Source organism: Pristiophorus japonicus, chromosome 2, assembly GCF_044704955.1.
Source record: "Pristiophorus japonicus isolate sPriJap1 chromosome 2, sPriJap1.hap1, whole genome shotgun sequence".
Lineage (NCBI taxonomy): Eukaryota > Metazoa > Chordata > Chondrichthyes > Pristiophoridae > Pristiophorus > Pristiophorus japonicus.
The window spans coordinates 313,485,971-313,726,939 of NC_091978.1; the positions used below are offsets into that span (position 1 = coordinate 313,485,971).

The following is a 240,969-nucleotide window of genomic DNA, read 5'->3' on the forward strand; positions in this document are numbered from 1 at the left end:
GAGTCTCATTATTAGGCCGCGATTTTTCAAACCATGGCAGGTCCGTGGCGGGTGCTGTCAGTGGTGGGTCCTGACCCCGTTGCTGTCTCCATCCCGGCCTCTGACAGGAATTTCCATTAATTGGGCTTGTTTGCTGGCCAATTAGAGGATGCGGGTCTGGTGACGTCATTTGATGATGCATCATCGGCCAGTTTCCTTAAAGGGACCATGTCCAACTTGGTATCTTTTTAGTTGCAATTCTGGCCATTTAGTTTGCGCCAATGTAAGTGAGTTAAGTTTCGTTTTTTTGTCAAAAGAGGGCATTCCCATATCTTGACATTTGTGCTATCATCATTGAGGTGCTGCAAACACTGACAAGCACTGCACAGAGGTGTAGGGCTGCACACAGGCAATCCCATGACTCCCTCCATATGCTGATGGAGGGAGTCACAGCAGGCAGGGAGGTCCTCCTCCCTCCCCATGGGCGGAAGAAACCTCCCCAGGAGATCAACACAGCCTGGTTACACATTGCAGAGGAGGGCACAAGCAGGGATGTGGTCAGGAAGACCTGGGTGCAGTGCCGCAAAAGTTTCAATGATCTCAGAGGGAGGGTTACAGCGATCGGTCGAGGGAAGGGGGCAGCAATCGGTAGAGGGAGGGGGCAGCAATCGGTAGAGGGAGGGGGTACCGATTGGTAGAGGGAGGGTGACAGTGATCGAAAGCAGCAGCAATCGAGAGAGGTAAAAGGAGAGGGAGGGGGAGAGGGGCGTCAGTGTTCTGAAGAGGGCCCAGTGCTGGTTAGCACGGCAGTGGAGCCAGGAGGAGCACTACTGCATCTCCCAACTCCACATTCAGGTATGCATTTTTTTTTAATGATTTTTTTGGTAGCAGCCTTAAGGGACTGCTGGTTCGCTGCATGTAGACCTCTTTTTCCTGAACAAAATTGGCCCGGCACTGGCTGTGTTCAGGTCAGCCCAGTTTTTCAAAGGGAACATCAAATCGACGTTATGCTCCCTATTTGCAGATGCAAAGGGCTGTTCCCTTGCCACTGACTCCATCCCTCTTCCGAGCAACTGTCTGTGGATGAACGACTGTTCAGAACCTTGTTGTCCTATTTGACCCCAAGATAGGATTCCGAACATATATCCACGCCATAGAAACATAGAAAATAGGTGCAGGAGTAGGCCATTCAGCCCTTCGAGCCTGCACCGCCATTCAATGAGTTCATGGCTGAACAAGCAACTTCAGTACCCCATTCCTGCTTTCTCGCCATATCCCTTGATCCCCCTAGTAGTAAGGACTACACCTAACTCCTTTTTGAATATATTTAATGAATTGGCCTCAACAACTTTCTGTGGTAGAGAATTCCACAGGTTCACCAATCTCTGTGTGAAGAAGTTTCTCCTCATCTCGGTCCGAAATGGCATGCCCCTTATCCTTAGACTGTGACCCCTGGTTCTGGACTTCTCCAACATTGGGAACATTCTTCCTGCATCTAACCTGTCTAAACCCGTCAGAATTTTAAACGTTTCTATGAGGTCCCCTCTCATTCTTCTGAACTCCAGTGAATACAAGCCCAGTTGATCCAGTCTTTCTTGATATGTCAGTCCCGCCATCCCGGGAATCAGTCTGGTGAACCTTCGCTGCACTCCCTCAATAGCAAGAATGTCCTTCCTCAAGTTGGAAACCAAAACTGTACACAATACTCCAGGTGTGGCCTCACCAAGGTCCTGTACAACTGTAGTAACACCTCCCTGCCCCTGTACTCAAATCCCCTCGCTATGAAGGCCAACATGCCATTTGCTTTCTTAACCGCCTGCTGTACCTGCATGCCAACCTTCAATGACTGATGTACCATGACACCCAGGTCTCGTTGCAGCTCCCCTTTTCCTAATCTGTCACCATTCAGATAATAGTCTGTCTCTCTGTTTTTACCACCAAAGTGGATAACCTCACATTTATCCACATTATACTTCATCTGCCATGCATTTGCTCACCTAACCTATCCAAGTCACTCTGCAGCCTCATAGCATCCTCCTCGCAGCTCACATTGCCACCCAACTTAGTGTCATCCACAAATTTGGAGATACTACATTTAATCCCCTCATCTAAATCATTAATGTACAATGTAAACAGCTGGGGCCCCAGCACAGAACCTTGCGGTACCCCACTAGTCACTGCCTGCCATTCTGAAAAGTACCCATTTACTCCTACTCTTTGCTTCCTGTCTGATAACCAGTTCTCAATCCACGTCAGCACACTACCCCCAATCCCATGTGCTTTAACTTTGCACGTTAATTTCTTGTGTGGGACCTTGTCAAAAGCCTTCTGAAAGTCCAAATACACCACATCAACTGGTTCTCCCTTGTCCACTCTACTGGAAACAGCCTCAAAAAATTGCAGAAGATTTGTCAAGCATGATTTCCCTTTCACAAATCCATGCTGACTTGAACCTATCATGTCACCTCTTTCCAAATGCGCTGCTATGACATCCTTAATAATTGATTCCATCATTTTACCCACTACCGATGTCAGGCTGACCAGTCTATAATTTCCTGTTTTCTCTCTCCCTCCTTTTTTAAAAAGTGGAGTTACATTGGCTACCCTCCACTCCATAGGAACTGATCCAGAGTCTATGGAATGTTGGAAAATGACTGTCAATGCATCTGCTATTTCCAAGGCCACCTCCATAAGTACTCTGGGATGCAGTCCATCAGGCCCTGGGGATTTATCGGCCTTCAATCCCATCAATTTCCCCAACACAATTTCCCGACTAATAAGGATTTCCCTCAGTTCCTCTTTCTTACAAGTCCCTCTGACCCCTTTTATATCCGGAAGGTTGTTTGTGTCCTCCTTAGTGAATACCGAATCAAAGTACTTGTTCAATTGGTCTGCCATTTCTTTGTTCCCAGTTATGACTTCCCCTGATTCTGACTGCAGGGGACCTACGTTTGTCTTTGCTAACCTTTTTTTTTTACATATCTATAGAAGCTTTTGCAGTCCATTTTAATGTTCCCTGCAAGCTTCCTCTCGTACTCTATTTTCCCTGCCCTAATCAAACCCTTTGTCCTCCTCTGCTGAGTTCTAAATTTCTCCCAGTCCCCGGGTTCGCTGCTATTTCTGGCCAATTTGTATGCCACTTCCTTGGCTTTAATACTATCCATTTCCCTTGATAGCCACGGATGAGCCACCTTCCCTTTTTTATTTTTACGCCAGACAGGGATGTACAATTGTTGTAGTTCATCCATGCGGTCTCTAAATGTCTGCCATTGCCCAAGTACTGTCAACCCCTTAAGTATCATTCGCTAATCTATCCCAGCCAATTCACGCCTCATACCTTCAAAGTAGTCCTTACTACTCGGGGGATCAAGGGGTATGGCGAGAAAGCAGGAATGGGATACTGAAGTTGTATGTTCAGCCATGAACTCATTGAATGGCAGTGCAGGCTCGAAGGGCCGAATGGCCTACTCCTGCAACTATTTTCTATGTTTCTATGTTTTACCTTCTTTAAGTTCTGGACCATGGTCTCTGAATTAACTGTTTCATTCTCCATCCTAATGTAGAATTCCACTATATTATGGTCACTCTTCCCCAAGGGGCCTCGCACAATGAGATTGCTAATTAATCCTCTCTCATTTCACAACACCCAGTCTAAGATGGCCTCCCCCCTAGTTGGTTCCTTGACATATTGGTCTAGAAAACCATCCCTTATGCACTCCAGGAAATCCTCCTCCACCGTATTGTTTCCAGTTTGATTAGCCCAATCTATACGCATATTAAAGTCACCCATGATAACTGCTGCACCTTTATTGCATGCAACCCTAATTTCCTGTTTGATGCCCTCCCCAACATCACTACTACTGTTTGGAGGTCTGTACACAACTCCCACTAGCGTTTTCTGCCCTTTGGTGTTCTGCAGCTCCACCCATACCGATTCCACATCATCCAAGCTAATGTCCTTCCTTATAATTGCATTAATTTCCTCTTTAACCAGCAACGCCACCACGCTTCCTTTTCCTTTCTATCTATCCTTCCTAAATGTTGAATATCCTTGGATGTTGAGTTCCCAACCTTGGTCACCCTGGAGCCATGTCTCCGTGCTGCCAACCACATCGTATCCATTAACTGCTATCTGCACAGTTAATTCGTCCACCTTATTCCGAATACTCCTCGCATTGAGGCACAGAGCCTTCAACTTGCCTTTTTAACACACTTTGACCCTTTAGAATTTTGCTGCAAAGTGGCCATTTTTGGTTTTTGCCTTGGGTTTTTCTGCCCTCCACTTTTACTCATCTCCTTTCTGTCTTTTGCGTCTGTGTCCATTTTGTTTCCCTCTGTGTCCCTGCATAGGTTCCCATCCCCCTGCCATATTAGTTTAACTCCTCCCCAACAGCACTAGCAAACACTCCCCCTAGGACATTGGTTCCAGTCCTGCCCAGGTGCAGACCGTCTGGTTTGTACTGGTCCTACCTTCCCCAGAACCGGTTCCAATGCCCCAGGAATTTTAATCCCTCCCTTCTGCACCACTGCTCAAGCCACGTATTTATCTGAGCTATTCTGCGATTCCTACTCTGACTAGCACGTGGCACTGGTAGCAATCCCGAGATTACTACTTTTGAGGTCCTACTTTTTAATTTAGCTCCTAGCTCCTTAAATTCGTCTCGTCGGGCCTCATCCCTTTTTTTACCTATATCGTTGGTACCAATGTACACCACGACAACTGGCTGTTCACCCTCCCTTTTCAGAATGTCCTGCACCCGCTCCGAGACATCCTTTAACCCTTGCACCAGGGAGGCAACATACCATCCTGGAGTCTCAGTTGCGGCTGCAGAAACGCCTATCTATTCCCCTTAAAATTGAATCCCCTATCACTCTCGCTCTCCCACTCTTTTTCCTGTCCTCCTGTGCAGCAGAGCCACCCATGGTGCCATGAACTTGGCTGCTGCTGCTCCCCCCTGATGAGTCATCCCCCTCAACAGTACTCAAAGCGGTGTATCTGTTTTGCAGGGGGATGACCGCAGGGGATCCCTGCACTACCTTCCTTCCACTGCTCTTCCTGTTGGTCTTCCATTCCCTATCTAGCTGTGGACTCTTTACCTGCGGTAAGATCAACTCACTAAACATGTTATTCACGTCATTCTCAGCATCGTGGATGCTCCAGAGTGAATCCACCTTCAGCTCCAATTCCGCAACGCGGTCCATCGGGAGCTGGAGGCGGATACACTTCCCGCACACATAGTCGTCAGGGACACCGGAGCCGTCCCTGATTTCCCACATAGTACTGGAGGAGCATAACATGTGTCCGAGCTCTCCTGCCATGACTTAACCCTTAGATTAACTTAAATTGGCAACAACAATGCTAAAGGTTACACTAATAAAGAAAAAAGAAAAGCTACTCACCAATCACCAGCTAATCGCTTACCCCCTTGGCTGTGACGTCACCTTTCTATTTCTTTCTACTTCTTTTTTGCCCTCTCCCTGTAGCTGCACCGGCTGGCCTCTTGTAGGCCTCTCGCCGACCCCGGACTCACGTCTCTCCGACGCACCTCCCGACGCCTCTCGCGACCTCTTGCCGACCCCAGACTCACGTCTCTCCGACGCACCTCCCGACGCCTCTCGCCGACCCCAGACTCACGTCTCTCCGACGCACCTCCCGACGCCTCTCGCGGCCTCTTGTAGGCCTCTCGCCGACCCCGGACTCACGTCTCTCCGACACACCTCCCGATGCCTCTCGCGGCCTCCATAACATCGCCCAACTCCGCCCCTATATCAGCTCATCTGCTGCTGAAACCCTCATCTATGCCTTTGAACTTGACTTCTCCAATGCACTCCTTGTCAGCCTCCCACATTCTACCTATAAACTTGAGGTAGTCTAAAACTCTGCAGCCCATGTCCTAACTCGCACCAAGTCCCATTCACCCATCACCCCTGTGTTCGCTGGCCTACATTAAGCAATGCCTCGATTTCAAAATTCTCATCCTTGTTTTCAAATCCCTCCATGGCCTTGCCCCTCCCTATCTCTTTAATCTCCTCCAGCCCTACAACCCTCCGAGGTACCTGTGCTCCTCCAATTTTGGCCTTTTGAGCATCCCAGATTTTAATCACTCCACCACTGGCGGCTGTGTCTTAAGGTGCCAAGGCCCTAAGCTCTGGAACTCCCTCGCTAAACCTCTCCACTTCTCTCCCTCTCCTTCCTCCTTTAAGATGCTCCTTGAAACCTACCACTTTCATCTGCCCTAACATCTACTATGTGGCTTGGTGTCAAATTTTGTTTGATAACACTCCTGTGAAGCACCTGGGATGTTTTACTACGTTAAAGGCATTATATGAATACAAGTTGTTATTGAATGCCTGTTTCAGGTACATGCCCTCGAATTTCTAGGCCAGTCTCTGTTGCTGAAACCAAAGGTACTAACCAGCATCGCCCATACTTGAATTAACAACAGCAGCATAAATACACCCACTCCAGAAGAATTTGATAGTGAGATTGAAGAGGGGCCATAGAGTGAGGCACAGAACACAGGTGATGAAAGGGAGCAGGAGTGGTAGCTGATGGCTGTTCAGCTCATCCAGAACAGAGGTCCAGTGTATTATCATAGAATCATAGGATAGTTACAGCATGGAAGAAGGCCATGCGGCCCATCGAGCCTGTGCCGGCTCTCTGCAAGAGAACCTCAGCTAGTCCCATTCCCCTGCCCTCTCCCCATAGCCCTGCAAATGTTTTTCTTTCAGGTACTTATCCAATTCCCTTTTAAAAGCAGATTGATTTTGCCTCCACCACTCTTTCAGGCAGTGCATTCCAGGTCTTAACCACTCGCTGCATAAAAAGGTTTTTCCTCATGGTTCTTTTGCCAATCAGCTTAAATCTGTACCCTCTGGTTCTCGACCCTTCTGCCAATGGGAACAGTTTCTCTCTACTCCGTCCAGACTCCTCATGATTTTGAACACCACTATCATATATCCACTCAATCTTCTCTGCTCTAAAGAGAACACCACCAGCTTATCCATGCTATCCACATAACTGAAGTCCCTCATCTCTGGAATCATTCTCGTAAATCTTTTCTGCATCCTCTCTAAGGCTTTCACATCCTTCTTAAAGTGTGGTACCCATAATTAGACACGGTACTCCAGTTGAGGCCGAACCAGTGTTTTATACATGTTCATAATAATATCCACACTTTTGTACTCTATTCATGAAGCCCAGGATCCCATAAGCATTTTTAATTGCTTTCTCAACCTGCCCTGCCACCTTCAACGATTTGTGCACATATACCCCAGGTCTCTCTGTTCATGAACCCACTTTAGGATTGTACCCTCTCCTCATTCTTTCCACCAAAATGTATCACTTCACACTTTTTTGCGATAAATTTCATCTGTCACGTGTCCGCCGATTCCACCAGCCTGTCTATGTCCTCTTGAAGTCTATCACGATCCTTTCCGCTGTACAAGTTTTGCGTCATCTGCAAGTTTTGAAATTGTGCCCTGTACACCCACATCCAAGTTATTAATATATATCAAGAAAAGCAGTGGTCCTAGTACCAACCCCTGGGGAACACCACTGTATGCCTTCCTCCAGTCGAAAAACAACCATTCACCACTACTCTCTGTTTCCTGTCACTTAGCCAATTTCTTATCCATGCTGCTACTGTCCCTTTTATTCCATGGGCTTCAACTTTGCTGGCAAGCCTATTATGTGGCACTTTGTCGAACCATTTAGACATCTATGTACACCACGTCAACTGCATTGCCCTCATCAACCCTTTCCGTTACCTCATCTAAAAACTTGATCAAGTTAGTTAAACACGATATGCCTTTAACATATCCATGCTGGCTTTCCTTAATTAATCCACACTTGTCCAAGTGACTGTTAATTTTGTCCCAACTAAATTATAATTACAAAAATAAATGACAAATTTTAGTGGATTTGTTTTGAAACAGATGTTGTTACATCAGCAGGTCCATTTTGTAGAGGCCCTTACCTCTTCAGACAGGACAATAGAAATACAGAATAGCACAGGAAAGTTCAACACCCAGATATGGACTACCATCTTCAACATGAGGCATGTAATGGAATAATGGTTGTCTGCAGTGCAGTCTGACACTGAAGACTTGGCAACACCAGTGGTGGGCACTTCAGTTATGCAGGCATTGGGCACAATAGCAACATACATGATGAATGCACCCACTGCTGTTATAGAGACTTTAGGAGTCAACCTAAAGATGCTTTAACTTACTTGGAGAGCACTTACAAGGAACAGCGAAGGAAGGATTCCGAGATGCCTTAGATAAGGAGCAAAGGAGGATGAAGAAATTGATAAAGAAAGGGAAAATATAATATGTGAGTAAACAAACGACACATAAAAACAGACTGTAAAAGCTTCTTAGGTATGTAAAAAGGAAAAGATTAGCGAAAGTAAATGTGGGCCTCTTACAGGCTGAGATTTGAAAAATTATAATGGGGAATAAGGAAATGGCAGAGAAATTAAACAATTATTTTGTATCTGTCTTCAAGGCAGAAGAGACATAAAACTTTCCGGAAATAGTGGAGAACCAAGGGTCTAGCGAGAATGAGGAGCTGAAATAAATTAGTATTAGTAAAACATTGGACAGGAGAAATTAATGGGACTGAAAACCAATAAATGCCCTGGACCTGATAGCCTACATCCTCAGGTTTCAAAAGAGATGGTTATAGAGATAGTGGATGCATTGGTTGTCATCTTCCAAAGTTCCATAGATTCTACAACGGTTCCCGCAGATTGGAAGGTAACAAATGTAAGCCCGCTATTTAAGAAAGGAGGGAGAGAGAAAATGGGGAACTACAGACCAGTTAGCCTAATGTCAATGGCGATGAGGATGCTAGAAACTATTATTAAGAACGTGGTAACAGGGTACTTAGAAAAGAATAATAGGATTGGGCAGAGTCAACACGTATTTATGAAAGGGAAATCATGTTTGAGAAATTTGGGGATTTGAGTATAAGAGTAAAAATGTCTTATTGCAATTATATAGGTCCCAGTGAGACTGCACCTGGAGTATCATGTAGAGTTTTGGTCTCCTTACCTAAGGAAGGATATACTTGCCATAGAGGAAGTGCAACAAAGGTTCGTTAGACTGATTCCTGGGATGGGGGGATTGTCCTATGAGGAGAGGTTGAGTAGACTAGGCCTATATTCTCTTGAGTTTAGAAGAACATGAGGTGATCTCATTGAAACATACCAAATCCTTACAGGGCTTGACAGGGTAGATGCAGGGAGGATTTTTCCTCTGGCTGGGGAATCTAGAAACAGGGGTTACAGTCTAAGAATAAGGGGTCGGCCATTTAGGACTGAGATGAGGAGAAATTTCTTCTCTCAGAGGGTGGTGAATCTTTGGAATTTTCTACCCCAGAGGGCTATGGAGGCTCATTTGTTGAGTATATTCGCATCAGAGATTGATAGATTTTTGTATATTAAGGAAATCAAAGAATATGGGGATAGTGCAGGAAAGTGGAGTTGAGGTCGAAGATTTGCCATGATCATACTGAAAGGCGGGACAGGCTCGATGGGCCGAATGGCCTACTCCCACTCCTATTTCTTATGTTCTTATGCTCACACAGGTCAGTGTACTTATTGAGATGCCTTCCAGCTGTGGCCTGTCTGGAGTATCATGACACAGTCAGTTGGCATTCATGACAGTGACACTTCTGTGGCATCAGTTAACTCCACGAAAAACACTCTCAGAAAACAGTGAGGCCACAGCAACTCCAGCAAAGAAAGCAGCTGCAACTCGTGCAGGTTCATCAATGTATCTCTTAGCTACAGATAGTCGGTCTTCTGTAGTTCATTAATTGGCTATGCAGCCACCCACCATTCAATTAGGAGAGCACGCAGTAGGACACATCCCGACACAGCATGGGAAAATTCAAAAAGCAAAAAAAAAACAATGCATCAGCAAGACACATCAAATACATCATCAATATTCGTATTGCTGTACAGTTTTTAAAAATGAATTAATTTTATTATATCTTGCAGTCTGCCATTCTTTTACAGTACAGAAAAGAAAATATCAGTTGTCCAAAGGCAAATTCACCAATATTGTGCTCCCAGTGGAGAGTTGCACTCAAAGCGCAAATCTAAAGTAGGCCTGCAATACTGTAGCACTGATTCTCTGACACATCTTCCCATCGAAAATGACTTCTCACTGAAAGTCAGGATCAGTAAATTTGCCCTGAAAAATAAACTCAACAGAAGGAATGTCTGCTGAAACTAAACAGGTAAAGCAAATAGCAGTTCCATATCTGTAAATGTGCCAAGAGAAATTAATTGTACTATGTCTCATTGGAAAAAATTGTCAATAAGACTCTCGTGCACTAGACTTTCTAATGGCTACTGTGCTGCTGATCACACATGGCTAGCATTCTGCTTCTCTTCCACGCTCACAGGTGCAGGGTGCCATCAACTGCACACACCTAACAGTCCGGGAATTCCCAGAACAACCATATTCATCAACTGTAAGGGCTTCCAGTCCATCAATGTACAGCTGGTGTGCAACCACAAAAAAATGTTTATGTAGGTCTGCAAGCAATGTTCACTGTAATTTTTTTTTGAGATGCGCTACTCCTTTAAAGCGGTGCCTAATCAAAATTCCATGCACTCAGGATTTCAGAGCATTGCGCGACCACTCAGCTTAAAAAGAATGTGTGCAAGATTCCTGGGCAGCTTCCGTGATGCTTTTGTCCTGTAGCAGTCCCTGATCTATTCGCAGGTTTAGGGGTGGCTGCTAGGGAACAAGGGATAAGAAGAACATAAGAAATAAGAGCAGGAGTTGGCCATTTGGCCTCTTGAGCCTGCTCCGCCATTTAATAAAATCATGGCTGATCTGATCATGGCATCAACTCCACATTCCTGCCCGCTCCCCATAACCCTTGACTCCTTTCGTTCAAAAATCTGTCTATCTCCGCCTTAAATATATTTAATGACCCAGCATCCATAGCTCTCTGGGGTAGAGAATTCCAAAGATTCAAGACCCCCTGAGAGAAGAAATTCTTCCTAATTTCTGTTTTAAATTGGCGACCCCTTATTCTGAAACTATGCCCCTTAGTTCTAGATTCCCCCACGAGGGGAAACATCCTCTCTTCATCTACCCTGTCCAGCCCCCCCAGAATCTTATATGTTTCAATAAGATCACCTCTCATTCTTCTAAACTCCAATGAGTTTGGAAACACAGAAACACAGAAAATAGATGCAGGAGCAGGCCATTTGGCCCTTCGAGCCTGCACCACCATTCAACTTCCTACAACTTCAGTACCCCACTCCTGCCTTCTCTCCATTCTCCCTGATCCCTTTAGCCGTAAGGGCCACATCTAACTCCCTTTTGAATATATCCAACGGACTGGACTCAACAACTTTCTGTGGCAGAGAATTCCACAGGTTCACAATTCTCTGGGTGAAAAAGTTTCTCCTCATCTCGGTCCTATATGGCTTACCCCTTATCCTTAGACTGTGACCCCTGGTTCTGGACTTCCCCAACATCGGGAATATTCTTCCTGCATTTAACCTGTCCAATCCTGTCAGAATTTTATATGCTTCAATGCGATCCCCTCTCATTCTTCTAAATTCCAGTGAATATAAGCCTGTCGATCCAGTCTTCCTTCATATGTCAGTCCTGCCATCCCGGGAATCAGTCCGGTGAACCTTCGCTGCACTCCCTCAATAGCAAGAATGTCCTTCCTCAGATTAGGAGACCAAAACTGTACACAATATTCAAGTTGTGGCCTCACCAAGGCCCTGTACAACTGCAGTCAGACCTCCCTGCTCATATATGCAAATCCCCCCGCTATGAAGACCAACATGCCTTCTTCACCGCCTGCTGTACCTGCATGCCAACTTTCAAAGACTGATGTACCATGACACCCAGGTCTCATTGCACCTCCCCTTTTCCTAATCTGTCACCATTCAGATAATAGTCTGCCTTCCTGTTTTTGCCACCAAAGTGGATAAACCCACACTTATCCACATTATACTGCATCTGCCATGCATTTGCCCACTCACCTAACCTGTCCAAGTAACCCTGCAGCCTCTTAGCATCCTCCACACAGCTCACACTGCCACCCAGCTTAGTGTCATCTGCAAACTTGGAGATATTACATTCAATTCCTTCGTCTAAATCATTAATATATACTGTAAATAACTGGGACCCCAACACTGAACCTTGCGCTACCCCACACTAGTCACTGCCTGCCATTCTGAAAAGGACCCGTTTATTCCCACTCTTTGATTCCTGTCTGCCAACCAGTTCTCTCCACGTCAATATATTACCCCCAATCCCATGTGCCTTAATTTTGCATACTAATCTTTTGTGTGAGACTTGTCAAAAGCCTTTTGAAAGTCCAAATACATCACATCCACTGGTTCTCCCGTATCCACTCTACTAGGTACATCCTCAAAAAATTCTAGAAGATTTGTCAAGCATGATTTCCCTTTCATAAATCCATGCTGACTTGGATCGATCCTGTCACTGCTTTCCAAATGCACTGCTATTACATCTTTAATAATTGATTCCAGCATTTTCCCCACTACCGATGTAAGGCTAACCGGTCTATAATTTCCCGTTTTCTCTCTCCCTCCTTTTTAAAAAAAAAGTGGGGTTACAATCCATAGGAACTGATCCAGAGTCCATGGAATGTTGGAAAATGACCACCAATGCATCGATTATTTCTAAGGCCACTTCCTTAAGTACTCTGGGATGCAGACTATCAGGCCCTGGGGATTTATCGGCCTTCAATCCCATCAATTTCCCTAACACAATTTCCTGACTAATAAAAATTTCCTGCAGTTCCTCCTTCCCGCTAGACCCTCGACCCCCTAGTATTTCCGGAAATTTTTTTGTGTCTTCCTTAGTGAAGACAGAACCATAGTATGTGTTCAATTGGTCTGCCATTTCTTTGTTCTCCATTATAAATTCACCTGATTCTGACCGCAAGGGACCTACATTTGTCTTCACTATTCTTTTTCTCTTCACATATCTATAGAAGCTTTTGCAGTCAGTTTTTATGTTCCCTGCAAGCTTACACTCATACTCTACTTTCCTCCTCTGAATTAAACTCTTTGTCCTCCTCTGCTAAATTCTAAATTTCTCCCAGTCCTCAGGTTTGCTGCTTTTTCTGGACAATTTATATGCCTCTTCCTTGGATTTAACACTATCCCTAATTTCCCTTGTTAGCCATGGTTGAGCCACCTTCCCCATTTTATTTTTACGCCAGACACGGATGTACAATTGTTGTCCAACATCAATGATGAGCACTAGATGAGCAGATATGTCCTTCAACTAAATATTAGCAAAACTGAAGACATTGGGCTAGATTTTCCATTATTTTTGCATGCATAACACATACTTAACATCCATTTTACTACTGAAATGAGGTGTAATGCCCAGACATCGCCCATTTAGCCACAAAATGGAAACTGGTGCCCGTTTTTCTGAAGCTGAGCGTTACTTCACCATGTACGAGATGTGTGCAGGAAAAAATATTACCGCCCTCCAACTTTTTGGGGGCAGAATCATCAGAATGAGTGAAACCAATGCCCATAATATCACCCAGTGTTACTTTCGGCACATAATTAACGCCGAGATTCAATAATACTGACCGCCCACTTTTTATTGTCGTAAAGATCACATTTGCCAAAACTAACGGCCAGTATATCAGCCAACGTTACTTTCACCACCTCGCACACATCTCGGCCACAATATCACTCGCCCAAAACACCGCTCTGAAACAGTGGAACTGTTCTGAATGAATCACAGCGGTGTGGGCGCCATTTTTCAAATCACAGATCGCTTCATTGAAAAGGCTGCTTCAACTTCGGGGGAGTTTGGATTGACTCTGGAGTTCTTCTCAGGTGAAGTGAACATCTCAATAGACATCTTTTCAGACTGTGGACGATTGGGTTTTACTGTAGGTGTCTTTTAGTGTGGAAATTATTGTTTCTGATCAATCGGTATTATACTTTCATTGGAATGGGGCCAGCCATTTCTCAGCCTGCATCGATTAATACGCAGATGCTGCAGAGTGCAAATGGCTCAATGTCTAATGCACACCATTATGTGCCCAATTTAAGACGTGCCAGAATGAGGAGGAGGTCCAGACCATACACACCCTGCACTTACAGGGAGAAGAGGTCTTACCGCGACGTGTCCAAGAACACTTGCCTTCGGAGACTGCGCTTCCGCAAAGTGGTGATCACTGAAATATGCCAGCTCATCAGGGCAGATATGCAGCCTACCTTCAGGACATCACTGTCCGTCGAGGTCAAGGTCACCGCGGCACTGTCATTCTACGCATCCGATTCCTTTCGGGCTTCCGCGGTCGACATTTCCCCTCTGTCTCACCATTGCCACACATCGATATATTAGACAGGTCACGGAGGCCTTGTACGCGTGTAGGATGTCCTTTATCAGCTTCCCCATGACCACGGAGGCTCAGACTGACAGAGCTGGAGCATTCTACCCCATTGCTAAGTTCCCTAAGGTGCAGGGAGCAATACAGTATACTCACATCGCCATCTCAGGACCCAGAGCCTTTTCGTAACAGAAAAGGATTTTATTCCCTGAAAGTCCAACTAGTTGTCAACCACAACAGATAATAATGGCAGTGAATGCCAAATGTCCGGCAGCTTCGATGAGGCTCACATCCTGTATGAGAGCGCTGTCTCTGACATGTTTAAGAGTCAGCCACTAGGACAATGCTGGATGCTTGGTGACAACCGATGTGGCCTAGCCACCTGGCTGATGACCCCGCTGCGTGACACCCACACCGAGGCCAAGAAGCGATACAGCCTGAGCCACAGAGACACACGCAGTGTGGCCCAGAAAACAATTACTGTGCTTAAGCAGCACTTCAGATGCCTGAAGCACTCAGGAGGGGAGCTACAATACAACCCTGAGCAAGTAGCTAAATTCGTGGTTGTGTGCTCCATGCTGCACAACCTGGCTATCAGGAGAGGAGAAGAACTGTCAGAAGGGACTGATGGTCCACCTCAGGAGAGAGAGGAAGAGGAGGATGAGGGACTGGACGTTGACCTAGGGCCAGACAATCAGGCTGACTATGCAACCATGCCCACACCCCGCCTCCAGACTGCAGGAAAGGGCCCGTGGTGGCTACATAGCTGCAAGACTCTTACAACATGAGCTCATAAATAGCGATTTTCCTGAAAGAACGTTGCTGTAATTGACAAAGCTGACACACTACTGTGTGTGTGCAGCTCAGACATCAATGGTGGGCATCACCTTGGTGCCAGTTAAAGTTAATTCTTTTTTAACCCTTTCATGTTAAGGAATCACCAGTGTGTGCAGCTATCTGAGACAATGCACAACAGGTTTGTGTTGAATAAAAACATTTAATACGACCATTGGTCTGAAATCACAAGTATCACGGGAAAAATCGCCCCACCCCCACCCCATTTTTTCGACCATTGACATCAATCAAATGGTCAACATGCCCAGCAACGCAGAACACAAATGCAAAGCAGGAGGGTGGCCCCTTCCCCCCATACATTACAACAAATTGCATACACCGAGCTGCAAACTCGGTGTATGCAAAGGCTGAGCTGCAAAACACAAATGAGGTTATTAGAGGAGAAGGGGGTGCTCGGATCACAAGCTGAGTCCAGTGCTACACACAGCATATACACGACAAAAGCACCACCACTATCAAAATCATCGCAGACATCACATTTCATAACCATCAACAAAATGTGCATTGCAATGATTTTCATTAGACCAGCATTATTTATAGGACAATTTTAGAAACCATCTATCATATATTATTGTTCGGATATGAGTGGGTGTGGCATCAATTGACTTTAGATCATGCAATGATGTATACTTTACTCACGTGGCATCATAGAAACATAGAAACATAGAAAATAGGTGCAGGAATAGGCCATTCGGCCCTTCGAGCCTGCACCGCCATTCAATGAGTTCATGGCTGAACATGCAACTTCAGTACACCATTCCTGCTTTCTCACCATACCCCTTGATTCCCCTAGTAGTAAGGACTTCATCTAACTCTTTTTTGAATTTATTTAGTGAATTGGCTTCAACAACTTTCTGTGGTAGAGTTCACCACTCTCTGGATGAAGAAGTTTCTCCTCATCTCGGTCCTAAATGGCTTACCCCTTATCCTTAGACGGTGACCCCTGGTTTTGGACTTCCCCAACATTAATAAGAACATAAGAATTTGGAACAGGAGTAGGCCATCTAGCCCCTTGAGCCTGCTCCGCCATTCAACAAGATCACGGCTGATCTGGCCGTGGACTCAGCTCCACTTACCTGCCCACTCCCCATAACCCTTAATTCCCTTATTGGTTAAAAATCTATCTATCTGTGATTTGAATACATTCAATGAGCTAGCCTCAACTGCTTCCTTGGGCAGAGAATTCCACAGATTCACAACCCTCTGGGAGAAGAAATTCCTTCTCAACTCGGTTTTAAATTGGATCCCCCGTATTTTGAAACTGTGCCCCCTAGTTCTAGTCTCCCCAACCAGTGGAAACAACCTCTCTGCCTCTATCCTGCCTATCCCCTTCATTATTTTAAATGTTTCTATAAGATCACCCCTCATCCTTCTGAACTCCAACGAGTAAAGACCCAGTCTACTCAATCTATCATCATAAGGTAACCCCCTCATCTCTGGAATCAGCCTAGTGAATCATCTCTGTACCCCTTCCAAAGCTAGTATATCCTTCCTTAAGTAAGGTGACCAAAACTGCACGCAGTACTCCAGGTGCGGCCTCACCAATACCCTGTACAGTTGCAGCAGGACCTCCCTGCTTTTGTACTCCATCCCTCTCGCAATGAAGGCCAACATTCCATTCGCCTTCCTGATTACCTGCTGCACCTGCAAACTAACTTTTTGGGATTCATGCACAATAGTTTCATGCACAAGGACCCCCAGGTACCTCTGCACTGCAGCATGTTGTAATTTCTCCACATTCAAATAGTATTCCCTTTTACTGTTTTTTTTCCCAAGCTGGATGACTTCACATTTTCCAACATTGTATTCCATCTGCCAAACCTTAGCCCATTCGCTTAACCTATCTAAATCTCTTTGCAGCCTCTCTGTGTCCTCTACACAACCCGCTTTCCCACTAATCTTTGTGTCATCTGCAAATTTTGTTACACTACACCATGTCCCCTCTTCAGGTCATCTATGTATATTGTAAACAGTTGTGGTCCCAGCACCGATCCCTGTGGCACACCACTAACCACCGATTTCCAACCCGAAAAGGACCCATTTATCCTGACTCTCTGCTTTCTGTTAGCCAGCCAATTCTCTATCCATGCTAATACATTTCCTCTGACTCCGCGTACCTTTATCTTCTGCAGTAACCTTTTGTGTGGCACCTTATCGAATGCCTTTTGGAAATCTAAATGCACCACATCCATCGGTACACCTCTATCCACCATGCTCGTTATATCCTCAAAGAATTCCAGTAAATTAGTTAAACATGATTTCCCCTTCATGAATCCATGTTGCGTCTGCTTGATTGCACTATTCCTATCTAGATGTCCCGCTATTTCTTCCTTAATGATAGCTTCAAGCATTTTCCCCACTACAGATGTTAAACTAACCAGCCTATAGTTACCTGCCTTTTGTCTGCCCCCTTTTTTAAACAGAGGCGTTACATTAGCTGCTTTCCAATCCGATGGCACCTCCCCAGAGTCCAGAGAATTTTGGTAAATTATAACGAATGCATCTGCTATAACTTCCGCCATCTCTTTTAATACCCTGGGATGCATTTCATCAGGACCAGGGGACTTGTCTACTTTGAGTCCCATTAACCTGTCCAGCACTACCCTAGTGATAGTGATTGTCTCAAGGTCTTCCCTTCCCACATTCCCGTGACCAGCAATTTTTGGCATGGTTTTTGTGTCTTCCACTGTGAAGACCGAAGCAAAATAATTGTTTAAGGTCTCAGGGTCTGCAACTGCTTGCATGGCCATCCGGGTGTGCTTCCCCAGAATGTGAGCACCTGCTCCTCGATGTCAGTGATGTCGCTGATGACTGGTGGCCCCCCACCCGTTCGCCTCTGCCCGGACCTAATCGTCAATATCTTCTTCTGTAAAAGGTAACAGGATGACATGGCATTAGATCATTCGTGATATCATTGCTAGGTACTGTCACAGAGACTGATACAACACATAACCGACAAATGTAATCATGATTATTATGATAATTATCATTCTTTACCTAAAGATGTACACCGTGAACACCGGTAAAAGTGAAAGACCTCTGATTATAGTCACTCATGACTCTTACAAATCAAATTATATAAATACATAAGTATATGTAAATCAATGTAATACTTACTCTTACGGATCCAACAAGGTCGTTCCATCGCTTGCGGCATTGGTTGCCCTCCCGCACCTCGTTGGTCGCCGACGAGACCACCTCTGCTATCTCGGCCCATATCTTCTGATAGGCTTTTGGGATGGGCTTCCCACGCCCTCCCTGTGTCAAATCAGCCCAGCGTAACTCGACCTCCTGCAGGAGGGAGGCATTTGCCTCTTCCGAGAACCTCCTCGCTCTTTTAGAGCCCTCCAATGTGCTCCTCTCCCAGCTCACTGCTCTCGCCAACATCAGTCTCCACTGCATGCTGTGTCGCCTCCTCCTCTCCCTCCATTATAGGCACCAAATTCAGGCAAATATCTGGCTGGTAACAGCTAATTTTTTTTCACAATTTGCTATAAAGCTCAAAACTCTCTCTCCTTCCTCCCAAAGCAGCCACACCATACCCATGCACACCTTCATTCTCAGCTCCCTCTCTCTCTCTCTCTCTCTTATGTGCATGTTATGATGACCCTTGACCTCCTAAATCGTGGGAATCGAGCGTTGCCATGCCGTTGCTAAGAACGGCGACACTATACAGCAGAAGGTCAGAGAGATTTAATGCTAACGCCCATTTCATATCACTCGCGGTAACACCCAATTTCAAAAATGGAGACTAGGAGCTTTGAGAATGGGCGACAAGCTGGCGATCTGAAAACCCATTTTTACCGCCCACGCCGGAAATAATGTCCATTTTTGGGTGATCTGCACAAAAGTGTAAAATCTAGCCCATTGTCTTTGGTCCCTGCCACAAACCCCGTTTCTCAGTCACAGACTCCATCCTTCTCTTGGCAACAGCATGAGACTGAACCAGACTGTTCGCAGACCTTGGTGCCATATTTTAGATGAGCTTCCGACCACAAATCCACGCTATCATTAAGACCTCCTATTTCCACCTTCATAACATCACCTGACTCCACCCATGCCTCAGCTCATCCGCTGCTGAAACCCTCATCCATGCCTTTGTTACCTCTAGACTTGATTATAGCAGTGCACTTCCTGCCAGCCTCCCACGTTCTACCCGACATAAACTTGAGTTAATCCAAAACTCTGCTGCCCGTGTCCTTACACGCACCTAGTCCCGCTCACCCATCAGCCCCGGTGATGCTGACTTACATTGGCCCCCGGTTAAGTAACAATTCGATTTTAAAATTCTTATCCTTGTTTTCAAATCCCTCCAAATCTCCTTCAGCCCTACAAAGCTGGGAAATATCTGCATTCCTCCAATTGTGGCCTCTTGAGCATCCCTGATTTTAATCACTGCACTATTGGTGACCGTGCCTTCAGCTGCCAAGGCTCTAAGCTCTAACTTCCCTCCCTAAACCTCTCCGCCTCTCTTTCTTCCTTTAAGATGCTCCTTAAAACCTAACTCTTTGATCAATCTGCCTTAATATCTCCTTATGTGGTTCAGTGCCAAATTTTGCTTGATAATGCTTCTGTGAAGTGCCTTGGGGTATTTTACTACATTAAAGGTACTATATAAATACAAATTGTTGTTGGGTGGTGTTGTGTCCTTACACTCTACTGTAAATCAACACGAGGCACGTACTGGGGACAAGGTCACTCTGTGACCTGTACCTTTATTCACAGGACCAAGAAGTGATGACCCTGCGTTGGACCTCCCTTTATATACCTGGATGACCAAGTGAGGAGGGTCTCTCACAAGTTCACCCCCTGTGGTCAAGCTGTGCATTTCTTAGGTGTATACAGTGTACAGTGTTGTTACATGAAGGTTACATACATGACAGGTGGCTTTTTTCTAATTGTTTCACCAGGTAGCTGGGTACTCCCCACCTCCCCATCTCCAACAGCAGGGACACCATAACCCAACTTATTTCCAGCACCTCCTCCTCCGCAGTTGTGATCTGTGGAGGCCCCCTCTGGTTCTCGCCCTCTCCCTTGTGTTCTGTACCCTTTTCCCCTGCAAGGAGAGCAAGAACAGACTTATGACTGAGTGTAATGGTATGTGTTTATCCGATAGATGGAGTGCATTTGGTGAGGGTGACTATCTGGAGAGGCGTGACATTGCATAAGGCTGAGGGTGAGTGGCAATGATGAATGGATAGATGAGGAAGTGCAGAGACAGAGATGGATCAGTGGACATTTAAGGTAAGTGGGTGTGAGGAAAGCTGTGATGGAGTCGGCTTGAGAAGGCAGAGTGAAGGGGTGGGATGATGCACACAGCAGGATGTAGGTGAATGTGCCACAATATTCAACTTTCCTGACCTGCTTAGGTCATTAAAACGCTTGCTACATTGAATCCAGGAATGTGGCACCACGCTCCTGCTGCTGACCTCTTCCGTAACCTCCAACCACCTTTGTCTCAGCAGCAGACTTCTTCCTCCCATTGCTAGGGAAGAGTATCTCTCTCCTACTCCTCACAGCCCCCAGCAGTACATACAGGAAGGTGTCGGTGAAACGGGGCACAGCCTTTGTCCGTGTGAACTCCATTCTCGCACTTACTTGTCTCTTCTTCCCAACTCCAGCTTGCTTGTTTGGAGCATCCATTTAAATACTGGAGTTCAGCTTGCGTCATACGGGTCCACATTGTCATGTATTTTACCATCTTGCAATGACATAGTCATGTAACTGTAACTCATATACACTGTACCGGTGTGAAAAAGATGCACCAGTACCTTTTTGGTAGACAGTTCGAGCTAGAGACGGACCACAAGCCGTTAACATCCCTGTTGTCCGACAGCAAGGCTGTCAACGCCAATGCGTCAGCTCGCATACAGCGCTGGGCCCTCATGCTGGCTGGGTATGACTACACCATACAGCACCGGCCAGGCACCGAAAATTGCGCTGACGCGCTCAGCAGGCTCCCACTGGCCACCCACCGAGGGGGCGTCGGAGCAGAGCACCGAGATGGTCATGGCTTTTGACACAGCGGGCTCCCCCATCATAGCCCGCCAGATCAAACTCTGGACTAACAGGGACCCCCTCCTATCCATGATAAAGAAATGTGTCCTGACCGGGGATTGGGCGCCTGCACACACATATATGGATGATTCTGATTTCAAACAAAATTAAATCAGGAATCAGTCATTCTTTCATTGTTTCAAAATCAATAATGTCTTCAAGTTTCTTCTCCACTGTAACATAGTGATCAATCAGTTTTCCATTCTCTTGATTTAAAAATAACTGAATCCACATATTTCATATATAATCTTCCTTGGTTGGCTGAAAATCTCAAACTTCTATCTAACTTTCCATATTTTCATCATCTAATGTACCCATGTGAACATTTTACACATATTTACAGTCCATAACCAATCACGATAAGATATGTTGCTACCTTTAGATCTTCTCGGTTCACCGCAGCACCATCGGCTAGCTCATAATTCACCCACCAATGCTGAAACTTCCAGATCTGTACTGGTTTCCAGTTAGGAGATGTAAATAGTCAGGCTATAGTTCTGACAGATATTTCAGTCAACTAACACTTGCAATTATACTGTGTTTTTCAATTAAATGAGTGCCTCAGAACACTTTACAAGGTGGAAAAGTGAAAGTCAAACAGGAAAAGGAAGAATTTTGGTGGGGTGAGTCCAACAACACAGTTGAACAGATTGATTTTCAATGTTTTAATGCAAGCAAAGTGATTGGAAAGCTATCAACAAATACTTGTCAAATAAAAAGCTAGGGGCGGATTTCTGGGGGTCTTCCATTTTTCTATTGCAGCTTCAACGGAAAAGGTACACAAAGCATTGAAAAATGCCACTTCCATGGCTCTTCTGCCAAAGTTACAGTGGATGTGGGAAAACCAAAGTTTCCGCTTGGTGCACTGATTTTTTTCAGTGCAATTCGCCTAAAATTAGTCAAACCAGCGCAAAAGATTGTTAAATTTTAAGCACAAATTACATCCAGCACAAATCAAGTTACCGCGATCTATTGCACTAGTTTAAAAAACATTGCGCTAGAAGGTAGCCCTGCCCACTAAGCTGGCTACACCCCCAGGACAAATTAATCAGCATTGGGAGTTGCCACTAATTGTGTTCATTTGCAGGCCTTCGAGGAGGCTCTAAAGATTAAGCTGGTTCTTTTGGGCGCAAGGACGCTAATAGGTGGGTATCCGATGAAATGTATCCCAGGCTGTTAAGAGAAGCAAAAGAAGAAATAGCCGAGGCTCTGACCATCATTTTCCAATACTCTCTGGATACAGGTGTGGTGCTGGAGGAGTGAAGGACTGCTAACGTGATACCGTTGTTTAAAAAGGAAGAAAGAGATAGACCAAGCAATGACAGGCCAGTCAGCCTAACCTCGGTGGTGGTAAAATTATTGGAAAAAATCCTGAGGGGCAGGATAAATCTTCATTTAGAAAGTCACGGATTAATCAAGGGCAGTCAGCATGGATTTGTTAAGGGAATGTCGTGTTTGACTAACTTGATTGAACTTTTTGAGGAGATAATAAGGAGGGTTGATGAAGATAGTGCATTTGATGTAGTGTATATGGAGTTCAGGGAGGCTTTTGAAAAGGTCCCACATGGCAGACTAGTCACGAAAGTAAAAGTCCATGGGATCCAGGGCAAAGTGGCAAGTTGGATCCAAAATTGGCTCAGAGGCAGGAAGCAAAGGGTAATGGTTGATGGGTGTTTTTGTGACTGGAAGGCTGTATCCAGTGGGGTTTCACAGGCTCAGTACTAGGTCCCTTGATTTTTGTGGTATCTAGCAATGATTTAGACTTGAATGTAAGGGGTACAATTAAGAAGTTTGCAGATGATACGAAAATAAGCTGTGTGGTTGATAATGAAGAAGAAAGCTGTAGACTGCAGGAAGATATCAGTGAACTAGTCAGGTGTGCAAAACAGTGGCAAATGGAATTCAATCCGGCGAAGTGTGAGGTAATGCATTTGGGGAGGTCAAACAAGGCAAGGGAATACATGTTAAATGGTAGGACACTATTGTAGAGGAACAAAGGGACCTTGGAGTGCATTTCCACAGATCCCTGAAGGTAGCAGGCCAGGTAGATAAGGTGGTTAAGAAGGCATACAGAATACTTGCCTTTATTAGCCAAGGCATACAAGAGCAGGGAGGTTATGCTTGAAATGTTTAAAACACTAGTTAGGCCACAGCTAAAGTACTGCATGCTGTTCTGGTCACCACATTACAGGAAAGATGTAATTGCACTAGAGAGGCTATTGTAATATAAAGCTCCATCGAGTGGACTACTGCTCCACCTAATGGACTACTGTGGCAATGCTGACATTGCTTTAAATACAATAAAAGCATCAGGTGACAGGTCACCTGACAAGTTCCCGAGTTGAAGTCATCTTGTAAGTGTGTGTTTGTGATGTCGCAGAGAAGATATCACATTGGCAATGAGGATAGGATATCTGGATACGCCAGCTGAAATTTTTGTTGTTGGATGATTCCAGCCAGTAAAAATAAAAAAGGGAAGGTGGCTCAACCGTGGCTATCTAGGGAAATCAGGGATAGTATTAAAGCCAAGGAAGTGGCATACAAATTGGCCAGAAATAGCAGCGAACCCAGGGACTGGGAGAAATTTAGAACTCAGCAGAGGAGGACAAAGGGTTTGATTAGGGCAGGGAAAATGGAGCACGAGAAGAAGTTTGCAGGGAACATTAAGGCGGATTGCAAAAGTTTCTATAGGTATGTAAAGAGAAAAAGGTTAGTAAAGACAAACGTAGGTCCCCTGCAGTCAGAATCAGGGGAAGTCATAACAGGGAACAAAGAAATGGCAGACCAATTGAACAAGAACTTTGGTTCGGTATTCACTAAGGAGGACACAAACAACCTTCCGGATATAAAAGGGGTCAGAGGGACTTGTAAGAAGGAGGAACTGAGGGAAATCCTTATTAGTCGGGAAATTGTGTTGGGGAAATTGATGGGATTAAAGGCCGATAAATCCCCAGGGCCTGATGGACTGCATCCCAGAGTACTTAAGGAGGTGGCCTTGGAAATAGCAGATGCATTGACAGTCATTTTCCAACATTCCATTGACTCTGGATCAGTTCCTATCGAGTGGAGGGTAGCCAATGTAACCCCACTTTTTTAAAAAGGAGAGAGAAAACAGGGAATTATAGACCGGTCAGCCTGACCTCAGTGGTGGGTAAAATGATGGAATCAATTATTAAGGATGTCGTAGCAGCGCATTTGGAAAATGGTGACATGATAGGTCCAAGTCAGCATGGATTTGTGAAAGGGAAATCATGCTTGACAAATCTTCTGGAATTTTTTGAGGATGTTTCCAGTAAAGTGGACAAAGGAGAACCAGTTGATGTGGTATATTTGGACTTTCAGAAGGCTTTCGACAAGGTCCCACACAAGAAATTAATGTGCAAAGTTAAAGCACATGGGATTGGGGGTAGTGTGCTGACGTGGATTGAGAACTGGTTGGCAGACAGGAAGCAAAGAGTAGGAGTAAATGGGGACTTTTCAGAATGGCAGGCAGTGACTAGTGGGGTACCGCAAGGTTCTGTGCTGGGGCCCCAGCTGTTTACATTGTACATTAATGATTTAGACGAGGGGATTAAATGTAGTATCTCCAAATTTGCGGATGACACTAAGTTGGGTGGCAGTGTGAGCTGCGAGGAGGATGCTATTAGGCTGCAGAGTGACTTGGATAGGTTAGGTGAGTGGGCAAATGCATGGCAGATGAAGTATAATGTGGATAAATGTGAGGTTATCCACTTTGGTGGTAAAAACAGAGAGACAGACTATTATCTGAATGGTGACAGATTAGGAAAAGGGAAGGTGCAACGAGACCTGGGTGTCATGGTACATCAGTCATTGAAGGTTGGCATGCAGGTACAGCAGGCGGTTAAGAAAGCAAATGGCATGTTGGCCTTCATAGCGAGGGGATTTGAGTACAGGGGCAGGGAGGTGTTGCTACAGTTGTACAGGGCCTTGGTGAGGCCACACTGGAGTATTGTGTACAGTTTTGGTCTCCTAACTTGAGGAAGGACATTCTTGCTATTGAGGGAGTGCAGCGAAGATTCACCAAACTGATTCCCGGGATGGTGGGACTGACCTATCAAGAAAGACTGGATCAACTGGGCTTGTATTCACTGGAGTTCAGAAGAATGAGAGGGGACCGCATAGAAACGTTTAAAATTCTGACGGGTTTAGACAGGTTAGATGCAGGAAGAATGTTCCCAATGTTGGGGAAGTCCAGAAGCAGGGGTCACAGTCTAAGGATAAGGGGTAAGCCATTTAGGACCGAGATGAGGAGAAACTTCTTCACCCAGAGAGTGGTGAACCTGTGGAATTCTCTACCACAGAAAGTAGTTGAGGCCAATTCACTAAATATATTCAAAAGGGAGTTAGATGAAGTCCTTACTACTCGGGGGATCAAGGGGTATGGCGAGAAAGCAGGAAGGGGGTACTGAAGTTTCATGTTCAGCCATGAACTCATTGAATGGCGGTGCAGGCTAGAAGGGCTGAATGGCCTACTCCTGCACCTATTTTCTATGTTTTTATGTTTCTAGAGAGGTTATTTGTGTTGCATAGCAGCTAAAAATCCAAGGAAAATTTCAAGCACACTTGACTGAACTGATGAGTCCAAATGGCCACATCTATGGGAATAATAAGGCGCTTGGGTGAATTGCAATGCCACCGAGAGACTTTCGGAGCGTATGTGGAGCAGCTAGAAATGTTTTTCACCGCGGATAGTACCATCGAAGTCCCCGGAAAACCGTAACCGGGTGGTGTTAGAAAAAAAACGGGCTATTTTCCTGACTGAACTAGATGTATGAAACCCTGAAAAATTTGCTTACGCCTATCAAGCCAAAAGAAACATCGCTTACGGAGATAGAATAGCACTAAAGTCCTGAACCCCTGGAAATTGCTGAAAGTTATCGTTTTGGAATACGAGGTCAGTTAATTGACCAAAGTATCAGTGTAGCATTAAAAAAGCTATCCATTCACTGTCATTTCGAAAACTTTCAGAACCGAGCATTACGTGACCACGTTGTTTATGGGATGGAAAATGAAGTGATCAGAACAAGTTGTTGACAACCCCTAACTTGACTTTTGATTTAGCTTGTCAGACAGCTATGTCAATGGATATGGCCGACCAATACTCCCGAGAATTTCGTACCATTTCCAGTTGTCAGACAACCGAGGTGAATTGCCTGCAGGTTAGAAGTAAAAGGCAGTTGGGCCCCAAGGCCTCAGCAACTGGCCAAAGTAACAGAGCATCGAAGTCATGCTATCGATGACTGGGACAACACATTGCTCAAAGTGGTCCATATGTGAAGGCAAAGTGTTTCTTCTACAAGAAAACTCGGCATCTTGCAAAGGCATGCCGACTGAAGAGTAAATCAACTTTCAAGGCTATAAGTCAAAATCCTCAGAGACTACATAGCATGGAAGAAAAGCAACAGAACGAGGAGATACACACATCAAGGGTACAAGGGTACCTAACAGTGATTCGCAAATTATCGTCATCCACGTAGAGCTTGCAGGAACCAGGATACCCATGGAAAATCGACACCGGTGCATCCATTAGCATAGTATCGGAATCGCTATAACTCGACAAGTTGAGTGATTTCCCCTGGAGAAGTCAAAGATAGTGCTGTGAGACTAAGGAGAGAAAATCCTGATAGTAGGGACGTATCAATGTACAGGTGAAATGCAAGGATCAATTTCAGAGCTTGACTCTCTTAGTAGTGGCAGGAGACAAGCCTGCCTTACCAGGTGGAAATTGGTTGGGATCACTGAAGCTGGATTGGAATGAGATTTTTCGTGTTGAAACGAGATTTGCATCGAAGGATAATGTCATTAAGAAGTATACGAAAGTGTTCTGCGAAACAGGTAGTCCAATACAAGGCTTCAAGGCGAGTGTCAGTGTACAGAAGGACGCGAGACCAGTTTACTGCAAGCTACGTCCCATACCATAGGAGAGAGTTGCACTCAAGGAGAGAGTTGAGCAAGAACTCAAAAAACTAGAGACTGAGAACATTATCTCTAAGATAGATCTATGTAATTGGGCTCCACCTATTGTTGTTATACCTAAGTCAGATGGTAAGGTAAGGTTTTATGGTGATTATAAAGTAACTGTAAACCAAGTTCTAGAGGGTAATCTCCCCAATACATTGCCGAATATAGAAGATTTGTTCACAACGCTGACAGGTGGTCAGATCTTCTGAAAGTTAGATCTCACAAGTGCCTACTTACAACTTGAACTAGATGAGGAGTCCAAGTCATCTTGACTATAAATACTCATCTCGGCATATATCAATTTAACAGGCTACCGTTTGGAGTGTCTTCCGCCCCTGCCATATTCCAAGATGTGATGCCCAGATTCTGCAAGGCATTGAAGGGGTAGTATATTATTTGGATGACATACTTATTTCAGCACCAAACGGGCAAATCCATAACATATCAAATGAAGTGGTCAAATGGCTAGAGAAGCACAGAGTACAAGTGACTGCTTATAAGTGTGAGTTATTTTAAACCTCAGTGGAGTACTTAGGGCACAGAGTAGACAAAGATGGTTTACGTCCAATCAAGGTAAAGCTGGATGCAATTAGAAATTCATCCACTCCAAGAACTTAGAGCATTTTTGGGTCTTTTGAACTATTATGGGAAGTTCCTAACAAATTTGGCTACGGTCTTATATCCACTGAATGAACTGTTGAAAAAAAAAGATCCATTGGAAGTGGTCAGAAGAATACGATGCAGCATTCAAGGAGTGTAAAATCCAATTGGTAGAGAGCACCATGTTAGTTCACTATGATGTATCTAAGGAAATCAAGCTAGCATGTGATGCCTCTCCGTATGAAGTTGAGGCCGTGATCTCTCATGTACTCCATAGTGGGGAGGAGAGACCAATTGCTTTTGCTTCACACACTCTCATTGCCAGTGAGCATAATTATGCACAAATCGAAAGGGAAGCTTTGGCATACATTTTTGGGGTCAAGAAGTTCCGCAAATACTTGTATGGTCATAAGTTTAGAAACATAGAAAATAGGTGCAGGAGTAGGCCATTCGGCCCTTCGAGCCTGCACCACCATTCAATGAGTTCATGGCTGAACATGCAACTTCAGTACCCCATTCCTGCTTTCTCACCATACCCCTTGATCCCCCTAGTAGTAAGGACTACATCTAACTCCTTTTTGAATATATTTAGTGAATTGGCTTCAACAACTTTCTGTGGTAGAGAATTCCACAGGTTCACCACTCTCTGGGTGAAGAAGCTTCTCCTCATCTCAGTCCTAAATGGCTTACCCCTTATCCTTAGACTGTGACCCCTGGTTCTGGACTTCCCCAACATTGGGAACATTCTTCCTGCATCTAACCTGTCTAAACCAGTCAGAATTTTAAACATTTCTATGAGATCCCCTCTCATTCTTCTCTTGATATATCAGTCCCACCATCCCGGGAATCAGTCTGGTGAACCTTCGCTGCACTCCCTCAATAGCAAGAATATCCTTCCTCAAGTTAGGAGACCAAAACTGTACACAATACTCCAGGTGTGACCTCACCCAAGCCCTGTACAACTGTAGTAACACCTCTCTGCCCCTGTACTCAAATCCCCTCGCTATGAAGGCCAACATGCCATTTGCTTTCTTAACTGCCTGCTGTACCTGCATGCCAACCTTCAATGACTGATGTACCATGACACCCAGGTCTCGTTGCACCTCCTCTTTTCCTAATCCATCACCATTCAGATAATAATCTGTCTCTCTGTTTTTACCACCAAAGTGGATAACCTCACATTTATCCACATTATACTTCATCTGCCATGCATTTGCCCACTCACCTAACCTATCCAAGTCACTCTGCAGCCTCATAGCATCCTCCTCGCAGCTCACACTGCCACCCAACTTAGTGTCATCCGCAAGTTTGGAGATACTACATTTAATCCCCTCGTCTAAATCATTAATGTACAATGTAAACAGCTGGGGCCCCAGCACAGAACCTTGCGGTACCCCACTAGTCACTGCCTGCCATTCTGAAAAGTACCCATTTGCTCCTCGTTACTATCATTACGAATCATAAGCCACTGACTGCAATCGTCCATCCAAAGTCCTCAGTTCCAACCTTAGCTGCAGCCCGAATGCAGAGATGGGCTTTGATTTTGTCAGCATATACGCATGACATTGAGTACAGATAATCAGCTGATCACAGTAATGCTGATGCTATGTCTAGGGTGCCATCCCCAACACAACTTACACCCAATAGGGAAGAGGTGTTCTATTTTTCACACTGTTGTATATGCACGCCTGTTTACAGTGTGATGTCTGTAACACTGTTATGCAACACTGTACACCAGAGGGTGCTGCTACTGGAGACCAAAGGGTTACCTGCACACTGTAGGTAACCCAGTATAAAAAGGAACTCACAGCTTGTTGTCCTCACTTAGGAGCTGCAAATAAAGGACTACAGGTCTACATAGTGTAAGTATCATACCCTGCCTCGTGGAGTCATTACTAAAGGTGCCTACATACACAACAACTGGCAATGGGAATACGAGGTCACGAACCACACGCTCAGCATGTCGAATCTCAGCATCTTTCAGCAATTTACCGATGGGGAAGATTGGGATGCTTTTGTAGAAAGATTGGTACACTTGAGGAGACTGGCTGCACCGTGTGACTTTGGTGACCACCTAAATGAAGCACTAAGGGACTCTAAACCAATGAGAGCAGTGCACCGCATTGACACTTCTAAGGGCAGAAACGCTGCCCCGAGTCCCGCAACCCTGAGTCCGCCACATGGGGCAAACCGGCTAGCCCCGTGCTGGCGCTGTGGAGGAAACCACAGGACCCACTAGTGCCGCAACAAAGACTATGCATGCAAAGAGAAAAGGCACCTTCAAAGAATGTGCAGAAAAAGCTGTACTCACCACGTCTTTGGTGAGTTGGAAGATCACCGGGGCTCCGACACAGAGGAAGGTGAAGTTGCTGAATCCCTGAAAGAGTATGGAACTCATACCTGCTCCACCAAAAGTTCTCCGTGGATGATGAAAGTAGATGTCGATGGGTTCCAGGTTCTATGGAGAGCGACACAGGGGCGAGTCAGTCTGCGATGAGTCAAGCGACCTTTGAAGAACTTTGGATGAATCCTGCCAATCGACCACAACGGCATCCTGTCCAAGCGAAGCTGCTCCCAGGCCTCCGGGCTCCGGCAATCGACTTCGAACATGGATCCATTGCAGCATCTGCAGGTTCCACTGACCCGCTTGACTGCCCACAGCACCCCAGCGAAATCTCCGAGACCGAGGATCCAATCTCCACTTTCCGTCCGGGGCAGCACTCCAAGAGGTGAACGCGTCGAAAGAAATGGATTCCCGACATCCAGGGTCGAACCTGTGGAAGGAAAGACCACCACAGCCTACCTGCAGGAAAGCCAGAAAATGGTTGCCACAGCACAAGGAGAAAAACCAAAAATCAAAATGACCGTGGCCATACCACGAGAAGCATTGGAGGAGCATCACGTGACACCAAACGGCTAATCGGATTTGAAGGCTCCCTTAAAGGAGACCGGTAACCAAAAAAATTTAAAGGGGAAGTTTCAAATATTTGAGTACATGGACTTTAAAGCTAAAGATGCAATTAAAGGTTGCAAGTATGAAAATGTATGCAATGTAACCATGAATTGTGATGCTGGTTCAATTAATGTGACTAATGAGATGAATGCAGGTGTCAGTAAGGTTAAGAATAAGTTTATTATGCTTAACAATAATGATAAAGAATGTGAAATGCCGAATGTAACCATGTCTGTTGAAACCAGGACACCCAAAAGTGATGCAAATGCTAGAATGTATAATGCAGGCTCAACCATGTGTGATCAGAGCCAAGGTGTCATGTATACCGGTAGGACACTGCCAAAGGACATTGGGTCCTACAGGGACCGTGCTGATGCCAATGGAATCCCCTTGTGGGAGACCCCCAGGTCCAGCAGGCTACCTGACCATGTAGCCTGGACCTTTGGAACAAATGTGATGCCCCTTGCAGGACACACACAGCCACACAGCCAGTGGGAGCACACCCACGACAAGGACAGTGGTCAATGGGCAGCCCAGCCACCACCAATGGCAGCCTGCACCAGACCAGCGCTACAACCCCTGGCCACCAGGGCCAACACCAGGAGCATGAGGCTAATACCCTCCAGCTTCCCTGGCAAACCTGGGATGACCTGACCCTCACCCCAATTGGTGGACAAGGAGCCCACCCAGTCTTGTGGCTCTGCCCACCACCCCACAACAATGGTGGACAAGGAGCCCACCCAGTCTTGTGGCCCACATCACAGTGTATACACACGACCCACTGCTGCCGTGGCTACCCCCCCATGAGGGATCCCACAACAGTGACACCCATATTGTCTGTGTCTGAGGGAGGGGAAACGTACGAGGCCAGCCTCAAGCACAGGGGTCACATCTGGCAACCACACAACTCTCACCACAACCTCCCATAGCCCACCACTGATCACCTCCCTTGGGCATGACAATAAGGATATGAAAAATGCTTAGGGGGGAGTGGTGTTGTGTATGCACACCTGTTTACTGTGTGATGTCTGTAACACTGTTATGCAACACTGAATGTACCCTTACACTGTACACACCTTACCTGTATACCAGAGGGTGCTGCTGCTGGAGACCTAAGGGCTACCTGCACACTGCAGGTAACCTAGTGCAAAAAGGAACTCACAGCTTGTTGTCCTCACTCAGGAGCTGCAAATAAAGGACTACAGGTCTACACAATTTAAGTATCATACCCTGCCTCATGGAGTCATTACTAAAGGTGCCTACATACACAACACATAAACTGAAGAACTGCCAGTCACAGCTGAAGAGATTGGTAGAGCAATCAAACGTGACCCAGTTATGTCAAAGATCTTTAATACATTGCAAATGGCTGGCCAAACCAGGTATCAGAGAATGATATTCATCCATACTTTGTTCGTAGAAATGAATTATCAGTGGATAAAGATTATATCATGTGGAGTGCAAGAGTGGTTATCCCAAATAAATTCAGCTCCAAACTATTAGGAGATCTCATGACCAGCACCTGGGAATGTGCTTGACCAAGAGTTTTGCACACAATTACTTATGGTGGCCAGGCCTAGATAAGGATATAGAGTACATCATTAGTCAGTGTACAACATGTCAATCGGTAAGCAACAAACCACCACCAGTACCATTACAGCCATGGAAATGGTCTCCCAAGGCGTGGCAAAGGTTACATATCGATTTTGCTGAGCTAGAAGGACAGCAATTGTTCATTGTTATTGATATCCATTCGAAGTGGGTCGAGGTGTTTCTGATGCGAAAAATAATAACTAAAGCATTAAACAATTTGCGAAGATTATTTTCTTCATATGGTCTTCCAGAAGAATTTGTATTTGATAATGGACCACAATTTTGTTCGGAAGAATTTGCACAGTTCACGAGCAGAAATTGTGTGAAACATGCTAAAGTTCCACCATACCATCATCTTCATAGGCAGTCCCTCGAAGCGAGGATGATTTGCTTCCATGCCAAAAAGGAATAAGTTCACAGGTGTTTCAATGAAGGACCTAATATTCCAGATCCCGAACTATATCTTGGAGGGTGGAAGATGCCTGTGCTTGGATTTTTTTAACGTGTGGTGGCCGTTGCACACCACACGGGCTTGACAGAGCTAGGTCTTGGTCCAGTGGCAAGGATTACCCAAGACGACTGAAGACCTGCTCTGCTGCACGGACCGAGTGCGCACACATATAGCAGTGTGGGCTGGCCCGTGCTGCCCCTGTGCCCTCGGCTCTTCTGGGCCCGAGACTCACGCCTCTCCTGGACCCCGGTCACTTCCTTCTGCAAACTCTTGCCGCTCCATTGCCCCTCCTGCTGTGCCTGCCCACACTGCAATCAGCGACCTGACTTTGCAGCCGTCGCCCTCCTGCAGTGGTATGCCGCCGCACGCTGCTCCCTCTGATGGCCCCAGCCTGCACATGGTCTTGCAGGCCGGGACTGTGCCGATTTCCACCATACCACCCTGCTTCAAATGGTGCAGCAGAGCGAACAGTGCAAATTGTAAAACGTGCCCTCATCAAGCAAATGTTGGATCCAAATCCAAAGAAACGGCAGACCCCCATCAGGTGAAGGAATTTCCCCTCAAATCCCCTTTAAACCCCCTACCAATTACTTTAAATCTACCCCCTGCTTCTTGACCCCTCTGCGAAGGGAAAAAGGTCTGTCCTATCTACTCTAGGCTCCTCATAATTTTATATACCTCAATAAGGTCTCCCCTCAGCCTCCTCTGTTCCAAATAAAACAAATCAAGTCTATCCAATCTTTTCTTATAGCTAAAATTCTCCAGCCCAGGCAACATCCTCGTAAATCTTTGTACCTGTGATATCTTCTCTACGACATCACAAACACACACTTACAAGATGGCTTCAACTCAGGAACCTGACACCTGATGCTTCTATTGTATTTACAGCAATGTCTGCATTACCACAGTAGTCCACCAGGTGCAGAAGTAGTCCACTCGATGGAGCTATATATTATAATTACTTCTTCATTAAAGAGGGAGAAGTGTAACAAAATAATCATTGTACATAACTTGCATGGTTATACATAACAAAAGATATGGACATATTTTGCCATATTTACAAATCAAACTTAACCAATTGTTTTCTGTTTTGAAGAGGATACCCAATCTCGAACAGAACTTTCCAAACATGGTGTCAAACTTAGACTCATTCTAGGCTGAGCCTGAGGAAAGTTTTCTTAAGGACACCAACACAGTCCAGCACATTTCCCGGTCTAATTAGAGACAGCGGGTCTGGTGATATCATTTGATAATGTGTCATCAACCGGTTTCCTTAAAAGGGACCATGACCAACTTTATTTTGACATTTGTGCTGTCAGTGTTCTACAGCATTGAAGTGCTGCAAACACTGACATTGACCATGCAGATGTGCAGAGCTGCACCCAGGTTCTCCCATGACTCCCTCCATATGCTTATGGAGGGAGTCACAGCACACAGGGAGGTCCGTTTCCCTACCCATGTGCGGAAGAGATCTCTCCAGGACACCAACACAGCCTGGTTGCACATTGCAAAGGAGATGAATAGCAGGGATGTGGTTAGGTAGACCTGGGTGCAGTGACGCAAACCTTTCAATGATCTCATTAGATAAAGAAATGTTAATACAAAGCCACACTCATCTTCATCCTGCTATGCCTCTCATCACATCCCCATAACACTGCCCTCCCTACCCTACCCCTGCACATCCTTACTCACACCAACTTACCTTGCACGTCCACCTATCCCTCTATGTCTACATTATCACATCCCCATCTCACTAGCTACCAGTCACACTCGCCTTCATCCTAGTGCAATCATACCAAATAACAACAAACAAGGGTGTTTTATGCACTGTTCATGTAAAATTTCTGCTAATGTGGTGTCAAACATTGAAACATTTATTTTCAAGACTTTGCGTTCTTGGACAGATTTGTGGGCACCTTTGGAAGTGGTTTATTGAGTTGCAGTGAATGGTGAGACATAACGGTACCCTCCCTCCACAATGGCGATGAGTATAAAATGAATGGCTTGGGTATTGCAGGGATGCTTTATGGTGTTGGTGTGGGGTGGTGCCAACCTGGCACATCATGTAGCAACCAGAGTGTACAGCATCAAGTGAAGTAAATGTGGCCATGATGGGGCCATCCCTGGCCTCCCAGGCAGCAATGTGCTTGGATGCTGATGCCCTCTGTTCTGTGCAGCATCAGATGATTGCGGAGCAGGTTGGTGCTGTTGTTGGTGCTATTGGTGTGCCTGGTGCTGCTGGTTTTGAGGGTGATCATGATTGGATTCTGAGGACCAAGGTGAGACAGTATAAACGGCACCCATGTTGATAGCACAAATGGCAGGTGAAGTAGAGCTGACAGAAACATTCTGTCAATGGTGAGAGAGTTCGTCCAATGAGGTGATACTGGATGGTGAGTGGAAAGGGAATAGCCTGCAGAATCTGTGCTGGAAATGGACTGAGAAACAGCTTGTGGCTGAGGAAAGTGATGTTCTGTCAGGTGGGAGCTTTTACCACTTGAAGCTGTCAAGTAATCAGCTGGAGCAATGGTCGCTGAACTTCTTACTCGGGTTGACAGCCATGACCCCCGAACAGCATGGTTCCCATGGCCATGAAATTAAAGTGAAAAGGTAAGTTAAAAAAGCCTGTTTATGAAGTATCCACTAGATAGTAATGAGATTAATTGGGTCGCCTGCCACTGCCTGTTGGATCTGCTCAGCACTGACGGACTCGACATTTGGTAAAGGTGGGTTGCCCACTCAGTTGCAACGCTGAATTTTTATGTTCAAACCCATTCACTTGAATCATATTTTTATTCTCGTCTGCACATGACCAGAACCTTATACGTTTTTATACACACATCACTCTGACATATATTTCTACTGAGTGTCAGTTTCCCCCTAGCTCAGTTAGTACTAATAAGGTGGCTGAAATCACCTCAAATCATGTTGCTCACTTGACCAAATGCTTCAATAACTGAATAGTTGGCCGTGAATATAGAAAATATCTCGCTTTTGTGCTTAGGCAAAAATAATCACCTGGGTGGAGTACATAAAGGAAAATTAGCCAAGAGGATTTGGGCTCCATTACAGCTCTGCAGTCTTTCTCAACTGGTATTCCTTTATTTTTACATGTGTAATTTACTCTGTAGTTTTTCCATCTTTGCCCTTTATTTTCTTCTGATAAATTTTTAGTACGTATACATTCAGATTGTTATTGTAGTTCTCAATAAACAAAATTATTACTGTACAAAGGTGCACATTTGTAAAAAGCATTGACCACAGGAAAAGCATTTGGCAACCTATTTTTGGTTTAGGCAGTGAAAAGGCAGAAGAGACCAAATAAAATATCTCCCACTTTATCATGCAGATGGAATTTCTTTAAAATCATAATGCATATGAATCTCCCTACACATGAATAATCAGAGCATTATTCTTTGTAAGCACTGTCTAATGTTTCCTAATCTAAACTCCATTAGATGGTTTCTACTCTCTCCCATCCAAAGGTCAAAGACACAGCTGTGTGGAACTTGCACTTGAACAACAAAATCCACTGATTAAAAACGTTACAAGTTTATTTGTGCACTCCAGAGCGGTCAATCCAATCAGGCGAGCATAGAGACTAATGGGGCAGCTTTTGCCTTATCCACTAAGAACACCTACTGGAAATCAGGCACATGAAACAATGCGCAAATTTAAAATATGATTTCCCAGAAAGTAAGATTCCCTATTGGGAGTGCAAAGTTCAAAAATTGTACAGTTCAATGAGAGAAGCACATTTCCAGCTGTTTAGTTCTTTGAATCCAGCATCAATCACTATATCTCTTTCTGTCTGTCTCTCTCTCTCTCTCTCTGTCCCTTTCTCTCTCCTTCTCGCAATAAAGCACATATTTATTACACTATGACCTAGAAATTCGGGTCGTTTGCGCTGGGGGCGCTAACGGGGCGCAAATTAGTTTGCAACCAGGTGCGGCATTGTTAATGACTCCTGGGTGGGAGTTTAGCAGCGGCAGCACAATGACATTGCATCCCGATCTCATCCCCGTGCACATTGCCTCATTAGCATCCCGGCCCCAAAATTGGCTTTTTCCCCTCACAGCAGCACCGGGTGATAACAGCGACAGTTTCAGGGGACACGTAACGGGCGGCCGGCCGCTACTGAGGCGAAAATTAAAGGCAAGGTGGCCGAGTGCAAAAAAAACTATCCTTTTTGTTCTTTTTCCTCACGATGTCGTGGCTGCGATCACGCTGCTTGAGTGCTGGGTCTCGAGCGGGGTAGGGGGAAAGCCCGGGACAGGGAGTCCTAATCTTTCCTTGTGGTGCCCTGAGGAGGCCTCCTGCTCATCCTGGCCCCACAATGAAAGTAAAACAAAGATTCACTTATCTTTTTGGGACTCTTCTGGCCCCGGCTCCTCTTCCCACTGGGTTAGTCTGTCAGGAAAGCCACAATGACTTCCACCTGCTGAACTCTGGTTAAATTGTACTCGTGCCCCGATTATGTCATCGCAGCCCGATCTGCATATTTAAAGAAGGACTCTGCTTGCTTCCAGTAGGTAACCCACTTGCCTGCTCAGAAGGGCAAAAGAAAGAAAAAGATAGAAAGACTTGCATTTATATAATGTCTTTCATGGCTTCAAGACGTCCTACATTACAAGATGTCCTGAAGCGCTTTACAGCCAATGAATTACTTTTGAAGTGCAATCACTGTTGTAATGTAGGTTAAGATCAGAACCCACAGGAAGACAGGGGTATCAGTGCAGAATAGTTCTCCAGACTATTTTAACTGCACACCTGCCCAGTTTCTGTCGGACGAGCTGGGTTAAAAAAGGACCCAAAGCAACTGATCGTAAAATCTCCAAAACCACAGTTACAGTATTTTGACACAAGAAAAATATCCCCACTACAAGCTGATACATTACAGGTAGGTGCAGTGATTTCCCCCAACATGGTAAACCTATGATTTATACCTCACCTACACTGATTAAAGCATAAAATAATTAGCACAAATAGAGATGTTAGGGTAGAATTATGCAACATAAATTGTTCAATGGCGGTATCAATCCAGTGATGGGAAGGAGGGGAGGGGTCAGGTGCAGTCAGAAAATGAAGTGGATGCTGACTCCACCAAGTTTCCATATTTTTTAAATGGGCAGCAAATTTCTCTGAAGGAGGAGAGTGAACATTTCTTCATCCACCCTCCTTACAGCCCAACTGCAATTTGGGGGCTACCCTAGACATTCTGTCATATACACTGACCTTAGGTCCATCAGAACCTACATCTGCTGAGAGTAGATGGCTTCCATTCTGGGATTAATGGTGACCTTAAAGGTGCCATAAGAGATAGCAAATTATTTTACAGAGATTGATTGCTATATTTAATGGAGAAAACAGCAAAAATAAATTGGCACCTTTGAACTCTTCACCACACTAGATTCTGGCTCCTTTTAGGTTAGGTGAGTGGGCAAACGCATGGCAGATGCAGTATAATGTGGATAAATGTGAGATTATCCACTTTGGTGGCAAAAACACGAAGGCAGAATATTATCTGAATGGCGGCAGATTAGGAAAAGGGGAGGTGCAACGAGACCTGGGTGTCATGGTACATCAGTCATTGAAAGTTGGCATGCAGGTACAGCATGCAGTGAAGAAGGCAAATGGTATGTTGGCCTTCATAGCTAGGGGATTTGAGTATAGGAGTAGGGAGGTCTTACTGTAGTTATACAGGGCCTTAGTGAGGCCTCACTTGGAATATTGTGTTCAGTTTTGGTCTCCTAATCTGAGGAAGGATGTTCTTGCTATTGAGGGAGTGCAGTGAAGGTTCACCAGACTGATTCCCGGGATGGCAGGTCTGACATATGAGGAGAGACTGGATCAACTGAGCCTGTATTCCCTGGAGTTTAGAAGGATGAGAGGGGATCTCATAGAAACATATAAAATTCTAATGAGACTGGACAGATTAGATGCAGGAAGAACGTTCCCGATGTTGGGGAAGTCCAGAACCAGGGGACACAGTCTAAGGATAAGTGGTAAGCCATTTAGGACTGAGATGAGGAGAAATTTCTTCATTCAGAGTTGTTAACCTGTGGAATTCCCTACCGCAGAGAGTTGTTGATGCCAGTTCATTGGATATATTCAAGGGGAAGTTAGATATGGCCCTTACGGCTAAAGGGATCAAGGGGTATGCAGAGAAAGTAGGAAAGGGGTACTGAGGTGAATGATCAACCATGATCTTATTGAATGGTGGTGCAGGCTCGAAGGGCCGAATGGCCTACTCCTGCACCTATTTTTTATGTTTCTCAAAAATGGCAGAATGCCACTGCCAAGACTCCACTGGCTCAGTGAGTTGGGTGTCCCTGTTGCGCAAATAGCCGCCACCATTATTTTAAAAACCCAATCTCCAACTTCCGGCCAAAATGGACATGAAATCAGCCAAAGCCGGCATCGGGGGGGGCCTGAATAATTTTTAGGTTCAAGCCAAAGTTAAATGACGCCATCGAGTTGTGTGCAGCCCGCTACAGCTCAGTGGTTGTGGGAGTATGAGAAATTGGCTGAGCCACCTGACCGATTAGGGAGGTGATCCCAGGGTGCCAGAGTTTGTTCCCTGGCCCCACAGAACAAAATTATAAATCAAAATCTTCCTCAGCCATTTTTTAAGTTGCCTCCAGAATGCTACCACTGAGCCAAGGCTAACACCTGAAGGGATCCCTTTACAATTCCCCACTCCCTCCCTATTCTTGCCATTAAATTGGAGAAAAAGTCAAGAAAACCACTAGCTTCTGCATTAATGATATGTGGATCAGTGCGTGTGGACTATTGAAACCTGAAACCATACCAATCCCACATCCTAATGATCTAATACTGTAGGGGTTCTCATGATCATCCAACATAACTTCATTTGCTCCATGTTTCTAGGATTTCTGCAGCTCTTCTGCTTATGTTACAACAGGCAATCGGGAGAACTCCTGTGGAAATTTATCCCATTGGGTAGGGGGCGGTGGGGTGGAGGGGAGGACTGGAAAGCAGTCGGGAAACCCAGGAGAATGGGGTTTCCCACAGGTCCTGCCAAATTTAATGGCTCGGCCTTTGGAATCGCTGTGTCCAGCCCACAGCCAGCCAGGTGGCGGGAGTTGTCAGAAGGCCAGGTAGGCAGTTGGGGGGAAAAGGGGGTGTGGGAGCAAAAGTCTATATTACCTGAATACCTCGATATTCACTCTGTGCGGTCATGCTGGGTTAAAAGTTCAAACAGTTTCCTGCTGAGCATGGATTGCAAAATGGGCTAAGAAGATTTGGGGGAAAGGATGGCTTCAGGGGAAAGATAATGGTAGGATATGTAAGAGTCATTCAGCCATATCTAAATGTGTCAACTTGATAACTCTGTTTAGGTTTTATTGCGTATAGTAAAGCAATTAGAAAAGTTGGGTACCTAGTTGTTTAGTTTATATTGTTATTCTGTTAGCATTTGTATGTACCTTTGATGTACCAGGATGTATTGGTACTATGCATAGAATGTAGTGGTCAAAGGCAAATTTAGTACAAGAAATGTAAATGAACACTAGAATCATGAATGGTGTGATGTCTCAAATACAGCTAGCATACACTAGTTTTGTGAAGTGTGTGTCTCAGTAGCTCGCTCCTACTGAAATGGTGTAGTATGAAAAATATCGGAGCTCTCATTCTTGTTTTGTGTAGTATGAAGTTTCATTAAAGACCTGGTCCTGCATTACTACAACTGACTCTGTGTGTGATCTGACGTTTAAAACAACGAAACAAAAAAGAACAAGAAAGCAATCCAAGAGGTTAGAAGGCTGGGAAGGTAATCGGGGTTTGGAGGGGAGAGGTCATAGGCTGGGGCTGAGGATTGAAGGCTGGAGGGGGGATCGGAAATCGGAGCTCTCATGTGGGGGGGGGGGTTGTGGTCGGAGGCCTTGGCAGGGGGGTCGTGGGGAGATCGGAAGGGTGGGGGATTGTCCAATTGCAGGGGGGTTGGCGAGGCAGGGACACTGGATCCAGAAGGTAAGTGGAAAGGCACTTACGTCCTGAATCCAGCAGTCCTCGCCTCCTGAAGCCTGGGAAACCTGCTCACTCACAGCTACATTTAAAATGGTGGATCACTATGAGGCACACAGCCTCATTAGAATATTTCAGGTGCCAACCCACCTCCTGTGAATGGATTGGCTGCCCACCCTCCCCATCCCGTCCCACCTTCATTAAAACCAAAAGTGGGTGGGTTGGAGTCGGGATTCAGATTTTTAGCACTTTCACCTCGCATCGCCAACCACAACCCACCTTTTTTGGGGGGGCTTGCCATTGACACATTATATCGTTAGTGACTTACAACCTTAAAGTTAGAATGACATTAACGACCAAATATTTTCATTAAATAGATTGTTTTTCTTATCATGTTTGCAGTTGCTTTTAATGTCTGGGAGCTGCATAGAGAACGCACTGGATGTTCTCTTGGATACTTTCCTTGCGGAAACATTTCAAAATGTTTGCCTCAACTTCTCCACTGCAACAGTGTGGATGACTGTGGGAATAAAGCTGATGAAGAAAACTGTGGTATGTATAAAATTAACTACATTTTCCTGTAAATACAAAGAGAAAATGTTGCTCCGCGATGATCGGCTTTAATTGCATATGAAATGATTGTTATATCCTTCAATATGTTCATCATCAGATATATTGTTCTTTCAAATTGACCCAGAAATTATTTCAGAGATAAAGGTGCAGCAATAGATCCATTTTAATGCCCACTCAGTTGTAACGCTGAATTTTTATGTTCAAACCCATTCACTTGAATCATATTTTTATTCTCGTTTGCACATGACTAGAACCTTATACATTTTTGTACACACATCACGCTGATATATATTTCTACTGAGTGTCAGTTTCCCCCTAGCTCAGTTAGTACTAATAAGGTGGCTGAAATCACCTCAAATCATGTTGCTCACTTGACCAAATGCTCCAATATCTGAATACTTGGCCGTGAATATAGAAAATATCTCGCTTTTGTGCTTAGGCAAAAATAATCACCTGGGTGGAGTACATAAAGGAAAATTAGCCAAGAGGATTTGGGCTCCGTTACAGCTCTGCAGTCTTTCTCAACTGGTATTCCTTTATTTTTACATGTGTAATTTACTCTGTAGTTTTCCCATCTTTGCCCTTTATTTTCTTCTGATAAACTTTTAGTACGTATACATTCAGATTGTTATTGCAGCTCTCAATAAACAAAATTATTACTGTACAAAGGTGCACATTTGTGAAAAGCATTGACTGCAGGAAAAGCGTTTGGCAACCTATTTTTGGTTTAGGCAGAGTGAAAAGGCAGAAGAGACCAAATAAAATATCTCCCACTTTATCATGCAGATGGAATTTCTTTAAAATCATAATGCATATGAATCTCCCTACACATGAATAATCAGAGCATTATTCTTTGTAAGCACTGTCTAATGTTTCCTAATCTAAACTCCATTAGATTGTTTCTACTCTCTCCCATCCAAAAGTCAAAGACACAGCTGTGTGGAACTTGCACCTGAACAACAAAATCCACTGATTAAAAACGTTACAAGTTTATTTGCGCACTCCAGAGCGGTCAATCCAATCAGGCGAGCATAGAGACTAATGGGGCATCTTTTGCCTTGTCCACTGAGAACACATACTGGAAATTCAGGCACATGAAACACATGCGCAAATTTAAAATATGATTTCCCAGAAAGTAAGATTCTCTACTGGGAGTGCAAAGTTCAAAAATTGTACAGTTCAATGAGAGAAGCACATTTCCAGCTGTTTAGTTCTTTGAATCCAGTATCAATCGCTATATCTTGTTCTGTCTGTCTGTCTGTCTCTCTCTCTCTCTCTCTCTGTCCCTTTCTCTCTCTTTGTCACAATAATGCACATATTTATTACACTATGACCTAGAAATTCGGGTCGTTTGCGCTGGGGGCGCTAACGGGGCGCAAATTAGTTTTCAACCAGGTGCGGCATTGTTAATGACTCCTGCCACATTGGGTGGGAGTTTAGCAGCGGCAGCGCAATGACATTGCACCCCGATCTCCTGTGCCCGGAGATCGTAACATCATCCCCGTGCACATTGCCCCATTAGCATCCCGGCCCCAAAATTGGCTTTTGCCCCCACAGCAGCACCGGGTGATAACAGCGACAGTTTCAGGGGACACATAATGGGCGGCCGGCCGCTACTGAGGCGAAAATTAAAGGCAAGGTCGCCGAGTGCAAAAAAAAACAATCCTTTTTGTTCCATTTCTCGCGATGTCGTGGCTGCGATCACGCTGCTTGAGTGCTGGGTTAATTGCGTGGCACCCTAGCTCCCTGGTGGTTCAGGTAGGTGCCTTTTTTCTTTTGCAGAGTCCGCAGTCTGGGCCCTTCCCTTTAATTGAGGGAAGAACCCTTTGGACACAGCATTGCTGCGTGGCAAAGTGCATAACGCAGCTGAGGCATCCGCCCCCTTGCCGTCCCAGGAAGGAAGTGGAGCGCTGGCGCTAAGTCTCGCACCTCCCGAGTGTTACCGCCCCAAACGGGATGATACCAAATTTCACCCCCTTGGTGTTTTGGTGCATGCAGTTCGAGGACCAAAGCTATTGCAACTATTAGGATAATACTAAACGAGAAATATTATACTGTCTTTGTACAAGGCTTTGATTCGGCCTTATTTACAATACTGTATCCAGTTTTAGTCCCCATATTGTGTGTGATGTAGAGGTCTTGGCAAAGGTTCAGAGGAGGGCCACTAGATTGATACCCAGTTTAAAGGAGCCCACAACAGTCGGCTTAAAGCTGAGACTTTTTACTTAAGAAAACAGACCCTAGACCAAAACCATTGAAAATTTCACATGTTTCCTAAGGCTAGGAAACTGATCCATTCTTGTGAAAGGAAAAGTACAATCTCGGTTTTCTTACTACCCATGCAGTTGGCATTCCAAGTGGTATAAAGGGAGGTCAGACTTTTGAGTGGAATTCTTGAGGACAGAATTCCCGGGGCATTGTGGAAAAGCAGATTTCTGTCTGGTGGGGTCAGGAATTTTGACGGAATCTAATTCCGCAGGAATTCACCATGTCTAATGGGCCACCTTAAATTTCTGTCCGGGTAGGGCATATCTTCCACCCGCCTCGCCCCGCCCCGCCATGTCAAGGAAGTGTGTGTGAGAGAGATCCCAACTTAGCCTGGTAATTCCGACCAGTGTGCATTAGGAGCTCACAACAGAATGTACACTAGTTGGGTTCTTCTAAGGCTCTAACAAACCTTTATAAGGCAAAGGTAATCAATCCTACAGGGAATCAATTACCTTTCTGAAGCAGAAGAAATGCGAGAAATTCTTAGCCGTAACGCCACTCCGTAGCACCATTAAATGATGCTAAAACAGCAGTTGTCGCTCTTTCACCAGCTGCTGGTGGGTCCCACGGTGGCAGCCATTTTTGTCCTGACCCTTGTGCTGCCAGGCAGCCCCATCCCAAACAAAATAGCAGCATTGTGACATAACTCATATCACAAGGGCAAACTCCGAACCTTGCACTGAATTCAGCACTGGATCCGAAGCACACCAGGTTAAGCTGGCTGACAGTTGCGATGTCTGCACCTCTTAAAGGGGCACTCACATTGTTCAGGTAAGTTTGAATTTAGGGTTTTGGACTGGATTTTTTGATTTTATTGAAGTGGTGGCTTGCTGAAATAGATGTGAAGCTTTTTAAGTGCGTAGGGAGTGCTGCTGGACACTTGGAAGGGCTCGGATGATAAATGAAGACCTTTGAGAAGACAGAACATGCTGCAAATACTCAGCAGATCACGCAACATCCGTACAAAGAAAACAGAATTTAGGTCGAGATGCTGCCTGACCAGCTGAGTATTCCCAGCATTTTGTGCTGTAATTTCATATTTACAGCATCCATTTGCAGAGGGACGAGGAAGACACACAAGAGGAGAGAGACACAGAAGAGGAGGAAGCCAAAGAGGAGTAAGCAGAAGAGGAAGAAGCAGACAGAAGGATCAAATCCAGACAGCCCCATTGTGGCCATGATATCTGGGATAGAATCATCTGCCTGCAGTACCAGTGACCACAACCCCAATTCCCCTTTCAACATTAATCCCACACCTTATCTTCCCTCTGTCACTGACCATCACAACATCCCCTTGGCCACGATGCTGAAATAAAAGCCACCACAAAGCAAACTTTCCAATCCACCTATATATATCCATCCAATGTGAAGTTAATAAATCAACTCATCAACCGTATGCATTCCCTTAGTGACTGTTTTGTGTGTGCCTTTGCCTATCCTACACAGTGCTACCCCAGTGGCTGCAGCATGGCTGGTGACAGGCTACTGACTTTGATTGGGGGACACTGCAAATGTACTTGCTGGTTGACCTTAAGGAGCTGGTGGCTGGGAATGTCAAATCAATTTTCTTCTTCTTCTTCACCATTCATCCCTCCTTCTTCTTGGCCAACCACTGTCTGGCAGGCTGCCTTTCTTGGGTGTGTGAAATGAGGAAGGCACAAGGGTGGTGTTGTGCTGACACGAGGGCGGGAAAGCAAGAAGGAGGATAATGTATGGGATTACCAGCATATTGTATCCTTTCAGCCCCTGCCAAGAATGGCCTGCACCGTCTCCTCCAAGGAGGTGAGGTGAGGCTAGGAATGGGAGATGTACCTCGTGATTGGTGCAGATTGTTGGTAGGTGAGTGATTGGGGTTAAGGGGCGTGCATTGAGCAGTGTGAGAGGCTAGTTGTGCAGTTGGTAGGAGGCGGCTTTTGAAGATGCATTCACTGACCTTGACTAGTGGTCTGAGGTGATGAAGCTTCTCTGGAGCCAGGTGGTGGAGGCGACACTGCTGGCAGTGACGGCCTCGATGATGTTCTCCCACATCGTTCTTTCTGGAGGGTCCCCTGGCCCCTGTGGGTAGGGGCCTGCCTTGCAGTGTAGACCACCTGCACAAAACTGGAGTGCTGCGTCCGAGACCCTGGGTGCCCCTTCCCTGGCTTGCTGAGCTATTTGTGTTAGTGCGGAGGCATTTTTCCCATTTTGTGAGGTTAGGAAGGGAATTCTGCTTTAAGAGCTGAATATTCACTTCTGGGACATCTTTTTAATGTTAAATATTTTTTTTAAGGTAGAAAGGGCGGAAAACTGCATTATTTTACGTATTTATTTTATATTACTTCAGTGTGGCATTGTGGCCTTTAATTCTCAGACCTCATCATTACCAGAGGCTGTGCAAAGCCCGAACACCACACCTGCACACTAACTTCGGGTCGGATGCCTCTAGCAACGTCACCAGAATGGCATTGCACGGCAGGTAGGCGCTGCATCAACAATCTCCATCCCCCAGATTAATTTTACTCAGTTAGCGTTGTGGTCATTAACTGTCACCGGCAACTTTACTGGCTAAAACACATTTCTCCCCCTATGATGCTATGTCAGGATCTACGTCTTAAACATCTTGGACCGAACTTTCACTAGAAGATGGGAACTTCTGGAATTTCTGTCTTTTTGTGTTTTGTGTTGGAGTGATGTCTGAAACCATTCAAGGGTTTTGACCAGTAGAGCCGCCAGATAAACATGTGTAGCACCTGTGCTCGGGCCCAACAGCTTTGAGTACACTGAGCGCATGTGTTTCCATCATCCCTACAACTCAGGTCTCAATTAAACCTTTCAGGCACTGTTGCTGGATGACAGCATCAAATAATGGAATTCAAGGATGTCTGCAATCAGATCCTCAACTTTGACCCAGTTGTAGTCTTGTGTCCACCTAGCACCAGTATCCTACCTAGCATTCCAGCAAGAGCTTCCCCTACCTTGAAAGATCTTTGAAATGCAACCTTCCTATCCTGCAGACATAGGAGTTTTAGGATCACACTTATCTGTTGCTTACACATTAACGAATTTACTAACAAGCTAACCCTATTCCTATTCCTAGCCTATCTTCCCAGGAGGAATGTAACTACATTAAGAGGTACTCACATGTCATTAGGGATTAGGCCATTTTAGTGAGCAGCAGCTTTTCCTGTCTCGTAGTACAGTAATTCCCAATTCTCCTGCAGCACAAGTATTGGCTCACTATGTACTTAATTTTGCAGCAGAAGTTTACTGGTGCTCTTGAATAGATTGCTGCCAGTACAAAGTGGGCCCACCCATATTATAAGCACACCTCTGCTTGCTTCTGCACACCTACATAACTTCCTTAGTGCGCAAAACCTCCAAAGAGTAGTTGAACAATAGGATTAGGTCATCAGAGGTGCAGAGTCTAGTGAGCACCCATATATGGCCCAGAGCGTATCACTGGGAGCATCCAGGTAAACACCATGGCTTATAAATTCAATATTGGTACAATCCTGCTAGTGCCACCATGGGCCGGTGTTAACGGCCACCGAAAATGGTGGTGCTGGCAGGACTGGTAAATTGGAGCTGGTGGCTGATTAACATTAGCCCAGCATGCAACGCCGTTCTGGTGGTGTTAGTCCTGGCAGGAAGCCCCAATATAGCGTGATCCCAGAACCATTAAACAACCTTCTCTTAAAGCAAGGCGGTCATTTCAGAAAGCAGTTCAGTCCCTTAAAAGGCAACTGCCTTCTGAAATAAAAAAAATAAAACTCAGGTAAAAATGGACAGTTTTTAGCCCTTACAGCTCAAATGTTTTCAGAAAAAAAATTAACATTACAAAGAATTCCCAAATAGCAGTCTTCGGCTCTTAAAGCTGAATTCCCTTCTGCACCTAAAAAAAAATGCTAAAAGAGCTTCAGCACTAACACAAATGGCTCAGCAAACAAGGGACGAGGCACACAGTGTCTCAGACACAGCACTCCATCTTTGTGCAGGTCAACTCTGCAAGACAGGCCCTCTACCCACAGGGGCCTTCAGAAAGAAGGATATGGGACCAGATCACCAAGTCCATCACTGCCAGTGCCAGTGTCACCCCCCCTTGACCAGTGGTCAGGTCAGTTAATGCATCTTCAAAAGCCGTCGCCTACCAACTGCATCACACACTGCTCAATGCATGACCAAACTCCATCATTCCCTGACCAACAATTTCTACCAAACATGAAGCACACCTCCCATTCCTAGCTTCACCTCACCCCCTTGGAGGAGACAGTGCTGGCCATTCTTAGCAGAGGCATGGCTAAGCCCTTGGCCAGCAGTGGAGCTGAATGGATACAAGATGCTGATATCCACATTCAAGATCCTCCTTCTCACTTGCACCTCTTACTATCCCGCTCTTCCCTCACCACAACTCCACCCTTGTGCCTTCCTCATTTCACACACCCACAAAATGCAACCTGCGCAGCCAGTGGTTGACCAAGAAGAGGGAGAGGAGAATGAATAAGAAGAAACCGTCACTTGGTTTCACTCTCCCAGCCACAAGCTCCATGAAGTCAACTGGCAAGGTCATTTGCAATGTCCCCCACTGAAAGTCAGCAGCCTTCCACCAGCCATGCTGCAGCCACTGAAGTAGCACTGCGTGACATCATTACGATAGGCAAAGGCACACACAAGACAATCACTAAGGGAATGCATAAAGGTGATGGGTTGATTTCTTGATGTCATGTTGGATTGGAATGTTTGCTTTCTGGTGGCTTTTATTTCAGCATCGTGGCCAAGAGGATGCTGCGATGATCAGCAACAAATGGAAGTTAAGGTGTGAGACAAATGTTGAAAGGGGAATTGGGGTTGTGGTCACTGGGACCGCAGGCTGATGATTCCATCTCTGTAGAAGCCTTCTTTTACCATCTGAGGCCTTGCAAGCGCCCAGCAGCACTTCCTGCACACTTTAAAAAAAACTTTTAACATGTATTGCACCAAGCTACTACAATATAAAATCCAATTCAATGTCAATCGCAGATAAGGCCATCTCTGACCACTTCCTTGTATTGCTCTCCATCCCATATCCCTCTTCCACCCCACCCCCCAACCCTATTTCCTTCTGTGTCCGCGTGGAAAAAACTCTCTCGCAACTTTCTTTCAACTGCAATTATGAACTCCCAACTGTCCAGCCTTTGGCCCTCCATTCACCACACTATTTCTGCAGCTACCGATCTGCTCAACCATACCCTCACACTATCTTTGATGCCCTAATCCCTATTCAAACAATTGCTCTCTCTCACCCTGGCCATTCCTCCTGGTACAGCCCTGATCTTCGCTCTCTTAAGTCCAAGTGACACAGACTTGAACGGATATGGCGGACAGCTGGTTTAGCCATTCACCATCTGATCTGGCTGGACCACATAAAGCATTATTAGGTCCTGCTCGCATCTGCAAAAATTGCTCACTACTCCAGAATCATTTTAGAATGCAAAGATAAACCCCGGCTTCTATTCTTCACTGTTAACAGACTTCATAAACCCCTCTCCTCCACCTTCACCTCCAACAACAAGTGTGAGGAACCCATGGACTTCTTTGTCTCTAAGATCGAGACCATTCGATCAGCTGCCTCTGCCAATTCCCTTCTTTCCCCAAGCCCACCAGGCCAAACTTCCTCTAAGGTTCACCCCTGCCCTAGTTCTGACCTCACATCTTTCTCCAGTTTCTCTCCGATCTCCCCACATGACCTCTCCATGCTCATCTTGTCCATGAGACCCACTTCCTGCTCCCTTGACCCTATTCCCACCAAACTGCTGACTACCCAACTTCTTTTTCTCGCACCCATGTTAGCTGACATTGTTAATGGTTTGCTCTCCTCAGGTACTGTCCCCATCTCCTTCAAATCTGCCATCACCGCTCTCCTAAAAAAAAAACACTTAGCCTCTCCATCCTTGCAAACTACCACCCCATTGCCAACCTCCTTTTTCCCTCCAAACTCTTTGAGTGTGTTGTCACCTCCCAAATCGGTGCCCAACTTTCCCGCAACTCCATGTTTGAATCCCTCTAATCAGGATTCTGGCCCTGCCATAGTACCAAAACGGCTCTCATCAAAGTCACAAATTATATCCCTCCTCGTCCTTCTTGACTTGTCTGCAGCCTTTGACACGATTGACCACTCTATCCATCTCCAGCACCTCTCCACCGTCATGCAGCTGGGTGGGACTGCATTCGCCTGGTTCCATTCTTATCTATCTAATCATAGCTAGAGAATCACCTGCAATGGCTTGTCTTCCTGCTTCCACATCGTTACATCTGGTGTCCCGCAAGGATCTTGTAAAGTCCTGTCCCCTCAGTACAGATTCACACGAGGCAAGTAGTGAAGTCAAGGTCACTCTGGACCTGCACCTTTATTTCACAGCTCTGGAATGCTGCACTTGCCTGAGACCTGTCCTTATATACCTGTCTCTTGCAAGTGCACCCCTGGTGGTAAGGTATGCTGGTGAAGGTATCCACAGGGGAAGTCGGTTCACTGTCCCTTTGTGTGTGACAGAGAGCATGGCGCTGCCGAGGACTGGTACGATTTCTTTGGTATAGGTCCTTAGTTTGGTGTCGACCCTTGTGAGTTTTGGTCTGTCTCTTTTATGCGGCCACAGTTGTTCAAATTGTTGAGCCCCCATGAGAGATTGACTCGCTCCCGTATCCAGCTCCATGTTGACAGATATCCCATTGAGTAGGACCCTCATCATTATAGGAGGCGTCCTGTTGTAGGAGCAGTGGCCATTGATCGTGTTGACCCGCTGTACACCGGTGTCCCGGGTACTGTCCCCACCATCTTCTGGTCCGCTTTCCAACCCATCCGATTCGTATACCAGCCGAGCTGCCGTTTTTTTGCACATGCGGGCCAAATGCCCTGTATATTCACAATTTCTGCAAACAGCCTGCTGAAATCGACATTCCCTTGATGAGTGCCCACCCCCACACCTCCAGCACAGACCTGTTCCATTGTTCAAAGAGTTCCCAAAGAATGAGCTGCGTCTGGCTGATCTCTCTTGAGCTTCTCTCAGTTTGTAGTTGATTGCTCGCATTGTGGGTTGATGAGGTGTGAACGGCCATTCCTGTGGCCCTTGATGGCTTCTGCCTGCTGTCGAGAGCTTGTTCTTCCGGTTTTGTCTGTGTGTGGAGGTAGCAGCTTGTTTAGTGCTGTGAACTTCTTGTTCCAATATTTCGTTAGTTGTCGTACCTGCATTGTAAATTAACCTCGTTTCTTCTTCCCCTACCAAAAATGTCTGTGCAACAAGTGCTGCTGCCTCTAAGGTCAGGTTCTTGGTCTCTATGAGCTTTCGGAATATGCCTGCGTGGCCTATTCCTTCAATGAAAAAGTCTCTCAGCATTTCTCTCCTCAGTTCATCGGAGAACTCAAATAAACTAGCCAACCTCCTAAGTTCCATCACGAAGTCGGGTATGCTCTGGCCCACACAGCGTCTGTAGTTGTAGAACCTGTGTCTGGCCATGTGTAGGCTGCTCCCTGACTTCAGGTGGTCTCTTACCAGTGTGCTCAATTCTTCAAACGACTTGCTTGCTGGTTTCTCGGGTGCCAACAGATCCTTCATTAAAGCGTATGTTTTCGAGCCACAGCTGGTCAAGAGATGGGCTCTTCTCTTGTCTGCCTTATTGTCGCCTAACCAGTCTTTGGTTACAAAGCTTTGCTGGAGCCTTTCTATAAAGGCCTCCCAATTGTCTCCCGCATTGTACTTTTCATCTGATCCGTTGTTCGCCATTCTGTGGATTCTGTAATCCCGTAACTCGTCGCCACTGTAAAGTCCTGTCCCCTCAGTACAGATTCACACAAGGCATGTAGTGAAGTCAAGATCACTCTGGACCTGCACCTTTATTTCACAGCTCTGGAATGCTGCACTTGCCTGAGACCTGTCCTTATATACCTGTCTCTTGCAAGTGCACCCCTGGTGGTAAGGTATGCTGGTGGTTACAGTCATGTATAGCTTGTTAGGATACAGTTATATATAATAATGTAAGATACATGACTGATCTATCCTTGGCCCCTTCCTATTTCTCATCTACATGCTGCCCCTTGGTGACATTATCCAAAAATCCAGCTTCAATCTCCACATGTACGCTGATGACCCAGCTCTACCTCACTACCACTTCTCTCAACCCCTCCACTGTCTCTAAATTGTCAGACTCCTTATCCGACATCCAGTTCTGGATGAGCAGAAATTTTCCCCAACTAAATATTGTGAAGATATTGTTTTCAATCCCCGCTACAAATCCGTTCCCTAGCCACTGACTCCATCCCTCCCCCTAACATCTGTCTGAGACTATTCACAACCTCGGTATCATAATTGACCCTGAAATTATTTTACCACCACATATCTGCGACATAACTAAGATTGCCTATTTCCAACTTCGTAACATCGCCCGTCTGCGCCCTTGCCTCATTCGCTGTTGAAACCCTCATCGATGCCTTTGTTACCTCTAGACTTGACATTCCAATGCACTCCTGGCTGGCCTCCCACATTCTACCCTACGTAATCTTGAGGTCATTCAAAACTCGACTGCCCGTGTCCTAACTCACACCAAATCCCGTTCACCCATCACCTCTGTGCTCGCTAACCTATATTGGCTCCTGGTTAAGCAATGTCACAATTTCAAAATTCTCATCCTTGCTTTCAAATCCCTCCATCGCCTCACTCCTCCCTATCTCTGTAATCTCCTCTAGCCCCAGCAGCCCCCGAGATATTTGCACTCCTCTAATTTTTCCCTCTTGAGCATCCCTGATTATAATCGCTCAACCATTGGTGGCCGTGCCTTCCATTTCCTAGGCCCTAAGCTCTGGAATTCTTCTCCTCTCTACCTCTCTCTCCTCCTTTAAGACCTACCTCTTTGACCAAGCTTTTGGTCATCTGCCCTAATTTCTCTTTATGTTGCTCGGTGTCAAATTTTTTGTCTTCTAATACATTTGTGAAGCGCTTTGGGACATTTCACTATATTAAAGGCACTATATAAATGCAAGTTGTTGTTGTTGTCCAAAAGGTTAAATACAAACTTACCTGAAAGATGTGTATCTCCCTTTAAGAAATGATGACAGTGTCTCTGTCAGTCTGCTACACGCTCGCTTTTCAGAGCATCTTCAGGGCCAGCGCTGCTATTGGTAACACTAAGGCTCTCACCAAAATGGCTGCCGTCATGTCCTGCACCAGAAAAGGGCATTAGAGAGGTGGCCGCCATGATTCCAATGCTAATGGATGGTGGTAAGTAGCCCAATTTCTGGGCCCACCTATCGGCAAGTGGCAATTCTGTGTGCAATGAGATCCCTCTATCACATATATGTGATATCAGCTGCATAGTGACTGTATTTACAAGCACAATGCCTACACTCCAGTGAATTACCAGTCAGTGGAGTGCAGCCATTTATAATCATGAAAGACACAAATAATGAAGAAGTAAGCAGGTTATTTAATTTACACTTTAAGACTTATTCAAGAATATCTTCACCCACCAGTTTTCAGGATGCAGCTAAGGTCTGATTGGTGTAACATATAGGCCCCAAGTTTCCACATGATTTGCTCCTGATTTTTAGGAGCAACTGGTGGAGAACGGAGTATCTTAGAAATCGGAATTCTCCACATTTAAGTTTTCTGCAGTTCTAGTCAGGTAGAACAGTTTCACTTTGGAACTGAATTTTTTTTTCAAAAGGGGGCGTGTCCGGCCACTGACGCCTGATTTGAAAGTTTCCACAGTGAAAACGTACTCCAAACTAACTTAGAATGAAGCAAGTGAAGATTTTTGTAGGCCTGAAAAAACCTTGTCTACACTTTAAAAAATCAGGCGCAGGTTACAAATTAGGCGTCGGGAACGAGGTGGGGGGGGAGAGGGAGGGGAAGGGAAGTCATTACATTCTACAATAAATCCTTAGTTATACTTATACAAATATTATACAAATAATTCCAACCTGAATAAAAATTTATAAGCAAAGAAAAGATTAAATAAACCATGTTCCTACCTGTGTGAAAGTGCTTCAGGCAGGGAGAAGGCTGCAGGAAGCCTCACAAGTTGAGGCAGCCGTTCCCGACGGCAGTGGGGGAGAAGGCAGTGAGGGCCCGACCGACGGCAGTAGCCGTTCCCGATGGCAGGGGGGGGGAAGGCAGTGAGGAGGCAGCCGTTCCCGACGGCAGGTAGGGGGGAAGGCAGTGAGGGCCCGACCGACGGCAGCAGCCATTCCCGACGGCGGAGGGGGGGGAGGCAGTGAGGGCCCGACCGAAGGCAGCGGGGGGGAGGCAGTGAGGAGACTGCAGGAAGCCTCAGAAGTTGAGGCAGCCATTCCCGACGGTAGCGGGGGGAGGCCCCCCTGCCGTCGGTCGGGCCCGTCGGGAAATGGCTGCCTCAACTTCTGAGGCTTCCTGCAGCCTTCTCACTGCTGCAAGAAGCCTCAGTGCTGATCATGAAAGGGCAATGTGGTTTTATTAAAAAATGTTAAAAATTGAACAGCTACAAAGAACTACAAAAATGGCCGAGTGCCAATGTTTCCTTCACACTGCGTGTGCGCGAACGCTCCAACGCGCATGCGCAGGGTTGCTGGCACGTAAAAAACTCATTTAAATGGTACCCGCCCCCTCCTACTTACAAAATCGGCGCGAGTGGGAGGTTCTGCCCCCTGGGCGCCGCGCCAAGCAGACATCGAGCTGCAAAGCGCTCGAGAATAGCGCGTTTTTTTTCAGGCGCCTGTTTTGCCGTGTGTGGAAACTTGGGGCCATAAGGCCTAAGTTTCGGCCTCAGTTGCTCCTGATTTTTTGGAGTATCTTAGAAATTCAAATTCTCGGCATTTAGTTTGCTACAGTTCTCGTCAGTTAGAACAGTTTCACTTTGGAACAGAATTTATTTTTCAAAAGGGGGCGTGTCCGGCCACTTACGCCTGTTTTCAAAGTTTCGGCAGTGAAAACTTACTCCAAACTAACTTAGAATGGAGTAAGTGAAGATTTTTGTACGGTGGAAAAAACCTTGTCTACACTTTAGAAAATCAGGCGTAGGTTACAAATCAGGCGCAGGGAATGGGGGGGAGGGTGGTTTAAAGGGAAGTTTACAAACATTAAACACTTCAGTTTTACAAATAAAGAGCCATCATCAATAATAAATGATAAAAACATCAATAAATCAACCAATAAATCAATCAAAAAAAATTAATAAGAAATAAAAAAAAATTTTAATCAATAAATAAAACATTTTCTCCTTACCAACTGCAGCACCGGGAGCCCTCCAACAAGCGTGCTGGGATGCCCCCCCCCCCCCCACCCAGTGTGTCTCTGTCAGTGTCTCTATCTCTCTGTCTGTCTGTGTGTGTCTCTCACTCTCTGTCTGTCAGTGTCTGTGTTTCTGACAGCGAGGGGAGGGGGAGGAGGGGGGGCAGGGGGAGGGAAGGGAGGGGAGCAGGGGGAGGGGAGAGAGGGAGGCAGAGGGGGAGGGAGGGAAGGGGGAGGGATGGGAGAGAAGGGGGGGGAGGAGAAGGGGGGAGGAGAAGGGGAAGGGGGGAGGAGAAGGGGAAGGGGCAGGAGGAGGAGAAGGGGAAGGGGGAGAGGAGAAGGGGAAGGGGCAGGAGGAAGAGAAGGGGAAGGGGGGAGGGGGAGAAGGGGAAGGGGGGGAGGTGGAGAAGGGGAAGGGGGGAGGAGGAGAAGGGGAAGGGGGGGAGGAGGAGAAGGAGGGAGAAGGAGAAGGGGAAGGGGGGAGGAAGGGAAGGGGGAAGAAGGGGGGGAGGGGGGAGGAGGAGAAGGGGAAGGGTGGAGGAAGGGAAGGGGGGAGAAGGGGGGGAGGGGAGAAGAGGAAGGGGGGGAGGAGGAGAAGGGGAAAGGGGGCGGAAAGGAAAGGAGAAGGGGGGTGGAAAGGAGAAGGGGGGGAAAGGAGAAGGGGGAGGGAGGCTGAACGGGCCGGGCCCGGCCGGGCCCAAGACTTCGGGCAGGGCCCGTCCCCAGCACCAGATTTACAGGTAGGTGGCGTTGGGTCGGGTCAGCTCCGGGGTCCGGGGTCGAGAGCGTGGGTCGGGTCGGGGGGAGCGCGGGTCGGGTCGGGGGAAGCGTGGGTCGGGGTCGGGAGCGCGGATCGGGTCTGGTCGGGGGCGGGGAGGAGGGAGGTTGGGTTGGTTCGGGTCGGTTCGGGTCGGTTCGGGGGAGGGGGGGACAGATGGAGGTCGGGTCGGTTCGTGTCGGGGCCGGGGGGGGAGGGAGGTCAGGTTGGGTCGGTTCCGGTCCAGGTGGGGGGGGGGGGGGTCGGGAGCGCGGGTCGAGTCGGGGGGGTGGTGGGAGGGAGGTCGGTTCAGGTCGGGGGTGGGGGGGAGGGAGGAAGAGGGAGATCAGGTCGGGTGCGGGGGGGGGGGCGCGGGTAGGGTCCAGTCCGGGGGGTCCGGACCGGTCCGGGGGCGGGGTGGGGGCGGCTGGCGGGAGTTGGGTAGGTGTCAGGGTCGGCTCCGGTTCTGGGGCGGGGTGGCGGGGGAAGCGGGAGTCGAGTCGGGTCGGGAGGAAGCAGGAGCTGGCCGTGGGAGGCAGCCTTATGCACGCAGCCCCAGTGAGGCCATTCGGCCAGGGCTAGGGGCTGCGTGCTTTGGGCCCCTCCCACACTGTTTTGGGCGCCAGGAGCTACTGCACATGCGCGCCCACTGTAGCGAGCATGTGCAGAGGTTCCGGCACTGTTTGCAGCGCAGGGACCTGGCTCCGCCCCCTACAGCTCGTGCTGCGCCACGCCCAACTCCAGAAGACCAGCAGGGAGCCGGAGAATACGCAAGTTTTTTTTAGGCGCACTTTGTGGCGCGAAAAACGGGCGTCCAAGTCGGGGCTGCGTCATTCTAGGCGCGGCCTGGAACCTGGGCCCAACGTGAGCATATTCCTCAGCACCGGTTCTGAATTAATTTTGCACTGTATATTAAGTAATCATTTCTCAATTGTAGATGACAACAATGGATGGAATGATCTTTTCGATTTATATTATGGAAGAATTTCACAATCTGAAACCGAATTAATAAACTGCAGTAAGTTTCAAATGTTACTTTACTTTGTGTGTTTTCTTAAATCTTTACAACACCCTCTTCCCATTTTAGTCAGTCGTCACTTTCTATTCAAGGGAAGTAAGGAATTTGATTTAATTTGTAACTAAACAAAGGAGAAATAATATTACTGGGAAAACATTACTGTAATCAACCGACCAATGAGCAAGTGAGTGGGTGAGTGGAATGTGATAGCGACTGTGTATTACCGCTATCGTGTCGCACGCCAATGTGCAGCCTAACTAACATTCAGACTGTGAAGTGAAAAATACAAGCCCATAGAATTATTTGAATAGGCTTATTAACAATATAGTGCAGCAAAGCCCATAATAAGTGCAGAAATACTTTAGAGGAGCACCAAGAGTTTATCTAAATTCAGTGTCCCTGAAAATCCACAGGCTATGATTCCAGACTATGCAGAATCACTATGGACCACCATAGGCCCTTCTCTGGAGCAACATTCAGCCATTACAGGCAGCTGCCCAAAATGACGGTCCGGGGGGGTGGGGGGGAGGGAGCAGGACTATGGGGAGAGAAGTTTGAGGGGGCAGAGGGGGAAGTTGGTGCCCAGGTCTGCCACTGAATCCCAACCCTAAATCATCCTCCCCATCCCTTAGCAGGGATCTCAACTCTTTGACCACTTTGTTGCATTTAAATGATGACAGCAGACAGTGCTTTGGAAACCAACTGGCTTCCCTGTCTTCCTGCCACAGGACCACCAACCTGCAGTATTGGTGGCAGTACTGAGTATGTAACAGCTTATAAAGCACCAAATCTAGCAAAGGAGGTAGGGTACCTAATCCTGGCCACCATTAATTGTGGCTTCTCTTTTCCAGAGCTGCTTGACTCTAGTATTGCCCTCTGTTGTGTGGACTCCCTCCCACAGGTGACCAAAAATCCCACTGGCATTCTACCCTACCTATATAATTGATCCTGACCAGGAAAATGAGTGCAGTCAGTCTAGTGAGCGGATGGAAAATCTAGCCCTTTATAAAGATTTTGTCTAATCTTATAGCTGTTGGACGCATATGAAAATCGGTGGGTCTAGATTATTGGATGGACAAGAAAATAGAATTTAAATCTTTTAATCGTATCATAACATTTTTGGCCTTCAATATTCTGATTCACTAGTTACACATCAGGCTTTCAACATCCAGGAGGCGATGCCAACATTCACTCATGTCTAGAAGTTTCTAGAAAATGAGAAAATTGGGGGAGAAAACAAACTTGAATTACTTTTTAAAATTCTGTTTGCAAAATATATGGAAATTATTTCTTTTTAGCAGCTCTCCCCGTAATTGCTTGTGTTTTTAATAAGTCCAATTAATCACAAATGATTAATATGCTAGAACATTTATTTTTTGCAGCGCTTGGGAATATTTCAGAGAACTGTACATGCAGAGGTCTGGAACTCGACTGTCAAGGTGCTGAACTACATTCCATCCCTTTGGTTTCTTCCAATGTATCCGCCATGTAAGTATAAGAACGTTCAGCTCATAGCAGGGAGAAGTAATGTTTCTTCAATTAATTGTTGTCTCCTCATCTTTATCGAATTCAGGAGACTGCCGTTCAATAAGCTAAGAAAACTTTACGCTGATGGTTTCAGCATGTACCAAGACCTTCATGTACTGTAAGTGTGAATCTTGCTTGAAACTAAAAACTATTGCATATCTTTTGGCTGTGCTTACTATAGGGAATCATTGGCCCAAAATCTGCGGTCGGAAGCTTCCCGCGGGCGGATTCCTCCGACCTGCAAAAAAACGACAAATTTAACTGGTGGTCCAGGAGGTTCGTAGATTGACGCTCTTGGGCCTCTCTGGGTACCACGTGGGAGAGACCCATATATCCCAGGGACGCACGTGGTTCGCAAGCGCCCCTGGGATCATGTGGGCTTTCCCTGCCAATAAAAGAAGGGAATCTCCATGGGGATTGTGTTTGTACAGAACTGTGGTGAGTGGGGATCTCTTAAAAAGTTCATGAACATATGAAATAAATAAATAACATTACATATTTAAAATTAATTAAAATGCCATTGAATTAAATATTTTAAACAAAAATTTAATTTTTTGAATAAAAAAAGTATATGTTCTAATGGGGCTAAAAATAAACTTACCTTATTGGACAGGGTTTTTAATGTCTTTTTTATTTTTCTATTGTTTAAAACTCTTACGCTGGTAAAAGAGCCTAACTCTCCGCCCATGGAGGCCCATTTCTTTCAGATTCGTACGATCACAAGTTCCAGGTTTCCGCGCATGCGCTTCGCATGCCTAAACCCGGAACTTGCGTGGCCCCTACGAACGCATGCACAATTCATACACATCTGTAGGGACCGTAAATCACACCCCATTATTTCCTTGCAAATGATGAATTTGTTCAGTGCTGATAGGGACAACAGAGATGTTGAGGTTTAAAGAAAAGCTGGTTTCATATTTAGAGTGTGTTGTTAACAAAAAAAAAAGTCTTGTTTATAAATGCTGCTCAAATTTATTCATTTAAATCTTTATCAAAGAGAATGAATGCTTGGACTAGATTTTACACGCATTAACTTTGAATGTGCCAAACCGCTAGGAGTCTACATTCCAGAGCCAAAAGGACAGTAAAACACTCGAGGGATGTATTGGGGAAATGGGCATGGAAATCAGCACTCCTATTTCCTAGTCATTTAATGTTATTGATCCAGATTTTGGAATTTCTACAGATTGGACGCACCGACCTCCATCCCTGATTCTCCAATCTACACTCTCGCCGTGTAAGACTGCATGTCAGAATCAAAGGCCCTGATAGCCCCGATATTGACAGGGGCGGGCTTTTCGAGCTGGGGGAAAGAGTTTCAGTCGAGAAACCCGGAAGTATGGGTATCCCCAAATGCTGTTGAGTTTTGACAGCACAGCATGGGTTTTTTTTCTCCCAGAGGATCCCCACCTGGAAGTCAGCCTGATTGACAGCCTTGGCTGCCAGTCAGGTGGGGAGAAGGTGACAAGAGCAATTAGAGAGCCTGCAGCTGCTTGTGGGAGCGTGGTGAGGAGGGGAGTGGTGGGGAGGGGGAGGTCCAACTCCCAACTCCTGGGGGCGGGGGGGGGGGGGATCTTTGGATTGGGAGCAGGGGATTCGATGGCAAGGAAGCAGGTAGCTTTTTGGAACAAGAGAAACCACTCCTGTTCTTCCTGGCCCGATTGCAGTGCTGTAAAAGCACTTACCTTTTCCCCAAAGTTGTCCTCCCCACCGTTGAGCTGTCGGGTTTCTCAAGGCGTGAGAAACCCAGCAGGCTGGGGTTAAACCTGCAAAAGAAGTTAAATGTGAGGCACACAGCCTCATTATAATAGTTAAATGGCCAACCCACCTCCTGGGAGCGGGTTGGTAGCCCGTCCCCTGTCCCACCTCTGTTAAACCCGGAAATGAGCAGGTTGGGGTTTTTACATCTCGCCCCACCCAAACCCCACCTGTTTTTGGGGGTTATAATTACCTCTGGTGTCTTCAAACATTTATCATCCTGTAGCACTGAAGGATTTCACAATGTTACAATCGTAACAGTTAAATTGGCCTCTCAGAATGAGAATTAGGAACCACTAAATCTGATGGTGAACTCCATGAGGCCGAAATTGATGGTCCTACTGCTGGCTACCACAAAGTTTTCTCGGCAGTTTCACTATTTTTTCAGCGCTCTCCCCTCCATGGGAGATTGGCGAGGTCCTCACGCCGGCGGTTTGGAAGGACCGCTAGGGAGCGTGCGCGATGCCGAAGAAGTCCTCCCGTCCGCTCCCAACCGAGATTCATCCCAGCGGTCCTCCGCCCCTGCAGGAGAAAAGACCGCCGTGTGGAAGCAGATCTTATCTGGATGGTAGGTATGAAGACCTGCAAGAAAAGGTAAGTGAGTTTTTTTTTACTTCTTTTGCAGAGATTTTGTGTTACAGGGTCCTCTGAAGATTTTGCGATTGTTTTGGTTATTATTTTTTGAACATTTTTTTTACTACATTCCCCCTCCCTGGGCCTGACTCCAGCTTCGGCGTAACATTCTCCAAGATTTAATTTGCCACGCAGAATCCCACCTACCGCCCTCTGCCGCCCAGAATCGGCATTTTTGCTGCTGGGCGCTTTTTTCCTCCTTTTTTGACCAAAGTTCCACCCAAAGTACCGTCAGGATCTTAGCGGTCTTTTCAACGGTAAATGGGCGGAATTTGTCTTTGATCAGTTTCGACTCCCAAAGTTTTTTTTTGTCGTCAGAAATCATTCAAATTCTCAAATTTTGGATCGTGATGTTACTAACTTTGGCTAATTTGGATTGGAGGAACATTGAATTGAATTTCAAACCCAAACAAACTTAACTTGGGTCAGTTCAGTACCCCTCTCAGCAAGTTTGTTCAGTGAAAAGCAGAACCACGCAGAGTAGCAAAATCCTCGGTTCAGTCTCCAATCTATGTGGGGTTAACGGACCTCAGCCAAAGCAGCAATTGGTACTGCAGCTGAACGCAGCCTGCCTATATTGAGAAGGAAAAAACTCAACCATGGTTCCCACTCCTTACACCTTGCTGGAAGAGAGTGTCTGGTGCAAACAGTATCAGGCTAGGCCATGCTGCCACTTAGGCTTAATATTAATCCTAAACAACTAAATTAGGCCTCGACAGCACAGTTGTATAAAAAAGTGAACGCTACCCATGTCTTATCATCCATTTCCTCGCCCCCTTTTCTTCATTCTTCTCTGTTTTTGATTTTAACATTTTGTCACATGTTGTATCTCTATTGTACGCCTATTTGGCTGCCTATTATACACCATGTTATTTGTTTCCATGGAAATGAAAAATCAGCAGAGGTGTATAACGGACAGCCAATCCTATATCGCCTTGTTTGCACTGTTGAAAAAAGTTCAAATGACCCCTATTATGTGAAAATCATTTCAAAAACAGGACTCACTTGCCGCTGTGTTACTTCGAGGGTTAAATTGTGAGCAAATAGCACAAGAAGTCAAAGTGTGCTTAGCAACAGACTAACTCAATACAAATGTGAAATGACCTTGTTCCACCTTCCAGAGTGGTTGTGGGGTTATCATGGGAACAGTTCTAAAGTAATAACAAGATTCTACTGCAACTCAAGTTGAACATTTGAAAACTGAAGGAAAATAAGAAACTATTTGCTCTGCAGCAATGTCGCGTGCTCCACTTCCTCTTGGGGGGGCGGGACTGGGGCGCTAACCGCGAGAATTTTGCATGGCTACGCAGAGCGCCGTGAAGCGCTGGCAAGAGCGCAGGGCCTCCCCTTCCGTTAATGTGGAGGGCACGCTGCCGACTCTGCATCAGGGAGCGTGCCCACTTCACCACCGGGGAGCGGGATGCTGTGGCAGCAGCCCGCCATCGATGCAGAATGCCGGGCTGCAACATCGTGGCACAGACCCCACGAATTCGTCAAGACAAGGCCACGACCAGTAAGTCAGCCATTTTTTTAAAGTGTGCGCCGAACCTCCCCTTTAATTTTCACCCTGCGAGCAGAGTGCAGCCTGGTTTGGAACGCGTGAAGCTGGCGCGGGCATTGTTTGTGGCGGTCTCATGGGGCACTTCTGAATTTTCATTCCGAGGCCAAAATGGGTCGCTGTGCACAGTGATAACATCGCCATCGCCGGCGCAGCGACCCGGGCACTACTGGCTGGAGCGGGGTGCTACCGGTTTACGCCCCTGCTAACTCCCGTGGAATTTTGCGGGAGGCGGTAGGGCCCCGTGCCCAGGCGAGAAGACGTTTGCGCCCCATTAGCGCCCCCTAATGGGAGGCGGAAACTATGCAAATTTCTCCCACCCCCACTATATGGACAGGATCGGGCTCCCCTCCATGATGTCCATCACAGTTGAGTAGTCTACTGACAATTGAGCCCTGAAATTATCCATAGGATATTATCAAACAAACACTTCACTCTCCACTATTTTAGCATTATTAAAATAAACTCGTTAACATCTATGATAAGATCCTGGAGAGTCATTTCAATTGCACGTTAAGTGTTTGTCTACTAATATCCTATGGCATAATTTCAGAACATCAACAAAGATTGATCATTTCACTGAGATATTGGTGCTCAGTAAATGTCCATGGAATCATTCCCAGCATCAGTCAGTACGTCTAAATGAGGGGACAATGAAATTGGAGGGGATAAAAACCAGCAATCAGGAGAACATTTTAAATTGAATTTGCCTCTGCACTGAGCAGCTCTTCATGTTTGGTGATTTCAACCTCCATCTCAACTCATCTTTCCTGCTCTCTTCTGATTTCACTAGGCCTCTCAAAACCTCTCCCTCCGTATAAACTATCCATATTCACAATCAGCCCTTTGGTCTTTCCATCTCATGTGGCCTCTCTATTTCTATGGTGTCGATCACAAACAGTGTCATCTCCAACCACTTCCTTGTATCTCTCAACACCCACATGCCCATTCCCTTCCAACCCCACTTTTTCTGTATATGCCCATGAAAAAGATTTCCCCAAAGTTACTTGCAGCTGCAGTTGTCTCTTTAAACCCATCTCCCCTACTCCACCACTCTCACCTCCGACAACAAATTCCTTATCACTAAGATTAAGAGTATCTGTTCAACTGGTTTTGCTGCTTACCCTGCACTCCCCCCACCCCCCTGCCACCTGCCACCCCTGCCCCACTTCCCCTTGCACGCCAAGCCAATTCTGCCCACAGACTACTTTTGTCATGCTCTGATCGTTTCTCATCTCATGCTTTCTTCAAGCTCAATTTGTCCATTAGATCCACCTCCTCCTCCCTTAAACCCATTCCCATTAAAATGCAGAGCACCCAACTTCCCTTCTCCTTCGGTACTATTTGTTTTCCACTCAAAACCACCGTGATCATGCCCTTCTCACTGTCCTTGGAGTACTGTGAGGACAGGAAGAAAAGCCATTGCTGGAGCCACTCACTGCTGGACATTTCCAACTTCCCCATCCTCTAAAATCCTAGAACTTGTTGTCACTTCCCAAATCTATATTCATTTTTCCTTCTACTCCATGTTTGAGAGGGCTTTAAACTAATTAGTGGGGGGAGGGTTCAGTTGAGTGGAAATTAAAAAAATCAAAGAATAAGAAGGCAATAGAGCAGGGTAGCACTGAGGGAAATGAAAACCAGAGCGTGACAGGAAGGGACAGAATGTATAAACATAAAAGTGTATCAGAAAGTGGGGTCAAAGTAGGAAAAAAATGGTAAAAAAACAAATTTAAAAGCTCTTTATCTGAATGCACGCAGCTTTTGTGACAAAGTAGATGAGTTGACGGCACAAATAGATACAAATGGATATGAGCTGATAGACATTACATGGTTGCAAGGTGACCAAGGCTGGGAACTAAATATTCAGGGGTATTTGACAATTCGGAAGGACAGGCAGAAAGGAAATGGAGGTGGGATAGCTCTGTTAATAAAGGATGAGATCAGTGCGATAATGAGAAACGATATTGGCTCAGCTGAAAATGTTGAATTAGTTTGGGTAGAGATAAGGAATAATAAGGGGAAAAAGTCACTGGTGGGTGTAGTCTATAGGCCCTTTAACAGTAGCTACACTGTTGGACGGAGTATAAATCAAGAAATAATGGAGGTTTGTAAAAAAGGAATGGCAGCAATCATGGGCGATTTTAACCTTCATATTGATTGGAAAAAGCAAATTGGCCAGGGTAGCCTTGAGAAAGAGTTCATGGAGTATATCCGGGATAATTTCCATCAATAGTACATTGCAGAACCAACCAGGGAGCAGGCTGTCTCATATCTGGGACTGTGTAATGAGCCAGGATTAATAAACAATCTCCTAGTAAAGGATCCTCCAGGACTGAGTGACCATAACATGGTTGAATTTCAAATTCAGTTGGAGGGTGAGAAAGTTGGATCTTAAACCAATGTCCTAAGCTTAAATAAAGGAGACTACAGAGGTATAAAAGCAGAGTTGGCTAAAGTGGACAGGGAAAATAGATTAAAGTGTTGCACAGTCGAGGAGCAGTGGCTGACGTTTAAGGAGGTATTTCATAACTCTCATCAAAAATATATTCCAATGAAAAGGAATGACTGCAAGAGAAGGGATAACCATCCATGGGTAACTAAGGAAATAAGGGATGGTATCAAATTGAAAACAGGGCATACAAAATGGCCAAGACGAGTGGGAGACCAGAGGATTGGGAAACTTTTAAAAACCAGCAAAGAACGACTAAAAAAATAATAAAGAGAGGGAAGATAGATTATGAAAGTAAACTAGCATGAAATATAAAAACAGATAGAAAGAGTTTCTACAGGTACATAAAAAGGAAAAGAGTGCCTAAAGTAAATGTTGGTCCCTTAGAGGAAGAGACAGGGAATTAATAATGGAGAACAGGGAAATGGCAGAGACTTTGAACAAATATTTTGTATCGGTCTTCACGGTAGAAGACACTATAAACATCCCAATAGTGGATAATCAAGGGGCTATAGGAAGGAAGGAACTTAATACAATCACTATCACTAAAGAAGTAGTACTCGGTAAAATAATGGGACTAAAGGCGGACAAGTTCCCTGAACCTGATGGCTTGCATCCTAGGGTCTTAAAAGAAGTGGCTGCAGAGATAGTGGATGCATTGGTTGTAATCTACCAAAATTCCCTGGATTCTGAGGAGGGCCCAGAGGATTGGAAAACTGCAAATGTAACGCACCTATTTAAAAAGGGAGGCAGACAGAAAGCAGGAAACTATAGACTGGTTAGTCTAACATCTGTTGTTAGGAAAATGCTGGAGTACATTATTAAGGAAACAATGCAGACATTTGGAAAAGCATAAGTCAATCAAGCAGAGTCAGCATGGTTTTATGAAAGGGAAATCATGTTTGACAAATTTGCTGGAGTTCTTTGAGCATATAACGAGCAGGGTGGATAAGGGGGAGCCAGTGGATGTGGTGTATTTGGATTTCCAGAAGGCATTCGATAAGGTGCCACATTAAAGGTTACTGCACAAGATAAGAGCTCATGAGGTTGGGGGGTAATATATTAGCATGGATAGAGGATTGACTAACTAACAGAAAACAGAGAATCGAGATAAATGGGTCATTTTCCGGTTGGCAAAAAGTAACTAGTGGGGTGCCACAGGGATCGGTGCTGGAGCCTCAACTATTTACAATCTATATTAATGACTTGGATGAAGGGACCAAATGTAATGTAGCCAAGTTTGTTGATGATACAAAGATGGGTGGGAAAGCAAATTGTGAAGAGGACACAAAAAATCTGCAAAGGGATATAGACAGGCTAAGTGAGTGGGCAAATATTTGGCAGATGGAATATAATGTGGGAAAATGTGAGGTTATCTACTCCAGCAGAAAAAATAGAGAAAAGCAAATTATAATTTAAATGGAGAAACGTTGCAAAGTTCTATATGCAGAGGGACCTGTGGGTCCTTGTGCATGAAACACAAAAAGTTAGTATGCAGGTACAGCAAGTAATTAGGAAGGCAAATGGAATGTTGGCCTTTATTGCAAGGGGGATAAAGTATAAATGTAGATAAGTCTTGCTACATCTGTACAGGGCGTTGGTAAGACCACACCTGGAGTACTGCGTACAGTTTTGGTCTCTGTATTTAAGGAAGGATATACTTGCATTGAAAGCTGTTCATGGAAGGTTCACTCGGTTGATTCCGGAGATGAGGGGGTTGACTTATGACGATAGGTTGAGTAGGTTGGGCCTCTATTCATTGGAGTTCAGAAGAATGAAAGGTGACCTTATCGAAACATGTAAGATAATGAGGGGGCTCGACGAGGTGGATGCAGAGAGGATATTTCCACTGCAGGGGAAACTAAAACTAGGGGGCATAGTCTCAGAATAACAGGCCGCCCATTTAAAACAGATGAGGAGGAATTTCTTCTCTCAGAGGGTTGTAAATCTGTGTAATTCTCTACCCCAGAGAGCTGTGGAAGCTGGGTTATTGAATATATTTAAGGTGGAGATAGACAGATTTTTGAGCGATAAGGGACTAAAGGGTTATGGGGAGCGGGCAGGGAAGTGGAGCTGAGTCCATGATCAGATCAGCCATGATCTTATTAAATGGCGGAGCAGGCTCGAGGGGCCAAATGGCCTATTCATGTTCCTATTTATGAATCTCTTCAATCAGCACTCCACCACTGCAATGCACTGAAACAGTCCTAATCAAAGTCAGAAATTTCATTCTCTGACGGTGACGGTGGTGCATTATCATCCTCCTCAACCTTTCTGCAGCCTTTGACATGGTTGACCATACCATATTCCTCCTGTGTTATCCAACTCAGTGGGACTGGCCTCACTTGTTTGAACTCATACCTATCCAATCGTAGTCAGAGCAGCTCCAGCTTTGCTTTTTCTTCTTGTCCTCACAGTACTCCAAGGATCTATCATTGGCCCCCTTCTCTCTTTTTATTCATTCCTGGAATGTAGGTGTCACTGGCAAGGGCAGCATTTATTGCCCATCCCTAATTGCCCTTCAGAAGGTGGTGGTGAACCACCTTCTTGAACCTCTGTAGTCCGTGTGGTAAAGGTACTTCCACAGTGCTGTTAGGTAGGGAGTTCGAGGATTTTAACCCAGAGACGATGAAGGAATGGCGAAATATTTCCAAGTCAGAATGCAGTGTGACTTGGAGTGGAATTTGGAGATAGTGGTGTTCCCATGTGCTTGCTGCCCTTGTCCTTCCAGGTGGTAGAGGTCGTAGGTTTTGGAGGTACTGTCGAAGAAGCCTTGGCGAGTTGCTTCAGAGCATCTTGTAGATGCTTCACACTGCAGTCAGGGTGCGCTGATGGTGGAGGGAGTGAATGTTTCAGGTGGTCGATGGGGTGCCAATCAAGCGGGTTACTTTGTTCCGGATGATATCAAACTTCTTGGGTGGTGTAGGAGCTGCACTCATTCAAGCAAGTGGAGCACATTCCATCACATTGCTGACTTGTGGATTGTAGGTGGTGGAAAGACTTTAGGAAGGTGAGTCGTTCACCACAGAATACCCGACCTCTGACCAACTTTGTAGCCACAGTATTTATGTGGCTGGTCCAGTTAAGTTCCTGGTCAGTGGTGACCCCCAGGATGTTGATAGTGGGGGATTCAGCAATGATAATGCCGTTGAATGTCAAAGGGAGGTAGTTCGACTCTTGTTGGAGATGTTCATTGCCTGGCACTTGTATGGCACGAGTATTATTTGCCACTTATCAGCTAAAGCCTGAATGTAGTCCAGGTCTTGCTGCATGCAGAAGCGGACTGCTTCATTATCTGAGGAATTGCGAATGGAACTGAATACTGTGCAATGATCAGCGAACATCCCCACTTCTCACCTTATAATGGAGGGAAGGTCATTGATGAAGCAGATGAAGATGGTTGGGCCAGGACATTGCACTGAGGAACTCCTGCAGAATTGTCCTGGGGCTGAGATGATTGACCTCCAACAACCACAACTATCTTCCTTTGCGCTAGGTATGACTCCAGCCAGTGAAGAGTTTCCCCCCGACCCCGTTGATTTCAATTTTACTACAGCTCCTTGATGCAACACTCAATCAAATGCTGCCTTGATGTCAAGAGCAATCACTTTCACCTCACCTCTGGAATTCAGCTGTTTGTCCATGTTTGGACCAAGGCTGCAATGAGGTCTGGAGCTAAGAGATCTTGGCGGAACCCAAACTGAGCATTGATTAACAGATTATTGGTGAGTAAATGCCGCTTGATAGCATTGTCAATGACACCTTCCTTCACTTTGCTGATGATTGAGAGTAAAGTCGATGGAGCGGTAATTGGCCGGATTGGATTTGCCTGCTTTTGGTGGACAGGACATTCCAGGGCAATATTCCACATTGTCAGATAGATGCTAGTGTTGTAGCTGTACTGGAACAGCTTGGCTAGAGCACAGCTAGTTCTGGAGCACAAGTGTTCAGCACTACAGCTGGGATGTTGTGCGGGCCCATTGCCTTTGTTGTATCCAGTTCGCTCAGCCCTCTCTTGATATCCCGTGGAATGAACCGAATTCGCTGAAAAATGGCTTCTGTGATGGTGGAGACCTCAGGAGCAAGCCAAGATGGATCATCCACTCGGCACTTCTGGCTAAAGATGGTTGCAATCGCTTCAGCTTTGTCTGCCACACTTGCGTGCTGAGCTCCTCCATTATTGGCAATGGGTAGGTTCATGGAGCTTCCTCCTCGCGTTAATTGTTTGTTTAATTGTCCACCACCATTCATGACTCTGTGGCAGGATTACAGAGATTTGATCAGATTTGTTAGTTGTGGAATCACTTAGATCTGTCTATAGCATGCTGCTTCCTTTGTTTAGGGAAATCATGCTTGACAAATTTTCTGGAATTTTTTGAGGATGTTTCCAGTAGAGTGGACAAGAGAGAACCAGTTGATGTAGTATATTTGGACTTTCAGAAGGCTTTCGACAAGGTCCCACACAAGAGATTAATGTGCAAAGTTAAAGCACATGGGATGGGGGTAGTGTGCTGACATGGATTGAGAACTGGTTGTCAGACAGGAAGCAAAGAGTAGGAGTAAATGGGGACTTTTCAGAATGGCAGGCAGTGACTAGTGGGGTACCGCAAGGTTCTGTGCTGGGGCCCCAGCTGTTTACACTGTATATTAATGATTTAGACGAGGGGATTAAATGTAGTATCTCAAAATTTGCGGATGACACTAAGTTGGGTGGCAGTGTGAGCTGCGAGGAGGATGCTATGAGGCTGCAGAGCGACTTGGATAGGTTAGGTGAGTGGGCAAATGCATGGCAGATGAAGTATAATGTGGATAAATGTGAGGTTATCCACTTTGGTGGTAAAAACAGAGAGACAGACTATTATCTGAATGGTGACAGATTAGGAAAAGGGGAGGTGCAACGAGACCTGGGTGTCATGGTACATCAGTCATTGAAGGTTGGCATGCAGGTACAGCAGGCGGTTAAGAAAGCAAATGGCATGTTGGCCTTCATAGCGAGGGGATTTGAGTACAGGGGCAGGGAGGTGTTGCTACAGTTGTACAGGGCCTTGGTGAGGCCACACCTGGAGTATTGTGTACAGTTTTGGTCTCCTAACCTGAGGAAGGACATTCTTGCTATTGAGGGAGTGCAGCGAAGGTTCACCAGACTGATTCCCGGGATGGCGGGACTGACCTATCAAGAAAGACTGGATCAACTGGGCTTGTATTCATTGGAGTTCAGAAGAATGAGAGGGGACCTCATAGAAATGTTTAAAATTCTGACGGGGTTAGACAGGTTAGATGCAGGAAGAATGTTCCCAATGTTGGGGAAGTCCAGAACCAGGGGACACAGTCTAAGGATAAGGGGTAAGCCATTTAGGACCGAGATAAGGAGGAATTTCTTCACCCAGAGAGTGGTGAACCTGTGGAATTCTCTACTACAGAAAGTTGTTGAGGCCAATTCACTAAATATATTCAAAAAGGAGTTAGATGAAGTCCTTACTACTAGGGGAATCAATGGGTATGGTGAGAAAGCAGGAATGGGGTACTGAAGTTGCATGTTCAGCCATGAACTCATTGAATGGCGGTGCAGGCTAGAAGGGCCGAATGGCCTACTCCTGCACCTAGTTTCTATGTTTCTATGTTTCTATGTAGTCCTGTGTTGTAGCTTCACCAGGTTGCCACTCTATTTGTAGGTATGCCTGTGCTGCTCCTGGCATGCTCTTCTACAGTCTTCATTGAAACATAGAAACATAGAAAATAAGTGCAGGAGTAGGCCATTCAGCCCTTCTAGCCTGCACCGCCATTCAATGAGTTCATGGCTGAACATGCAACTTCAGTACCCCAACTAAGATTGGTTGCTTGGTTTGATGGTAATGACAGTGAGGGATATGCCAGGCCATGAGGTTACATAAGGACATAAGAAATATGAGCAGCAGTAGGCCATTCGGCCCATTGAGCCCATGGCTGATCTTCTACCTCAACTCCACCTTCCCTCACTATCCCCATATCCCTTGAATCCCTTAGTATCCAAAAATCTTTCAATCACTGTCTTGAATATACTCAACGACTGAGCATCCTCAACTCCCTGGGGTAGAGAATTCCATCTCAGTCCAAAATTGCCGACCCCTTATTCTGAGACTGTGACCACTAGTTCTAGACTCCCCAGCCAGGAGAAACAGCCACCCAGCATCTACCTTGTCAAGCCCCTTAATAATGTTTTATATTTTAATGAGATCACCTCTCATTCTTCTAAACTCTAGAGAATATAGACCTAGTCTATTCAATCTCTCCTCATAGAATAATCCCACCATCCCAAAAATCAGTCCAATACTACCATTCTCTTGTTAGCCATAGTTAGACCACTTTTCCCAAAAGGTTTTATACCGTAAGGGAATGTATGTACGTTGCAATTTATGAATTCATTGTTTAAATGTTTGTCATTGCTTATTTACCATCACATCTTTTAATCTAGTATCCCAATCTACCTTAGCCAACTCACCCTTGTACCTATGTAGTTTGCTTTGTTCAGATTTAAGACCTTAGTTTCAGACTTAACTAAATCACTCTCAAACTCAATTTAAAATTCTATCATATTATGATCACTCTTCCCAAAATGCTCCATTACTACAAGGTTATTAATTAGCCCTGTCTCATTGCACAATACTAGATCTAAAATTGCCTGTTCCCTAGTTGGTTCCATGATATACTGATCTAGAAATATATCTTGAATGCATTCCATGATCTCGTCCTCCACACTATTATTGCAAATTTGGTTTGCCCAGTCTATATGAAGATGAAAGTCCCCCATGATTACTCTATTACCCTTGTTACAAGCACCTCTGATTTCCTGATTTATACTCTGCCTGACACTACAACTACTTTTACGGGGCCTATAAACTATTTCGACCAGTGTTTTCTGCCCCTTGTTTTTTCTTAGTTCCACCCAAACAGATTCTACACCTTGATTTTCCGAGCTAAGATCCTTTCTCTCTAATATCTTTATCCCATTCTTTATTATCAGGGCTACCCCTCCTTTTCCATTTTGTCTATCTCTTCTATAAGTCAAATATTCTGGACTATTTAGGGCTAGAAATTCCGTAGCACCCCGGTTGGGGCGCTAACATTTGAAAAGTTGTAAGTTTAGCACCAGGCCTAATCAATCACGACGTCCATGAAATTGAGTCTCTGCACTGAAAGAATGCCGTAGAGTGCTAAATTAGGTGCAAATGGCATAGGTGAGTGGCATTAGGCTCCAAGCGGTAACGAAAATGTGGTGTTGAATACTCGGGAGTAAGCATTGGCGAAGGCGCCTTCCATTAAAGAGGAGGGTTATTGGATTCTGCACCCAATGATTCGGGGAGTGCAGAATGGTGATGTGCTGTGGGATGAAATGCAAAGGCCTTTGATGGCCCGCAATAGTCCGGGGAATAAGCAGTAATTATCTGTCTGCAGATACATCATGCGCTCTCTAGCACGTATAAATGACCTTTGGAATGGAAGAAATGGGGCCCATAAGCAGTGCCCCGCCAGTCACTAACTGGCTTGTTCATGCCTCTGCTCCCTGGCGCTATCAGCACGAGGCGGTCAGGCGGGGGTGCTACTGAAGTTTGCAGATCGGCCGTGCTCGCTGACGTCATGATCTGCATGGCAAAAGATGCCGAGGCACTAACTGTTATCACCGGCACTATGGGGCTGGCCAATGTGACGTGCGGCACGGCGCTACTGCCTGAGTGTCCCATTAGCGCCCCCGCAGGCACTAACAGGAGGCACTAAACAGCCGAACTTCTCCCCCTTAGTTCCTAACCTTGGTCAACCTGCAACCATGTCTCCATAATAGTGATTAGATCAAACCCATTTATTTATACCTGCGCTATTAATTCATCTATTTTGTTGCGAATACTTCACACCTTCAGATATAGTGCCTTTAGCTTTAACTTTTTCTATTTTTCCCTGATGTCACCTTAGTCATTGATGCCCTATTACCTTGTTAATCTCTCTGTCCCTTCCTGACCCACTCTGCTTATTTTTACCCAAATCACTACTCTTCTCTATAGCCTTGACCTTTATAGAATCATAGAATCATAGAAAGGTTACTACACAGGAGGCCATTCGGCCCATCGGCCCAGGAGCTACCCAGCCTAATCCCACCTTCCAGCATTAGGTCAGTAGCCCTGTAGATTATGCTCATTAAGTACTTTTTAAATGTGATGAGGGTTTCTGCCTCTGCCACCCTTTCAGCCAGTGAGTTCCAGACTCCCACTACCCGCTGGGTGAAGGAATGTTTCCTCATCTCCCATCTAATCCTTCTACCAAATACTTTAAATCTATGTCACCTGGTTATTTACCCCTCTGCTAAGGGAAATAGGTCTTTCCTATCTACTCTATCTAGGCCCCTTATAATTTATACACCTCTCAGTCTCCTGTGTCCCAAGGAAAACAACCCCAGCCTATCCAATCTTTCCTCATAGCTAAAGTTTTCCAGTCCTGGCAACATCCTCGTAAATCTCCTCTGCACCCTTTCTAGTGCAATCACATCCTTCCTGTAATGTGGTGACTAGAACTGCACGCAGTACTCAGGCTGTGACCTAACTAGTGCTGTATACAGTTCTCGCATAACTTCCCTGCTCTTGTATTCTATGCCTCGGCTAATAAAGGAAAGCATTCCGTATGCCTTTTTAACCACCTTATAGACCTGTCCTGTTACCTTTAAGAATCTGTGGACATATACTTCAAGATCCCTCTGTTCCTCCACATCTCTCAGTATCCTCCCATTTATTGTGCATTTCCTTGCCTTGTTGCCTCTCCCTAAATGAAACATACGAAGCATACGAAAAATGCCGGACAGGTAAGGACCATCTGGTCCATCAAGCCTGTCCCACAATTGCGATACCTTGTGTATCACAACATATACATTACATCCCACCCCAACCATATGATCGCCTGGGAGAGGCAAAAAAACAGATTGAATTCCGTTTGTCACTTTTCTGCCCAACTGACCAGTTCATCAGTATCTTCCTGCAGTCTCGAGCTTTCCTCCTCACTGTCAACCACAAGGCCAACTTTTGTATCAGCTGCAAATTTCTTTATCATGCCCCCTACATTTAAGTCTAAAGCATTAATATACACAGGTGCAGCGTCGAGAAGCCGGAACCACTGGGACTGACGCCATTCCGGATTCCAGGCTTTTCCAGACTTTCGATTGTCTTTTTGACGTCAGGAATCCGGAAACACCCGAGCCCAGATTCGGGTATTTCCAGATTTTGGAACGTCAGAAAGGGGGGATGTCCCCGCTGAGGAGCTGTTCAAGGCAAGCCCCGTCGATGAGGTCGGTGGGTGGGGCCCCGCCGCCGAGGAGGTATTCGGACGGGTCCCATCACCAAGGAGCTGTTCATGCGGGCCCCGCCGTGGTGGAGCTGTTCGGGCGAGCCCCGCCATGGTGGAGCTGTTCGGGTGGGCCCCGCCATGGTGGAGCTGTTTGGATGGGCCCCGCCATGGTAGAGCTGTTCGGGTGGGCCCCACCATGGTGGAGCTGTTTGGGTGAGCCCCGCCATGGTGGAGCTGTTCGGGTGGGCCCCACCATGGTGGAGCTGTTCGGGTGGGCCCCACCATGGTGGAGCTGTTCGGGTGGGCCCCACCATGGTGGAGCTGTTCGGGTGGGCCCCACCATGGTGGAGCTGTTCGGGTGGGCCCCACCATGGTGGAGCTGTTCGGGTGGGCCCCACCATGGTGGAGCTGTTCGGGTGGGCCCCACCATGGTGGAGCTGTTCGGGTGGGCCCCACCATGGTGGAGCTGTTCGGGTGGGCCCCACCATGGTGGAGCTGTTCGGGTGGGCCCCACCATGGTGGAGCTGTTCGGGTGGGCCCCACCATGGTGGAGCTGTTCGGGTGGGCCCCACCATGGTGGAGCTGTTCGGGTGGGCCCCACCATGGTGGAGCTGTTCGGGTGGGCCCCACCATGGTGGAGCTGTTCGGGTGGGCCCCACCATGGTGGAGCTGTTCGGGCGGACCCCACCATGGTGGAGCTGTTCGGGCGGGCCCCGCCGTGGTGGAGCTGTTCGGGCGGACCCCACCATGGTGGAGCTGTTCGGGCGGGCCCCATCATGGTGGAGCTGTTCGGGTGGGCCCCACCATGGTGGAGCTGTTCGGGCGGACCCCACCATGGTGGAGCTGTTCGGGTGGGCCCCATCATGGTGGAGCTGTTCGGGTGGGCCCCACCATGGTGGAGCTGTTCGGGCGGCCCCACCATGGTGGAGCTGTTCGGGCGGACCCCGCCGCCAAGGAGCTGTTTGGGCGGGCCCCATCATGGTGGAGCTGTTCGGGTGGGCCCCACCATGGTGGAGCTGTTCGGGCGGACCCCACCATGGTGGAGCTGTTCGGGTGGGCCCCGCCGTGGTGGAGCTGTTCGGGCGGGCCCCGCTGCCAGGGAGCTGATCGGGCGGGCCCCACCGAAGAGGAGGTGTTCGGGCGGGCCCCACCGAAGAGGAGGTGTTCAGGCGGGCCCCATCGCAGAGGTGTTTGGGCAGGCCGGAGAGGAGGTCCCGAGGTAAGGGCAGTGACGGTGTGGCGAGGCGAGTGGCGGTGAGGTGAGGCCCGAGGTCAGGTAGCGGCGGGGCCCCGAGGGCAGGTCCGGATTCCAGAACATTTTATGGATTCCAGACGACCCTGCCACCGATCGGTCCGGAGTTCGGATTCCAGATTTTCAACGCTGCATCTGTACTACAAAAAGTAAGGGACCTAGTACTGAGCCCTGTGGAACCCCACTGGAAACAACCTTTCAGTCACAAAGACTCCCGTCAACCATTACCCTTTGCTTCCTGCCACTGAGCCAATTTTGGATCGAATTTGCCCCTCTCCCTTGGATCCCATGAGCTTTTACTTTTTTGATCAGCCTACTAACGTCAAAAGCCTTGCTAAAATCCATGCAAACTACATCAAATGCACTGTCCTCATCGACCCTCCTTGTTACCTCTTCAAAGAACTCAATCTAATTAGTTAGACATGATCTTGCCATAATAAATCCATGCTGACTGTCCTTGATTAATCTGTGGTCTTTCTATAAAAGATTTACACTGGCCCTCAGAATTGATTCCAAAAATTTGCCCACCACCGAGGTTAAACTAACTGGTCTGTAATTGTTCGGTTTATCCCTTCCTCCTTTTTAAAACAATGGTACAGCGTTAGCAGTTCTCCAATCCTCTGGCACAACTCCGGTAGCCAGGGAGGATTGAAAAATGATGGTCAAAGCCTCTGCAATTTCCTCCCTTGCTTCTTTTAGTAGTCTTGGATATATTTCATCCGGTCCTGGCGATTTATCTACTTTTAAGCATGCTAAACCCTTTAAAACTTCCTCTTACTATGTTTATCCCATCCAATATTTCACTATCTTCCTCCTGAACTTCAACGTTGACCACGTCCCCCTCTTTTGTGAAGACAGCCACAAAGTATTCATTTAGTACCAAACCCACATCCTCCGCTTCCACACATAGATCACCATTTTGGTCCCTAATAAGTCCAACTCTTTCCTTAGTTATCCTCTTGCACTTTATGTAATTGTAAAACACCTTCGGGTTTTCTTTGATTCTACTTGCCAGTATTTTTTCATGCTCTCTTTTTGCTTTCTTAATTTCCTTCTTAATTTCACCCCTGCCTTTCTATACTCTTCTAGGCTTTCTGTGGTATTGAGCTCACAATATCTGATATAGGCTACCCTTTTTTTGTCTTATCTTACCTTGTATCCAGGGGGCTCTAAATTTGTCAGTTCTACACTTTTTCTTTGTGGGAACATGTTTACCCTGAACTCCATGTACCTCCGTCTTGAGTGCCTCTCACTGCTCTGGCACTGCTTCCAGTCCATATTCTAAATCTTGTAAAATTGGCCTTCCCCCAATTTAGAACCTTACTCCTGTTTTTTCTTTGTCCTTATCCATAATTATGCTAAAACCAACTGAATTATGATTACTACCACAAAAATGCTCTCACATTGCTACTCCTTCCACCTGCCCAGCTTCATTCCCTAACACCAAATCCAGAACTGCGCCCCCCACCCCCCCCCCCCCCATTATTGGGCTTGCTATGTATTGGCTAAAAAAGTTCTCCAGAATGCAATTTAGGAATTCTTTACCCTCTGTACCTTTTACAGTGATAGTATCCCTTCTCAATTAGAGTCCTCTTCAACCCCATCTTCTCCCCATGGCCGAGGAGCTCCTCCCGGAGTCGCAGTGCGGATTTCGTCCCCTCCGGGGCACAACGGACATGATTTTTGCAGCGCGACAGCTGCAGGAAAAATGCAGGGAAAAGCGCCAGCCCTTATACATGGCCTTCTTCGACCTCACAAAGGCCTTTGACATTGTCAACCGCAAAGGTCTATGGAGCGCCCTCCTCCATTTCCAATGCCGCCAAAAGTACGTCAACATCCTCCACCTGCTCCACAACGACATGCAGGCCGTGATCTTTACCAATGGATCCATCACAGACCCAATCCATGTCCAGACCAGGGTCAAGCAGGGCTGTGTCACGGCCCCAACCCTCTTCTCAATCTTCCTCGCTGCCATGCTCCACCTCACAGTTGACAAGCTCCCCGCTGGAGTGGAACTAAACTACAGAACCAGTGGGAAGCTGTTCAACCTTCGCCGTCTCCAGGCCAGGTCCAAGACCACCCCAACCTCTGTCATCAAGCTACAGTACATGGACAACGCCTGCGTCTGTGCACACACAGAGGCTGAACTCCAGGACATAGTCGACGTATTTACCGAGGCGTATGAAAGCATGAGCCTTACACTAAACATCAGTAAGACAAAGGTCCTCCACCAACCTGTCCTTGCCGCACAGCACTGCCCCCCAGACATCAAGATCCACGGCGCGGCCCTGGACAACGTGGACCACTTCCCTTATCTCGGGAGCCTCATATCACAAGAGCAGGCATTGACGATGAGATCCAACACCGATTCCAGTGTGCCGGTGCAGCCTTCGGCCGCCTGAGGAAAAGAGTGTTTGAAGACCAGGCCTAAAAACTGTCACCAAGCTCATGGTCTACAGGGCTGTAGTAATACCCGCTCTCCTGTATGGCTCTGAGACGTGGATCATGTACAGTAGACACCTCTGGAGAAACATAGAAACATAGAAAATAGGTGCAGGAGTAGGCCATTCGGCCCTTCTAGCCTGCACCGCCATTCAATGAGTTCATGGCTGAACATTCAACTTCAGTACCCCATTCCTGCTTTCTCGCCATACCCCTTGATCCCCCTAGTAGTAAGGACCTCATCTAACTCCTTTTTGAATCTATTTAGTGAATTGGCCTCAACAACTTTCTGTGGTAGAGAATTCCACAGGTTCACCACTCTCTGGGTGAAGAAGTTCCTCCTCATCTCGGTCCTAAATGTCTTACCCCTTATCCTTAGACTGTGACCTCTGGTTCTGGACTTCCCCAACATTGGGAACATTCTTCCTGCAAGTAACCTGTCTAACCCCGTCAGAATTTTAAATGTTTCTATGAGGTCCCCTCTCATTCTTCTGAACTCCAGTGAATACAAGCCCAGTTGATCCAGTCTTTCTTGATAGGTCAGTCCCGCCATCCCGGGAATCAGTCTGGTGAACCTTCGCTGCACTCCCTCAATAGCAAGAATGTCCTTCCTCAGGTTAGGAGACCAAAACTGTACACAATACTCCAGGTGTGGCCTCACCAATGCCCTGTACAACTGTAGCAACACCTCCCTGCCCCTGTACTCAAATCCCCTTGCTATGAAGGCCAACATGCCATTTGCTTTCTTAACCGCCTGCTGCACCTGCATGCCAACCTTCAATGACTGATGTACCATGACACCCAGGTCTCTTTGCACCTTCCCTTTTCCTAATCTATCACCATTCAGATAATAGTCTGTCTCTCTGTTTTTACCACCAAAGTGGATAACCTCACATTTATCCACATTATACTTCATCTGCCATGCATTTGCCCACTCACCTAACCTATCCAAGTCGCTCTGCAGCCTCACAGCATCCTCCTCGCAGCTCACACTGCCACCCAACTTAGTGTCATCCGCAAATTTGGAGATACTACATTTAATCCCCTCATCTAAATCATTAAAGTACAGTGTAAACAGCTGGGGCCCCAGCACAGAACCTTGCGGTACCCCACTAGTCACTGCCTGCCATTCTGAAAAGTACCCATTTACTCCTACTCTTTGCTTCCTGTCTGACAACCAGTTCTCAATCCATGTCAGTACACTACCCCCAATCCCATGTGCTCTAACTTTGCACATCAATCTCTTGTGTGGGACCTTGTCGAACGCCTTCTGAAAGTCCAAATATACCACATCAACTGGTTCTCCCTTATCCACTCTACTGGAAACATCCTCAAAAAATTCCAGAAGATTTGTCAAGCATGATTTCCCTTTCACAAATCCATGCTGACTTGGACCTATCATGTCACCTCTTTCCAAATGCACTGCTATGACATCCTTAATAATTGATTCCATCATTTTACCCACTACCGATGTCAGGCTGACCGGTCTATAATTCCCTGTTTTCTCTCTCCATCCTTTTTTAAAAAGTGGGGTTACATTGGCTACCCTCCACTCCATAGGAACTGATCCAGAGTCAATGGAATGTTGGAAAATGACTGTCAACGCATCCACTATTTCCAAGGCCACCTCCTTAAGTACTCTGGGATGCAGTCCATCAGACCCTGGGGATTTATCGGCCTTCAATCCCATCAATTTCCCCAACACAATTTCCCGACTAATAAGGATTTCCCTCAGTTCCTCCTCCTTACTAGACCCCCCGACCCCTTTTATAACCGGAAGATTGTTCGTGTCCTCCTTCGTGAATACCGAACCAAAGTACTTGTTCAATTGGTCCGCCATTTCTTTGTTCCCCGTTATGACTTCCCCTGATTCTGACTGCAGGGGACCTACGTTTGTCTTTACTAACCTTTTTCTCTTTACATATCTATAGAAACTTTTGCAATCCGTCTTAATGTTCCCTGCAAGCTTCTTCTCATACTCCATTTTCCCTGCCCTAATCAAACCCTTTATCCTCCTCTGCTGAGTTCTAAATTTCTCCCAGTCCCCAGGTTCGCTGCTATTTCTGGCCAATTTGTATGCCACTTCCTTGGCTTTAATACTATCCCTGATTTCCCTTGATAGCCACGGTTGAGCCACCTTCCCTTTTTTATTTCTATGCCAGACAGGAATGTACAATTGTTGTAGTTCATCCATGCGGTCTCTAAATGTCTGCCATTGCCCATCCACAGTCAACCCCTTAAGTATCATTCGCCAATCCATCCCAGCCAATTCACGCCTCATACCTTCAAAGTTAGCCTTCTTTAAGTTCTGGACCATGGTCTCTGAATTAACTGTTTCATTCTCCATCCCAATGCAGAATTCCACCATATTATGGTCACTCTTCCCCAAGGGGCCTCGCACAACGAGATTGCTAATTAATCCTCTCTCATTACATAACACCCAGTCTAAGATGGCCTCCCCCCTAGTTGGTTCCTCGACATATTGGCCTAAAAAACCATCCCTTATGCACTCCAGAAAATCCTCCTCCACCGTATTGCTTCCAGTTTGGTTAGCCCAATCTATGTGCATATTAAAGTCACCCATTATAACTGCTGCACCTTTATTGCACGCACCCCTAATTTCCTGTTTGATGCCCTCCCCAACATCACTACTACTGTTTGGAGGTCTGTACACAACTCCCACTAACGTTTTTTGCCCTTTGGTGTTCTGCAGCTGTACCCATATAGATTCCACATCATCCTAGCTAATGTCCTTCCTAACTATTGCCTTAATCTCCTCCTTAACCAGCAATGCTACCCCACCTCCTTTTCCTTTTATTCTATCCTTCCTGAATGTTGAATACCCCTGGATGTTGAGTTCCCAGCCCTGCTCATCCTGGAGCCACGTCTCCGTAATCCCAATCACATCATATTTGTTAACATCTATTTGCACAGTTAATTCATCCACCTTATTGCGGATACTCCTTGCATTAAGACACAAAGCCTTTAGGCTTGTTTTTTTAACACCCTCTGTCCTTTTAGAATTTTGTTGTACAATGGCCCTTTTTGTTCTTTGCCTTGGGTTTCTCTGCCCTCCGCTTTTCCTCATCTCCTTTCTGTCTTTTGTTTTTGCCTCCTTTTTGTTTCCCTCTATCTCCCTGCATTGGTTCCCATCCCCCTGCCATATTAGTTTAACTCCTCCCCAACAGCACTAGCAAACACTCCCCCGAGGACATTGGTTCCGATTCTGCCCAGGTGCAGACCGTCCGGATTGTACTGGTCCCACCTCCCCCAGAACCGGTTCCAATGCCCCAGGAATTTGAATCCCTCCCTGCTGCACCATTGCTCAAGCCACGTATTCATCTGAGCTATCCTGCGATTCCTACTCTGACTAGCACGTGGCACTGGTAGCAATCCCGAGATTACTACTTTTGAGGTTCTACTTTTTAATTTAGCTCCTAGCTCCTTAAATTCATTTCGTAGGAACTCATCCCTTTTTTTACCTATGTCATTGGTACCAACGTGCACCACGACAACTGGCTGTTCTCCCTCCCTTTTTAGAATGTCCTGCACCCGCTCCGAGACATCCTTGACCCTTGCACCAGGGAGGCAACATACCATCCTGGAGTCTCGGTTGCGGCCGCAGTTACGCCTATCTATTCCCCTTACAATTGAATCCCCTATCACTATCGCTCGCCCACTCTTTTTCCTGCCCTCCTGTGCAACAGAGCCAGCCACGGTGCCATGAACTTGGCTGCTGCTGCCCACTCCTGATGAGTCATCCCCCTCAACAGCACTCAAAGCAGTGTATCTGTTTTGCAGTGGGATGACCACAGGGGACCCCTGCACTACCTTCCTTGCACTACTCTTCCTGCTGGTCTTCCATTCCCTCGCTGGCTGTGGACCCTTCTCCTGCAGTAAGACCAACTCGCTACACGTGATACTCACGTCATTCTCAGCATCGTGGATGCTCCAGAGTGAATCCACCTTCAGCTCCAACTTCGCAACGCGGACCGTCAGTAGCCGGAGGTGGACACACTTCCCGCACATGTAGTCGTCAGGGACACTGGTGTTGTCCCCGTGTTCCCACATGGTACAGGAGGAGCATATCACATGACCGAGCTGTCCTGCCATGACTTAACCCTTAGATACACTTAAATTGCCGACAACAATGTTAAAAGTTACTGACTAATAAAGAAAAAGAAAAACTACTCACCAATCAGCAGCCAATCACTTACCACGTTGGCTGTGACGTCACCTTTTGATTTCTTTCTACTTCTTTTTGACTTCTCTCAGCTGGAGCTGCACAAGTACACCTCTCTCGACTCCCACCTCTCTCGACGCTCCCCGGACTGCTGAGCCTTTTATAGGCCGCTGCCTCTCTCGACTCCCGCCTCTCTCGATGCTCCCCGGACTGCTGAGTCTTTTATAGGCCGCTGCCTCTCTCGACTCCCGCCTCTCTCGACGCTCCCCGGACTGCTGAGTCTTTTATAGGCCGCTGCCTCTCTCGACTCCCGCCTCTCTCGACGCTCCCCAGACTGCTGAGCCTTTTATAGGCCGCTGCCTCTCTCGACTCCCGCCTCTCTCGACGCTCCCCGGACTGCTGAGCCTTTTATAGGCCGCTGCCTCTCTCGACTCCCGCCTCTCTCGACGCTCCCCGGACTGCTGAGTCTTTTATAGGCCGCTGCCTCTCTCGACTCCCGCCTCTCTCGACGCTCCTCAGACTGCTGAGCCTTTTATAGGCCGCTGCCTCTCTCGACTCCCGCCTCTCTCGACGCTCCCCGGACTGCTGAGCCTTTTATAGGCCGCTGCCTCTCTCGACTCCCGCCTCTCTCGACGCTCCCCGGACTGCTGAGTCTTTTATAGGCCGCTGCCTCTCTCGACTCCCGCCTCTCTCGACGCTCCCCGGACTGCTGAGCCTTTTATAGGCCACTGCCTCTCTCGACTCCCGCCTCTCTCGACGCTCCCCGGACTGCTGAGCCTTTTATAGGCCGCTGCCTCTCTCGACTCACCAACGATGTCTCCGCAAGATCCTACTAATCCCCTGGGAGGACACACGCACCAACATTAGCATCCTCGTCCAGACCTACATCCCCAGCATTGAAGCACTGACCACACTTGATCAGCTCCGCTGGGCAGGCCACATAGTTCACATGCCAGACACGAGACTCCCAAAGCAAGTGCTCTATTCGGAATTCGTCCATGGCAAACGAGCCAAAGGTGGGCAGAGGAAACATTACAAGGATACCCTCAAAGCCTCCCTGATGAAGTGCGACATCCCCACTGACATCTGGGAGTCCCTGGCCAAAGACCGCCCTAAGTGGAGGAAGTGCATCCTGGAGGGCGCAGAGCTCCTCGAATCTCATCGCCGAGAGCATGCTGAAATCAAGCGCAGGCAGCGGAAGGAGCGTGCAACAAACCAGACTCCCCACCCACCCTTTCCTTCAACCATTGTCTGTCCCATCTGTGACAGAGACTGTGGTTCTCGTATTGGACTGTACAGCCACCTGAGAACTCATGCTAAGAGTGGAAGCAAGTCTTCCTCGATTCCGAGGGACTGCCTATGATGATGATGATGACCCCAGTTAATATTAGGATGATTGGAATCCCCCACTATTACTGCCCTCTTGTTTTTGCACTTGTCAGAAATTTGTCTACAAATTTGCTCTTCTATCTCCCTCATATTGTTCGGGAGCCTATAAACTACTCCCAGTAGTGTGATTGCCTCTTTTTTGTTCTTTATTTCAACCCATAAAGCCTCATTTGATGATCTTACTGCTTTTGAATTTACTCTTTCCTGAATCCAACCACCACCTTTCCACAACTTCATTAGTTTAAACCCCGATCTAGTGCCCTAATTACTCCCTCCTTCCCCAGTACTGGCCCCAGCCAGTGCCCCATGAATCCCACACCATTCTTATTACCTGAGATTATGACCTGTGGAGTTCTACATTTTAATTTTGACCCTGGCTCCTTAACTCTCTCAGCAGAACCTCATTCCTAGTTTTACCTATGTCGTTGGTTCCTACGTAAATCATGACAACGGATCCTCCATCTCTCACCCCAAGTTCTTCTGCAGAAGTTATAGGTTGTGGTGGAATACAATTTTGCTGCTGCTGCTGATGGCCCACAGCACCTCATGGATGCCCAGTTTTGAGATGCTGGATCTGTTCTGAATCTATCCCATTTAGCACAGTGGTAGTGCCACACAACACAATGGAGCTGGATTGAGTGATTCCTATCCCTCACAGCTGGTTGCTGGTCCTGCCTCCGCCACCCTTAAGTTCAAGGCTTTTGCCTCACTTCCTGTAAAGTTATGGCAGTGGGCGGCACCAGCCATGAGGACATTCGCTGTACCTGCAGCAGCCTGCCTTGCTTGCTTGATTTCAATGCAGAAATTCTCCAGCTGTCTTCCAGCCATCCTGGCACAGGTATGTTCCATAACTAATCTTCCCCATTAAAAGTATTTTGTTAGTTGTATAAGTGAACACATTGAAAATTTACAAGTTTCTTAAAAACATACACATCCTCAATATTTATCCATGTGCCGAAGTTGTTTGGTGTATTTGTTACTTTATGCCATGTACAGTTTCAGTTTATTGCTTAATTAAGATTAGAAACTTCAATGTTTAATGTCGGCTATTTCCTTGTTATGGAAATTGCTGGGGTCCAAGGCCACAGGATCTGGTGATCTGCTGTTCTGTGACTGACTTTTTAAAAATGTTTTGAAAAGGCAATGGTCAAATAAAGCAGATCAAGTCTCTTAATAACTGATATCTGTTCAGTACTACAATAATTCTAAATAAAGTAGCATCAAAGCTGGGCAGTAATTTATTTGGCTATTACTATCTTGGTATAATCCCGGCACTGACGAATGAACAGCACTTACCTGCACTATTTAGAATTTCCAATCCTGCTAGACTTGTATGAGAAATCTGCAGTGTTCTGAGTTTGAAGCCGGTACCAAGCAGGCCAAGTAAATACAATAACATTTGCAGCCTGCAACGGATGTCATGTGACTGAATGTAATGCGGCTGAATCTACGGGAATAAGTCCAACCAGAGGTGGCAATCCTGAAAGGGCTATATGAATGCAAGTTGGTGCTGTTGTTGCCTTAGATTAGCAAATAGGATTGAATGAAAAGTGGTTGGGTACATGGGATCCTGTGGCTGCATTTAATTGGAATCGGCTATCCATATGAGTTAATTCAGATGCAATTAATATTTTAACTTATTAACTTTAAATTCATTTGTTCAAATCTCTGAAAGCACTGTTGATAGTAATCAGAGAATTTTGGCAAATCGCAAAAGGATCCAGATATGTATCGGCACCAATTTGTTGCTGAGAGAAATGCATTGTTTTGAGGGCATTGGTGCAGAGGGTTCACCTACAACTTGCTGTATCATACATGCATCAGGTGGTTAATGCCTGCAATTCTCCAAGACTGAGTTCTTCGTCTCATTGACAGGGGTCAAATAGAAAAGCAAAGATGAGGCCGATCCTGCTTCCACAGGAACAGAGGGAGGGAAGCAGAACCTGATTCAAACTCATGCTCCTCCTAGCAGCTGGTTACAGGGCAGAATTCGTGGCGTTCATGGAGCAAGGTGCATGGCTGGCCTCTAAGCAGGACTTTAGGATCAAGTAAAGGAAGAGGGAAAAATACAAATGACTTTGCAGAATAAATATAGGCCCTGAAATCCCGGCTTCCCTGGGTCCGTACAGAGTGTGTACGGACCCAGGAAGGCATCGCAAAAGCCGGGTTTCGGCGCGCAATGCGCATGCACCAAAAACTAGCTTTTCCGATCTGTAAAGTTTTTGGCTTGATAGATCCTTCGCATCTCAGGGAGAAGGACATTCCCACGGCAGAGATTGGGCTATTTGCCCATCTCTTGTCCTGCGAATGTCCTTAAAACTCTTGTGCCTGGTAAAAGCAAGCGCATAACCTACTCTTAACAGCGTAAGAGTTTTAAAACATATCAAAAACATATAAAAACAAAATTTAAAAATACATATTTATGTTAAAAACCCTGCCCATTCAGGTAATTTTATTTTAAACCACAATTAACTTTTTTTTTAAATCGGCAAATATTTTGTTTTCAAAAACATTTCTATCAACTTTAATTTCTATAATGTATTTATGTGAGGAGTTTAAAATTTTTTTTAATGTAGTCTTTGGGTGTTTGGGGGTGTTTCTCATTCGTTGTAATAGGAATTTCGGACTTAGGAAACTCCTTTTACGATGAATGAGAAAATACTTTACCGTGATTGGGTGCCCAGGCCCACATGACTCCTACAGACATCCCGACGTGCACGTGCTCTGTTGTGCAAGAAGAGGAGGCCTCAGGATCGGGATCTCTGGTGAGCGTTCGACCAAAAAGTAAGTGCGCATCTTTTGTCCTATTTTTAGTCGAATTCCGAGGGAAGAAGAAATCGGGTTTTCAGGGCCATTTTGTTCAATGAATCCACAATTATCCAGAGCTAGAGCTAGCAGGATTTGGCATCTATTTCAAATCCCATGTCATCTAATTTTCATCGTTTTGGTTTGAGTACTCTTTGTAGATTTCACATTTGAAATTAATGACCGTGCATTTTTCTTTTAGAAACCTACAGTTCAACGAAATAACAACAATTTCTGAACGAGCATTTAAGGGACTGCATAATCTAACTAAACTGTGAGTATCATTGATGCAAAATTCCTTCATCTAGTGATTAAGAGATTGAATTTGCACAGATCTCCTGATCATCCATCGTTATTTTGGCAGAGGAGCCACAGAATCCCCAGAGAAACAGTCTGAACATCGTTTATACCATTTCTCCAATTAGGTTCAGGGCCAAAAGTCACCAGGAGGCGCAATACTGGTTTATTGATGGGATCATTTGCCTGTGCACTTTTTGGGTCCAGTTGCTTTACCAAGGCCACTGTTGATAAAAGGATACCTGTCTCTTTAAATTTTTTTCTCATGCATAACCCTCCTTATAAACTTTCTGTCCTGCTGCAATGAAGCCTGATTGAACTGATTTTTTCCAACAGAAAAATAAGTATTTGTCTTACCGTCACTGACTCTCTGTTGTTTGGAATAATGGCATCATTATTGATTATTAGATCTCCCTTGGACTATGAGCCACAAACCACATAATCTATGAGGCATCACTGTAGATAGCATCTTGCAGATAATCTTCAAATCACTATAATTATCTTCAAGCATTCTATTGTACTGCTAGGATCTTCATGCACAAGACATGTTGCAGTAGCAGATTCACACTCTGATACTCTTTCAGTACTCAGTGAAAAGGTTGAAATATATATTCTAAAGAATTTCTAAGTGCTGCATATTTTGTCTATCAACACAAGGCATCACATTTTCTGTGTGTAAATTTGGGGGGAGTTTAAAATAAATCATCATCATAGGCAGTCCCTTGTATCGAGGATGACTTGCCTCCATGCCAAAAAGGGGAAAAGGGATGAGTTCACTGGTGTTTCAATGAAGGACCGAATATTCCAGGTCCCGAACTATATGTTGAAGGGTGGAAGATGCCTGTGCATGGATTTTTTTAACGTATGGTGGCCGTTGCACGCCAGCCACCACATGGGCTTGACAGAACTAGGTCTTGGTCCAGTGGCAAGGATTAACCAAGACGACTAGAGACCAGCTCTGCTGCACGGACCTAGTGCGCTCACATATTGCAGTGTGGGCTGGCCGGTGCTGCCCCTGGGCCCTCGCCTCTTCTGGGCCATGAACTCACGCCTCACGAGGCATGAGTTAAAATAAATAGTAACTAAAAGACAGGTGCCACTTATCTGCTATCTTCAGAATAAATCCCAGCCACAGAAAATACCTTATTGATCCACGAGTCAAAGGATTTTGAGTGGCCACTATCGACGAAATTCAAGTGAGTGCAGGCCAGGAAATTGGGGGGGATAAGCACTTCTACGTTGTCCCTAATGAAAATGCGCCTATTATTATTTCAATTTTCATCCACGTTATTCCAATTAATCCTGAGAAGGAGTCAATTATAGTTGCATCCAGCTTGCTAAAGCAGGCCCACTGACATTTCTGATGTCTCCTTCTTCTTAGGTGGAGTCGAGGTGACTTGCTTCTACACTAAAAATGAGTTCCCAGGTGACTGAAGAGTCCAATGCGGGACCTACAGTTTCTGTCATAGGTGGGGCAGACAGTGGTTGAAGAAACGGGTGGGTGCGGTGTTTGGGTTGCCGCGTGCTCCTTCCGCTCTCTACGCTTGGCTTCAGCTTGCTCTCAGCGAAGAGACACGAGGTGTTCCCAGATGCTTTTCCTCCACTTTGAACGGTCTTGGGCCAGGGATTCCCAGGTGTTGGTAGGGATGTTGCACTTTTTTCAAGGAGACCTTGAGGGTGTCCTTGAAGTGTTTCCTCTGCCCACTTGGGGCACGCTTGCCGTGTCGAAGCTCTGAGTAGAGCGCTTATTTTGGGAGTCTCATGTCAGGCATGTGGACGATGTGGCCCACCCAACGGAGCTGATTGAGCATGGTCAATGCTTCGATGCTGGGGATGTTGGCCTGAGTGAGAACACTGATGTTTGTGCACCTGTCCTGGCAATGGATTTGCAGGATCTTGCGGAGGCAACGCTAGTGGTACTTCTCCAACGTTTTGAGGTGCCTGCTGTATATAGTCCATGTCTCTGAGCCAGATAGGAGTGCGGGTATCACTACTGCTCTGTAGCCGTTGAGCTTGGTGCCGGGTTTGAGGTCCTGGTCTTCAAACACTCTCTTCCTCAGACGACCGAAGGCTGCACTGGCACACTGAAGGTGGTGTTAGACCACGTCATCGATGTCTGCCCTTGTTGACAGTAGGCTCCTGCGATATGGAAAATGATTCATGTTGTACAAGGCCTCATCGTGGATTTTGATATCGATAGTGGGGAAAATGTTGGAATCAATTATTAAAGATGAAATAGCAGCGCATTTGGAAAGCAGTGACAGGATCGGTCCTAGTCAGCATGGATTTATGAAAGGGAAATCATGCTTGACAAATCTCCTAGAATTTTTAGAGGATGTAACTAGTAGAGTGGACAAGGGAGAACCAGTGGATGTGGTGTATTTGGACTTTCAAAAGGCTTTTGACAAGGTCCCACACAAGAGATTGGTGTGCAAAATTAAAGCACATGGTCTTGGGGGTAATGTACTGATGTGGATAGAGAACTGGTTGGCAGACAGGAAGCAGCAGAGAGTCAGAATAAACAGGTCATTTTCAGAATGGCAGGCTGTGACCAGTGAGGTGCCGCAGGGTTCAGTGCTGGGACCCCAGCTATTTACAATATACATCAATGATTTAGATGAAGGAATTGAATGTAATATCTCCAAGTTTGCAGATGACACTAAGCTGGGTGGCGGTGTGAGCTGTGAGGAAGATGCTAAGAGGCTGCAGGATGACTTGGACAGGTTAGGTGAGTGGGCAAATGCGGATAATGTGGATAAATGTGAGGTTATCCACTTTGGTGGCAAAAACAGGAAGACAGAATATTATCTGAATGGTGACAGATTAGGAAAAGGGGAGGTGCAACGAGACCTGGGTATCATGGTGCATCAGTCATTGAAGTTTGGCATGCAGGTACATCAGGCGGTGAAGAAGGCAAATGGCATGTTGGCCTTCATTGCTAGAGGATTTGAGTATAGGAGCAGGGAGGTCTAACTGCAGTTGTACAGAGCCTTGGTGAGGCCACACCTGGAATATTGTGTTCAGTTTTGGTCTCCTAATCTGAGGAAGGACGTTCTTCCTATTGAGGGAATACAGCGAAGGTTCACCAGATTGATTCCCGGGATGGCAGGACTGACATATAAGGAGAGACTGGATCAACTGGGCTTGTATCCATTGGAATTTACAAGAATGAGAGGGGATCTCATAGAAACATATACAATTCTGACAGGATTGGACAGGTTAGAGGCAGGAAGAATGTTCCTGTTGCTGGGAAGTTACAGAACTAGGGGTCACAGTCTAAGAATAAGGGGTAAGCCATTTAGGACCGAGATTGAGGAGAAACTTCTTCACTCAGAGAGTGGTTAACCTGTGTAATTCTCTACCGCAGAAAGTTGTTGAGGCCAGTTCGTTAGATATATTCAAAAGGGGGTTAGATATGGCCCTTACGGCCAAAGGGATCAAGGGATATGGAGAGAAAGCAGGAAAGGGTACTGAGGTTGAATGATCAGCCATGATCTTATTGAATGGCGGTGCAGGCTTGAAGGGCCGAATGGCCTGCTCCTGCACCTAATTTCTATGTTTCTATGTTTCTATAACAGTGCTGTGAGGCGGGGGCAGGTTGGTTGAGGACCTTTGTCTTACAGATGTTTAGTGTAAGGCCCATGCTTTCGTACATCTCGGTGAAGGTGTTGACGATGGCTTGGAGTTCGGCCTCCAAGTGTGCACAGATGCAAGCGTCGTCTGTGTACTGTAATTCAATGACAGAGGATGGGATGACTTTGATCTGGACTGGAGGCGGCAGAGGTTGAACAGATTTCGGTTTGTTCTGTAATTTAGCTCCACTCCAGCGGGGAGCTTGCTGAGGGTGAGATGGAGCATTGCAGCAAGGAAGATCGAGAAATGTGTTGGTGCGATGACACAGCCTTGCTATACAGGTCCAAATTGGGTCTGTGGTGGATCCGTTGGTCAGGATTATGGCTTGCGTGTCATCGTGAAGCAGGCGGGGGATGGTGACAAACATCTGAAATGAAGGAGGACATAATCCCTCACAATTGACAGTGTCGAAGGCCTTTGTGAGGTCAAAGAAGGCCATGTACAAGTGTTGGTGCTGTTCCCTGCATTTCTCTTGTAATTGCCGCGCGGTGAAGATTATGTTCGTTGTGCCCCTTAGTGGCCGGAATCCACATTGTGACTCTGGGAGGAGTTCTTCAGCCATAGGGAGAAGATGATTGAGGAGGATTCTTGCGATGACTTTCCCTGTGGCCGACAGTAAGGAAACACTTCTGTAGTTGCGCAGTCGGACTTGTCACTTTTCTTGAAGATGGTCACGATTACGGCATCTCTCAGATCTCCTGGAATGCTCTCCTCCTACCAGATAAGAGAAATTAGGTCATGTATTCACGCCAATAGTGCTTCTCCGCCATGTTTTAGTACTTTGGCAGGGATTCCATCTGCTCTTGATGCCTTGTTGTTCTTCAGCTGTCGGATGGCCTTTTCTACTTCATGTTGGGCTGGGGTTGTGCTGAGAAGGTGGCAGGTAGTACGCTGCGGGATGGAATCGAGGACACTCACTTCGAAGACAGAACCTCGGTTAAGGAGATCTTTGAAATGCTTCTTCCAGCGAGCACTGACAGCCTCTCTGTCCTTGATGAGTACCTCTCCGTTCTTGGCCAGCAGTGGGGTAGGGCCTTGGGTGCTTGGGTTGTAGGTGGTCCTGACTGCGCTAAAAAATCCTTGCCCGTTATGGTTGTCAGCTAACTGCTGGATCTCCTGCGCTTTCTCCACTCACCATTCTTTAGGTCGCGGGTTTTTTGTTGGACTTCGGCCTTCAGCCATCTGTAGAGCTGCTTTCTTGCTCTCGAGTTGTGTTGCTGTTTCACGTTCATAAATATCTTGCACTGGCGGCTTATTAACTCTTGGATCTCCTGGTCGTTCTCGTCGAACCATTCTTAGTGTTTCCTGGTCGAGTGACCGAGTGTCTCTTCGCAGGTGCTATTTATGGAGGCCTTGAGGACAGACCATGCATCTCTGGGTCACTGGGAGTCGACAGGTTGTCAGTGAGACACTGGCTGAATAGCGCTTTCTTAGCAGGATCTTTGAGTGCGCCAGCGTTGACTTTCCTGCAGCATTGTTTCTGTTGCCGTTGCTGCTTTGGGGCTACATTGATGTTGATGACAGTGCACATTAGGCAGTGGTCCGTCCAGCAGTCATCAGCTCCTGTCATGGTGCGCACGTCCTTGTGGTCCCTCGCTCGGACGATGACGTAGTCAAGCAAATGCCAGTGCTTGGAGCGAGGGTCTTGCCATGAAGTCTTGTACTTGTCTCTCTGATGGAACAAGGTGTTGGTTATGACAAGGTCATGTTCTAAGCATTTTGTCAGGAGCAGGGTAGCGTTGGAGTTGGATTTCCCTAGCCCCTCTCTGCCGATCATACATCCCCAGAGGTCTGTGTCCGTTGTGACTCGGGACAAGGATTGTTTGAGGCTGGAGTAGAATTCCTCTTTAGTCTCGTCTGTAGCTTCCAGTGTTGGGGCGTACGTGCTGAAGACCGTAGTGCACTGGTTCCGGTCTAGAGTGAGCCAAAGAGTCATGAGGATTTCGTTTATCCCGCAAGATGGCCCACTAACCCATTCTTTATGGCAAAGCCTACCCTATTGAGGCGGCATTCTTCTTCTGGTTTACCTTTCCAGAAGAAGGTGTAACCACCACCTTGTTCTTTGAGCTGGCCTACCCCTGCCCGTCAGGTCTCGCTTAGGGCGGCGATGTCTATGTCGAAACGCCTGTTGTCCACCAGCTACCACACGGGCTTGACAGAGCAAGGTCTTAGTCCAATGGTAAGGGGATCCAAGACGACTGGAGACCAGGCTCTGCTGCATGGACCTAGTTCATTCATACACATTCCTGCTGTCCTCCTTTCTCCTTCCGGCAGTCCACCCTCCCTGGGTTTCATAGGGCGCAGTGGTGGCCTTACGACCTCGCTGTTGGCCCGTGCTGCTCCTTCGCTGGGCCTCGGCATCGCCGGTCTCATCCTCCGCTCCTCGCTGACCTCCACTCCTCCCTCTCTTCGCCGACCTCCGCTCCTCTCTCTCCTCACCGACCACCGCTCTTCCCACTCCTCGCCGATCTCCGGGCCTCGCTGGCCTCTCCTGGGTCCCGACCCCACCACTGGGATCGACCTCCGACAAATCAGCTGCCTGGGATCCTGTGACATCTTATTTTGTCATTCACTGTGGTTCCGTCACCTTCTGAGGGTGACTCATGCTGCTCCCTGCGGTGGCTAGCTCCTGCTCCTGCTCCACTCCTGCTGATGTTCCCACCCGGGTCAGGTCTGCCGTCGGCCGTGCTGGGTCCTGAGGCACTCCTCCTTTATGCTCCTGTTCCTGCTCCGCTCCTGCTGTTGTTCCCACCCAGGTCGGTGACACATTTCTGATGTGACCATTAAAACAAGATGTTAAAGGGAAGCACACCAGATATGAATGAATAAATTTTGAGGCTCTTCTCACAAGTTGAACAAATCAACTTGGTCATTAATATTTAGCAGTATTCTGTAAAGTTCAGTAGTATTCAATAAATTTAGTAATTGACCATCACTAATGCAATGATCAATAGCCTGGAAATTACTGCAATCAGTATTATTGTACAAATGCATAATAGTGCACACTCATATCAAATGCCCTTTTCCATTATTTTAACAGCAATATTAAACCTTTTATATTAAGTAGGTTAATGCCTCAGTTAAAATGGAGAGAGGAATGTATTTGTACAGTACCACAATATCGACAACAGTCATTTCCAGTAAAATATCTGTTGTGCTCATGTGGAAAAATATCACCAGGAACTATCTGCAAAGTTTTCCTTTGTGTCAACTCCAACACTGGTGCTTCACATGGTACCAAGGAACTGTTCTGCTAAGTTAAGGTCAATTAATCGTTTGTCCATTTGCCATATTTAATGAATGAGCTGCAGAGTACTCTGCTTACTGGGCAGTGAATGTTATTTTCATATCGGTGAGTACTCTACTTTTTGTTTTCACTAATGCAAAATAGTACTTGCAAAAAAGAACAATAATTGATAAGTAATAAATATAGATTACCAGAAAGTTTTGTAAGAGATATTTGGTTGAACTTTATTGCACTGTGCTGCTGCTATTAGGCTATTGTCTTCCCAGCACCCAGGTGTAACTCCAGCATGTTGGCCCAAAAGCATACTGAAAATGATCTAAGTACATGAATATTAATTTGACTGGGCAAGCTGTCACATCAAACTGCTTTTGTTTTTGTGCCATGTCACATTCCACCAATGGGAATGAAATGTATCCCATTAACGATCAGTTACAAAGAAAATAATGACACTTTTTTTCTACTGCTAAAGCATATCCTGATATGATCCAGACATTTAATTGAAGTTAATATATATTTTAAATACGTCACCCACTCACAGCCAGAACCTATAAAAGATTAATTTAGTAAACTCTTTCTTTGGCAGTATTCCTGCATTTCTGAGGAAAATATGTCTGGATGAATAGAATAGACATTAAAGCCATAGAGAGTGTGCAGTATAGAATCATTAGAATGCTAAAAGGGATGAAAATTATTGTTCTGAAGAGAAACTTGAGATGATGGGATTATTTCCATTGGAGAATAGAAAGCTGACTGGAGATTTAACAGAGGTTTTTAAAATTATGAAGGGTTTTGGTAGAGTGAATAGGGAAAGATTATTTCCTCTAGTTTGAGGGTCGGTGACAAGGGGTCATCAATTTAAATTGTTAGCAAAGGAATTAAGGATGATAGTAGGACAAAATGTATTGACACAAATGTTTGTTGGAGCATGGAATGTTTTGCCACAAGGGTGCTTGAGGCAGAGACTATAGAATTTTTAAAGGGACAATTGGATAAATATTTGAAGCAGAGGAAGATATGGGGCTGTGTGAGTGTTTTTCGATTGCACGAGCACAGAGCTGGCAGAGCTCTATAGGACAAATGTACTGCACATTTCTATGGTTCTGATCAGAAGGATATCTGAAAAGTGGAAACTCATTTTAATGGGAAACTTCAATATAGACAAGGAAAACTAAAGTGAATTGCAGTCAGAATTGGTCGATGTAATGGACAACTGCTTCTTGACCAGTGTGTCAAAGAAGACACACGGGGCATTGTTCATCTTGACCTGATATTCGTTAATTATCCAGAAAATTTACAAGAAATGGAAGACATGGCACTCCTAGAGGACACTGGCCACAAAATGATAAAGTTTGATATGATTTACATCAGAAATACCTAACTCCAGGAGCCAAGTACATAAGGGGGCTGAAATTCATCAATTCACCGCCTGCTGTCCACTGCCGCCGACATTGCTCTTACAGATTCGCCAAGTACCACTTTCGAGGTGGCCTGGAGTAGGCGGGAGGGGAGAGCCGCCGCGAACCGCCCGTTGACATCAGCGGATATACGAGTGGCGTAACTGACCTCCCGCCTGCTGAGCTCCCATATTGATGGGGGCGGGAGTCGGTGCCAGAACGGGGGTGGACCGCTGCGAGGAGGCTGGTCTGTCCCCAATGGTAAGTATAGAACCTGAAAAAAAGGTTAGTGAACCTTTTTTTTAAATTTCCACAACGACTTACCTGGATGGGATCCCCTGAAGGTCTTCCGCTAATTTTTTTATTTTTTACTGATAATTTTTTTTTTCAGGTCTTGACCCTCCGTGGGCCATCCTCGACGGCACTTGGGCAACAAGCGCCTCTGCCGCCGAGAATGAGACCTCCCGCCCGCTGCTGCCTAGATTGGTGGAGTACGTCATCCATTTGCCGCCCGCCGACCTTCGAGGGACCTCGGCGATGAATATCCCGCCCTGATGGCTTGCATCCTAGGGTCTTAAGAGAAGTAGCGGCAGGGATAGTGGATGCATTGGTTGTAATTTACCAAAATTCCCTGGATTCTGGGGAGATACCAGCAGATTGGAAAACCGCAAATGTAACACCCCAATTTAAAAAGCAGACAAAAAGCAGGAAACTATAGACCAGTTAGCCTAACATCTGTGGTTGGGAAAATGTTGGAGTCCACTATTAAAGAAGCAGTAGCAGGACATTTGGAAAAGCATAATTCGGTCAGGCAGAGTCAGCATGGATTTATGAAGGGGAAGTCATGTTTGACAAATTTGCTGGAATTCTTTGAGGATGAAACAAACAGGGTGGATAAAGGGGAACCAATGGATGTGGTATACTTGGACTTCCAGCAGGCATTTGATAAGGTGCCACATAAAAGGTTACTGCACAAGATAAAAGTTCACAGGGTTGGGGGTAATATATTAGCATGGATAGAGGATTGGCTAACTAATAGAAAACAGAGAGTGGGGATAAATGGTTCATTCTCGGATTGACAACCAATAACTAGTGGGATGCCGCAGGGATCAGTGCTGGGACCCCAACTATTTACAATCTATATTAACAACTTGGATGAAGGGACCGAGTGTAACGTAGCAAAGTTTGCTGATGATACAAAGATGGGAGGAAAAGCAATGTGTGAGGAGGACATACAAAACCTGCAAAAGGATATAGACAGGCTAAGTGAGTGGGCAAAAATTTGGCAGAAAAAAATCGAAGAGCAAATTATTATTTAAATGGAGAAAAATTGCAAAGTGCTGCAGTACAGCGGGAATTGGGGGTCCTAGTGCATGAAACACAAAAGATTAGTATGCTGGTACAGCATGTGATCAGGAAGGCCAATGGAATCTTGGCCTTTATTGCAAAGGGGATGGAGTATAAAAGCAGAGAAGTCTTGCTACAGTTGTACAGGGTATTGGTGAGACCACACCTAGAATACTACGTACAGGTTTGGTTTCCATATTTAAGAAAGGATATACTTGCTTTGGAGGCAGTTCAGAGAAGGTTTACAAGGTTGATTCCGGAGATGAAGGGATTGACTTATGAGGAAAGGTTGAGTAGGTAGGTCCTCTACTTATTGGAATTCAGAAGAATGAGAGGTGATCTTATCGAAACGTATAAGATTATGTGGGGGCTTGACAAGGTGGATGCAGAGAGGATGCTTCCACTGATGGGGAAGACTAGAACTAGGGGGTATAAACTTAGAATAAAGGGCCGCCCATTTAAAACTGAGATGAGGAGGAATTTCTTCTCTAAGGGTTGTAAATCTGTGGAATTTGCTGCCACAGCTGTGGAAGCTGGGACATTGAATAAATTTAAGACAGAGATAGACAGTTTCTTAAATGATAAGGGAAAAAGGGGTTATGGGGAGCGGGTAGGGAAGTGGACCTGAGTCCATGATCGGATCAGCCATGATCGTAATAAATGGCGGAGCAGGCTCAATGGGCCATATGGCTTACACCTGCTCCTATTTCTTATGTTCTTATGTTCTTAAGTGCGCAGGAGCCATATAGAATTACATAGATTTACAGCACAAAAAACAAGGCTTTCGGCCCAACTGATCCATGCCAGTGTTTATGCTCCACATGAACCTCCTCCCATTGTACATCATTTCACCCTGTCACCGTGAACTTCTATTCCTTTCTCCCTCATGTGTTTATCTAGCTTTCACTTAAATGTATCTATGGTATTTGCCTCAACCACTCCATGTGGTCTCAAGTTCCATATTCTAACAACTCTCTGGGTAAAGAAGTTTCTACTGATTTCCATATTGGATTTATTTGTGACCATTTTATATTTATAATCCCTAGTTTTGGATTCCCTCACAAACGGAAACATTGTCCCCAGTTTTAATTTGAGATGTGCTGGGAGTAGCGGGAAACTCGGAAAAGTTCGGCGCATCTGTCAGTGGCTTTTTAGCTCAGACACATCTTTATAATTTTACGTCGAGATTTCCTGTCCAATCTGTCATGTATGTAACACCACTGTATTACTATATACACTCAACCTTGATGCACACCTTGACCACAAGGGGTGAACTTGTGGGAGACACTCCTTACCTGATCACACAGGTATAAAAAGGGAGGTCCCTCGCAGGGTCATTGTCTTTGGAGTCCTGTAAATAAAAAGAGAGCAGGTCACAGAGTGACCTTGTCCCCAGAATGTGCCTCGTGTGGTTTCATGGTGTAGAGTAAGGACTTTACACAATCAACAGTAGTGGGCGTGATGTGGGCCCGCATGACATGATCTCAACTCCAGTATTTAAAGGGACACTCCAAACATGCAAGTTGAAGCAATTGGAGTTGGCGGTCCGATACCTGGAACTGTCAGAATGGAGTCCAAATAGACAAAGGCTGTGCCCCGTTTTACTGACGCCTCCCTGGATGTGCTGCTGGGGGCTGTGAGGAGTAGTAGACAGGTACTCTTCCCTAGCAACGGGAGGAAGAAGCTTGCTGCTGAGACCAAGAAGGCGAGGTTGGAGGTTGTGGAGGAGGTCAGCAGCAGGAGTGTGGTGCCACACTCCTGGATTCAGTGTAGGAGTTGGGTTAATGACCTAAGAAGATCAGGAAAGGTGAGTACAGTGCCACATCCACCTACATCCTGTTGTGTGCATCATCCCACCCCTTCACTCTACCTTCTCAGGCCTACGTCATCACATTACTCCTCACACTCATTTACCTTGCAGGTGCAACCATCCGTCACTTTCTAAGCACTTCCTCACAACGCCATCTATCCATCCACCACTGCCACTCACCCTCATCCTTATCCAATATCACACCTCTCCAGATAGTCACCCTCACCAATGCACTCCATTCATTGGGTGAACACATGTCATTATACTCACTCGTAGGTCTGTTCTTGCCCTCCTTGCAGGAGAAGAGAGTAGAGAATACCAGTGAGCGGGAGAGAACCAGAGGGGGTCTCCGCAGATCACGCAGCTCACAACTGCAGCGGTATCGCTCGCTGTCGGAGATGGGGAGCTCCCAATTACCTGGTGACATAATTAAGTAAAAGCCACCCACATGTCATATGATACTCAGTCATGTTGACTTGGTTTCAAAAGCGAATGAAATATGATCATCTTCATAATGATAACTTGCAACATTCTTATATTACCAGGACTAATTCATGTATTTTATCTTCCACTGGGCAGCAGCTGTCGGTAAACGCGGTGGGCGACAAGCCCTCAGAGTAGTTCAGTTCTTCTGAGGATGCACCGCACAACATTCATTCAGACCATGCACCAGCTCAGATACTCACACTTCGGTGGGACCAGTAAGACAGATACTTGGTTTTCACCTGGTGACTCATACTTCACAAGAGCTGATGGTCATGGCAGGGAGTGCAGTGGTCGTCTGCAGCAGAGAGCACAGCCCACTACACGCTCTGCTCAGTTGGAAACAGATGCTGTACCTCGGGGTCAATGAAAAGGAGAATAATTGAGCAGCAGAGAATGTGCAATGCACTGACAGGCCTTCAAAGTAGACTCACTATGATTTCAGAGAGATTAGAGGAGACCACCTCAAAGGAGGTGATGTCATAGGCCATTGAGATTCTGGGCTAGATTTTACACTTTTGTGCAGATCGCCCAAAAATGGGCGTTATTTCCTGCATGGGCGGTAAAAATGGGTTTTCAGATCGCTGGCTTGTTGCCCATTCTCAAAGCCCCTAGTCTCCATTTTTGAAATTGGGCGTTACCACGAGCGATATGAAATGGGCGTTAGCGTTAAATCTCTCTGACCTTCTGCCATAAAGTGTCGCCGCCCTTAGCAACAGCTTGGCAACGCTCGTTTCCCGCGATTCAGGAAGTCAGGGGTCATTATTACATGCGCAGAAGAGGAGACGGAGAGAGAGGGAGCATATAGGGACTGAAAGGTGTGTGTGGCTGTGGTGTGTGCTTGTTTGGCTATTGTGGGAGGCACGAGGGAGAATCACCAGCAGCAAAAAGCCGACTAAACACCAAGAACATAGTTGGCACCGAGTTTTTGTCCAACAAATAAGATATAACATGGAAGGGATGGAGGAGGCCCTGGAGCTGGTAGCCAGGAACACTGGTGGCAAAGGGCTCCCAGTGGTCCCAGAGCGCAGCACTGCACCCCAAGGTGCCGCACCCCCATTGCCAATGACACATGAGACCCAGGAGCAACATCTTGCTTTTGGCACGGAGCACGTTTTCACCTCGGGACCGTCCTCTCCCGCATCCATCCAAGCAGCGGTTCGGCCGTCACCCCACCCCCAATGAAGCATCGCCTGAGGAGCTCCTCAGCCAGGGAGCTTGGAGTCAGGAGGGGAAGAGGTAGAGGTGGGGAGGAGAAGCGGGTGGGTGGGGGGGGGGGCGGTGGGCTAGGGAGGGGGGGAGGAAAGTGAGGTGCATGGCCGCAGGTGTTGTCTGGGGCATATTTTTAGATTGCTGCTGCTATTTTGGTGGGAGGGTCGGGGAAAGGGGCAAGTGGCAACAACTACCTTGTTGTTTTGCATTTGTGTTCTGTTTTGCTGGAAATGGGGACCATTGTAATGATGTAAATGTGATAAATTTGTTGTGGGCTAAGGCAGGGGTGGGGTGGGGTGGTTTTTACAGATATAATTTCAGACAATGGTCGGATTAAATGTTTTTTATTTAACATAACCTTGGATGTTAAATTGGCTCAGATAGCTGCACCGTTACACACTGATGATTCCTTAACATGAACGGATAAATTACATTTAACTTCAATCAACTTAAACTTTAACTGTCACCAAGGTGATGCCCACCATTGATGTATGACCTGCACACCCAGCAGTGTATCAGCTTTGTAAATATCACCAACGTTCTTTCAGAAAAAGCGCTCATTTATGAGCTCCTGATGTAAGAGTCTTGCAGCTATGCAGCCACCACGGGCCCTTTCCTGTGGTCTACAGGGGGGCGGGAGCATGGCTTCAGTGTCAGCCCGATTGTCTGGCCCGATGTCAGCATCCACCTCCTCGTCCTCCTCTTCCTCTCTCTCCTGAGGTGGACCGTCAGACCCTTCTGGCAATTCTTGTCCCCTCCTGATAGCCAAGTTGTGCAGCATGTAGCACACCACCATGAATTGAGCTATCTGCTCAGGGTGGTATTGGAGCTCACCTCCTGAGTGGTCCAGGCATCTAAAGCGCTGCTTAAGCACTCCAATGGTTTTCTCGATGATATCGTGAGTGGCTCTGTGGCTCTCGTTGTAACGCTTCTCAGTTTCGGTGGGTGTCACGCGGGGGGTCATAGCCAGGTGGCAAGGCCATATCCTTTGTCACCAAGCATCCAACATTGACCTTGTGTCTGATTGTTAAACAAGTCAGATACAGTGCTCTCACCCAGGATGAGAGCACCATGGATGCTGCCCGTAAATTTAGCATTCACTGCCATAACAATTTGCTGGTGGTCAACAACGAGTTGCACATTCAGGGAGTGGAATCCCTTGCGGTTCATGAAAACCTCTGCATCTTGAAAAGGTGCCCACATCGCGATGTGCATACAGTCTATTGCTCCCTGCACCTTGGGGAAGTTAGCAATTTGGTAGAATCCTAAAGCCCTCTCAGTCTGAGCCTCCCTGGTCATAGGGAAGCTGATAAAGTCCATCCTGCATGCGTACAGGGCTTCAGTGACCTGTCTAATGCAGCAATGTGTGGCATGCTGAGACAGACTGCAAATGTCGCCAGCTGTGACCTGAAAAGAACCTGATGCGTAGAACGACTGTGCCGTGGTAACTTTGACCTCGACGGACAGTGCAGTACTGATGGTGCTGGTAGGCTGCAGATCTCCCCTTATCAGCTGGCATACCTCAGTGATAACCTCTTTGTGGAAGCGCAGTCTCCGAAGGCAGATGTTATTGGACAAGTTGAGGTAAGACCGCTTCCTGTACTTGTGGGGGGTGTAACATCTGGTCCTCCTCATCAGTCTGGCACGTCTTACATTGGGCACACAATGCTGTGGAGCAAACCTTCTGCCATCTCGAGTCTGCAGCATGTGATTGGTCATCAAGACAGGGTGAGAAAGGACAGGCCCCATTCCAATAGCTCTCTGTTTTCCGCCGATTGATCAAAAAGAATGAATGTCCCGACAAAGACACATATTACATTCCAATTGTTCACAGTATGATAAAGATGTTTGATTAGATGTTCACATCACCTCCAAAGACCTCTAGAGTACATCCGAATTCCCCCAAGTTGAAGCAGAGCAGCCTTTTAAATGATGCGACAAATGATTTAGAACATGGCGTCCATAACGCTGTGAGTAGTTCCGGTTAGTTCCACTTTTTCCCAACAGTTTTTTGGGCGAGCGATATTCTGGGCAAAATGTGTGCGAGGTAGTGAAAGTGACCCCGGACGATCTCCTGGGCGTTAGTTTCGGCAAATGTGATCTTTATGACAAAATCAAGTGGGTGGTCGGTATTATTGAATCTCGGCATTAATTACGTGTGGAAAGTAACGCTGGCCGATATTATGGCCGTTGGTTTCGCCCATTCTAATGATTCCGCCCAAAAAAAGTGGGCAGGCGGTATTTTTTCCCAGTGTTACACACATGGGGAAAGTAACGTTCACCGATAAATGTCTGAAAAATGGGCGTTAGTTTCCATTTTGTGGCTAAATGGGCGATATCTGGGCGTTATACATCATTTCAGCGGTAAAATGGACGTTAAGTGGGCGTTATGCATGCAAAAAAAGTGGTAAATCTAGCCCCATGTCGTCTTCCATGGATAGAGTGGCCAGCATCATGGACCATCAAACGCTCCAATCAAATCAGTCTTTGCATGTTTTCAACACCACCAGCAGACTCTGGATGCCAACATGTCTGCCACCTTAAATATGTTGACAGATACCTTAGCCTTGGCCTTACAGCGCTGAACTGATCTGCACCATATTGTTCTCCGGCACAGTGGTAGCAGTGATGTGTGGCTGGGCCATGAGAAGGATGATGGTGAAAGGGTTCATGGTAGTGAGAACTCCATTCAAAGCACTTCCACTTCTCAACCACAGCCCACCTCTCAGTCAGTGGCCCACATTCTGCCTCATGTCCCGATGGCTGTGCCTGCCCCTGCATCGGTGCTGGTGGAGCGGTCTTTGGTGGGGCCTTCATGGGCTCCAAAACCCAGAGGGCATCGGCCAAGAGCATCTCAGCAGAGGTATGGTATGATGGGAATGTAGTTAGCAACATGGATCTGGGGTTTCATTCATTAGAATCGGAGTCTGTTGATGCATTTCCGGACAGCCCGTCCGGAAGCGGGATTGGCTGCCTGCCTCCTCCCGTCCTCCTCATCCTCTTTTGCTTCCTCTTGCTCTTGCTCATCTTCCTCCTCCTCATCTTCATCTTCCTCCTCCTCTTCCCCCTCTCCATCATCCTCCTCCTGTTGGTCCCAGTAACCTTTGTGGCAATGGCAGAGCTCTCATGATGGCCAAGTTGTGAAGCATGCAGTCGACCACCACAAAATGAGACACCTGCTCCGCCGAGTACTGAAGGGCTCCTCCTGAACGGGCAAGGCAGCGGAACCATTGCTTCAGTAGCCCGATGGTCTGCTCCATGATGATCCTGGTGAAAGCATGGCTCTCATTATATGTGCTGGGCACAAGTGTTGGGGTTACGGAGGGGAGTCATGAGACAGGTAGAGTGGATAGCCTTTGTCTCTGAGCAGCCAACCTCGAGTTTGATGTGGTGGCTGGAAGAGTGCTGGCACACCGGACTGCAGCGGTTCAAGAAGGCAGCTCACCACCACCTTCTCAAGGGCAATTAGGGGTGGGCAATAAATGCTGGCCTTGCCAGCGATGCCCACATCCCATGAACGAATAAAAAAAAAGGATGAAGCGATCATAACTGCTGCTAGGATAGCATGGTCGCACAACAACTGCACATTAAATGAGTGGTAGCATTTATGGTTACAGAAGATCTCAGGATTGTTGTGCAGTGCCACAAAGCCACATGTGTGCAGTTGATAGCGCCCTGTACCATGGGGAAGCCCGCTGTCCTGGCAAAGCCACTTGCGCACAATGTCACAGAGCATGGAGGAGTCCAGCTTCAACTTTTCTCAATGATTCGCACGAAGCATGGAATCCATATGTCCAACATGGACTGAGTGGTCAGCTCCAACAGTGGAACCCACCATGATGCAGCACCTTATGACAACTGATAGCTTGAATGGTAGCAATAGCTGCTGCCATGGAAGCTCAGGCAATTACTTTGGCAGCTCATACTGCCAGCATGGAAGCTTAGATGGCTGCCACCTTGGCTTTGCGAACCACTGTTGAAAGCGACTCCCAGAGCCTTACATCACTTCTGCACTCTGTTCTTTAGCAGACTCCTAGTGCTGAGGTGCTGCCCTAAGAGTGTGGCCTTCTCAGAAGATCAGCCTGCCTGCTCCCCCACTAGATATTCTGTCAGTGCCATTACAGGTGGCACTCATTCAGCTGGTCCAGACTACTGCTGCCCACACTGAGACCGGAATTTTGCCGGCGCTCAGAGGGCGGGTTCGGAGGTGGGTCTGCTGTCAAATTATAAAAGATTGACAGCGGTTCAGGATCCCACTGTCAACTCGCCTCCACATCAGTTTCCCAACTGCCGGGTCTGTCTACACTCTACAGACCCGACACAAAGGGGCAGGGGAGCCAATTGACATCATTAAGAGCTTGTTAAAAGGTTCTGAAACAGTATTTTTAAGCTTTTTGACAAGATTCACAGCGCTCGGGGATCACGTCAGGTAAGTAGGTCGGATTTTCAATGACTCTTCATTCTTCTGAATAGATGACAGCTGCAAAAGTGGAATAAAAGCTACCATTTCGCAGCTGTTCACTTTCCAATCTTAAAAGCTGGAGCCTTCAGGATTTGGAAGACACTTTTGAGCTTTATGCAGTTTGGAAATGTTTGGAGTAAATTCTCTATCCACTGTCACCTCCTCAGAACAACCTATCTCACCCTTGACAGATCGCATCTGTCATAACTTCAGCTGCCATCTATTCCATCAGCATCGGTGCTCTTGAAAAAAATCTCATCTTGGTCCTCAGAATCCCATCACAATCAGTCCCAACACCAGCATCACCAGGCACACCAGCATCACCAGACACACCAGGATCACCAGACACACCAGTATCACCAGGCACACCAGCATCACCAGACACACCAGTATCACCAGGCACACCTCCAGCACCAACAGCAACAACAACCTTACACAAAAACAAAATACTCTCCACAGATACTGCTGACCCGATGAGATTTCCAGCATTTTCTGTTTTTATAACAACAACAACCTTCTCCGCAATCACCTGATGCTGCACAGGACACAAGCCATCAGCACCTGACCACATTGCTGCCCGGGAGGCCAGGAATGGTCTCACCATGGCCACTTTTACTTCACTTGATGCTGTACACTCTGGCTGCCACATGATGTGCCAGGTTGGCACCACCCCACAGCAGCACCATAAAGCATCCCTACAATGCCCAAACCATTCCTTTCCCACTCATCACCATTGACAGGTGTACCGTTATGTCTCACCATTCACTGCGACTCACTAAGCTACTCCAAAGGTGCACAAAAATCTGTCCAAGAAGGGAAAGTGTTGAAAATAAATATTTCAATGTTTGACAACGCATTAAGAGAAACTTTACATGAATATTGGCTAAAAGAACCAACTCCCTACCCTTGTGTGTTAGTTGGTATGATTGGACAAGGATGAGGGCAAGTGTGAAGGGTGGCTAGTGAGATGGAGATGTGATAATGTGGATAGAGAGAGACGGATGGTTGGAGGTGCAAAGTAAGTTGGTGTGAGTAAGGATGTGCAGGAGTAGGGTGGTGTGAGTGGCACAGCAGGATGAGGTTAAGTGTGGCTTTGAAGTAACGTTTTGTGATCTACTGAGAACATTGAAATGTTTGTGCCACTGCAGCCAGCTCCTTCTGATGACATCCCTGCTTGTGCCCCCCTGTGCAATGTACAACCAGGCTGTGTTGATCTCCTGGGGAGGTCTCTTCCACCCACTGGAAGGGAAGAGAAACTTCCTATGTGCCGTGACTCCCTCCATAAGCATATGAAGGGAGTCATGGGTGAGCCTGAGTGCAGCTGTGCACCTCTGTGCAATGCTTGTCAGTGTTTGTAGCACTTCAATGTTGCAGAACACTGACAGCACAACTGTCAAAATCAATGTGGACATGGTCTCTTTAAGGAAGCCAGCAGATGACGTGTCATTAAATGATGTCATCAGACCCGCTTCCTTTGAATTGGCTGGGAACCTCACAGGAAGGGCTTAACAAGCTCCATCAACAGAAATTCTTTTTGCAGAGTAGGATGGAGCCAGGAGTGGGGTCTCAACCTGCCACCTATCCCGTCTGCCCCGGACTCGCCACGGTTTCGTGAAATCGTAGCCTGAGACACTGCAGTCTGCATCCGGGCCCTCTAGGACCAGAATTGCTCGAGCTCGTCCTCCAAGGCCATCTGAAGTGTCCTTAATAGAAGCTCAGCAGCCTTCCTCCTCCCAAGATGTAGCCACTTTTGTTGCTCCTCAATAAAGTTGAGGTAGAAGTGCCCACTGAAGGCCCTCTGTGGACATGGTCTCCTGCTCAGTTCCCTCCTCCACCTTCTCCTCCCTCTTCAGAAAGCTACTTCTGCTCTATGATGTCTTCCTTGCTGCTCTCCCTCACCCTCTATTCCCAAAGGCAGCCTTATCAGACGACCCATGTCTGCAACCAGCCTATTTATGAGGCAAAGAGCAACAATAGTGCAAAATCTCTCTGTGAAAGGTTTGTGATGGAATACAGTAAAAATTGCCTAAAGTCAAACAATAGCCAGAAATACTAAACCAACAACTAGCCAGTAAGTACTGTATGATGCCTTTAAATAGTGCTGGCGATTGAGCCCTCATGCCACTTAGCACCATGTTGTGTAGAACGAGGTCAGCACATGGCGACTGAAGTGCTGGGGCGATCCAAAATGTAAAACCCGTCCTGCAAGCAGCGCAGCACCCTAATTTAAATATATTACTTCCCGCTTAATGCTGCTGGTGTGTGCTCTTGATGACAGCGCTGCCTCCTCTACCAATATGGCGGGTGGTGCACTTCCAGCCGTAAATGTGGACATGCTTCCTGTCTGCCATATTGGGGGCTTAGTACAGCAACAAATTTCTGGGCCATGATCTTGTAGAGACATAACATTGTTAAGCGTATCAAAAAAGTTAACCGGGACCATTACTTTAAATTATATTGTAGGAGTAGAACTCGGAGACATGGGTTCAAATAAATGAAAAGTTATTTTAGTACTGATATCCGGAAAAAAATTCTTCAGCTACGTGGGCCTATTTTAACCTTTCTCACTCGGTGGAAACGGGTCGGGTAGGCTGTGCTCCTGGTGCATTCCTGGCAGCCGCAATTTTAACCATGTAGTTATTTTAATCGGCCGAATCACCCGCCAGATGCCTCATGAATCCATGTAATTCAGGATCCTAAGATGCAATTAGGACCCTGACACCATTTTATTGTAAAGTTACAGAATCCTGCCCAGCACCCAACCCACCAGTAAAACATAGCAGGATTGGTCTTTCAGAGTCACTGAAGCAGTATTTAAAGGGGTACTCACCTGCATGAAATAACTGATTCAGAGGACCATCCCAAATTGAACTGGAATTCAGTATAAATTTACCCAATTACTTCCTCACCTCAATTATATTAGATATAGAATTACCAGAAATATTTGTGTCAGACAGTGGGAGATTGCTGTTAGCGGGCGGTGCGGCACGGCGATGTCTTTCACAAGACTTTGTCTCATGAAAAATTCTGGTGGATAATCAAAACGGTGCATAATTGGGACATGCACAACGGAGATTCCACTGTATTTGGAAAGAAAATTTCATGTTGACTTGTGATATTGCTGGGCTGTTTTAGGAATATAGGGAGTAGTTAATTTTACCTGATCTGTGCTAATTGAACTCATTATAGATTGTGATAACCTCTCAGTGGCCAGGAAAATTACCATGGGGTGGATGGCAGACTTGGGTAAGTTTGGTCAGCATCTCCCACCGAACTGCCATAAGTGCAGGAGAGTAATGATAGCCGTGAAGTTGGTATGTGAATACGGACCATCAATGTAAATGCAATGTGATAGTTACACCACCTGCAGGCAAAGAGCAACAAAAATTAAAAATAAGATTAATAATCAATGTAAATAACAGCAGGCTGTATCTTTACTTTTCAGGTATTTAAACAACAATCAAATAGCGTTCCTGCCACCGGGCGTGTTTGAAGATCTCCACGAAGTTGAATGGCTGTAGGTGTTTTTACCTGTCTCTTTAATATAGATGAATACTTCGAAGAGATGATTTTCCTCCCCCTTTTCTCCCCCCACCTGCAGTGCGCTCTGCCAGACATGGCATGAACCCAACAAGGCCCCAGTAAAGCACTGGTAATGATTGCCAGCTGCAGCACTTTCTGGCTATTGTCCAAAAACAACAGCCAGAAACAACAGTCAGAAACAACAGCCAGAAACCAAATGTGGTGCTGAAAAAGAAGCACCTTCTGCTTGGCTCCAATAGTTTGTACCAAGACCTGTTGAATCTTCCATTATAAGCAAGACTGGGTACAGGGCATAAGGCCCAGTTCTACCTGGGGTACTTTCTAATGGGCATCCTCTCAACAATCCTGTAGGAAAATGAGGTGGGCTAGCCGGTTACACCCCCTCCCACTTCATTTCCATGGCTGTACCTGTTTGGAACAAAACTGCTCCACCTCCTCAATTCCCAGGAAACCCCTGAGCAGTGTAAAGGAGAAGATTTTGGTCCTTGACCTTTTTCCCTCTGCTTTGCTTCTGGAAACTGAATGTTCAAGATGGTATTTCTTTTGAAGATGTATATTTTACTGTACAACTTCACACTGCCCTTTTTGATGAGATTGCTCAGATTTGTTTTCAGCATGTTTTTGGAATTGCATGACCTAATTACACTGCAGTGTCAGCTAGCCTCTGATAACACAAACAAAAATGCACTTCACAGCCAGTTAATTGCATTTGAAGTGTAGTCATTGTTATTTTAAAGGCAATTGTCATCATCATCGGCAGTCCCGCGAACGAGGATGACTTGCTTCCACAAGAGTTCACAGATGTTTCAATGAAGAACCCGATGTTCCAGTCCTGAACTCCAATTGAGAGGGTGGAATATGCCTGTGCGTGGATTTTTTTAACTTGTGGTGATCGATGCACATCAGCCACCACAAGGGCTCGACAGAGCTAGGCCTTTAGTCAGTAGCAAGGGTTGAACCAGGATGACTAGAGACCTGCTCTGCTGCATGGACCTAGTGCACACACACATCGCAGTGTGGGCAGGCCCATGCTGCCCCTGGGCCCTCGGCTCTTCTGGGCCCCGTACCCTCATTTGCCGAACCTTCGCTCACGATGTTCCAAGGCCCGCCGTCCAGCTCTATTTATAGCCCCGATCTGCAGTGATGTTCTCACACAGGTCAGGGCGACCCACGATGTTCCAGGGCCCGGCGTCCAGCTCTATTTATAGCCCCGACAATTGTAGAAGTCAGTTTGCACACAGCAAAATCTCACAAACAGCAATGAGATAAAGGTGTTGATAGAGGGATAAATGTTGGCCTGATTACCAGGAGAGTTAAACATTAAAGAAGTTTACATAAATCAAAAAATGACAAACACACAAAATCGTGAACGAGCATATGTGTGTGCACTAGGTCCGTGCAGCAGAGCAGGTCTCCAGTCGTCCTGGTTAATCCTTGCCACTGGATAAAGGCCTAGCTCTGTCAAGCCTGTATGGTGGCTAATGTGCAATGGTCACCACATGTTAAAAAAATCCATGCACATGCATCTTCCACCCCCTCAATTGGAGTTCAGGACTGGAACATCGGGTCCTTCATTGAAACATTTGTGAACTCTTGTGGAAGCAAGTCATCCTCGTTCGAGGGACACAGATCACCATTGTAATACCTTTGAATTTCCACACCAGCTATATAGCTGGTTTACAAGAGATTGCTCAATTTGAAGCAGCTTTGAACTGAGCTGAGATGATATGATGATGGGGATTGGATTATGAAATGGGTTAGAAAATTATTATTTCACCTCTGTGACCTGGGATTGAATCCAGTCCAAAAGGTAGACCTCCATCTCTGATAGTTCTAGGGTTCTGAGTAAAATGAGCATTTGCTGTCTCAGCTCAGTTCAAAGCTGCTTCAAATTGAGCAATCTCTTGTAAACCAGCTATATAGCTGGTGTGGAAATTCAAAGGTATTACAATGGTGATCTGTGTTAAAGGCTGAATTATGTCTGCTGTACTAGCTCAGTCACAATTGACTGCCCTTGTCTGACATCTAAAAGATTTACCTAAGGTCACAATAACCGCAAAGTTGAACAGAAGGAAACTTAAATCAACATTAAATATGAGATTGGTAAATGCTTTTTCCAGTCACAGGAGCAGGAACATGATCAGGCTGCAAGAGCCCAGATTTAAGTGTATGCATCTGTACACATTGATTGTCATTTTGTTATCATCAGTCATACTGACTAAATTTTAGGTATATGGGCTCTAGAGCTAGAAATTCACCACCGTAGCTCCATTTTTTAGCGTTAAAAGTTTTTTTTTGGAGCTAAATAAATTTAAGGCCATTTTGCTAGCTTTGCCAGTGGTGTAACACCGTCCTTGAAAAAAAAAAGGCCGTTTTTTTTAAGAACTGTTTTTGTGACGTCACTCGGGGTCAAAACCAACGATAACGCCATTTTTGAGAGTTTCCCCAATAAGGACATTTTTAAGGACAGTGATCAATACCACTTTCTAAAAGCTTGCCTTACCTGGTCGAACCGGATCGAAATCGGCGATAACAGTGCCATATTGGAAAACGGAGGGAGTTTATAATGCGTTTTTAGTGACATTTAAGGACATTTAAAGAATGGGGGCTATTCTATCTTTGCCATATGTGATGAGTGCTTATGTTATCCTGGATTATCATAGAAGAAAGCTTATTCGACAGCATTATCATGAGACATTACATAAGTTTGGTTTAGTTGAAAAAATAATTTGCAGTTTATTAAACATTTGTACACTTGTACTTAACTTTAATAAAAAATATTATATTAAACTTTTAAATTAACATCACTTAAATAACAATAAAAGAACACAAGAACAGCAAAACAACAACAATGACAGCAAACACTTCAGCTGCAGTTATCTCTCCCCCCCCCCCCCACTTATTTAAAAAGTGCAGTGCCACGGCCCTTCTTGTCCTCGCCCTTCTTGGACTTGCCACTAGCCTTGGTCATTTCCTTAGCCTTGGGCCATTTCCCGGTGAGCCCAAGGTTTTTGTTAGTGTCTCGGGTATGGCGCTCCGCTTGTTGGGGGACACACCCAGGAGACGGCAATCCGGAAGGGCCGGGTTCAGCCTCTTTGGCCTGTAGATCAACCTGCACAACCAGTCTAGACATTGGAGTGGGAGTGGCATCACTTGATACCCTCAATTGCCACTGGGCAATGACAGCCTGGGTGTGTTCCCGCGTTGCAGCGACTATCTCCGACATAGCAGATAGTGCTGCTATTCCTCCCGACATGCCCTCCCTAATGTCAGCAGGTAGTGCTGCTATTTCTCCCTTGATCCCACCCATGACCTCAAGGAGTGATTTTGGAAGCTGTACGCTCTCCCCACTCATTCCCATGAGCTCTACCACCTCCCGTGGAGCCTACATTTCAGGAGAGCACTGTTCCGGTTTCCTCCTCTTCCTCCTCCATACAGGCAGGCCTGCTGCTGCCATGTGTGTGCTTTCCTGCAACCCACTGGGTCCCGCGACCTCGTAGGGTGGACAACCCAGAAATGTCCCCTCACGCTTAGTGCTGTTGAAAACACTTGGTCCATCCATGGCCTGCACCTCCTCCAATGGCAATAGCACCGTCTGATCATCTTCCTCCACCACCTCCCCCCCCCGCCCCCACCCAGCCATGACAAATATTGTCGGCCTCCTGCTCCTCCTCATTCTCCTCCTCGTTCTCCTCCTGATTGCCCTGTGGAACTTGTTCAGTATGGCTGAGGTCGTCGGGGGTCATCCAGTTCTGCTTGTGGCAAGGTGGCGGATTCTTCTCCTTCATTATTGAATGTCTGTGAAACATCTGCAAAATATAACAACAGATGAATGGTTAGCAGCAGGGGAGGGGACAGAGTGACATGAGTAGGCTCACATAGCGCAGGCTCATTTGAAGGACTAGGACGAATTATAGTACATCACATAAACCGAAGCGTAGCCAACTTGTGCCAACACAGACTGGATTTTGCAGGACTTACCCTCTCTCTGCAACCTGGACCCAGCATCTGCACAGGTGGTCGATCTTTGGGACCGACCAATAATACCTGCGATTCTACTTTCCAAGGCTGTTAGTGGCTGCAGTCTTGGCGGACCTCCACCAGTTTTTGTCTGCTCTCGGTGGTTGTTGGACATCTTCTTCTGCAAAGATGGCGATAGAAATTATTTAGAGGCCTTCTGCTGTTGTGGCACACACAGATAATTACATTTACAATTCAAGTAATTTTAGTGCATAATTAAAATGTGACTTACTCTAACTTTTTGGCAAAGGTCCTGCCATTCTTTCGGCACTGCTGGCCAGTCCTCTTGATGGACCTCACTGAGGAAACCTGTTCTGCAAAGCATTGCCAAGCTTGTGCTATTGCTGCTGGTTTAAGTTTATCAGGATCTTTCTTGCCAATCTGACGCCATCCTCTCTCCACAGGTCCTACCAGCGCCTCATTGGCACCTTGGTTAAACTTCCTGGTCCTTTTCCTTTCCAAATCACACTCCATTTTGCAGCTCCTGTGTGGAAGTGCTCAAAAATCTCCTGAAATTTATAACGGTCTTTAAAAATGGCTGATCCAGATGAGGATGTGTATTGCACATGCGCAGTCACACCCGTCACATGAAAACTGATCGATTTTTTTTTTATTGCATGCACTATTTTTAACGTGAAAAAATTTATCTCCATCCTTAAAAATAGTAGTATTTTAACGCTATGCCAAAATTTAAAAAACTTTTGGCGAAACTTAGGCCTTATTTTTTTGGCGTTATTTCGGCATTCAAAAACGGCTGTTATTCGCAAATAGCGCCAAAAAGCGGTGCTATTCTTAAATGTGGAATTTCTAGCCCCTAGTTTCTAGTGTATGATTCATTCCTGATAAATATGGCTCTGGTGTGTCAGGAATGTAAGCTGTGTATATAAAAAGTCATAAATCTTCTCCAGTTTTGTTGGAAAGCGATATAACTAGAGAGCCAAAAGAGAGAGTGTAGAGGAGCTGTGACATCTCAGCTAGTATGGTTAATGCTCAAAACTCTCACATTGAGTATATTAAATGCTGGTTCCTATGTACAGCCAATTACTCTGTCCCACTCATACTATTTCAGATTCTTGGTTCCATGTATATATTTTTTCCTGATGTCACCTTGGTTGTACAGAAGTAATCTTATCCAATTCATTTTCAGAATTCTTGAAAACAATAAAATCCAGAAGATTTCTCCCAAAACCTTCTTGGGACTCAAGTCAGTTGTTCTCCTGTAAGTTCCAACATTAACCTGTACAGCAGCAAGCAATTTAAATACAAGTCAAGCTTTTACTGATGTGAACTGATTGTTGATGACTCTATTTTTCTAGGGTGCTGCTGAACAATTCCTTCCATCAGCTGCCTGATAACCCCATCTGCCAAGAGATGCCCAAATTAAACTGGCTGTAAGTACTTCAGTATTAACTCAGAACTGCATTTAAGTTTCAGTCCATTTAGTGACTGTATAGCTATCAGTTAAAAGGGGCTAGAAAAAAATCAAAATAGTGTGCACTCCACATAAACAGTGACATGTCTCATTTAACCTTCCTCACTTCAGTCTTGGTAGCAAAAGCGTGAACATATACTTCACACCAACATTCTACACCACTCTTGAAATAACAATTAGAGGACATCTTCAGCCATTTTGTCTTATTACAAATCTTTTAGAGTGATGAAGAATTCACACATAAATGATACTGGACATAAAGGGCCAGAATTTGCAGGAGCAGGGCATGCACTGTTTTGCCCTGGAAGTGCGAGCTGATAATGGCACAGCGAGGTCAACAAGGCATCTGGGACCTGAGTGAACGATGGGACCAACAGTGTATCTCCTTAACCAATGAGATTTAACGATTGAGAAATAAACAGAGGAAATGACTGAGAATGAAAGTGAATGGGTGAATTCAATATCAAATCAGTTAAAGAGTTATGAAGAGAGGGGGGAAAAGATTGAATTAAGAGAAAGAAAAAAGAGACAGAAAGAAAAAGTATGAAAAGAAAGATTACATTTAAAATTTGACATTTAAAAAATTCTCCAGCAACAATTCACTCCGTGAAGGAATGAGATTCCACACTTAATTGTTCACTTTCTGGGCCAGAGAGGTTGATTGGCAGTCACGAACAATTATCACATTGTTAAAAGAGTACTTACATTATTAATTACTAGACATAATTATCCATGACCAGTTTAATGGGCAATTAAAGTGCAAATGCAGCAACTTCATGAAACTCACGGGAAGTTTCCGTGCAAGATGCTGTTTTTCCGAAGCTAATAGCAGAGTGGCATAAATCGTCCAGCAACTTGTGGTGATTCACAATTTATGGGTTTTCTCTTCCTCGCCACAAGTTGCTGGCTGATTTGCATATTAATAACAGCATGTGGCGTTCAGCCCATAAGTTATTTTTCAATAAACTATAAATATAAGGGCTGACTTCTTCAAGGTAAATAACATTGTTAGTAAAGAAACATCCATTAAATCAAGGTTGAGCAATACTTCAGATATTGGAATACATTCCTGTGTACAATTATTATATCAGAGTGACTGCTGCCAACAAATTAGAAGATGCGGCCGCCGACCGGAAGCTGCGCAAAAGTGTTCTGCACATAAATCTGGTTTATGTATTAATGCATAATACTGTAGTTTTGTTATCGCTGCTGTTTTTGCTTTGTTTCCCCAGTGCTCATTTGTCCCGAAGGACCACTCTGGTCCTGGTCTATGTCGCTGTTGTTTCCACAGTACTCGTGTGTCCCAAAGCAAACAATCACAGGAACTGTGCATGCACAACTGCTTCAACTTTGTTGGCAGTAGTCGGTGCCTTACTATATATCTTGATAAATCACAGTAGTAGAGGCAATTAAAATAATTCTCTCAACTCCTCAGCTATGTATTCAGATAACTTTTTAGGGGGGAAATCCTTGCAATTATGAACAGTTCAAGGGGAGCACTTAAAGGGGAATCAGTTTGCATGTGCACATTGATTAAGGGGTTCTGTTTTTGTCCGAACACATGGACCCCACCCCAATAGCATGAATCAGACTTCCTTGATGGAAAGACTTAAGCACATGTGCTGTCACTCTCAGCCATTCCTAAAGCTTACTATAAATCACCAGAGTGACTATTTGCACTAGGTTTTTTGTGTCTTTCTGCGCATGCGCGGATTGGACTCCGCCCCTTTTTTGAGCATGGACCCTCGATTCGGTCGCACATGCGCAATGCGACATACAAGGAAGTCAGAAGCCGGGCGCGAAAGAGAGAGAGACAGCCATGTGGAGCTGCTTCTAGCTTTTGGATTATTTGGAACATTTTCACGGACTTCTGTGGGAGAAAAAACATCGGAGGTAGTGGGAGAGAGAGAGAGACTGGGGGGTTGGGGGGGGAGGAGAGAGAGAGAGAGAGACAGGGGGAGGGAGAGAGAGAGAGAGAGAGACGGCGGAGGGGGAAGGGAGAGAAAGAGAGAGACGGGGGGAGGGAGAGAGGGAGGGAAAGAGAAGGGAAGGGAGGGAGGGAGAGAGAGAGAGATGGGGAGGGAGAGAGAGAGAGATGGGGGAGAGAGAGAGAGACTTGGGGGAGAGAGACAGAGACTGGGGGAGAGAGAGGGGAAACGGGAGAGGGAACTCAGGGAAGACGGATCACGTTCTTACAGCCCCCTTTACACCCACACCCAATTTCTCGGAAAGCTTGGTGTGTGTGTGACAAGGGACATCATTGGAGTGGATGAAATCTGGACGTCACGACACTGCCACTATTCACTTCATACCCAATAAACTTGTTAACAATCCTTGACCCACACACAATGCCCCATCTATGGCAGGCAGGGGGGTAAGGTCAAGAACTGGAGGGGGGATAGCGGTAAGGAACTTGGACTGGTGGACTGGAGGGGGCATGAACTTGGGAAGGGGGAGGCATGTTCTTGGGCTGGGGAGGCAGGAACTTGGGCTGGCTGGGTAAGGAACTTTGGCTAGGGGGGTAAGGAACTTGGGCTGGCTTGGTAAAGAACTATGGTTAGGGGGTAAGGAACTTGGGCTGGGGAAGTATGAACTAGGGCTGGGGGGCAGGGACTTGGCTGGGGGGTAAGGAACTATGGCTGGGGGAGTCAGGAACTTGTGCTGGGAGAGCTCTATCATGTCTGGGGTCTGAAGTCAGAATGACTCGAATTAGACTTTGCTAAGTCACTCAGAACTTGGGCTAGGCGGTTCCAATAATATATTCCAGAGAAACTTCTGGGTGTGACTTATCCTCCAAGGGGACCAATCAGAGCATTTTCTCGTGAAAATAGCTTCATCCATATATCACACAGAGCAATTGACCTATGGCAACCTCTTAATTCTCATAAAAATATCCAATTTCTCACTACTCTGAAACACATTCAATTAAAGTTGAATTATCTTTATGAAAAGGTGTTTCAGGCAAACTTTTTCCTTGTCTATTTGTAAACTAACAACATGATGTCATTAATCATATTGAAGTGTAAAATTTTGCCCTGGCATATATTTGTCGGAATTTTCATTTGTCTGTGCGTGCAGAATTGGAGGCGATCGGGAGTGAAAGTAGAAATAAATCGGAGCGGGTCGGGAACCCGTCATCATCCCGCCTCCTCGCGCCTTTAACTCGGCGCATTTTCCAGTGTGGCAGCGACCCGAACAGCAGAGGCAGCGCCTAATTTAGATCATCATCAGCTTATTGTCAGAACCGTCTTTTTAACCAGACCTTTTCAATTTCACTGCATGACCATGGGAATTACACAGCCCGGGTACCACGTCTGTCAAGCTGAAATGGAAGCTCAGTGGCCATTGATCGAGGTCATTAATGCAGAGCATGGAAAGCACAATAAATACTGACACCTGAAACCTGACACCTGCTTACTTTCCGAAGGAAAGTGCTGTTGCTAAGTGCATTTTCAGCACAGATTTAGGTCTCTGGAGTTTGCCAGTCTTTTCTGCAAATTTGGAAACCACCGTCACCTCTTTGCTACTACCTATTACACCTGTGGTGTCCCTGCACCTTGCTACTGAATCACACGAGGTATGTACTGCAGACATGGTCACTGCGTGACCTTTCTTTATTTCCAGGACCAAGAAGTGATGACCCTGCGTGGGACCTCCCTTTAAATACCTGAGTGCCCAGGTGAGGAGTGTCTCCCACAAGTTCACCTCCTGTGGTCAAGGTGTGCATTTCCAGGGCATATATACAGTGTACAGTGTGGTTGCATGAAGGTTACAGTTACATGAAGGTTACAGTTGTATGAAGGTTGCATACATGACAACACCATTGACAGATTGCTTCTCTAATCTCTACTTGACCTGCCATGTATTACATTAGCATGGGTGCCGTTTACACTGCCTCACTTTCATCCACAGAATGAGCCCTAACACCAGCAGCAGCAACAACAACACCACCAACCTTCTCCTCAATTACCTGATGCTCCATAGGACAGAGGGCATCAGTGCAGGGCTGCACCACACCGGAGGTGATATCCCCAACACAGGGTATACAGACAGAGCAAGCTTCCTCAACATGACTGAGCAGCAGTGCCAAAGGAGGCTCAGGCTATCGTGCCAGGTCATGGCAGACATTTGTACATTGCTCGAACAAGACATGCTGCCAAGAAGACCTGGTGGACACGCTTTACCAGTCAAAGTTACCAGTGCCCTCAACTTCTTTGCCTCAGGCTCTTTCCAAGGATCTGCAGCAGACATTTGTGGCATCTCCAAGTCAGCCGCCTACAGATGCATCACACAGGTCACTGATGCACTGTTTGACTAGTCAGCCAATTACCACTGATGACACCGGTGTTACTGAGCAGGCACTCAGCTTTGCCACTCTGGCTGGCTACTCACAGGTGCAGGGCATCATTGACTGCACACGTGGCCATCAGAGCATACCCACATAACCCAGGAGTGTTTGTGAACCGCAAGGGTTTCTACTCCCTCAATGTGCAGCTGGTCTGTAACCATAGGAAGATCATCATGCATGTGTGCAGCAGATTTCCTGGTAGCTGTCATGACATTTTCATCCTGTGCCAGTCCTTCCTACCTCAGCTCTTCACTTCTCCAAACAGACTTTCTGCTGGCTGCTTGGTGACAAGGGCTATCCACTGAAGTCGTAGCTCATGACACTCTTGAGGAGGCCAAGTACTGAGGCCCAGGAGAGATATAATAAAAGCCACATTTCCAACAATAGGTATGCTGAAAATGCACTTCAGATGTATTGACAGGTCTGGAGGAGCCCTTCAGTACGCATCAACCAGGGTTTCCAGAATCAACGTCATCTGCTGTGCACTGCAGAACATAGCACAGCAGCATGAATTAACGTTGCATGAGGAGCAAGGCACTGAGCGCACAGCCTCTTCAGAGGAGGAGGAGGAGCATCAGCTGGAAGACCAGAAGTATGAGCAGAAGGAACCTGCAGTCCAGATCTCACCAGCACCCAAGCATATTAAGATGTCAGGGACGACCTCAGTGTGGCCAGATTTAATTAACTTCATGCATTACACCCATATGGCTGCCATATGCTGCACCAGGTCCCCCCCCCCCCCCCCCCCATCACAACAACACCATAAAGCATCCCTACAATGACCAAGCCATTTGTTTCACACTGGCCCCCATGCTGGAGGTAACGTTATGTCTCATCATTCACTCCAATTCACAAAGCCACTTCCAAAGTAGTTGACAAAATTGGGCATGACCGGAAAGTGGTGAAAATAAATAGTTTTATATGTGACGTAAGGGTAATGGAACCTTAACAGAAATACTTCTTTAAACACCCATGTGCTTTCCCTTCTATGTCATCTTTTTCTTGCGCATGCTTCTATGAGGTGCTGCAGCAGATGTAGAGGCAGCCTGCTCACTTCCCTGCTGTGACTGCATAGATACCTTTGGCAGACATCCTCTGGGGTTTGGAGTTTCTTGTTGCTCTGCCAAAGTCTGCTCCTCCTGCGACTGTGCAGGTGCAGACTTGGCCATTGTAATCCCAGGAGGCATCTGGGGCTTTGACTGAGGGGGAGGCAATGGAGGAGAAGTGTGAGCACTTTGAGAGGAGCCCCCACTTCCATGTCCCCTCCCACCATCATCCATCTCATGGGCTATCCGCACTTCCCTGCTAGCAAGGAGCTGGAGAGCACCTTGCTGTGCAGCAATGGGGCCATGAGGACCCAAGTCTACACTAACAACCCTCCTAAAAGGTCTATGAGCGTCTGCCATCTATCCATCATAGATAGGATGTGCTCATGTGAGTGATGCATTAGCTACTCCATGTAGGTGGCTATCCTTTCCATGGAAGAGCCTACAGTCACCATTGCCTGCGGCCCGCTGGTGCTCGTATCGTAGAATCATAGAAGTTTATAAAACGGAAGGAGGCCATTTCAGCCCATCGTGTCCATGCCAGCCAACAAGAGGCCATCCAGCCTAATCCCACTTTCCAGCTCTAGGTCCCTAACCCTGCAGGTTACAGCATTTCAAGTGCCCATCCAAGTACTTTTTAAATGTGGTGAGTGTTTCTGCCTCTACCACCCTTTCAGGCAGTGAGTTCCAGACCCCCACAACCCTCGGCATAAAGAAATTTCCCCTCAAATCCTCTCTAAACCTTCTACCAATAACTTTAAATTTATGCCCCCTGGTTGTTGACGCCTCTGCCAAGGGAAATAGACCATTTCTATCCACTATATCTAGGCACCTCATAATTTTATACACCTCAATGAGGTCTCCCCTCAGCCTCCTCTGTTCCAAAGAAAACAAATCCAGCCCATCCAATCTGTCCTCATTGCTAAGATTCTCTGCTCCCGGAAATATCCTAGTAAATCGACTCTGTACCCTCTCCAGTGCAATCACATCCTTCCTGTAATGTGGTGACCAGAACTTCATGCAGTACTCCAGCTGTGGCCTAACCAGTGTTTTATACAGTTCAAGCATAACCCCCTGCTCTTGTATTCTATGCCTCGGCTAATAAAGGCAAGCATTCCGTATGCCTTCTTAACCATCTTATCTACCTGGCCTGCTACCTTCAGAGGTCTATGGACATGCACTCCAAGGTCCCTTTGTTTCTCTACATTTCTCAGTGTCCTGCCATTTAATGTGTATTCACTTTCCTTGTTAGCCCTCCCTAAATGCATTACCTCACACTTCTCCGGATTAAATTCTATTTGCCATTGTTCTGCCCACCTGACCAGTTGATTGATATTTTCCTGCAGTCCGCAACTTTCTTCTTCATTATCAACCACACAGCCGATTTTAGTATCATCTGCAAACTTCTTAATCATACCCCTATATTCAAGTCTAGATCATTGATGTATACCACAAAAAGCAAGGGACCTAGTACTGAGCCCTGTGGAACCCCACTGGAAACATCCTTCCAGTAACAAAAACACCCATCAACCATTACCCTTTGCTTCCTGCTTCTGAGCCAATTTTGGATCCAACTTGCCACTTTGCCCTGGATCCCATGGGCTTTTACTTTCGTGACTGTGGTGTATGTAGCACACAAATCGCTGACTCCACATGGTCTGGTGTAAATCTAACTGCTGTGACCTTCGTCCTTTATTGTTCAGCTCCAGAGTGCCTCTCAGGTGTGGTGGTCAGCCTTATATAGCACCTGTTGCAGGTACTACCAGGGTTTCCCACCACAGCACCCTCTGTGGTGTGGCATAGTGCTTACATTACATTTAAGGTACTGGGACGATACACACATCATTACATAACATCACCTTCCCCCCCCCCCTCACCAGGACGCAGGACAACGATACACACATCATTACATAACATCACACTTATCCAACGGAAGGCAGGTGGGCATAGACAGTGCGTTAGTATGGTACATATTATCTGGTACATTAACTGGTTATTGACTGGTAACGGATCCTTGATTTCCTTGTTAGCCGTTATCATTAATTGTACTTCATCCATTATTTTACACAAATACAGTGGCCATTCAGTATTAAAAAAGTAATTCTTATTATAAATTCACTATCTCACATTAACATAGCTCATTTTAGACTCGCTCTGCCTTACAGAAGTCCTTCTTGGAAAGGCCCTTTTAAGACTCCTGGGTGCATTTCCTTTTTAAGGCGCCACCTTTGATGCAGGAGGATTCCACGAGGCTTCTCCTTGGACGCCGCCATCTTTGATGCTCTGCTGCTCCGACACGATGCCGCCGCCATCTTCTTCTCCGACGCTCCGGATGCCCTCCGCCGCCGCAGCCTCCGCTCCCCTCCGCTGCCACCTGACTTGCCGCCTCTCCTGCGGCCATCGTGGCCACTCCAGCGGCCACACTTGCCGCGTCCCCCGCGGCCTCCGTAGCCGCCGACCTCCAGCTGCTGCCGCCGCCCGACGCTAACAGCTCCTCGGCGGGGCTCTTCCGAACCGCCGGCCCCTGGATCCCTCGCAGCCCGCCGGCTCACTCCCCCCCCCCCCACTAGGCCCCTCTGTGCAGGGCTGCTTGCCTGTGGGGGCTGAGGCTGCGGGATCTGTGTGTGAGGTCTGGGGCTGGGACTTGCCTGTGGGGTTTAAGGCTGCAGGATCTCTGTATGAGGTCCGGGCCTGGGACTTGCCTGTGGGGGGATTGAGGCTGCAGCTCCAGCTCGGTCGGCGCTGCTCTCTGGGGACCCGGGGCACGGCAGCACCCCAGGGAGCAGCAGCCTGTGGAGGAATGAAGTCTTCCCAGCTCCCACGGACCTTCCCCATCCACCTCTGGCCAAGGAGTGTCGGCCCATCGCCTGCAACGACCCACAGAGGTAAAGCGTGCGTCTCGTCCCCTTGGGATACCTGCACCATCGCTCTGCCGAGAACAGGTATTAGTTCCCTGGTGTAGGTACGCAGCTTCACCGTGACCGGGACCAGCTTGGGTCATGCAGCTGGGTTAATCCACAGTTTATCGAAAGTTCTCCGACTCATCAACGACGGACCCGAGCCCGTGTCCCCTTCCATACTCACTGGGACTCCGTTGATTTTTACTTCATTTATCACTGGGGGCGAATCGTCGGTGCACGTGTGCAGTCCAAACACCTCATCTTCTTATACCTGCTCCTCGCTGAACAGTGGATCATCCCCCATCTCCTCAGCCACACGGTGAGTCTGATTTCTTTTACACATATGCTGAAGGTGGCCTTTCAAGTGGCAGGTATTGCACGTATACTCCGCAAACCTGCACCGGTGAGCCCCATGGCTTCCTCCACAGCGCCAGCATGGTGCTGCTTGATTGGCCCCCCTCAGCGGACTCTGAGTTCCAGGATCCTGAGGTCCGTGCTCTCTGCCCCGGGCAGAGCCACGTTCTGCAGTTTTGTCCGTGGTGGGTGCTATCCTGTGGACAGTGCCTGCCGGGTTCGAGACTGTGTGGATTATTTGCTTGGTGCTGCAAGTCGAGGTCATATATGCCCGGCTGATGGTGATGGCCTTTGTCAGAGTGACTGTGGGTTCCGTGGCTAGCAGCTTGTGAAGGAGGCCCTCGTGGCCAATCTCCATAACAAAAACGTCCCGCAAAGCCTCGTCAAGGTGTGCCCCAAAATCACACGGCGCCACGAGTCTCCTGAGGTCCGCAGCATATTTGGTGATATCCTGGCCCTCGGGTCTGCAGTGATGGTAAAATTTGTATCTGGCCGTGAGGATGCTCTCCTTCGGTTTCAACTGGTCACGAATGAGTTCAGTCAGCTCCTCGTATGACTTGTCCCTGGCGCTCCCAGGTGCCAGCAAATCCCTGACGAGACAGTAAACCTCATCTCCACAACTGGAGAGCAATATCGCCTTACGCCGATCTCTCATTGCGTCCGTGTCCTCCGTCAGGTCGTTTGCTGTGAAGTAGTACTCGAGCCTTTCCGTAAAGGCCTCCCAATCATTGCCCACGGTAAAATCCTTTAGCGAGCCCAGAGTAGCCATGGTTGCGTGGAGTTCGTCCGCTTCCTCGTTGCCAATGTGGTGTATGTAGCACACAAATCACTGACTCCACACGGTCTGGTGTAAGTCTAACTGCTGTGACCTTCGTCCTTTATTGTCCAGCTCCAGAGTGCCTCTCAGGTGTGGTGGTCAGCCTTATATAGCACCTGTTGCAGGTACTACCAGGGTTTCCCACCACAGCACCCTCTGTGGTGTGGCATAGTGCTTACATTACATTTAAGGTACTGGGACGATACACACATCATTACATAACAATGACCAGTCTACCATGTGGGACCTTATCAATGGGCTGAATGGCCTCCTTAAGTGCCTCGTATTGAAGATGGACTCGTCCATTCTCTGCACATTTGTAGACATCGAGGTCGCAAAACCTGTCAGAGCCCCCTGCACTTCTTCCTGCACCTCCAGGATCACCCTCTTTCTCGATGACCTCCGAGACTCAATGTCTGCATGCAGCTGGGAATGTCCTGTGCCCTCTGGCCAGGAGTCTCCACTGCTGTCCCTGTCTCCAACATCTGCTCTTGCTCATTTATGAGACACCAGGTGACAACACAACTCTATCTTGCGTCGGACCCACCGAGATGTACGTACCTGCGCTGAAGCTGGGTGCACTTATGTATGGTGAAGGTGCACCTTCGGAGGCTGCAGGCTCCTCTGAGGAGTCATCTTCCTTTTCCGCTTGGACAGTGGGGGCAGAGGCGGGTGGGTGTGGGACTCTTGATAGCGAGTAAAGCGATGATTTAGAAATGTCATGTCAAGAATAGGCATTATGCACATGATGAACGTGCACTTGCTGCTGACATCAGTCCCCATATGAGTGACTGTTGTATGCCATGTGGTTGTATGATATGTAATTCTGTCACCAGGTTGCTGAGATGTCCCCCCCTCTCTATCTCTCACAATCAGCTCCTATGCAACTCCTGAGACATCCAGGGCGACCTCTGCTGGAGTCAACATGGCAAATGATGAAGGGTCACCTCCGGTTCTCTCCATCTCCTTTTTATTGTGGGCTCTCTTCTCCTGCAAGGAAGGAAAGAAGAGAAGTTTGAGTGAGAGTGATGGAATAAGTGGAAGAAATGGGTTACATCTGTAGAGGGTGACTATGACAGAGTGGGATGCAAATCCAAATGGTCTCCTTGTGAGATGTTAGTTGGTATGAGTTAATTAGGATGAGGGTGAGTGTGAGAGATGGTTATTCAGATGGGGATGTGATTATGTAGATAGAGAGGGATGGGTGAATGTGCAAGGTAGGTTGGTTTGAGTAAGGATGTGCAGGAGTAGGCTTGGGAAGGCAGAGTGATGGGGATGTGATGAGAGGCACAACAGAATGAAGTTAAGTGTGGCTTTTCACTCATCTTTCCTGATCTATTGAGATCATTGAAGCGCTTTCGGCACTGCACCCAGATCCTCCTCACCACATCCCTGCTGTTGACCTCCTCTACTATTTTGAGCCAGGCTATTTTGGGCTCCTGGGCAGTCTCTTATACACATCAGAAGGGAAGAGGCCCACCTTGCATGTTCTCACTACCTCCACAAGCATATTGGAGGGAGTCATGGGAGAAGTTGGGTGCAGCCCTCTGCCTCTGTGCAGTTGTGTGTGCAATGCTGAGCAAGACCCAAAAGCTAAGATGTACATTCTTCAAATTCCTAGATGAACCTTCAAATGCAATGTGGCCAAGGCTCCTTTAAATAGCTCGGCTGGAAATGAGTGATCGATTATGTCATCAGACCTGCACCATTTAATAGGGCAGGGAAACATGCAGACCTGCTTTAATAGGCCACATTAAGGGAAAATTGCTCTGAGGAGCGTGATAAAATGAACAACGGGGTCCCAACCTATCACGCCAGCCGCCTGCACCTGACCAACGCAGGTAAACAATATTCCAGCCAATGTCTTTGTGAAAAAAATTAACAAGGCTTTTCTCCCACACAAAACAAGAATCAGTTTGCCAAGCACCCATAGGTAAGCCTTATGAAGTGGTCTACCTTGACTTTCAAAAGGCTTTGGTAAAATTTCCATACTAAAGGTTATTACTCAACTCAAAGCTGTGGATATTCAGGGTAAACCCTGGGAACGAATAAGAAATGATTGAAGGTTATGAAACAATGACCCAGATTTTGCTGGATGGAGCATCTCGCAGCGTGTCCTGTTAGATATGTTCGTGCCTACTTAGGTCTTCAAATAAATTCCCACAAAGTTGCTAGAAGTGCGAGCTGATAGTGACAGCAACAGGGCATCTGGGACCTGAGTGAACAAACAGTGTATGGGCTACAACCTCCACTTTTTTTGACTGCTTAACGCCCACTGAACGCCCATTTTACCGCTGAAATGACGTATAAAGCTTAAAAAAAACATTTTGGCACAAAATGGAAACTGGCGGTCATTTTTCGGAAACTTATCGCCTAGCGTTACTTTGCCCATGTGGTTAACGCCGAGAAAAAATATTACCGCCCGCCCACTTTTTTGGGTGGAATCAGCAGGATGGGTGAATTCAACGCCCATAATATCGCCCAGCATTACTTTCCGCATGGAATTAATGCCGAGATTCAATATTAACGCCCGCCGACTGTTTTTTGTCGTAAAGAGTATATTTACCGAAACTAGCGGCCATGGAGATTACCCATCGTCAATTTCACCACCTCGCACACAGTTCGCCCACAATATCGCTCGCTCAAAAAAACGCCCACAAAAAGTGGAACTAACCGGAACGAATCTCAGCGTTATGGACGCCATGTTGTAGATCACATGTCACGTCCTTTAAAAGGCTGCTGTGCTTCAACCTCGGCAGAGTTCGGATGTACCCTGCAGGTCGTTGGAGTTGATGTGAACATCTCTACAAATATTTTGACCACACTGTTACCGATTAGAATTGAAGAGGTGTGTTCATTGGGACATTCCTTGTTTGGTGCAATCGATGGAAAACAGAGAGCTTACTGCAATGGGGCCAGTCCTTTCTCACCCTCTCTTGGTGATCAAATACATGCAGCAGACTTGACATCGCCGAAGGAACGCTGCAATCATTATGTGCCCAATGTACGAAGTGACAGACAGATGAGGAGGACCAGACGTTACACCCCCCCGCAAGTAAAAGGAGAAGCATTCTTACCTCGACTTGCCCGACACCACCTGCCTTCGGAGACTGCGCTTGCACAAAGAGGTTATCACTGAGGTATGCCAGCTGATAAGGGCAGACGTGCAGCCTGCCGCACCATCGAAGTCAAAGTCACCGCGGCACTGTCGTTCTATGCCTCGGGTTCTTTTCAGGCCACTGCTGGCGACATTTGCGGACGTTCTCAGCATGCCACACATCACTGCATTAGACAGGTCACTGAAGCCCTGTATGCATGCAGGAGGGACTTGATCAGCTTCCCTATGACCAGGGAGGCACAGAGTAAGAGGGCTCTAGGTTTCTCCAGAATTGTAAACTTCCCCAAGGTGCAAGGAACAATAAACTATACGCACATCGTGATGCGGGCACCTTTTCAGGATGCTGAGGTTTTCATGAACCGCAAGGGATTCCACTCCCTGAATGTCCAGCTTGTTGTCGACCACCAGCAAATTATACTGGCAGTGAATGCTCAATTTCCAGGCAGCATCCATGATGCGCACATCCTGTATGAGAGCACTGTATCTGACTTGTTTAATAATGAGCCACAAGGTCAATGCTGGATGCTTGGGAACAAAGGATATGGCCTCGCCACCTGACTGATGACCCCCCCTGCGTGACACCCACACCGAGGCCGAGAGGCGATACAAGGAGAGCCACAGAGCAACTTGCAATATCGTGGAGAAAACCATTGAAGTGCTGAAGCAGAATCGCGGGAATCGAGCATTGCTAAGGACGGCCACACTTTACGGCAGAAGGTCAGAAAAATGTTACGCTACGGCTCATTTGATATCGCTCGCGGTAACGCCCATTTTCAAAAATATAAACTCGGTGTTTTGAGAATGGGCGAAAAGCCAGCGATCCCTTTTTTTGACGCCCACGCCAGAAATAATGCCCATTTTTGGGCGATAAGTTCAAAAGTGGAGGTTCTAGCCCCTACTTCTTAACCAATACAATTAAATGATTGAGGATGAATCAAGTGAGTGAATTCAATGTCAATAAGGTACAGAACGAGAAATAAAGGCTGCGATTTTGCTGACCTTGGTGGGTCTTGACATTTGTGCTGTCACCTTTACAGCATTTGACATGCTCTTCACATTGTGCAGGGCTGCACCCAGGCTCTCGATGACTCCCTCCATATGCTTATGGAGGGAGTCACAGCACGCAGGGAGATCCCATGGGTGGAAGAGGCATCCTCAAGGGATCAACACAGCCTGGCTGCACATTGCAGAAGCGGGCACAAACAGAGATGTGGTCAGGAGGACCTGGGTGCAGTGCCACAAACGTTTCAATGATCTCAGTAGATCACGAAACGTGAGTACAAAGCCACAAACAACCTCATCCTGCTGTGCCTCTCATCACATCCCCATCACTCTGCCTTCCCTACCCAATCCCTGCACATCCGGCACCCCGAACCTGTGAGGGAACAACACTGGCAGCAGCGGAGATAAAAGGAGCAGTGAGCAGTGTAAAGTCCTTACTCTACAGTATGAAACCACACGAGGCACATTCTGGGGACAAGGTCACTCTGTGACCTTAACTCTTTATTCACAGGACTCCAAAGACGATGACTCTGCGTGTGACCTCCCTTTTTATACCTGTGTGATCAGGTAAGGGGTGTCTCCCTCAAGTTCACCCCTTGTGGTCAAGGTGTGCATCTAGGTTGAGTGTATACAGTGGTGTTACATTGTGGTTACATACATGACATCAAGTGGTGTAACATTGTGGTTACATACATGACGTCATCACCCCCCCCCAAAGTCTTATTGGGATCATAGGTTTAGTCTTTCAGGTGGTCTACGCTCCCTCGTGGAGCGCCGCAGTTGGGGCTCTGGTTGTTGGACACTGACGTGCGTGTCTGTCACCTGTGGTGATTCTGGCCTGTCCGGGCTGACCGCAGGGACTGTGCATTCTTCTGATTGCTCTTGTTGCTTGTTCACTGGCGGTGTTGTGACCTCCATCTCATGGTCTTCTTCAGGTTCCTCCGTGTCGATGCTGAACCTTTTTTTTACTTGGTCCAGATGCTTACGGCATATCTGACCATTGTTGAGTTTTACCACGATGACCCTATTCCCTTCTTTGTCAATTACAGTGCCCTTAAGCCATTTGGGCCCCATGGCGTGATTGAGGCCGAATACAGGATAATTTATTTCTATACATCTCCCTCTCGAATTACGGTCATGGTGCTCGTTTTGTGACTTGCGCTAGCCCTCAACTATGTCGGTCAGGACTGGGTGAATGAGGGACAACCGAGTTTTGAGTGTCCGTTTCATTAGTAGCTCTGCAGGCGGGACCCCTGTGAGCGAGTGCGGTCGGGATCTATAGGCCAGCAGGAGGCGCGATGGGCGGCATTGTAGGGAGGCTCCTTGAATCCTGAGCATACATTTCTTAATGATTTGGACCGCACGTTCCGCCTGGCCATTGGAGACCGGCTTCAACGGCGCAGTCCTGACGTGGTTGATGTCATTGCCCGACATAAACTCTCGGAATTCATAGCTTGTGAAACATGGGCCATTATCACTAACCAGGATGTCCGGCAAGCCACGGGTTGCAAAGATTGCACGTAGGCTTTCCATGGTGGTAGATGATGTGTATGAATTCAGAATGATGCACTTGATCCATTTCGAGTACGCATCTATCACAATAAGGAACATCTTACCCATGAACGGGCCCACATAGTCAACATGAATGCGTGACCATGGCCTGGTGGGCCAGGGCCACGGGCTGAGCGGAGCCTCCCTGGGGGCATTACACAGCTGGGCACATGTCGTTCATCTGCGAACACAGTGTTCCAGGTCTGAATCAATTCCAGGCCACCAAACGTGTGACCAGGCAATGGCCTTCATCAGCACAATGCCTGAATGCTTGCTGTGGAGTTCCCTGATGAATGACTCCCTGCCCTTCTGGGCCATAACTACCCGGCTGCCCCATAGTAGGCAGTCGGCTTGGATGGAGATCTCATCCACCCGTCTGTGGAATGGTTTGACCTCCTCAGGGCATGCTCCGTGAGCGGGCGCCTAATCCCCAGTCAGGACACATTTCTTAATCAGGGATAGGAGGGGATCTCTGTCCAGATATTGAACTGGCGGGCTGTGATGGGGGAGCCTGCGTTGTCAAAGGCATCGACAGTCATGACCATCTCGGCGCTTGCTCCGCTGCCCCCTCAGTGGTGGCCAGTGGAAGCCTGCTGAGCGCGTCAACGCAATTTTCAGTGCCGGGCCAGTGCCGGATGGAGTAGTCATAAGCAGCCAGCGTGAGAGCCCATTGCTGTATGCAAGCTGATGCGTTGGCATTGATAGCCTTGCTGTCTGACAACAGGGATGTTAATGGCTTGTGGTCCGTCTCTAATTCAAACTTCCAACCAAAGAGGTACTGATGCATTTTTTTTACACCATAGACACATGCAAGCGCTTCCTTCTCGACAATCCCATATCCCCGTTCTGCTTGGGAGAGCGACCTGGAGGCATAAGCCACAGGTTGTAGCTGACCCTCAGCATTGCCCTGCTGCAACACGTACCCAACCCCATAGGATGATGCATCACATGTCAGAACCAATTTTTTTTTACAGGGGTTGTACAGGGTCAACAACTTGTTTGAACAAAGTAGATTTCACACCCGATTCCTGACAGTCCCCTCAAAACCAATCGCAACCCTTACGTAGGAGCACGTGTAGCGGTTCCAACAATGTGCTCAAGTTCGGCAGAAAGTTCCCGAAATAGTTCAACAGTCCCAGGAATGAACGCAATTCCGATGTGTTGCAGGGCATGGGTGCTCGCCGAATCGCCTCTGTTTTGGATTCGGTGGGCCGATTCCCATCTGCAGTAACCCTCCTGCCCAGAAACTCAACCTCGGGAGCTAAGAACACACGTTTAGACTTCTTGAGTCGCAGGCCTACCCGTTCCAGTCGGCGTAGCACCTCCTCCAGGTTGTGGAGGTGTTCCTCGGTGTCTCGACCCGTGATGAGGATGTCGTCCTGGAATACGATCGTTCCAGGAATGGATTTAAGCAGGCTTTCCATGTTTCGTTGAAAAATCGCCGCCGCTGATCGAATGCCAAACGGGCACTGTTATAAACGAACAGTCCCTTGTGCGTGGTGATGGTGGTCAGTAGTTTAGATTCACCGGCCAGTTCCTGCTTCATACAGGCTGAAGTGAGATCCAACTTGGTGAACAGCTTGCCGCCTGCCAGTGTGGCGAAGAGATACTCCGCTCTCGGGAGCAGGTATTGGAATTGTAGGGACACCCGATTGATGGTGGCCTTGTAGTCACCACAGATCCTGACAGAGCCATCCTCTTTTAGGATAGGAACGATGGGGCTCGCTCAGTCGCTGAATTCAACAGGCGAGAGGATGCCCTCTCTCAACAGCCAGTCCAATTCACTCTCGATCTTTTCCCGCATCACATATGCCACTGCTCTGGCTTTGTGGTGCACTGGCCTGGCGTCCAGGGTGGTGTGTATCATTACTTTAGTGCCTTTGAAAGTCCCGACGCCAGGTTGGAATAGTGAATTGAATTGTTGTAGGACTTGTGAGCACGAACTTTGCTCCACAGATGACATTGCGTGAACATCCCCCCATTTCCAGTTGATCTCGGCTAGCCAGCTCCTCCCCAACAGTGCGGGACCATTGCCTGGAACAATCCAGAGCGGCAGCCGATTCACCAACACATTGTGTGTGACAGCCAACATTGCATCGCCTAGCACCGGAATGATTTCTTTAGTGTAAGTCCGTAATTGTGTCTCAATACATGCTAATTTGAGTCTACTGGCTTTAAGTGGCCATAGCTTCTCAAATTGCTGAACGCCCATGAGTGACTGGCTGGCCCCAGTGTCCAGCTCCATGCGTACTGGGATGCCATTTAATAAAACCCTGATCATCATTGGTGGCGTTTTGGTGTATGAACTGTGAATATTCGCCACATGGACTCACTGAACCTCGGCATCCATCGATTTGCCCCAAAAGTCATCCTGCCTCAAAGAACCCTCTTCTGGTCCATCCGCCTCATATTAGTCTGGTTGCAGACTTCCTGCACATTCGAGCTAAGTGGCCACTGAGATTGCAGTTCCTGCAGACAAACTATTGAAATCTGCAAGATCTAGCTGAGTGTTTTCCCCATACCTCCAGCATGAGTTAAAGTTTCCATTGTTGGGAACAAAGGGACTATGGCCAGGCATTCCACGCTGACTGTCCCTTTGACTGCTCTTAAGTACGCTATTAGTGGGTGTCAATGGCCCCATCCCAGGCCGCATTGTCCACTGTGATGGCGTGAATGTCCGTTCAGCCTGCCAATGTCTCTGTTGAAGTCCTACTCTGGGGTCTATTGCTGCCTGGGGAGTGTCGGACTGCCCCTGCCTGCCTGTGGGGCTCTGAGTCGCATTGATGATGTTGACTCCCTGATCCATCGCCGCGTTAGAGGCAGAATTGCGCACGCATATTATTTTCGTCTCTTCCTCCCCCGCCATGAAAGTTTGAGCTCTCAACGCCGCCGCTTCCAAGGTCAAATCCTTGGTCTCAATTAATTTGCGGAAAATTCCCGCATGACCGATGCCCTCGATAGAGAAGTCCCTGAGCATCTCCCCACTGCAGGCATCTGTGAACTTACAGAGGCTGGCCAAACGCCGGAGGTCTGCTACGAAGTCCGGTATGCTCCGTCCTTCACGACGTCGGTGGGTGTAGAATCTGTGTTGGGCCATATGTAAGCTACTCGCCGGTTTGAGGTGCTCCCCGATCAATTTGATAAGTTCTTCAAAGGGTTTGTCGGCCGGCTTTTCGGTTGCTAGTAAGTCCTTCATGAGCGCGTAAGTTTTTGGTCCGCAGCTGGTCAAAAGATGAGCCCTTCGCTTGTCAGCCGCTGCATCGCCCAGCCATTTTTTCAGAATGAAGCTTTGCTGAAGCTTCTCGACAAAATCGTCCCAATCTTCCAACACAGTACCGTTCCTCTGTGCTACCGGTGGCCATTCTCGTGGGTCGTGAATTCCCGTTGTTAAGAACATAAGAAATAGAGCAGGAGTAGGCCATACGGCCCCTCGAGTCTGCTCCGCCATTTATTACGATCATGGCTGATCCGATCATGGATTCAGGTCCACTTCCCTGCCCGCTCTCCATAGCCCCTTATTCCCTTATCGTTTAACAAACTGTCTATTTCTGTCTTAAATTTATTCAATGTCCCAGCTTCCACAGAACCACAACCCTCTGAGAGAAGAAATTTCTCCTCATCTCAGTTTTAAATGGGTGGCCCCTTATTCTAAGATTATGCCCTCTAGTTCTAGTCTCCCTAACAGTGGAAACATCCTCTCTGCATCCACCTTGTCAAACCCCCTCATAATCTTATACGTTTTGATAAGATCACCCCTCATTTTTCTGAACTCCAATGAGTAGAGGCCCAACCTACTCAACCTTTCCTCATAAGTCAACCCCTCATCTCTGGAATCAACCTTGTGAACCTTCTCTGACCTGCCTCAAAAGCAAGTACATCCTTTCATAAATATAGAAACGAAGGCTGCACACAGTATTCCAGGTGTGGCCTCACCAAAACCCTGTACAACTGTAGCAAGACTTCTCTGCATTTATACTCCATCCCCTTTGCAATAAAGACCAAGATACCATTGGCCTAATCACTTGCTGTACCTGCATACTAACCTTTTGTATTTCATGCACATGTACCCCCCAGGTCCTGCTGTACTGCAGCACTTTGCAATCTTTTTCCATTTAAATAATAACTTACTCTTTGATTTTTCCTGCCAGAGTTCATGACCTCACACTTTCCAACATTATACTCCATCTGCCAAATTTTTGCCCACTCATTTAGCCTGTCTATGTCCTTTTGCAGATTTTTTGTGTTCTCCTCAAACATTGCTTTTCCTCCCATCTTTGTATCATCGGCAAACTTGGTTACGTCACACTCAGTCCCTTCTTCCAAGTCGTTAATAGTTGGGGTCCCAGCTCTGATCCCTGTGGCACCCCACTAGTTATTGGTTGCCAACCAGAGAATGAACCATTTATCCCGACTCTCTGTTCTGTTCGTTAGCCAATCCTCTATCCATGCTAATATATTACCCGCAACCCCATGAACTTTTATCTTGTGCAGTAACCTTTTATGTGGCACCTTGGTGAGCTGGAATCTGAGCTGCAGATACTACGACACATCATGGAGGGGGAGAGTTACCTGGACACCACGATCCAGGAGCTAGTCACACCAATTAGATTCATTAATTCAAATTCAACCCGTGGTCAGGGACAGGAGGACGTGACTACGAGTAAGGAAGGTATGGGGACTCGATGGAGTGATGGAGGAGCCTCAGCCCTTGCTCTTGTCTAACAGGCTCTTACTACCTGTGTGGATGAGAGCAGGGACTGCAGGGAGGATGAGCAAACTGACCACAGCACCGTGGTACAGGGGGCAATTCAAGTGGGGGAGTTAAAAGAAATGTTGTAGTGATAGGGGACAGTATCATTAGGGGGATAAATACTGTTCCCTGCAGCGAGAGCGTGAGTCCCGACGGCTGTGTTGCCTACCCAGTGTTAGGGTTAAGGACATCTCCGCAGGGCTGGAGAGGAACTTGGAGTGGGAGGGGGAAGATCCAATTGTCGTGGTCCATGTGGGCACCAACGACATAGGGAGGACAAACAGAGAGATTCCACTGAGGGTTTATGAGCAGCTAGGGGAAAAATTAAAAAGCAGAACCACAAAGGTAATAATCTCTGGATTACTACCTGAGCCACAAGCAAATTTGCATTGGGTAAATAAGATCAGAGAGTTAAACACATGGCTCAAAGACTGGTGTGGGAGAAATGGCTTTTGGTTCATGGGACACTGGCACCAGTACTGGGGTAAGAGGGAGCTGGTCCGTGGGGACTTAGACCATGCTGGGACTAGGGTCAAATAACTAGGGCTGTAGAGAGGGCTTTAAACTAATTAGTAGCGGGAGGGTTCAGGTGATCAAAAATTTTAAAAGTCAAAGAATAAGTCATAGAGCAGGGTAGCACTAGGGAAAATGAAAACCAGAGTGTGACAGGAAGCGACAGAATATATAAACATAAAGGTGAATCGGAAAATAGGGTCAAAGCAGGAAAGAATGGTAATAAAACAAATTTAAAAGCTCTTTATCTGAATGCTCTTTATTTGATAGTCATTACAGAGACGTGGATGCAAGGTGACCAAGACTGGGAACTAAATATTCAGGGGTATTTGATAATTCGGAAGGACAGACAGAAAGGAAAAGGAGGTGGGGTAGCTCTGTTAATAAAGGAGGAGATCAGTGCGATAGTGAGAAATAATATTGGCTTAGAGGATCAAGATGTTGAATCAGTTTGGGTGGAGATATGGAATAATAAGGGGAAAAAGTCACTGGAGGGCATAGTCTATAGCCCCCCTAACACTGTTGGATGGAGTATAAATCAAGAAATAATGGAGGCTTGTAAAAGAGAAACGGCAATAATCATGGGCGATTTTAACCTTCATATTGATTGGACAAACCAAATTGACCACAGTAGCCATGAGGAAGAGTTCATAGAGTGTATCCGGAATAGTTTCATTGAACAGTACATTGCGGAACTAACCAGGGAGCAGGCTATCTTAGATCTGATATTGTGTAATGAGACAGGATTAATAAATGATCTCCTAGTAAAGGATCCTCCAGGAATGAGTGACAATGGTTGAATTTCAAATTCCGTTGGAGGGTGAGAAAGTTGGATCTCAAACCAGTGTCCTAAGCTTAAATAAAGGAGACTTCAAAGGTATGAAGGAAGAGTTGGCTAAAGTGGACAGGAAAAATAGATTAAAGTATGGGACGGTTGATGAGCAGTGGTAGACATTTAAGGAGATATTTCATAACTCACAACAAAAATATATTCCAGTGAGAAGGAAAGACTGTAAGAGAAGGGATAACCATCCGTGGCTAACCACGGAAATAAGGGATGGTATCAAATTGAGAGCAAGGGCATACAATGTGGCGAAGACTTGTGGGAGGCCAGAGGATTGGGAAACTTTTAAAAGCCAGCAAAGAATGTCTAAAAAAATAATAAAGAGAGGGAAGATAGATTATGAAAGTAAATTGGCACGAAATATAAAAACAGATAGTAAGAGTTTCTACAGGTATATAAAAAGGAAAAGAGAGGCTAAAGTAACTGTTCGTCCCCTAGAGGATGAGACTGGGGAATTAATAATGGGGAACAGGGAAATGGCAGAGATCTTGAACAAATATTTTGTATCGGTGTTTACGTTAGAAGACACTAAAAGCATCCCAATAGTGGATAATCAAGAGGCTTTAGGGAGGGAGGAACCTAATCCAATCACTATCACAAAAGAAATAGAACTCGGTAAAATAATGGGACTAAAGGCGGACAAGTCCCGTGGATCTGATAGCTTACATCCTCGAGTCTTAAAAGAAATGGCAGCAGAGATAGTGGATGCATTGGTTGTAATCTACCAAAATTCCCTGGATTCTGGGGGGGTCCCAGCGGATTGGAAAATCACAAATGCAACACTCCGATTTAAAAAAGGAGCCAGACAGAAAGCAGGAAACTATAGACCAGTTAGCCTAACATCTGTTGTTGGGAATATCCTGGAATCCATTATTAAGGAAGCAATAGCTGGACATTTGGAAAAACATAATTCAATCAAGCAGAGTCTGCTTGGTTTTATGAAAGCAAAATCATGTTTGACAATTTTGCTGGAGTTCTTTGAGAATGTAATGAGCAGGGTGGATAAGAGGGAACCAGTGGATCTGGTGTATTTGGATTACTAGAAAGCATTCGATAAGGTGCCACATAAAAGGCTACTGCACAAGATCAAAATTCATGGGATTGGGGATAATATATTAGCATGGATAGAGGATTGGCAAACTAACAGAAAACAGAGAGTCAGGATAAATGGGGCATTTTCCTGTTGGCAAACAATAACTAATGGGCTGCCGCAGGGATCGGTGCTGGGGCCTCAACTATTTACAATCTATATTAATGACTTGGATGAAGGGACCGAGTGTAATGTAGCCAAGTTTGCTGATGATACAAAGATGGGTGGGAAAGCAAATTGTGAGGAGGACACAAAAAAATCTGCAAAGGGATACAGAGAGGCTAAGTGAGTGGGCAAAAATTTGGCAGATGGAGTATAATGTGGGAAAATGCGAGGTTATCCATTTTGGCAGAATAAATAGAAAAGCAAATTATAATTTAAATGGAGAAAAATTGCAAAGTGCTGTAGTCCAGAGGGACCTGGGGTCCTTGTGCATGAAACACAAAAAGTTAGTATGCAGGTACAGCAAGTAATCAGGAATGCAAATGGAATATTGGCCTTTATTGCAAGGGGGATTGAGTATAAAAGCAGAGAAGTCCTACTAAAACTACAGGGCATTGGCGAGGCCACACCTAGAGTACTGCATACAGTTTTGGTCTCCGTATTTAAGGAAGGATATACTTGCAATGGAATCTGTTCAGAGAAGGTTCACTAGGTTGATTCCGGTGATGACGGGATTGATTTACGAAGATAAGTTGAGTAAGTTGGGCCTATAAACATTGGAGTTCAGAAGAATGAGAACTGAAGGATATCCTTATTCGGCGGGAAATTGTGTTTGGGAAATTGATGGGATTGAAGGCCGATAAATCCCTGGGGCCTGATAGTCTGCATCCCAGAGTACTTAAGGAAGTGGACCTAGAAATAGTGGATGTATTGGTGATCATTTTCCAACTGTCTATCAACACTGGGTCAGTTCCTATGGACTGGAGGGTAGCGAATGTAACACCACTTTTTAAAAAGGGAGGGAAAGAGAAAGCGGGTAATTATAGACCGGTTAGCCTGGCATCAGTAGTGGGGAAAATGTTGGAATCAATTATTAAGGATGAAAGAGCAGTGCATTTGGAAAACAGTGACAGGATCGGTCCAAGTCAGCATGGATTTATGAAGGGGAAATCATGCTTGACAAATCTTCTGGAATTTTTTGAGGATGTAACTAGTAGAATGGACAAGGGAGAACCAATGGATGTGGTGTATTTGGACTTTCAAAAGGTTTTTGACAAGATCCCACACAAGAGATTGTTGTGCAAAATAAAAAGAACATGGTATTGGGGTAATCTACTGATGTGGATAGAGAACTGGTTGACAGACAGAAAGCAGAGAGTCGGGATAAATGGGTCCTTTTCAGAATGGCAGGCAGTGACTAGTGGAGTGCCGCAGGGCTCAGTGCTGGGACCCCAGCTTTTTACAATATACATTAACGATTTAGATGAAGGAATTGAGTGTAATATCTCTAAGTTTGCGGATGACACTAAACTGGGTGGCGATGTGAGCTGTGAGGAGGCCGCTAAGAGGCTGCAGGGTGACTTGGACAGGTTAGGTGAGTGGGCAAATGCATGGCAGATACAGTATAATGTGGATAAATGTGAGGTTATCCACTTTGGGGGCAAAAACGCGAAGACAGAATATTATCTGAATGGCAGCAGATTAGGAAAAGGGGTGGTGCAACGAGACCTGGGTGTCATGGTTCATCAGTCATTGAAAATTGGCATACAGGTACAGCAGGCGGTGAAGAAGGCAAATGGTATGTTGGCCTTCACTGCCAGGGGATTTGAGTATAGGAGCAGGGAGATCTTACTGCAGTCGTACTGTGCCTTGTTGAGGCCTCACCTGGTATATTGTGTTCAGTTTTGATCTCCTAATCTGAGGAAGGACGTTCTTGCTATTGAGGGAGTGCATCGAAAGTTCACCAGACTGATTCCCGGGATGGCTGGACTGACATATGAGGAGAGACTGGATCAATTTGGCCTTTATACATTGGAGTTTAGAAGGATGAGAGGGTTCTCATAGAAACATATAAGATTCTGACGGGACTGGACAGGTTCGATGCAGGTAGAATGTTCCCGATGTTGGGGAAGTCCAGAACCAGGGGACACAGTATTAGGATAAGGGGTAGGCCATATAGGACTGAGATGAGGAGAAACTTCTTCACTCAGAGAGTTGTTAACCTGTGGAATTCCCTGCCACAGAGAGTTGTTGATGCCAGTTCATTGGATATATTGAAGAGAGAGTTAGATATGGCCCTTAGGGCTAAGGGGATCAAGGGGTATGGAGAGAAAGCAGGAAAGGGGTACTGAGGGAATGATCAGCCATGATCTTATTGAATGGTGGTGCAGGCTCGAAGGGCCGAAAGGCCTACTCCTGCACCTATTTTCTATGGCCCCAAGTTTTGCCATGATTTGCTCCTGATTTTTAGGAGCAACTGGTGTAGAACGGAGTATCTTAGAAATCGGAATTCTCGCCATTTAGTTTGCTCCAGTTCTAGTCAGTTAGAACAGTTTCACTTTGGAACAGAATTTTTTTTTCCAAAAGGGGGCGTCACCGGCCACTTACGCCTGTTTTCAAAGTTTCGTCAGTGAAAACTTACTCTAAACTAACCTAGAATGGAGTAAGTGAAGATTTTTGTACGCTCAAAAAAACCTTGTCTACACTTTAGAAAATCAGGCGTAGGTTACAAATTAGGCGTAGGGAACGAGGTGGGGGGGTGGAGGGGGGAAGGGAAGTCATTAAATTCTACAATCAATCCTTAGTTATACTTATACAAATATTATACAAATAAATCAAACCTGAATAAAAATGTATAAGCAAAGAAAATATTAAATAAACCATCTTCCAACCTGTGTGAAACAGCAGCAACATTCGAGCTGCTGTGCTTCAGGCAGGCCTTTCATGTTGGAGACAGGCAGGGGTGTGGAGTCAGTGTCTCGACGGCAGCGGTAGGCGGGAAGCAGCCTTCGAGCTGAGCTGCGGTGCTTGAGGCAGGCCTTCATTCCCCGCGAAGATGCAGCACTCGGACGGACTTGAGCGGAAGGACGCACATGAGGCCATTCGGCCATGGGATTGCAGCGGCGTCGTGGCTGGCCGGGAGCCGAAGAATGAACACAGGACACACGCAGCTGATTTAAGATTCTTTAGGCCGTTTGGCCACGCTTATGGGGCGGCATCAGTGGCTGGAAGGCAGCCGAAGAATCAGGAGCGGAAGGACGCACGTGAGGCCATTCAGCCATGAGATAGCAGTGGCGTCAATGGCTGGCCGGGAGCCAAAGAAAGAACACAGGACACACGCAGCTGATTAAGATTCTTTAGGCCGTTCGGCCACACTTATGGGGCGGCGTCTGTGGGTCCAAGAAACAAATCTTCACTTTTTCTGCAGTCCTTTTAAAAATGGCCGAGTGCCAATGTTTGTTTGAGACTGCGCATGCGCGCACGCTCCAACGCGCACGCGCAGGGTTGCCGGCACCACGAAGGCTAATTTAAATTGTACCCGCCTCCTGCGACTTAGAAAATCGGTGCGAGTGTTAGGCTCCGCCCCCTGCTGCGAAGAGCGCGCCGCGCCAAGCAGACATCGAAAGGAGCTCGAGAATATCGGACTTTTTTTAAGCGCAGTTTTCGGCGCGAAAAACAGGCGCCCAGCTCGGAGGTGTGCCGTTTTCGCCGCGGGACGAAACTTGGGGCCTATGATTCTATGTTTCTATGTCTCTATGTGATCTAATTGAAACATATAAGAGAATGAGGGGGCTCGGCAAGGTGGGTGCAGAGAGGATATTTCCACTCATAGGGGAAACTAAAACTAGGGGACATAGGCTCAGATTAAGGGGCCACCCATTTAAAACAGAGCTGAGGAGGAATTTCTTCTCTCAGAGGGTTGTAAATCTATGGAATTCGCTGCCCTAAAGAGCTGTAGAGGCTGGATCATTGAAAATATTTAAGGTGGTGATAGGCAGATTTTTGAGTGATAAGGGAATAAAGGGTTATGGGGAGCAGGCAGGAAAGTGGTGCTGAGTCCATGATCAGATCAGCCATGATCTTATTAAATGGCAGTGCAGGCTCGAGGGGCCAAATGGCCTATTCCTGCTCCTATTTCCTATGTTCTTCTGTTCTTACTCACACCAACTTACCTTGTAGCTCCACCCATCCCTCTCTATCTATATTATTGCATCCCCATCTCACTAGCCGCGCCTCACACTCACCTTCATCCTAATGCAATCATACCAACTAACAACATACAAGGGTCGGCACTTGGGTGTTCATGCAATCTTCAAGTACAGTTTCTGCTAATGTGTTATCAAACATTGAAACCTTTATTTTCAACACTGTGTATTCTTGGACAGATTTTTGTGCAACGTTGGAAATGACTTAGTGAGTTCCAATGAATGGTGAGACATAATAGTGATGAGTGTGAAAGGAATGGCTTGGTCATTGTAAGGATGCTTTGTGGTGTTGGTGTGGGTGGTGCCAACCTGGTGCATCATGTGGCAGCCAGGGTGTTCAGCATCAAGTGAAGTTATTCTTACCATGGTGAGGCCATCCCTGGCCTCCCAGGCAACAATGTAGTCAGGTGCTGAGGCACTCTGTCCTGCGCAGCTTCAGTTGATTGCAGAGAAGGTTGGTGTTGTTGTTGATGCTGGAGGTGTGCCTGGTGCTGCTGGTGTTGGGGCTGATCATGGTGGGATTCTGAGGACCAAGGTGAGAGAGTATAAAGGGCACCCATGCTGATGGAATAGATGGCAAGTCAAGTAGAGATGACACAAGCGATCTCTCAATGGAGAGAGGTGTAATGAGGTCAGACTGGATGGAGACTTGTGCAAAAGACTTGTAGCATGGTGAATCTGTTGTGAAAATGCAGTGAGGAAATGCTTGTGTCTGAGGGCAGATATCTCTGTAAGGTGGGAGTATGACATTCAGCGGCATTACCATCGCCGAATCTCCCACCATCAACATCGTGGGAGTTACCATTGACCAGAAACGTAACTGGACCAGCCACATAAATAGTGTGGTTATAAGAGCAGGTCAGAAACTGGGTATTCTGTGGCGAGTGACTCCTGACTTCTCAAAGCCTTTTCATCATCTGCAAGGCACAAGTTCGGAACGTGGGGAATACTCTCTATTGCCTGGATGAATGTAGCTCCACCTGCACTCATGAAGCTCAACACCTACAAGGACAAAGCAGCCCACTTGATTGGCACCCCATCCACCACCTTAACTATTCACTCCTTCCACCAGCGGCACAACGTGGCTGCAGTGTGTGCCATCTACAAGATGTACTGCAGCAACTCACCAAGGCTTCTTCGGCAGCACCTCCCAAACCCCCAACCTCTACCTATGACAAAGACAAGGGCAGCACGTGCATGGGAAGACCACCATCTTCAAGTTGCCCTCCGAGTCACATACCATCCTGACTTGGAAATATATCGCCGTTCTTTCATCGTCGCTGGGTCAAAATCCGGGAACTCCCTTCCCAACAGCACTGTGGGAATACCTTCAACACAGACTACAGCAGTTCAAGAAAGCGACTCACTACCACCTTCTCAAGGGCAAATAGGAATGGGCAATAAATGCTGGCCTTGCCAGTGACGGCCACATCCCATGAACGAATAAAAAAACTTTCTGGGCAACAGCAGTTGATTGCCAGTCATTATTAATTATCACATCGTTAAATCGATACTTACGGAGTTAATACTAGATTTAATATACTGCGGCGACTTTAATGGGCAATTAATCGTGGGGAGATTAAGGGCGAGATGCTGTTTTCCCAAAGCTAACGATGGAAGGCGCAAATCGGCCAGCAACCTGTGGCAATTCACAATTCATGTGGTATCTCATCCTCATCACAAGTTGCTGGCCGACCTGCACATTAATAACAATGTGCATCATTCAGCCACCGTTATTTTTAAACAAAATCTTTGCCAATCAATACTTATTGGAGAATTATGTCATTGGAGGGGGGGGGCGGAGAGATGTTCTTAATGAGGTGCCTCAGAGCTCAATAACGGGACCACTGCAGTTGCCAATTTACATAAACATTTTGTGATCTTCTGAATACTTAAAAAAACAAATTGTGCCTCTTTAAAAACACAGGCTTGAAACATCATCTACCAATGAGCCATTGTAACTACGTACAAATGGCTGGATAGTGCCATGACTTACAATGAATGGCAATAAAGTTCAATAAATGAAAGCTTTTTTTTTATAATAGATACTTGTTTCTGTTATTATGAATAAGCACGTAGCAAGTTTTTTTGTCTTTAAGCTGTGACCAATGGTATTTCAGGGGCCACAAATAAGGTTTAAATCCATGTTCCCATTAATTTTCATATATTTCAAGTTGCTCGTACTAACAGATCTTGGAGACAGAGTAAATTTCCTCACCAATTCTGCCACATTTACCCTGCTGGAACGATGTTGGCCCAACTTCCTTAGTTAAACAATTTCCCCTGAGTTTCCTTGCGATTCTCCAGCTCTCCCACGATTTGCCTGCCGGATCACCACAGGCCTGGCACATTCTGTGGTCCTGAGAGACAGCTATAGAAAACATTTGCAACTCCTGCGTGGCTTGATCCTCATCCTCCACTTCCCCGTCTTCAACATCATCATCACCTTCCTCCTCCTGTACCATCCATTGCTTTGGTGGATCTGCAAGAAAGGAAGGTATAAACTAAGAATGGGTGAGCTCTCATCATTGCAATTAAAGAGACAGAGAAGGAGGTGGAAGGTTGTGGCAGTGTGGTGCTTCACAGAGATGACAGGGCAACTGTGTAGGTGTGCACCTGCCAGATGCCATCAACCTTGCTATCTCCCATAACAAAAGCTGAGTGCCTCCCCACTAGCTCCATAGACTTCTCTTTGAAGTATGTGTTTAAAAGTGGCCTGTCTTTGGAAGGAATTGTGCACCAATTTTCTCTGCAAAAAGGTAGAATAACTGAGGGTAAAACTAGTTAGGTTTTGTGCTAAGTGGCATGGAGAGTTAAAATAAGAGATGTGGAAGTATGAGGCTGTTGAGTGGAGGAAGGGGTGTTAGGGCTGTGCATGAAAATAATTGCTGTGAGGGAACTTGGGGACCCATAGTGAAAAATGCCAAGTTGTAGCGCCCTCTACCCTGCAGCTTAATTACAGAGAACATTAAAGGGTTAAATGAACAAGTGCTACTTTAAGAGGGTGAAAATGTGATGGTGCTCAGCCAACAAGGAAGAAAGAGGAGAGAGGAGTGCAGTGTGCCACCATTCCTGCCTTGCAGTTGCCTCCCACAATTTTCCATCTGCCTGATCTGCATGATGCTATTTTCTTTTAAGTTACAAAATAATAATTACATCGAAGTAATAATCCAAGCATTTCTTTTATTAGCCAATTTAATCAGTGTCTTTAAGATTTGACTGTATTAATATTACTTATGCAGTGAAGCAACCAGGAATTGTAAGCATTATAACTTGTAGTTGCTACTATTACCGAATATCAGGATAATAAAATGGTGAATAATTGGGTTTTGTTACAGTTTTAAGTTAGTAACTTCATTTGGATTAAACTATCTGCATCAGCCAATTATTGTCAACTCCTAATTATCGTTTGCTAATTGGGACCATTGCTTTGTGTGTATTTGTTTGAATACTAGGTTAAAACGTCACCATTGCCGTTAGTTGCGGCTTTCCACCTGCCAGCTATGTTAAAATTTTAGGAGCTTTGACAAACTTGGATATCACAACTTTCTTTGGGCTCTATTTTCGCCACCATTGGGTGCCATTTCTTTGGTGACTGCTGATTTTTTTTGAGTAATCATGATTTTGCAATTTTGTTCAAAGTTTGTACACTGACAGCGACTGTCAGTACCAGTTTTTTGTACGCAACATTTTTGGGCGCAGGTCTGATTGGAAACTGATTTGCACACAGTTTCTGGCCCTTTTACCGATTTTGGCCGTCCACGATTTTTTTTCTGCACACTGGTCAATAGCACCACGAAAAACATGTGTTAAGTTAAGGAATCGGCGTGGCGCACAAGAGGACAGGAGCGAGGCAATAAGAATACAAAATATAATACTTTTGTTTTCACAGGGAACTCTTTTTGGAGCAATGAAAGAAGATTACCGGGCCAAAAGGACTGCTCCTCCTGCTGCAATCCCGGGCCAAATGGACTGCCCCGCCCGCCTGCTCCCCCTTCGCTGGACCCACTGCAATCCCGGGCTGAATGGCCCTCTCCCCCCCCCCACGAGTTGAAGTTCGGGAGTGGGAGGGCCATTCGGCCCGGGATTACAGCGGGTCCAGCCGGGGGAGCGATGGCAGCTGGTCCAGCGGGAGGAAAGGTCCTTTGTGGCCCTTTTGGCAGCGGTGGGGTAGCAGGCTTTTCAGGGGAGCGGACTTCAGCTTGCTTCAGCATCTCTGGTTACCCTGGCAACCTCAGCTTTTCGCGCATGACCAGAGTTTTAGTGCAGACTTGAAGCTCCACCCCCTCAGACTAACTTCGGAGAGCGCAGCGCCAAATTCAAATATTTGCCGAAAATCCCAACTTTTTTTTCTGCCGCAAACGTACACAAAAAAACATCCGGTAACATGTGCGGGCGCCAAAAATCCAGCAAGTGGAAAATAGGGGCCCTAAAGCTCGTGGTTTGATGATGGCACATGTTTAGCTCTCAGGCAAATTGGTTTGTAAGCCTTTGACTAAGTCACAAATGAATAATTCTATCCATATTTCCCAGACTAGACTGGGATTATGGATTAGGAAAAAAGAAAGACTTGCATTTATATAGCACCTTTCATGACCACCGGATGTCTCAAAAGCACTTTCCAGCCAATGAAGTACTTTTGGAGTGTAGTCACTATTATAATGTGAGAAACAATGTTGCAAACCATTGCTACTTTCGGTTCTTTTTATTTCTAAATACCTTGGAGAAAATGTGAGACATGCTTAAGGAGTGTGTAATAAAACTCTCTAAATTCAGTTAATTTGTAATAGATTTTACCTAATCTTCATTCTAGGGATTTTGAAGGCAACCAAATTGAAACTGTGAAGAATGGTACTTTTACGTACTGCACCCAGTTAACTGTGCTGTAAGTAAAAAGTTCATAGAAATCTACCGTTTTCATTCAAACAGCTTCCCACATACCTCATGCAAATTGTTTCATGGTTTCTCACTAAACTTTCATCTTGTTTCATTAAGCTTTAGTTTCTGAATTCAGTTCTTTAATATTCAATTGCTTCAAGATAACAAACAATTTATTCGCATGAACCATCCTAAAACAATCAAACTTTCAAAATCTCATTTCACTGGTAGAACTATCAGCCCTTCTCCAGTTGTTCCCTGTCCCAGCTGTACTAAGTTAGAATGAGCTGTGATCCGAGGAATAAAACCACTCTGTGGTATCTTCCGCTGCATTCCTTCATTACTCCATAAAATGACAAAGGCTAATGATATATTCATCTCTTTCATTGCTGCCACAGCCTTTATTTTCATCTTTTTACAGTACTCTTATTTTTAAAATGGACCCTACACTGTGTTTTGATATATTTTAATCTATAGCTTACTGCTAAATCTCTTTATTGGCATTTCCATTTTCCTTCTGAATTCTAATCCATCTTGTTGCATAACAGTAGTGTGATTTGTTTGGAAGAAAACTGAGAACTGTAAACTTTTATCTCCTGCCCTAAGCTCACAACTAATTGTGGCAATTGCCATTTTATTCACTTTCATCAAAGATTAGAATTTATTGTTGCAATTGATGGATTTATTTATATTGGCAAATATTTTGAAATGTAACATATAAAAAAAGTGAAAACCTAAAATAAAAATAGAAAATGCTGGACATACACAAAAAAGACAGATTAACCTATTGGGTTTAGCTCTTCAGCAAAACTGGGAGAGATAGCCCAAACATTAACCCTTTTTTAATCCTTGTGTTGCTGATTTCTACCATTTTCTGTTTTTGGTCATTGTGGATTCACAAGAAAAATTACAATCTGATAAGAATTAAGCCAGGTAACTGATGCAGTAAATTAGTAACATATCCATACATTCACCAGTCTAATATTTACATTCTTTTCAGGGTACTCCGCAGAAATAAAATCAGCTCTATACATGAAAGCGCTTTTGTGCCATTACAGAGGCTAGGAGAACTGTAAGTTTTTCATGGACTGAAAGGAAATGTGTATTAAATTGTAAATTTGATGAAACGGGAGCAATGGCTAGACTCATTGTAAGTTCTCTGGTTTGCCAGTCCTCTGCTAAACCAATAGGATGAATGTCTTATGATAATGGAACAGTCCATTTTAAGGTCAGGGGAAAACCATCTGTCTTGCTTTCCTCCAAACATTTCTCCAGTGCATTTAAGTCATCTTGAGAAAGTCTATGGCATTAACTGCATTTTTCTCCAGTCGAAGTTAGCTGCGTGGGGAAAAGCTATTTTGTTAAGGAGTTGAAAAAGTGGTGGGGAACCTGTGACTGAACATTTAGAGATATAATGTGTGCCACATATTGATCTCCTGAAATATGAGAAGTATTAAAAGGGAATTATAACATCCAGGGGGTTGGGCAGCGGAATGTACATGCCCGCCTCCTGGGAAATGCTGCAAGTGCCCTGGTCCATATTAATAGCCAAGCCTCATTAACATAGATGCGAAGAACTGCCTGCCCAAAACGGGCATCTAAAGGCAGCATTCCAGATTTTGGCCAGCGATTTTGGGAGAAGGGGATGCGGCAGGGTTTGGTAAACACGGAAATGGGGAGAGCCCAGGGTGGCAGTGGCCCAAACTTTCTTTGTGGAGCGGGAGGAACATTTGCACTTACCCACAAAGGCCTCCACTTCTTGCCCAAGTTTTACTGAGTGGAGCATCCACGGCTCATTAGGCCGTTAAAGTAGTTTTGGCGTTCTCTGTACATCCTGGAACCACACATGTATTTGTTTGGATTTTAACTCCCATTCTGCCCGATTGACGCCTGTTGGATGGAGTTAAAATTTCCCCTTGGGTGAGAAGTTCAGGTCCACGAATAATGCTAACGATGTCATATGACTTTATTCACTGATTGGGTCATGAGCATCACCAACCTTTATCTATATCATTATTTGAAATTATTTTAAAGGTGTAGAAGTTTCTAATCCACTTGCCCAACAGGCTCAAGGGATAATTCACTACCCTGAGAATGATTTTGCATTATCCCAACATTCAATGTTGATAAATCTGGTATCATCTTCACCATCTGTTGTTAATTAACCCTCAGGTCACGATTAACTGTTTTAGTGATGCCGAGAAGTAGACATCAATCGAGCTGCCAGAGCACCCGAAAGCCTAATATTGTACTCAGAAGTACATTGAAAATGCCATTGCCAGGTCAATTTTTAAAGTCCTCAGCCATGACTGGCTTAAGAAAATAGTGCCTGGACTATCATTTTCAGGACGGGCAATGGAAAAATGTTAAGAATTTAAATATTTATAGAATGAGAAAATATGTTTTAGAAAAAAATGAGGTAGTTTTCCAACTTCTTGGCCAGTGGGAACCCAGTCTCCAGCAGAGCCTGTCTATTTATTTAACTTCCCAGCCAGGGCACAAAGTTGGAAATTTATCCTTAAAATATATTACTTAAAAATAAACAAGCAAAATTTAAATGATAAAAATAGGAGAGGATGGAGACAAAGGGGCTCAATTTTGGCCAGTAGTTGCTCTGTTTTTTTTTTGGAGTAACCTGATTTTTCTGGCGTAACTTAAAAATCCCCAGTTTCCCCAATCAATTTGCACCAGTGTAACTCAGGTAGTTACGATTTTTTTTAGGTTAGGTTTTTTTTTCTCAAAAGGGGCCGTTACCCGCCACCTACTCCAGTTCTGCTCATTTAGGCAACTTTGGCCAGCTAATAGTTATTGTATGTGGCCACTTCAGAAAACCCTTGCGGAGAGTTAAAGAAATCCGCACAGGTAGGTACATCGGAGGCCATTCGGCCTGGAATAGGGGCGGGAAGCGGAGATGACCTGCAACTAAACCAACCCCAAGCCTTACCCTTAGCAATGTTTGCAAACAAAAAGTACTAACAATTCAATAAGAAATAAAAAATTGAAGTCCTACCTTTATCTTCAAACTCGGCCTGGGAAGGCAGCGGGCCGCTGCGGGAGGCCACTCGGCCAGGGCTAGGGGTAGGCAGAAGAACTGATAGAAATCACTGGCAGGTAGGAGCACTATCAGTTCTCCTGCCCGCCCCCAGCCCTGGCCGAGTGGCCTCCCGGTGCTATCAATCTCTTAGAAATCACCGGCAGGCAGGAGCACTAAGGGATCGATCGCACCGGGAGTCCACTCGGCCACCTGTATCTTAATACTTTGAAATTATTTTATCTACAATTAATTAATTGCAAGTTAAAAGCTGAGAATACAATCTTAGTCTTTTAAAAAAGTGGTGGCAGGTACAGGGCAAACATTTACAGAGAAAATCTAAAATTTTGTAGAATGTTCATCATAACAAAAGAAAATGAAGTATTGTAAGCAGATCTACACAACTTACATCATCCCACGTCCAGCACTTCTAACAGCTGTTACCCCAGTTTCTCTGTAGTATTCTTCCAAGGGTGGCTCCACCAAAAAATCAACAATTGGGACTGTTGTTGCGCGCTACTACGCATGTGCGGACATCACGAATCACCACTGCGCATGAGCAGATGTCCCAGCACATTTTCCAGCGCAGAACTACTGGCCACGCTGCACGACTACAGTGAAGAGGTCAGACAGCGGCCAAAATTCCAACATTTTTTTTCGCCGTATCTGGGAGCATAAATAAGCGGCGCAACTCCAGTAAGTGCGCCGAAAAACAGGCTCGGCCGAAATTGAGCCCTTGAGGGAAAATGCGGAAGGGAAGGAGCAAGCAGAAAAAAAAATCGATAAAAAAGTAATGAATTTTAAATGCTTACTTTAGAAGTTCAAGGTTAATATTAAAAAAGCTACTTCTGACATCTGACTAGCATTATTATTGGAATGATAACTCGTTTTATCATCATGGTGTGATTTAAAAAAAAATAAAATACTAGCTCGCCACAGAAGCCTAGAAATCTCAAAGACCACTAGCAATCCAAAGATTAAAACATTAACGTTACCATTCATAAAAATTGGCCATATAAATTTGAAATTCTATTTAAGTACCCAGTTGATAGAATACATCACTATAACTAATATTCTAAAGAATCCATCAAGTTATGCGATTTTTAAAAAATTGATGCAAGATGGCATAGAGGAATATCACATTTATCTACTGTGTCACAGGTGAGTTAATATTTTTATCGACACAATGATTTCCCAACATCTTGGGGAGTTGACACATAGAGGCAAAATACTTGTGCTCTAGAATAGACTGAAAAATCAAATCATGCCACTCCTGTCATCCTGTGTATCACAACGTGGGTCAGATAGAAACACATGAGCAGATCATCTGCCTGTTCACTTGCCAATGGGTATGAGGAAAACTAAAAGGGGGAAAAAACCTTCTAAATGATGGAAAACAGATTTTTTTGTTTAATCTTGGTTTTAAAACTTATTTATAGGAAGATAATAGGAATACAAACATAGAAACATAGAAAATAGATGCAGGAGTAGGCCATTCAGCCCTTCGAGTCTGCACCGCCATTCAATGAGTTCATGGCTGATCATTCCCTTTCCTGTTTTCTCTCTATACCCCTTGATCCCCTGAGTCGTAAGGGCCATATCTAACTCCCTCTTGAATATATCCAATGAACTGGCATCAACAACTCTCTGCGGCAGGGAATTCTACAGGTTATCAAACTCTCTGAGTGAAGAAGTTTCTCCTCATCTCAGTCCTAATTGGCCTACCCCTTATCCTAAGACTGTATCCCCTGGTTCTGGACTTCCCTAACATCGGGAACATTCTACCCGCATCTAACCTGTCCCGTCCCGTCAGAATCTTATATGTTTCTATGAGATCCCCTCTCATCCTTCTAAACTCCAATGTATAAAGGCCCAGTTGATCCAGTCTCTCCTCATATGTCAGTCCTACCATCCCGGGAATCAGTCTGGTGAACCTTCGCTGCACTCCCTCAATAGCAAGAATGTCCTTCCTCAGATTAGGAGACCAAAACTGAACACAATATTCCAGGTGAGGCCTCAACAAGGCCCTGTACAACTGCAGTAAGACCTCCCTGCTCCTATACTCAAATCCCCTAGCTATGAAGGCCAACATACCATTTGCCTTCTTCACCACCTGTTGTACCTGTGTGCCAACTTTCAATGACTGATGAACCATGACACCCAGGTCTCGTTGCAGCTCCCCTTTTCCTAATCTGCGGCCATTCAGATAATATTCTGTCTTCGCGTTTTTGCCCCCAAAGTGGATAACCTCACATTTATCCACATTATACTGCATCTGCCATGCATTTGCCCACTCACCTAACCTGTCCAAGTCACCGTGCAGCCTACGAGCATCCACCTCACAGCTCACACCGCCACCCAGTTTAGTGTCATCTGCAAACCTGGAGATATTACACTCAATTCCTTCAACCAAATCATTGATGTATATTGTAAATAGCTGGGGTCACAGCACTGAGCCCTGCGGCACTCCACTAGTCACTGCCTGCCATTCTGAAAAGGACCCATTTATCCTGACTCTCTGCTTCCTGTCTGCCAACCAGTTCTCTATCCACATCAGTATATTACCCCCAATACCATGTGCTTTGATTTTGCACACCAATCTCTTGTGTGGGACCTTGTCAAAAGCCTTTTGAAAGTCCAAATATACCACATCCACTGGTTCTCCCTTGTCTACTCTACTAGTTACATCCTCAAAAAATTCCAGAAGATTTGTCAAGCATGATTTCCCCTTCATAAATCCATGCTGACTTGGACCAATCCTGTCACTGCTTTCCAAATGCACTGCTATTTCATCCTTAATAATTGATTCCAACTTTTTCCCCACTACTGATGTCAGGCTAACCGGTCTATAATTACCAGCTTTCTCTCTCCCTCCATTTTTAAAAAGTGGTGTTACATTAGCTACCCTCCAGTCCATAGGAACTGATCCAGAGTCGATAGAGTGTTGAAAAATGATCACCAATGCATCCACTATTTCTAGGGCCACTTCCTTAAGTACTCTGGGATGCAGACTATCAGACCCCAGGGATTTATCGGCCTTCAATCCTATCAATTTCCCTAACACAATTTCCCGCCGAATAAGTGTAAAGTCTTAACCCTGCAGTACAGACTTACACGAGGCACATGCTGAAGTCAAGGTCACTCTGGACCTGCACCTTTATTTCACAGCGCTCGAGTGCCACACTTGCCTGAGTCCTGCCTTTATATACCTGTGTGGAACAGGTATGCAGTGTCTCCTGCAAGTGCACCCCTGGTGTTAAGTATGCTTGTGGTTACAGGTCATATCTAGTTACAGTCATGTATAGCATGGTAAGATACAGTTATATATAGTAGTGTGAGATACATGACATCACCCTCCCCCAAGGTCTTATTGTCTTTATAGATTCAGTCTCTCAGGTGGTCTACGCTCTCACGTGGAACGTCTTAGTTGTGGTTCAGTTGTTTGTCTTGGTGCCTGTTTTTCTTTCGGTGTGATTGTTGGTATCTCGCCTGGGCTGTCTGTTTCGTTCAATCTGATTGCTGGTATCTCGCCTGGACTGTCTGTTGAGACTGCCCTTTCCTCAGGTTGTTCCCTCTGTCTGTCCACCAGGTGTGGTGTGAGTTCCACATTGTAGTCTGCCTCTGGTTCTGCAATGTTGTTGGTGAATCTACTTTTGACTTGGTCTACATGCCTCCGGCAGGTTTGGCCATTGTCCATTTGTACAACCAGTAGCCTGTTTCCTTCCTTGCCTGTTACTGTCTCTGCAAGTCATTTGGGACCCCTGCTGTAGTTTAGCACAAACATTTTGTCCCCTATCTCATTCCACCTCCCCCTCGAATTTCGGTTATGGTACTCAGTTAGCTTCCGGTGCTTTACCTCAACAATTTCATGCATGTCTGGGAGGATTAATGAGAGCCTAGTCTTTAAGGTCCTTTTCATCAATAGTTGCGCGGGGGGAACCCCAGTCAATGAATGTGGACGAGATCTGTATGCCAGCAGTAGTCGTGACAGGTGGCTCTGCAGCGTGGGACCTTGGATTTTTAGCATGCCTTGTTTAACGATTTGCACTGCTCCCTCCGCCTGGCCATTGGAGGCCAGCTTGAACGGTGCCGTCTTAACATGATTTATGCCGTGGTCAACTATAAAATCTTGAAATTCTGCGCTGGTGAAGCACGGACCATTATCACTGACCAATATGTCAGGAATTCCGTGCGTTGCAAACATGGTTCGAAGGCTCTCCACAGTGGTGGAGGTGATGCTCGAGTTTAAAATGGTGCACTCGATCCACTTTGAAAACGCATCGACAACTACCAGGAACATTTTACCCATGAATGGGCCCGCATAGTCTACATGCACCCGCGATCACGGTTTGGTGGGCCAGGGCCAGGGGATTAGAGGGGCCTCCCTGGGGGCATTACTGAGTTGGGCACAAATGGTGTACCACCGGACGCAGAGCTCCAAGTCTGCGTCAATGCCAGGCCACCAGACGTGGGATCTGGCTATGGCCTTCATAAGGACGATCCTCGGGTGCTCGCGGTGGAGCTCCCGGACAAATGCCTCCCTGCCTCGCAGGGGCATAACTATTCAGCTGCCCCACATCAGGCAGTCTGCCTATAGTGATAGTTCATGCATGCGCCTATGGAAAGGTTTGATCTCCTCGGGGCAGGCATAGCAAGCCTCTGCCCAGTCACCAGTTAAAACATATCTTTTGACTAAGGATAACGTGGGGTCGCTGGTCGTCCAGGCTCTGATTTGGCGAGCCATCATGGGCGAACCTGTGGATTCAAAGGCATTGATTGCCATGACCATCTCACAGTCCTGTTCATCAGACCCTTCCGTGGTCGCCAGGGGTAGCCTGCCAGGCACCTGGTCTGTGCCTTATTGTGTAGTCGTAAGACGCCAGCATGAGTGCCCACCGCTGAATGCGCGCCGAGGCGTTGGCGTTTATTGCCTTGCACTTGGATAGCAGGGACATGAGGGGTTTGTGGTCGGTTTCTAATGTGAACTTGGCTCCGAAAAGGTATTGGTGTATCTTTTTGACACCGTACACGCACGCGAGCGCCTCCTTCTCAACCATACCGTACCCGCGCTCCGCCCGCGAAAGTGACCTGGAGGCATAAGCAATGGGTTGTAATTTACCCGATTCATTGACATGCTGTAAAACGCACCCGACCCTGTACGCTGACGCATCACATGTAAGAACTAGCTTTTTACCTGGGTCAAAAAAGGCTAAAACACTGCTGGAACATAGAAGGTTGCGTGCCTTATTGAAGGCACGTTCTTGGGCGTCCCCCCAAAACCAATCGCACCCCTTTCTGAGTAGCACGTGGAGAGGCTCCAGCAGCGTGTTCAAGTTCTGCATAAAGTTCCCAAAGTAATTGAGTAGCCCGAGAAAGGCGCGCAGTTCCGAGACATTCCGGGGCCTGGGTGCCAGACGAATTGCTTCGGTTTTGGATTCTGTTGAGCGGATTCCATCAGCGGCAATCCTTCTGTCCAAAAATTCAACCTCGGGTGCGAGAAACAGACACTTGGATTTCTTAACTCTTAGGCCTACCCGATCCAATCGACTTAGTACTTCCTCCAAATTGCGGAGATGGGAGTCGGTGTCCATGCCCGTGATGAGTATGTCATCTTGAAACACAACCGTCCCCGGGATGGACTTGAGCAGACTCTCCATGTTGCGCTGGAATATAGCAGCTGCTGACCTGATGCCGAATGGGCATCGATTGTACATAAAAAGGCCTCGATGTGTGTTGATGGTGGTGAGTAGCTTAGACTCTTCGGTCAGTTCTTGCGTCATATATGTAGATGTGAGATCTAGTTTCGAGAAAAGTTTACCTCCAGCCAATGTGGCAAATAGGTCCTCCGTTCTGGGCAGCGTGTATTGGTCCTGTAGGGAGACTCTGTTTATGGTAGACTTGTAATCCCCACAGATTCGTACGGATCCATCAGGCTTCATGACGGGGATGATGGGACTTGCCCAGTCGCGAAACTCCACGGGTGAGATAATGCCTTCCCGCAGAAGCCAGTCCAGTTCGTGTTCAATCTTTTCCCTCATCACATAAGGCACAGCTCTAGCCTTGTGACGGACCGGTGTGGCATCCTGTGTGATGTAGATTTTAACTTTGGCCCCTTTGAAGGTGCCCACACCTGGCTGAAAGAGATGTTCAAAACGACTTAGAACTGTTGAGCAGGAGGTCCGTTCCTCTCACGACATGGCGTGAACATCATCCCATTTCCAATTTAGTTTTGCCAGCCAGGTTCTCACCAACAGTGCTGGGAGGTCTCCGGGGACAATCCACAGGGGAAGTCGGTTCACCGTCCCTTTGTGTGTGACTGAGAGCATGGCGCTGTCAAGAACTGGGATGATTTCTTTGGTATAGGTCCTTAGTTTGCTGTCGATCCTTGAGAGTTTTGGTCTGTTGCTTTTGTGCGCCCACAGCTGTTTAAATTGTTGGACGCTCATGAGAGATTGACTAGCTCCCGTGTCCAGTTCCATGTTGACGGGTATCCCATTGAGTAGGACCCTCATCATTATTGGAGGCGTCTTGTTGTAAGAACAATGGACACTGATTGTGTTGACCCGCTGTACTTCGGTGTCCTGGGCACTGTCCCCACCGTCTTCTGGTCCGCTCTCCGACCCTTCCGATTCGTATACCAGCCGAGCTGCTGTTTTTCTGCACGTGAGCCAAATGCCCTGTATAGTTGTAGTTTCTGCAAACAGCATGCTGAAATCGACACTCCCTTGTTGAGTGTTTTCCCCCACATTTCCAGCACAGACCGCTTCCATTGTTTCCAAAGGATGAGCTGCATCTGGCTGATCTCTCTTGAGCTTCTCTCAGTCTGTAGTTGATTGCTCGCATTGTGGGTTGATGACGTGTGAACGGCCGTTCATGTGGCCCTTGATGGCTTCTGGCGCCACTGCCTGCTGTTGAAGGCCTGCTCTCCTGCCTTTGTCTGTGTGTGTGGGGGTAGTGGCTTGTTTCACGCTGTGAACCCCTTGTTCCAATGTTTCGTTAGTTGTCGTACCCGCAGTATAGATCAACCTCGTTTCTTCTTCTCCTGCCAAGAATGTCTGTGCAACCAGTGCTGCTGCCTCTAGGATCAAGTTCTTGGTCTCTGTAAGCTTTCGAAATATGCCTGCATGGCCTATTCCTTCAATAAAAAAGTCTCTCAGTACTTCTCTCCTTAGTTCATCGGAGAACTCACATAAACTAGCCAGCCTCTGAAGTTCCACCACAAAGTCGGGTATGCTCTGGCCCACACAGCATCTGTAGTTGTAGAACCTGTGTCTGGCCATGTGTAGACTGCTCGCTGGCTTCAGGTGGTCTCTCATCAGTGTGCTCAGCTCCTCAAACGACTTGCTTGCTGGTTTCTCGGGTGCCAGCAGATCCCTCATTAAGGCGTATGTATTCGAGCCACAGCTGGTCAAGAGATGGGCTCTTCTCTCTTCTGCCTTATCGTTGCCCAACCAGTCTTTGGTTACAAAGCTTTGCTGGAGCCTTTCTATAAAGTCCTCCCAATTGTCTCCAGCATTGTATTTCTCATCTGAGCCATTGGTCGCCATTCTGTGGATTCTGTGATCCCGTAACTCGTCGCCACTGTAAAGTCCTGACCCTGCAGTACAGACTTACATGAGGTACATGCTGAAGTCAAGATCACTCTGTACCTGCATCTTTATTTCACAGCTCTCGAGTGCCACACTTGCCTGAGACCTGCCTTTATATACCTGTGTGGAACAGGTATGCAGTGTCTCCTGCAAGTGCACCCCTGGTGGTAAAGTATGCTTATGGTTACAGGTCATATCCAGTTACAGTCATGTATAGCATGGTAAGATACAGTTATATACAGTAGTGTGAGATACATGACAATAAGGATATCCTTCAGTTCCTCCTTCTCACTAGACCCTCGGTCCCCTTGTACTTCTGGAAGGTTATTTGTGTCTTCCTTTGTGAAGACAGAACCAAAGTATTTGTTCAATTGGTCTGCCATTTCATTGTTCCCCATTATAAATTCACCTGAATCCGACTGCAAGGGACCTACGTTTGTCTTCACTAATCTTTTTCTCTTCACATATCTATAGAAGTTTTTGCTGTCAGTTTTTATGTTCCCAGCAAGCTTCTTCTCGTACTCTATTTTCCCCCTCATAATTAAACTCTGTATCCTCCTTTGCTGAATTCTAAATTTCTCCCAGTCCTCAGGTTTGTTGCTTTTTCTGGCCAATTTATTTGCCTCTGCCTTGGATTTAACACTATCCTTAATTTCCCTTGTTAGCCATGGTTGAGCCACCTTCCCCGTTTTATTTGTACTCCAGACAGGGATGTACAATTGCTGAAGTTCATCTTTAAATGTTTTATATTGCCTTTTCACCATCAACCCTTTAAGTATCATTCACCAGTCTATTCTAGCCAATTCATGCCTCAAATTATCAAAGTTACCTTTCCTTAAGTTCAGGACCCTAGTTTCTGAATTAACTGTGTCACTCTCCATCCTAATAAAGAATTCTACCATGTTATGGTCACACTTCCCCAAGGGGCCTCGCACAACAAGATTGTTAATTAGTCCTTTCTCATTACACATCACCCAGTCTAGGATGGCCAGCTCTTTCGTTGGTTCCTCGACATATTGGTCTAGAAAACCATCCCTAGTACACTCCAGGAAATCCTCCTCCGCATTGCTACCAGTTTGGTTAGCCCAATCACTATGTAGATTAAAGTCACCCATGATAACTGCTGTACCCTTATTGCATGCATCCCTAATTTCTTGTTTGATGCTGTCCCCAACCTTACTACTACTGTTTGGTGGTCTGTACACAACTCCCACTAGTGTTTTCTGCCCCTTGGTATTCCGTAGCTCCACCCATATCGATTCCACATTATCCAAGCTAATGCCCTTTCTTATTATTGCATTAATTTCCTCTTTAACCAGTAATGCCACCCTGCCTCCTTTTCCTTTCTGTCTATCCTTCTTAAATGTTGAATATCCCTGGATGTTGAGTTCCCAACCTTGGTCACCCTGGAGCTATGTCTCCGTGATGCCAATTACATCATACCCGTTAACTGCTATCTGTGCAGTTAATTCGTCCACCTTATTCCGAATACTCCTCGTATTGAGGCACAGAGCCTTCAGGCTTGTCTTTCTAACACACTTTGCCCCTTTAGAATTTTGGTGTAATGTGGCCCTTTTTGCTTTTTGCCTTAGGTTTCTCTTCCCTCCACTTTTACTTTTCTTCTTTCTATCTTTTGCTTCTGTCCCCATTCTACTTCCCTCTGTCTCCCTGCATAGGTTCCCATCCCCCTGCCATATTAGTTTAACTCCTCCCCAACAGCACTAGCAAACACTCCCCCTAAGACATTGGTTCCGGTCCTGCCCAGGTGCAGACCGTCCGGTTTGTGCTGGTCCCACCTCCCCCAGAACCGGTTCCAATGTCCCAGGAATTTGAATCCCTCCCTTGTGCGCAACTCCTCAAACCATGTATTTATCTGAGCTATCCTGCGATTCCTAGTCTGACTAGCACATGGCACTGGTAGCAATCCTGAGATTACTACTTTTGAGGTCCTACTTTTTAATTTAGCTCCTAGCTCCCTAAATACGTCTTGTAGGACCTCATCCCGTTTTTTTACCTATATCGTTGGTACCTATATGCACCACGCCAACTGGTTGTTCACCCTCCCTTTTCAGAATGCCCTGTACTCGCTCCGAGACATCCTTGACCCTTGCACCAGGGAGGCAACATCTATCTATTCCCCTTACAATTGAAACCCCTATCACTATAGCTCCCCCACTCTTTTTCCTGCCCTCCTGTGCAGCAGAGCCACCCATGGTGCCATGGACTTGGCTGCTGCTGCCCTCCCCTGATGGTGTAATGCCAATCTCACACTTGGATCTGTGGCAGGTGAAAGTTGCACTTCTGTTCACTGGAAAGTAGACTGAATTCACAGCTGATGTTCTACATAGATTCTCTGGGTTTCTTTCTGACATGTCTTGTTATATTTTGCTGCAACTGAATGACCCTTTTGTGTGTTTCTGCAGGGACTTGTCTTTCAACAGGATTCAAGAAATGCCGCACCATCTTTTTAAGCATCTTGGAGAACTCCTACAATTGTAATTCCATTATTACTTACTTTTATATACTTTCTATTTCACACTTTGCAGTCTAAAATTTAGAATGATATTCTTTCTTATTCATATTGCTGAAAAGGAAAAATGACTGCTTTGTACAAGTTGCTGTTTTCGGATATGAGTGTGTTAATATTAAAATGGACTGTTATGATGCAAGGACTACTAGCATATAGTCGGAGTCTGCCACCCCTACGTAGAGTAACACAGGGTTGACAGACCCAAATTATATGCCATATTCAGCGCACACTACGCTCATCAGCATCCAAATGCTAACTAAATTTTAATGTTACATAAGAGTTAGGACACTCAACTCTGCTAACATTAAACAGTTAAAAATTCTATCTTAAAAGTTCCCAGATGGTAATATTAAAACATTTCACTCGTACCAGTGAAACTTGAGGAGATCTGTCAGCGGGAAGGCCTGCATTGCTAGGCTACAGCTGGGGAGCAGAGAGGAGGGAGGGGATGGGCGGGACATCGTGGAGGGTCGTGATTAGATCAGGGGTGCTGCAGAGGACATTGTGGAAGTCCAGGATTAGATCGGGTAGGGTCAGCGAGGACATCAGGGATTATATTAGGGGGTCCAGAAAGAAGCAGGAGAGGATATCGGGATTCCATGAGAAGGGGGGATCCAAACACCGGGATCCGATCGTGGGGAGGGAAGCAGGTAAGCTTGAAGGGTGGGCGGGTAAGCAGCCCTGTTCCACCTGGCTCACTAGCAGTGCTGGAAGGGCACTTACCTGATGGGTCTCGCCTCCCTTTAGCTCCCGGCTTTCCCAAGTCCTGGGAAAACTATCCCGCGGGCGTTAAAATAAAACCCTGGTTAAATTTGAGGATCGTAGCCTCATTAAAATATTTTAATGACAATCTGCTTCAGGAGAGCACCCCCAACCCAGCTCTGTTAAAACCAGAAGTGCGGGTGTTAGAGGCAAGCTGGGTCAGGTCTCCCATTTTTTAATTTTAACTTCCCTTCCGCCCTTCTCCCACCCATCCTGGGTAGTTAAAATTACCCCCTTTGTTTCCTTTGCCTTGTCTCTTTTGTGTTACCTCCCCCTTCAGCCTTGGTTAGACTGCCAATAGGTTGATATATCTTTTGAGGCTCTCTAAAGCCTTTCATATTTTTTGTCCATTTATTGTGACACTCCTGTTCAATGTTCTTCATCCTTTTAAATTAGATATGCACACATTTTCCTCCATCACCAGTCCACTATTTTGTTCTTTAGTTTTATGAAGCCCTACTCCTGACATAGGGAAATTCAATCTAAAAACCCCTAATAGCCATGCACACCAAAAGGGGAATATCTATGTGTCAAATGTGTATAATGACAAAATTACTTTGCATCAGTACAAAGTCTGTACCGTAACTGCCCTGTAGTAATGGTGAAAATCTATCATAAGCAATAAATACTACACAATTTATGAAACATAAAACAGGTAATTGTATTAAATTGTGTTCCTAGCATGGAATATCGGGAATTTGGCACTCACTGTCTGCAATTTTGCATCCATTAAATACACGGATGGAAAATCGGAAGGTGGGTGAAATTACATGCATGAATTTCAGATTTACACTCCTGGTGGACAAAGCTGCACGTAGGAGTGTGACTTTGTAAAATGATTCCATAATGTATTATAGAAATGACTTAATTCCTTTCACATCAATAATTCAGATCAGTTAATTCCATTAATATGTTTTATCAATTTACTGATGATTGATCAGCCACCAATTCTTTGCAACTTTCAAATAAAGGATCCCAATAGTTCTAGACTTGTGTGACACAATGTTACCCTTGCAGTGGAAGTATCATGAAATCCAGTCTATTCATCACACTGATATGATTGTTGCACACATATGGCATTCACCAAATAGCAATAATCATATCCTCAGATTCACAAGTGGTTAAAAACCTGCATGAAAGTGCAACCTATACATTGGATTTTATGGTATCAGAGATTGCTGTCAGTGAAAAATATAAGTGAAGACATTCCAGTTGCATCTGCAATGAGCTCCAAAGAAAATGAATAAAATTTACATAGTGAGTTCCATCTGTCAGCTGTACCATCCATCCATCTATCTACAGAGTAGGCACAAAGTGTTTCCTTTTAGGGATGTGTGAAAATCTAGGAAACCCATGGTGCTCGAGCACAACTCTCAGCAGCTGGTCTGAACAGTATTGGCAGAGGCCAGGGAGCAGTCACCTCTTTGTCTTTTAGTCACTAAAAGTTAGATACAAGAGGATATCCTACAAGAGAAAATTGTAAAAGGTATTTTTACTTAATTAAATTAATGTTTATAGATAATATTTTAAATATGCCACTGACTTCAGAACAAAAGTGTTCTAGAATACAAACAGAGAAACAAGCCTATCTAGCATGCTCCATCCACAGCCACATACAAGTTGCCTTCATGGCTCCACTCTATTATTTAATTTCCTGAAGGAAAATTCCACACAATATTGCCCCAATTCTCAAAGGTAATTGAGTAAAAAACAAAACCTCTATCTATTGTGTTACAATTACATTATTTTTCTTAGACAGGTGAGAAATGTTCTTAGGCTCATCATAGAGCAACATCAAAGTAAAACTGAAAATGCTTGAAACCCTCAGCAGGTCAGGCAGCATCCATGGTGAGAGAATCAGAGTAAACATCATCGACCAATTTAAACTCTCACCACCCCCCCCCCCCCCCCGCCTCCCACACCCCCGCGCCCCCACTTCACTTCATGGTAACCAGGCGACGGAGGCCGTTAAAATGTGTCCCGATCTTAACCTGCTCTTTTGAGTAGGTGAGCAGGACACCCACAGGAAGAAAGCGGGATCCTAATTAAATATGATCAGGTCCAATTATGTCATCCTGCTGCCGAACTTCTATTTCCGCCACCAGCCAAATAGTGGATCTATCTGGGTTCAAGCGGGACTCAAGGAACACTTATTCTGTTAAGATTGTCCTGTCCTCCACGTCCCCGATTGTACCCGCCCTCCTTTTAAAGTCTGGGCCGTTAACTCGGTTTCTCTCCCCACAGATGCTGCCTGACCTATTGAGTGGTTCCAGCATTTCTGTTTTTATTTCAGATTTCCAGCATTCACAAATTTTGTTTCTTTATCAAAGTAAAGCTATCGTATTAATTTGTGCACACACAAATGTATCAATTTCAACCTATTTCTGGATCACCAAATGTTATATTGACATTGTAGCACATGTATGAATCTCAGCATAAGGATATTCCTTCAGACAATGGCTGGGTACGAATGAGTTTGACGGTTTATGGCATAAGTATTGATTAAGATGGTAAAATACCCCATGAATGCATTACTGTGAGTGGCTATTGAAACAGTTGAGAGGCAATCGATAAATACTTGTGGAAAAATATCGAAAGGTACAGTGAGAAAGCAGGGAAATGGTGTTAGAATAGATAGCTTTGATGTGGAGCTAATACTGGCACAGGTACAATAAATTGGCTTCACTTTGATGTTGCTCTATTTTAATTGTACAGCAAAATCATGTAAAAAGGACCTATTTCAAGTCACAGCTGAGTAAAATGACAGAAGCAATTCATTCAAGTTGGTAAATGTATGCATGTGCATGCCATTCATATAAGGGCCAGTTTTTTAAAAAAGTGAACGGACAGAAAATTGTGGGGAACGTGCCCAGAATTTCCAACAAGGTACAGCTGGCAGGTGAAGCTCTGTACCAGGAGTCTACATTCATAGAGAACTGTAGAGTCTATAGCCAATCAAAGGGGTCATATACACCACCAAAACATTCCTTTTGATGAGGGAAATGAAATCACAGCAGAAACTGTTGACACGGAAGCATTTCTATACAGTAACGTACAATGACACATGCTGTGCACATAAAAATGTAGTCCCGAAAAATATAACTAGTTTCCATTTGTTGTCATTGCAGGAACATTTCTTTCAATATCATTAAGAAAATTCATGTGGATCAGTTTGATTACCTATACAAACTAAAGTCACTGTAAGTTCTTCCAGGACCTTTACGATATGGATATTTTGATGTTCAATTTAGTATTCTAATTTTTACTTTTACTAAAAGTAATTGTTCTTATTTTTAGTGAATTTTGTGCTCATAAACAATCTCCATCCATTACACCAGCAGGAGCCTGGCAGAACTCCCAGGGAAATAGTGTAATCAGCAGTTTGCAGCCAGAGTAATGGCAGAAAACATATTTTCAGGGTCCCAATGCCCCATCAAGCACTCCTGAAGTACTCAGTTCCACAGTGGCCACACCTTTAATCTAAAGAGCATTCCCAGCTGCAACTGTGTGATATTTTCTATTTCTTGCACAGGCACCTTGAGGCCTCTCTTATTGAGATTTCCAACTTAGTGCCAGTTTGGGGTCAGTTTAATGCCAACTAGGAACTGAATTGACAGTGGCCATACCTATTTCACATTGGATCCTTACAGGAAACAGAGCGGACTTTCATCCTATCGTCATGGCTACATGTGTACTCCGGATCTAGATATAAAAGGATGGTGCCTGACCAACTAAACTACCCATTTCAAAAACATCTATGAATAAATGGTGCATCCATACCACTGGTTTGTAAGAATAATATAGTGTAACATTACCGTTGGTAAATCCAGTAGTAAATTGGATAGCAAACATGCTAGCATGACTCACTAAGAGTGCAAATAACCCATTGGCCCTATATTGACAGGACGGCTTTAGATAAATTTGGAGATAAAGTACCACCAAATTAACGTCAGGGGAGGTGAAATCGATGTCAAAGAGATCGCTGGATCTTTGTGGGCATCTTTCTTTGAGGTTAGCGGCGAGTGCGATCACTTCGCTGCTGACCGCAAAATCAGGCCAATTCAGACCTAAATTTACCAGGAAGCCATGCTTCAGAGAAAGAATTAAAATTTCTAGCAAACGAATTGGCCTGATTTTGCGATCAGCAGCGAAGTGATCGCACTCGCCGCTAACCTCAAAGAAAGATGCCCACAAAGATCCAGCGATCTCTTTGACATCGATTTCACCTCCCCTGATGTTAATTTGAATCGGACGCCAAGTCTAGGGGATCTCCAGTGTCCAGCAACAGTGATGTCATCAAGCCGGGTAAGTAACTAATCACATTGAGGAATTCTCACAGACAGCAAAGCAGGAAGTAAAAAACACTTCACTTTTTAATCATTTTACAAAGCGTGAAATAAAGATTCAGATATACACATGGGATTAAGGAAGAAGTTGAAATATCATAAACTTAAAAGAAAATTATTTTAAAAAAACATGGAATTTTTATCATAATGGAAAAATTTGACATTCCACAAATTTAAAACTAGTTTTTCAGGGCCAGAACAGTTTTGAAGCTCTAATTATGACTCAATACACCATTTAAACCCCAGTTACACTCATTCAATAAGACTTAACTTTTCCGGGGGGGGGGGGGTGGTTACGAGTAATATTCCCACGTAAAAGCTTAAGTTCTCGTCAGTTCCATGATTTCAATTGATTGCCGGCTGTGGGGAGCTCAACAGCATGCCCTATAGAGGAGCAGGGAATGACTGGCAGCAACTTCTGGATTTCCGTGTTTAACTGCGCATATACATACTCCAGATGTTGCTAACGGATTCACGGATGTAATGACGGCAAATGCTGACAGTTTCACCATCATTACAACAGCAAATGCTCGGCCATTATTTTAAAGCTTATTTTTCTGCTGCTGCAATTGGAGACTCATGCTTGGGGGATGGATCAATGGGTCCCAGCTGGCCTCTGGTATTTCATCCAAGTTGCTGTTCTTCATATTTAAATCCAGTGAGTATCAATGGGCTGTTGAATCATGGAGCTGATCAAGTGTGGTCAGTGCTTCAATGCTGGGGATGTTGGCCTGGACGAGGACGTTAATGTTTGTACATCTGTCCTCCCAGGGGACTTGTAGGATCTTGCGGAGACATCGTTGGTGGTATTTCTCCAGCGACTTGAGGTGACTATTGTACATGGTCCACATCTCTGAGCCATATAGGAGGACGGGTATTACTACAGCCCTGTAGACCATGAGCTTAGTGACAGTTTTGAGGGCCTGGTCTTTAAACACTCTTTTCCTCAGGCGGCCGAAGGCTGCACTGGAGGCGGTATTGGATCTCGTCGTCAATGCCTGCTCTTGTTGATAGGAGGCTCCCGAGATAAGGGAAGTGGTCCACATTGTCCAGGGCCGTGCCGTGGATTTTGATGTCTGGGGGGCAGTGCTGTGGGCGAGGACAGGCTGGTGGAAGACTTTTGTCTTACTGATGTTTAGTGTAAGGCCCATGCTTTCATACGCCTCGGTAAATACTTCGACTATGTCCTGGAGTTCAGCCAGTGTGTGTGCACAGACGCAGGTGTCGTCCGCGTACTGTAGCTCGACGACAGAGGTTGGAGTGGTTTTGGACCTGTCCTGGACACAGCGAAGGTTTGAACAGCTTCCCACTGGTTCTGTAGTTTAGTTCCACTCCAGCGGGGAGCTTGTCAACTGTGAAGTGGAGCATGGCAGCGAGGAAGATTGAGAAGAGGATTGGGGCGATGATGCAGCCCTGCTTGACCCCGGTCCGGACGTGGATTGGGTCTGTGATGGATCCGTTGGTAAGGATCACGGCCTGCATGTCATCGTGCAGCAGGCGGAGGATGGTGATGTACTTTTGGGGGCATCCGAAACGCAGGAGGACGCTCCATAGACCCTCATGGTTGACAGTGTCAAAGGCCTTTGTAAGGTTGAAGAAGGCCATGTATAAGGGCTGACGCTGTTCCCTGCATTTTTCCTGCAGCTGTATGTTCTTATACCATACCAGGTAGTACAGTCGGGGATTGGTAACGGTGTAGGATATTTACATTTTATGTATAGTCTGTTTGTTTAGCCAGTCCTAAGAAAAAACAGTTTGGCCACTCTCAACCCAGTTATTAGCAGGTGCAAGTTCACAGCACAAAATGGTTACAATGTCACAAAAGTTAACACTCAATTAGAAATTTCATTCAGTCAGTTTGTAAAAGTATAGTAGTGAGTTGCTCTTCTGAGGTTGGGGTAGAACTGAGAGAGTTTTGTCCTGCATGTAACCCATTGTGAATCTGGCCTGTGTTTGATCTTTATTTTGAGTGTGAAAACTGAACAAGCATTTCATATATAATATAAAATAAAAACAGAAAATGATGGAAATACTCAGCAGGTCAGGCAGCATCTATGGAGAGAGAAACAGAGTTAAGGTTTTAGATCAATGACCTTTTATCAGAACAGACCTTTTCACCCTGCGAGCATTTTCATATCCCAGTTTGATATACTTGGTAAGCACAGCAAACTCACTATTTATAAGAATTTAGAAATTACCGTTGATTGATTTAAATAATCAGGAATTAACAAGAACAAGCTAAACACTAGTGAGACACCATGGATGAATAAAGCCATGAGGGAAAAATTGTGGGTAAGGAAAGAGGCATACATTAAGTACATGGACAGCAGGGAGAGCATGATAAGGGAGAATATGAAGGGATTAGGAGAGAAGTTTAAAAAAAAACAATTAGGAAGGCAAAGAGGAACTATGAAATTAAATTCTCAAGGTACATAAAACAAAATAGTAAAATATTTTCCAGGCATATAAATCAAAAAAGAAAGGTCAAGATGGGAATAGGACCACGAAGGGATGGAAAGGATAATATCACAGGCAGCAATAGAGAGATGGCTGAGATATTAAATAATTACTTTGCTTCAGTATTTACCAGGGAGATAGAAAAGATGGACATGACATTGAGTTATGAGATTAGTAATGAGTTAACTGCATTTAAAATAAAATGAGGAGATATACTAAATAAATTAATGAAACTCAAAGAGGATAAAACCCCTGGTCCAGGCAGGTTACATCCGTGTTTTTTAAAATAATCTAGGGAAGAAATAGCAGAGGCATTACTACACATATTCAGTAATTCTTTAGAAAAAGGTGTAGTGCCTGAGGATTGGTGGATAACTAACGTAATACCTATATTTAAGAAGGGAGATAGAACATGTCCAGAGAACTATAGGCCAGTCAGCTTAACATCGGTGGTAGGAAATATAATGGAATCCCTACTAAAGGAGAGAATAGAAGAACATCTAGAAACCAAAAATATAAAATTAAATAGTCAGCATGGATTTCAAAAAGGAAAGTCTTGCTCGACTAACCTAATTTAATTTTTTGAAGAGGTATCAGAGAAAGTAGACAATGGTAACACAGTAGATGTAATTTATCTAGATTTTCAAAAGGCCTTTGATAAGGTACCACATAATAGTCTAATGAATAAGGTCAGGGAATGCGGAGTCAGGGGACAAGTAGCAGAATGGATAGCTAGCTGACTTCAAGACAGAAAGCAGAGAGTAGGGGTAAAGGGTAGCTATTCACAGTGGCAGAAGGTGGGAAGTGGTGTTCCACAAGGATCAGTGCTGGGACCACTTTTCCCAATTTATATTAACATTTTAAACTTTGGAGTCAAAAACACAATTTGCGGACGATGCCAAATTGAGAGGGATAGCCGATACTGAGGAGAACTGCAACAAATTACAAAAATAAATTAATAAACTTGTAGAATGGGCATATAATTGGCAAATGAAATTCAACACAGATAAATGTGAGGTATTATATTTTGGTAAGAAAAATAGGGAGGTCAGTTAATACTTGGAAAATAAGAATCTAAATTTGGTAGAAGAGCAAAGGGATCTCAGAGTACAAGTACACAAATCACTAAAAATATCGACACAGGTTAACAAGACCATTAAAAAGCAAACCACGAATCAGGGTTTATTTCTAGAGGGATAGAATTGAAAAGTAGGGAAGTTATGCTAAACTTGTAGACCACATTTGGAGTGCTATGAGCAATTCTGGTTGCCACATTATTAAAAGGATATAGAGGCACTGGAGAGGGTGCAAAGAAGAATTACAAGAATGATACCAGAAATGTGAGGGTACATCTATCAGGAAAGGATGAACAGACTGGGTCTCCTTTCTCTTGAAAAGAGAAGGCTAAGGGGTGACCTAATAGAGGTCATTAAAATTCTGAAAGGTTTTGATAGAGTAGATATAGAGAGAGTGTTTCCACTTGTGGGGAAGAGCATAACTTGAGGCCATCAATATAAGATAGTTATCAAGATATCAAATAGGGAATTCAGAAGAAACTTCTTTACCCAGAGAGTGGTGAGAATGTGGAACTCGCTACCACAGGAAGTGGTTGAAACAAATAGTAGTGATGCATTTAAGGAGCGGTTAGATAAGCATATGAGGGAGAAAGGAATGGAGGGTTATGCTGATAGGGTTCGATAAGGAAAGACGGGAGGAGGCTCAAGTAGAGCATAAGCACTAGCATGGACAGGTTGGGTCAAATGGTCTGTTTCTGTGCTGTATATCTTATGTAATAATTCCAGCAAATTATACCTATGTTTATTCAATAAATATGTCTTGTAAGGATATTGATATTTTCTATTGTTACAGCAGTATGGACGGAATGGATCTTCAGGTTCTACGAAAAAGGATATTCCAGCCTCTTACAAATCTATCCCATATGTAAGTGCTGCATATACATACTGTAGAGACCTTTACAGTGCTTCACCTGTTGCAGCTCGTGATTTTGATAAAGGGGTTCTAACAAATTGACTTCTCTTTCAGATACTTTAACAAGTTCCAATTCTGTGGCTATGCTCCACATGTCCGTAGCTGCAAACCCAACACTGATGGGATATCGTCCTTTGAGAACCTACTGGCTAATGTTGTCCTCCGAGTCTTCGTTTGGGTTGTTTCTGCTATTACGTGTTTTGGAAATATCTTTGTTATATGCATGAGATCTTACATCAGATCTGAGAACAAGCTTCACGCCTTGTCTATAATGTCTCTTTGCTGTAAGTATGCACTCATAGGAGCAGATTTTGTTTTCCTTTAGCTACAGTACATATTTTCAAATAACTTCAATCACTTTAGTTTTCTGGTGTCCTGATTCTGTCGAAGACATCGATTCAAGGTAAGACTCTTAACACAAGCAGACCATCAGACTGTTAGTTTATTTTTACTTGTATACAAGGGGAGAGTGCCCTAGTCAAAAGCTTAGGGTACCAATTCCGACAATCTACAGAAATGTGGAATATTTATACCCCTAAGTAAACAACACCTATCATATGTGATAGTTCCTCTTTTTTTGTAATAGTGCAGAGTCTAGCAGTTAATTTAATTACCTCATCAGTGTTATCCAATGGCTACTTGTCTTAGCTACCCTTTCCTTATTTTGGGCTAACCTCTCCTTGTCCCCTGTACACACTGTCTGTTTTTTTTGGTGTACACATTCTTATTGTGATTATAATTAGACAGAGAAGACAGATGACCTTAGCTGCCATGAGGTAATGCAACCCATGGTTTCAACTGCTGACAGCTTGTTTGGTATAGTTGCTGAAGTAAGCTCTAATTCTTAGGTTGACCAAATATAATGTCCCAGCAAGCCTTGCAATCTATGGTTGCTCTTTTTCTATCTTTCCACAGTACATACCGTCAAAAGGGCAGTCAGGCAACCACCACACTGGCCTTCATCAATGCTGTGCTGCCCCCCAGGAGGTGCATAGTAACATCCCAATAATGGCTGCCTGATTTTTTTCCCTCTGTCCTTGTTAGGAATAGACTGCATTCTGCTCTATTCCTCCATGACAGCACAGGTGAAGTCAGCAGTTCAAATCTACAAGGAAACATATTGGCTTGATGCATAGATAAATACATCTCATAAACTGTCTTATTTTGAGAGATCTGAGGGCAAATCGAGTGAATAATAGTTATTTGAATCCAATGATTAATATTTGTAAATCCAAATATTAAAATTGATAGACTCACTTTTGTTGAAGAATTCCTCATTTGAAGCTCACATGAATCACATCATAACATTCCTTCAAGGTGTTTTTTAGTCAGCTACAGAAAGAGTTAGAAAACTGAAAGTACATGAAAGACATTTTCATTTATGCTCAGCCAGATGTCTGGCTCATGCAAAAACCATCACCAGGTTTAAGTGTCTCCAAACCAAGCTACTAAGAAACCCAGGTAGAGTTTCAGTCTTCCCGTAGCGACATATCCCACGTTACATTAAACCCATCAAGCTCAGGTGTACTGCTTATGTAGTGATAAGGTTTAGGATCCTCAACCATGTACAGGAGCACTGCCAGAGTTTAACCCGTAGAAACTAAACATACAACCAGCACAGAGCACTGGTAAGATTCCTGCTGCTTGTCCAGCCAAGGTCACTCTAAATGTTGGAGCATTGGATTGCAGCGATATCTGTAGCTGGTCGCCGTTTTGGAGCGTGGACAGGAACATCGGCAGAGTCCAGGTACAGAGAAGTGGGAAGGTCGGGGTGGATGAGTGGCGAGTGTTTGTGGCGAGATGCGGTGACTGTTTATGGCGGAAGTGCAGTGAGAGATTGTGACGGAGGTGCGACAGATGAGGGTACGGGGCCCAGAAGAGCCGAGGGCCCAGGGGCAGCATGGATCAGCCCACACTGCGATATGTGTGCGCGCTAGGTTCGTGCAGCAGAGCAGGTTTCCAGTCGTCCTGGTTAACCTTTGCCACTGGATAAAGGCCTACCTCTGTCAAGCCCATGTGGTGGCTTGTGTGCAACGGTCACCGTACATTAAAAAAATTCACACACAGGCATCTTCCACCCTCTCAATTGGAGTTCAGGACTGGAACATCGGGTCCTTCATCGAGACACCTGTGAACTCGTGGAAGCAAGTCATCCTCGTTCAAGGGACCGCCTATGATGATGACTTTTGTAGCTGTCTGGGACAACTTCCAACCTCTCAAGGCACATCTATTCCTCCAGGCGACATTGGTAAAACAAGCTCATTGTTAAGTCAGAATACCATGAACCTGTCTAGCTCAGGTATCAGATTATCAGGTCTGTCGCAGAAGATTCACTTGGGTCTGAACCAAACAAACTTGTCATCTTAACCCCACATACCTCCATAAAAACAATTTAATATGTGCAGTTATATAGGACTAGACTTTCCCAAGAGCCCCTCAACACCCGATTGCCGCCCAGAAAAACCACTAACGTTTTGCAACTATTGCTGGCGAGATTTTCCATATTTAAGGTCAAAATAATCACCCGGCGAGAAAATGGATCTTGCACCAGTATTCTCGGTGGTTAAAGGCGAAACTAGGTGAAACAGGTGGTTCTTAAAATGTTTTTAAACATTTACTCCGAGGCTGCGGTTGTCTGCAGTATTACTGAACTATATAACACACAAATAGGATAAGATTTATATTTTTCTTGTAGTGCTCAACATAACAATATTGTAACTTTTATGAGTAATATGGTCAACCTGGTTATGGTATATTAATTCTAGAATGCTTACAGCACAGATGGTGGCCATTCGGCTCGTCGAGCCTGTGCCGGCTCTCTGCAAGTGCAATTCGGCTCATCCTATTCCCTCGCCCTTTCCCCGTAGCCCTGCAAATGTTTTTCCTTCAGGTACATGTTCAATTCCCTTTTGAAAGCATGCCTAGAGAGGCCTAGGTAGGGTGGAAAACTTTTTTTACATTTTCATTTTTTTTTTAAGTTAAAAAACACTCCCAAGATAGTTTTACAGTTAATCGCCGTTTTTCAATAAAAAAAAATAAAGAACCTTTAACTTACCTTCCTTTGAAGAGTACTCACCCACCGCCCTGTTTAAGCTGCTTTCACAGGGCGGTTCCCTCGGCAATTTGGAAGGGCTTCCGTTGAGGCCAAACTTACGCCCTGGCAATTTTCTCGGTGGCGCACGTTGGCGGTTTGCTCCCGGCGGGCTTTCGAGATGTGGGCGGTACCATTCAAAAAGTAAGGGGGAAACTTTTGCCGAGCTGTTTCTCTCACAAAAACAGCTGTACCGCTGAGAAAACCGCTGAAAATGAAGGTGAAAGTCTCCCCATAGGTCCTGAAATTCCACAGGGGTTCTATTAGTCTCCTGCCATAACACCGGCAGGAGATCATCTAAACCCACAGAGAAATTAAGCAAATGGTCACGTTCAGCCATTTACGTCATTTCCGGGGCCTCCCAGAGAGTTATGGTAGAGATCCAGTAGAACCCCTACAGAATTTCTGGGCCACCATCTCTAAAGTAAACCGTTAAACCCCCAAAGCTCTTAGAAGTATATTTCACTCTTGGAGCTAGCCATAGTTTTTTGGTGGGAAAATAACATCAGGAGTGCCAAGCAGACTGTATATAATTCATGTCTTAATGTTTTTGTGGGCTTGACTAATATATGTTTGCAAATGTTCATTCTAGGTGCAGACTGCCTGATGGGAATATATCTCTTTGTGATTGGATCATATGACCTTAAATATCATGGCGAGTACAACAGACATGCTCAGTTGTGGATGGACAGCATGCAGTGTCAAATAACTGGGTCTTTAGCAATGCTCTCAACAGAAGTGTCTGTATTACTTTTATCTTTCCTGACTTTGGAAAAGTACCTCTGCATTGTTTATCCATTCAGCAACCTGAAGCCAGGAAAGTGCAGGACAGTTTTCATTTTGATATTCATTTGGTTTGTGGGGTTTGCCATTGCATTCACTCCCCTGATGAATAACGACTTCTTTAAGAATTACTATGGCAGAAATGGAGTGTGTTTCCCTCTGCATTCAGAACAGATGGAGACTTATGGAGCACAGGCATATTCAGCTGTCATTTTTCTTGGTAAGTTTGATGATTATTTGTTGCATCTAACTTTATGATTTTCAATATCAAGTTTTAGTGAATTCTTTGAGGTGTAAAATTGAATCTATAGCTCCCCTAATAGCCTAGTGGGTAAAGGCATACAGAACATAAAGTTCCAGGTTGTTGTTGAGTTACCAAATCTCTGTAGGGGGAAGGAGATGGAGGACAATAGGGGTGAAATAACTGGCTTTGGTGCTACTTGGCTATGGAGGAAAAAATCAGGCAAGATTTCCAGTCCTGGTTACTGTCCAGTGACCCCTGTAATAAAGGACACTGTTTGAGAAGATGATTAAGCTGCCCGCCCTCTGCCCTCGTCAAGTAGCATGCTCATATTTACTGTTTAGATACACACCCATCAAATGGCCACTTCAGTGAGGCACCAAAGAGCTCCTAACATCTGAGTAACTATACCCCAGCATCAGTCAGTACTTTCAGGAGAGGAGCGAAGAAAAATAGAAAATAAAAAGTTTAAACAATATCTAGAAATTTTGTAAATTCCCCCAAATACAAGAGAGTTGAAATTGCGGTCGGAGGCTTCCCAAGGGCAATTGCCTCCGACCTGAAACATTTCTACAAATTTACCTGGTGGTCCGGGAGAAGCATGGAATTCCGTTGGGGAGGCCTTCTCTTCCCGCACTGTGAAGCGCGCTCCCATCCTCCTGGTTCCAACGCAGAAGGTGCAGTCACGTGTGACTGCTCAGCCAATCAGGTACCGTATTCCACAGCTTTCTCATTAATAGCAATGAGAACTCCGTATCTACGAATTCTCATTGCTATTAATGAGAAAAAAAACACACTAAACACTAATAATAAAAATAAAAAAACACCCCTCACATAATTAAAATTAATTGAAATTAAAGTTAATAAATATCTTAGAGAAAAAATAAATTTCCGAGTTTTTTAAAAGTTTTTAATTATGGTTAAAAATAAATGTAACGTAGTGGGCAGGTTTTTTTAAAATAATGTGTTTTTTAAATTTTATTTTATTTTATTTTTGTATGTTTTTAAACTCTTACACCTGCTTTTATCAGACAAGAATTTTGAGGACATTTGTTGGGCAAGATATGGGTAAATACCGCAATCTTGCCCTTGCAAATGTCCTCGCAGCTGATATGCATTGGATCTGTCAAGCTCCAGCTTAGATCGGAAAAGCCGGTTTTCAGTGCATGCGCATTGTGTGCTGAAAACCAGCTTTTGCGATGCCTTTCCGGGTCCGTAGACATTAAGACGGACCTGGGCAGGCTGGGATTTCCAGGCAAAGATTTTTTCTAATAAGAGCAAAGGGTGTTTTATTTCTACAAGTCTTATTTTTTTTTAATTTTAATTACTTGCCCCTCCCCATTTTTTGTTTCATTCCATCTTTAGCCCCTCTCTTCCTCATGACCCAAACACGCGGCTACGATAACATCAAGGCAGCTTGTTGTCCTGCCTTTACTGCTTCTCAACCAGCTGCAAGATGTACAAGACAGATTGGATTGATTCATCCTCCAGTTTCACCCCACTGAACTCCATTCTGCTCCACCAACAGCCCAGCTGAGATTGAGATCCCTCCATATGGGGAAATCACAGGGGGTTAAACCCTTATGCAACCCATGTGGTGCGTCATTATTTATGTTATATATTGCATAATTTAAGACTCCTGGAGCATTTCTACATAAATGTGAAACTACAACACAGTCACCATGCATTAGTATATTCGACCTCGGCCTTAAGCCGTCTATAAAGCTGCTTTGCGGCTCCCGAGTTGGGTTGTTGTTTTAGGTTCAGAAATGCCTTGCATTTGCGATTTATTAGCTCTTGGATCTCCTGGTCATTCTCATCAAACCAGTCCTGGTGTTTCCTGGTTGAGTGACCAAGCGTCTCTTCGCAGGCACTGGTTATGGTGGCCTGGAGGGCAGACCAAGCGCTGTGGGCACTCTGCGTCTTGGGGTCGTCAAGGGTCGCCAGGATAGCAGTGAGGCACTGGCTGTATAGGGCTCTCTTAGCTGGGTCCTTGAGTGCCCCAGCGTTGATTTTTCTGCAGCATTGCTTCTGCTGTCGTCACCACTTTGGGGTGATATTGTTGTTGATGATGGAAAGGCAAACCAGAGGAAGAACGCCGCTGCCACGGAGTCGGTAGTCGACTGCCTCAGAGACTCCCCCTGCGGGATTAGCGAATGTCTCATGACTCTCCGACTCACCCTATCCCAGAACCAGTGCGCCACAGTTATCAGTGCGTACGCTCCTACACTCGATGCAACAGATGAGGCCAAAGAGGGATTTTACTCCAGCCTCGAACAATCCCTGTTCCACGTCCCCACAGACGACAAACTGATCCTCCTCAGCGACTTTAATGCCAGAGTTGATAAGGGCACAGGCCTCTGGGGAGGCGTGATCGGCAAAGAGGGAGTAGGGAAAACCAACTCCAGTGGTATCTTGCTCCTGACAAAATGCCTAGAACACAACCTTGTCATCATCAACAGCTTGTTCCGCCAGAGGTAAAAGTACAAGGCATCGTGGCAACACCCTCGCTCCAAACATTGGCACCTGCTCAACTATGTCATTGTTCGAGCAAGGGATCGCAAGGAAATGCGCGTCACCCGCCCCGCCATGACAGGAGCCGATGACTGCTTGATCACCGCCTAATCCATTCCGTCATCAACACCAATATAGCCCCAAATCGACAACAGCAACAGAAGTCATCGTCAACATCTTCACCGAGGCATATGAAAGCATGGGCCTTACACTAAACATCCGTAAGACAAAGGTCCTCCACCAACCTGACCTCGCCACACAGCACACTGCCCCCCCTCCCCCCCCCCCAGTCACCAGGATCCACGGCACGGCCCTGGATAACATGGACCACTTTCCAAACCTCGGGAGCCTATTATCAGCAGACATCAACGACAAGGTTCAACACTGCTTCCAGTGCGCCAGCGCAGCCTTTGGCCACCTGAGGAAGAGAGTGTTTGAAGATCAGGCCCTCAAATCTGGCACCAAGCTTATGGTCTACAGGGCTGTAGTGATACCCACCCTCCTGACTCCACGTCTCTGAGTCTCTGTATGGCTCAGAGAAGTGGACCATATACAGTAGACACCTTAAATCACTGGAGAAATACCACCAGCGATGCCCCCGCAATATTCTGCAAATCCCCAGGGAGGACAGACGCACCAACGTCAGTGTTCTCGATCAGGCTAACATCCCAAGCATCGAAGCACCTACCACACTAAACCAGCTCCGTTGGGCGGGCCACATTGTTCGCATGCCCGACACAAGACTCCCAAAGCAAACGCTCTACTCAGAACTCCTACACAGTAAGTGAGCCCCAGGTGGGCAGAGGAAACATTTCAAGGACACCCTCAAAGTCTCCTTGATAAAGTGCAATATCCCCACCAACACCTGGGAGTTCCTAGCCAAAGACCGCCCTAGGTGGAGGAAGAGCATCCGGGAGAGCGCTGAGCACCTCGAGTCTCGTCGCCGAGAACATGCAGAAAACAAGCGCAGGCAGCAGAAGGAGAGTGCGGCAAACCAGACTCCCCACCCAACCTTTCCTCCAACAACTGCCTATCCCACCTGCGGCAGAGACTGTAATTCCCATATTGGACTGTTCAGTCACTTTTGGAGTGGAAGCAAATCTTCCTCGATTTCGAGGGACTGCCTATGATGATGATGAGTATATTGGAAATGGCAAGAATTTAGAAATGCTGTTCATATGTTTCCTCCATTCATTTTATACATTCAGCATCAGCAGAAAATCACCCTTGCAGATGACATGTGACAGACAACAAAAATGTGCACTGAAAGCCACAAAGGTCATTTGATAATCAGAAAGTTCAAGTAGGTTTCTAATAGTGGCAGAACACTATCCTAATATACCAGACCATTTAGTTACATAGAGGCTACTGAATAGGAAATTGTTAAATATAATGCTCATTCCACAACTGATGGAAATCACAGAAATTACAAAGTTGGAATTAGTGATACAAATCTCATTCAGCTTTTGGTATTACAGTTCAGGCTTTTCAAGTACTTTTCTTTTGTAAACAGCCCAACAGATTCCATCAGTGGGCTGTGACAAATAGAGTTTTAGCACATTTAAGCATAAGAAAGTCCACATATATTTTAATATAAATTTATGGAAGGTGACTGGTCACTTTAGCCCTGAAATTCCTGCGGTCCCAGAGGAGCACTCCCATCCACCCATGGCCAAAGACGCAGGCCCCCATCTCAAATTGCAAGTGAGGTAATTTTTGTGACTAAAGTGCGTGCCTTACACTTGAAAAGACACTTGAGCTGGTCGGAATGTCAGAGCATCGCCATGCCGTTCGAACAGTGATGGGAGGGCCTGGGAAAGGCTGAATGAAGCTTCAGTTTGGCTCTGGGTCAGAAGGTTGTGGGTTCAAATCCCACTCCAGGACTTGAGCACAGAATTTAGGCTGTCACTTCAGTGAGGAAGTGCTGCACCGTCAGCTGTGTTTCAGATGAGATGTCAAATCAAGTCCAGGTGGATGTAAAAGATCCCATGACACTATTTGAAGAAGAAAAGGAAAGTTCTTGGTGTATCCTGGCCACCACACATCACTCAACCAGAACAGAGTAACTGGTCATTTATCTAAGTGATGTTTTGGAACATTGCTGTGTACAAATTGGCTGCTGCGATTGCCTATATAATGGGGGGGGGGTGGGGGGGAATTGCGGTCGGAGGCTTCCTTCGTACGAACACCTCCAACCCCCACAAAATCTACTAAATCACCTGGTGGTCCCGGAGGAACATGGAGATCCCGGTCGGAGGCCTAGATACGTGCGTACAAGCTGGAATCACGTGGGCCTGGACCACCAATCACTATGCAGTATTCTCATTGATAAAAATAGGAGCTCTGTTTGTACAGACTCCTATTACTATCAATGAGTAAAACCCCTAAAACACCGAAACACAGCATAATAAATAAATAAAATACCTCACATACTTAAAATTAATTGAACTTAAATGTAATTAAATGTCTTCGGGAAAAAAATTGGAGGGAATTTTTTTTAATGTGTTTTAATAGTGTTAAAAATAACCTTACCTTAATGGACAGGGTATTTAATATAAAAATGAGTGTTTAAATTTAATTTTTATATGTATTAAAACTCTTACACTGGTAAAAATAAACTATGCGCCTGCTTTTATCAGGCGTAAAAGTTTGAAAGACATTCGCTGGGCATGAGTTCGGCAAATTGCCCAATCTCTCCCGCGCGAATGTTCCTCCCGTGGGGATGCGGAGGATCTGGCTAGAGAAACCTTGACAGATCGGAAAATCTGTTTTTTGGCGCATGCTTTTGTGAGGTATTGCCGGGTCCGTGCGCACTTCATACGGACCCGGCAAGACTGGAATTTTTGGCCTAATAAGAGTGACTACACTTCAAAAACAATTACTTGGCTATAAATTACATCTGAATGGCACTATATAAATGTAAGTTCTCAATTTCCCCCAATGGAGCAAGGAGGCTTTTTGGAGGAGGGAATCAATCCCCTCTGGATCAATTACCTTTCCATAGTAAAGGCCTGGGGTGTTTGTAAGGCCCTCAGAGAAACTCATGCCTGCTCTCAGCTGGCATGAATTTCCGAAGGCCTTATCGGGGTGGAATGGAAGGTATTTTCTTGGCTAGTCCTCCAGATAAGCCATTTTTCACTGCAAGTCTATTTTTGAATTGGACAACATCCACATTCTGAATTTGTGATTTGAAATAGCATTCCAGCGTCATTGTATCTATGGAATCATAGAGCTGGGCGCATGCAAGAAATTCAGATTCCCTTAATCTGTTCATGTAGTTTATTTGCAAAGCCAGTAGAAACCACCAACTGCAGACTGCTCCCATTCTTTTGAAATCGATCAAATTAATGAAAAGCATTTGAAAAGCATGGAAACCAGCTGGGTCTCACAAAACAGGACATTTCAGGAAATAATTACAATTCAATTGATACAATTGAGTCCACTTTGGAAGCACTTTCTGTTTTCTCATATCTCAGTTTTTAACTTCAAAGGTATGGAAGGCATACCAGTAGCCAGCAAGTAGCCCATGTGTTTTAACGCCACTGGAAATCAATGGAATGAAAATTGGGCACATTCTATAAAGGGTGGACAATGCACTCCACCAGGTTTCTGCCCAGGCAGTGAAGACAAAAATTTATTTGAGAATGCCTGAGCAAAAGCTTACTGCAGGGACAGTTAGATGCTTTAATATGGTCAGAGACTTTTTAAGGATGGAGTTATACTACCACTATTATTGTGGATCCACAGCAAAGATGTCAGGATAACTCTGGAGTCAGTTACCAATCTGACACCAGAATGTGCTAAAGATAGAGGGCTAGAAATTCGGCTCAGTAGCACCTGATTTTTCGGTGCTATGGGTGCCGTATTGTGACAAAAATGGCAGTGGCGCGTTCACACTTCTGGATGCCAGCTTAATGAGGGCAGTAGGGCAGGCATTAGGAGCATGGTCAGAAGTATGATGAGTAGGCAGATCATAACATCAATCAGCATGCAAGGCTGATTTGATGCCAACACTGCCATTTTCGTCCTCAACGCTGGAGCTACCTGCACATGCGTTCAGTAGTAGCAAGGACCCCCAGCATATTTAATGGGATCAGCAACTACTCTAAGGTTAGTTGCTGATTAATTTCTACTGGCTCCGTGTAGGTTTGTGGAAATTTTTGGACCTTTCTAAAGTTGTTCAAAGTTGCTAAGGTGACAGGGAATGGTGCTGCAAGTGAAGAAGGCCTTGGTTCTCACTTCAAGGATTCTGGTCAGACCACTTGCTCCCAGTTATGGGTGCTCTAATTGTCATCCCCCTTGGCCTGCAGCATGACAGGGAGATGTGACAGAGGCAGCAAAGAAGAGGACAAGCTGCTCACAAAGGGAAGAGAAGAAGGGCTATCAGCAGGAAGCTTTACCCACCTAGAGTCTTCGGAGAGCTATTCTCTTACCTCAGCCTGAACCTGGAGCAGTGTCTGAGGCATCTGCACTTTACAAAGGAGGAGCTCACAGAATTCTACCACCTCTTGCAACCCGACCTGCAGCCTCACACCAAAGTAAGGACAGTGCTGCCAGTGGCTGTGAAGGTGACCGTGGCCCTGAATTTCCTTGTGTTGGGATCCTTCCAGGCTGGAGCTGTAAAGTCCTGACCCTGCAGAACAGACTCACACGAGGGACATGCTGAAGTCAAGGTCACTCAGGACCTGCACCTTTATTACACAGCTCTCGAATGCCACACTTGCCTGAGACCTGTCCTTATATACCTATCTGGGACAGGTATCCAGTGTCTCCTGCAAGTGCACCCTTAGTGGTAAGGTAAGCTAGTGGTTACAGGTCATCTCTAGTTACAGTCATATATAGCATGGTAAGATACAGTTGTGTACAGTAGTGTGAGATACATGACATCACCCTCCCCCAAGGTCTTATTGTCTTTATAGATTCAGTCTCTCAGGTGGTCTAAGCTCTCGGGTGGAGCGTCTTAGTTGTGGTTCAGTTGTTTGCTTTGGTGCCTGTTTTTCGTTTGGTGTGATTGCTGGTATCTCGCCTGGGCTGTCTGTTTCATTCAGTATGATTGTTGGTGTCTTGCCTAGGCTGTCTGTTGGGATTGCCCTTTCCTCAGGTTGTTCCCTCTGTCTGTCTACCAGGTGTGGTGTGAGTTCCACATTGTAGTCTGTTTCTGGTTCAGCAGTGTTGTTGGTAAATCTACTTTTGACTTGGTCTACATGCCTCCGGCAGGTTTGGCCATTGTCCATTTGTACCACCAGTAGCCTGTTTCCTTCCTTGCCTGTTACTGTCCCTGCAAGGCATTTGGGACCCCTGCCATAGTTTAGCACAAACACTTTGTCCCCTATCTCATTCCACCTCCCCCTCGAATTTCGGTCATGGAACTCAGTTAGCTTCGGCGCTTTGCCTCAACGATTTCATGCATGTCTGGGAGGATTAATGAGAGCCTTGTCTTTTAGGTCCATTTCATCAATAGTTGCGCGGGGGGAGCTCCAGTCAATGAATGCAAATGAGATCTGTATGCCAGCAGCAGTCGCGACAGGCGGCCCTGCAGCGTAGGACCTTGGATTTTGAGCATGCCTTGTTTAATGATCTGCACTGCTCGCTCCGCCTGGCCGTTGGAGGCCAGCTTGAACGGTGCCGTCCTAACGTGATTTATGCCGTGGTCACTCATAAAATCTTGGAATTCTGCGCTGGTGAAGCACGGACCATCATCACTGACCAATATGTCAGGATTGCCGTGCATTGCGAACATGGTTCCAAGGCTGTCCACTGTGGTGGAGGTGGTGCTCGAGTTTAAAATGGTGCATTCGATCCACTTTGAAAATGCATCTACAACTACGAGGAACATTTTGCCCATGAATGGGCCCGCATACTCTACATGCACCCGCAACCACGGTTTGGTGGGCCAGGGCCAGGGGCTCAGGGGGGGCCTCCCTGGGGGCATTACTGAGTTGGGCACAAATGGTGCACCTTCGGACGCAGAGCTCCAAGTCCACGTCAATGCCAGGCCACCAGACGTGGGATCTGGCTATGGCCTTTATGAGAACGATCCCCGGGTGCTCGCGGTGGAGCTCCCGGATAAATGCCTCTCTGCCTCGCAGAGGCATAACGACTCAGCTGCCCCACATCAGGCAGTGTGCTTGTAGTGGCAGCTCATGCATGCGCCTATGGAAAGGTTTGATCTTCTCGGGGCAGGCATAGCAAGCCTCTGCCCAGTCACCAGTTAAGACACATCTTTTTACTAGGGATAACGTGGGGTCGCTAGTCGTCCAGGCTCTGATTTGGCGAGCCGTCATGGGTGAACCTGTGGACTCAAAGGCATTGATTGCCATGACTATCTCACAGTCCTGTTCGTCAGACCCTTCTGTGGTCGCCAGGGGTAGCCTGCTAAGCGCGTCGGCACAGTTGTCTGTGCCTGGTCTGTGCCTTATGGTGTAATCGTAAGAGGCCAGCATAAGTGCCCACCATTGAATGCGCGCCGAGGTGTTGGCGTTTATTGCCTTGCTCTCGGATAGTAGGGACCTGAGGGGCTTGTGGTGGTTTCTAACGTGCACTTGGCCCCAAAAAGATATTGGTGCATCTTTTTCACACCGTATACGCACGCGAGCGCCTCTTTCTCCACCATTCCGTACCCGCGCTCCACCCGCGCAAGTGACCTGGAGGCATAAGCAATGGGTTGTAAGTTACCCGCACTATTGACATGTAAAACGCACCAGACCCCGTACGCTGACGCATCACATGTAAGAACTAGCTTTTTACCTGGATCAAAGAAAGCCAAAACACTGTTGGAACACAGAAGGTTGCGTGCCTTATTGAAGGCGCATTCCTGGGCATCCCCCCAAAACCAATCGCACCCCTTTCTGAGTAGCACGTGGAGAGGCTCCAGCAGCGTGCTTAAGTTCTGCATAAAGTAATTGAGTAGCCCGAGAAAGGCGCGCAGTTCTGAGACATTCCGGGGCCTGGATGCCAGGCGAATTGCTTCGGTTTTGGACTCTGTTGGACGGATTCCATCAGCGGCAATCCTTCTGCCCAAAAATTCAACCTCGGGCGCGAGAAACAGGCACTTAGATTTCTTAACTCGTAGGCCTACCCGATCCAACCGCTTTAGTACTTCCTCCAAATTGCGGAGATGGAAGTCAGTGTCCCTGCCTGTGATAAGTATGTCATCGTGAAATACAACCGTCCCCGGGATGGACTTGAGCAGACTCTCCATGTTGTGCTGGAATATAGCAGCTGCCGACCTGATGCCGAATGAGCATCGATTGTACATGAAAAGGCCTCGATGTGTGTTGATGGTGGTGAGTAGCTTAGATTCGTCGGTCAATTCTTGCGTCATATATGCAGATGTGAGATCTAGTTTTGAGAAAAGTTTTCCTCCAGCCAATGTGGCAAATAAGTCCTCCGCTCTGAGCAGCGGGTATTGGTCCTGTAGGGAGACTCTGTTTATGGTAGATTTGTAGTCCCCACAGATTCGTGCGGATCCATCAGGCTTCATGACGGGGACGATGGGACTTGCCCAGTCGCTAAATTCCACAGGTGAGATAATGCCTTCCGCAGAAGCCTGTCCAGTTCATGTTCAATCTTTTCCCTCATCACATAGGGTACAGCTCTAGCCTTGCGATGGACCGTCTAGCATCCTGTGTGATATAGATATTGACTTTAGCCCCTTTGAAGGTGCCCACACCTGGCTGAAAGCGATGTTCAAATCGACTTAGAACTGTTGAGCAGGAGGCCCGTTCCTCTCACGACATGGCGTGAAAATCATCCCATTTCCAGTTTAGTTTTGCCAGCCAGCTTCTCCCCAGCAGTGCTGGGAGATCTCCAGGGACAATCCACAGGGGAAGTTGGTTCACTGTCCCTTTGTGTGTGACTGAGAGCATGGCGCTGCCAACGACTGGGATGATTTCTTTGGTATAGGTCCTTAGTTTGGTGTCGACCCTTGTGAGCTTTGGTCTGTCTCTTTTGTGCGGCCACAGCTGTTCAAATTGTTGAGCGCTCATGAGAGATTGACTCGCTCCCGTATCCAGCTCCATGTTGACGGGTATCCCGTTGATTAGGACCCTCATCATTATTGGAGGTGTCTTGTTGTAAGAGCAGTGGCCATTGATCGTGTTGACCCGCTGTACCTCGGTGTCCCAGGTACTGTCCCCACCGTCTTCTGGTCCGCTTTCCGACCCTTCCGATTCGTATACCAGCCGAGTTGCCGTTTTTCTGCACATGTGGGCCAGATGCCCTGTATAGTCACAGTTTCTGCAAACAGCATGCTGAAATCGACACCCCCTTGTTGAGTGCCTTCCCCCACATCTCCAGCACAGACCGCTTCCATTGTTTTCAAAGGATGAGCTGCATCTGGCTGATCTCTCTTGAGCTTCTCTCAGTTTGTAGTTGATTGCTCGCATTGTGGGTTGATGACGTGTGAACGGCCGTTCATGTGGCCCTTGATGGCTTCTGGTGCCACTGTCTGCTGTTGAGGGCCTGCTCTCCTGCCTTTGTCTGTGTGTGGGGGTAGTGGCTTGTTTCACGCTGTGAACCCCTTGTTCCGATGTTTCGTTAGTTGTCGTACCCACAGTGTAGATCAACCTCGTTTCTTCTTCTCCTGCCAAGAATGTCTGTGCAACCAGTACTGCTGCCTCTAGGGTCAAGTTCTTGGTCTCTATGAGCTTTTGGAATATGCCTGCGTGGCCTACTCCCTCAATAAAAAAGTCTCTCAGTACTTCTCTCCTTAGTTCATCGGAGAACTCACATAGGCTAGCCAACCTCCAAAGTTCCGCCACAAAGTCGGGTATGCTCTGGCCCACACAGTGTTTGCAGTTGTAGAACCTGTGTCTGGCCATGTGTAGGCTGCTCACTGGCTTCAGGTGGTCTCTTACCAGTGTGCTCAACTCTTCAAACGACTTGCTTGCTGGTTTCTCGGGTGCCAGCAGGTCCTTCATTGAGGCGTATGTTTTCGAGCCACAGCTGGTCAAGAGATGGGCTCTTCTCTTGTCTGCCTTATCGTCACCTAACCAGTCTTTGGTTACAAAGCTTTGCTGGAGCCTTTCTATAAAGTCCTCCCAATTATCTCCAGCATTGTATTTTTCATCTAAGCCGTTGGTCGCCATTCTGTGGATTCTGTAATCCCGTAACTTGTCGCCACTGTAAAGTCCTGTCCCTGCAGTACAGACTCACACGAGGGACATGCTGAAGTCAAGGTCACTCAGGACCTGCACCTTTATTACACAGCTTTCGAATGCCACACTTGCCTGAGATCTGTCCTTATATACCGGTCTGGGACAGGTATCCAGTGTCTCCTGCAAGTGCACCCCTGGTGGTAAAGTAAGCTAGTGGTTACAGGTCATCTTTAGTTACAGTCATGTATAGCATGGTAAGATACAGTTGTGTACAGTAGTGTGAGATACATGACAAGAGCAAGTGACATCTGTAACATCTCTCAGTTCGCCGTACACTGCTGCGTAAGAGAAGTGACAGACACTCTTTATGCCAGGAAAGGGGTGTTCATTAATACAAAAGCAAAATACTGCGGATGTTGGAAATCTGAAATAAAAACAGAAAATGCTAGAAATACTCAGCAGGTCAGATAGCATATGTGGAGAGAGAAACAGAGTTAACGTTTCAGGTCTATGGCCTTTCATCAGAACTGGAAATATTTAGAGATGTAACAGATGCAAGTGCAGAAGCAGGGAATGTGTGGAGATGAGTGAAGAACAAAAGGGAAGGTCGGTGATAGAATGGGAGGCAGGAGTGATTAGAACATAAGAACATTTGACCCCTCGACCTGCTCCGCTATTTAATAAGATCATGGCTGATCTGATCATGGACTTAGTTCCACTTCCTTGCCCGTTCTCTATAAATAAGACAAAAGGTATGATGGTGCAAGGCAAAAGGTGATGGTAATGGGACAAGTAAAGAAACAAAAATGAGTCTAGATGAGGTATCAATGGGTATAGCAAAATCATCAACAGTTGCCATCTGAAAAAAATAGGGGCAGCGGTTATAGTCTGCAATTGTTGAACTTGATGTTGAGTCCAGAAGGCTATAAAGTGCCTATAAGGTGCTGTTCCTCAGGCTTACATTGAGCTTTGTTGAAACAGTGCAAGAGGTCAGAGTGGAAGTGGAGCAGAGAATTAAAGTGACAGGTGACCGGAAGTTTGGGGTCACCCTTAGGAATTGAACGGAGGTGTTCCACAAAGCTGTCACCCAATCTGTGTTTGGACTCACCAGTGTAAAGGAGACCGCATCGTGAGCAGCGAATACAGTATACTAAATTGCAGAAAGTGCAACTAACTCACTGTTTCACCTGGAAGACATGTTTGGGGCCCTGGACAGTGGGAATGGAGGAGGTAAAAGGGCAAGTGTTGTACCACCTGCACTTGCACGGAAAGGTTCCGTGAGAAGGGGAGGGGGTGTTGGAGGTGATTGAGGAGTGAACCAGGGTGTCGCAGAAAAAGTGGTCTCTCTGGAATGCTGAAAGGGGAGGGGAGGGGAAGATGTGTTTGGTTGTGAGATCACTCTGGAGGTTGCGGAAATGGTGGAGGATGATCCATTGAATGTGGAGGCTGGTGGGGTGAAAGGAGAGGACAATATATATTAATGACTTGGATGTGGGTGTACAGGGCACGATTTCAAAATTTACAGATGACACAAAACTTAGAAGTATAGTGAATACTTAGGAGGATAGTGATAGACTTCAAGAAAACATAGACAGGCTGGTGAAATGGGTGATCACGTGACAGATGAAATTTAACGCAGAAAAGTGCAAAGTGATACATTTTGGTAGGAAGAACGAGGAGAGGCAATATAAACTAAAGGGTACAATCCTAAAGGGGGTGCATGAACAGAGAGACCTGAGGTATATGTGCACAAATTATTGAAGGTGGCAGGGCAGGTTGAGAAAGCGGTTGAAAAAGCATATGGGATCTTGGGCTTCATAAATAGAGGCATAGAGTACAAAAGCAAGGAAATTATGATGAACTCTTTATAAAACACTGGTTCGCCCTCAACTGGAGTATTGTGTCTAATTCTGGGCACTGCACTTTAGGAAGGATACGACGGCCTTAGAGAGGGTGCAGAAAAGATTTACAAGAATGATTCCAGGGCTGAGGGACTTCAGTTACATGGATAGACTGGAGAAGCTGGGGTTGTTCTCTTTAGAGCAGAGAAGGTTGAGAGGAGATTTGATAGAGGTGTTCAAAATTATGAGGGGTCTAGACAGAGTAGAGAGAGAGAAACTGCTCCAATTGGCGGAAGGGTCGAGAACCAGAGGATACAGATTTAAGGTGATTGGCAAAAGAATCAAAGGCAACGTAAGAAAAAACGTTTTTACACAATGAGTGGTTAGGATCTGGACTGCACTGCTTGAAAGTGGTGGAGGCAGACTCAATCATGGCTTTCAAAAGGTAATTGGATAAACACATGAAGGAAAAAGATTTGCAGAGCTACGGGGTAAGGGCAGGGGAGTGGGATTAGCTGAAATGCTCTTGCAGAGAGCCGGCGCAGGCTCGATGAGCTGAATGACCTCTGCCTGTGCTATAATCATTCTATGATACTATGACAAGGGGAACCCTATTGTTGCTCTGGGAGAGAAGGGAAAGGATGAGAGCAGAAGTGCGGAAAATGGAACGGACGCTGTCGAGGGCCATGTCAACCACAGTAGAGGGGAATCCTCGATTGAGGAAGCACTAGTATGGAAAGTGATATCGCCAGATGCGACGGAGACGGAGAAACTGCGGGAATGGAATACAGTCCGTACAGGAAGCGGCGTGGGAGGAAGTGTAGTCTAGGTAGCTGTGGGAGTCAGTGGGCTTATAATGGATGTTTGTCGATAGCTTATCCCCAGAGAAGTCGAGGAAGGGAAGGGAAGGGAAAAGTCAGAAATGGACCGTGTGAAGATGAGGGGAGTTCATTGTCTTCTCTCGGACAAGAAAGAAGCAGGCGGAGCGTACACCTGACCTTGCCAGGATAACGAGCTTCCCCATGGTGTAGGGCACCATCAACTGCACACATGTTGCTTTGCAATCACCGCATCTAAATGCTGAGATGTAAGAATTTTTATAATTACATTAAGAAAAAGAGAGTTATCAGGAGCAATGTTGGCCCCTTAAAAACTGAAAGTGGTAATATTGTCAATGATAATCAGGACATATTGAATAATTACATTGCATCAGTATTTACAGTAGAAGAGGATAGCATGACGGAATCCCAAGGAAATTAATATTAAATCGGGGACAGGGACTAAGTAAAATAACAGTAATGAAGAAAATAATGGCACTGAAGAGTGACACATCCCCAGGACCAGATGGTTTCCACCCCAGGGTTTTAAAGGGAGTAGGTGAGCACATTGCAGATGCCCTAACTATAATCTTCCAAAGTTCTCTAGATTCAGGAACCGTTCCTTTAGGTTGGAAAATTGTGCATGTCACTCCGCTATTTAAGAATGGCGAGAGAGGGAAACCAAGGAAGTATAGACCAGTTAGCCTAACATCTGTTGTTGGGAAACTGTTAGAGTCTATAATTAAGGAGAGTGTGACTGAACACCTCCAAAATTTTCAGTTGATCAGAGAGAGCCATGGATTGTGAAAGGTAAGTCATGCCTGGCAAGCCTGATTTAATTTTTTGAGGAAGTGACTAATGTAGTAGACAGGGGAATGTCTATGGATGTTATTTATATGGACTTCCAGAAGGCATTTGATAAAATCCCACTTAAGAGATTGTTATCTAAGGTAGAAGCCCATGGAATTGAAGGCAAATTATTGACCGGCAATTCGGAAATTCATTGAGCAGCAGGAGACAGAGAGTAGGGATAATCGGTAGATACTCAAATTGGCAGGATGTGACTAGTGGTGTCACATAGGATCTGTGTTGGGGCCTCAACTATTCATAATATTTATTAATGATTTAGATGGTGGCATAGAAAGTTATATATCCAAATGTGCCGATGAGACAAAGATAGATGGCATTGTAGGTAGTGTAGCATAAAATTACAAAGGGATAGCGACAGATTAAGTGAATGGGGAAAACTGTTGCAAAGAGATTTCAGTGTAAGTAAATGTGAGGTCATCCATTTTGGACCTGAAAAGGATAGAACAGAGTACATTCTAAATGGTGAAAAGCTAATAACAGTGGATGTCCAAAATGACTTGGGGGTGCAGGTACATATATCATTAAAATGCCATGAACAGGTATAGAAAATAATCAAAAAGGCTAATGGAATGCTGGCCTTTATTGTTAAGTCCTGACTCTAATGTACTGACTTACACGAGACACATGCTGAAGTCAAGGTCACTCAGGACCTGCACCTTTAATTCCAGCTCTCCAGTGCTGCACTTGCCTGCGACCTCCCTTTATATACCTCAATGGGACAGGTATGCAGTGTTTCCTGCAAGTGCACCCCTGGTGGTAAGGTATGCTTATTGTTACAGGTCATATCCAGTTACAGTCATGTATAGCATGGTAAGATACAGTTATATACAGTAATGTGAGGCTAATGGAATGCTGGCCTTTATATCTAGAAGACTAGAATACAAGGGGGTAGAAGTTATGCTGCAGCTATACAAAACCCTGGTTAGACCACACCTGGAGTACTATGAGCAGTTGTGGGCACCTCACCTTAGGAAGGATATATTGTGCTTGGAGGGAGTTTACCAGAATGATACCCGGATTCCAAGGGTTAAGTTACGAGGAGAGATTACACAAATTAGAGTTGTATTCCCTAGAATTTAGAAGGTTAAGGGGTGACCTGATCAAAGTTTTCAAGATATTAAGGGGAACAAATAGAGTAGATAGAAACTATTTCCGCTGGTTGGGGATTCTAGGACTGGGGGCATAGTCTAAAAATTGGAGGCAGACCTTTCAGGAGTGAAATTAGGAAACACTTCTACACACAGAGGATATAGAAGTTTGGCACTCTCTTCTGCAAATGGTAATTGATGCTAAATCAATTGTTAATTTTAAATCTGAAATTGATAGCTTTTTGTTAACCACAGGAATTTAAGGGATATGGAGCTCAGTCGCAGATCAGCTATAATCTCATTGAATGAGGGAACAGGCTCAAGGGGCTGAATGGCCTACTCATGTTCCTATATTCCTATGTACCGCAACCGCAAAGGCTACCACTTGCTAAATGTGCAGTTGGTGTGCGACCATGCTCAGCACATTGTGATGGTGAATGCCCGGTATCCAGGCAGCAGTTATGAAGTTTTTATTCTGCATTAGCCCTCTGTTTCCTCAGTCTTTGAGCCACCACGACAAACCAGAGGGTGGCTATTGGGCGATGAGGGCTATTGGGTGATGAGGGCTATCTGCTGACCACCTGGCTCACGATTACGCTCCACAACGGAACCACATGTGGGCAGCATGCATACAATGAGAGCCATGCTGCCACACAGAATCTGATAGAGTAGACCAAGCTTTCACTCTGGAGGTTGTGGTCTGCTGCATGCTCCAAACCTGGCCATCATGAGGGCACAGCACTTGCCACCAGGCATAACGCTAACCAGCTAAGGAGGCTGAGGAAGCGGAAGAGGAGAAGGCGGAAGGGAGGAGGCAACCCAGACAGCCCCTTTCTGCCTGGGCTGTCCATGAGGACTCATCCGACTCATGAGCGATTCATCCGACCAGTGAACACAACCCCAATTCCCCATTCAACAATAGTCCCACAACTTGCCGTCCCTCTGTTACTGATTATTACAGCGTCCTCTTGGGCACAACGCAGAAATAAAAGCCACCTCAAAAGAAACATTCCAATCCCACCTTATATATCAATCCATCTAGTATTACATAACAAAATCAACTAATCACGCTTGTAAATTCCCTTAGTGCCTGTCTTCCGTGTGCCTTTGCTTGTCCGAGTGCTCCTACAAAGTGCTACCCCAGTGGCTGCAGCCTGGCTGGTGGAAGGCTGCTGACTTTCAGTGGGGGAGACTGCAGATGGCCCTACAAGACAAACTGGAGCAACTCAGGGCCTAGAAGGCATGGGCGGCGGCAGTCTGGGCTGGATGGCTGACAGGCAACAGCAAGGGCACTGGTCGAGTGGCAGTGGTGGGAGGATGAATGTGGCCATCCTGAGAGAGGACAGCAGGCTTTTGCTCACTGCCACTCCCCCAGGGTGATGCCTCAGCAATCCTAGCCATCTGTTGGAGGACAGATTACTGGACTGCTGTGACACCCTGCAAGCCCCTTTCCACGCTGGTAAACACAGCCATGATGGCAGCAGTCCAAGCTTGCATAACAGAAGTCTAAGCTTCCATTGCAGCACACAGACACTGGGTGGCTTCTGCTTGTGCTACAATGGAATAGACGACATCAGCCATCAGACTCTGCATCATGGTTGGATCCACCAGTGCACTAATGGAGTTGCCCATCACTTCCATGCTGGAAAGGATGGGCTCCAAGCTCTATGCAAAGCCCTGTGCAAGGTTGGTGCCGGGCTCCTCGATGCTCCTTGACATTGCACACAGGCTTTTTGGCAGGTCTGCCAATGAACCAAGCATTTTGTTGTACACACTCATCAGCGTTCTTCTGTAGGCAACCCCTTAAAAGTCCTCATCTGAATCCACAAGCAGAACTTGTGTGTGATCTCGCCCTCTGGGGAGCTGGAACCTGAGCTATACTTCTCCCAGCCCTGGCTGCTGCCCATTCATGCTCGCTGACTCACCACATGCAGATCCCACCACTAAGCTACCCTCTAAAATCTGTGCAGTGCCAATTTCTGATCTGGTGGCTGCAAGTGTCAAATCAAGTGACAATGTTTCTTCTTCATCATCACTCTCTGCTCCCACTTCTTGCATCCAAGCCTGGCCAGGTTGGATTTCTTGGGTGGCTGAAATGAGAAAGGCACAAGGGTAGGTTTGTGGTAAGGGGGAGGAGGGGGGAAGCAAGAGGTACATGCTTACACCATGGGCAGCCTGTAAATCAGAAGACATTGTGGGATGAGGGGTAAGTGGGATGTGAGAAGGAGGATTATGTATGAGGATACTGGCATCTTGTATTCTTTCAGCCCTGCCATTGGTCATGGGCTCAGTGATGCCTGTCCCAAGAATTGCCAGCACCGTCTCCTCCATGAGGGTCAGTTTATGCAGGTGCACCTGTCCCCACCGGTTAGGTCCTGCTGGCGCTGGTTATGAGCCACCTTTTCCTGCAAGTGAGTGTGGTGCAATGTGTTTGGCTGAAATGTGTGTTATGGTTGAATAGCTGACAGTGTATGCAAGCTGTGAGGCTTTCAGCAGTGGTAAGTGTGTGAGGGTGAGGGGAAGCTATGAATTTGAGGTATGAGTCATGTTTGGTAGAGATTGTTAGTAAGTGAGTGATGGGGGTGTGATGCACTGAGGAGTGTGTGAAGCTAGTGGTGCAGATGGTGGGAAATGGCATTTGAAGATCAATTCACTGAGCTTGACCACTCGTGTGAGGTCATTAAACTTCTTCCTGCACTGCATCCAAGTCCTCTGGGCTAAACTGCTGGCATTCACCACAGTAGCTATTTGCTCCCAATGGACTATTCACATTTGCCTGGAGATTGTCTCCTGGCCCCCAATGGAAACAGTACATCTCCTTGAGTTGACCTCTTGCACCAAGGCCTCCAGTGCTGCATCAGAGAACCTTGGAGCATGCTCTCTCCCCTGTTGTACATAGTTTCTGTTGTTTCCTCTGCTCACTCTCTTACCCAGCCAGATCAATTAGCTGCTGCAGGCAGAATGCACCTACCCTTTAAGAGATGCAGACTGTCTTTAAAACGTGCAGGCTAGTTTTCATTGGTGTTAGCATCACACAAACTTGGTCACCTGCTGAACATTCAGCTACTCAGCAGCATGTTCAGTGCTGGGCTGAATGCCACAATCATGCTAATCAACTGGCAACATGAAACTCATGTGCTGCTTGCACTGCTTTGAACGGGTGTGGGGTGATCACGCATCGCAATCCCTGTGCCAGTTTTTGGGGGCTAATGAATTTCTAGGCCAGAAAGTTGGTTGACAGTCAGGGAAACAAAGAGTTAGATTTACTGAAAGGGAAATTGTGTTTCACAAATTTATTAAAGTTTTTTGAGGATGTAATTAGCAGGGTATTAAAGGGGAACCAATGGATGTAGTATATTTGGATTTCCAAGAGGCATTCAATAAGGTGCCACGTAAAAGGTTGCTATGCAAGATAAGGGCTCATGAGGTTGGGTGTAATATATTAGCATGGATAGAGGATTGGTTAATGGAAATAAAACATAGAGTAGGGATAACCGGGTCATTTTCAGGTTGGCAGGCTGTAACTAGTGAGGTGCCACAAGGATCAACATCCCAACTATTTACAATCTATATTAATGACCTAGATGACGGGACCGAGTGCAATGCATCCAAGTTTGTTAAAAATACAAAGTTAGGTGGTAAAGTAATCTGTGAGGAGGACACAAAGAACCTGCAAAGGGATATAGACAGGTTAAGTGAATGGGCAATAAGGTGCAGATGGAGTATAATGTGGGGAAATGTGAGGTTATTCACTTTGGCAGGAAGAATAGAAAAACAGAATATTTTTTAATGGTAAGAAACTGTTAAATGTTGGTGTTCAGAAAGATTTAGGTGTCTTCGTACAGGAAAGTTAACATGCAGATACAGCAAGCAATTAGGAAGGCAAATGGCATGTTGACCTTTATTGCAAGGATTTTAGAGTATGAGTAAGGAAGTCTTGCTACAATTGTACAGGGTTTTGGTAAGACCACACCTCGCGTACTGAGCACAGTTTTGGACTCCTTATCTGAGAAAGGACATCCAAGTCTTAGAGGCGGTGTAAAGAAGGTTCACTAGATTGATTCCTGGGCTGAGAGGGTTGTCCTATGAGGAGAGATTGAGTAGACTGGGCCTGTACTCTCTGGGTTTAGAAGATTGAGAGGTGATCTGATTGAAACATACACGATTCTGAGGGGAATTGACAGGGTAGATGCTGAGAGGTTGTTTACCCTGACTGGAGAGTCTAGAGCTAGGGGGCACAGTCTCAGGATAAGGGGTCAGCCATTTAAGACTGAGATGAAGAGGAATTTCTTCACTCAGGGTTGTGAATCTTTTGAATTCTATACCCTAAAGGGCTGTGGAAGCTGAGTTGTTGAGTATATTCAAGGCTGAGACAGAAAGATTTTTGGACTCTTGGGGAATCAAGGGATATGGGGATAGTGTAGGAAAGTGGAGTTGAGGTCAAAGACCAGCCATGATCTTATTGAATGGCGGAGCAGGCACGCAGGAATCCTTATTCTTATCTTATGTTCTTAATGGATGTTGCTTGGATTGGAGAATGTTTGCAACCCTCGGGGTTAGTGCTTTGTGCAGTTTGTTATTGTTATATATAGATCTTTGGACTTGAGAGTAGGGAGCACAATAGTGCAATATATTAATGACCCCAAATTAGAGGCATTGACACATAAGCGAGGAGGACTGTAAAAGACTTCAGGAAGACATAGACATATTAGTAGATTGGGCAGACAGGTGGTAGATGCAATTTAATGTGGAGAAGTGTGAGGTAATACATTTTGGAAGGTAAAACAAGCAACAGGAATATACACTCAATGATAAGATGTTTAAAGGTGCAGATCAATAGAAAAAGTTTGGGCTTCAAATACATTGGCCAGTATTTTGCGGTCCCTATGGGTGCGTGTGTGTACACGCACGTAAGGGCCACACAAGTTGATGCGCAAAAACCTGGAACTTGCAACCTTTCAAGAATCTTCTTGACAGATCATCCACATCCCCAGGAAATGTACAGTCACTGGTGGAGAGTTGAGCTTTTTAGCCAACCTTTGCCCAGTGATTGCCCTTGAAATTTTTACGCCTGGTAAAAGCAAGGCTTGCTGTTACCAGCATAAGGCCTGCTTTTACCTGCATAAGAGTTCAAATGAATATTAAACTTTTTTAAAGTCCATCATTTAAACATTAAAACACCAGTAAAATAAGGTAAGATTATTTTTAGCCCATTTAAAACATTTAAATTTAATTTTCAAAAAAATAGGGATCCCCTTCTTTCATTGGTTGGGCAGATCTGAGTGATCCCAGGGGTGCTTGCGAACCACCTGCAACCCTGGGATAAGTGTGGCTCTACGCATATCTACATGTAGAAGCCCAGGAGCGCAAGTCTCCATGGATTCAGCACCATCAGGTAGTCTCGTACATTTCTTGCCAATTGGAGGCATCCATCTGCAGGAAGCCTCCGACTGCAAATTTAGGCCCATAATGTCCTGAAATTGTAATTGCAGGCAGCTAAAGCTATAAAATAGGACAATAGTATTTTTGGGTTTTAGAAATAGAGGCAAAGAATACAAGCATAAAGAGGAAATTATAAATTTGTACAAGGCACTGGTTATGCCACAAGTACTGTGTGCAGTTTTGCATACCCCATTATAGAAAGGACATTAAAGTCTATGGCAAGTGTATGGCATTGATTCACCAGGATGTTGCCAAGGATAGGAAACTATTATTATGAAGAGAAACTTAAGGTACTGGAACTATTTCCACTGTAGCAGAGAAGGCTAAGAGGAGAAGAGGTTTAAGAATGATGAAGCATTTTAATTGGGTGAATAGAGAAACACTACTCTCTGGTCAGTAATGAGGTGGTCATTAATTTAAAATTGTTACTGAGGGAGAGAGGAGAGAGGTTAGTAAAAGATTCTTTGTCTAGAGGACTGGCGTAGCATGGAATGTTGCCACAGGGAGCAGTTGGGGTAGAGATCATTGCATAATTTAAGGAAAAAAGTGGATAAATATTTGAAGTAGAGAAAAATACCTAGCTATGGGGACTTGGCAAGGTTGTGGGATTAGTTTTGGATTACTCTAACAAAAAACCAGCATAAATACAATGGGACAAATGACCTCCTTCTGTGCTGTAAATCTATATGGTTTTATGGATCTAATTCAACGTGGTGAGAGATCCCCATGAGTAGGCAATCTTGTACTTCTTGGCCTTAGCGCTGTGTGAAGCATAACTGCAGAGCAGTGTGAAGCCAACTTTCAAAAGTGCTCAGTGGTCCAATGCACCTCTGAGGTCCTTTATAGTTGTACTTTAGAGGTTTTTATTAATGTTTAAAGAAAATAAGTGCTCTTGCTAAAGCTCTCAAAACATTATAAATTTACTGATAGTGGATCAGAGTTCAACCTAAAAATCTAAACGCATGCATCAGCTTTTTTCTGAGTGCAATTTACAGACTACAATATGTGCTTTGTATGCTGCAGCTGCTGACCACAGTGTTAATATGTGGCTTAGTAGGTCTTATTTTAAACATTTATTTAAAGAACAGCAATGTGACCGAGTCTTTTTGTACCATGGTCAAAGGATATAATTTGTAGAGATATATTTGTGTATTTTTGAGGAATATATGCTTAATACATAGTAAATAAATTTCCATTTTTCAGGTTATATTTTGACAAGAAACAATACCATCCAATTTAACTAGCATTTTTCATGGTGTTCAGTAATACTGATATTGTTTCACAGTTCATAGCATCATATGAACACATGAAGGGGTCGAAATTGGTGGACATACCGCCCACGGACTGCCGACATACCCCCCCAAAATCGCAAAATTGATTAAAAAAATACCTACATACCGCCCACCGGAAAATTCATCGGCGACACACCGTCTGCCCACACGGAGCACCCAACGGACCGCCCAAAATTCCAACATTGGTAGCATCCCGCCGACATACCACGGGAGCTGCACACCGTCTGATGGTATGTCGGCGCTATGTAAACTGCAATGTTCCTCCCCCCAGCGATCAATTCCTGCCCCCAGTGATCTATTTCTCCCCCCCTCCTTCCCCCCAGTGATCTAATCCTCCCCCAGAGATCTAATCCACCCAGAGGAACCTAATCTTCCCCCCAGTGATCTAATCCTCCCCCGAGAGATCTAATTCCCCCGAGAGATCTAATCTCCCCCAGAGATCTAGTTCTCCCGCCCCAGAGATCTAGTTCTCCCTCCACAGAGATCTAGTTCTCCCTCCCCAGAGAGATCTAATCCCCCCAGGGAGATCTAATCCCCCCCCCAGGGAGACTAATCACCCCCAGAGATCTAATCTCCCCCAGAGAGATCTAATCCCACCCCCAGAGATCTAGTTCTTCCGCCCCAGAGATCTAGCTCTCCCTCCACAGAGATCTAGTTCTCCCTCCCCAGAGAGATCTAATCCCCCCAGGGAGATCTAATCCCCCCCCCAGGGAGACTAATCACCCCCAGAGATCTAATCCCACCCCCAGAGAGATCTAATCCCACCCCCAGAGAGATCTAATCCCACCCCCAGAGATCTAATCCCACCCCCAGAGATCTAATCCCATCCCCAGAGACCTAGTTCTCCCTCCCCAGAGATCTAATCCCCCCCCCAGAGATCTATTCCGCACCCCTCCCCCCCCCACCACCAAAAAACACGAAAATAAATAACTGTGTAAGTATTATAAATAAATCAAAAACACTGCACAAAACAATTAAAAATCTAAACTTACCAGAGACACTTTACCTGCAATCCGACATCAGCAGTCTCAGGCCTCCGGACTGCTCTTCTGGGGTGGGGTTGGCGGAGGTCGATAAAAGAGTGCGCGTGCGTAGAACTCGGGACCCAAAGAGTCCCGAATCCCAGACAACTTACCCTGCACCGCCAGAGTAGACCATCCGTCGCACTCCGCTGACGCACCGCTCAGGATTGCCTGGACCAATGTTGCCAGCACTCTGCCCCAGCGGTACCGGGCGGTGAAGATTGACCGACCACCGCGAGACCACCGAGAATTGGGCAGTCCACCAAAGTCGGGCCCTTTGTGTTACTGCCTTATAACGTATCACTTTTACCATTTCAACAATATTACATATTTATATTTATAATCAAGATTTTAGTTTAATTGTGAGCACATCAACTTCTTTTCTACTGATTTGATCAGATTCTCCTGGAATAACTTGAACTTTGTGATAGTTCTACTGTTACTCATTTCCATGATCATTCGTCTGCTTAAACCTCCCAAACATTGAGTCCAAGTACTTTGTTGCTTTCTCTGCTTTTGCAATATCTATTTTCTATCACCACATTTGAAACAATGGCTTTCTGAACATTTGTAATGTTGAATATTAAAATAAAAAATAAAAATTTGGAGGTGGAAAAGGCAATTATGAAACAACTTAAATGTCAGTAATGGTTTATTATTAAATGTCGATATAGATTTATAAAATGTTTTGTTTTTGCAGGTCTAAACCTTGTCGCTTTCATAGTGATAGTCTTTTCTTATGGAAGTATGTTCTACAGTATTCATCAAACAGGTACAATGGCAACAGAAATCAGCAACCACATTAAAAAGGAAGTGACCATAGCCAAGCGCTTCTTCTTCATCATCTTCACAGATGCTCTTTGTTGGATTCCTATTTTCATATTAAAAATTCTGTCTGTACTTCAAGTAGAAATACCAGGTAAGTCATCTAATACTCTCCATTTAAAGACCCAGATTTTTTTTTCTTAGCTGTCTACTTGGCTTATAAACACCTCCTGAAGTATTGTGAATGTGGATTGGACCATGTATCAGCCAGTAGAGGGCGCCCACAACCAAGTGCACTGGTAAGAGACGGGAGGAAGATAATTATACTGGCAAAACACATTGCAGAATATGTCACTAATACACCGCATTGCCTTTTTTTCTGAAGTTAAAAAATTCCACAAATATAGAAAGTCCTTTTTTTCTGCTTTGTACTGTAGAGCTGAATTATTTCTCCAGCTTTCCCGAATTATATTTTTCTTCAACAAAACATTCCTTATTCCATTTCTTTCCTCATATTGGAATTGTTATTTTCCCAACATCATAATTTTAAATATTGACTTTTATTAATTAAAACGGAGTAGTAATGCTTTTAATTTCTCATCTAAGATGGAATTGTTAATTCTAAATACAAATCAAGTAAGACATTTAACAATATTTAATTGGCTTAAATGCGCACATACCTGTTTATTTATTTAAATGATTAAATTCCCTTAATTGTATAAAACTTCTCCAATTTGGGGGAAAGCTCTGTTCAGCATAGTGGCATTACACTAAAAAAAATAAGAAATTTAGGTTAAAGACAGTTATCATTTCACTCTTAAAATCAATCAGTTGTTATTCCTATATAAAAACTTAGATTTCAAAGGATCTGACCTGATGACATTGATTTCCTTCATGGGATTCAAGAATAGGCTGAGCCTGTACATCTCACTCTGTATTAGTAAGGATTTAGATACTACATTAAAAAAATGGCTTTAAAAAGTCCTCATTATTTGGTAGATCTTTTCATCAGTTATATTTAATGAATAGCCACTAAAGAGAAGAGATTGTGCTTTCTATTTGCATAAGATTTATATGATTAAGGTCCAATCCATTAAATAAGCAAGCAGACACATGCCACATTTATATCTATCAACATTCATTCAGGTCTGCAATAACTGAGCTAAGCATAATTCCCTAGGACTACCTTGAGTCAATCTAGTAACATGAAGTTATTATGCTCAGTTAAAACCAGTATAAGATTTGCATCAGCTTCTTTATACCGGTTTCTTGCAATCTCTCACTTCCCACATTTTCCCAAAGGGCAGGAAACTTAATTTTACTTTTCAACTGCTGCATGTTTTTATAGATAACCTTTATCTTTCCCTGGCCAAAATGATAGGTGAATATGTAGATCCTGAGCCACTAGCCATGACTGTCTGCAACCATTTCCTAGTTGAAGCTCAGGGTGATATATCTCATAGTTTTCACTCCATCCCTGAGTGAAATTATTTTTGCCGCCCTCCCCCTCGCCCCCCCCCCCCCAAAAAAAATAATTTTTAGCCTTGTGGGCAATTACTGGCATGAATATGGATTACTCTGGCATCACATTCATCCACTATGTCCTAAGCTACTATGAGACAAATGTTTTTATTCTGATATATGTCTGAAGTAAATAAATCAATGCTGTTTATATTGGATTTTTTGAAGTCCCTTAGCTTCAAATTCATTATAAACATTGATTTTTCAGATGCAACATATACGATAAACTGAATCCAAATCTGTGTGAAATGTGAATATGCTCTGATGTAACCAAATCAGTAACAGAACACAGTTCCCAATGCAGAACTGTATACGCCGGAACCTTCTTCCCCTACCATTCCCTCTGATCCCATCCCTTCTTCCAATCTCACTCCCTGCCGTGTCACTATCCCCTCTGACCTTCCTCTCCCTGACCCCAAATGATCAGTCTTCAGCAAAGGTCTGAGCTTCATCCCCTTACCTCAATGAATTTCGAGCTTGGCACGATGCTGAGCTCTTTTTCCGCTGCCTTTGCCTCCCTGCCCACTTCTTCGACCAGGAGTCTTCCCCCCGCACAGCTGACCCTTTCTCACGCTTTCAGAATTCTTGCTGTACCTGGACCCCTCCCTCTGGCCTCTTACCCTCTCTAGATCTTTTCATTGCAAACTGCCGACAGGACATCGGCTGTCTATATTTGTCTGCTCCCTCACTCCAACCTATCTCCCTCTGAAATTGCAGCACTCCATTAGCTCAGATCCAACCCCAACCTTGTCATTAAACCTGCTGACAAGGGTGGCGCTGTTCTTGTTTGGCGAACCGACCTCTACCTTGCAGAGGCTGATCGCCAACTCTCTGACACCTCCTCCTACCTCCCCTGGACCATGACCCCACTACTGAACATCAAGCCATCATTTCCTAGACCGTCACTGACTTCATCTCCTCTGGAGCTTTTCCCTCCACAGCCACTGAATTCATAGTTCCCCAACCCCACACAGCCCACTTCTACCTCCTTCCCAAGATCTACAAACAGGACTGCCCCGGTAGACCCATTGTTTCAGCCTGTTCTTGTCCCACAGAACTTATTTCTTCCTATCTCGACTCTATTTTTTCTCCCCTTGTCCATTCTCTTCCCACCTACATCCACGACTCCTCTGACGCCCTCCATCACTTTAACAGTTTCCAATTTCCTGGACCCAACTGTCTCCTTTTCACCATGGGCATCCAATCCCTCTACACTTCCATCCCCCATCAGGATGGCCTGAGGGTGCTCCGCTTCTTCCTCAAGCAGAGGCACAACCAGTCCCCATCCACCACCGCCTGGCTGAACTTGTTCTCACATTTGAACAACCTTTCCTTTAACTCCACTCACTTTCTCCAAATTAAAGGTGTTGCTATGGGAACCTGCATGGGTCCTAGCTATGCCTGCCTTTTCGTGGAATATGTGGAACATTCTTTGTTCCAGTCTTACTCTGGTCCCCTCCCTCACCTCTTTTTCCAGTACATGACGACTGCATCAGTGTCATTTCCTGCGCTTGCCCTGAACTTGAAAATTTCAATCACTTTGCATCCAATTTCCACCCTTCCCTCACCTTCACATGATCCATCTCCGACTCGTCCCTTCTTTTCCTCGACTTCTCTGTCTCCATTTCTTGGGATAGACGTTCGAGCAGTATCCATTATAAGCCCACTGATTCCCACAGCTACCTGGACTATACTTCCTCCCACCCTGCATCCTGTAAGGACTCCATTCCATTCTCCCAGTTTCTCCGTCTCCGTTGTATCTGCTGTGACGACGCCACCTTTTTGCACTAGTGCCTCTGACATGTCTTCCTTTTTCCTCAACTGAGGATTCCCCTCCGCCGTGGTTAACACGGCCCTCGACAGTGTCCGTTCTATTTCCCGCACCTCTACTCTCACCCCTTCCCCTCCCTCTCAGTACCTCAACAGGGTTCCCCTTCTCACCTTTCATCCAACCAACCTCCATGTTCAACGGATCATCCTCCGCCATTTTCGCCTCCTCCAGCGTGATCCCACCACCAATCACATCTTCCCCTCCCCTCCCTTCTCAGTATTCCGAAGGGACTGCTCACACCGCGACACCCTGGTCCATTCCGCAGTCACCCCCCGCACTCCCTCGCCTTCCCACAGCACCTTCCTGTGCTAGAGCAGGAGATGCAACACCTGCCTTTTTACTTCCTCCCTTCCCACCATCCAAGGCCCCAAATACTCCTTCCAGATGAAACAGCAATCTACTTGTACTCCTTTCAATTTAGTATACTGTATTCACGACGTGGTCTCCTCTGCATTGGAGAGACCAAGCATAGATTGGGTGACCGCTTTGCTGATCACCTCCATTCAGTCTGTAAGCGTAACCCCGAGTTTCCGGTCGCTTGTCACTTTAATTCTCCACTCCACTCCTACTCTGATATCTCCGTCATCGGACTCCTCCACTGTTCCAATGAAGGTCAACGCAAGTTCAAGGAACAGCACCTCATCTTTCATTTAGGCACTTTACAGCCTTCTGGACTCAACATCAAGTTCAACAATTTCTGAGCATAACCTCTGGTCATCTTTGGCTCCCTTTCCCTCCTCCCCACCATCTTATGATTTTTATCTTCTTCTCTTTTGTTTTCTTTTTGTCTATAATGGCAGCTGGTCAATACTACGCCATTCACATCCTATCCAGATTAACCTTTTTCTAACCTCTATCATAATGATTTCAATTTGGATCATCATCCCTTTTGTCTCTATAATCTCTCCTGCCTTCCACCCTATCACGGACTTTCCCTTTTGTTCTTTCTTCCCCTCCCCCTTTCAGTGCTTAAGAATGCGCTCTTTTCGAACATTCGGCAGTTCTGACGAAGGGTCATCGACCTGAAATGTTAACTCTGTTTTTCTCTCCACAGATGCTGCCTGACCTGCTGAGATTTCCAGCATTCTCTGTTTTTATTTCAGAACTGTACACTATTGCTCAAAAAAAAAACATTACTTTTAGCAGACTTTTTTTCTGTATTTGTTCACTTTTTTCTTCAAAGCTTTAACTCAACAGCATCATTCGTTTGGAATTCCTCATCAAACTATATACTGAGTAATCAAAAACAGGGAAACATTCAATAAGAGCGCACGAGAAAGAAGAGCAGCATATCATAGAATAGTACAACACAGAAGGAGGCCAAACAGCCAATCGAGTCTGCACCGGCTCTTTCAAAGAGCAATCCAGTTAGTCCCACTGTCCCGCTCTTTCCTCATATCCCTGCAATTTTTTCTCCTTCAAGTGTCTATCCAGTTCCCTTTTGAAGGCTACTATTGAATCTGTATCCACCACCCTATCAGGCAGTGCATTCCAAATCCTAACCACTCATTGCGTAAAAACGTTTTTCTTGATGTCGCCACTGGCTCTTTTGACAGCCATTGGAAACAGTTTCTCTACATTTATCTAAACCCTTTATGATTTTAAACACCTCTATCAAGTCTATCCAGTCTGTCTATGTAACTGTAATCTCGCATCCCTGGAACCATTCCAGTAAATCTCTTCCATACCCCCTCCAAAGCAGTCACATCCTTCCTAAAGTGTGGTGCCCAGAATTGGACACAATACTCCAGCTGGGGCCCAACTAGTGTTTTATAAAGGTTTAGCATAACTTCCTGGCTTTTGTAATCTATGGGCTGGATTTTGATCAAAAACCGCCACCACCGGATTACCACCCAAATGATTCAATGATCGGCAGAAAATTAATTAAAAAAATTTTTTTAAATCCGCCCGGCGGGAAAAATCAGTGTTTCACATGGATTCTCGGCAGAAAACGCGTTCCTGGTCAAATTTAGTCAGAAGCTATGAGTTGGGCCTGGAGAGGGGGGAAAACACAAAACATATTTTTCAAAAAAAAACATAAAATAAAAAAATCAGAAAACATTCACAGAACCCTTTTCCAGTGAATAGCTGCAAAAGAATTCTTTTTTTTTAAACTTTCACTTAGCTTTTTTTGCAGGGTTTCATACCTACCACCGATCGAAGGGCTGCTCCAGCTGGTTTCTCCTCGGCGTTTTTTTCCCCTCAACTACGGATCACCGCTACCACCAAACTCGGGCGGAAGCAGTTTTTTCAGTGTTGCACGCCGGCGGTCCGCTCCCCAGCGCTATTTCGAAACCGCCGGCGGAACACTTTGATGAAATTACCACCGGGTGTTTATTCAACGGAAAAGAGGAATACGGCCTAAAAACGTGGCGGAAAGGCTGATCAAAATCCAGCCCTATACCTCTACGTATAAAGCCCAGGATCCCGTATGCTTTATTAACTGCTTTGTTAACCTGTCCTGCTACCTGTGCACAGACATCCCCAGGTCTCTCTATTCTTGCATCCCCTTTAAAATTGTACCATAGAGGGGGAATAAGTTGCATTTACATTACTTACTAACTACAAGATATGTGATTCACTTCTTCCACATGCATACTGTCAGTGTAAATGAATTAGTTTCCAAGTATCTCCTGCAAATAAGTGGAACATGCAGATTATCAATTGGCAAAGCAGAACCCACTACAACATGGAAAATGCAAATTATTAACTTAGAAATTAACAAAACTAAGACTTATATTCAAATATTATTTAATCTTGTTGAAAATTTATACTTAGAACAGTAATACGGATAAAGGCCAATCCATTTTATGTATATATATTTTGAAAGTAGCTAATAATCTGATTTACATGTGATGAAAGTTCCAGTTAGTTGCATGAAATGAAGACAGCAGACATGAATTTATGCTATTCGGGCCACAAAGATTGAATTCAGTGGGCCTGGGATAATTGAATTGAATGTAATTTTCCAGGGTTTTTAAATGTATTCTCAATTTTTTTTTGTATTTTCTAACCAGGTACCATAAGTTCATGGGTGGTCATATTTATATTGCCTATTAATAGTGCATTGAACCCAATCCTCTACACTCTAACAACTCGACCTTTCAAGGAAATGATACTACAGTATTGGTACAACTATAAAAATAAAGGATTCGTAAACAAACAAAGCCAAAAAAACTATGCACCATCATTCATCATCTTGGAAGTGTGGCCATTGCAAGAGACTATACCAACAGTAGGAAAAAGTGAACTTTTACAAAATCCTTCAGCAGTTTCACTGACTCATGAATCACCATGAAGCTGAACTCTTACACAGAAATTGCTTTTAGAAAATTTTGTATCAAAAGATTTAGCACAAGGTGGGTATGTAATATCACAAAGTGATCAAGTTTGGCTGAAGACCTGGGGATCTGGCTGAAAACATTGCCAAGATTATAGTAAAAATAAAGTTTCATCTTATTTATTTATTTTGCCTTGTGGCAATTTTGAGACAAATTTTGACTGCATTTGGTGTAACTTCCATACTATATGTAAAAATGAGCACAGCTGTTTGATGTGTTGTCATACATCTTGTTTACCAAATTTTTACCTCAAAATGACTAACAAGTGACTTGACCCATGTTTTAATGAATTGTTTTGGTGGCTTTGCACGTTGCATTAATACATTTGTATAGATCTTTTACTATTTAAATAAATGCTCTATTTGTATGAAGTACAGGTGTATACTTAATATTTCTTAACTGCAGGTCATAGCTACGGTAATACCAGAGACCTCACTGTGATCTGTCACTATTCAGTTTGAATCATTACCCTACATATTCTTTTTGTGGATGTTGCTCAACCAGTATAATCCATATGTGTACATGTAAAACTCATATATTTTGGAAAGTCAATTATCATCCTCAATGTTGCAGCACTGCAGCATATGGACAATGTAGATCAATCTACATGATCACCTACCAGCCTCTGAATGACAGGCTGTGGCAGTTCTCTTCAGGTCACTATCGTTTACCACTACCCTAGTTTTTTGGTTTAAAAATAACTAGCATCTTAAAATCAGTGACATTCCCCACCTTCAAAGATTACATCTCTTAATCAAGCACATTACTGTACTCCTATGTAAAAACTGTTGTGAATGTTTAACAAGTGTAATTTAATATTTATTTTTCATTATTATGGATACTTCATTGTTGCACAGGTTCAACAGTCTGGGAGTAAAGCATGACCTAGAGATATTAACCTCATGAACCTGTATTTGCAATCAATTTAGAAAGGTTCCAGCCAATAACTGGGCCAAGTATCTAGTCGAAAGCAATGTTGTAGGACCTTCATCTGCCCAGCGTAGTAGCGCAGCCCTGGCACTAGTATTGCAATCACTTTTGGCTATAAACCAAATCCGTGACCTCTATCACCTAGAAGGCCAAGGGCAGTAGGCGCATAGAAACACCACCTCCAATTTCCCCTCCAAGTCACACTCCCTGGCTTAGAAATATATCGCTGTTCCTTCATCACCTGGTCAAAATCCTGGAACACCCTCCCTAACAGCACTGTGGGAGTACCTTCACCTCACGACTGCAACAATTCAAGGAAGCAGCTCATTACCACCCTCTCAAGTACAATTAGGGATGGGCAATAAATGCTGGCCTTGCCAGTGATGCCCACATCCTATGAATTTTAAAAAGGCTTCAGTCCAAGCGCTTTCATCCTGGCTCCCTGCAACTTGCCACATCCATGCCTATTATACCTCTTCTTGAGGCGCTCCTCACCAGCAGATAATGGTCTGTACAGATGAGAGATGGCTACTGCATTGAGCCTCTCTCACTATAATCCACTCTATGTGCAGATTCAGTTATGGTACAGCCTGGACATAATATGGTACCACTAGACATGTGGTGATGGTAAAATGGTGACGGATACGTGGTGATGGGTACAACCAGATGATGTTGCTACGAGTACTCGGCACAAACCTGCAGTTTGAGAGTGATGGTCATTCGACATTGATCCTGTTGTTGATCAGTGTTGTTCATGTCTTCCACAAATCAGAGTGGCCCTTTTCACGGACAGTGCTGCTCTCCCCAGCTGCAGATGGGGAGAAAATGGTCACTGAAACTCTCTTGCTCCATCCTATGTCTGCTAATCTTCTGCAGTCAGCTGGCCAGTCAACCATGTGGTCAAAAGACAAAACAACAATGAAGCTCACTAAAATGGACTATGAACCTTACCTCCTGGAATCTACTGACGCATGGGCAGAGAACTTGCCAGATACAACAATGACATAACTGCTCTCAGCGAGGCCCGGTTCCCTGATAACTCTTAATTTCAAGGTCAGTGCTGGCTACATCTTTTACTGCATCATCAAGCCAGTAGTTGCACACAGGCACTGTCCCTATCCTGAGTGAAGCCAGCACTAAATTGCTAATTGATAAGCAAAAGCTTTGGAATACTAGGACCATTGGAATCATCTCAACTGTCCCTCTGCAACATCTGCTGATGTGCTAAATGGCATTCCACAACTACCTCTACAAAATCAGCTTACCACCGCCATCACATCAAGCAACTTGACTATTTCCACTTTTGCTGTCTATGATGCATCATGTGGCAGGGTAGGGTACCCAACGCTGATATCCTCAAGCACTACAATATAACAAATCGAGGCCACAATCAAAAAGGTCCAGTTGTGTTGGTCTGGACAATTCATTCACATCCTTGATTATATAATTCCCAAAGCTGTGAAATGGGCAGGTGAGACACTACAAAGTACTTCACTCTGCTTCACAAAGTGAAATACTCAGCCACCTTGAAATATTAACCCCAACACGTGGGATGTCATAACGACTGAGCAGAAAGGCATGTCTGCCAGGCCAGTTTGAATGAATTTGCTGCACAATTGAGAGCTGACTGCTAAGCACCTGGCCCACAAAGCACCTCACCTGGCTTTAAATGTGATACATGCAACGTCATATATGCCTCCAGGATCAGAATATTCTGCCATCAGTGCACCCATAACGGAGATTCATCCATCGATTCGAAGTCTCTCATACCAAGGTAAATTTACACATTTGTGCTCCTTGTACATTGCTGGAAAACATGAGGAATTTAAGTAAATAATACCCTTGGATTTCAGGTCTATTCCATTTTAATGGTCCAAAAATCTTTGTAGGTATACACCTATATACATAGAAAATGGGTGCAGGTGTAGGCCATTCGGCCCTTCGAGCCTGCGCCATTCAATGAGTTTATGGCTGAACATGCAACTTCAGTACCCCATTCCTGCTTTCTCGCCATACCCCTTGATCCCCCGAGTAGCAAGGACTACATCTAACTCCTTTTTGAATATATTTAGTGAATTGGCCTCAACAATGTTCTGTGGTAGAGAATTCCACAGGTTCACCACTCTCTGGATGAAGAGGTTTCTCCTCATCTCGGTCCTAAATGGCTTACCCCTTATCCTTAGACTGTGACCCCTGGTTCTGGACTTCCCCAACATTGATAAGAACATAAGAACATAAGAATTAGGAACAGGAGTAGGCCATCTAGCCCCTCGAGCCTGCTCCGCCATTCAACAAGATCATGGCTGATCTGGCCGTGGACTCAGCTCCACTTACCCGCCCGCTCTCCATAACCCTTTATTCCCTTATTGGTTAAAAATCTATCTATCTGTGATTTGAATACATTCAACGAGCTAGCCTCAACTGCTTCCCTGGGCAGAGAATTCCACAGATTCACAACCCTCTGGGAGAAGAAATTCCTTCTCAACTCGGTTTTAAATTGGCTCCCCCGTATTTTGAAGCTGTGCCCCCTAGTTCTAGTCTCCCCGACCAGTGGAAACAACCTCTCTGCCTCTATCCCGTCTATCCCCTTCATTATTTTAAATGTTTCTATAAGATCACCCCTCATCCTTCTGAACTCCAACGAGTAAAGACCTAGTCTACTCAATCTATCATCATAAGGCAATCCCCTCATCTCTGGAATCAGCCGAGTGAATAGTCTCTGTACCCCTTCCAAAGCTAGTATATCCTTCCTTAAGTAAGGTGACCAAAACTGCATGCAGTACTCCAGGTGCGGCCTCACCAACACCCTGTACAGTTACAGCAGGACCTCCCTGCTTTTGTACTCCATCCCTCTCGCAATGAAGGCCAACATTCCATTCGCCTTCCTGATTACCTGCTGCACCTGCAAACTAACATTTTGGGATTCATGCACAAGGACCAATGGTGAAGCACTGGAGGCGTGTCCTGCACAGTTGGAGCTGTGAGCAGTGAGAGAAGGAGCTGCTGCTTTAGCTCCTGCCTTGGAAGGCCTGGAGTGAGCCCTGAGACCAGCCCAGGAATAGGGGGAAAGGGCTAGCTTGCTACCCATTCAACATCCGGAGGGAGAGGAGGAGCGCAGAAAAATTTACCAACTTTACCACAACTACAGAGATTTGGAGAGAGGGGGAAAAAAAAACAACAACCTGTGTGGAAGGAGGGAGATTCTATAACATTCTACAAGTGGGTGTTGGTGCATTTCCCCTAAAAGACTTTGTTGTATTGGTGGGAGGAGGAAAGAAGACCACTCGAGGGCCAGAACATCGCGGGGGGTGTGTGTGTGTGGAAGTGTGTGTGGGGGCCTTGCTTACAACTAGGCCCCACACACAATTGAAGCACCCCTCCCCCATTGCCTAGCCTGGGATAGCTGGAGCTACCTGGCTGAAGAATATTTAAGTACCCTAATTAAACATCGTTGGGAGTGTGTGCCTGGGTGGCTCCAGCTACCCGAGGTGAAGACATCTTCTGCCCTCACCCGAAGACCACCCCAAAGACTGTGCTTTTGTGTTTGCCATCTGGGGAGTGCACCCACCCATTGCTGTGAGAGGAGACCTGCCCTCGCAGCCTCCCTCTTTCCCACACCCCCTTTTCTCTATCTCTCTCTCTCTGTCTCTCCCCTCTCTCTCTGAGAGCCCTTCCTCCTAATTTAAAAAAAAACAATTAAGACACTGAGCAGAGGGAACAAGGCCCATCCCCAATCGTTAACTAGGGGAGAGGTGTGCCTCTTTCAGAGCTCCCTCTGCTCAAAACACAAACGAGGCCAATAAAGACCATTAAGGCCTGTGACTTTGGGGTGGGTGTAGCCCTTAAAGGGACCCCGTGATGGCAACCCCATCTACGCCGGTGGCAGGGCCAGCGAAGACATATGCGCAGGCGGCATCCACAACCACGGCACCTCCTGGGCCACCTGCTGCCCTGCCACCATTCAGACTTATAACTAAGAAACACGGGGTCAAGAGCTACACTCACCCCACAATGAGCATCGAGGAGTGCGTGCGGGCGATGGCTGGGGTAGTCGGCCCCTCGGCCATTGTCGCAGCCTCTAAGATGTCTGGGAAGGCTGTGTTCTTCCTGGGGTCGGAGCGGGCGGTGTCCCTGGCCCTCGAAAGGGGGCTCACGGTGGGCGGGACGTTCCTGCCGGTGGACCCTCTCGAGGCCACCGCGCAGAGGGTCATCATATCGAACGTCCCGCCCTTTGTTCCCGCTGAGCTCCTCCTCCCTCATCTATACCAACTGGGGGAGGTAAGGTCGGGGATTAACCCCATACCGCTCGGCCTCAGGGAGAACAGCCTGCGCCACGTGTTCTCCTTCCGCCGCCAGCTCTTTGTCCGGCTGGCGAGGGAGGAGACGACGGAAGGGCATTTTAATGTGGTGCACGAGGGGACTGCCTACCGCGTCTTCTGGACGTCGGACGGCGTGCGGTGCCATGCCTGTAGGGAGGTGGGGCACGTTCGTAAGAACTGCCCCGCCTCCAAGGCCGCCAAACCACCGAGGGCAGCCAAGGCTGGCGCCGCCGCCACCCCTCCCCCTAGTTGCGTCCGCGTGCCGGGAGCCGTAGGTGCGCGGGCATCGTCGGAGGCCTTTGTTTTCTCGGCCTCCGGCGGGGGGGAGGGAGAGCGTCCGACCGGAAAGAAGGCGCGGAACAAGACGAAACATCTAGAAGCGGGTCCCCTCAGTGCGCCAGAAAGTTTGACCACCGCGCTCAGCAAAACCCAGTCACCGACGAGCGCGGGGTGCCCTGAGCCCATGCCCGAGCCCTTGACCAATACCGCAGAGGGGCTCGGGCTCGGGCAAGATAAGGAAAAGGGGGGGGCGGAGCGGGAGGCCTCGGCAGACATGGAGGTCTCCCTGCCTCCGCGCACCCCCGGGAACAAAAGGAGGCACCGCCCCAATGAGGCAGAGGGGGAACAACATCCCTCCGCGGAGGAGTCGGTGCCCGCCGCGTGTCCCGCGTCCCCCACCAGCGCCCCCAAATTGCGCTGTAGGCGCGAGGAGTCTGTCCCCGGGGAGGGTGAGACAGTCGAGGCTGCCCAGCCGCTGCCTCCCGGGGATGGCGTGGAAGATCTGCCTGTCGTGGGGGGCGTGGGGCCAGCGGAGGAATGCGTAGCTGCCGGGTCGAGCGTCCCGGGGACTGAGGCGGGCGGGGCCGAAAAGGCCGAACCTGAGCCCGCCCAGCCAATACCCAACTTCCCCCGGGATTTGCTCGACTCGGCAGAAACTGACACTGCAAACAATTTTAACATACATCCACACGCTGGGCCGGGGGGTGGCGGCGGGGAGGGGGAAGAACAACAACCCTCGCCCCCTACTTTGGAGCTGAGGGACTTGGTGGACCTGGAGAACTTCCTAAACCAGGTCTCTCCGTGCTCCCCGGCTCCTGGGGCGGAGGAGGAACCCCTTCCGCTGTCGCTTCCCGACCCAGCACCAATTTTAAAAGAGCCCAGTGGGGACTCCTCTGCCGACGATCCTGGGGGTGGGAGTGGGGCAGAGCCAGGGTCGGATGGAGCGGCCGGGCCGTTTGCCGTACCTCGTGCGGTCGACGGGCCGGCTGCTAGCGGCGACCTCCTGGAGGGGGACAGGGACTCGGTGGGGGACGCGGGTGAAGATCTCGAGTCCATCGCCAGTGAGAGGCGGTGGATCTGCTCGCGTCCGCCGCTGAGACCCTCCTCATTCCCGCAGAGGAACTCCGGGACTTTTTGGTCCAGTGCCGGGGTCGCCGCGACCAAGCCCGTCTGGCCCTGGAAAGATGGTCTGAGCCGGTGTTGCTCGTCGCTTCCGTCCGCGCCGCCGCTAAAACCATGGCCGCGGGCGGGCCCTTATCAAGGACGCAGGGCCTTGAGCTGCGCCGGCTCAAAAAGTTCCTCGCTGGGCTGCTGAAGGAGTGGAGGTCAACAAACGACTCCACTCCCCCCCCACAATAGGTTAGGCAAAGGTTGCACTATGCTCTAGTCATGAAGATAACCATAGCCAGCCTCAACATCAACGGCAGCAGAGAAGCACGCCGTAGATTTAACAATTGTTCGCTCCTGCGGGAGGGGAAATATGCGGTGTGCTTCCTGCAAGAAACCCACACCGTTCCGGGAGACGAAGCCACGTGGCTCCTGGAATGGCAAGGAGAGGTCCGCATGAGCCACCTCACCGCCACTTCTAGTGGGGTGGCCATCTTGCTGGCCCCGCATTTTCAGCCGGAGATCTTGGGGGTCGAGGAGCCCGTGCCAGGCCGCTTGCTGCACGTAACGGTTCGCCTGGGGGACGTGCCACTCCATCTCGTGAACGTGTACGCCCCTCAGCCCGGCCCGCAGCAAACGCGCTTCTTTGAAGAGGTGTCCGCTCTTCTTGGCTCCGTCGACGTCGGCGACTGCATTGTCCTCGGGGGGGATTTTAACTGCACCCTCGAGGCGAGGGACCGCTCCGGTGCCCCGCAGTGCATGACGGCGATGGAGAAGTTGAGGGACCTGGTCGGGTCCTTCGACTTGATGGACGTCTGGCGAAATCTCCATCCCGACTCCAGCGCCTTTACTTGGGTGAGGCCTGGAGTAGGATGGTCCAGAGTCGACCGCATTTACGTGTCTCGGGTGTACGTTTCTGCGTCCCGGCGGCCTCCATGCGGCCGGTGCCGTGTTCGGACCACCACCTGGTGTGGGCGGAGCTCGCTTCGCTCCGCGCGAGGACGGGATCCGCGTACTGGCATTTTAACAACCGGCTGCTGGAGGACGTGCGTTTCCAGGACTCGTTCCGTCGATTCTGGTCCGACTGGAGAAGGAAGCAGGGGGGCTTCCCCTCCTTGAGGCTATGGTGGGACGTGGGCAAGGCTCACGTCCGCATCTTCTGTCAAGAGTACGCGAGGGGGTCGACCAAGAGGCGGGCAGCCAGGGTCGGGCGCCTAGAAAAAGAGGTGCTCGACCTAGAGTCCCGTCTCGGTCAAGTCGTCCAGGACCCGGCCCTGCGGATGGTGTATGAAGCGAAGAAGGCCGCGCTGAAGGACCTGCAGCTCGTCGGGTCCCGAGGCGCGTTCGTGAGGTCGTGGATCCGGTTCCTGCGGGATCTGGACCGCGGCTCCCCCTTCTTCTCGCTGGAAAAAAGGCAGAGTGTCCGTAAGCAGCTCTTGACGCTGCTGGCCGACGACGGCTCTCTCGTCTCGGATCCGGAGGGCGTCAACAACAGGGCCCGTGAATATTACGGGGCCCTGTTCTCTCCGGAGCCGTCCAGCGAGGAAGCGCGTAGAGTCTTGTGGGAGGACCTGCCGAAGGTCAGCCCTGAGGGCGCCGAAAATCTAGAAGCTCCGCTAAGCCTGGCGGAGCTGACCGGTGCCCTCGACCGGCTCTCGAGGGGAAAATCCCCGGGGCTGGACGGGCTGACCGTGGAGTTCCACAGGGCGTTCTGGGACGTCCTGGGGGGCGACTACTCGCGGGTCCTGGGGGAAAGTCTGGCGACCAGGGAGATGCCCCTCTCTTGGCGCAGGGCAGTCATCGTCCTGCTGCCTAAGAAGGGCGATCTCCGCCTCCTTAAGAACTGGCGCCCGGTCTCCCTCCTCAGCACGGACTACAAAATCTTCGCCAGGGCGATGTCTGCTCGCCTTGGTGCCGTGCTGGACCACATGATCCACCCCGACCAGTCCTACACGGTCCCGGGCCGGACAATCCACGATAACATCCATCTGGTCCGGGACCTCATCCATTATTCCCAGGAGGCTGGTCTGTCGGTCACCTTCCTATCCCTCGACCAAGAGAAGGCGTTCGACAGGGTGGATCACGACTATCTGCTCGGAACTCTGCGCGCTTTCGGGTTCGGGACTCATTTCGTCGCCCGGATCCGACTTTTGTACGCCGCCGCGGAGTGTCTGATTAAGGTTAACGGGTCCTTGACGGCGCCCCTTCGCTTTGGGAGAGGGGTGCGCCAGGGATGCCCCATGTCCGGCCAGTTATACGCCGTCTGCGTGGAGCCTTTCCTGCGCCTCCTGCGGACGAGGTTGACGGGACTGGCTCTGCAAGGGCCGGGCGTGGAGGTCGTCCTCTCGGCTTACGCCGATGACGTGCTCCTCGCGGTAGAGGATCCCGCTGACCTGCGGAGGATGCGTGAGTGCCAGGAGATTTACTCGGCCGCATCCTCCGCCAGAATCAACTGGGAAAAATGTTCCGGACTCCTGGTGGGTCAGTGGCGGGTGGACTCCCTGCCGGAGGAACTCAGGCCTTTTGCCTGGAGCACGACCCATCTCCTCTATCTGGGAGTCTACCTTAGCCCTGACGAGGGAGCCTGGCCGGCGAACTAGCAGGAGCTGGAGGCCAAGGTCGCCGCTCGCCTAGGGCGCTGGACAGGACTGCTCTAAGTGCTGTCCTACAGGGGTCGAGCGCTAGTCATAAATCAGCTGGTGGCCGCCATGTTGTGGTACCGGCTGGTCACTTTGACCCCTCCTCCTGCGTTTGTCACCAAGATACAGAAGAAGCTGGTGGACTTCTTCTGGAACAACAGGAAGCACTGGGTCTCTGCGGCGGTCTTGAGGCTCCCGCTTGGGGAGGGCGGTCAGTCGTTGGTGTGCGTCAGCACCCAGCTCGCAACTTTCCGTCTTCGGACCCTGCAGAGATACCTTTACGTTGAGCCCCCTCCTAGGTGGCGTGCTCTGGCGACGTATTTCTTCCGCCAGCAGCACGGCCTCAACTACGACACGCAGCTCCTGTTTGTGAGTGTGGGGGGTGTCAGGACCGCCCTCTGGGAGCTGCCTGTCTTTTACAAGGAACTCATCAGGGTCTGGAACAAAGTTTCCACCAAGCGCAGCTCTCCACCGGCTGGAGTGGCGGCCGTCCTGTAGGAGCCGCTGCTCGGGAATCCGTACCTCCACGACCGAGGTTTTATGTGGCGGTCGGACGAGAGGGCTGTGGCTGGTGAGGTGACCAGGGTCGGGGACCTGCTCGATGGCGGAGGAGCGGGCTGGATGGCGCCAGACACGCTGGCGCGGCGCCTAAATTCTGCCAACGTCCGCCACACGGCCGATGCCATCGAGTCGCTAAAAAGAGCTCTGGGCCCCGACTCCGTTCAGTGCATCGAGGAGGCTCAAGCACGTGGGGAGATCCCGACCGAACTGACCCCCGTCCGGACGGAATTCCTCATCGGCGCCAAACCCCGGAACCTCCCTCGGGGGCCGGCGCCTCACAACTTGAGCCGCCTCGAGGAAATACCCTCCGTGCCTTTCAGTTCTGCGCGGAGGGGTTTCCTGTACGGGCTGCTCCTGCACACTCTCAACTTTGCCATCCTCGCCTGCCGTCCGGACACGCCATGGCGTACCATCTTGCCGTCCGGAGGAGGCAAGGGTCCCCAATGGAGGGCACTCTACGCGGGAGTCCTCCCAGTATTTATCGGGGACTTGGCCTGGAGGGTGGTGCATGGAGCAGTGCCGTGCAACAAACTTTTAAGCCGGTTCACGGACTCCCAGGCCGCCTGCAATTTCTGCGGTCTGGAGGAGTCCGTGTTCCATGTTTTTATTGAGTGCACGAGGTTGCAGCCCCTGTTTCATTATCTAAAGGGGCTGCTCCTGAAATTCTGGCTGCACTTCAGTCCCACTCTCCTGATCTTTGGGCACCCTGTGCGGAGGGGAGCGGGTAGGTCCGAGGGCCTCCTCGTAGGACTGCTCCTGGGCACGGCCATGGGTGCCATCAGCCGGTCCAGGCAGCGGGCGGTCGAGGGGGTCGTTCAACCTGACTGCCTGCCTCTCTTCCGCTCTTACATCCGGTCCAGGGTGTCCTTTGAGATGGAGCACGCGGTGTCCACCGGTACACTCACGGCCTTCCGCGAGAGGTGGGCACCGGAGGGACTGGAGTGCATCATCACGCCCGGCAACCAAATTTTAATTTGATTTTACGTTTTAAAGTTTAATTTGTTTTAATTGCCGGTGCTTTTAGTGTCCCCCTCCCCTTTTATAGGGGGCACTGGAGGAAAAAAAAATTTTGATTTTAGTGCCCAAAAAAAAAACCAAAAAAAAAAGAAAAAAGAAATGGGCCTTGTAAATATCTGGTGTGTCATCCAGGTCGGGTGGCACCGATTAATGTTTATGTTTTACAGGTAAACTCCAAAAGAGTTTCATGCACAAGGACCAATGGTGGAGCAGTGGAGGCGTGGCCTAAACAGTTGGAGCTGTGAGCAGTGAGAGAAGGAGTTGCTGCTTTTGCTCCTGCCTTGGAAGGCCTGGAGTGAGCCCTGAGACCAGCCCAGGAAGAGGAGGAAAGGGCTAGCTTGCTACCCATTCAACATCCGGAGGGAGAGGTGGAGAGCTGAACAATTATCATTTATTACAACTACAGAGAGTTGGAGAGAGGGGGAAAGAACAACCTGAGGAAACACCATCCAGTGTGGAAGGAGGGAGAGTCATTTCCACATCTTCGACAGGTGGGTGTGTTTTGGTGCATTCCCCAATAGACTTTGTTGTATCGGTGGGGGGAGGAAAGAAGACCACTGAGGGCTGGAACATCGCGGGGGGTGTGTGTGTGTGGAAGTGTGTGTAGGGGTCTTGCCTACAGCTAGGCCCCACACACAATTGAAACACCCCTCCCCCATTGCCTAGCCTGGGATAGCTGGAGCTACCTGGCTGAAGAATATTTAATCACCTATTGAACATCGTTGGGAGTGTGTGCCTGGGTGGCTCTAGCTGCCCCAGGTGAAGACATCTTCTCCCCCCACCCGAAGACCACCCCAAAGACTGTGTTTCTTTTTTTTTCCATCATCTGGGGAGTGCACCCCAAGAAAAACACCCACCCATCGCTGTGAGGGGAGACCTGCCCTCGTAGCCTCCCTCTTTCCCGCACCCCCTCACTCTATCTCTCTCTCTCTGTCTCTCCCCTCTCTCTCTGAGAGCCCTTCCTCCTAATTTTAAAAAACAAAACAATTAAGACACTGAGCAGAGGGAACAAGACTCCTCCCCAATCGTTAACTAGGGGAGAGGTGTGCCTCTTTCAGAGCTCCCTCTGCTCAAAACACAAACGAGGCCAATAAAGACCATTAAGGCCTGTAACTTTGGGGTGGGTGTAGCCCTTAAAGGGACCCCATGATGGCGACTCCATCCATGCCGGTGGCAGGGCCAGCAAGGTCATATGCGCAGGCGGTGTCCACATCCACGGCACCTCCTGCGCCATCTGCTGCCCTGCCACCATTCAGACTTATAACTAAGAAACACGGGGTCAAGAGCTACACTCACCTCACAATGACCATTGAGGAGTGCGTGCGGGCGATGGCTGGGGTAGTCGTCCCCTCGGCCATTATCGCGGCCTCCAAGATGTCTGGGAAGGCCGTATTCTTCCTGGGGTCGGAGCGGGCGGTGTCCCTGGCCCTCGAAAAGGGACTCACGGTGGGCGGGACGTTCCTGCCGGTGGACTCTCTCGAGGCTACCGCGCAGAGGGTCATCGTTTCAAACATCCCGCCCTTTGTTCCCGCTGAGCTCCTCCTCCCTCACCTACACCAACTGGGGGAGGTAAGGTCGGGGATCAACCCCATACCGCTCGGCCTCAGGGAGAACGGCCTGCGCCACGTGTTCTCCTTCCGCCGCCAGCTCTTTGTCCTGCTGGCGCGGGAGGAGACGACGGAGGGAAATTTTAATGTGGTGCACGAGGGGACTGCCTACCCCGTCTTCTGGACGTCGGACGGCGTGCGGTGCCATGCCTGTAGGGAGGTGGGGCACGTTCGCAAGAACTGCCCCGCCTCCAAGGCCGCCAAACCACCGAGGGCGGCCAAGGCTGGCGCCGCCGCCACCCCTCCCCCTAGTAGCGTCCGCGTGCCGGGAGCTGTGGGTGCGCGGGCATCGCCGGGGGCCTTTGCTTTCACGGCCTCTGGCGAGGGGAGGGAGAGAGTCCGATCGGAAAGAAGGCGCGGGGGAAGGCGAAACATCTCGAGGCGGGTCCCCTCGGTGCGCCAGACATCTTGAACACTGCGCTCAGCTCAACCCAGTCACCGGCGAGCGCGGGGTGCCCTGAGCCCGTGCCCGAGCCCTTGACCAATACCGCAGAGGGGCTCGGGCGCGGGCAAGAAAAGAAAAAGGGGGGGGTGGAGCGGGAGGCCTCGGCAGACATGGAGGTCTCCCTGCCTCCGCACACCCCCAGGAACAAAAGGAGGCGCTGCTCCGATGAGGCGGAGGGGGAACAACATCCCTCCGCGGAGGAGTCGGTGCCCGCCGCGTGTCCCGCGTCCCCCACCAGCGCCCCCAAGCTGCGCTGTAGGCGAGAGGAGTCTGTCCCCGGGGAGGGTGAGACAGTCGAGGCTGCCCAGCCTCTGCCTCCCGGGGATGGAGTGGAGGATCTGCCTGTCGTGGGGGGCATGGGGATCGCAGAGGAATGCATTGCGGCCGGGCCGGGCGTCCCGGGGACTGAGGCGGGCGGGGCCGAAAAGGCCGAACCTGAGCCCGCCCAGCTATTAATCAACTTCCCCCGGGAGTCGCTCGACCCGGCAGAAACTGGAATTAATAATTATAACAACACTGTGCATGCTGGGCCGGGTGGTGGCAGCGGGGAGGGGGAGGAACACCCACCCTCGCCCCCTAGTTTGGAGCTGGAGCACTTGGAGGGCCTGGGGATTTCCTATGGCCGGGTCTCTCCTTGTTCCCCGGTTCCTGGGGCGGAGGGGGAACCCCTTCCGCTGTCGTTTCCCGACCCAGCACCATTTTTAAAAGAGCCCAGTGGGGACTCCTCTGCCGACGATCCTGGGGGTGGGATCGGGGCAGAGCCAGGGCCGGTTGGAGCGGCCGGGTCATTTGCCGTACCTTGTGCAGTCGATGGGCCGGCTGCTGGCGGCCACCTCCCGGAGGAGGACGGGGACTCGGTGGGGGACGCGGGTGAAGACCTAGAGACCACCGCCAGCGAGGCGGTGGATCTGCTCGCGGCCGCCACTGAGACCCTCCTCATTCCTGCAAAGGAACTCCGGGACTTTTTGGCCCAGAGCCGGGGTCGCTGCAACCGAGCCCAACTGGCCCTGGAAAAATGGTCCGAGCCAGAGCTGATCAAGGCGTCCGTCCGCGCCGCCGCTAAAACCTTGGCCGCGGGCGGGCCCTTGACAAAGGCGCAACACCTTGAGCAGCGCGAGCTCGAGGGACTCCTCGCTGGGCTGCGGAGGGAGTAGAGTTCAACAAAAGACTCCGCTCCCTCCCCCATAATAGGTTAAGGTAGAGGTTGCACTATGCTTTTGCCATGAAGATAACCATAGCCAGCCTCAACATCAACGGCGGCAGAGGGGCACGCCGTAGATTTGACAATTGTTCGCTCCTGCGGGAGGGGAAATATGCGGTGTGCTTCCTGCAAGAAATCCACACCGTTCCGGGAGACGAAGCCACGTGGCTCCTGGAATGGCAAGGAGAGGTCCGCATGAGCCATCTCACTGCCACTTCTAGTGGGGTGGCCATCTTGCTGGACCCACATTTTCAGCCGGAGATCTTGGGGGTCGAGGAGCCCGTGCCAGGCCGCTTGCTGCACGTAACGGTTCGCCTGGGGGACGTGCCGCTCCATCTCGTGAACGTGTACGCCCCTCAGCCCGGCCCGCAGCAACGTGCTTCTTCGAAGAGGTGTCCGCTCTTCTTGGCTCCGTCGACGTCGGCGACTGCATTGTCCTCGGGGGGGATTTTAACTGCACCCTCGAGGCAAGGGACCGCTCCGGTGCCCCACAGTGCATGACGGCGATGGAGAAGTTGAGGGACCTGGTCGGGTCCTTCGACTTGGTGGACGTCTGGCGAAATCTCCACCCCGACTCCAGCGCCTTTACTTGGGTGAGGCCTGGAGTAGGATGGTCCAGAGTCGACCGCCTTTACGTGTCTCGGGCGTATGTTTCCTGCGTCCTGGCGGCCTCCATGCGGCCGGTGCCGTGTTCGGACCACCACCTGGTGTGGGCGGAGCTCGCTTCGCTCCGCGCGAGGACGGGGTCCACGTACTGGCACTTTAACAACCGGCTGCTGGAGGATGAGCGGGTCCAGGACTTGTTCCGTCGATTCTGGGCCGACTGGAGAAGGAAGCGGGGGGGCTTCCCCTCCTTGAGGCTATGGTGGGACGTGGGCAAGGCTCACGTCCGCGTCTTCTGTCAAGAGTACGCGAGGGGGTCGACCAAGAGGCAGCCGGCCAGGGTCGGGCGCCTAGAAAAAGAGGTGCTCGACCTGGAATCCCGTCTCGGTCAAGTCGTCGAGGACCCGGCCCTGCGGACGGTGTACAAAGCGAAGAAGGCCGCGCTGAAGGACCTGCAGCTCGTCGGGTCCCGAGGCGCGTTCGTGAGGTTGCGGATCCGGTTCCTGCGGGATCTGGACCGCGGCTCCCCCTTCTTCTACTCACTGGAAAAAAGACAGAGTGTCCGTACGCAGCTCTTGACGCTGCTGGCCGACGACGGCTCTCTCGTCTCGGATCCGGAGGGCGTCAACTACAGGGCCCGTGAATATTACGGGGCTCTGTTCTCTCCGGATCCGTCCAGCGAGGAAGCGCGTAGAGTCTTGTGGGAGGACCTGCCGAAGGTCAGCCCGGAGGGCGGTGAAAATTTGGAAGCTCCGCTAAGCCTGGCGGAGCTGACCGGTGCCCTCGACCGGCACTCGAGGGGAAAAACCCCGGGGCTGGACGGGCTGACCGTGGAGTTCCACAGGGCGTTCTGGGACGTCCTGGGGGGCGACTACGCGCGAGTCCTGGGGGAAAGTCTGGTGACCGGGGAGATGCCCCTCTCTTGGCACAGGGCAGTCATCGTCCTGCTGCCTAAGAAGGGCGATCTCCGCCTCCTTAAGAACTGGCGCCCGGTCTCCCTCCTCAGTACGGACTACAAAATCTTCGCCAGGGTGATGTCTGCTCGCCTTGGTGCCGTGCTGGACCACATGATCCACCCCGACCAGTCCTACACGGTCCCAGGCCGGACAATCCACAAGAACATCCATCAGGACCGGGACCTCATCCATCATTCCCAGGAGTCTGGTCTGTCGGTCGCCTTCCTATCCCTCAACCAAGAGAAGGCGTTCGACAGGGTGGATCACGACTATCTGCTCGGAACTCTGCGCGCTTTCGGGTTCGGGACACATTTCGTCGCCCGGATCCGACTTTTGTACGCCGCCGCGGAGTGTCTGATTAAGGTTAACGGGTCCTTGACGGCGCCCCTTCGCTTTAGGAGAGGGGTGCGCCAGGGATGCCCCATGTCCGGCCAGTTATACGCCATCTGCGTGGAGCCTTTCCTGCGCCTCCTGCGGACGAGGTTGACGGGACTGGCTCTGCAAGGGCCGGGCGTGGAGGTTGTCCTCTCGGCTTACGCCGATGACGTGATCCTCGCGGTAGAGGATCCCGCTGACCTGTGGAGGATGCGTGAGTGCCAGGAGATTTACTCGGCCGCATCCTCCGCCAGGATCAACTGGGAGAAATGTTCCGGACTCCTGGTGGGTCAGTGGTGGGTGGACTCCCTGCCGGAGGAGCTCAGGCCTTTTGCCTGGAGCACGACCCATCTCCTCTATCTGGGAGTCTACCTTAGCCCTGACGAGGGAGCCTGGCCGGCGAACTGGCAGGAGCTGGAGGCTAAGGTCGCCGCTCGCCTAGGGCGCTGGACAGGACTGCTCCGAGTGCTGTCCTACAGGGGTCGAGCGCTAGTCATAAACCAGCTGGTGGCCGCAATGTTGTGGTACCGGCTGGTCACTTTGACCCCTCCCCCTGCGTTTGTCGCCAAGATACAGAAGAAGCTGGTGGACTTCTTCTGGAACAACAGGAAGCACTGGGTCTCTGCGGCGGTCTTGAGTCTCCCGCTTGAGGAGGGCGGTCAGTCGTTGGTGTGCGTCAGCGCCCAGCTCGCGACTTTTCGTCTTCAGACCCTGCAGAGATACCTTTACATCGAGCCCCCTCCTAGGTGGTGTGCTCTGGCAACGTATTTCTTCCGCCAGCAGCGCGACCTCAATTATGACACGCAGCTCCTGTTTGTGAACTTGGGGGGTGTCAGGACCACCCTCCGGGTGCTGCCTGTCTTTTACAAGGAACTCATCAGGGTCTGGAACAAAGTCTCCACCAAGCGCAGCTCTCCGCCGGCTGGAGTGACGGCTGTCCTGCAGGAGCCGCTGCTCGGGAATCCGTACCTCCACGACCGAGGTTTTATGTGGCAGTCGGAAGAGAGGGCTGTGGCTGGTGAGGTGACCAGGGTCAGGGACCTGCTCGATGGCGGAGGAGCGGGCTGGATGGCGCCAGGCACGCTGGCGCGGCGCCTAAATTTAGCCAACGTCTGCCACGCGGCCGAAGCCATCGAGTCGCTAAAAACAGCTTTGGGCCCTGACTCCGTTAGGTGCATCGAGGAGGCTCAAGCACGTGGGGAGATCCCGTCCGAACTGACCCCCGTCCGGACGGAATTCCTCATCGGCGCCAAACCCCGGAACCTCCCTCGGGGGCCGGCGCCTCACAACTTGAGCCGCCTCGGGGAAATCCCCTCCGTGCCTTTCAGTTCCGCGCGGAGGGGTTTCCTGTACGGGCTGCTCCTGCACACCCTCAACTTTGCCATCCTCGCCGGCCGCCATGGCGTACCATCTTGCGGTCCGGAGGAGGCGGGGGTCCCCGATGGAGGGCACTCTACGCGGGAGTCCTCCCACTATTCATCGGAGACTTGGCCTGGAGGGTGGTGCACGGAGCAGTGCCGTGCAACAAATTTTTAAGCCGGTTCACGGACTCCCAGGCCGCCTGCAATTTCTGCGGTCTGGAGGAGTCCGTGTTCCATGTTTTTATTGAGTGCACGAGGTTGCAGCCCCTGTTTCATTATTTTAAAGGGGCTGCTCCTGAAATTCTGGCTGCACTTCAGTCCCACTCTCCTGATCTTTGGGCACCCTGTGCGGAGGGGAGCGGGTAGGTCCGAGGGCCTCCTCGTAGGACTGCTCCTGGGCAAGGCCAAGGGTGCCATCAGCCGGTCCAGGCAGCGGGCGGTCGAGGGGGTCGTTCAACCTGACTGCCTGACTCTCTTCCGCTCTTACATCCGGTCCAGGGTGTCCTTGGAGATGGAGCACGCGGTGTCCACCGGTACGCTCACGGCCTTCCGCGAGAGGTGGACTGGAGTGCATCATCACGCCCGGCAACCAAATTTTAATTTGATTTTACGTTTTAAAGTTTCATTTGTTTTAATTGCCGGTGCTTTTAGTGTCCCCCTCCCCTTTTATAGGGGGCACTGGAAAAAGGAAAAAATTTGATTTTAGTGTCCAAAAAAAAAAAGAAAAACACAAAAAAAAACACAAAAAAGAAAAAAAGGGCCTTGTAAATGTCTGGTGCGTCATCCAGGTTGGGTGGCACGGATAAATGTTTTATGTTTTTCAGATGGACTCCAAAAAGAGTTTCATGCACAAGGACCCCCCAGGTCCCTCTGCACCGCAGCATGTTGTAATTTCTCCCCATTCAAATAATATTCCCTTTTACTGTTTTTTTTTCCCCCCCAAGGTGGATGACCTCACATTTTCTGACATTGTATTCCATCTGCCAAACCTTAGCCCATTCGCTTAACCTATCTAAATCTCTTTGCAGCCTCTCTGTGTCCTCTACACAACCCGCTTTCCCATTAATCTTTGTGTCATCTGCAAATTTTGTTACACTACACTCTGTCCCCTCTTCCAGGTCATCTATGTATATTGTAAACAGTTGTGGTCCTAACACCAATCCCTGTGGCACACCACTAACCACAGATTTCCAACCCGAAAAGGATCCATTTATCTCGACTCTATGGTTTCTGTTAGCATGGATAGAGAATTGCCTGGCTAATACATTTCCTCTGACTCCTCTTATCTTCTGCAGTAACCTTTTGTGCGGCACCTTATCGAATGCCTTTTGGAAATCTAAATACACCACATCCATCGGTACACCTCTATCCACCATGCTCGTTATATCCTCAAAGAATTTCACTAAATTAGTTACACATGATTTCCCCTTCATGAATCCATGTTGTGTCTGCTTGATTGCACTATTCCTATCTAGATGTCCCACTATTTCTTCCTTAATGATAGCTTCATGCATTTTCCCCACTACAGATGTTAAACTAATCGGCCTATAGTTACCTGCCTTTTGTCTGCCCCCTTTTTTAAACAGAGGCGTTACATTAGCTACTTTCCAATCCGATGGCACCTCCCCAGAGTCCAGAGAATTTTGGTAGATTATAACAAATGCATCTGCTGTAACTTCCGCCATCTCTTTTAATACCCTGGGATGCATTTCATCAATACACACCTGGCATTATGAAATGAAGTGTTAATTTTTTGTTTCCTGCTTGTGTCCACATTGAGCCAGAATTCTTGTTCATACTTGATCATAAAATTGTCCTTTTTGAAACATCATTCATTCTAAATAAAGAGAGTGTATCATTTCCGTTATATTTTCTTGGCAGCTGCAATTTCTTTCATTTTTTTTTTACAGCAAGGCAAATTCATACTCCAGGCACAATGTAGGGGTAAATGGCATTCACTGTTGTCATGTATCTTACATTATTATATATAACTGTATCCTAACATGCTATACATGACTATAATAAGATATGACCTGTAACCACCAGCATATCTTACCACCAGGGGTGCACTTGCAAGAGACAGGTATATAAGGGTAGGTCTCAGGCAAGTGCAGCATTCCAGAGCTGTGAAATAAAGGTGCATGTCCAGAGTGACTTTGACTTCACTACATGCCTCGTATGAATCTGTACTGAGGGGACAGGACTTTACAGCTGTGGTACAGAGGCATATGGCCCAGGTGTCTCCCAACTTTAATTGTCTACATGTTGAGTTAGTCAATTGCACCTGCTTTTGTGGTCCCAAAAGTTAAGAAAATATTAAAAAAAGGGCTTTCAAACTTGTGTGGGGGACCTACTGCAAATATCGATACTCATCAGATCTCTGCAATAACTTCTAAAGATTGCCTTATAGTAGATGTAAAGCAAGTTTATTAGCAGAAAACTTGTCTTATTAGTGTGTAGCAACAGAAATAAGGTGCTGGTAAGTCAACAAATACAGGGGATGGGGTGGAGGGGAGAAATCTGATGACACGATCCCCTTGCAGCTCCTCAAGACCAGGAAATCCAATATGAAAACCTATGGCATTAAAAGGACCAAGTTTAAAAAGTTAGTCCTTGGCTGTAGCTTAGTTACTAAAATTGCACAAAAAGATCAAATTTAAATTTAAATTTAAAAGAGTGAAAAGTATCTAACTTCAGAATCCTTAGAAATGTTTTCCAAAAAAAATCCAAAAAGGGTTAAAGCAGCATTTTTTTCACATCGCAATAATGAACTGCACAAGTTTGAAAATTTACATTTTATTAATTTACTGCATGGTAATTCTGGCACAGAATATAAATACTGTATCTCAATTAATACATTTTTCTAAGTTTGCATAGTGTTGAACAGACATAGATCAAAACACACAGACACATACTTTAAACATGACTGCATCATTGCTGACAATAGAATATGATAAGCAGAATTGTGTTACCTTCCTTAGACAGTACAATAAAATTTACAAAAAGCTTCATGCAGAATGTAGTATCAAAATCTAATACAAGTCAATCACTATACATGAAGGAAATTAAAACTATAGAAGATAAAATTCACAATTACATAAAGTACAGAACAAAATTATATGGTTTTAGCAATATTCTATACTGATTTTACCTTTAATAGTTTGTAAAAAAAATATTTTCCTATATGCATACAAGTAAACTGTCCAGTATGCTTGAAAGATTTTATAGGCAATTTTTTTTTTGGATATTTAGTCCAAAATAACTTTTTTCCCCCCTTTATAAAAATGCCCCAAGAGTAACTGTAGCAGGAACTGTCTTTTAGCAAGCACATATACACAATTGATGGCCATGTTAATAGAAAAGTTAGAGATTTTTCCAAGATAATATGACCATCATTGTTTGTGACTGAATGTCTGTGTACTGTAAAAAATATATGGTTTAGGTCCCACGTGGAGAGACTGGGTCATACAATTCAAGGTGATACCAGGTTCACTCCTTGTCTGTGCAAAATTAGCTGAAGACTACCAAGGGCCAGAAATTGTAATGAAACAAAATACATCAGCCAATGTTTCAGATCATCATTAAGCAACCCCTACCAGAGGTGTGTGCATACAGATGATAAGCAAGTACATGGTTGGGCTTGGCCTATGTTTCCCATGTTTTAATGGCCAATTGAAATTCACTGTCCAGATTTTCACACGAACGGTCCTGGCATGAACTTCTACTTTCAATGGGGAGAAAATTCAGAATAGGGAGGGGTGACGTAAAGAAAACTTACAAGTCTCAACCCTGCCCCCTCAAATGGCTATACAAGTGAGAATCAAGTTTTTAAAAACTAAAACAAGGCCAATACAAGAATACAAGTCTTTAGCTTGTGAAAAATCATGACAAACATTGGTGAGATCAAGATTGCCACTGAACTGGATGCTTAACCACTGGCACATTAATGTAGCTCTCATCTGCTTACTTTCCAAAATTATGTATATATAATACCCACAGCTTTTCCCACAGGGTAGCAAAAGACTACTCACAATGCAGTCCAAGTTCATACTTTTCAAAATGTACTATTTTAAATCAGCATACCCTGATATTAAACAGCATCAGTATCATTGATTGCTTCCAAGCTGTTAATCAGCCAATTCTCCAGTTCCACAGAAAAATGCATTCCTATCTGAAGCACCCTTACATCATGTTGCAGGTGAATAGTGAATCAGATTCACTGCCAAACAAAAAAATCATGAAATACTGAACTTTATGAAAATTAACATTCCTCCTTTAGAGCTGTACAACTATTAATGCACATACATGTATGCTGCTCCAATGCTTCACAAGCTAAACTCAATGTTTACATTAAGTTTGAAGAATTATTCCTGCTCCAAAAGCCAGTTCTCTTGATTCTGTGTTTGCTTCCCCTTATCTTTTTGATTCTAAATGCAAAGAAACTAAAAACTTTGGTGTGTGGCTTATCTAAAGCCCTGAAACAACTTCCATTAATATACTGAACATTACCACTTTGATCCAAAAGTATAAAAATCTTACATAAAAAAGGTATTTTGTAATACCACTGCATTCAAGGTTACCGTACCAACACTCTCTACTCAACACACATGACTTTAGATAGATATTCATCCTGTCTTTGGCTTACTATTCTTGTCATTGTTTCCTTGACCTTAAAAGCAGATTATTTGCGCTTCCCATTTTAAACATTATGTCCTTGGGTCCTTCCTCCATAAAACACAGGATAACTTCTCTTCTGTCTTTCCAGTTAGTTGTTTGGTTTCAGGGATTCATACCCCTCTCGTAGTAGATTCCTCCACGCTTTCAGGAGCTGAGCATTTGCTGAGCATTTTGCAGTTAGGTCTTCTACTTGAGCTGAAAGAGTTGATGTGACTTCCCAGACTTTTGTTAAATATAAGGCAGTCTGAAATGAAACAAAGCAGCAAATAAGAAAAAATAATAAAAGGCCACTGAATGTATCACATGCAGGATCAGCTCAGGCCATTTCTCTTCTTCCCCATAGCACCATATCTATATCAAGCTTCACAAAAGTAACATTTTATTAATTTTGGTAAAGTATTTATAATGGTTATTAGGAAGCCATGTTATTTGTAAACAATTTGTAAAATTTCTATGATAAAGCGATCAAGCACAGGGCGATTCTCATCGTTTGTGGGTCTACAAAATACGGCCTCATCAAGCATCTGCTAGCACCGACGAAACCAATGGAAAAGACATATGCAGAGTTATGTATGCTGGTTCGGGATCACCTCAAGCCGAAGGAGAGCATCTTAATGGCCAGGTATCGCTTCTATAAGTGTCTCCGAGGGCCAGGACGTGGCGAGTTATGTCACCGACCTGAGACGCCTTGTGGGCTCTTGCAATTTTGCTGCATACTTGGGGGAAATGCTGTGGGACCTCTTCATGCTTGGAATCGGCCATTAGGTAATTCTTCGCAAGCTGCTAATTGGCGAATCCCCAGACCTGAACAAGGCCATCACTATAGCCCAGGCTTTCATGTCCACGAACGATAATACTAAACTTATACCTTCTCAGCATCGAAGCTCACCGGCAAGAACTGTGCATAAAATAATGTGGTTAACAGGCAGAACTGTACATGGCAGGGCCTACATGTCTGTAGATGCAAGACCTAGGATTAAAAAAAACAGGGGCAGGGAGGTGTTGCTACAGTTGTACAGGGCCTTGGTGAGGCCACACCTGGAGTATTGTGTACAGTTTTGGTCTCCTAACATGAGGAAGGACATTCTTGCTATTGAGGGACTGCAGCGAAGATTCACCAGACTGATTCCCGGGATGGCGGGACTGACATATCAAGAAAGACTGGATCAACTGGGCTTGTATTCACTGGAGTTCAGAAGAATGAGGGGGGACCTCATAGAAACATTTAAAATTCTGACGGGTTTAGACAGGTTAGATGCAGGAAGAATGTTCCCAATGTTGGGGAAGTCCAGAACCAGGGTCACAGTCTAAGGATAAGGGGTAGGCCATTTAGGACCGAGATGAGGAGGAATTTCTTCACCCAGAGAGTGGTGAACCTGTGGAATTCTCGACCACAGAAAGTAGTTGAGGCCAATTCACTAAATATATTCAAAAAGGAGTTAGATGTAGTCCTTACTACTCGGGGGATCAATGGGTATGGTGAGAAAGCAGGAAGGGGGTACTGAAGTTGCATGTTCAACCATGAACTCATTGAATGGCGGTGCAGGCTAGAGGGGCCGAATGGCCTGCTCCTGCACCTATTTTCTATGTTTAAAATATTTTTGGTCTAAGGTGCAGGATCTATTGGAGACAGAGTAAAATCGTCGCTCCCTCTCTTTTCTCCCACTCCTCTCGCCCCTTCCCCCTGCTCTCTCTCCATTTCTTTCTTTCTTTTTTCTCTCTCTCTTCCCTCCCCGGGGCCGGGCACCCTCCTCACCTGGTCGATCTGCAGTTCGAGCTCCTGCAGCTGCTGCCCGCCCGCCGCCCCGCCGGCCGATTGTGACATCTCTCCGAACCCACCGCTCGCGCTCAACCAAAGCAACCGTCAAATCGCGCGCCCAAAGTCACCGGCACAGGACCCCGCGGCCACGCTGTCCGAGCTGTGCCTGCGCCGCAGTGGGATAGACCTGTGTCATAATCAGCGTTTGAATTAATGATCAAGTCACAGACTGTCGAATCGTTAATGCGTCTAATTCATTTTTTTAAAAATGTACCTTACATCAAATTAAATAATGAGCTCCCTCTCAACTAATGCAAGAAGTCTCGGGGCCAAGTTCAAGTGTTATCGCTTACGAACAGGCCTCGTATTTTAAGCATTTATTTTTATAAATTATAATTGTTTTAACCCGAAAGGCAAACAAACAATAGGAGAAGAGACCAGGTCGCACTGGCCATGTGGTGATACCACCCCCCATAGTGCATTCTGGGATCTGTAGTTTAACGGGCCATATCTGCCGTTATTCTGCATCAACGTGCTAACCCCTCCCCCCAACCTCCACCCCAGTAACCCCTCCCCCAAACTCCAGCCCGGATGTTGCCTGGACTGGAGAATTTTAGCTATGAGGTAAGATTGGATAGGCTGGGGTTGTTTTCTTTGGAACAGAGGAGGCTGAGGGATGACCTAATTTGAGGTGTATAAAATTATGAGGGGCCAGGTAGAGTGGACAGGAAGGACATATTTCCTTTAGCAGAGGAGTCAACAACCAGGGGGCATAAATTTAAAGTAAGTGATAGGACGTTTAGGTGGGTTTTGAGGGGGAACAATTTTACCCAGAGGATGGTGGCGGTCTGAAATTCACTGCCTGAAAGGATGGTAGAGGCAGAAACCTTCACCACATTTAAAATGCGCACTTGAAGTGCCATAACCTATAAGGCTACGGACCAAGAGCTGGAAAGTGGGATTAGGTTGGATAGCTCTTTGTCGGCCGGCACGGACACGAGGTGTGGTTAGGAATTAATATGTGTAGAAGCTTGTTATTTAATGAATGTTTAGGAAGATAGGTGGGCTCTCTAATATGAACTTTTGAACTGCGACCTTTGCGAAAAGTGTACGTACTTGAAACAGCGTGAGTTTGCTTATAATGGTTAAAGAGGAACTAAGGGGATGAGCATGTCTATGAAATTCCCCATGGAAGGACGCCATTGGACTAGGCTGGTGCCAGAGTAAGAACAACCAATCCGAGAGTGATCACGCAGCTTGGGAACCAATCACCTAGCTCAGCAGGATCGGTTACGAGGAGGCCAGGCACTAGAGACTGCACAAAAGAAGCAAGCCAAATGTTGGCAGGCACAGCGGAGAAACGAGGAACGATGAACAGGGGAGGATGTGGAATCATCAATATGCACCCAAGCTGAGTCAACACGCTCCATCATTGAAAGTTACAAATGGGAAGTGTTGTGTATGAAGAAAGAGTCTGACTGCATACTGTGAGCTCAAAGTAAAGTGTGACCTTAGTCTTTTATTGCAGGTCTCCAGAGTGCCTCACCAACCTGTGAGGCCTCCTTAAATACCTGTGCGCCCAAGGGATTATGAGATCCCTTGGGGCTCCAGGGGATGAGCCTTCTGGTGGCTGTACAGGGTATATACAAGTTTACATATATAACAACACTCCCCCCTGCAAAGTCAACAGTATAATTATTTATAAGGTGAGTTGATCTGGGGCCTTTCTTGCTCTGGTTGATTGTCTCTGTGTAAATGCTGGTTTTGGTGAATCGTCTGTTGGACCCTCACTGGGCTGCTGTGCAGCTGGCCTTGCTGGGCTGCCTGGTGTGGTGAGTCCTGCTGGGCTGCTGCGGATGATGGGTTCTGCTTCGTGGCCAACTGCGGTGTCAGTTGCCACTGGTCTGAATGTTGGGGGGTCAAAGAAGGTAGGGTCCAAAGTGGGCTGCTCAGAATAGTCCGTGAATCTGAGTTTGATTTTGTCCACGTGTTTCCGGTGAATGAGTCCATTTGAAAGTTTGACCCAAAATACCCTGCTCCCCTCTTTGGCCACAGAAGTGCCGGGAAGCCACTTGGGACCTTGTCCATAATTCAGTACAAATACAGGATCATTGATTTTAATTTCACGTGACACATTTTCGCTATCATGGTATGTATTTTGTTGAAGCCACAGGCTCTCTACCTGTTCATGTAGATCAGGGTGAACTAATAAGAGCCTCGTCTTAAGTGCCCTTTTCATGAGCAGTTCAGCAGGTGGAATCCCAGTGAGTGAGTGGGGTCTCATGCGGTAACTAAGCAGGACTCGGGATAGGCGAGTCTGCAGTAAGCCTTCAGTTACCCTCTTCAAGCCCTGCTTGATAGTTTGCACTGCTCTCTCTGCCTGACCATTGGATGCTGGTTTGAACGGGGCAGATGTGACATGTTTGATCCCGTTACAGGTCATGAATTCTTTGAAGTCGGCACTGGTAAAACATGGCACCTTGTCACTCACAAGGACATCAGGTAGTCCGTGTGTGCCAAACATGGCCCGCAGGCTTTCAGTGGTGGCAGCGGACGTGCTTGCCAACATTATCTCACATTCAATCTATTTGGAGTACGCAGCTACAACCACAAGGAACATTTTACCCAAGAACGGGTCTGCATAGTCGACATGGAACCTAGACCACGGTTTGGAGGGCCAAGATCATAAACTTAGTGGCGCCTCCCTGTGTGCATTACTTAACTGCGAGTATGTGTTACATCTGTGCACGCAGGACTCTTAAGTCCGCATCGATACTGGGTCACCACACGTGGGATCTGGCTATCGCTTTCATCATTACGATACCTGGGTGGGTACTGTGGAGGTCACTGATGAAGGTGTCTCTGCCCTTCTTGGGAACCACTACTCGATTTCCCCACAGAAGACAGTGTGCCTCTATACACATTTCACCTTTGCACCGCTGGAATGGCTTTATCTCTTCCTGCATTTCCACTGGGACACTGGACCAGCTCCCGTGAAACACACAGTTTTTAACTAGGGACAGTAAGGGGTCCTGGCTCATCCAGGTTTTAATCTGTCGGGCTGTGACAGGTGATTGCTCACTCTCAAATGCTTTCATAACCATGATTAAATCTGCGGGCTGCGCCATTTACATCCCTGTGGTGGGCAATGGCAGCCTACTGAGAGCATCGCCGCAGTTTTCTGTGCCTGGCCTGTGGCGGATGGCATAGTTGTATGCAGACAACGTGAGCGCCCATCTCTGGAAGCGGGCCGATGCATTAGTATTTACCCCCTTCCTCTCAGTGATATGTCCTTGCTATACAGTATAAATGCACACGAGGCCCATACTTGAGAGAAGGTCACTCTGTGACCAGTAACCTTTGTTAGCCAGCACTGAAGTGATGAAGGTGGGTGGAGCTTTCCCTTTTATACCTGAAAGTCCAGGTTAGGAGTGTCTCCCACAAGTTCACCACCTAGTGGTCAATGTTCTCACAGTGTACAACTTAGGTCAGTTTATACATGGGTTACAATGACAGTTAAATACATGACATCACCTCCCCACCAAAGTCTTATTGGGATCACAGGTTGAGTCTCTCTGGTGGTTTACGCTCCCTTGTAGAGCGCCTGAGTTGGGGCTCCGGTTGTTGCGCGCTGGCCTGAGTGTCTGCTGTTGGCGGTGCCTCAGGCCTGTCCGGACTGCCCACAGTGACTGGGCTCTCCTCCACTTGGTTCCGGTGTTCAGTCACCTGTGGAGGAGTGAACTCTATATTGTGTTCTTCTTCTGCTTCTTCTATGGGGTTGCTGAACCTCCTTTTTGTTTGATCCACGTGTTTGCAGCAGATTTGTCCATTGGTAAGTTTAACTACCAGAATCCTATTCCCCTCTTTGGCAATCACAGTGCCTGCAAGCCATTTAGGCCCTGCAGCGTAGTTGAGGACAAAGACAGAGTCATTGACATCAATACATCGCGTCCTCGCATTCCCGTCATGGTAGTCACATAGTGACTGGCGCCTGCTCTCAACAATTTCTTTCGTGGTGGGATGTATAAAGGATAACCTGGTTTTGAGCATACTTTTCATTAGCAGCTCTGCGGGTGGGACCCCTGTGAGCGAGTGTGGTCGGGATCTATTGGCCAACAGGAGGCGTGATAAGCGGCTTTGTAGGGAACCCCCTTGGATTCTGAGCATCCGCTGTTTGATTATCTGCACTGCTCCGCCTGGCCGTTTGAGGCTAGCTTGAACGGTGCCGTTCTGACATGGTTGATACCATTTCCTGCCATGAAGTCCTGGAATTCAATGCTTGTAAAGCACGGGCCATTGTCGCTGACCAAGACGTTCGGTAGACCATGGGTGGCGAACATTGCCCGTAGACTTTCTACCATGGCAGAGGACGTGTTTGAATTGAGAATGTCACACTCGATCCATTTGGAGTAGGCGTCTACTGCAACCAAAAACATTTTTCCCATGAAAGGATCTGCGTAGTCCACATGGATGCGTGACCATGGCTTCGCGGGCCAGGACCAGAGGCTAAGGGGGGGGCTTCCCTGGGCGCAATGCCGAGCTGGGCACACGTGTTGCACCTGCGAACACAAAGTTCCAGGTCTGCATCTATCCCTGGCCACCAACCGTGTGACCTGGAAATTGCCTTCATCATGACAATGCCCGGGTGCTCATTGTGAAGTTCTCTGATGAACATCTCTCTGCCCATCTGGGGCATGACTACTCGGTTTCCCCACAGTGGGTAATCGGCCTGAATTGAGAGTTCATCCTTGCACCTATGAAATGGTTTGAATTCCTCAGGGCATGCCCCGTACGTGGCTGCCCAGTCCCCATTCAGGACACATTTCTTGACTAAAGACAGTAGCGGGTCTCTATTTGTCCAGACTTTAATTGGACAGGCTGTCACGGGTGAGCCTTCGCTTTCGAAAGTTTCAACAGACATGACCATCTCAGCAGCATGCTCGGTTGCCCCCTCGGTGGTGGCTAGTGGGAGCCTGCTGAGTGCATCGGCGCAGTTTTCAGTGCCCGGTCTGTGCCGAATGATATAGTCATAGACGGCTAACGTGAGTGCCCACCTCTGTATGCGGGCCGACGCATTTGCATTTATGGCCTTGTTGTCGGCCAGAAGGGTTTGTAATCTGTCACCAGCTCAAATGTCTTGCCAAACAGGTACTGGTGCATTTTTTTTACAGCATATACACATACAAGCACTTCCTTTTCTACCATCCCGTAGCCCATTCTGCCTGGAACAGACTTCTGGAGGCATAAGCTACCGGCTGTAACTGAAGCTTGGCACTAACATTCTGCAACACACACCCGACCCCATAGGACGACGCATCACACGATAAAACGAGTTTCTTACATGGGTCATGTAGCGTTAACAGATTGTTGAAGCATAACAAATTTCGTGCTCTATCAAAAGCCCTATCCTGGCTGTCCCCCCAAATCCATTCGCGATCTTTGCGTAGGAGCACGTGTAGCAGCTCTAACAGCGTGCTCAATTTGGGAAGAAAGTTACCGAAATAGTTCAGGAGCCCCAGGAACGAACGCAACTCCGTCGTGTTACTGGGTCTGGGTGCTCTCTGGATCGCTTCTGTTTTGGACGCAATAGGTCTGATCCCGTCTGCTGGTGCCTTCATCCTAGGAATTCTACCTCTGGAACTAGGAAGACGCACTTCTCCTTTTTCAGTCGCAGACCTACCCGGTCCAGTCTGTGTAGCACCTCCTCCAGGTTGCGGAGGTGTTCTTCAGTATCACAACACGTGATGAGGATGTTGTCTTGAAAAATCACTTCCCTTGAGGAGACTTTCCATATTTCGTTGAAAGATCGCCGCGGTTAGCGAATCCCAAACGGACATCTGTTGTACTCAAACAACCCATTGTGTGTCGTGATGGTGGTCAACTTCTTCGTCAGCTCCTGGGTCATGTAAGCTGAGGTCAGGTCCAATTTTGAAAAAGTTTGCCACCGGATAGCGTCGCAAAGAGGTCCTCCGCTCTCGGTAGCGGGTACTGGTCTTGGAGTGACACCCGATTGATGGTGGCCTTGTAATCACCACATATCCTGACCGACCCATCCGCCTTGAGCACCGGCACAATCGGGCTCACCCAGTCACTGAATTCGACTGGCGAGATGACGCCTTCCCTCAGCAGGCGGTCCAATTCGCCTTCTATCTTTTCCGGCATCACGTACGGCACCGCTCTGGCCTTGTACTGGCCTGGCGTCCGGGTTTATGTGAATCACTACCTTGGTCCCCATGAAAGTGCCAATGCCGGGTTGAAATAGTGAGTCAAATTTGTCCAGGACCTGCAAGCATGATATTTGCTCCACAGAAGAAATTGCATTGACATCGCCCCATTTCCAGTTCATGACAGCCAGCCAACTCCTCCCCAGCAGTGCGGGACCATCCCCCGGGACAATCCAGAGTGGCCACCTGTTCTCCGAATCTTTGTGGGTCACGACTAACGTGGCGCTGCCTAGCACCGGAATGATCTGCTTTGTGTATGTCCATAGCTGTGCGTCAATTGGCAACAATTTTGGCCTCCTGGCCTTGGACACTCACAACTTGTCGAACTGTTTGATACTCATCAGGGACTGGTTGGCCCCTATGTCTAGCTCCATTGATACTGGGATGCCATTGAGGAGCACTTTCATCATTATCGGTGGCGTCCTGGTGTATGAACTGTATATGTGCTCCACATAAACTCGCTGAACTTCAGCTTCACCCAGTGTCCATTTGGCCTCGTAGGGCTTACATCGACCCCGTCCTCCTCGTACATCAACTTGGCTGCAGGCTTCCTGCACAAACGCGCCAAGTGACTGCTGACGTTGCAGTTTCTGCACGTATATTGCTGATACCTGCAAGCTCTGGCTGTGTGTTTGCCTCCACACCTCCAACATGAGCTGGAGGCCCCGTTGGAAACAAAAGGTCCATTACCAGTCGATCGTCTCTGACTGTCTCTGTAACTGTCCTTAAGCGCACCATTGACAGGTATTGAAGGCCCCATTACTAAACATAGAAACGTAGAAAATAGGTGCAGGAGTAGCCCATTTGACCCTTCGAGTCTGCACCGCCATTCAATGAGTTCATGGCTGAACATGCAACTTCAGTACCCCATTCCTGCTTTCTTGCCATACCCCTTGATCCCCCTAGTAGTGAGGACTACATCAAACTCCTTTTTGAATATATTTAGTGAATTGGCCTCAACAACTTTCTATGGTAGAGAATTCCACAGGTTCACCACTCTCTGGGTGAAGAAGTTTCTCCTCATCTCGGTCCTAAATGGCTTACCCCTTATCCTTAGACTGTGACCCCTGGTTCTGGACTTCCCCAACATTGGGAACATTCTTCCTGCATCTAACCTGTCTAAACCCGTCACAATTTTAAACGTTTCCATCAGATCCCCTCTCATTCTTCTGAACTCCAGTGAATACAAGCCCAGTTGATCCAGTCTTTCTTGATATGTCGGTCCCGCCATCCCGGGAATCAGTCTGGTGAACCTTCGCTGCACTCCCTCAATAGCAAGAATGTCCTTCCTCAAGTTAGGAGACCAAAACTGTACACAATACTCCAGGTGTGTCCTCACCAAGGCCCTGTACAACTGTAGTAACACCTCCCTGCCCCTGTACTCAAACCCCCTCGCTATGAAGGCCAACATGCCATTTGCTTTCTTAACCACGTGCTGTACCTGCATGCCAACCTTCAATGACTGATGTACCATGAAACTCGGGTCTCGTTGCACCTCCCCTTTTCCTAATCTGTCACCATTCAGATAATAGTCTGCCTCTCTGTTTTTACCACCAAAGTGGATAACCTCACATTTGTTCACATTATACTTCATCTGCCATGCATTTGCCCACTCACCTAACCTATCCAAGTCACTCTGCAGCCTCATAGCATCCCCCTCGCAGCTCACACTGCCACCCAACTTAGTGTCATCCGCAAATTTGGAGATACTACATTTAATCCCCTCATCTAAATCATTAATGTACAATGTAAACAGCTGGGGCCCCAGCACAGAACCTTGCGATACCCCACTAATCACTGCCTGCCATTCTGAAAAGTACCCATTTACTCCTACTCTTTGCTTCCTGTCTGCCAACCAGTTCTCAATCCATGACAGCACACTACCCCCAATCCCATGTGCTTTAGCTTTGCACATTAATCTCTTGTGTGGGACCTTGTCGAAGGCCTTCTGAAAGTCCAAATAAACCACATCAACTGGTTCTCCCTTGTCCACTCTACTGGAAACATCCTCAAAAAATTCCAGAAGATTTGTCAAGCATGATTTCCCTTTCACAAATCCATGCTGACTTGGACCTATCATGTCACCTCTTTTCAAATGCGCTGCTATGACATCCTTAATAATTGATTCCATCATTTTACCCACTACCAATGTCAGGCTGACTGGTCTATAATTTCCTGTTTTCTCTCTCCCTCCTTTTTTAAAAAGTGGGGTTACATTGGCTACCCTCCACTCCATAGGAACTGATCCAGAGTCTATGGAATGTTGGAAAATGACTGTCAATGCATCCGCTATTTCCAAGGCCACCTCCTTAAGTACTCTGCAATGCAGTCCATCAGGCCCTGGGGATTTATCGGCCTTCAATCACATCAATTTCCCCAACACAATTTCCCGACTAATAAGGATTTCCCTCAGTTCCTCCTTCTTACTAGACCCTCTGACCCCTTTTATATCCGGAAGGTTGTTTGTGTCCTCCTTAGTGAATACCGGACCAAAGTACTTGTTCAATTGGTCTGCCATTTCTTTGTCCCCAGTTATGACTTCCCCTGATTCTGACTGCAGGGGACCTACGTTTGCCTTTACTAACCTTTTTCTCTTTACATATCTGTCGAAGCTTTTGCAGTCCGTCTTAATGTTCCCTGCAAGCTTCCTCTCGTACTCTATTTTCCCTGCCCTAATCAAACCCTTTGTTCTCCTCTGCTGAGTTCTAAATTTCTCCCAGTCCCCGGGTTCGCTGCTATTTCTGGACAATTTGTATGCCACTTCCTTGGCTTTAATACTATCCCTGATTTCCCTTGATAGCCACGGTTGAGCCACCTTCCCTTTTTTATTTTTACGTCAGACAGGGATGTACAATTGTTGTAGTTCATCCATGCGGTCTCTAAATGTCTGCCATTGCCCATCCACTGTCAGCCCCTTAAGTATCATTCGTCAATCTATCCTAGCCAATTCACGCCTCATACCTTCAAAGTTACCCTTCTTTAAGTTCTGGACCATGGTCTTTGAATTAACTGTTTCATTCTCCATCCTAATGTTGAATTCCACCATATTATGGTCACTCTTCCCCAAGGCCTTGCACAACGAGATTGCTAATTAATCCTAACTCATTACACAACACCCAGTCTAAGATGGCCTCCCCCCTAGTTGGTTCCTCGACATATTGGTCTAGAAAACCATCCCTTATGCACTCCAGGAAATCCTCCTCCACCGTATTGCTTCCAGTTTGGTTAGCCCAATCTATATGCATATTAAAGTCACCCATGATAACTGCTGCACCTTTCTTGCATGCACCCCTAATTTTCTGTTTGATGCCCTCCCCAACATCACTACTACTGTTTGGAGGTCTGTACACAACTCCCACTAATGTTTTTTGCCCTCTGGTGTTCTGCAGCTCTACCCATATAGATTCCACATCATCCAAGCTAATGTCCTTCCTAACTATTGCATTAATCTCCTCTTTAACCAGCAATGCTACCCCACCTCCTTTTCCTTTTATTCTATCCTTCCTGAATGTTGAATACCCTTGGATGTTGAGTTCCCAGCCCTGATGATCCTGGAGCCACGTCTCTGTAATCCCAATCACATCATATCTGTTAACATCTATTTGCACAGTTAATTCATCCACCTTATTACGGATACTCCTTGCATTAAGATACAAAGCCTTCAGCCTTGTTTTTTTAACACCCTTTGTCCTTTTAGAATTATGATGTAGTGTGGCCCTATTTGTTTTTTGCCTTTGTTTACTCGGCCTTCCACTATTGCTTTTTACCTTTCTACCATCTGTTTCTGACTCCATATTACTTCGCCCTGTCTCGCTGCATAGGTTCCCATCCCCCTGCCATATTAGTTTAAACACTCCCGAACTGCATTAGCAAATGTTACCCCCAGGACATCAGTTCCAGTCCTGCCCAAGTGCAAACCGTCCCTTTTGTGCAGGTCCCACTTCCCCCAGAACTGGTTCCAATATCCCAGGAATTTGAATCCCTCCCTCTTGCACCACTGCTCAAGCCACGTATTTATTCTAACTACCCTGCTCCCACTACTCTGATTAGCACGTGGCACTGGTAGCAATCCAGAGATTACTACCTTTGAAGTCCTACTTTTTAATTTTACTCCTAACTCCCTAAATTCAGCTTGTCGGACCTCTTCCCGCTTCTTACCTATATCATTGGTACCTACATGTCCCACGACAACTGGCTGTTCACCCTCCCTCTCCAGAATGCTCTGCAGCCGCTCCGAGACATCCTTGACCCTTGCACCAGGGAGGCAACATACCATCTTGGAGTTTCGGTTGCGGTCGCAGAAACTCCTATCTATTCCCCTTACAATAGAGTCCCCTATCATTTTCGCTCTCCCACTCTTTTTCCCGCCTTTCTGTGCAGCAGAGCCACCCATGGTGCCATGAACCTGGCTGCTGGTGCTTTCCCCTGGTAAGTCATCTCCCCCAACAGTATCCAAAACGGTATATCTGTTTTGAACGGAGATGACCGCAGGGGACTCCTGCACTACCTTCCTGCTCTTTCCTTGTCTCTTGGTCCCCCATTCACTATCGGTCCTAACCTTTACCTGTGGTGTGACCAACTCACTAAATGTGCTAATCACAACATTCTGAGCATCGCGCAAGCTCCAAAGTGAGTCCATCCGCAGCTCCAGTGCCGTCATGCGGTCTGTCAGGAGCTGCAGCTGGACACACTTCCCGCACACACAGTAGTCAGGGACACTGGAAGTGTCCCTGATTTCCCACATAGCACAGGAGGAGCATGACATGGGTCCGAGCTCTCCTGCCATGACTTAACTCTTAAATTAATTTACTTACTAAAATTTACTTAAACACCAAACAGCTACTTAGTAGTTTGCTGCCAATTAAACCAATCTAAAAGTCAGTCTAAAAGAGAGTTATACTTACCAGTCGAACAGCCAACCACTTACCAGCTTGGCTGTGACGTCACCTCTGGATTTCGCACCCCTCTATCTTTGTCTGCAGCTGGTTGGGCTGGTCTCTGGGCCTCCGTCTCCTACTTTCGCACTCCTTAGCTGCTCTAGTGTCAGCACTGGTAGGAAAAACAAGACAAAACAGCACCTACCACCCCCACTTGCCCAAACTCACCCACTTACCAAACTCACGAATGCCACTCTATGCTGCTGCACTCAGTGCTCTGCACGAGCTGCCTCTTTTTTTTAACTGTATCTAGGTCAGATGACTCACTACTGGTCAGTCATTTACAGAACTAGTTTTAACTAGCTGCTAATTGTCTCCTACTGGCGAGTTACCTTGTTTTTCTCTGCCTAAACCTGAAAGATTCCCAACTATTTAACTTTTCCCCTTTAAATTAAACTGCTACTTACTTAGAAGCTACTGGCAATTGCCACTAACAATTTACTCCAGCCTCCAAATGGTTTAAAAAGAATAACCCTTAAAACTCACCTATTTACCAAACTCACGAATGCCACTCTATGCTGCTGCACTCCGTGCTCTGCACGAGCTGCCTCTTTTTAAACTGTATCTAGGTCAGATGACTCACTACTGGTCAGTCGTTTACAGAACTACTTTTAACTAGCTGCTAATTGCCTCCTACTAGAAAGTTACCTTGTTTTTCTCTGCCTAAACCTGAAAGATTCCCAACTATTTAACTTTTCCCCTTTAAATTAAACTGCTACTTACTTAGAAGCTACTGGCAATTGTCACTAACAATTTACTCCAGCCTCCAAATGGTTTAAAGAGAATAACCCTTAAAACTCACCTACTTACCAAACTCACGAATGCCACTCTATGCTGCTGCACTCCGTGCTCCGCATTGTCCCTTGCAATGACATGAATCGCCGTTCAGCTAGCCATTGTCTCTGTTGTATTCCCCCTTTGGGTTCGACTATGCTTGGGCATGTCCGATTGCCCCTGTCTGCCTGGAGAACTGTGTACCGCGTTAACAATGTTGACTCCCTGTCCATTTGTTGCATTTAAACCAAGATTTTTGTCAAACAGGCTCTTCCTCCCCTGAGATAAATGTCTGGGCCATCAAAGCCGCCGTTTCCAGGGTCAAGTCTTTGGTCTCAATCAGTTTCCTGAAAACCCCAGCATGCCTGATTCCCTCAATAAAAAAAGTCTCGCAGCATCTCCACTCTGCATGCATCTGGGAACTTACATAGGCTCGCCAGTCGCCAGAGGTCTGCCACGAAGTCGGAACGCTTTGCCCTTTTCGCCGCCGGTGCGTGTATAACCGGTGTCTCGCCATGTGCATGCTGCTCGCCGGTTTAAAGTGTTCCCCGATCAACTTACTGAGCTCTTCAAAAGTCTTGTCCGCCGTCTTCTCTGGCGCTAGAAGGTCCTTCATCATGGAGTACGTCCTGGATCCACAAACCGTCAGGAGATGAGCCCTGCGTTTGTCGGCCGAATCCTGACCCAGCCATTCCTTAGTGACGAAACTTTGCTGTAGTCTCTCAATAAAATCGTCCCAATCACCACCAACACAGTACCTCTCACCTGTGCTGCTAGTGGCCATGCTCGCGTGGTTTAAATCCCAGTTTCTCGTTGCCAATGATATGTCCTTACTATACAGTATAAATGCACGCGGGGCCCATATTGAGAGAAGGTCACTCTGTGACCAGTAACCTTTGTTAGCCAGCACTGAAGTGATGAAGGTGGGTGGAGCTTCCCCTTTTATACCTGAAAGTCCAGGTTAGGAGTGTCTCCCACAAGTTCACCACCTAGTGGTCAATGTTCTCACAATGTACAACTTAGGTCAGTTTATACATGGGTTACAATGACAGTTAAATACATGACACTCGGAAAACAGGGATATCAGTGGCTTATGGTCAGTTTCCAATTCAAATTTTAGTCCAAACAGATATTGATGCATTTTCTTTACCCCATAGACACACGCTTATGCTTCTTTTTCAATAGTGCTGAAGGCTCTCTCAGCCTTAGATAGACGCCTGGATGCATAAGCAACCGGTTGCAATTTCCCAAAATCATTAGCTTGTTGCAATATACACCCGATGCCATATGACGACGCATCACATGCTAATACCAAACGCTTACATGGATCATACAACACAAGCAATTTGTTTGAGCATAACAATTTTCTAGCTTTTACAAAGGCATTTTCTTGGCTTTTGCCGCATACCCATTCATCTCCTTTACGCAGTAAGGCGTGCAGTGGTTATAACAATGTGCTGAGACCCAGTAAGAAGTTACCTAAATAGTTCAGGAGTCCTAGAAACGACTACAGCTCCATCATATTCTGTGGCCTCGGTGCGTTCTCGATTGCCTCCATCTTCGAATCAGTGGGCCTGATGCCGTCCGCCGTGATTCTTCTCCCCAGGAACTCCACTTCAGGCACCAGGAAAACGCACTTCGAGCGTTTTAACCTGAGCCCCACGCAGTTGAGTCGACTAAGAACCTCCTCCAGGTTCTGCAGATGCTCGCTTGTGTCCCGACCTGTAACCAAGATGTCGTCTTGGAAGACCACCATGCGCAGGACCGACTTCAGTAAGCTTTCCATGTGTTCCTGGAATATCGCCGCTGCTGATTGAATTCCAAACGGGCATCTGTTATTAATGAAAAGGCCTTTGTGCGTGTTGATGCAGGTGAGGGCCTTCAATGATTCCTCCAGCTCCTGTGTCATGTAGGCCGAGGTCGAGTCCAGCTTCGTGAACGTCTTTCCTTCCACCAGTGTAGCAAAGAGGTCGTCGGCCTTTGGTAGTGGGTATTGGTCCTGCAGGGATAAACAATTGATAGTTACTTTGTAATCGCCACAGATTCTGACAGTACCGTCTCCCTTGAGGACTGGAACGATCGGGCTGGCCCACTCGTTGAATTTGATCGGTGAAATGATGCCCTCTCTTTGCAGCCAGTCTAGCTCGATCTCTACCCTTTCTCTCATCATGTATGGTACTGCTCTCACCTTGTGATGCATGGGTCGCGCCCCCGGAATTAGGTGGATCTGCACTTTTGCTCCTTGGAACTTTCCGATGCCTGGTTCGAACAGCGAAGGGAACTTGTTTAAGACCTGGGCACACGAAGTGTCGTCAGCAGGCGAGAGCATTCGCACATAGTCCCAGTTCCAGCGTATCTTTCCCAGCCAGCTCCTGCCGAGCCATCGCCCGGTATCACCCAGAGTGGTAGCTTGTGCACCGCTCTATCATAGAAGACCTTTACATTGGCACTGCCAATTACGGGGATCAGCTCCTTTGTGTACATTATTAATTGTGTGCGTATTGGAGTCAAGACTGGCCTTGAGGCCTTGCTGCACCACAATTTTTTGAAAGTCTTTTTGCTCATGATGGACTGGCTCGCACTCGTGTCCAACTCCATTGATACCGGGATCCATTCAGTTCAACCTTCAGCATTATCGGGGGACAATTTGTGGTAAATGTGTGCACCCCATGTACCTCTGCCTCCTCGGTCTGAGGCTCTGGTTCGTCGTGATCCACCGTGGATCTGTCCTCCTTT

At 46.6% G+C, this 240,969-nt stretch overlaps 1 protein-coding gene across 1 annotated transcript; it reads left to right on the forward strand.

Moving 5' to 3' along the window:
* The first annotated feature begins 30,671 nt into the window (after positions 1-30,671).
* Positions 30,672-204,314, forward strand: rxfp1 (relaxin family peptide receptor 1). Its single transcript, XM_070862488.1, is given in 23 exon segments — positions 30,672-30,752; positions 35,025-35,126; positions 35,351-35,457; positions 38,275-38,279; positions 41,236-41,385; positions 56,579-56,659; positions 58,042-58,147; positions 58,233-58,304; positions 86,164-86,235; positions 107,292-107,363; positions 112,557-112,628; positions 112,726-112,800; positions 144,136-144,207; positions 145,201-145,272; positions 157,244-157,315; positions 161,241-161,312; positions 166,785-166,856; positions 166,959-167,188; positions 170,588-170,998; positions 195,705-195,923; positions 202,139-202,413; positions 202,416-202,480; positions 204,269-204,314. Coding segments are annotated over 23 exon segments (2,601 nt in total).
* The last annotated feature ends 36,655 nt before the right edge of the window (positions 204,315-240,969 follow it).